This window comes from Diaporthe batatas (assembly GCF_019321695.1).
Source record: "Diaporthe batatas strain CRI 302-4 chromosome Unknown Contig00001, whole genome shotgun sequence".
NCBI lineage: Eukaryota > Fungi > Ascomycota > Sordariomycetes > Diaporthales > Diaporthaceae > Diaporthe > Diaporthe batatas.
Genome location: NW_025408548.1, coordinates 1 through 208,476, shown reverse-complemented (window position 1 = coordinate 208,476; position 208,476 = coordinate 1). Strand labels below are relative to the sequence as shown.

General features: G+C 47.5%; 43 protein-coding genes across 43 annotated transcripts; 26 read left to right on the top strand and 17 right to left on the bottom strand.

Moving 5' to 3' along the window:
• Positions 1-4,101: 4,101 nt before the first annotated feature.
• KVR01_000060 (uncharacterized protein) lies at positions 4,102-5,166 on the bottom strand (the record flags this gene model as incomplete). Its single annotated transcript, XM_044785557.1, has 1 exon — positions 4,102-5,166. One exon carries the CDS (start codon positions 5,164-5,166, stop codon positions 4,102-4,104), a length of 1,065 nt encoding a protein of 354 aa, XP_044650009.1.
• A 762-nt stretch (positions 5,167-5,928) lies between these two features.
• Positions 5,929-7,195, top strand: KVR01_000501 (uncharacterized protein; the record flags this gene model as incomplete). The annotated part of the gene is made up of 3 exons (XM_044791605.1): positions 5,929-6,327; positions 6,398-6,827; positions 6,888-7,195. 3 exons carry the CDS (start codon positions 5,929-5,931, stop codon positions 7,193-7,195), a joined length of 1,137 nt encoding a protein of 378 aa, XP_044650450.1.
• A 1,601-nt stretch (positions 7,196-8,796) lies between these two features.
• KVR01_000448 (uncharacterized protein) lies at positions 8,797-9,894 on the top strand (the record flags this gene model as incomplete). Its single annotated transcript, XM_044781547.1, has 3 exons — positions 8,797-8,853; positions 8,915-9,490; positions 9,538-9,894. 3 exons carry the CDS (start codon positions 8,797-8,799, stop codon positions 9,892-9,894), a joined length of 990 nt encoding a protein of 329 aa, XP_044650397.1.
• A 2,631-nt stretch (positions 9,895-12,525) lies between these two features.
• KVR01_000076 (uncharacterized protein) lies at positions 12,526-13,749 on the top strand (the record flags this gene model as incomplete). The annotated part of the gene is made up of 8 exons (XM_044783364.1): positions 12,526-12,847; positions 12,948-12,982; positions 13,050-13,148; positions 13,199-13,221; positions 13,277-13,307; positions 13,381-13,413; positions 13,519-13,617; positions 13,669-13,749. 8 exons carry the CDS (start codon positions 12,526-12,528, stop codon positions 13,747-13,749), a joined length of 723 nt encoding a protein of 240 aa, XP_044650025.1.
• A 5,860-nt stretch (positions 13,750-19,609) lies between these two features.
• KVR01_000034 (uncharacterized protein) lies at positions 19,610-20,492 on the top strand (the record flags this gene model as incomplete). Its single annotated transcript, XM_044786788.1, has 4 exons — positions 19,610-19,811; positions 19,886-19,940; positions 20,016-20,083; positions 20,155-20,492. The coding sequence occupies 4 exons, from the start codon at positions 19,610-19,612 to the stop codon at positions 20,490-20,492; spliced, it is 663 nt and encodes a 220-aa protein (XP_044649983.1).
• KVR01_001000 (mediator complex subunit MED7) lies at positions 20,172-22,924 on the bottom strand. The gene is made up of 2 exons (XM_044794668.1): positions 22,360-22,924; positions 20,172-22,282 (listed from the first exon to the last, which is right to left on the bottom strand). Exons 1-2 carry the CDS (start codon positions 22,618-22,620, stop codon positions 21,737-21,739), a joined length of 807 nt encoding a protein of 268 aa, XP_044650949.1. The 5' UTR covers positions 22,621-22,924; the 3' UTR covers positions 20,172-21,736.
• Positions 22,925-23,081: 157 nt separating this feature from the next.
• On the top strand, positions 23,082-24,918 carry KVR01_000093 (uncharacterized protein; the record flags this gene model as incomplete). The annotated part of the gene is made up of 1 exon (XM_044793441.1): positions 23,082-24,918. Exon 1 carries the CDS (start codon positions 23,446-23,448, stop codon positions 24,916-24,918), a length of 1,473 nt encoding a protein of 490 aa, XP_044650042.1. The 5' UTR covers positions 23,082-23,445.
• On the bottom strand, positions 24,592-28,657 carry KVR01_000397 (uncharacterized protein). The gene is made up of 3 exons (XM_044788915.1): positions 28,612-28,657; positions 26,489-28,458; positions 24,592-26,218 (listed from the first exon to the last, which is right to left on the bottom strand). Exons 2-3 carry the CDS (start codon positions 27,233-27,235, stop codon positions 25,712-25,714), a joined length of 1,254 nt encoding a protein of 417 aa, XP_044650346.1. The 5' UTR covers positions 27,236-28,458; positions 28,612-28,657; the 3' UTR covers positions 24,592-25,711.
• Positions 28,658-34,631: 5,974 nt separating this feature from the next.
• On the bottom strand, positions 34,632-39,879 carry KVR01_000894 (uncharacterized protein). The gene is made up of 4 exons (XM_044790404.1): positions 39,521-39,879; positions 39,294-39,439; positions 35,904-39,215; positions 34,632-35,370 (listed from the first exon to the last, which is right to left on the bottom strand). Exons 1-3 carry the CDS (start codon positions 39,572-39,574, stop codon positions 38,909-38,911), a joined length of 507 nt encoding a protein of 168 aa, XP_044650843.1. The 5' UTR covers positions 39,575-39,879; the 3' UTR covers positions 34,632-35,370; positions 35,904-38,908.
• Positions 36,490-36,822, top strand: KVR01_000674 (uncharacterized protein; the record flags this gene model as incomplete). Its single annotated transcript, XM_044792642.1, has 1 exon — positions 36,490-36,822. One exon carries the CDS (start codon positions 36,490-36,492, stop codon positions 36,820-36,822), a length of 333 nt encoding a protein of 110 aa, XP_044650623.1.
• A 202-nt stretch (positions 39,880-40,081) lies between the features above and the next one.
• KVR01_000845 (uncharacterized protein) lies at positions 40,082-44,557 on the bottom strand. The gene is made up of 5 exons (XM_044790861.1): positions 43,876-44,557; positions 43,606-43,810; positions 43,131-43,549; positions 42,917-43,082; positions 40,082-42,838 (listed from the first exon to the last, which is right to left on the bottom strand). The coding sequence occupies exons 1-5, from the start codon at positions 44,013-44,015 to the stop codon at positions 42,536-42,538; spliced, it is 1,233 nt and encodes a 410-aa protein (XP_044650794.1). The 5' UTR covers positions 44,016-44,557; the 3' UTR covers positions 40,082-42,535.
• Positions 40,780-41,856, top strand: KVR01_000653 (uncharacterized protein; the record flags this gene model as incomplete). Its single annotated transcript, XM_044781307.1, has 1 exon — positions 40,780-41,856. The coding sequence occupies one exon, from the start codon at positions 40,780-40,782 to the stop codon at positions 41,854-41,856; it is 1,077 nt and encodes a 358-aa protein (XP_044650602.1).
• A 1,466-nt stretch (positions 44,558-46,023) lies between the features above and the next one.
• KVR01_000459 (uncharacterized protein) lies at positions 46,024-51,441 on the top strand. The gene is made up of 3 exons (XM_044786349.1): positions 46,024-47,493; positions 47,590-50,196; positions 50,274-51,441. The coding sequence occupies exons 1-3, from the start codon at positions 47,113-47,115 to the stop codon at positions 50,379-50,381; spliced, it is 3,096 nt and encodes a 1,031-aa protein (XP_044650408.1). The 5' UTR covers positions 46,024-47,112; the 3' UTR covers positions 50,382-51,441.
• A 306-nt stretch (positions 51,442-51,747) lies between these two features.
• Positions 51,748-53,205, bottom strand: KVR01_000883 (uncharacterized protein; the record flags this gene model as incomplete). Its single annotated transcript, XM_044789793.1, has 3 exons — positions 51,748-52,357; positions 52,452-52,694; positions 53,088-53,205. 3 exons carry the CDS (start codon positions 53,203-53,205, stop codon positions 51,942-51,944), a joined length of 777 nt encoding a protein of 258 aa, XP_044650832.1. The 3' UTR covers positions 51,748-51,941.
• A 5,856-nt stretch (positions 53,206-59,061) lies between these two features.
• On the top strand, positions 59,062-59,842 carry KVR01_000777 (uncharacterized protein; the record flags this gene model as incomplete). Its single annotated transcript, XM_044781905.1, has 2 exons — positions 59,062-59,711; positions 59,770-59,842. The coding sequence occupies 2 exons, from the start codon at positions 59,062-59,064 to the stop codon at positions 59,840-59,842; spliced, it is 723 nt and encodes a 240-aa protein (XP_044650726.1).
• Positions 59,843-60,576: 734 nt separating this feature from the next.
• Positions 60,577-63,630, bottom strand: KVR01_000081 (uncharacterized protein). The gene is made up of 3 exons (XM_044785836.1): positions 63,493-63,630; positions 62,164-63,418; positions 60,577-62,097 (listed from the first exon to the last, which is right to left on the bottom strand). Exons 2-3 carry the CDS (start codon positions 62,689-62,691, stop codon positions 61,291-61,293), a joined length of 1,335 nt encoding a protein of 444 aa, XP_044650030.1. The 5' UTR covers positions 62,692-63,418; positions 63,493-63,630; the 3' UTR covers positions 60,577-61,290.
• Positions 63,631-64,144: 514 nt separating this feature from the next.
• KVR01_000176 (uncharacterized protein) lies at positions 64,145-67,985 on the bottom strand. The gene is made up of 2 exons (XM_044787719.1): positions 66,500-67,985; positions 64,145-66,429 (listed from the first exon to the last, which is right to left on the bottom strand). The coding sequence occupies exons 1-2, from the start codon at positions 66,582-66,584 to the stop codon at positions 64,709-64,711; spliced, it is 1,806 nt and encodes a 601-aa protein (XP_044650125.1). The 5' UTR covers positions 66,585-67,985; the 3' UTR covers positions 64,145-64,708.
• Positions 67,986-72,199: 4,214 nt separating this feature from the next.
• KVR01_000854 (uncharacterized protein) lies at positions 72,200-73,834 on the top strand. The gene is made up of 5 exons (XM_044792284.1): positions 72,200-72,434; positions 72,490-72,616; positions 72,673-72,796; positions 72,852-73,288; positions 73,356-73,834. The coding sequence occupies exons 1-5, from the start codon at positions 72,297-72,299 to the stop codon at positions 73,676-73,678; spliced, it is 1,149 nt and encodes a 382-aa protein (XP_044650803.1). The 5' UTR covers positions 72,200-72,296; the 3' UTR covers positions 73,679-73,834.
• A 4,255-nt stretch (positions 73,835-78,089) lies between these two features.
• On the top strand, positions 78,090-80,370 carry KVR01_000001 (uncharacterized protein). The gene is made up of 6 exons (XM_044793439.1): positions 78,090-78,703; positions 78,786-79,064; positions 79,142-79,192; positions 79,264-79,559; positions 79,671-79,901; positions 79,955-80,370. The coding sequence occupies exons 1-6, from the start codon at positions 78,464-78,466 to the stop codon at positions 80,121-80,123; spliced, it is 1,266 nt and encodes a 421-aa protein (XP_044649950.1). The 5' UTR covers positions 78,090-78,463; the 3' UTR covers positions 80,124-80,370.
• An 8,693-nt stretch (positions 80,371-89,063) lies between these two features.
• Positions 89,064-91,852, top strand: KVR01_000361 (uncharacterized protein; the record flags this gene model as incomplete). The annotated part of the gene is made up of 6 exons (XM_044787022.1): positions 89,064-89,138; positions 89,225-90,010; positions 90,069-90,383; positions 90,456-90,622; positions 90,681-90,764; positions 91,045-91,852. 6 exons carry the CDS (start codon positions 89,064-89,066, stop codon positions 91,850-91,852), a joined length of 2,235 nt encoding a protein of 744 aa, XP_044650310.1.
• Positions 91,853-92,044: 192 nt separating this feature from the next.
• KVR01_000733 (uncharacterized protein) lies at positions 92,045-96,447 on the bottom strand. Its single transcript, XM_044786409.1, has 14 exons — positions 96,125-96,447; positions 95,796-95,961; positions 95,648-95,718; positions 95,440-95,554; positions 95,263-95,339; positions 94,974-95,176; positions 94,759-94,881; positions 94,581-94,645; positions 94,468-94,497; positions 94,160-94,293; positions 93,964-94,012; positions 93,443-93,873; positions 93,066-93,322; positions 92,045-92,963 (listed from the first exon to the last, which is right to left on the bottom strand). The coding sequence occupies exons 1-14, from the start codon at positions 96,409-96,411 to the stop codon at positions 92,203-92,205; spliced, it is 2,769 nt and encodes a 922-aa protein (XP_044650682.1). The 5' UTR covers positions 96,412-96,447; the 3' UTR covers positions 92,045-92,202.
• A 234-nt stretch (positions 96,448-96,681) lies between these two features.
• On the bottom strand, positions 96,682-104,451 carry KVR01_000427 (uncharacterized protein). The gene is made up of 8 exons (XM_044791023.1): positions 102,969-104,451; positions 102,717-102,851; positions 102,492-102,586; positions 101,968-102,406; positions 101,000-101,899; positions 100,189-100,869; positions 99,647-100,136; positions 96,682-99,572 (listed from the first exon to the last, which is right to left on the bottom strand). Exons 1-8 carry the CDS (start codon positions 103,146-103,148, stop codon positions 97,981-97,983), a joined length of 4,512 nt encoding a protein of 1,503 aa, XP_044650376.1. The 5' UTR covers positions 103,149-104,451; the 3' UTR covers positions 96,682-97,980.
• A 460-nt stretch (positions 104,452-104,911) lies between these two features.
• Positions 104,912-108,936, bottom strand: KVR01_000192 (uncharacterized protein). Its single transcript, XM_044786945.1, has 3 exons — positions 108,449-108,936; positions 107,578-108,148; positions 104,912-107,430 (listed from the first exon to the last, which is right to left on the bottom strand). The coding sequence occupies exons 1-3, from the start codon at positions 108,457-108,459 to the stop codon at positions 106,723-106,725; spliced, it is 1,290 nt and encodes a 429-aa protein (XP_044650141.1). The 5' UTR covers positions 108,460-108,936; the 3' UTR covers positions 104,912-106,722.
• A 788-nt stretch (positions 108,937-109,724) lies between these two features.
• Positions 109,725-110,930, top strand: KVR01_000297 (uncharacterized protein; the record flags this gene model as incomplete). Its single annotated transcript, XM_044788137.1, has 1 exon — positions 109,725-110,930. The coding sequence occupies one exon, from the start codon at positions 109,725-109,727 to the stop codon at positions 110,928-110,930; it is 1,206 nt and encodes a 401-aa protein (XP_044650246.1).
• Positions 110,931-111,070: 140 nt separating this feature from the next.
• Positions 111,071-112,048, top strand: KVR01_000023 (uncharacterized protein; the record flags this gene model as incomplete). Its single annotated transcript, XM_044785535.1, has 2 exons — positions 111,071-111,318; positions 111,448-112,048. 2 exons carry the CDS (start codon positions 111,071-111,073, stop codon positions 112,046-112,048), a joined length of 849 nt encoding a protein of 282 aa, XP_044649972.1.
• A 3,341-nt stretch (positions 112,049-115,389) lies between these two features.
• KVR01_000242 (uncharacterized protein) lies at positions 115,390-117,271 on the bottom strand. Its single transcript, XM_044790723.1, has 2 exons — positions 116,392-117,271; positions 115,390-116,332 (listed from the first exon to the last, which is right to left on the bottom strand). Exons 1-2 carry the CDS (start codon positions 116,660-116,662, stop codon positions 115,560-115,562), a joined length of 1,044 nt encoding a protein of 347 aa, XP_044650191.1. The 5' UTR covers positions 116,663-117,271; the 3' UTR covers positions 115,390-115,559.
• Positions 117,272-118,413: 1,142 nt separating this feature from the next.
• On the top strand, positions 118,414-120,613 carry KVR01_000982 (uncharacterized protein; the record flags this gene model as incomplete). Its single annotated transcript, XM_044781300.1, has 7 exons — positions 118,414-118,449; positions 118,815-119,124; positions 119,214-119,287; positions 119,377-119,461; positions 119,544-119,750; positions 119,813-120,073; positions 120,195-120,613. 7 exons carry the CDS (start codon positions 118,414-118,416, stop codon positions 120,611-120,613), a joined length of 1,392 nt encoding a protein of 463 aa, XP_044650931.1.
• Positions 120,614-122,178: 1,565 nt separating this feature from the next.
• KVR01_000050 (uncharacterized protein) lies at positions 122,179-123,816 on the top strand (the record flags this gene model as incomplete). The annotated part of the gene is made up of 2 exons (XM_044792536.1): positions 122,179-123,546; positions 123,607-123,816. The coding sequence occupies 2 exons, from the start codon at positions 122,179-122,181 to the stop codon at positions 123,814-123,816; spliced, it is 1,578 nt and encodes a 525-aa protein (XP_044649999.1).
• Positions 123,817-128,741: 4,925 nt separating this feature from the next.
• On the bottom strand, positions 128,742-135,874 carry KVR01_000425 (uncharacterized protein). The gene is made up of 2 exons (XM_044781456.1): positions 135,798-135,874; positions 128,742-135,593 (listed from the first exon to the last, which is right to left on the bottom strand). Exon 2 carries the CDS (start codon positions 132,122-132,124, stop codon positions 128,798-128,800), a length of 3,327 nt encoding a protein of 1,108 aa, XP_044650374.1. The 5' UTR covers positions 132,125-135,593; positions 135,798-135,874; the 3' UTR covers positions 128,742-128,797.
• KVR01_000924 (uncharacterized protein) lies at positions 133,562-134,628 on the top strand (the record flags this gene model as incomplete). The annotated part of the gene is made up of 3 exons (XM_044792611.1): positions 133,562-133,806; positions 134,028-134,195; positions 134,322-134,628. 3 exons carry the CDS (start codon positions 133,562-133,564, stop codon positions 134,626-134,628), a joined length of 720 nt encoding a protein of 239 aa, XP_044650873.1.
• A 747-nt stretch (positions 135,875-136,621) lies between the features above and the next one.
• On the top strand, positions 136,622-139,255 carry KVR01_000322 (uncharacterized protein). Its single transcript, XM_044792164.1, has one exon. It carries the CDS (start codon positions 137,446-137,448, stop codon positions 138,403-138,405), a length of 960 nt encoding a protein of 319 aa, XP_044650271.1. The 5' UTR covers positions 136,622-137,445; the 3' UTR covers positions 138,406-139,255.
• Positions 139,256-139,634: 379 nt separating this feature from the next.
• KVR01_000776 (uncharacterized protein) lies at positions 139,635-140,601 on the bottom strand (the record flags this gene model as incomplete). The annotated part of the gene is made up of 2 exons (XM_044785484.1): positions 139,635-140,281; positions 140,373-140,601. 2 exons carry the CDS (start codon positions 140,599-140,601, stop codon positions 139,635-139,637), a joined length of 876 nt encoding a protein of 291 aa, XP_044650725.1.
• Positions 140,602-142,835: 2,234 nt separating this feature from the next.
• Positions 142,836-143,641, top strand: KVR01_000048 (uncharacterized protein; the record flags this gene model as incomplete). Its single annotated transcript, XM_044783527.1, has 2 exons — positions 142,836-143,271; positions 143,368-143,641. Exons 1-2 carry the CDS (start codon positions 143,183-143,185, stop codon positions 143,639-143,641), a joined length of 363 nt encoding a protein of 120 aa, XP_044649997.1. The 5' UTR covers positions 142,836-143,182.
• A 1,209-nt stretch (positions 143,642-144,850) lies between these two features.
• Positions 144,851-145,918, top strand: KVR01_000821 (uncharacterized protein; the record flags this gene model as incomplete). Its single annotated transcript, XM_044793765.1, has 1 exon — positions 144,851-145,918. The coding sequence occupies one exon, from the start codon at positions 144,851-144,853 to the stop codon at positions 145,916-145,918; it is 1,068 nt and encodes a 355-aa protein (XP_044650770.1).
• Positions 145,919-146,951: 1,033 nt separating this feature from the next.
• On the top strand, positions 146,952-147,785 carry KVR01_000810 (uncharacterized protein; the record flags this gene model as incomplete). Its single annotated transcript, XM_044789777.1, has 1 exon — positions 146,952-147,785. One exon carries the CDS (start codon positions 146,952-146,954, stop codon positions 147,783-147,785), a length of 834 nt encoding a protein of 277 aa, XP_044650759.1.
• A 1,201-nt stretch (positions 147,786-148,986) lies between these two features.
• Positions 148,987-150,153, top strand: KVR01_000185 (uncharacterized protein; the record flags this gene model as incomplete). The annotated part of the gene is made up of 2 exons (XM_044787088.1): positions 148,987-149,003; positions 149,079-150,153. 2 exons carry the CDS (start codon positions 148,987-148,989, stop codon positions 150,151-150,153), a joined length of 1,092 nt encoding a protein of 363 aa, XP_044650134.1.
• Positions 150,154-150,453: 300 nt separating this feature from the next.
• KVR01_000700 (uncharacterized protein) lies at positions 150,454-152,888 on the top strand. Its single transcript, XM_044791167.1, has one exon. The coding sequence runs from the start codon at positions 150,530-150,532 to the stop codon at positions 152,618-152,620; it is 2,091 nt and encodes a 696-aa protein (XP_044650649.1). The 5' UTR covers positions 150,454-150,529; the 3' UTR covers positions 152,621-152,888.
• Positions 152,889-153,418: 530 nt separating this feature from the next.
• On the top strand, positions 153,419-155,282 carry KVR01_000134 (uncharacterized protein). Its single transcript, XM_044788691.1, has 3 exons — positions 153,419-153,803; positions 153,874-154,535; positions 154,609-155,282. Exons 1-3 carry the CDS (start codon positions 153,777-153,779, stop codon positions 155,186-155,188), a joined length of 1,269 nt encoding a protein of 422 aa, XP_044650083.1. The 5' UTR covers positions 153,419-153,776; the 3' UTR covers positions 155,189-155,282.
• A 17,005-nt stretch (positions 155,283-172,287) lies between these two features.
• On the bottom strand, positions 172,288-172,910 carry KVR01_000302 (uncharacterized protein; the record flags this gene model as incomplete). Its single annotated transcript, XM_044791273.1, has 2 exons — positions 172,386-172,910; positions 172,288-172,308 (listed from the first exon to the last, which is right to left on the bottom strand). The coding sequence occupies exons 1-2, from the start codon at positions 172,839-172,841 to the stop codon at positions 172,288-172,290; spliced, it is 477 nt and encodes a 158-aa protein (XP_044650251.1). The 5' UTR covers positions 172,842-172,910.
• Positions 172,911-175,489: 2,579 nt separating this feature from the next.
• Positions 175,490-176,734, bottom strand: KVR01_000265 (uncharacterized protein). Its single transcript, XM_044788075.1, has 3 exons — positions 176,483-176,734; positions 176,039-176,425; positions 175,490-175,967 (listed from the first exon to the last, which is right to left on the bottom strand). The coding sequence occupies exons 1-3, from the start codon at positions 176,643-176,645 to the stop codon at positions 175,660-175,662; spliced, it is 858 nt and encodes a 285-aa protein (XP_044650214.1). The 5' UTR covers positions 176,646-176,734; the 3' UTR covers positions 175,490-175,659.
• Positions 176,735-181,067: 4,333 nt separating this feature from the next.
• Positions 181,068-186,679, bottom strand: KVR01_000481 (uncharacterized protein). The gene is made up of 18 exons (XM_044794746.1): positions 186,390-186,679; positions 185,789-186,335; positions 185,505-185,731; positions 185,163-185,442; positions 184,872-185,105; positions 184,124-184,809; positions 183,789-183,951; positions 183,491-183,727; positions 183,227-183,425; positions 183,100-183,171; positions 182,986-183,036; positions 182,867-182,931; positions 182,634-182,818; positions 182,257-182,564; positions 182,033-182,158; positions 181,900-181,980; positions 181,632-181,812; positions 181,068-181,565 (listed from the first exon to the last, which is right to left on the bottom strand). Exons 1-18 carry the CDS (start codon positions 186,525-186,527, stop codon positions 181,098-181,100), a joined length of 4,248 nt encoding a protein of 1,415 aa, XP_044650430.1. The 5' UTR covers positions 186,528-186,679; the 3' UTR covers positions 181,068-181,097.
• Positions 186,680-186,943: 264 nt separating this feature from the next.
• Positions 186,944-188,767, top strand: KVR01_000118 (uncharacterized protein; the record flags this gene model as incomplete). The annotated part of the gene is made up of 4 exons (XM_044788826.1): positions 186,944-187,480; positions 187,550-187,649; positions 187,729-187,911; positions 187,984-188,767. The coding sequence occupies exons 1-4, from the start codon at positions 187,459-187,461 to the stop codon at positions 188,765-188,767; spliced, it is 1,089 nt and encodes a 362-aa protein (XP_044650067.1). The 5' UTR covers positions 186,944-187,458.
• A 14,948-nt stretch (positions 188,768-203,715) lies between these two features.
• Positions 203,716-205,186, top strand: KVR01_000534 (uncharacterized protein; the record flags this gene model as incomplete). Its single annotated transcript, XM_044793961.1, has 3 exons — positions 203,716-204,061; positions 204,172-204,966; positions 205,053-205,186. 3 exons carry the CDS (start codon positions 203,716-203,718, stop codon positions 205,184-205,186), a joined length of 1,275 nt encoding a protein of 424 aa, XP_044650483.1.
• Positions 205,187-208,476: the final 3,290 nt, after the last annotated feature.

Sequence of the window (208,476 nt, the reverse complement as noted above, 5' to 3'; positions counted from 1 at the left end):
ACTATCCCTTTTAATTAATATAATATATTATATTAAAAATATTATTTTATAATTTATTAATATATAGCCCTACTTATAACTCTTTATTTTTCTTAAAAGAAAGATTAATATATAAAAGGTACTCTTTTTTTTATAAGTATATAATATATAAATTAATCCTTACTTTATAAAAATATTTTTATATTAATAAACTAATCTTTCTATTTAATACTTTATATAATAATCTTTTAATTACTTATTACTTTATAATAATTATATTAATATAAAATTTAATAATTTTTTTATTTAATTTATTTATATTTATATATTAATCTTTTATCTTTATATATTTTATATATAATTATAAACTTTATAAACTAATAATTACCTTATTAATACTTTTAATAATCTATTTTATTTAAATTTTAACTTTTTTAAAATACTTTTATTATAAACTTAAAGTTAAGAGAGTATTTAATAATATTATACTCTTAAATAATATAAATATACTTATTATTTTAAAAGAATATAATTTATTATAATATTATAATAAATACTTAATTTAAAACTTATAAATAATAAAATTAATTTTATTTAATTTAATAAAAAATATTATTAATTATATAAAACCTTTATTTAACTTTCCTTAAATTAAATACCTATTAATTAAATAGACTATTTTAATATACTTATTATACCTTTTAAAAAACCTACTAATAAAAATATTTATATTAAAACTAATTAACTATAAAAGGACTTTTTATTATTACTTATTTATATATTAAGTTATATATTTATATATTTAATAAAAAGGTTTAATAAACTCTTACTTACTAATTAAAATAATAATATAACTAATTATAAAATCTTTAATAAACTCTTATAAATATTAATTTATAAAAGAAGCTAATATTTAAAGTTATAAAATATTAATTAACCTTAAGGGCTTATTTTAATATAATAATATATATTATATATATATTTTCTAATAAGAAGGATATTCTAATAAGGAAAATATTAAATAAATAGGTATAACTAATAAAAAAGAGAGTTAAAAAGATTAAAATTAATCTTTAAATTAAAATAATATTTTAAATTATTAAAACTATATATAATCTAACACCTAATACATTTAATAAATATATAAATATATAAATATATAACTATTATATAATTACTCTATTATAATATAAATTATACTTATATAAAACCTTTAATTAAATAAAATCCTCTTACTAAACGATAAATAATTAAGGAAATTATTATTATTTATTAAGTTAAAGTTATTTACTCTAATTTAATTAAATAGGCTTTAGCTATATAGACGTTAAGAAGATATATACTTAAAACTATACCTTAGGGATTTAGAAGATACTATATTCTTTAGGGTAATAGAACGAGTCCGGCCTTATTTGGATGTCGGAATGATTTTGAACGCGAGTATCTCGGATAGTCTTGCCATCGAGCTGTTCTATGAGTATCATTCGGACTGACCTATTATAAGGTTTACCGTCGCTCTTGATTGGAAGACGAAATGTCCAAGACCCATAGTATGATGGTGCAGATAAGCCCGTCTCCCCGGCTTGAAGGAGCCGCTCATAGGCTGCAGCTTCAATGCTGTAGTCCTCGTCCGCCAAATGCACGATATCTCGCGGTCCGCCGCCGAGTTTGGACTCGAAACTATAGTAAAGAGGATCATAGATCTTGGCAACGGCTTGGAATGGCTGTGCATCTCCGTTGCCCATCCTGGGCACTGATGGGTGGACGATGCAACTGACGATTTGGGATCCACGGGCAGCCCCAACAGCAATGGGAGCAGTGATTTCCAAGCGTGCCGTCTCTGGACTACCCGGTGGCTCGGTCTCAAGCGGGGGCTTGTCCACAACCACTTTGCTCTGAGGAACGCTGCGAAGGTAGTCCACGGGAAGCCATGGCTCTGCATGGTTCTTGTCCATGAAGTGTTGCGTAAAATTCGGTGACGGTGGTACATGACGGTCGATTTCGAGGACGAGACCAGGTATACTATATGGGAGTCTTGGTTTGTCTGGATCCTCTGGGGGATACCAGAACTTGAACGGAGGTGGGACAGTCAAAACCCACGCGTCGCCGGGACGGTCGTTTGCTCCTTCACCCCTCTGGTTGACATTCTCAAGCCTGCTCGATGATTCAGCGGACATGACTAGTTCTCGCTGAGAGAAAAGGATAGCCGGAAAAGAACTGGCACTGATGTGAGACTTGATTTCCAAGGTTCAAGTCGACTGTCACTTGATGCGTTCAAGTTGCTGATGACATCTGGATCTGAATTCGAAGGGAAGCGTGATGAACGAGGCGCGGCACTTGGGATGAGGCGCACGCTCAAATATTGTTCAAGGAAGGAGAAGAAATTGAATGACTGCTGTTTGTTTTGAGGTTGTGCAAGAATTACTGTGAACCTAGCACTGAATAGAAGAGAGAACAGAGAAGGATTGATTGTGTGCACAGGAGCATCACCACAGACCATATATGTGGCCCATGCATTATGTAGTCATTTTTCCACCAGCCGCCTGGTCGCCAAGGTCGTTGCCTTGCTGTGGGGTCATTGGCCCCGCCTCTTCCTTCGTGTTTAAGCCCAATTCGGTCCAATATCTCAGGGCTTTCGAGGAAGCAGATTTTTCCTCTACACTATATAACTATCTTTCTATTTAATGACTTATTTCTTCCCCAACCCATGACTTATCTGGCTTCGCTTCTATTCCGTATGCGTCCGAGGACATACATGTGTGTGACCAAAGTCCCCCTGCCACAGGGTTCCACTTGATGAAATCGCTGACACTGATCTTGTATAGCCCGGCAATGGTGGCATAGGTACTTAAGTATGGTTATTCTGCACAAACTGGTTACCATCCCGTTTTAGATTGGCGCTGGGGTCTGCATTGAGTTTGGAGGTGCAGCCCTGGGCTGTGAGTGACTGTGACCGATGATAGAAACGCAGCCATCTGGGTCTGCGCAGAGACTGTTGCAGATGCTTCCGGTCTTACGGATTCCACGCCAAAGTTGGGGGAAGGTGATGCTGTTTGCGTCGCCAATGGCGCGACAGTCAGCGTTTTTGGGGACAAAGTAGAAGGCGTCACGGTTTTTGACCATCCCGGGTGGTGTACTGCAGACTTAGGAGCCCTGGAGTCTAGATGTCATTGCCAGCAGCTGTGGCAGTTGAATGCGCAGGGGACGTTGTCATCAATACGGTCGGCGAGGGGAGCTGATTCACCCAAGACCTCGACACAGTAGCTTCGACTTATCATGGAGCTGTCGCAGTTCGGGGCCAGTGATGGGTTTTACATTGCACGCGTCAGGTAAGATACTGAGCTCACTAATGAAATACGAATCCGCGAAGCAGTGTAGGAGCAACTCTTATAGTACTAGGCCATTGTAGAAGCTTAGCCTTTCAGATGCCCCATTTTGCGGGCAATTGTAGAATCGGACTGTGCCTGAGGACATGTGGAAACCCCCAGAGTAATAAAGGCCTAGAGCGCTTTTACAAGGCTTCATGGCGGCTGATTGGATTGCGCTAGACGACGCGAATCAAGTCGGGGCATTGTTAAAACCAAGATGTGTCTTCTGTCCTTGTAGTGTGCATTTCTACAGATTATTCTCGGTGCTATCTCCGGATTGTGTACCCCGCCCATGGTCCGACCTCGAAACCAGCAGCCAAGAGGTCAGTATTGCCGATATAGATCCCACGAGAAATGCGAGACAAACCCCATACGAGACATGATAAGTGGGGCCAAAAACGGTATTATACACATGTGGCCCTACAATACCACTACACTGTGCCATTGCGTTTGTGAACCCGATGCCGACGCCTGATGCCACGGTGCCCTCCAGCGCCCTGATCCTCTCCGGCCAAATGATAGGATACGCGGAACCTGCACAAGCCACTGCCACTATCAGGAAGATGTATTTGACCACAGGGTTTGCAACCGTGAAAAGGACAATGTAAGAGACCACGATGGCACCCTCGGCTGGAGTGAAATTTGGTCAGCAAAATGGAGGCCGCGATGCGAGTCCCTCATGAAGCTAGCTTACTGGCGACAGCTGTAGTCCAAGGACGTATCTTTCGTTTGTGGAGAAAATAGCCGACCGTGTTTAAATAGAAGAAAGCCGAGACGTAAAGGGGCTTGTGAATATGTCAGCATTTACAAAAGGTAATGTGTCCGATTCCAGGAGATTCACAATATTCATCAGCTGCGACTTGGCTGTAGTGGTGAATCCGAGCTCATAGACCACAGTGGCTAGAGCATACCCTATACCGAACCCGCCAATACCGTGACAAATCCAGAATAGGCTGAACGTGTAGAGAGTCGGATCTCGAACCAAACGTTTCAGTGAACTCCAATCCCAGTTTCCTTTCTTCCCAGTCGGTGCTGTCCTGTCCAATCTTGTTCTTGCATATTCTCTCTCCGCCTCGGTCAGCAACTTGGAAGTCTCGGGGTAGTCAGGTAGTCCGAACAATGCCACGAAAGCCAAGATGATGGCAGGTAAACCCTCAATGATAAAGAGCCATCGCCAGCCCGGAAGACCACCAAGACCGTCCATGAAGCTGATGGCATAGGCCAGCAAGCCGCTTAGCGCGCTAGATAGCTGGCCGACAGAATAGAAGATGGCAATCCTTTGAGGTAGTTCGCTCGGCTTGTACCAGAACGCCATATGATATAACACAGCTGGAAAGAAGCCAGCTTCAGCGGCGCCGATGGCGAAGCGCACGCACATCATCCCAGCAAAGTCCTGTGCGGCCGCCGACGAGCACGCCGAGATGCCCCATAGCAGGATCAGGACGAACATCCAGACCGAAGGCTTGAATGTCTTGAGCAGGATAGTGTTACTCGGCTCGAAGATCATGTAGCTGTATGAGAAAATTGACAGCGTCCAGCTCCACTGGGAGGGTGTAAGCCCGAGCTGCTTCTTGATGCCGGTGCCATTTTCCAGGTTTATTATTGCCGCGTTGGAGTAGTTGGCAGAGTCTATCACGCGAAAGATATAAACCAGTGAGTAGAAACCTACGAGCCAGGCGTCAACCTTTCGCAGGTATGGTTTCTCTAGCGCAGTGTCGACTTGGCCCTCTGGGTCGTCATGGTCGGTTGGCGTGCCCGCTTCGCTTTCATGAGAACGTTTTGTCAGGGCGGCTCCGGTGTGTGCCATCGGAACGCCCATGTTGAGCTATCAAGTGAAAACTTTTCAAAGACAATAGGCTGACTATATTTCGTGAACTGTCGCAGGACTGGTTGGATTCAGAACAGTTTCGCTTACATCATTCGTGCTACATGAACAACTATGCCCCCTTTCTCTTTATAGGTTTCATGGTCGCCGTCACCCAGGTCACTTTTTGCCGGAAATACTGCCATGAGAATTGCAGCATGGGTCGGACGCATACGGAATAGAAGCGAAACCAGCCAGATAGGTCGGTGCCAAGAATATTCGTGGAGAAGCGACGTCCCCTCAGCATCATCACGACATGATAGAAGAAATGGCGATGGCCTGTTACGTGGCGGCTGCCTGCGACCTACCGTCTTGATTTGGGGACTTTGGGGTTCTCTCTGTAAGAGGAGGAGGGGAGAGAATGGCGACAGCCGGGGATGTGGGGGTACATTCCTGCAACATGATGATAGTCAAAACCACCATCCCAATCACATCAGTGTATAGCCAGCCCGCGTTTCATAGCGTGGATGAGAAGATTGGACACTCAAGTTTCACAGGAGAAGAATATGATCAACATCAAGCTGCAACATCGGGGCACCAACATACCGCGCGAGATATGTGTCATGCCGGTTAGCCGGGAAAGTTATCAAGCACAAGATAATACAGATAGAGTGCTTGGAGCTCCTGTTCTACCCCTATTTGAGTAACCTCTTCTGTGTCCTACGAAAGTCAGAGCAAGTACGTTTCGTGCAGGTTCACCCCCATCTACCTATAAACATGGCTCCAATTGCACTCGACGTCCCTTCTTCTCATGATTCCAACGACAAGATAACGCTTATCAAACCATGGAGCCGCCCGAAGCAGACGAGCGAGCATCTCGACTGGGCAGAGTTACCAAAGCTTGACCTATCGCGCTTCGACGAGCCGGGAGGGAAGCAAGAGCTGGCACACCAGCTTCACGATGCCATCACAAGGCTTGGATTCTGGTCTGTCGTCAACACCGGCCTCGACGATGAACGAGTCTTGCGTCAGTTCAGCATCGGTAACACATTCTTCAAGGAGCCGATCGAGGAGAAGCGGACACACCCATGCAACTTTGCCGAGGGCGAATACTTTGGCTATCGTGAGAATTCCCGTTGGGTTGGCGACACCGGGGTCAAGGAGAACATCGAAATGGTAGCTGTCCCAGACTAATTTCCCCCCAACCATGTTCTTGTAATTCTGTTATTTGCTAACACCCCGCGAGCTAAACATTCCCAAGGCCATCCCAGCCTGGGACCACATCGGTCGGCACAAGATTGTGCAGGAGAACTGGGAGGAGATCGCGCAGTTCCACAAAGATGTGTGGGACAAGGTCGTCCGCAAGCTCTTCGTGTTGATATCCATCATCTTGGAACTGCCGGAGAACTATCTCGCAGACGCACACGATTACAATGATCGGTCCGACGACCACCTCCGATACATGATTTACAACGTTCGGACCAACGATGAGTGGGACAAAGCACAGGCATATTCCAAAGGTGGTCACACGGACTTTGGAAGCCTCACGCTCCTGTGGTCTCAACATGTTGCAGGTCTCCAGATTCGGACTCCGGAGGGCGAGTGGAAATATGTGCGCCCGGTCGAGGGTGGGATCACCTGCAACACAGCAGACACGCTGACATTCCTCACCAACGGTAAGAATTACATTTATTCTTCAATGAAAAGGGAGACTGTCTAATATGTACCGAAACAAGGCTATATCAAGTCCACTGTTCACCGGGTCGTGAAACCGCCACGCGATCAGATTGATATTGCTCGACTGGGACTGCTCTATTTCAGCCGACCCGGAGACAAGACTAGTATGAGAACGGTGCCTTCTCCTCTGCTCAAGAGACTAGGCCTCTTCGAAGAAGCAGACCTCGAGGACAACAAGCCAGTGCCCACGGGTACTGATTACGTGCGCGCAAGGGTAAAAGACGTGCATTACAAGACCGTAGTCGAGAAGCGAGATGGGACATCGTTTGAGTTCAAGGGATTGAAGGTTCAAAACCATTATAACTAGGAGATCGGATATTCACGCCCGCCAAAACGGAGGGTACACCCATGCCAGGGAACTCGAAGATTGAACTACTTACCTAGGTAGTTTAGCACCATAACACGAGTAATTATCTCATAGTTTTATCCCATAGGATGTTTTCCTATAGGAGGTTGCTCTATGAAGGTTAGGCTTGGGTATACCCTCCGTTTTGGTGAGTGCGAAGATCCGATCTCATAACTAGCATGCGTGCTATGAGTTACACACTGGGAATTAGCCCATGATGACTTTGAAGTTGTCAAGTGCTGTTTCTGTTCGAGTGGTATTCTAAAGTTTTCTATAATTTGAATCGTGTCACAATATACAGGGGACCAGACAGCATATTGCCCTCCGTGAGATTTCTGTTGTGAGACCTAGGTGGCAACAGTCACATGACCCCGTGAAGTGGCCCAGGGACTTCTACAGGACCTAACGTCCACTTTCCAAGCCTTTAAATCAGGGTACTCACCTATTTCTTTTTTTAAAAAAAAGAAAAAGAAAAAGGATACTTACCTAATACAAGGTTTTAAGTATAGACCTAGGTATAGAACCTATGTAAAACTATATAACTACTTAACTAGGATTCTTTAAATTTTAGATAATTAAAGTATAAGCCCCTTCTAGATCTTTTAGTACCCCTTCAGGACTGATGGAGCTCGCATTCTATTTTTATGCAACTATTGTGGAGTTCGCGCTCTGTATCGTAGAGCACATACTAACATGTGTTTGAATAGGTACCTAGGTACCATCACTACTTGAAAGAGGTATTCTTCCTTTTCCAGCAACCGTGTGGCGGGTTCGAAACGCTTTAAGCCTAATTGACTTGTCTTGTATTTTACTATATGCAATGTGACTAGGACAGTGACATCTGCGGTGCGGATAGAGGCAGAATGTGGCCATGTCAGCTCGATCGGCACCTGAGCATCTAACTTTCCAAACACAATATAAGTATCTGACCTCTCCCAAATAATATACACAGTTCACAGCAGATCACTACCGCAGTCTTGTCAATTCCAACGCTGAGCCGACTCACAGATCGCATAATGTAAATGCAAGAGTCGAATTATGCCTGTCGTGCATGTGGGATTTACTTGGCTGACAAGGCTATCCAATGAGCAGGGGAACTCCATGAGACTTGCATCACAAACAGAATTGCAACTGCAGCCATGTTCGGGAGGTGTCATATGCCTTGTTCTCTCTTGAGCCTAGGCAGAAGCAAGGGTGCAGAATGACCTCATGGCACAGATAGCTTGCTGACCGAGGTGCACACTTATTGATTCAGCCTTAACGTCGGGCAGCGGGGAATTGCGTTGGATTCGGTTTGCGCTGCTCCGGGAACTTCGAGACGAGGGCGTAAGAGCTCATCACCACTGGAGTCCCTAGAGCCCTTCCAGAAATGTCACAAGAACCTATTCGCATGGCCATTGGGCGGCGGGCTCGCAGGGGCAGCTCTGGCAAACGCGCTGGTCCACCTTCCACACCTTGAGATTCAAGTATTCGAGAGTTCCCCGGACTTGTTCGAGCGCGGAGCTGCCATTGGCCTCGCAGGAAATGTATAGCGCGCTCTTCAACAATTTATTCCATCGGCAATGGACCTGTTGAATAGGGCTGGTGCCGTGCCGATACAATCAGCGCGGGTCATGATGGTAAGCAAGAGCTGAACACTCTGTGGTGCGAGAGGTATGCTCGTGCTCAGCACTACAATAGGGCGCCGGAGGGGATACCGGTGCATTCGTTTGCGACCTTGGGGAGGGAGATGAGCCAGACCCGAACCCCCCGCTCATCGTCAGCCGTGCCTCTCTTCTTAGAGAGCTCTTGAGACCGCTACCTCGGGAGGCGCTGCATGCGGATAGACAAGTTGAGTCTATCCAGGAAACGTCTGATGGTGTCGAGGTCACCTTCCGTGACGGCCAAACAGTCAGCTTCGACAGTCTGATAGGGGCAGACGGCATATTCAGTACTGTCCGCCAATATGTTGTGGGAAAAGACGAATGCACTGCGGCGTCGACCGGGTTCTGGGACTGCAGGAACGTGATTCCATTCGACCAGGCGGTCACCGCCTTCGGCGATGAGTACTTCAAAGTCGACAGGGAGTACGGCTGGGTGGGCGATGGTACCTTCTTCTTGCACAATGTGATCGAGAACAAGACCATGGTACAATGCCTCATGTCCGGTGTCGAAAAGGAGCCACCTTCAAGTCGCGTCCAAGTGTTGACACGGGAAATCTTGGAAGAGAAAGTCCAAGGCTCCTTGGACAGCCCAATGACGAAGAAGATAATAAATGTAAATCTGGCCAGCCCTTCGTCTAGACCTCGCTTACCCTATAGCAGATTCTGCTCGACCAACCACGTACCGAGGCATACTCTTCCTACGAGCACAAGAGAACATCCACGTATGCCAAAGGACGCATCTGCATCACTAGCGATGCAGCACATGCAATGTCGCCCTGGCAGGGGGCCGGCGGCGGGCAAGCTATCGAGGACGCCATGATCCTTGGCAGTCTCTTGAGTGAGATCTCTTCCAGTGCCGAGATCAGCGCTGCCTTCAGAGCTTTAGACGCAGTCAGGAGACCTAGAGCTGAGCGAATCATAGATTCAAGTCGCGAGACTGGACAGATCATGTGCGGCCAGAACATCGACGTGGGATTAAATAAAGATAAGATTAAGGAAGCTTTGGCGTTCAAGTAGTCGTTCATTCTTGGCCTGGATATGGCACGGCACAGGCAAGATGCAGTCCGGCAGATGCGGCAGGATAAAATTGGTAGATAAAGAAGTTGTCAGCCGGTCCTGATCATGGCTGCAATGTGACTACCACCTTCCAGATTACTGCTCTAGGTGCTATCTATAGATAGATGGGCTACGAGCGGATAGCAGCAACGTCCTCGATGCAGCCTGTCAGCGTTTATACTCGCTCGCATACATCGAATGTCGACGTGTATGTCAGTCACTGTTCATCCATGATGGGGGAAGATAGTTTGTATTGGTGGGATGCTCGTTACTGTCCCGCCCAAATTAGAACTAACCAAAGTGATAGAAACAACATGTCCACTAGTTTCGCTTCTATTCCGCATACATAGGGTGGCCGTACACTACACTATATATACTAGGCTCTCTAATATAATATAGTAGGTAGTAGGCTTAAGAATAACTTTAATATAAGTATAGTATAGTATAAAAAGCTTTAATATAAATATATATAATATAATAAATATAATATAATTAAAAAAGAGATAAAAAAATAAATAATTAAATAATTAAATAATTAAATAATTAAATAATTAAATAATTAAATAATTAAATAATTAAATAATTAAATAAATATATAAATATATAAATATAATTATATTATAATAAATTTATAAATTTATAAATTATTTTAATTTTTTTTCTTTTTTTTATAAGATAGAAGGAGGGTGGAGGAGGGTGGAGGAGGGTGGAGGAGGGTGGAGGAGGGAGGAGGAGGAGGGAGGAGGGAGGAGGAGGGAGGAGGAGGAGGGAGGGGGGAGGAGGAGCGAGGAGGAGAGAGGAGAGAGGAGAGGGAGGGAGCAGGGGAGATAACCCTTATTTTTACACTTAAACCTACTATATTATACCTATTAAGCTTTATAGTATAATATAATAGAATTTAAAGTAACTTTAATATAATATATATAAAAAAATATTTATATATATAATATATAATATAGTATAGTGAGTATAGTATATAGCTACCCTGTGTATATGCCTGAGGATATACCTGGTGTATATAGAATAGAAGCGAAACTAGATACATGGCGCCTTGATACGGTGGCTATCACTTTTAGTTGTGATTCACCAACATTGCTGCAGATGCAGTATGGATGCCGCCTAATTGTTTTGTTCTCATCGTGATCATTGTAGAGAGATGAGCCTTTCAACCCCTCGTGAACAGTAAAAACCATCCTTCAAACATTTCCCGGAGAAGTGGCCCATACTTCCATCTCTACCTGCCGCAGTATCTTCAAAAATCGTCAGTATATTCAACTATCGGTGTTTCTTGGCATCCCGCCCCGGTGTCATGCTCTCAAGGCTTGGCTCGGTGGGCTCCCACCGACTGATCTTGATTCGCTGCTCGTGCGGGTCCTTCATCGAGTCCGCGAGAGTGCGTGAACTTGCACAGCGCTTGCGGAGAGCCTGCTTGGCCCTGGATGCGGGAAAATTCAGGGAGTGCTGAGCCGTTGGAGTGTCTGCTCCGATATAGATTAATATCCGTCGCACAGTACTGCCTTGGTTTCAGCAGAGCCGCTGCACCCCTTATCCGATCATTGAGGAGGATATATGGCAGCCTTGCTGCTGACTGCTTAAGTCCCCTCGGCCCGGAACCGGGTTGGCAGAACCACACTCCAAGGACCCAATTGCGAGATACTACCCGCCCCAATAGGATCACATTTCCGCCCCCAACGAAATGATATCCACTCTGTGAAGAACTTCTTCCACGATTCCCCCCGCTCTCCCATCGGTGTTATTCGAATTCGAACACGAGCCACGCACGAGCAGCTCTATGAACACAATCAGCAGCCAACTGAAGGGACTTCAGGAGTCGTTGAGGCGTTCGCGAGCGAAGCTATCCCACCTTGGCAGTAAGTAAACAAGAGTGATCGAGGCAACGTTCGCTGGTAAACCATTCGCCATGTCATCTCCATCCGCCTTGGAAGACCGACCTGACTCGAGGCTTTTGATGAGCGCCCGCAAGGCCTCCGCCCAGTGCTTCGCGGTGATTTACGCAAAATCCAGTCCCGACATTCGCAAAGGCTTGGCCTGCAGAGCAAGTGCCATCCGCCGTCTTGGCGGGTGAGCAGGTGAGCGCGATAAGGCCCTAGCCCACGCCATCTGGTCCCGGCGAACAAAAGCCAAGCACGGGGCAAGGTCGACAATTGGAAAGTCTGTCCCCTGTCCGACTTCCGAAGTCCCTGATGAGCTTAGTACGATTAAGCATATTTCAGAAGTGCCGGGGCTGCTCCACAATGGCGCAGACGCCCTCGCGAACGTCTCTTGCAGTTGAGTCCAGGGAATAAGTGGATTGTGTCTGCGTACACAGTCCGCAGTGGTGGAAGTCGAGAAGAAACTAAATATCCGCCAATAAAATCTCGAGGGAGCAATACGAACAGACCTTGCACGCCGGCGATGTCCAATGTTGACGGTGGAGTCAGAGAAGAACTCGGTCCGATTTTCACATAATAAATAGCAGCTGTATTTGCTCAAACAAAAGCAGAATGGTTTGCGAACTCAGTGCTCCCAGTGTTCCATTGGTGACTGCGTGACCCAAGCTCTACCAGCAGCCTCGCCACAAACAGCTTCAGCATGCTTTTCTTCCCAACTCAACTCCTAGCCCTGGCGTCAGCCTTGCCCGTTGCCCTGGCATGCCTGGGCTACGAGGGCGGCGTCCCAGCGGCTACCACTACGCACTCGAACTCGGCTCCCATCAGGGTGAAGGCTGGAACGGTCTACGACTGCGGTTGGGCCAGGTATGATCGAGGCTCCGGCGCCTGTGGTGAGGGTGAAGGCGGTGATGCCGACGCCGTCTTCCTGGTTGAGGCTGGTGGAACGCTCCGAAACTGCATCATTGGCAAGAACCAACAAGAAGGAGTTCACTGCCTGGGGGCTTGCAACCTCGAATTCATCTGTAAGCTCATTCTCCAATTCATCGTCAACATTCCTTTGTGCCGCCGGACACTGGGTAGCTGTTGGGTGGCAGATTCAACCGGAGTACTAACTCTCTGTAGGGTTTGAGGATGTCTGTGAGGATGCCATCACAATCGTAAGATTCCCTCAATTCATCCCTTCCACGACACCGTGACAAATTGGGTCCCTGACCAACTATACAGAAAGGAGACAAAGCTGGCCAAGAGTCATGGATCGTGGGGGGTGGCGCATACCACGCTTCGGACAAGGTGGTTCAACACAACGGCTGCGGTACCGTGAACGTAAGTGCAAAATATGCCCTCGGCGTGGCTTGATTCTAACATTCAAATAGATCATCAACTTCTATGCTTCAGAGTAGGTCCACAAAGAGCCATTTCAGGTCCTCTTGCAGGCGACTAACCTAAAGCAGCTACGGCAAGGTCTACCGGTCGTGTGGAAACGTAAGAAGCCCATCGTGACCCCAACCGCAACTATAGCGGCGTCCCTTTACATTCACTAACCTTATGCAAATAGTGCTCTAGCCAATGCAAGCGCAACGTCTACATCGTAAGGACCATCACTATTCCTTAATACTCCCTACTCCTTGTGTTCTGGGATGTCCCAGAGGAAAAGGCAGATCAGACTCCATGGCGGATGACTAACAGGAAGCAGGAGGGCGTTACTGCCAGGAAGGGCGGCGGCAAGGCCGGCGACGTCTGCGGAATCAACGCCAACTACGGCGACACCTGCACGCTCAAGAACGTCTGCACTGTAAGCAAGATCTTGTCTCTCCCACGCCCTCAGTGACTCACACGCCTCCAGGACGCCTCCAGCCCTTGTGTGCTATACAATGGCTGCAACAACAGCTGCGAGCCGGCAAAGGTTGGAACTTGCTCGGGCTGAGCTTTATAGATTCGCCGGCACGGTTGTCATCGTGGTGGCGGGGATGGCACGGGGTATTCTTTTCCCGACGGCAAGATGTTTTGAGTAACAGCCGCAACCATACTGGAGACTTGGAGAATTGTGAACTGCTTTGGTAGAGCGGCTGTCTGAATATGATTTCGCTTGCACCATTTGACTTTGTGCCGTGCTGTGCCATTAATGAGTATCACATGGTAGAAGCCTGTGGCCGTACCAATAAGGCGGCTCGGGATATTCCACTGAGCTGAATGCTCGCGTGGGTGTCTTGGAGTCGACTTTCGAACGCTTAGTTTGAGATGCGTTGCTGAAGCCTTGGAGTTCTGGCGTGTCGGCTTTCTCCAATTGCTGTCCTGTCTCGTCCTGGCAATACCCCCCCCCCTATGGTTATGCGTATTACTACATTTCATCGTATTATTTTAGCTCACTAATAATGTGCAATGCATGAACTATGCATCCTGCAGCAAGCTGCAGTCACCTGAAAACCGGTGCGACAAGGGAACATGCGACGTAGATCAGAACTTGCCAGCACAAATCGGGACACTGCCGAATACCAAGTTTGAACACACAATGTTACAAACTCGCCCTTCAATAATTATCTCCCCATAAGGCTGGCCCAAAATCGTAGGACCCGATTATTCTAAGCGGAAACACAGATAATGCTCTTCGTATGGACTGTGTGTATTGGTTGAGTTCCTCTACTTAGCTGGAGCCATAATGACTGTACCCGAGCCATCAGTACAACAAGATAGTACTACTGGTACATCTTTCTAGACGAACACAGTATGTTTCACCATGCAATGCTTTAAAGTTCTGTGTTTAGTTGTATTTGTATCCTATAGGCTCGGCCACAAACAGATTTTCGAGAATCTGTGCTCCACCGAGACACCCGGTGTTTTACCACCATTTCTCGTCTTGCGGGTCAATGTATCGCCTTCTGCATATCGCATCGCGACCTTGAGTTGCTACTCTCTGCGGGTCAAAGAGTTGCTTCATGCTATGGTAGAGCGAGTTGCCTTTGTTATCCTGCGTAAATCTCCTCGTTCATTTTAGCATTCGACAATGAAGAAATGGCGAAAGACCGCCCGGGGGGGCTTGACATCACACATCGTTCACATTACCATATTGATCCGCCCCCGCGGCATGAGAGCAGCTTGGATTTTAACTGGCATACACAATTCCTGCAATATCTTTCTCAAACCATCACATCCAAGGCTTGTAAGCTATTGGTTCTCCAGGGATTGCGGGCTCTGTCAGTTGTTGACGAGTCGGAAAGCGCGACAAGTCACAAGTATGAGACCTATTGGAGGCAAGCCGATCAAGACTCCGGAATAGTTGTGTCACGATCGGGAATTTTTCTTCATCTTCGCTTTATAGACATCAGAAAGTCATCAATGCTGGTCTGTCTCATCATGCGTAGTTATCGAAGTAATTCTAACCCGAAGCATCATCATGGCGTTCAGAAGTGAAGCGGTATACTACTTTGCATATGGACGTCACTCACCGCTTGCATTAAGTCGTGCAGAATATACTTACAAGCGCCAAACCCGATTCTACCTGTTTTATGTCCGGCTTTCTCAATATGAAGCCATCACCCAGGTACTTGACCAAAGTAATGCACACGCACCTGTGCCATCACAGTCTGGTAGGACGCTGCAGATTTCAATGCTAAGAGCCCGGCTACAGTTACCTGTGAGCGTGTCCAGGCAAGATCAGATCAGGGGCACAGGGCGATGGACCGGTAGATACTGAGCAGCATTCCGGTACCATGCCCCTGGATGCCGGGCCTTGATCGCAGATAGCGTTTTCCCAATGATCCTTCTGTGCTCAAAGTCTCTGGGACTTCAGACACCCGAGCCGGTCAGCCAGATGGACGGGTGACGCCTTCTGTTTCAACCCTCCCATGCAATTCTAGCCTCACCAAGTAGGGCAGAGTTCAAGATTTTTCGGAACTCAGCCGATAATCTAGTTTGGGGTTCGCCCCTATTGACTGGACACCGTGTGTGTTTCTTTGGCCCGGGTCTGCGGCGACTCCGTAACCTTGGAGGCGCGTACGGCAAGTCTGGACGATCCTGTGGCAGAGATAAGGTTCAGCGGTCTGAACGTGAGGAACTTCAAACACGATCTCAAGTGCTGCATAGTTGCTGTTGGATTTGTATGCATATTGTGCCTGAAGAAGACGTGCTGCAGCGGGAAGTATCGTTCATAAGGGTTCGGCAAGGTCTCCGCGAGAAACGAGGCTTAAATTATGCTCGTGGCAACATTGAACGAGCACGTACAATAATAGCCTCTCATGAGCAAGTGCATGAGATGCTGCAAAAGCTGCAGCATCGCCATCGTCACCTGCATCGTCACGCTGCGTCTCCCCCGGGCCGAGGCCTCTACTTCAACCACTTCAAGTTCTGGAGCCGGGCATCGGCATTTCAAAACGTCCATGGCGATCCGCAATGCGACGAGTAGACTGTTTAACGTATCACCAGCGGATCTCGTCTGAAGAAAAGCGCCCAGATTACGCCTGGACATAGTATCTGCCCACTTTTGAGGCACGTATACTACCCCGCTCGTCCTCATTTCTGAGACGTTTACAGTAGCCGTGTTCGGATGGTGCTCGAACAGACGCTGGTGGCTATGCTCCATAAGGCCATAAGGGAGTCACCTGACCAGAATTATGCCCTGCTGACCGACACTGTTGTCATCGGCTGCCAGTGTCAGTGCCCACCGACGCCGCAGATCATCCCGGGGCCCCACACTCATCATGTGGAGAGGGAGGCTCTAATGTAATCAGCGTACAGGATTTGTTTGGGCCAGCTCCACCTCTGATGCATATCTTTGATGCGAGGTAGGCGACAAGATAATCTTCTACGCCCTCGGTATTAAATGTTCCAGAACCTAACTTGCACCCACACCCAGCGTAGCCTGCTGACACCATCAATAGCTCAAAAGGATGCAGCCATCTAAGCCATGACAGATAAAACGTCCGATCTCTCTCTTCCCCAAGAAAAAAAGCTTTGACTCCTGCGAATCATTCCCATGGCTTCGGAGTGTTAGAGGTCCTGCAGCGCTCGGCGGGGAGACCCAGGCCAGCCAGGCCAAGCTTAAAGGTTATCCGCGCGGGTGCGGCTGTTGTGAGACAGGCTACAGAACCTTGGCCGCTAACAGCGACGGCGCACGCGTGTTGCGGCGGCTTGCCCGTGCTGCCATGGTGTTTCAGGGCCCCGACAGTCAGTTCTCAACGGGGTGAGGAGACTGCAGTAGCGCGGCCCGTTGAGTGAAATATCCCGGCCGAAGCTCATGAGAAGCCAATGCCTCGACGTCAGTCCCACGCTAATTTAATGCGCGCTGCGAGCCTAGGCAAGCGTGGGGATGCAGGTGTGTTGGTATGCCACTTACCGACTGGGCCGGCGTTTTCTTCTAAGCCCCAGGGGTTCATCGGTCGGAGGGCAAGGACCTTTTGAACCGTACAGTTGAGATATAAGATGTGATGATATACGTACGAGACTCGCAGCCGTAGGTACTATAACCGGGATAGCTGCTGATATAATCGACCGACGAACCAGCTAGCTGCGTGGCATACTGCACAACTTGCACACGGGGATCGGAAATAGATCGGCCGAGAGCCACCTTGACATGGATGACCCACGGTCGAGATGCGCTCTTCCTGCGGTTGCTGTGGTATTTTCCCACTCAGGCTGCTGTGCAGATTTGTTGTTTTCCGCGCTCAGGACCGAGGGTCCTGCCCGACCTTGCCGACCTGCCAACAAGCCACGATCGCCATTTCCTTGGACATGTCTTCGCTAAGCGAGGCTCGCTTAGAGAGTGCTCCGCTGCCGGGAGCCCAGCCCCGTGTTCAGGGGGACGTGAGGGTCGACAGGGGGGCAAGCATTGGACGATGTCTGGCAGAGTCTAGCAGAGGAGATGTAGAGATCAGATAACTTTGTGCCAAGTCCTGCGGATTGTGGCGTCAAATGGTGCGAAGCTTCTCCGCATAAAACCCGTGCCTTCACGGAAAAAGCCGTGGGTAGTCGTGATAAGTCGCACGTGAAGGAATCCGTCCAAAACCTCAACTGTCTTGGAAGAATACATCACCGCAGAGGACGCAAGTGAACTCGTACCACAAATCAATTCATATCACCTTTCACAGCCTTCATTGGCTCGGTACTTGATTCCATGTCCATCGGACGAACCGGATAGCAGGGGTTCAATATCACTGCCGACTTCTGGACCCCTTTATTGCAAGAAGGGTCCTTGTTGTAGGTGCGCTTTGAAGGTGGCACGGCTGGCCGACTGGAAGAGGGTCTCGAGCCGTCGGCGGCTTGCGCATAACCGTTGCGCATACGCATTCCCACCATAGTATGGATGGAGGGACAGAAGGGGGAATAACTGGGCAACGGGGATTACGCTTTGATTAAAAAGCTCTGGCCCCCTACGGGCCCGGATTGTAAAACACTGATCCCCGATAGGCGGACAGGTCCAGGGACCCTCGCTAGGCCGGGCATTATCGCATAAAAGAGCCGCCTGCGTGCTGCAAATGTCATCTAAAGCAGTGGTACGATGGCTGCCGGAATGGGTGCCCCGGATTTCCTACCAGGTCTAAAATGTCCAATGGTTCCCGCAGTGGGGACTCGTCACGGGATTGATGCTACCACGAGCCGGCCAGCCACTCTGCCACCGCTGCCATGCCATCTCAATGTGGAGGCCGACAAGGTTTTCGTACTGCCGGCGTCCGTCCGGGTTCTGGGATTGGTCTGCGAGTCTGCCCTCCCGCGGAGGGAGGGCCCCTCCAGGCCCTCCCTCCAGCTCCCTCTGACAAGCCTCTCGCCAGAGAGGAAATAAGCGTTGGACATCTCGGCCCGCCTGTTGGTGTGCCACTGTTGCCTTCGGTGCCCCAAGCGCAAGACCGTGCGGCATCTCAAGTTCCTGCAAGGAGTAACGATGAACGCGTTAGTGTGGGCGATCAAATCGATCAGGTTTGGCCGGCTGGACGAGCATGCTTTAGCGGTATTTGCTACCCTGCGGCAACACAGGACCGTACAGCCTACATACTTGCGTGTGTGGACGTAGCAGGGGCTAAGAAGATTCGGCCAGCTTGTTCTTCTATTAGGAAGAAGCCGCCTGTCGTTCGTCCAGCCTGGCGTGGCCGTTCCGGTCTCCTGGCATCTCGACTTTTTGGTACTCGACAACAAGGGCATTGTCTGACCTGAACGACTGGTTCTTTTTGTTCACTAGCCCCAACAACATTACCAGAATCCCACGACGGTTCCGACGGCGTGATGGCGGCGCCTCAGTGGACCTTCAACTTGGTCGTGGGGACGTCAGTCGCGTTCTCGCTGATTGCGTGCACGGCTGTGGGTTTAAGGTTATACGCCCGAGTCCGTATAATCAAGCTGGCAAAGCACGACGATGCTGTGCTTATTCTTGCATTGGTGGGTCCTATATTCAAGTCGTTGCTATTTTCTCAGGGCTAATAATGATAATACGTGATAGATGGGAATGCTAGCATACAACATTTTCGTCTGCGCCCGTAAGCCCGAATCCCCCTCAACTCGAACCCAACATGAAAGTTTAAGACTGACCGACCACTCTTAGAATTACCACACGGACTAGGTCGCCATATACAGGAGGTTCCACTCCAAGACCTGTCCAAACTCCTCATGGTGAGTACAACTCCGCAGTCCAGGCAACAACCGCGCAGAGACCACAAAACTGACCACCACGCAATGTCTCTCAGTACTTATGGGCAAGCATTATTTGTTACGCCGTCGCGCTCGCCGCCATCAAGACCTCGATCCTACTCCAGTTCCTCCGATTTCTCGTCGGCACCAAGGTCACAGCAATCTGCTGGGTCATGGTTGTCGTGTGCGTATGCTACGGCATAGCCGGAGTCTTCGCCACAATCTTCTTTTGCATCCCGATCTCGGGATTCTGGAACCCCTCGCCCACAGACAAGTGCATCAGCAGAGAGGGCCTCTGGCTGGCCCATTCGGGCATCAACATCGTGACTGATGTTATCATCTTTCTCATCCCGGTCCCGACAGTCCTCAAACTGAGTAAGCTCTCGAGCCCACGCCCTACAGCCCGTACAAGGGTTGGACGCCTCAGATCGTTCACTAACGGGCACCAGATATGAACTCGAGACAAAAGATCGCGGTCATTGGTGTTTTCTGCGTCGGCATCATGTCAGTACCCATAAATCCCAAGATTAAGCCGGAGAAGCCTACTACCAGAGCACAGAATACTAACACCCGATACAGAGTCTGCCTGATTACCATGCTACGCCTCAACTCAATAATAACCATAGCCAGGACCTCAGACGCAACATGTAAGCAAGCACTCGCCCCCCCCCCCCCCAGACCGGCTTTATCCCACCACCGGCTGACATGCCCCCCCCAGTCGACAACGTCGCGGTGGCAGTGTGGAGCAACGCCGAGATGACGACGGCCATCTTCTGCGCGACGCTGAGCGGCATCAAGCCCTTTGTGCAGTGGGTCTCGACGCGCAGGTCGCCCTTCTCGCGCAAGTCGTACAGCTTCCAGATCCCGGGGACGCCCTTCAACTCGGGGAACCACCACCTCCGCCGGGGCTCCAAGATGATGACCCCGGGGGGCACGCTGGGGTCCGAGCCGAGCACCCTCAAGCTCAACACCACCACCAAGGACGAGGCGGAGGAGGAGGAGCGGCCCCGGGGGGCCGCGTCGTCGGACATTGAGCTGGGCTCGAATGTCGTATGAGCCAGGCGGGGCTGGGCTGGGCTGGACGGGCACGGGCACGGGCACGGGACGGGACGAGACTGGAACATGCATGATTGATTGATAGCTGATGAATATTGATGACAGCGGCTGTGATATTGGCGTTTATGGGTTGCATTTTTCTTTTGTCCCCCTTGTATGGCAGTCGCAAGCGACGGTACCAGCCTTTTCAAATTGTATTCTAGATAATGTTTAGACAGTCGTCTTCTCTCGTGTTGGGGCCGCGCCCAGGGCACCGGTCAAGTCAAGACTAATCTTCCAAGGTTTGATTAAGATCATGCCTCAAGGCTAAAATATGCCAACAACTTGAAATGGTCCTGGCACCTCAGCTCCTGTCTGAAGCAGACTTCCCGGCGACGTGATCAAAGTGGATTTGTTTCTGATTCTGGAATTATCCGAGGCCGTATGCGGTGCCCTTCACACGAGTGGTAAAAAGTGCGGTACGAGGCTGAGGGCACGTGCCCAGAGAGTTTTGTTACACTTTTATTATTGTCGTGTTTCTCATCATTCAAAAAAACTGGGTCTGCAAGCGCTTACGCCTCGGCACGTGTATGGAATACATACGGAACTAGGTAAGAACAGAACCACCACCTGCCAGCCGGCAACTGCAGCGTCTCCCCGTCCGACAAGCAGCGGCGGCGGCGGGGAGGACGGGGGAGAAGAGCCATGCATTCAGGTGGAGCTGAGTGGCCCTCGGACACGACAAGATTGGACCGGTCGAAACCCGGAGAGCAAGCAGGCAGGCAGGCCATGATGTGCGCATGCGCAAAGCACTGCCGGCTTTTTGCCTGCCTGGGTAGTTATAAGCCCCGGCAGATCTGCCAGAGTCGAGCGCGAGAAGGCGAGGACCAAGATCTACCTTGCCGAGACAAAGCGTGCTCGTCATCACAAGCGAGCTGTCAAGGCCGTGCATGGTAGATATTTCGCCTGCGCACGAGGACGGACGGCACATCCTTAAGCTAGTTCTGATGATGTGGAACGGGGCCTCGACGTATACGAACATGTCAATGCGTAACAGAGGCCAGTTATTTCTGAACACCGGGCTAGCAGGCCGCAATGTAAGCGTGCTCCTGACCGCTCCTCGTGACGCACATCCGACAGGGGTCAAGGTCAAGCTCTTAATTCAAAGGGTATATACGGCCAGGGCCCCGGCCAACAGCAAGCGACGCCAACGTCCAACACCGAGCTCTCACAAGCCTGTTCGTCCACCCGCCCGGGGGGCCCGCTCACGCAAGCGCGGCCGCAGCACCCCAGAGCTCCTCGTCATCAGGCCCGTACTCGGCGTCGTCCCCGGCGCCGGCGAGACCATGACCATGACCACCACCCCCAGGGGCAAGGGCAGGGGCGGGCACGGGCACCTCGATGCTCCCGAGCCCCTCGAGCACGCGCCTCGCCTTGTCGGTGACGGCGTTGACGGCGGCGGTCTCGGCGCGGACCTGGTCGAGGCGGGTCTGCATGGTCTGGATGAGGCTCTCGCGGGCCTGGTGGGGCCGGTACTCGTTGATGCCGTGGTGCATGTTGAGCAGGATGGTCTGGATGTCGGCGGCCTTGTCGAGGATGGCGTCCGGGTTGATGCTGGCGGCGCCGATGAGCTCGAGGAAGTTGAGCAGGACCGATTTCGCGAGGCGCTTGAGGTTCAGGGCGCGCTCGCGGTTGTTGGCGTCTGAGGAGTGGCGGATGGGCTGGGGCTGGGACTGGGACTGGGACTGGGTGGTGCTGGGGGCTAGGCGGGGCACGCCCATCTCCTCGAGGGTGGGTAGTTCATCTTTGAGCTAGGGAGGTGGTGGTCAGTATTTGTGAGATTATATGGGAATCAGGGAATAGCTGGCTGTGCCGAGGAAAGACTCACCGTGAAGCGGTCGCCGTAGAGCTTCCAGGCGCCGTCGGCGGGCTCGGGTGGCGGCTGCAGGTGTCTGAGGTCCTCTGGGAGGTCGGGAATGAGGACTATGGCCTGTTCGGCGGCAGCTCCTGGGTGCTCGTCCCGCCATTTCTTGGTCAGGTCATCGTAGCGAGATATGTTGTCGGGCGTGAAGTCGCGCCAGAGGAAGTCGGGCGGGTTGGGATAGGTCGATGAGATGTTTGGCGGCTGGTGCTGTGCCGGGTCTGCCATGGTGTCGCCGGCCTGGCTGGCTTGGAAGCAAGGGTGCTGAGGGTGCTGAGGGTGGTGGCTGGTGGAGACGAGGCTGAGATGGGGGCCGAGGTCGAGTTTGGGTTGCGACGGAGGAGGAGAGACTGCGTTTTGTGTCACCGTTCCCACGAGGGAGGTCGAGGTTCCTGCAGTTGGCGATCCATGCGACCGTCAGACAGGCAATGGGATGTGTTCTGTTCAATTCTCTGCCATCGACCGTCAAGACCTGGCCATTGTTGGGGATGAGATCAACAGGTGGAAAGGGAAAGCTGTGAGTGAGTGAGCGAATGAGTGAGTGAGTGAGAGAGTGACGTTCTAAAACGGCAGCCGTGCGGCAAAACTGCCTGCCGAGACCGTTTTGCGGTCCGGCGGGAGGCTAGGCCCTCCGTAAAATGGCCCAAGCTACCTAGGTACCCTTGTGCGGACTCCACTTTTGGTCTGCTGCCCTGCCGAGCTCCCAAGACTGGCTGGACATGGAAGGGCCCAGGACAAAAAGAAGTCGAGACACTATCAATAACTGCCAGAGGGGCATCTCAGCATCGCAAGTCACCAGCCACAGGCCCAGGCAACCAACTGCCAATGGACATCAATCCTGACCGACTGACTCCTTGCAATTGAATTCGTTACTGGACCAACGTGGGGGGTTAAGAGAAGAGAGCCAGTGACGTGACGACTCCATCAATCACTGCGTGCGACTCGACTCGAACTCAATCACCCTCCACCTACATACCTCCCCTCGACCTGCGAGCCTGCGACCGTCCACGCCCAACGATCCATCCTCCCACACACGAGCCTCGAGCCTCAAAAATGTCCGACACCCGCTCCCTCCTGCGCCAGCAGCGCACCGCCCGCCGCATAACCCACCCCCACGCATCCTACGCCGACTCGGGCAAGCTGACATGCACCGTCTGCCGCGAGACCCTCAGGACCGACGCCCTCTGGGACGCCCACGCCCGCAGCGCCCCCCACCGCCAGCGCCTCCTGGCCCAGCAGCAAAAGGCCAGGCAACAACAAGGAGGTGGTGGTGGTGGTGGTGGTGGTGGTGGCAGGCACGCCAATGACGGTGCGAGCGGGCCCGAAAAGTCTAAATCCGGCAGCACGGACACCCCGAGCGACGAGGCCCTCCTGGCACAGATCATTGGCGGCGGGGTAGGGGCAGGCGCAGGCGCAGAGGGCGGGCAAAAGCGTAAACACGCCGATGTCGTCGACTCCGACGTGGACATGGAGGACGCCGCAGGCGACGAGGACGAGGCAGAAGACAGCATACGCAAGAAAAGAAGCAGGCAGGACATGGCCTCGCCCGCAGCGCCCACCGCAACAACAACCAGCAATGGCAAGAAGACCCCGCCCGCCTCGTCCTCCACGTCCTCCTCCGCCGCCACGCCCCCGGGCCTCTCGCGCCGCACCTCAGGGACCCCGTCGCACGGCGTCGAGCTGCAGATCCCCTCGCGGCCCGCGACCCCCAACGCCGCGAACGGGACGACGACGACGACGTCGTCTTCGGGGGCAGGAGGTGGAGGAGGGTCGACACCGAGGACACCGGCGGGGGCGGCGGGCCCGACCCGGCGGAGCCCGCTCATACCGCAGCAGGAGGGGGGCTCCATGCCGCCGTCGGTCACGTCCGCGCCGAGGATGGCCTCGTTCGTGACGCCAGCAGCAACACAACAACCCGAACCCGCGGGGACGACAGCAACAGCGGCTACCACCACGACGACAACTGCCGCAGAGGAAGAAGACGAGGACTGGGCCGCCTTCGAGGCCGAGGTCGTCAACGCCCCTCCCCCAACCACATCAACAACAAAACCCAACACCACAGCAGCAGCAGCAGCAGCAGCAGCAGCAGCATACTCCCACGACGCGGTGATAGCCGCCGCGCCCCTGACGGCCGCCCAGGTGGCCGCCAGGACGCGCGAGGCCGAGGCCGAGTCGCGCCGCGCGCGCGCCGACGCCGAGGAGGCCCGCGTCAAGGACGACAAGGAGGAGGCCGCGCGCGCGCTGGAGGACGAGTTCGAGGAGATGGAGGAGCTCGAGGCCCGCGTGCGGCGGCTCAAGGAGAAGAGGGAGGCTATCCGGCGGGGGAGCGTGCCTGCTGCTGCTGCTGCTGCTGCTGCTGGCGTACAGGCGGTGGGCACTGGTGGTGGTGAGGGCGCGGGTATGCCTGCGGGCACATCTGGGGTTGGGGCCGGACGGGCGGGGGATGAGGAGGACGAGGACGAGGAGGACGAGGACGAGGATGGCGAAGAGGACGATGACTGGGCGGGATTCAGGTTCAAAGCGTGAGGGGTGGGTTTGGCGTGGCCATTGTCTGTTTGTTCGTAAGGGGGGAAAAGCATTGCATGCATATGGTCTGGCGACGGCAGGGAGGCTCAAGAGGATAGCATATCCATTTCATTTAGGTCGAGGAAAAGGGCCGTCCGTCGTCAACCAACATCGGCGCTGGAGGGTCAAAGGAACATACTGCTGTTTGAACGTGTTTCTTCGAATCATACACACACACATGCTACTGTACTGTACAACAGACAAACATATCCTATGCGCCGGCCCCATATGCTGCGTAGTTGGCCTGACTTGGCCTGACTTGACCTGCCATTTCATTGCTCGCCAACCCCGTGGGACGAGGCGAGCCAGGCCTGGGAAGCCTCGAAACAAAACACCGCGGCTTCCCTGCCCCCTTTCCCAGATCAGTTCTGGTTGGACAAAGGTAATGACACCCGGCCGGCCGGCTGATGCTTCGCACTATTCCATCATCGCATGCAACTGACACTGACATGAGCCAAAAACACCGTCCAGCAGTAGTAGTTCTGTCTACCCGTGTGATTGAAAGCCTGTCGCTCGCCCAAGGCACGCGTATGATGCCAACAGAAAACAGGAGAGAAGAGAAGAAACGCCACCCATGCCAGAGCGCCATGTTGAAACCAGCTCATCCATCATCATGTCATATCATATCATCTCACCTTATCTCATCACGGATCATCCCCACCCAGCCCATACTTACTCCACACTTGACTGACTTACTTGCCCTCGTCCTCCTCCCTCGCCTTACCGCCGTCAAATAGGCAGCACAACGGGCTTCTCAGCCGGCCTCGACCTCGCCCCGTCCCACCCGCTCCCAGAACCGCCGCAGCCGCCACACGCGGCCGACGCCGCTCCGCTCCTGCCACCGCCGCCGGTCCTCGGCCTTCTCGCGCCACCGCCGCTCCCACACCCCGCCGACCCACCGCCGCATGCCGTCGCGCACCTGCTCGCGCTCGACGGCCCGCCGCTTGGCCACCAGCGCCGGCGCCACGGCTGAGGACCCGCCGAAGGGCACGCACTCCGGCGGCAGCACCGCCCGCGCGACCAGCGCCTCGGGCGCCGGGCGCGCCGCCAGCCGCCGCGACAGCCGGATCGCCGTCAGCGAGCGCGCGAGCCGCCGCGACACCACCGTCGTGTTGGTCAGGAAGATGGAGCGCCGGATCAGCTCCGTCAGCGTCGGGCGCGACGGGCTCGTCAGCAGTGGCGGGAGCGCCGTGCGCGCCTGCCGGAGGCGGAGGCGGTGGACGATCGGGGCCAGGGCCAGCGAGCGGAACTGGTGGGATGTCTGGGCCGAGGCGGTGGTCAGCTGAGGCGTGGGACAAGCAGTGGATAGGTGCTGTGCTGTGATGGGTGGGGCGAAAGCAGTAGCACAGACAAAGAGTTTGGGTGCGTTTCCACGGGGACACTCTCCCCCGGAACAAGCGCATGAACACACGGGTTTGCAGTGATCTAGCAAGCACAAGCAGACGGTGAAGGGATCCGAAGCAATACGGGTACCCTCCGGGGAACGCAAGCAAGCACTGTCACGTCCAGGTTAGAATTGACATGCACTCACCCTCGAGGTGGCCAGCAGATCAGAAACATCCAGGAAGCTCAAGACGTGTAGCAGGACCTCGTTCGGAAGATCGGCCAGCGTCACCACCCTGGCGTCACGCCCAGGAGGACACAGGAGGGGACCGCCCTGGTATTTCGAGCCGGGGATCAGGGTACAGCCCGCCTCCCAGGGCGCATCACCATCGGCGAGCGCGGGCGGGTGCCAGTCCATAGCCTGTGGGTACGCAGCATCACCACCACCTCCTCCTCCTCCTTCTTCTCCTCCTCGTCCTCTAACGTCCGGTTCTTGACCGTCACCCCTCTCGCCCGAGTGCCCGCAAGGGGGTCGTGGTGGTGATATCAGTGGAGCCGGTTGGGCAGCGGCGGCCGTGGCAGGGGTAGATGCTGTCGAGGAGGGAGGAGTGCTGGTGGCAGGCAGAGGAGGCACGGGTGGTCCGATGGGCGCGGAAGGTTGCCGCGGGCGCTGTGGCGGCGGGGAAGTGTGGTCGCTGGCAGCACAGCAGGCGGAGCAGGCCCTCGTGCGTTTGGGGGCGGGATCTGGGGGCTCGGCAGGCGTGGTGGTGACCGGTGAGAGGGCGTCGGGCTGGGTCGTGGGCCATGGCAGGTGTGTGGATAGGGTGAGGTGGCTTGCCTGGCGGGCCAGCTGTGTGGACTGTGTATCGTCGTGTGGCAGCACCGTTCCTGCAGTAGCAAGGGTTGGCGAGGCGGAAGCCGGTTGGGAGCAGAGGGGAGTCTGCTGCGAGTCCATGTCCCTCACCGTTGGGTACCGAGGCTTGCGCTGTGTGATGGGGCACACTATGGCTGTCGGCTGCAGCGCGGTTTCGTCAGGTGCCGAGAGGGATGGATACTCGGGAAGACTTCAGTCGATCGGTCAGTCAGTCAGTCAGGCAGGCAGGCAGGCAGGCGGGCAGGCAGGCAGGCAGCAGGCAGGCAGGCAGCTCAGCTCGTCCTGTTCCGCATGTGGGCGCGCCTCGGGCATGGGCGTCACGAACGCAGGTACGGTACGGTACGGCGGATGTGTGTCGAGAATGCTGCGGGTCGCAGGGCAGGGAAAGGCAGGGCCACAGGGCCACAGGGCCAATAGAGTGGACAGCCGGCGTGGGCCGGCGTATGGGACGGATGCGACGCGTGGGACGGAAGAGGTAAGTCAAGTCGATGGTTGAATATCAAGATTGAGGACGGCTGGGCGGCTAAAAGGTGACAGGTCACGGCCGAGTCGGCCACGGGTGGATTGCGGGCTTTTGCCGATATTTCGATCAAGGATCACACAGCCGAAGACGGACGGGACTGAGAAAAATCCTCGAATGGAGAGAGAGAGGCCTGCGGGTTCGTTGTTAGCCTGGACCACAGCTGTTGGCACTGACCAGACGGGCCGAGGCCACGAGGAGAGAGAGGAACATCAGGACGAGCGGCAACGATGGGACACGAGGCGCGATGGCACACGAACCTAGCGCCCAAGTCACCCGGCCGGAAACAGGTACGCGCGTGCAGATGGGCTCTGAGCTAATAGCTCCTAAGGTAGTCGGTAGGGACGACGGGGGCGATGCCCTTCTGAGGTGGGACAAGTCGAGCCTTGGAGGGGTGGGTGGGGTGTTATTGGACTGGGTATCTGTCTAGGTATCGTGGTATTGTTGCTGTCTATAGTCTGGGTGCCCAAAGGTGGAACGAGGCAGATAGAGAGAGAGAGAGGAGAGAGAGACAGAGAGAGAAGAAATGCAGGTTGAGGGAACCGAGATGATTGATCGTTAACACATGTCAGAAGCTAAGTCATGAGGATGAGGAGGAGCCCTTGTGTGTCGTAGGAGTTGTTCATCGGTCATTTCAGGTCATCCAGGTGGGTCATAGGACGGGTCAGGTGATAGCTGTGAGGTGTTGTGTCTGGTGTGGTGTGGTGTTTTGTGTGCGAGAGTGTCTGGTTTGCGTGTGCTCGCGGTTAGGCAACTCTCGTCGGCAGGAGCTGCTTGCCGTTTCCTGTTCGTCACGGTGGCAGGTGGTGAGTGAGTGAAGTGAGGACGTTGGGACGGGACGGCTGAGACGAGACACTGCCCGTTGCGTTGCGTCACGTCTCCAGGGGACAGGGGCCAGGTCCGTTTCGATCTCGCCAATCGTTACATCGGTACGTACCTGGGTTGGCTGGTCGCAGTGGTCTGGCGCGCAATGTACTTTGTACCTCCCTCTCCCCAAACCCCCCACACACACCCGGTGAGCCACATGGAGAGAGGACGGGCGGGGTTCAGGTGAGAGAGGGAGAGAGAGAAAGAGAGAAAGAGCACGACTGTTTCGGTCACTTTTCATCGAGACTAGACTCCAATATGCACATCTGCATGACAACTCATCATCTCGCCGCCTTGCATCGAGGGTTTCTGTCGGGGACTGTGTAGCCTGGCCCAAGCTGCTAGGTTCCATTCTCAGGCCGTCCCGTCCGCATTTGTGCCACGTACCGCCGTATTTGGAAGGCCAAGGGGTCTCTTCCCTGTCCCTCCCTGTTCTGGCACCTTCCCCAGTCCGGGTCGCTTTGGTGACAGCCCGCAGGGGACTTTTGGGGACTTTCGGGTGAGGGGGGGCCACTCGATGTGGGCACGGACGAAATTAAGAGGTGGGGCAGGCCATGCCCATATGACGCTGCGGGGTAATGTGTAGGCACTGACTGTACGTACTGTGTTGGGGTGGACTCGACTGACTGCACTGCACTCCACAATACATCCCCAAGTCGGGCATCACACAACGCTCATTCAAGGTTTGTAAGGCATTGACACCATGTGCATTGAGGCAGTCAGTCAGGTCAGTCAATCTACATATGTACCTAAGTATAGTGCCGTCTTGATAGTCTTTACTGTATGTATCTAAAGTATGTATCTATGTATGTCTGCAAGGTGTGTGAGAGTGTGATTGATATGTGATATGGAATGACAATACATCTCTCCCTACTGGGCAGTGTGCCTGTCCTCTGTTCGGCCGATACACAACAATCTGCACCTCCTTCTTATTAGTCTAGTTCATCGTACATCGTGGCTTAGTCTACTTCTCCCGTGCCGTCCCCCGCCGTCCGACGTCTCATCTCATCTTACCCGTCGCCCACAACACCCACGCCAGCCACCAGATGTGCTGCCCACCCTCCTTCCAGTTACACAACATCTACATCGGACCGTTGAACAATGTATGGTCTCCCGCCTCGTCCCGCAGGTGTCAGTAAGTCAGCTTATCAGTCAAGTGATTTGGCCCCCTTTCTTTCTAGTTGTTTTCTCAACTTGATGAGTGAGCACTTTATGTAATTTGTCCTCGGTGGTTCGCCGTGAAGCCACATGCATATGCACATATGTATACGCCCAGATCGGCATTTTGTTATCACTGTCGTGATCAAGGACGAGAACGGCACTTTCGAACTCTGTAGGTAGCCCACCCTAGCTAGACCTGGTACTGATATGCATCTTTCAGCATTCCCATACACAGGCCAACCACCTGCACGACCAGCCTACCGTCCCCACAAGTGCATGTCTTCGACAGGGTGACAAATCACCTTTATCCGTCTGCAAGACATGTTTTCCCTGCCCCATGCCCTGCCAGGCCCGGGTCTCCCATGTCTAGGGTTGCTGCCAGTCTGCCTGGCTGCCTTACTCCAGGGCTGCGCAGCCCCGCCGGTCTGCCTTGTTTCTCCCATGTCACACGAGGCTCCATGGCTGGCTGGCTGGCCACTTACTCACGCCATCTGATATCAACTTGCACTTTCTCCCGCACACCATCGACTAAAAAATACATGTACTCACTCTCTGCCACCCATCCATCCAGTTCTGTCACTTCTCACCTTTCCCCTTTCCCTTCCCTCCCAAGCCTCAGCCGCGAATGGAGCCGAGCTTTACTTGCTCACCCAAGATTGTCCATTGGCATGCCGCCCTGCCTGACAGCCTCTTCACCGACGTCGTATCGCGTGCCCGACCGTCGTTTCACACTCACTCACTCACTCCTTCGGCCATGCCCGTCACAAACATGTCTTCCTTTTTGGCTGACACAATGATTGCTGCCATGTGCTGTGTGTACACACACGCCTGCCCACCCACTCGGGGATGCAATTCGTGCGACTCAAGCTATCCCTGACCAGTTGAGTGAGTGAGTGGGCTCCGGCCCCGGGCCAATGACAACTGACCCTTGGTTGGAAACCCGGCTCGGTCTGCGACGAGCCCCTTCGAGCACCGCAACCAGAAACGACCCGTATCTCAAGTCGGCCTTCTCATTCTAGAAACCAAAAAAACAAAAAATATGGTTCGCCACCAACCAAATAAACGGCCCGCGGGTACACTTCCCGGCGCGGGACGTTAGATGACGTGCGTCTCTGCTGCCCGCCCGTGTTTATTCGCGCCTGGTTTTCTGGCTCTCCCGTGTGAGAGTTTGTGAGTATTATGCACATGTGCATGCATGTACGTGTGTATGTACGCATGTATGTATGTAGGTGCGCAGATGGGGATCCCGTTCTGCACGTCCTGCCATGCCAGGCCGCCACGCCGCCTGCCCGGTGGTGGTGGGTCAGGCGTCATGTACCCTGTCTTCGCCCTCCCTGACAGCCTGAGCAGACGCCCGCCCCGGCCGCGACGCCCGGGAAAAATGGGGCCACGCGTTGACCGGGCAGGCCATCCTCTTTTTTTCGGCTTGTAATTCCGACAAGGAGAGACATTTCCCAGATCGTGATCTGTGCTGCTTCAGATCCTGCGAGACGGTGATTCCTTGGCTGCCCCATCCCTGTTCCCGCACCCTCTGTATAGACGTGCTTGACATGGATAACACCACCATCACCACCACCACCACTGTAGCACAGCCACTCCATATTGTGAATATTATTCAGCCTACGTGACGAGCTGTGTACTGCGCTGTAGTCTCGGAGCGGCAGCCCTCCTCGTTGCAGCAGGGGTGGGGCTGCTGTGCGAGCATGGTCGCCTTTTCAGGCCACATTCCACCCACACGCCGGTGGGTTTACCAGTGCCCAGCCAATCAGGCTCCCTGCGAGCCGCCCAAGAGGCTGAACATGAGACGCGTCTTTGCGGCCGAATTCATAAAACCAAAGGGGAAATCAACAGAAGCCTAAATTTAGCACGAGGGTTGACAGCCCCGTCCAATATCCGGCCGGCTAGCTGTCACGGGTTCATCCGTATTTTTCAAGGTGCAGTGAGTGAGTGTAAAGGCGTTTAACTTCACACCCGCTTGAGCCGGTCTTCTTGTGTAACAGCAAGTCGGTCTTGGCATCGGTATTATACAACACGTATGTGCAACGGCCATGCAGCGGGAGTAACAGCAAAAGCAGGGGCACAGTTGTTGAAAGCCGAACAGAGTTGGTTGAGGACAACGGATGACACCCCTTCTGCAGGCTCTGAAAGTGGCTGGCTGGCAGGCAGGCTGGACGGATGGATGGGCTGTCTGTCTTGTCTGTCACTGTCGGGCTCCAGCGAGCGCGGATGGGTTCAAGTGCCTGTGACAGTGACAGTGCACTAGAGTTCCCGCCGGGCAGGGCCAGAACAGGGCCCCACCGGTAATCGTCGTGTTATGCCATTGGCCCCTTCGTCTTCCTCCAGGCGGGCATCCAAGGATCCTCGGCATACACTTGCCCCTTCCGGCAGTTCGCATGCCTAGATCCTCACATGATTCGTGGGCCGGGCGCTGCTGGTGGCCCCTGGTCTCAATCGACTCCCGGCTCCCACACCCACACACAAAACACACACACCCATGAACAACCCGCGCGAGGCTGGCTGTCTGGGGCGAGATGCCTTCTGGTGCCCCGGGCGGGCGGCGGGTGCGATAGAGAAAAGCCTACCGCAGCGCAGATGCCCTGTATTTCAGCTGGGAAATTAAGGTTTTCCTCGCTTGTGCGCTGTGGGCCCAATTCGTTGACGCTCGAGGTTCCTCTGCTCTTGTGACGGCCGAATCAGAAGCCGCAGACATGGTTTCATGAGCTCACACACGGAACGGGCCGTCACCGAGACGACCGGCCATACGTCGCGACCCGCAACAACCAAGCACGCGCAATCTAACCTCGAGGCCATTCCCACACTGTCCACCGTTCATTGCGGATGGACAATTACAACGGCCAGGCCTGGTCATCCAGGGTTTCCACTTTGCGGAGCGCCATTCCCTTGGACCGAGGAAAATTTGCTAAGCCGAGGGGGGTGGTGGGCAAACGGGTCGCCGTCTTTTTTTCTTCCCGGGAGGGACCGAGTACTCTCCACCGGCATGTCCATCCTTCTTCTCTTGAAACAATCTTGCTGTGGGTTCAGGTCTGAGGTTTCCATCCTGGGTGATGCTTGCGGAAGAGTCCCTTGGCCATCGGACGGGAGTTGCGACATTGAGCTTCGTGATGTGGCCAAGGCTCAAGTTCATACCTGCCCAGATTGCTGCCAATTAGGCGACTTGGCCTGGAAGGATGTTTTCAGCGGCCGCAGCGGCAGAGCAACCTCCCGACTAAGCAGCACAATTTCATCACCTTTCCGCCTCTTGACAGGCGCCCCAGTCTTTTGGCCTCAATTCTGGCCGCAATGCGTCAAAGATTTGGGTGGAATGTGATTGCCACCCGGATATCCAGCGCTCCGAAGTACCAGGCATGACAAGTGGTCGTGCACAAGCTCCATGATAATGTCCTTCGAGAGAGTTCTCTGGCTTTCGGGCCATGCTGGTCTCGTCCTCCTTGGTGCGTCATGGCAGATCCTCATTCAAGTTTGAGATGAATATAGGTCGTCATCATCCATATTGAGGCCGTGGACGATCGCCACGGGTTGCTACTCCACGCACCACCCCGAATCCCCGAGGTGGCTCATATAGATGCGGCATTAATACTTGGGGCCATACTCGAAAGTCAATCGGTGAAAGTGAGTGACGTTGTCTGGGGATTGATTGCCTTACGGCACCAGCCAGCCCCGGCTGCGCATAGTAGACCTATGTCACTGCCACGGGCGGTCACATCAGTCTCAATCCGCCGGCCGGCCTGTGGGGGTGGCCTATGTCACTTATCCAGCTCGCACTCGCTTGACACATCCCTCTGAGTCTCCGTATGCTCCTCTTTTCCTCGTGATGTAGCGCGTGCTATTCAATGCCCCACGATATGGGCTGCTGCTCTTGTTCGCGATGTCGCTCGGTCGAACAATGACTCGTCGGCCCCTGACAGGTTACCTCACGAGGCGGCCAGAAAAGGCGGCCACCAAGTCCTGCGGCACACCACCAGCAACACCATTATACCCACCCCTGGCGCGGACGGCCGCCGATCTGGCCACCGCGGCCATGTTTTCACGTCGAGGTCGCGTCTGGGGCGCTTTGCGCGGCGGAATTCTTGGAAGCGTGGGAAATCAGAAAAAGAAAAAGCAGGAAGCCGCGGTCAGCGTCAGGCGGCGTTCGAGAAGACCATCGCCATCGAGAAATTCTTCTTTGCCTTGGCCGAAATCCAATCGCCGCGCCCATGTTCCCCTTGGCTGCGTTGGGTCCCTGTGCCGATAGCTTCTGCTCGGGCGACACCTGGGCATGCGCTTGAGAGTGCCTTGCATGGTTGATCTGGCCTCTGGGCAAGTCAGTCACGGCCACGTCGGCGGCCTGTTCCGCCTGAGCTGCCCTCCTTTTCCCGTTGAGGAAGGCCTCCCCCATAGCTGATCGGGGGTCAGCACTCTAAGAACGCCGTCTCCCTGTTACATGTCGTCCGATATTACACAAAAGAACGTGTACACAGTGGTAAGACAGCGACAGCCGGATGCCTATCCGCTCGCTTCTGGCGCTGCCCACATCGGCTAGTGGGCGCGCATGCCAGAGCTGCCAGCACTGCGCAACTGACCCCTAAGCAGTCAGCACAATAGAGCGATGACGGCCCCATGTGGCAACGGCGGGCCCAGCCTCTTCAGGCAAGTCCAAAGCCTACCTTGGGTAAAGTCGAAACCTAATGCGTCCTACAGTGTCACTGTTTCCGCTGCCGCTCGCCTCGTCTCCTGCCCCGATCCTCACTCGTCGATGACGCCCCGGGGTATGGCAGAGGGTCGTAGCTCCGCATCATGGAGGTGGGCCAGCTCGCTGGATCATCTGGTACTGTGACTCTTGTGAAATGCAAGATGTGTTGTCTTACGGCTGTCTCCCCCATTCGCCCGTGGTTCCTAGCCTGGCTGGCCAGGTAGACGGCTAACATGACCAAATACCGAGTCGCCCTTCGGATGGAAAGGCTCCCGCTTCTGCCACCGGCCTGCCACTGCTAAGCCAATACCGTACCGTGACCACAGGATGGAGTAGCGGGCGGGATGGCCTGCTCGGGGAGCTCCCAATTTCGCTTCAGTGACTTGTTGATTCACCCATGCTGATTCGCTCAGCCAGGTGCCATGACTCTTGATCCGGGGCGCAGATGATAGATCTCCTTGACGTCCGTAGACCAAGCTCCCGACTGTCATGTGAGCGATCGTCCGCCTGCTGGCCGGAGAAACAAAGCCAGCCCTTCCATTCGAGCCGGGCAAGACCATCGTCAGCTCAGCCTTACGAGGAGTGTGTGAGACGTCCGCGAAAAAGTTCAAGGGTGGTCCATGTTCTCGTGTGCCAGATTCTCCATAGGGCTAAGACTTTTGCGTATGTGTCACTGACCGTATCAACATGCATACTTCACTGCCAGGCCCTTACCCCGGGTGGGCGGGGCGGGCCTAGCCTGAAAGCATCCGACCTGCCCAGTCGTGCCATGTGGTACGAACTGCTCGGTTTGGTGGCGGCTGCATAGGAGATACAACGAGCAGATCGTCATCCCCTTGGCAGTTCATGTGGCGGCGGGATGGAACCGTGAGACCAGAAGGATGCAAATGCTGGCAAGGGTCGTGAAAATGCACTTCGGTGGGCCATGCCCCTACCCAGGCCGCATTGCTCAACAGGGTGGGGTGCTGACACGGTGATCTGCACGAGGTAGTGAGCGAGGAATTCCTCAGGATTAGGGTGCTGACGACCGGGAGAGGTAGTGTGGATGTCACGGCCAGCGACATGGCCATGTTCATGCCCATGCCTCATCCGGGCCTATCCGACTTGACGAGCATTCCGTGGACGAACAGGCATTGTTGTTGCACAACACGCAACGGCTTGACATGCATGCCTCCTCGCCAGGGTAAGAAAGAGAGGGAGACAGATGGTAGTGGGTTTTGAACGGCGGGGCGATATAGCCTCCAACACGCCAAAGAGGAAAGTAATGCACCGGCCATGGGACACAGAAGTCGGTGGCGGAAATGTTTTAGACAGAAGACATGTAATATGATGATACATAAAACAACGTGGCTCCACCAGACCAAGCCCAGTGCCCAGGACCGACGTTTGGGAAGCATGCGTCTGGGTGAAATGAAAGACGAAGGGATACATGTCAGGGGTCTAGGACCCGGTACCGGGCAGCTTTTCCGAGGCAGAGAAAGGCCCGTTTGGGGTCGTGGAGAAGTACCTACTCAGGAGGGACTGGACATTGCCTAGTACTGGTTGGGCAATTCTGTCCATTGACTGTGGGTTTTTGACCGGCTGCATATTGGGGCTTGCAGACAAGTTGCTGTGTCTCCTCAGGAGCAAGCCTCGTCAACAGATATGCTGCAGACAGTGGTGCGTTGGCAATGGTTCCGGTCCACCTTCCCAGACCAGCCAAACAGGGTCGGTCATGGCGGTATAAGTATGGTGCCTGCTCGACGTGTTTCTCTGCTCGGCCGCATCATGGATTGTGCCTGCTTCAAAGTTGTCAAGCCCCATGTCAAACCAATTGGAACCAATTGTTCCATAGGAAGTCTTGAAACATCCCAAAGTCAGCACGCTTGCGGCCAGGGCCCCGTTATCACGTCACCCCCGAAGATATTTGACTCCGTCACGCACTTGGTGGGTCAGCCCTGTGTCGGTAGGTCCCGTGTACTGTCAAAGGCAGAGAGGAGTGCAGCTCTGCCGGTAATTAGCCTAGGGGCACAAGTGGGCTAACGAGTCTCATCAGTGCTGGCTAACGCGCCTCGCCAATAAATAAAGAAGCCGCTGTTCTCCCACCCCTGCCGGAACATGTGTTATTTCGAGCAAACGCGTTGGCAATGCGGCTTCTGGAAATGGGGCAACTTCAGACAGCAGTGCAACAAGGAGTACCGAACCGGCGAGACATGTGGTCTGAAGTTGGTCTACGAGACAAATTACTTGGCCGGAACCTGCAAGCTGTGCGATCAGTCAGAAAAGAAACAGCGCCGCTACAACAAGATGGCTCAAGACGTTGAGCGCTGGAGGAGAGAGGGCAACCGAAGGGCGACCATCGAAAAGACAGAGGATGACATGGAGGAAGTCCGATTAGCGATAGAGAAATTATGGGTTGAACATGAGACTAGGTTAAGAACCGTTACATAAGGTTGTCCACTAGGGGTGGGGGGTTTTGGAGGGGAGAGACGACAGCGATGCGTCGTCCACACAGGGACAACAAGCTTTGCGCAAATGAAGATCGGCTTGGAAAGTTTCCGGTTAAAGAGACCAATACAGGAAAACCAGGGCATGGAAGGGGATTGGGAATGGGAATGGGAAATGTAAAGGGTCCTCCAGATCAGTGTAGATTATCAAATGGGTTGGGAATGACTTGCGAGTTACTGAACGCGCCTTTAAGCATGTGCTGGAATCGGAACAATGGACTGGACTGGACTGGGTCAGGGTTGGGAACTGTAAAGATGCTCATCACCGATGGCGAACGAAATTCGATCTCCCAGAGGCTTACCTGAGCCGTGTTGCAACCGGAGAGCCAGCAAATCGACTCAGTGACCAGTGGGCGATCCAGGTGGGGCCTGAGAAGAGACTGTAGCTGCAGGACTCTGCCCGCCGGGGCGCATGCCACAGATCCCTCTTAAGCAAGCAGCACATGCGGCCTCAGACGTGCCGGGTCATGCGTGGGAATGATGATGCATGTGAGCCGAGTCGCCGGGGTCCCATTCCCCACGTTGACTTGCATCATAGTGGCCCGCACAAGGTTCTGACAGGCTCGCCGGGACAGGAGGCGTCCCTATGAGCACGTAAGCGGTTGGAACTTGAGTCTCGGACCGACGAATAGGGTGAGGGAGCGGCGTGAGGGGTGACAGAATGGCTCGATGGAGGAGTACATCTTCGGTATAACCAACAAGGTAGGCCGAGGCCGTGCCGGCTCCCGCCCGTACGGCCGCCCATGCCCAGGACTGACAATAGCGACGAGGGCCCAAGATGGAAGGGCGGCATGATTGGTAGTCAGGCCAAACACGGGTCAGGACGGCGCCGGCGAATGCCGCCCGGGACCCCCGGGTGGTGTCCCAGGGAATTGATCGTAAGGAGCCGTTAGGAGTAATTAGTTATGGCGACATTGAAGCTCCGAGCATGCTGGCCCATCGCCCTGCTCCACGTTGGAGAGGCCCTGCGCGACTTATGCGACCACGCCGCGTCCTGCAGAGCTAGTAGCGGGCGTTGAGCCTAGGCTGGACGCGCGGAGGGTTATATTTGGGGATAGTCGTCTGGGCTAGCCACGGGTCACCGTCCACATGCCGACCTGGTAAGCAAGCATGAGTCCCTAGATCAATGGTTCGTGGGTGCCTCTCAGCCAGGGACGGCGGCGGCGGCGGCGCCGTCATGAGAGTTCCTGAACCCCACGGTGCGCTTGTTCTTGTCTGGTAGAGCCTCCGGAGACAGGACTGCGGCTTGGTGTTCGGGGACGGCCCCAATCGGCTGGGATACAGGTTTTTGCTCCCGCATTAGCCTGATCTCCGCCGGAACCCAAAACAGGCCCTGGATCTCCAGCGTCGCAACGGCCTCCTCCAGACTTGTGCCGGGCGAAACATGCACCGAAGCCGGAGGAAGCACAGCAAGAAAATTCTGACGAAATGCAGCCGACTTGAAGCTAATCGTGCGACGGCCGATGCTAGTCCCCACCTCGAAGCAACATCAGGGAGAGTTCGTACGTGGCTGCTGCTCAATGGGTCTGGCCCAGGCGCGGCCCTTGGAAATTTCTCCATGGGGGTGTCGGTGATTGGTGGCCGGCCCTGAAAAGAGGAGATCCAAGCTCAGTATGCTTCGCAGCCGTCGAGGAAGGAAAAGATCGGTGTGGGGGGCGGACAGGAGGGGAGCAAAAAAAAAAATTAGAGCTTGTTGGTATGGACTGAGTAAGAATACAGATGCGTGTGCCGTCGCCCACTACGAAGTGCGGCTCCCCGAGTTGGTACTGTGGCACGGCACCCTGTTCGACGTGGTGGGTCGCCCGTTGCCTCGGGTCGTGTGTGCCATCACAGGAGGTGTGATAACATGGGCAGCACGAGGCGACGCATCGGTGGCCGACCTGTTGCCCAGCTGCATGCGGCAGCCACATGACATCGGGCGTATGCTCGTCACGAGCCATGAAGTTGAAATAAGGAAAGGCTAGAAGATTGTGATGTGATGTGTCGTCCAAATCCCGGTCTGCGTGAAGCCCCTGTCCCTGCTCAATGCATCATGCCATCGCCGCTGCAGCTTCTCGAAAGTTGCCGACCAGGGCGTCGCTGGGCTCCGTCTTGATCTGTGGAACTCCCTTGTGCATTGCTGTGGCGTCTGCGTCCTCGTCCTCCTCCTCGTCCTCCCCGGCGGACCACTCGACCCTGGCCCCGGCAGCCGAGTCCTCCTCGTCGGCGCTGAGCTTGGACAGCAGAGACTGGTACCGCATGTGACGTGCCTCCTGACCCACAAGGCCGTATGGGGTGGGCGGTGCCCTGTATTGTGCGTCCTTGGGGGGTGCGATCTCAAAAATATCCACCATGTTGCTGCATCGCCACGGGTCAGTCGCTGCCTGTCAGGGGGGAGGCGCATGCTGTGCTGTCTTGTCCGGGGTGCCAACGTACTCGGAGGTCCTGGCGACGACCCGCTGGAGAGCCTCAATCTCTCGCTGGGCCTCCATAGGATCGCTCTGACTGGTCATCTGCTGTTCACCAAAGCTTCCGTAGTGGATCCCATTTGGATCATCGAAGAGGAGGCGCGATTCCTCGTCCTGGCCACCGACCCCAGCAGCGTTAGCAGGAAGAAGACAGGGAATGGGGCGGCGGGCAACAAGAGAATAAACCGGTCTCACCTCCGCTACCGAGTCCCTGCGGCGCTGGCCAAGGCAAGATGCGCAGTTACCCATGGTGGGCGCGACAAAAGAGAGGCAGCAGAGGCTGGGCTGTCGGGAGATGGAGGCGTGCGCGTGGGTCTCTGTGCGGGTGGCTGGGCTGGGCTGGGCTGGGCTGGTTGGTTCCCTTTACAGGGAACAGGCTGAAAGTTGCATAAAGAGCGAGTGCGTGGGAGAAGAAAAGATCATGATAGAGTTTAGAGTTGCGTCCATCCAGGCGATGTCGCGTTGCTGGTGTCGCCGTCGCAGTCCGAGTCGCAGCCGCGTTGTTGTTTGGGAGATGATGCTATGCCTTTGGTCTGATGAATGCGAAATTGCACTTTCCCATGCCATCATCTCAATCTTGCCGCGCGCGGCAGGCAGCACCCCCCAGCCCGGCCAGGTACGGAGTAGATACACAGGTACATAGTACAAGCCCCGTCCCTGCTGACTAACCTGGTCCATGTACCCAAGTACCTATGTACCCAAGTACCTTGGTAACCTACGTGCTAAGCCTTACAACATTGAACACAACAACCACCCCTGAGTCGGGCATGCTTTTGCATCTATCCGCCCCATCCCTTGAAGAAGCCGACAGCAGCATCCGATCTCGCCGTCGAACCAGCAGCGGCCGAAACCCGTCCTCATACCGTATGTAGGGAGAGCGTTGATGGTTTAACTCTCACAAACAACAGACAGACCGTGCCGGACGTGCGCTGCTCCTCCCTCGAGGGGCCCGAATCAACACTGCCCGTCAATAACCCGGTTTTACTCTTTGGTTCACTATCCCAACTCTGCAAAGGCAGTATCTCCACCTCCCTTCCCAACGGCCCAGTGCTTCATTGACTCTCATCGTCGGCCGCATGCGGTTGGTTTATAGTGCTTTGCTCAGTTTCCTGTATCAATAGTAGCAGGCTATCCAACCTCCCTTCCCTTCGGTCCCCAACTTTGGGTGCGGTCTGGAGCATCATGTTGAGACGGGCGCGGCTCGATCTTGTGTCGTGATACACAACGAGACCGCTGTCGATAGTCGCAATCTATTCATCTCCCTTCATCATAGACGCGGCCAAACCTTGGAAGTGAAGCTGTCGTTGAGTGAACTCGATGCGCACGATGTGATTGATATATAAGAGTCGGGTTCTCAGCTGACAAGGTCTAGACAGCGATCAATGTTTCCATCGCCAGCAAGCACTTCATTCTTCTCACCCAAACAGGTTCGAACACCTCTCTCAAGTCTCAAAATGGCCCACGCAAAGACGACATCGCTTTTGGCACTCGCCGTCTTCTTGGCTTCCTCCCAGGCCCAGGCTTATGGCCGCTTCCAACGGGCCGAACACCATAAAAACCAGGGCCGCCAGGATGTTTCCGGAACAGCACAGAGCTGCCCGCCTCCCGTGACCATCACAGAACCTCCAGTGACGGTCACAGAGACCTCTATCCCTCCCACAACGGCGTTCCCATCCAGCCCTCCAGGAGGGGGCAGCAACACCATCGTGACCGTCACCGAGACGGTAACCATCCCTGGGACAACCTTCACCGTTCCAGGTATCACAGTGACCGTCCCAGGGACTACCGTCACCGTCCCGGGGACCACAGTCTTCGTGACAGAGACACTGCCCCCAGTTACCCTGAGCCAAGTGCCCACCCCGGAGCCGTCCTTCCCCTCATATGGCCTGTCCGAGCCGCCGCCCCCGGCCACCGCCTCTCCCTCGCCCCCATCACCACCCGAGGAAACCACCATCACAGTCGAGGTGCCGCCGCCCACAGGAACACCAGCCACGCCAGGGACGCCACCCAGCGGCGAGACAACCATCACCGTCGAGGTCCCGCCGCCGCCCACGGGCACGCCCACGCCGGGGATCCCCACGCCAGTCGCCCCAGGCGGCCACCACGGCAACGACACCAGGACCACCAACACGCCCACGCCCACGCCCACGCCAGGCTCGCCCTACGGCAACGACACCACCACCACGGTCGTCGTCCCCGAGACCCCCACCCCCCCGGGCACCGGCAGCGATACCCTCACCGTCACCGTCGAGGTCCCCCCGCCCACAACAACACCCACCGCCCCCGACACCACAGCCACGCCCGGCCTCCCTGGCACCACCCCGACGGTCTGCGCCGTCAGGACTGAGACAGTCGTCGACACGGTGACCCTCACCATCGGCACGGACAGCAGCACCCCAGGAGGAGCGGGGGCCACGACCGTCCTGCCGCTGCCGCCGCCGCCCACCCTGACGACCGTCACCGTCCGCACCACGGCCGTGGTGAGCGTTACTAGCAGCCGCCCCGGGTACGGCGGGGATGAGACTCAGTAAAGGGATATTGACTAGTTTGTTGGTTGGTTGGTTTGTTGGTTGGTCGGTTGGTTGAGTAAGTAAGTGGGCGATCCCGACAGCAACCGCAACGAGAGGCGATGCTGGGATTATATCGTTTTTGTTGGTGGATGGGCGAAAAGCGCTGTCTGCGTTCAATTTCTTCCTCTTTCCGTCCTCTTCTTGTTGTGTCTGGGCTTTGTTCTTGGGTGTTAACGGTCGGAGTAAGGTGGGAAACGGGTACCTGGGTAGGTAACATTGGAGTACCGGTGTTGGTTGTTTTTGTCCCTTTCTTGTTATTCGCCAGGGAGAGGCGAGAGGCGCTGGGGTTTCTTCGCCTGGCTCCCTGGTTCTGTCTCTGTGCAGGCAGTGACTTATTATCCCAGTTGGTTCTAGAACCTCTTTTAATATCATGTTCGATTTATGGCATCGTACTATTACCAAATCTTCACAAGTCTGAATGAATTGTGGTGGAGTACTTGTGGCTAAACTACCGTTGACGTGATCACCTTCTGCAAGTTCCCCCATAGAACGTTGCTCCCAGCTACATCCGTGTACCAAATTTATTTACAGTTTCAAAGGTTTGCAGCAAGTGACTCCCGTTTCTCAACAATACCTTAGCAAAAAACAGCCCGGGATATGATCTCTTTACTGTAAACTTAGAATCTGCAACGATGCTCCCTCACGCCATGGTACGGGCCCTCTTCCCGTCTGTTTTTGACCGATCGCCGTAGGTACGAGCAGTACTCGCTGCCCGCGAAGCATGTGACTGGCTTGCCTGCCAGGTCCCTTGCGGTGATTCTTCCTCCGTGCTCCATACCCTTGCAAGTCTTTTGTCCTCCGCCAGGGGTGACGGAGACGCCTCGGAGTCAGTGCTGAGGAAGGCCGGGTTTGCAGACGTAGATTTCGGGATTCGCTGGCTCCGAACTGGTGTCTGCAGACGCTGCGTCGGGGGAAGGTCCTCTGGAACCTCTTCGATCATCGCCTATAACTCCAGGTCAGGGTGTGTTCCTCCCAGAAACACAGGTCAAGCTACACTTCAAGCTAGACAGACAGCACTCACAAGACGAGGCCGTTTCTTCGGATTGGACAAACTTGATGGCCTGGTGGGTGACGCGGCTAAGTTCAGATATGGCGAATCTGACCCCAAGGTGGGCGAGGTTCCTAGCCATTGCTCCGGCAGATCCTGGTCGGTGTTTTGGTCGGCCTCTTCGGAAACAACCTCGCGACTAGGTACATCGTCAGTTGGGCAAAGTCTTCGGGGCTTCTTTACTAACATGAAGCTCCCAATTCGAAGTCGGCTGGCTCCCTGTTTGTGTTCCAGGTCTGAGAGCGCCTCCCTGACGCCATGGCCATACCCAGCCCAATCACCTTGGAGTTTGGTCTGTTTATTGACAGCGGAGACAAAGAGGCGGGTGTAGAAGCGGTCGGGAAGCTGGGGGCAGGTAAGAACCACCTGTTTCAAATCCTCGAAGAAGGCCTCTGAATCGAATAGTTTGCGTGAACGGCTGCCCTTGAACGGCGAGTCACCTTTGCCAGCCCAGTGGGCGTAGGCAAACAGGTCCCCCTGCTTATTGTAGCTGAATTGGAGAGTGAAGCACTCAATCAGGCTGTCTCTGGACCATTCCTTGGTGTCATTGAAGCAGATATAGACCTTGCCGAGAAGTCGATCCGCAATTGCAGCAAAGATCTGGTCCTGGGGTTGTTAGTTGGTGCTTTTGAGTGTTCTTGTCCAATATGCTTCGGACAAACCAGATCTGCGAGCAGGTTGAGTAAACGCGGATTGTCGCACTCTTTCAAGTACACCAGCGTGTCTCTATTGGGACAGAGTGTCTGAAGAGGGTCTTCCCGGTTGGAGAGACGTCGTCCTGATTCGAGGAGGCGGTTGTGTGTGGCCGATGGATGGAGAATGTCCTGTACTGACAATTCCCGGAAACAGTTCTCAGGAAAGGCTTGTCTGGGGGTCACAGCGGGATTAGTCCAAAGAAAGGCACAAGATGATAGTGTGACAATGGAACCCACCTTCCGTAAAGGATGACGCTGAGCTGTGGGTAGGTCGAGATGTCAGCTTTAACACGTTGCCATGGCAAGAAAGTCGGGTATCGCGAGTACCATGGTGGTGACGAGCATCTTGTCAAGCTCGACATCTTTGCCAGCAGCATCGCTTGCGGTCGCAACCATGGCCTCTTGGGGGCCTTGGGATCAAGGACTGGAGAAGAGAACGTATCGGTGAACAAGGCACAGGGGACTGCGAGGCCCTAAGGGTGGTGCTGTGTCTTGCTCAAGGCCAAGAACAACCTGGCTTCACGACAATGGGATGGGGACTTGGAGTTGGGCATGAGGCAGTTTGACAAGGTTGTGCAGCAAAGGGAAACGCTGCACCCGCAGCTGGCCTCCAGCGCAATTGATGCATTGCTGCCACCAAAGAGGAAGGAAGGACAGTGGTGGCTGCCGTCTGACCAAGCAGGACCGGAGTGACTTCCATGTTGCACTCTTCTTCTACCCTCGACTAATCACAAGATGGCAAGGACCTCATGAAATCGAAAGTAGCATAAGAATGGAACAAGTTGCGGTTGATATCACAGTCTGCTTTGACATTTGGTATGGCAATCCTGATGCACAAGCGTGGGTGTGGAGAATCACTAGCAGGACAACATACAGTATCTCACCCAACCTGCGATGGGATACTCCGTGGGGACAGATACTTTAGGACAACCTTCTACAAAGCTTCTACAGGAGTTGGACGACCTTCTGGATTGCCTTTTATTATGGGTGAAGCTTCTACGATTAGCAACCATAAGAATACGAAGTATTTCAGCCACAGGGGCTCTGCCATGACGTATGCTTGTGTGGAAGGTGTGACGGCGGCACGGTATTAGTATCTGTGCCAATCCGCATAGCAGCTCGGAGCTTGGGCTTCAAGTACTAATGGACGAGGAGTGTGCTCAGGGCTCTGCCAGCATTGTCTATGCCTGTATGCCTGCCCACCTTGACTGCCTGGATTCCTCGGTAGCAGTGTCGGGCACGGCATGGCATAGCATAGCTATAGTACACAGCAGCAACGAGAGTGGCTCGCTTCATAATGAGCGAGGGCCAGGGCCCGAGCGCCGGGCTTGGCAGGACGAGACGGACGAGACGGGCTCGGCGTGTCGGGCGAGGGACGGCACGGAGGCAGGTGCTGCTAGTGTACGGGGTAGTCGGTATTAAGCGACGCCGAAATGCGTGCGAGCATGTCAGTTCAGTTCTGTTCTGTTGTGGCTGGTGTTCGGTCGGTCCGGTCTTGTTGCCACCTCGGCTGGGACGTGGTTGGTCGGTTTCCTCGGTCTGGGCAGAGGCTGAGGCAGAGGCAGAAGCAGAAGCAGAAGCAGGATTCCATGTCAGCGGCGGATGCGGGTGGGGTGGGATTATGTCAGTCAGCAGCAGCCTGGAAGACGAGTAAGTACATAGTAACGGGTGGTGAAGAATCAATTAACGGTATCCACTCCAGGTGGTGATCAGGGGTAGTCTGTCCTCTGCCCAAAGTGGATGCTTCGTTACAGGACAAGGGCGGCGGCGGGTGTGGCGTCAGCTTGCCGTGCGCAGGTCCCTTTTGTGATGAAAGAAGACTTTTGAGTCTGATCAGTCTGGCATATCTAATCGGGTGCGGGTACGGAGGGTGGGGGGGAAATCAAAATCGGGGGCAAGACTGGCGCTTAGAGTGCCCGAGTGCCTGAGTGCCTGTGGGCTGCTGTGGGTTGGGCACTTGGCCTCGGCTCGGCTACCTATTACCTTGGGGTGTGTGGGCGTGTTGGCCCTTCCAACACGGTTGTTGGTAGGACCGTTTAAACCGTGACAGAAACCCGGGAGGGGATTTGAAATTTGAAGACGGGACGGGTGCTGTGGTGCTGGGCTGCAACGGCTCGTCACACCGTCCGTCCGTCACGTCTAGTGTACGTTTTGGCCGGTTTAGCCCGGGTACCCGGGTACCTAGGTACGGATGACTGTTGCCTTGTAAGGGGGCAATAACCGACGGTCACCACCGCCGTTTATCACGCACTGAGTGGAAAGTGAGTGAAAGTGAACAACAGACTGGACTGAACCATCGCCTGCAGCTGCATTTGTTTACAGAAATATAGTTCCAGCCCAGTCTGACCACACGGGCAGGAAACAAACATCTCAAATTCTTGTCTCTTTATTATTCCCTTGTCTGCCGAGTTCAGCCCAGTCCAGGCTGTCTGTTAGCCTGCAGCGGCTGTCCAGAATTAGCAGTCAACCCCAGCCCAGCACCTCAGCACTGGACAGGCCGAAGCCTTCTAGCCCAAGCCTTCTAGCCGCAGCAGGCACCCCCTCTGGCCCCCTTTCACCGTGCTCCGTTCCGTGCCTAGGTAATAACGGAGGTACCACTCCCCCCCAAACCCGCCCCTAGCTAAGGTTTTTGGCGTTGTTGACCAACGCGGCAACGCCTCCTCCTTCGCCCTCGCCGCCCGTCCCCCGTCTCGTCCCCCGTCCCCTCCTATTTGCCTGCACCTGAGAGTGCCCGCCTTTTTTTGCCTGCCCCGTGCGCCCACCACCACACAGCACCACCCGCCTCGCAGTCTCCACTCTCCAGTCTGCCAGTTCGTCTGTGGTCTGTGGTCTGTGGTCTGTGTGCGCTGTGCCAGTGCCTCGTGTGGTGCCTCGTGCCTCGTGCCTCGTCTTACTCCATCTTACCTCCCATTTCTGACAAAACTTCGACCACCACTCCCATCATCCCCTTGACCCGCCATCCAGCGCCCCGTCTGCTGATCCTCAATAACCCCCCGAGTTGTCCAGTCCATCCATCAACCGCAGCCCACGAGGACATGTTGGCCAGCGCTTGAAACCCCGCCGTTTCGACTCGGACTTTCAGTCTTTCCCTCCTTCCATCTCTTGTGTGTGTGAGAAAGTGTGTTATGTGTGGTGGTGTCACAACTCCGTCACCCCACGTCCACCACCCACAACACTCCTTCCACCGCCGACAGGAAACGCGTTCCAGCCTGCTACACCCCAGCCTATGAACAACACCACTCCTCCGACGCGTCCTTGCACCCACACCAAGCCTTCGAGTCGAGTTGAGTGAGGCCTTGGCTGCCTGTCCCGGGTACGACTGCCGCCTCCCACCGGCTGTCACCGTCCATCTGCGTCTATCTGCAGCCAGCAGCACCTCGACACCCCGGCTCACCCACCCACGCACCGACACCTGCCGCCATCGACCGTCTGCATCTCTATCCCATCGAACTGTTCCTCCACCGCCCGCCCATCATGTCTGTCGTGCCTCCTCCAAAAGGCACGCCCGCCCAGAAGACTACAGAGATCCGCCGGCCCAGGGCCAACCAGAGGCTGACCGTCAGCTTCGACGACAGCGAGAGCGATACTTCCGGCCGTGCTGCTGCAAAACTCCAATATGAGCTGGGCTGCGTCGAGACCAAGACCATCACAACTACAACCACCACAAAGAGGTCGTATCCTCCTCTCTTCATCCGACAGCCGAGGCCCCTCGAGTCTCTCGATGTCAAGGAGTACCCCCTTGCACAGGGCCCTACTCCTCCAGACCTGAGGAAGTTCACCCTCGACCTGTCCGAAAATGACGACGAGTTCGCGTGGTCCTTCAGCGAACCCTCCTTCACATCAGGAGATATCCAGGTCAGCCCACCCTTGAGAGAAATCCGTGTTTTGGCTGCTGTGTGTCGATGTAAGTGCTTGTGTGTGTGTCCCTTTGCTGACTGGTCATTTGTTCAGCCCAAACCCCTCGAGATCGAGGACAGCGTCAAGTCCAGTTCCGAACGCGGAACGCCGGCTCCTGAAACCCAACGGCAAGTCCCAAAGTCCTCGGCCGAACCCCAAACTCGCAAATCCCGCCGCCAAGCATCCGGAAACCAGACCGCAACCGCGCCCAACAGGTCCTCTCAGAGGTCCTCCCGCAGCCATGCAGGCTCGTCAGTCTCCGACAGGCTCAGGAGGGCCGTCTCCCACGGTGCCAGGGAGAGAACCACTCGTCAGTCGTCTTCGTTGTATCTGGCCACCCCGGATAGATCCGAGGTCACGGCCGCGAGCGAGGTGCCCCAGCGGCTGAGGCCCCTGAACGCCGACCCGACCTCAGGCCCCGGCCAGAGCCTGGCCGCTTATGAGGCGGCGAGCCCGGCCGGCAGTGAATCCCACACCGTCTTCAGCAGCAATGTTGCTACCCCTCCCATCACAGATGCCGACGTCGAACCCTTTGCCGAGTCGCTCGACGACCTCTCACAGCCTCGCCCTTCCATCACAGTTGCGGACCCAGATGCCAGCCTGCCTAGCCCGAGGTTGTCTCCCACCCTGGCGGCCGCACAGTTGCACACGTCCGAACCCCAGGACGACGATGCCGAGGAAGACGACGAGGGCTCGAGCTTCTCGCGGAGCTTGACCAGGCCCTCTCGGCGCCGTTGGCTGGAGGAGAGCCAGGAGCAGGAGACACAGTCCACGCTCGGCCTGGAAATAGCTGATATGGAGCTGATGGCCGATGGATCCCCCAGCCAACGCGACCGTCAAGCCTTCGAACGCGCCGTCGGCCTTCTCGACACCCGGTCCATGCTCGAATCTTTCGATTCCATGCCCAACGACATGAAGACGTTCATGATGTACCAGTTCCTCCGCAGATGCCCCAGAAAGACCCTACACATGGTGGCAGACGTGGTGAACCCCGCGCTCAAGTGCGACTTTCTGAAGCAACTGCCTACCGAGCTCGGCCTGCACGTGCTGTCGTTCCTCGACCACCGCGATCTCTGCCGCGCAGCTCGTGTCTCCAAGCACTGGCGGACCATGATCGACAGCAACGAGACCGGCTGGAAGGAGCTGTTTGACCGGGATGGTTTCCAGCTCTCCCCCGGCGAGCTCAGGAAGGCCATCACCCAGGGCTGGGGCTGGCAGGACCCCGAGGGCGCCGAGGGCGCGGAGCTCGACCTCAGCCTGCAGAACCGCCTGACTTCGACCGAGGCCGAGCTCAGGTCGCCCAAGCCCGAGATGCCAAAGCTGCGCAGCTCGAAGAGGAAACGGGGAGTGCACAACTACGCCAACCTCGAGCGGACCAAACGGCGCGTCAGCCTTCAGGAGTCCAGTAAGGAGGATGCCCCGCTGTCACCGCCCAAGTTCAAGGCCGAGGGCCCCATCTCGGCGGCCAACGAGGCGGCCCTTTCCGTGCCTGACCCCCAGATCGGCCTCCCCTCGCTCCGGAGGCTGCATCTCTTCAAGTCCCTGTACCGTCGTCACTACATGATCCGCCAGAGCTGGACGAGCGGCAAGGTGAAGCCTGGGCATGTGGCCTTTGCAGCGCACCCTCGCCATGTCATCACCTGTCTCCAATTTGACGATGACAAGATCATCACCGGCAGCGACGACACCCTCATCCACGTATACGACACCAAGACCGGCAAGCTGCGGAAGAAGCTCGAGGGCCACGAGGGCGGCGTGTGGGCCCTGCAGTACGAGGGAAACACATTGGTGTCCGGTAGCACCGACCGATCAGTGCGTGTCTGGGATATCGAGAAGGGCATGTGCTCCCAGGTCTTTTACGGGCATACGTCGACGGTGCGCTGTCTGCAGATCCTCCTACCCACCGACACCGGTAAGGTCGGTCTCGATGGCGAACCTGTGATGATGCCACCGAACCCGCTCATCATCACCGGCTCCCGGGACAGCCAGCTACGGGTGTGGAGGCTGCCCGAGGCAGGATCTAGGCGATACATACAGACAGGGCCTCCCGCTAATGACGCAGAGTGCCCGTACTTTGTCAGGATCCTCAGCGGCCACACGCACTCAGTCCGCTCTATCGCTGCCCACGGCGATGTCCTCGTCTCTGGTAGCTACGACGCGACCGTCCGTGTCTGGCGCATCAGCACCGGCGAGGCTCTGCACGTGCTCCACGGTCACACCCAGAAGGTCTATAGTGTGGTCCTTGACCATAAGCGTAACCGCTGTATCTCAGGATCTATGGACTCCTTTGTCAAAATCTGGGACCTTGACACGGGCGCCTGCCTGCACAGCCTCGAGGGGCACACGCTGCTCGTCGGGCTGCTGGACCTGCGCGACGAGCTCCTCGTCTCGGCCGCCGCAGATAGCACCCTACGCATATGGAACCCAGACACAGGCAAGTGCAAGCACACGTTGAGCGCGCACACGGGTGCCATCACCTGCTTCCAGCACGACGGCCGCAAGGTGATCTCGGGCAGCGAGAAGACGGTCAAGATGTGGGACGTCCAGACGGGCGACCACATCCAGGACCTCCTGACCGACCTGGGCGGCGTGTGGCAGGTCAAGTTTGACGAGCGGCGGTGCGTGGCTGCCGTGCAGAGGGACAATCTGACTTATGTGGAGGTACGTAATATTATTACCAGAACATCAACAATGAACAGTCATTCTCGAACTGGTAGCTAACAATGCCTGACGCACAGATTCTTGACTTTGGCGCCGTCCGCGACGGCAAGCCACCGGAGGAGCTGGGCAAGCGCATCCTGCTCAATGGCCCGGAGGTGCAACGCCTGATCGAGGAGGAGGTCTGACGCGTCGCACATCATTGATGGGCCCACGGCCCACCTGGTTGTAGAGGTGTAGCCCAGAGACGCAGAACAGAGAGGGGAGGTATATTCCGCCAACCCACGCAACGACATAGGTGGGTTGGTCGGTTGTCTAATTCTGATGCAAAATGCATAATGGCATGTGGAATACTCATTATATCGACGGAGCGAGGGGAACGCGTGCATGGATTTTTCTCTCTTTTTTTTTACTCACTTTATGAACACACACACAACACCGACAGCGCGGCAAATGGCTGGGGACATCTGGAACTGACCGAACCACACACACTCAAAAAAGTTGTTTACTTGTACTTGCTGTTTATAGCGATACGGAGAACCAAGGTACATATATGTATGCGTCTTCTCTCTCGTTTTCATGTCGTTGGTGTTGTATGTTTGTGTTTTCCTGGCATGTCACTGAGAAGGAAGAGGATGGGACGGGACGGGATGGATGGCCGTGGTCATATTTCTGTTGATGCATACCCCCAGAACGAACGGACGGACGGACGGACGGGCTCTTTGTTGATTGATTGGTTCCTCTCTTCACCATATTACCACCCTCGTTGAAAATTATCGATCGGGAGTCAATACCGAGAGGGCTTCGTCTATACAAGATGGGCGGTCACTTTTTTCTTTTTCGCCTCCACTCCCACCGCTCTCCCCATGGGATGGTGGTCGCAGCAAATCTTCATCCACAACGGCGTTTATGGTCTGGTCTTGTTAGGAGGGAGGGGGGGAAGGAACCGAGGGGTTCATCTATCTCACTCAGTGCATTGATGTTGTGGTCAAGACTCGTTCCTCATCCGCTTTGCGCGCGTGTCGGCTCGGGTTGAAGTACCTACCTGCCTTCTTATCAATCATGGCGATATCTCCACTGCTGCGCACTACCGCGGTCGGTCTCTACTAGGTACTTATATGTACTTATCGTGGCTACGTACTGACTGACTGGTCGGGACTGGTCTCGGTCGGTCGGCCTTGTTCATCATGTTTTTTATTTGTTGTCTTTGTTAACGTCTAGAGGAATAATTGATGCATCATGATCATATATATCTGAATAATGATACCTACCTGCCCGTGTCGAGTGAGGTGGCGTGAGTTTGGGTGCTCAAGTGCTGTGTGAGATGGGATTTTGGGAGGTTTTGAGGTCTACTGTGGTCGTGGACTACGTACGGACTGGATGGACGCTGCCCACTGAGTGCGTTTTGCTCGTCGTTTTCGTGTGTTTCACATCGGGAACAGGAGCAAGCGTTGAACAGCCATCTACGTTTAAAGGGAGCTGGACGGTCCACGATCGTTGGTCGGGGCGTCTTGCACCTGTTTACTCACGGTGCTGGCTGCGGCCGGCTCCGAGTTTGGTCTGCGTCCCGAGGTCATGTATTCATTGCGTAGGATGGATAATACTGTCTGTCTCTGTAGGATACGGCCATCGTGTATTTATTCTTCCAACCCACGAGAAGGAAGGAAAGGCTACAGCAAAGTCATTCCCTCATGCGTGAAGCGTTGTGCGTGTGTGTAATTTCAAGCTGGATATCATCATTTTCAACCCTACCCCCCGACCCAAGGGATCCTCCTCCCTACAACGACCTCAAGGTTCGACCGACTCTTTGCCTTCGTGTCTGTCCATAACATCGCCCCAGAAGATATCATCTTCCCCCCCTCCCATCTGGTTGTTGAGTTGGTGCGATGCGCCTCACATGACGGTGCACGGGATCGGGATGCAGCAGCACTCGTAGCCGTCGCACTCGATGCACTTGGTCTTGCCGCTGCCGCCGCTCGCCTCGGCGGGCTTGATGATGCTCTCGATGGTCGAGATGGATGCGGCGCCGGGTCCGTTTGGCATTTTTGGCTTGGTGGTGGTTGGAGATGTGTTTGGTTGGCTTGGGGGGTTGTTGTGTTGTGTTGTTCTCGGAGGTTGTGGTTTGCAAGTCGGATCTTGAATTGTTGGCTGCTGGGAAAAGGGGCTATGATGTCAGCGGGTGGTCAGTCTGCTACTGCGTAAGAAGATCGGTGTGTGGGGAGGAGGGATGTGGGGGGGGGTGTGGGGATTTGGCTTACACGGCCTGAATATCGTGTTAGGCTGGTTTGGTTTGGGACGGTGATGTGGAACGGTAGGAAAGAACTCACAGTAGATATGCTCGTTGGTGTTGTGGTCTATTGATGTGATGTATAAATAACAGGGCAGGGTAAGGCAGCGTGTCAGTCGGTCGGTCAAGTCACTCGGAGGTCTCCTCTCACTCTGGAGTGTGTTTATCCCCAGCCAAGGTCCAGGGATCACGGTCCTTGTTTCATCATGGGCCCCTGTCGGTGGGACTTGGTTGCCCCACAATTGTCCCTCTCTGCCCCAGCTTTATGGTGGCGGCTGTGCCAAGGCTGACGTCGCCTCAGCTGCCCAGGTGTAGCCATCTGCTGATGCGAGTTGGCCGCGCCCCCCTTACGGAGCGAGAACTTTGACGTGAAGAATTTGGATGTTGGTATACACTTAAGAGGCTTAGCTTGAGGGTCCTATAAATGAAATTAATAAGTCAAAATTTATAGATTTCTTTGAATATCTGTATAAAGATAGGGTCTTTTCCCCCGTAAATTGTCAGTGCACCGACTATATCAGAGACGTGATCTATGCATCAGCCGGTTCACCATAGGGAGCACTCGAGTGTCCAACGGCACGGTATTTGCAAACATGTCTTTGCATACCTAGACACACTGAGTCTACGTACATAGCGGAAGTGGAGGAATAGCAAATCCCTCTTGAGGGATAAATTCGCTGTTGCGCCTCGTAAAGTGTCGGATCAGCTGCGCATAACCGATGCATTAGTCTGTCGCATTTCTTCGTCACACACCATTTCATGTGACAAGTTATAGTAAGCACTGTGCAGGCAAGTAGGCACAATGGACGCGCACTTGACGCGCGGATAAGCGCATGTTGCCAAGGCTTAGGCAGCTCTTCGAGTCTTTCGAAAGCTCCCAGGCTGGGCTGGCAAAGCCTGACGAGGTCTGACAATGTGGTTGAATATAGAAAGTCGGATGCATGACCCGATGGAAGATGTTTTTCCTCCGTTCAGCGATTACCACCCGTGGACCCTATACCTAGGTACGTGCCACTCGGTTCTCAATTCTCACACCAACCAAATCTTAGAACCCTTTGACGAGCATCATGGCCGCTTCAGTCTCCGCTTCCGACACGTCTCAGGCTTTTCGGGAAGCTGAAGTGGTGTGCGCGCGCAGAGGGGATCTTTGCGAATCCTGTCGCAAGATCAGCATTGATCGTCTATCTGAAGCCGGGGGTTACACCCATTCATGGCTGGATGTGCTCCAGAAGACATCCAGGTGCTGCATAGTATGAAGAAATATTTTCTACTTGCTCCTTACCGCGGACGGTCGATTCAAAATATACGATTACACGGGTCAAAACAGGATCCCGCCTGAAAGATGCTTGGTCACGCTGTCACTCGGCTTAGTAGACGCCAAATACTGCAAAGCTCGTCCTGATCATTGTCACAGGGCGGAGTTCCAATTCAAGTGCATTAAGGTTGAGGTTTTCGACACCCATCTCTGGCAATCGCCGGATGACGGAACTCATCCGACAATGATGGGAGACTCCAAGGGGGAATGGGCATATGCCAAACGACAGCAGCAGGAAATTAGTGCACTCCAAACTTGGATGCTGTGCCACACACGAGAAGGAGACCCTGCCATGTCCTTCGGGCTGCCTTGGCTGCGAAATGTGGAGTACACTGGCTCATCTGGGTCGATCAAAATTGCACGTCGATGGTTGCAACAATGCCTTGCAACTAATGATAAGGAGTTCGACGAACAATACGGTTTCCGAGATTATGTGTCATTGAGCGATGGCTACAACGTCAACAGTCTTAGACCTGTAACACCACTCCCAGCCGAACGACCCAGCCGCCTCCTTCAAATCGTGCCATGTGCTGACGATGCGGATAAGCCAAATGGATACTCAGTCAAGCTCATCGAGACAAACGGACACGAGTATAAATATGCGGCACTAAGCTATTGCTGGGGGAAGATGCCACCTAACATCACGCCTAAATGGGTGACTCAGCACTCTACTATCGACCAATATCGAGCGCGAATAAACCTTGGATACCTACCGGCTACCATAAGAGACTGCATCAAAGTTACATATCTTCTCGATATTCCTTACGTTTGGGTGGATTCTCTCTGCATTATCCAGCGTGACTCTGCTGACTGGGAGGTCGAGTCGGCAAAAATGGGTGGCATATACAGAGGCGCACACCTGACGATTGCTGCATCAAGAAGCAACAGCAGCAGTGGCGGACTTTTCAACTGGAAGGAAGGATCAACTTACCTCAGCCCTTTCGACGAATATCTCTGTATCGAGAGTCAATTGAGATCAGGCGAGAAAAGCTCCCTATACTTCGAAACCGCCATCAAAGGGTGGGACTCTTCACCAAGACGGCATCTTCTTCGTACAGAGGTCTACAAAAGTCCCCTATCTCAAAGAGCGTGGGTTTACCAGGAGCAGATGCTCTCCCGGAGAACGCTCTACTTTGCCGAGTCACAACTATACTGGGAATGCGACCATTGCCGATTGAGCCAGGATAACTCGAAGGAGGAGCACTGCATGAAGGAGTCAATCCGGAATTTCGTAAAACCGTTGTCAGTGCCGCTTCTTGTTCGGCAGTGGTATTGTGATGTTGTGGAAACATACACTAAGCGTGCGTTGACCTTTCCCAAGGACAGATTGGTTGCCATCAGTGCCGTGGCGAAAGCTTCGTACATAAGTCGCCACGTCAAATATTTTGCAGGTCTGTGGGAGGATTCCATCCTTGCAGGTCTTTGCTGGTATCGAAACAGCAGCGGTAAAAAAGACCAGGCATCTAGTTGTCCATCCTGGTCGTGGGCCTCACAGATATCGAGCGTGTCGTATGAAAAGATGCTCAACAGATACACCTCTGACGAGGAAGTGAGATGCGATGGAAAGTATGATGATGAAGAATTGTCCTTCCGAATAGATGATGATGATCCTTGGCTTTATCTGGCCAAGGTTCTGAGAATCCAGGTGGAATCGAGCGAGAAAAATCCATATGGACATATCCAAATGGGCCAGATTGTACTGCGAACGTGGGCAACTGAGGGGAAAGTCACGCGAGATGTATCTGGAGAACCCAATCTCTACTTTGAGGGCTACTCAGGTGATGGTGAAAGAACTCTTGTCATTTCAGAGCAGCACGCCCAGAAGGACAAAATAGGCCGGGCGATGTTGGACGACGACGGTCGTGAAGACCAAGACGTTCTACTTGCGATGGTGATTGGGTGGAGGGGATTTTGGCTGTTCCTTTTACTGGATATTTCTGACGAGAGTCAACCAGAATATAAGCGCGTCGGACTGGGGATAATGGAAAAAGATCACCGGGGGAGGCTGAATTTCGAGGGGGCTTGGGAAAAACGGGACATTAAGATTATATGAATGAGGAAACAGCCTGCAAGGAACGCTGGTGGTTTCGTTTCTAATTTCCATACATCGTAGGTCGTGTATTCATACAGCAGTTAAAATGAGGACCTAGCGTTTAAAAAATACATATGCTAATAACAGTGTAGAGAGAATACAATACGTAGGCACATGGCCTTAGCCTTGTGCCGTATGGATAAGGTTAGGAGGTATCGCTCCTAACAGTATTGCTAATCGTCGATACGAGTAGCCCAAGGGCTGGATACTAACTGACGGTGAAAGATTCCGAATAATCGAGTCGAATATCGAAGAGGGTCTTTGTTTTGACTTAAGGATGCCCACGTGTTCTGAAATCGCAACTTTCCAAGGTTTCCAGGGCCTTAAGGGCCGGGAACGACAACCAGATCCTTTACAGAATTCAGTCGCCTCCTCATCAACATGGCAACATTCGAAACATACAATCAGTCTAAATCAGGAGCGCCGATCGTTCTCCATACTATTCGGTCCCCGGACGTTCTGCCTATGCCGCGTTTTGAGGACGAAAGGCTGCGAGTGGGCGACCATGTATGGAAGCCAACAACATTGAAGGGACCAAGAACCTCTCTTTGCCATTCACTTCCACAGGTTGTACGCTGTTCTGGATTTTATCCCAGAAAGCCTCAATTCGTCGGACAGAAAGGTTCTCTATGTACGAGTCTCTTGAGAGCGGTACAAGATGAGCATGGGCACGAAAGGACCCAGTAGGACACTGTGTACTTAAAATATACCGAGGGGGGAAATGAGAGAACGCTGGAATGTGGAATAGCTGGGCCTATAAACCCTCTTTATTTATTAGGAAAGGAAATGGTATGTATCTGGATCCGGTAATAATCGAGAGAACGGATGTTCGCACCCGCGAAAACGGATAGTACACCCGCTATGAAAATAAGTTTATAATTTAATTATAAACTTAATTTAAATAAATAATATATAAAATATATATATTAAATATCCTTTAAATTCTTATTTTATAATATAGTTTTACTTCTATTCTATATATATCTAAGAATATATATAGTACCTTTATATAGTAGTAAGTATTTAAAACTTAATACTTAAAAAGAATATAATGTTAATAATAATAATTATAATATAATAAGTATTTATAATTTTAACTTTATAATATATAAATAAAGTTAAGAGGTATTATTTTAATAATAATATTAATTGAAATATTATAAAGGAGTTATATAGTAAAATTAAATTTAAAAATAGTTATTATATAAATAAATTATATTAAAGAAAGTTTAACTAAAAGTTATCCTTTTAAATATATATATATTAATAAAACCTTTATTAAGTAAGCTAATATTATAATTTTTATTAAAATATATAATTATTAACTTTAAAAGAATTTAAGATAAAGAAATAATTTATAATATACTATCTTTAAAACTTTTATAATTAAGCGTTAAAACTCTTAAATAAAGTTTTAAAAGTAATTTATAAAAGGTAAAGAAAGAGTATAATAAACTTATCCTTCTTTAAGTTTATACTTTTATTATTAATAATTATTAACTTTTATATAAAAATATAATAGAAATAAAGAAAAGAGTAGATTTAAAGTTTCTTTATAAGAGAATTATAAAGATATATATAAAGTTATTAAAGACTTTATATGTAAGCTTTAAAGGAAGAAATAAATAGTTAAATTAAAAGATAGTTATATAATATAAAGGAAAAATAATATAGCTAAAGTCTCTTATTTTATAATAATATAAAATTTAACTTTATAATTATTATTATAAAATTAATATTCTATAAATAATAATAAATTTTAAATTTTATAAAAAAGTTATATTATAACTTTTCCTTTAACTTTAAATAAGATTTTTATTTAAGTATAAAAATAAAGTATTTAATTATTTTATATATTCTTATAACTTTATTAGAAACTAACTTATAATCTAATAATTAATAATTATATATTAATTAAAAATAAAAATAAAAATATAAATATAATCTTTAATTAACTTTAATTTTATATATATATATACTTAAGAAATAAAATTAAATAAAAGAATATTTCATATTATTATATACTAATAGATAACTTTTAACAAAATTTAAAAAGGGTATAAGTGAGTGTATTATCTATTTTTATAGGTGCGAATATCCGTTCTTATAATCAAATCTATTTGTAATGAAAGATTAACTAGGAACCACATCTATGAATAGAACTCTAGGAGAGAAGGGTTCCCCCAAACCCAGAGAATCTACCGTCTAGTTATAAGTATAGTTGAATGAAAATGGCGATGGGGTCCCTTGTTATTTTTCTTTCGTGATATGAGCGTTGAAGCTGAGGGTCCGGCTGCTGGAAGACCCGGCATTGGAAGATCGCCGCATCCCGACCAGGCAAAGACAGACGACGTCAAGGGAATTTTGTTATACATGCGCAAGAGCGACAGGTATTCAGAATCATGTCCGGGATCCTCTTCGCTCTCGGCCACTTTCGCGATAGAACGACAAGGTTTCACAAGACTTCTGTCATGGTCCGATGGCGGCCGCATCAGCGCTCGGGACCGGCCAGAATTCTCCATACATAAAGAATGCCATCTAATGCACTTAACGGTTCGCGGGAAACAATTGAGAAAGCGAAGGATACCATTTATTGCATTAAAATATGATTCATATTCTTCAGGGGTCTTGTGCAATCAGATGGATAGTACTGCAATCAGAGCCCCTTGTACAGAACGTCTCTCAATATGCAAATCTTTGTCTACCCTCACATGCATGTCCCCGGAAGTATGCGGAATAGAAGCCGAAGTAGAAATGAATGCGCCATGTACATCCTCGGACATATAGGAGGAGGAGTGAAACTAGATAGTATTTAATTTAAATATTATATTTTTAATTATTTTTATTAAGTGGTTTTAATATTAATAAGATATAATGAAATGCTAGTTATTATATTTATTTAAAGAATATAACTTTAAGTTTTAATACTTTTAAAATTATGTGGGGCTTTTAGATGGAAGGGCTTTAGTATTACCTACTGCTCTAGTAGTAGTAGTAGGTAAGTGAACTTCGGGAAGCCGAAGCCCACGGATACCCCGCTGTGATTTGAGGGGCACTTTCCCCTCGAACGCAAAACTGATTGCGGATTCCATACCTAGATACAAGCAAGGAGCGAGCTTAGTACGTATTGCTAAACCACGTGCTGAGATAAGCGTCAGTCTTTTCAGTCACAAGATGTCAACCGTTGTCAAATTCCCTGGACAGATTTCTGCGTATCTATTTCTCTCCCGAGGAGCAATCGGATGGGTGTTCCAAATCAATGATCACATTGCTCTCAAATATGCTCGGACGCCGGATTCTGAAGAATTCGCCAAAGAGAATAACATGTTTGATATTTTCGAGAAGAATCCACAACCACACTGCCCGTATGTCATTCGAAGCTTCCTACGCCTCCCAAACGCCAACTTCCTCGCCTTTATGAGCGGTGGGTCTCTCGACGACCGCTTGAAGTCAAATCAGATCCGCGATGAACCTTTTGGGCGGGTCCTTCGTGTGACAAAGAAGGAGCCAGTCAAGCTGGTAGAGCAGTGGCTCAGGGAGCTCTGCAGTGCGGTGGTCTGGCTAGAGTCTCTAGGCTACGTCCACGGCGACCTACGCCCGAGCAACCTTCTCCTAGATAGAGACCATCTCAAGCTAGCGGACTTCGACTGTGCCGAGAAGATTGGTGAACCTTCGAGCGGGAATGGCGCCCCATGGGCTCGGCTGCTAGGCGAAGATGCCGATGATGTAGGGGGTGAGAGGGGCTCGTATGGGGTCAACGGGGCGAGAACCGAACAGTTTGCCATCGGGTCTAACCTCTACTGCATGCTATATGGCTTCGAACCGTACGAGGATAGGGACGATCGGGGTTCAGTGATTATTGACTTACTCCAGGGCATGAAGTTCCCAGAGCTACAAGATAGGCGTTTGGACTCTATCATCGACCGGTGCTGGAGAGGGCGCTATCAGCAGTTGAAGGATTTGTTGGAAGAAGTAGAATCACTTGGTGACACAACGCCTTCGTCGGACACAGCAACCATCTCAACAGAAGACTTCGAGAAGTGCCGGAAAGATTGCGAGACATTGGTCAAAGGCGGATTGTTAGGGAGTCCTTAAAAGACAAGAAAGAGGCACGTGTATCGATGGTGGTTAACCAAAGGGGGGGGGGGGAGTCATGATGATTCCAAGGTTCCTTGGGGTCAGGGGTGCGATTAGTAACTTAGTAAGTAGTATAAAGAAGGTTGGTATACCAAGGTTAAATGTTGCCCTACACTATCCGTGTCTTGCCTTATGAATATCCGAGCTTATTTACAACGAGTTTAAGTTAAGTATAGATAGACAAACCAAGCTAATCTTCACCTTGGATTTGGCCCACCATGTGACGGTACGGGCTTATAGACCGCTCGGATAGCCAACTGGACGAATTAGTTATCATGGTTTTTTAGCCGAGCGGTCTATCGCGCCAGCATTCCGTCTCAAACCATTCACTCACATTGTTCAAGCGAGAAGATCCTACCTGAGACCGGTTGAATGGAGCACTATGTTTCCATATGTAACAACCCAAGGGCGCGCCACGTGATTGCGGTTGTTTCCATGCCGTCCCTGACTCTCACTCGCATGCATTCCGAGGCTTTCTTGCCCACGCTTGCTTATGTGGCAAACGTTCTGGCCCATCAAGGCTCAGCTGGGTGAGCGCTGGGTGGCTTATTCTGTTCTTAATTGGATGGTAATTGCTATGTATTGTTTAACTGATTGATACTGGATGGGATATCCACCCATTCATCCCATGAGATCTCGGATTAGAGAGATCAAAACAAAAGGAAAAAAAGATATAGCAGCGGGCCGGTTCAAACACGCTGGCCTGGACTGCATATTCCCTGTTCAGGAGCATGAAGAACCGCACCGCATCCACCACCACTGTGCTGGATTGAGTCCCATAGTATTCTGTTGCGCCAAGCATCGAGGCTCTGCACGTCCCTAGCCTCGTTGTGCATCCATCCATTCTCGAATCACTACCTTAACTGTTGTATCCCGGGATTTATCATCTATTTGTCCCCGGGCGCTTCTTTCGGACTCCCAATCAACTCTCCAAGGGACGTTCGTCCTCTGGTGACTGGAGGGTGTCCTTGCCACCCAGGTAATGGTGTTGTCTCGCTCGTATTCGGACTACAGTATAGCCGCGCATGCCTGTTCCCATCTACCCAATTTTGGGCACATACTCGGCCATCAGGCGTGCGCTCTGTCGTAATCGGAGCGGACCAAAAGCCTGGATTTATATAAATGTGTGCACTCATCTCCATGCTGTAGAGGGAGACGGCCAGGCATCACAAATAAATGACCATGTCCTGCTCACAACTCGTCGCCTAATAGGCAAACGCGTTGGGCGCACCGAGACATGTCACGCACCCCATCTCGGTCAAAAGCTCAGTCGATCTTCCAGTGGTCCACCTCATCCTTGCCCAGGTATAGCTCGATGGCGTAGAGACCCATTGTGGCGGCGACGTTCATCCAGCGCCATAGATTTCCGCCGGCGTCGCCCCCCCTAAGAGTCCAGCCGATGCTGTCGCCATCGGTCGCGGCGACGGAGAAGTGCTGCAGCAGGAGGCTCGTGTAGACGGCGATCAGGATGGATGGCGAGAACCACGACAGGAAGCTCATGAGCTTGTTGGCCGCGTCGGAAGAATCATCGAGGTTGGAAGGCTCATCCATGAGGGCCCTGGCACCCGACTCTCGCACGGCGGGTATGATCCGGGTGGCGCAGTAAAACACGATGATGCGATAGGTGAGTGATATTATGACGCTGGGCGTGATGGTCTGGAAGGCGGCCCACAAGAAGGTCAGGGAGGAGCTGAGGGCGTCGGGGAGCTGGCCCAGCATGTGCAGGAGGGTCGAGTAGGATGCCATAATGACAGGTGGCAGGGGAGGGAACTCGGGCTGTGCGGCTGCGGCGTGTTCCCCGGCGGCGGCCTGGGCAGCCGCTCCTTCGGGCGAAGGAAGATAGTCTGTGAAGATCTGATAGATGCATAGGACGATGTATGCAAACAGGAGGGAGGATTCGACGGGGTTGCCCCTACCGCTGCCGATACCGAAGGCGCAGAGGAAGACGGCCGAGGTGATAGTCACGCCGATCAGGGTCGCGTCGAGGTTGCCGATCTGTGGGAACCTGGCGACGCGCCAGAGGAAGAAGACGGCGGTGGCGGTGATGGATCCGGAGAAAACAACGAGCACGATCTAGAGTGAAACACACTGTGGTCAGCGAGGACGATGGGGGGTTCACGGATGGGCGTGCCAACTTACTATCCAGGTGTCACTCCGGCCCCTGTTAACGAGCCATCGAGTGATCTGGCCGGCGGCCTGGATGACCAGCAGGCTGCAGAAGCCCTCGAGCAGCTGGAAGATGGGGCTCGAATAGCTCAGGCCGCTGTCCCAGCCCCCCAGGGTCAGGTGTTCCAGCATGCCACCCTGACCGAAGAACCACTCGTGCCAGCTGTCGGTGTATTTCGCGGCGGGTCGAACGAGGCCCAGGGTCCTCGAGACCCAATCCGTGGAGCCGGCATCGACGGAGAAGCGGCTGAGGGACCAGATGAGGAGGCTAGGGAGGACAAGCCACTGCAGAGCGCCGAGGATGTTGGTCAAAGTCCAGCGCACGCGCGAGTTGGGGGGTGTTATGGCCTTGAGGAAGCTGTAGAAAAAGTAGAAGAGAAAGATGGACAGGCTGTAGGCAAGGCCCGAGTCGCGACCGCCGACATCGAAAGCGATGGGTATTGAGAGGATGATGGACAGCAGGTAGACTGCGCCAGAGAGGACCTTGAAAATAGCCCACATGTCGAAGTAGCTATGTGCGAGGCTGGCGGAGCCGCCGTCTTGGGTGGTGGGCGGAGGAGGAGCGGGGATGGAGGGGCTCGCTGCTGAGCTCGACGCCGGTTGTCGGTCGGTGTCGAGACAGGCCGAGCTGGCGGCTTCGAGATGGGTTCGGCGAGGCTACCGATGATCAGAGAGAAGTGGTCTTGACAGGCGTACGAGGTGGAACTTGGTCGGCTCCGTTGTGGCAGCTATCCCCGGGCGACTGGCAGCTGCGAAGGGAGGAGCAGGGAGCAGGGAGCTATGACAGGCGGGGCGTCGCGGCAGGTTGGAGCGAGGCAGAGATGGCAGCTTGTGGGACCGGTCGAGAGGCGGAAGAAGAGAGTCGGGGAGACCGGGGCGAGAGAGAGAGAGAGGATATGGATCAGCCTTGAGGATGCATCTGCGGCGAGATGACCTCGTGAAGTGCTGAATGGGCGGGTTCGACAGGGCTGTTGGTGGTGTTGGAAGCCCTCGCTGGATTTTCTCGACGTGCCCAAGTGCCCGTTCTGGCGGTTCGTCTTGGCAGGAGCTGAGCTGCCTGGCCTGCTGACACAGGGGGGTTCTGCAGCTGGAGCTGGAGCTGGAGCTGGAGCCGAGTGTCACGAGGACTGCAACGGTCGAGGCAGGTCGGGTGGTGCAGTTGCAGCGTGGTGTCGCGTCGCGTCGCAGTTGTGGTGGGCGGTGGCCTGGGTGGATGGTTGACCTGCTTCTTTTCTTCATGTCAGTCGATCCCGGGGTAGGCTGGCCTGGGCAGGCATGTGACAAGGGGTCCAACTCAAGTACCTTTGCTTTGGTAGGTGGGCTGGTGGGCAGTCTTGTCCCTTGAAAGAGCCAGCAGTCAGTCAGACAGGATGGATTGCGAGGATGCAAAAAGACGATGATTGACGGAGGGAAAGAGTGACGGTACGAAGTACTACAGCATACGGCAGCGCAAGGCAGAAAACGCAAGCAGAGATTCATCAGTCAGTTGTACAGTACGTACCTGTGCAGTCCGTCTGTCCGCCTGTCCTTCCCGCCTTGCCGTTATTACCACGTCGCTCACCAATCACCCACAGTATCGAGTAAAACCTTGGAACTTGGAAGTTGGACGAGCCCCTTTAGCCACTCATGTCTGAGAGCCAGGGTTGCAAATTAACCTACCGACCCTAGATTACTCTCAAGAGGTAGTCTGTCCTCTTCAGAAAGGCCCAGCCTGCCAGTCTGGTGGTGGCGCAATCTCCCGCTTGATGAACCGTCGGCCACTGTTCCAAGGTCGCCGAACCGAATTGTAGGCGGCTAGGTGGGGTGCGAGGTACATTGCACAGGTACCTGGCACCTGCCTCGCCCACGTTATCTCGTTCTTATCCTCACGTGCAGTTCCAGCTCCCGCCGTCACATCCCAGGACTAAAATGGACCGACACCGTCTCCAGCAGGGATCGGCCGTGTCGACGCCGTCACTATGCCACTTCGCGCGCCAATCTTAGATCCAAGCCGTTGACTAGGCTTCACTTCATGCAATCTCGTCACGCGCCTACGCCGTCTCTTTCAGTCTCTTTTCTACACGCAGAACTTTGGGGACGTGTCGCGTGCCAGCCAGCATGTACACAAGCCAGGTTCGAACTTAGAATGCGTGTGTTGCTGCTCTCTAGTCCCGCACCAAGCCTGCAGGCTAATTAATGTCTGATGCGACTCCAGGCCAAGATAACGAACGTCGCGTGCAGGTGACGCCATCCTTGCGAGCCAAGCGAGTCCTTGGAACTGGTTCGTGCAGGCTTCACTGACGTCGCCAGCATCGTCAGCATCGTCAGCATCAACAGCCATGGCTCATTCTTCCCGTGGACCCAAACCTTGCTTTCAGTCTGCTCGGCACTCGAAATGAAATGATATGCTATTCACGTGGACGACTATCTAATCTATATGCTATGCTCGACCTGGTATACACGAGTCCAACCAGTGGTCAACAGTTCTTTGGCATACGGCACCACGGGCCCGTGCATCTATCTATGTCTGCACATGGCCTTAGCTGCGGGACAGGATCTTGTCCAACACCGCCGCCAGCTTGCCCTCGCAGTCCTCCACCACCTTGGGGCTCCTCCACGCCACGAACCGGTCCGGCCGGACCAGCACACAGCCAGAGTCTTCAACGCCCCTCCTCTCGTACCACTCGCGGTACACGTCCTGCCACTCAAGGCCAAACCCGATGCTGTGCGCGTTGATGGGGATGCCCGTCTTGGCTGAGATCTTACGCGCTGCTTCCTTCCAGTCATCTCCCCCATACCCCGTCAGCAGGCAAAACGCCCCCTTCCCAGCCAGGTCGTGCGTCGAGATGGCCTTTCTCCTGGCCGGCTTGTCCAGCCACGCGTGTGGTAGCCGCGTGCCCGGGTACGTCGACACATGTACGTCCGAGATACGATCGAAGCCATCTGGCACAACTCGTGGCCCTGGCTCGTCCTCGAGGTACACCGCCGTCGACTCATACCACTGGTTCATGCACAGCCCGAGACTCTTGCCCTCCCCCATCTTGGCCTCCATGGCCTCGTGAAGTTGCCGCCGCCGCGCCTCTCCCTCCGCACTCGTCTCAGTCAGGAGGCCGTGGATACGCTCCCGTTCTTGCTGGCTCTCCGCCATCATCCCGAGCGACGCCCATACATTTACGTGCATAAGCAGGCACCGGTTGGCCTCCCTGACCAGCTGTGCGCCCACCGGCTGCCGCTCCGTGTTGTACGTCTCAAGGAGCCCTGGGCCAGCGAGACCCTTGGCCACGAATGCCGCTTTCCAGCCCAGGTTGTATCCGTCCTGGACGCAGGTGTTGCTTCCAAGGCCATACGAGGGCGGGTGACGGTGTGCTGCGTCACCCAACAGGAACGCGTTCTTCTCAGGCGTAAAGTCTTGCGCAACTGTCTCCCTGACGACCCATGGGTCAAGCCGCTCGATCTTCACCTCGATGTCCTTGGTCAGTGGGTTTTCATCCAGCCCAATCTTCTCACGGACCCACGACATGAGCTCTGGGTCTTCTGGGCTGACTCCCTTGAACGGGTCCTGGTCAGCCGTGATGCCGGGGAAGAAGGAGATCAGCATCCACTGGCTAGACGGGCGGACCATCCGCACCACAGGCCCATTGCCAAACCGCGAGTTGCCGCTTGGGTTGATGATGGTGTGCAGCTGCGCGTGTTTCCCCTCCATCAGGTGTGATAGTTCAGCCTTGAACAAGATGTTACAGGCAATCCCCGATGAGGGCTGCGATTCCAGTCTGGCATTGGTGGACCTGGCGACCTGGCTGCGACCACCATCGGCGCCAAAGAGATATTTGGTCCGGATGCGATAAGTGTCGTCACGGACAAGGTCCTGCACCGTGCAGACCCACTCTCCCGTCGAGTCCTTCTCTGCCGAGACAAGCTGCGTCGAGAACCGTGTTGGGAATCCATGGTGAGACGCGTGCTTGACCAGGATAGGATCGAGGTATGTCTGTGGCAGGTCGACCCATCTGGAGGGCGTGTATTTTTTGATTTTCATCGCATTGTCGTGCACACCCTCCCAGTGCTCAACATTCCCCAACTCCTGGCCAAGAAGACTTTTGGAATACCGGAACGCCCCAATCATCTCTGGCGGAACAGACAATCTCATGGCATCGTCTTCAACATCGAGGTCACGCAGGCACTCCAGTGTGAACGGGTTCACGAGATGAGCCCTGGGCGTGTCTGCCGTGCCGGATGCACCAGCGATCATCAGTCCCTTCATCCCTGCGCGGCCAGATTAGTGTGAGTCACGCAACCAGCTCGGGAGGTTTCCACGAAACCCGGGCATACATACCATTCTGTCCGAGAAAGCTTGCAAGAGCTGCTCCTGCCGGGCCTGCGCCCACCACGAGGAATTCCGTCTTGACTTCAGAGGACATGGTTGCAAATTGTAAGTCGAATAAAGGATCAAGGCTGCGTGCAAGTTGCTCTTCGAGATCTATGGTTTCTATGGCTAGATTAAAAGAAAGAGATGTTGGGAAGACGTCGCAGAGATGCTGGACTTATATACCTTCTGTCCCGGCCGCCCCCACGCACCATCTGGTCCCCTACGCCGTCTCTTTTCCACAAATAACCTCGACAGCACCCTATAGTCGCTTCCTTCAGACGAATAGGACGCGGGCCGAGCCTGGTTTCGCAAGATTAACGCAACAATCAAATCCCACGTGTTACGCCACAAGGCTCGAAAGAACTATTTCTTAGCCGAAAGTGGGCAGGCCCCACGAGTAATGCAATTAGCGCTGACGCTGCTGATGTGTTGGTCAAGGACCAACACATCAGCACTTTCTGCTCAGTTTCTGACAGACCCAGGCGTCGACTGCTGTTGGGCTGGACCAGATGGGTGCAAATGGTATCCTGCCAGGAGCTGCGTGTTGTGGGCATCTTTGTCCTACCCACCAATCTGCGTCTCATCCGACCAGGCCGACCCGCGCGGCACACTCACCCCACTCTGGGGGTCCATGCATACTCCACGGCAGGCGGGCATGTTGGGGTCGACCGCTGCGATCCGATCCACTGCAACGCTGGCTCGCGGCTCGCGGCTGGCGCCTGGCGGTGTGCAACGTGCAGTTTGCGTTTTCGTTCTATTAATAAGCATGTTACACCATAAGCATAATCCAATAGTGGGTGATCCCAAAGCAGCATTTGTGCTGTGCCCGCTGTGGTCAATCCAAGCCTCGCTCGCGTCTCGTCATGTTGGACTCGCGCATAACAAGCAAGGTTGCCCTCCTGACCTGCTTGCTCCACGGGGGGGATAAAGTAACTAGGATCCATCCGATCCGGGGAAACCGCCGCGCGCGGCTCGGCTCGAGGTGCGAGTGTGAGTGTGCTGAGATGAGATTCCTGGGGTTGGGATGGCATGGCATGGCGACCCGAGGGAGGGAGGGATGATTATTCTGCCGGCCGCCGTGGCGAATTTGGATTCTGTGATGTTGTGTAACTATGCATGCATGCCTGGCATGGGTTAGAGGACGAGGCTGCGTTGTGGATGTTACCTAGGTAGTTACTTCCCTGGGTATTCGGCGGAGGAGGACTCGTGGAGATACGTGCTTGCTTGGTACCTACTGCTCGGAGAACTACTTACCTAGGTACTTCGGGGACATGGCGCTCTAATGCACGATCCACCGAATCAATGCCTTGGCTGGAGATCTTGGCCGATCCCTCGGAGTTGCCTCACTTTACTTTGATCTGGAATTATGCGTTGATAGCCTCGGGCATTCTCCCAACTCGGCAAGGTCTGGGATCGGAAGGTCGTTGTGGTGGGATGGACTGCTGAATAAATTGGTACTATATATTTTCTTCGCGCGTTTTGTCCTTACTTGCCAGCTGCAGCAACCTCTTGTGTTAGTATCTACCCTGGTTTACTACTAATACATACCTCTGAATTTATATGAGTGAACTGAGATTTGACCTTCAGTCGACGCACGAGGACAGTTTGATGAATCAGTTTGGATCGGGTGGGAGGTCTCAGTGGAAATCGCACGCCTCCAGCCGCGTCATCTTGGATTTGGCTGTATGTGTGCATTTTTGGGGGTGCTCATGTTTTTTCTGCCCTGCTTGCTTATGCGATTAGCCTTGTTCTGGCACCCCTTGAGCTTTGGAAAATCTTGAACATCACCGCTCTAGGGTTTGTGTCTATTCCGTATACGTCCGAAGCCATATACGGCGCCTTCATACAGTTCCTACGGCATAAGCCCCACTGTAGTCAGTCCTCGATGGCCCGTGGGTGACTGACCAAAGCACAGGCTATGGTCTGTTTATCTAGCTTTGTTGAGAATGGCTTCCTTCAAGGTGCCTATTGTCTCGTCGGCGTGAAATAGTGGCGTCGTGCCGCGTTTCCATTTTAACCCCATGGGCCCTGCCCGTGTCTTTGTAAAAACAATACTTAGTACATCATAAGGGACTCACGCCTGGGTGAGAATACGTGAGCAGCCCAAATGACAATGGCATTGTGAATACACAAAGACACAAGAATGAAATGGCTTCCCGCTGCAAGTGCTTTGTGGACGTATTCGTGGTTCCAAACTGCGCTACTATATATCCTCACAACAGCTGACGACACACAGGCGGTAATACTGCCAATAGCGCTTCAGAGTGGCTGACAGCCGACACCTGAGCAAAAAAAGCAGCCAGTATCTTATCCCGTGGTCATCTAGAAAGTATGGGGATGTCTTTCGCAGAGCTTGAATGGTGGTACCAAAACCAGGTCCGCCGGGTGATGGTTACTAACCCCCCAGGAGAAAGTTCGTACTCTTCGCAAGACGGCTCATTAGGACCATCCTTCTACGACCTATACCGGCAGCACATACCGATCGAGGATGAATGTATTGACCCAGCGTTACTCCAGCTGACGCCGCAGCAGCCCAGCGGAGAAGGAGGCGAGCCTCCTGCTGTCTTTGACCACGAAGTCAACAGCAGGCAACTGGCGAGCATCGAGGACAACATGAGTGATAATCCTCCCCTGGCTCCTGAGACTATCGAGGAGTCCCCTCAAGCTGCAGAGGAGCCAGTGCCGGTGGTTGAGGAAACTAACGAACAGTTTTTTAGCCGCCCCGAGATACGAGAGCTGGTGAGTATCCCCGAAACACCCGATATCCCGGAGGAAACCCCGGCCCCAGCGGCGCAAACCGAAGCCGAGGAGGCTGAGACACAAGCGGTGATCCCCCCAACCCCAGCGCTGCCGCCGGTCTCGCCCGCCCTCTCCTCCCCGCCCTCGCCGCGCCCGCTGTACACAGAGGCCAGCGGCGTCGAGGTCTACCGCGTGGAGCGCATCGTCGAGGCCTGGGGCCCGCGTGGCGCGCGCCAGTACCTCATCCGGTGGGAGGGCTGGGGATCGGAATTTGACAGCTGGGAGCCGGCTGCCAATGTCTCCGAGGACCTCGTCGTGGGCTTTGAAGTGTCGCGCCTCCGGCGGAGGCTTTCTTTTACGAGGGCGCGGAGGCAGGCGCGGATCTGGGGGTGAGCTGGGTGCCCAGGTAAGTAGGTGAGTTTGTGTAGATTGATTCTTTTTTCTATGCGGGTTGAATTTGTCTCTTGTAATAGTAAGTGCCTCGCCGTGAAGCGGCATTTGTACGCAACCTTGAAAGTTTTCCAAGCTGCCCAGGTGCCTTTTAGTTGGATGTGCCCACGTGTCAACTGGTACTCTCTTGTTCGGAATAATCATGCTCCTTTTGTGAACGTTCTTTTGTGACAAAGATATTTAATCATTATGGTAGTGATGCCATTGAATATTTACTAATATCTACGGCGAATCCTTAGTCTAGCGTCGACTGGAGGCACCATTGTGTTCAGCAATGCCTTTCTCTTCACTGGCCCCCCCACAAGCTCCACATCATAGTTCAATATGATATAAGCCAAAGCTTGCTTCATTGTCTGAGCGGCAAACCAGCGCCCTGGACAAGCATGTCTTCCGTACCCAAGAGGAAGGAAGGACAATGTAGGAGTCACGATTAATTCGCGCTCGTGGGCTATCTGTTGTTGAGCGGACTTGTCTATGCCTTCGAACTTGCGGGAAAATCTGAATGCGTCGAAACGAAGAGGATCTTCGTAATTTTCAGGATCGAGGTGTATATTCTGCGTTGGAAAGGCCATCCGCATGCCTTGGGGGATGACAATGCCGTTGCCAATGTCGAGGTCACCAGACATAACGTCCCGGTAGAGATTCACAACGGCCACATCAGATGTACGCATAGACTCTCTAATTGTTGAGTCCACACGGTAAAGAGAGTCGATCGCTTCTGTTGTTGACAAGCCACCATGAAGTACGGAAACACTTCGGCATTCTGCCTCCAGGCCGCTGACGAAGTCGTCTTTGGACGGGCTACCATAGAGGTCGAGGACTGAATGTGCGAACATATAACAGACAGCGAAGATGAGAGGTGTCATCAATGCTATGAGTCTATTCGCAATCCTTGGGGCATGCAGCTGATGAGGGCCGTCCTTGGCGCAGGTGGCGATCAGCCATTGAAGGAAGTCATCCTGGGCGTGATTAATTAGCAGGAATTCAAGTTTCATGACGAGAGCTGCCTTCCAAACTTACTGGGCCTTCTTTCTCTTGATGCCATAACTTCAGTCTCTCGTCAATCAGGGGAACCAGTATCTCAACACAGCGTGACTGGTAATACTTGGCTCGGAGCGCTATGACGGGCGCAACAATCTTTCGAAGCATAGGTGGGAAGCAGTTGATGACGGCACCGCCCAATAGCACGGAGTTAGCATACAAGCGAGATGCTTCGAGGAGTTTCTCGTCCCGGCCCATTGGTAGCCCTAGCATCATACGTTCGGCAGCACGTGCGATTATACGACCGCACCCATCCCAACCATCAATCGTGACCCACTCTTTAGATACACCCCAGTACTCGCGGAAAGCACAGTCAATTTCCTCAGCCTGACTGGCAGCGAAGAGATGCATGTCTTTCTTGGACATCTTTCTGCGGACAACATCGAAGTGGAGCGCATTCATATAGATATCAGGATCGCTGATAACATATGGAAGCTGAATAGTCTCGATGAGTCCCAGAATGTTGGCGATATCGCTCCCAGGTAGCTTGTCAGGTCGGGTAAGCATGTGGTGTAACATTGATGGCGGCAGGACCACGAGTGCCCTGCCTGTCCAGGTAGTAGGGAGAGCGAATGGCAGGTTGAGTGCTTTGGAGAATCTTTGGTAGCCTTCAGACGCGTACTTTCGAGTTGACGTGATGGATGCCACAAATGCTCGAGTCCAAGGAAGTGGGCCGCTGGAGGAGAGACCGACATGCTCAAGCTGATCCCATACCTCGGGCGCTTTCTTAGTGGATGGGAAACAAATCGCAACCACTAATTGGCAAAGGAAAAGGCTGACAGCGAAGAACGCCAGCAATGGTAAATTCTCGGTCCAAGCCATGCTTCTTTGGTTGAGTGTCCTGGGCAAGATAGGGGGTCTAATGGGAAGTCGGGCTTGAAATCGATGGCAGCTTGTGTGAGTCTGAAAAAGATTTTACTCGTACACTCATCCTGTGACCACCACACTTTAGGGGGGATCACCATCACTTTTATACACCACTGCTCCTGATCCAACTGCAAAGATTGCTGCATGAGGGGCACATACCCGAGGTACCTAGGTACCCCCGATTGAGATGGTAAACAGTCTAGCTGCCAACAGCAGGCTCTGGGTTCATTCAGCTCGGGAGTTGTTTCCGGCTGGGTCCAACTTCCTGATGGATAGGGAGTGTGATCATGACAAGGGCGTGCGTCAATCATTTCATGCTGAAAAACCTTGGCTGCGTCCTCATGAAGCTCATGTCACCAGTACTTGCTCGTTTAAACACCAACCATCCCGAGGCTCCACCGGGCAGCCCAACGATGTAACGCCCCGTGCGGCGCAGAGTCTGGGCCCCAATGACCCATCAGTGTGGCGTGTACCTAGCACTCACTTTCCCACCCCTTCATCCGGGATATTCTGATTGGGAAATAAAAGGGCTGAGCAACGCCGGCCTTCCACATCACTCATCAGCGCAATTTCAGAGGCACTCCAACAGAATTAGTCGCTCGACTCAAACTTTTTTTTTTTGCCCTGCGATCATTGTTAATTGATTTTATTCTACTCAGTCAGCAGCATGGACTCGGCCTTCCAAGAGTTCAGGGCTCTGGCGGCCAAGGGTGAGCAGGGCCGCCGGGCACTCATGGTGGCTCTGCACAACTTGGCTTACTCTTTGGAGACCCCGAATGACACCATTCATAGATACGGACACATGGTATGAGAATGCGTGCATCGAGTTGAATCAAAGGGAACTAACAACATGGTAATAGAATCTTCAGACTGCAGCCGTCAAGATCGGCATGGACCTGGGGATCTTCAAGGCACTAGCCAGCTCCACTGGCTCGATGACCGTGGAGGATGTCTCAACAAAGGCGGGTGCAGACTTGGTTTTGACAAGTGAGTTTGGAATTCTCAGCAATTCGTCATCAAATTTCCACTGACTGGACCTACAGACCGTGTCCTGCGGTACCTTGCGGCAATTGGAGCAGTCACTGAAGTTAGCAAAGGCTCTTTTGTGGCGAATCACACAACCAAGAACCTCACCGAAAAGCTTACTGAGGCTGGAATATCTCATTAGTAAATTCTGGCCCCCCTCAAGAATCGTGAAGGAAAATGCTGACGAGATTGGCAGTTTCGGTACCGCTGCGCCTATGTATCAAGCTCTGCCTCGGTTCCTGCAAAGAACTGGCTACAAGGACCCCAGTGATGAGCTTGACACGGCATTTCAAGATGCATGGAAAACTTCTTTGCCTGTTTTTGCGTGGTTTGCCGACCAACCTGAACAGTTGGCCTGTTTCAACGACTACATGGCCCTTCGCCGGGAGCCGGAGGTTTCCTGGCTTAGTGTCTATCCGGTTATGGAGAAAGCAAAGGACTGGGATCCCAGCAAAGCAGTATTTGTCAATGTTGGTGGTGGCGTTGGTCATCAGTGTGCCCAGTTCAAGGAGAAATGCCCTGTCCCAGGCCGAGTGATCCTTCAAGATCTCCCGCACTCGATCGCGAATGCCCTGCCAACCCCCGGCGTGGAGAATATGGTGTACGATTTCTTTGAGCCTCAGCCGATTCAAGGTACGTGGACTCTGATCGGTGTGGGCAAGGCACAGAAGGGCTGTCAAGCTGACAAAACAAATTGCAGGTGCTAAGTTCTATCACATGAGAGGTGTGCTTCACAACCATCCACCACACAAAGTCCGCAAACTGCTGGAAAACACAAAGTTGGCTATGACTATAGACTCAGTTCTGCTTGTGGATGAGATGATCTTTCCCGAAACAGGCGTCAACTTCGATGCCGCCTCAATCGACATGACCATGCTAACTGCTTTTGCCAGCATGGAGCGGACCGAGGCGCAGTGGAGAGAGACTTTCAGGAGTGTCGGCCTGGAGTTATTCAGGACGTATACTTACAATCCCGTGAGTTATGAGAGTGTCATGGATGTCCGACTCCAACGGCAGTTGTGACCGATCTCCGCACATGCACATGACAGCCATGTACATATGTACTTAAGTAGTTATGGCGCGAGCTCACGCTCTTGGAGAACACCAAACTTAGCGGGTCGTCTTCTAATGAAGACGTTGTGAGCGTAGACAGCTTCAATATAGACTCTTCCCACTCTGAGGCGGAAATATCGCAAAAATATTGGCAGCACCCAGTGAATGCAAATTCTGGCCACTCTAGCGGGTTTGCGTACCTAGATACTTTTAGTACCTACCTAGGTAGATAGATCTACCGGACTGAATGAACGAGCCAACAGTTATATTCCGTCAGACCTGGATAACGTTACTGGATACGTGCAAAGCTGAACGACTTGTGAGCGTGGATGCTCCTTGGAAGATTCCTGAGGTCAACTTCCCCGTCGTAAAATGATATGAACAGGTTATGCTGTGTCCATGCAAATTCGGAATTGGCCTTCTGCTTCCCGGACAGCCATAACAGTATGGGTCATCCAAGCCATTAAAACCCATGCTGCATTCCGGGCGAACTCGTCGGCTACATTTGATCATGAACAGTTTGAGACGAGCTCGGACAATAACATGTCATTAGACCTTTCAAAAACGACTAACAGATATCACAGCATACATGGAGTCCTTTCGTTTGCACAAAGTTTCTGCCTCAATCCGACCTACTTGATGCATGGGGACCGTTGGTCAAGGCCAAAAGATTCTAACATGACTGACAAGCGAGCTTTCAATATTGTATATTGCATTGCCTCCTGCGGACTTGCGATTGGAACTTTGTTCAAAAAGTGGTGTGGTCACTCCCAGAAGGAGCAGGAATTGAACCGACTGAATAAAGAAAAAAGGCAACCGAGCACCCAAAAGCATCTGCGATCTGCTCACAACCCTCTTGCTTGCAAAGCCGATCTTAGCTTGATGGAGAATGTTGCGACATGATCGGAATCGAGCATGGTATAGTGAGCGCCTCCAACCTCGTGGAACACGGGCGCAGTTCGTGAATAGTCCGCCCACCTGCTTAGGTGCTCACGCAACCATACCTCTCTTGATGGTGCCACTGCCTTCAGGGGCTCAGCATGGAAGATATCTATACACCTGACATTCCCTTCCGGTTCGTAATCACTTGCCATGCTCTGCAGACCGTACGAGATATCTGCCCACCGAACCAAATCCTGCTTGTCTAGCCCCAGCTCCACGAGGCGCATGTGGTCCGCAATATTGAGGACTTGATCCAGGGCGTGCTTCCGAGATAATGAACGGAAAGTTTCTTCATCAATACTGTTGGCCATTTCATCGGTTGTCAGTCCAATGAAATATGATAGGCTCAGAAGACACATATTCCAGTCCAATTGTCTCATCCGCGTTTTAATGTGTGGTGGCAGATTGAGACTACCCAGGAAGCCAACTGCAGAAGGCCCGTCTAAGGCCTGAAGTCTCTTAGATACCTCAAATGCTAGCATGGTCCCATAGCTGTAGCCTGCCAGCGCATAAGGTCCGTATGGCTGGTGTTCCTTGATAGCCGCCACGTACATGTCCACTGCCTCGCTTATAGAGGAAAAGCGCGTCTGACAGTTTTCAAATCCCCGGGCTCTGAGGGCAAACAGCGGCCTGTCATCATCGGCCATGTATTTTGCCAGCCCGACAAAGACAAGTACCTCTCCAACCCCAGGGTGTATTAACCACAATGGAGTCTTGGTCCCTCCTGATCGCAAGGAGACCACCGGATTGTAGATGCACGGGTCAGTTGAGGCGGCTTGGCCGATGCCCAACTTGCCATCTGACTTGGTCTTCAAGGACAGAACTGCTGCGAGAAGCCGGGCCGTGGGGTGCTTTAGAATCGTGATGATCGGCACTGGACCAAAGCGACCCTCAATTCGCCCCTTAAGCCTGATGAGATCCATTGATGTGAACCCCATGTCCAAAAGGGGGGTGTCAACGCCAATATCACTGGCACACAACCCAAGAAGATCGGCGAAATCGTTGATCAGGCACATCTCGGCATCCGTAATCGGCGTGTCGGTAGTGTACTCTCTCCTTCGAGCCTCTTCTTTCTGGACTAAAAGCTGATAGTGCTCAAAATCCTCAGTGAAGTTCCCTTCTTCGAAGAGCACCCTCATCTTGGCCCGAGATATCTTTCCAAGCGTGGAGATTGGGAGGCAACCGGCCGACCTTTCTCCTAGAGAGAACACCAGAGGGCGCGAAGCTGTACTCAAGAAACATACTTCAGCTGCGATCCTCTTGATGTCTAGAACGTCGTCGCTCCTTGACGTTTGGCCCTTTGGAACATAGGCGATGGTGATCTGGTCCGTGTGTGTCCCCCTTGTTGCAAATACCACCAGTCGGGATACAAGGGCGCCCAAGGCCTGATCCAGAGAGGTTTGAAGGTCTGCAGCGATGAACTTCACACCGTTGATGTTGATGACATCATTCACACGGCCGACTAGGCCCAGATTGCCATCTAAGTCAATGAATGCCTGGTCGCCTGTATTAAACCAGCCGTCAGGAGTAAAGGCTTTTGACGTGGCGTCTGGATTCCTATAGTAACAATCGAAGACGTTGTTTCCGCGTAATTGCAGCTCGCCAACTTCCCCAGGCTTGGCCAATCTCTTCGTTGCTTCTGACGTCGATACCACAATGCGCATGCCCATACCATCTATGCACTTTCCGAGTGATGCCACAGCGCGGTTGTGCGTGAGATCGTAATTAGGGCAATCAATGTTGTAAACACAACCCGCGCAGGTCTCGGTCATACCAAACCCAGGAGCAATTACGTTGGGAGGAGCTCCAAATCTTGCCAGCAGGGAAGATGCTGCAACACATGTCTCTACATCATTTGCCTCTCCGCCAGAGACGAGGAAGCAAAGGCTGGAAAGATCATATGATGGAGTCACCGTGTCCGCCTCTGGCTCTGCTTGAAAAGAGGCGACCAATTTGGCCAAGAAGAAGTTTGGCGCAAAAGAGCGAGAAACCTGATGCCGACTGAGCAGGTCGAGGAAACAAAGCGGCGACGAGACAACATCAGCAGCGTGTACATGGATTTGATCAACTCCAAGATAGAGTGCGTGGAGATGAATTTCCACTAAGGCTCCCACATGGTCAAGGCCGATCCAGTTCAGGAAAGGCTTATCTTGAGGTAATGGACGGATGGATGACTTTCCAGCCACAGCCGCGAAGACCTGTTTGTGCGTCAATTGGACAGCTTTAGCGTTCCCAGTGCTCCCTGATGTTAACATGAGCATAGCGGGACCATTGGTGTCTGCCTTTCCGATGCGACCATTGCTTGGGCTGGGACCAGGAGGGCTGCCAGGTGAGGATCCGGGACGCGCTGAATTTTGTCCGTGGAGAAGCGACTCAATCGTGTATAGTTGAAGTCCAGATTCTTCTCCGAATAAGTTTAATGATGTTGACCTCGTGATGCAGATTGGCGCTGACAAAAGGGAAGCCAGCCCTTGAATATGGTTCCGGCGGTGCTCGTCAACGTGGCTGAATGGCGTTGAGAGCACCGGAAGCCCGTTTGCGAGTAGCACTGCCCAGAACCAGAGGATAACGTCACGTTGCTCGTCCAGGTGTAGGAGCACAGGACTGGTCTCCACAAAACCCTGAAGCGCAAGGATGATGTTGCTGAGCTCCTTGGCCTGTTTGTAGAGACACCCGTAGGAGAGTACTTGGGACGAGGTGGTCTCCCCGACGGGATAAAATAGGAGACGGCGACCTGCGATAATATCGGAGCTGGCTCTGTCCCTTAGGAGGTCTTGGAGGCAAGTCCAGCTCGACATTGCGACCTGATGAATATCTTGGGCGAAAACGATGAGAGTTGCGCTGGAAAATGAGATTTTTCTTGCGGAGAATTGTTCACTGCATCTAGAGGCTAAACGAGAATGCGACTTGTTCACTAATACCTGCTCCGAACTTCTGGGACAGACAAGTCAGCAACCGCCGGCCTCGATTGCTCGTTGGCGCTGCCTGGCCAACCCTCTGTTGGTCTCTAGTCCATGATCCCTCGGCCTGGTCGATTTTTTCCACTCCGTCGGCTTTTTTCCCTTTCAGGAACGGGCAGGAATGATCCCCGAACACCTGTGGGACCATTCGACAGCACGAAATTGATGGAGGAAGGTGTGTGGGCTCGGATGGGGGGTGGGCGTGCGCGTAGTGAGAGGCTGTCGCGATCCTTCAAAGTTTCTGTTCGGCCCGCTCAACACCCTCGCTGAGGAGGCACGGCTGCAGCCTGCAGGACTAGGTGCGTCAGAACCACCACAATGCAACGTGGGGTCCGACGCTACAGTACCCGCTCGCGGTAACTTGCCTGTGAGGCCCGCCACCTACTAGGTACCTACCTAGCCCGCCCAGGTCTCTAAGTACCTAGGTAGAGACCCCATCAGCCCCCACTCACCAACTTGAAGCACAGCCCTCGTCCACCCAACTGCATGCCCCAGGGTGTGTACAACCAACAGATCCTACACAGTATTGCTACCATTGCGCGACTTTACATGGCCTTTCATGTCGGATATGTCTCGCCGATGAGGGGTAACCCAACACTCCTGGCGAATAGATTCTGCATGAAGAGCCAAGGCTAGTGGTTGGTTCTCTCAACGCAACCCTTGATCACTTTGTGTTTGACCGGTCCATGTGGTGATGCTTGATCGTTTGAGAGTAGCCTGCTGCCTTGAACTCCTGGTTTAAATGCTGCTCGTATTTCTCCCACTTGCTCTTTTCTGAGGTTGGCAGCAGCGCAACTCAAAGCCTTTCTCTAGACCTCCACTTGATACTTCTAAACGAACACAATCACTCAAAATGGCATCGTCCGGGTCGAACACACGTATTCAGCAGCTCGCAGAGACAATCTCAGCCTCTGTTGCAAAGATCCAGGCGGGACTGGCGGCCAAGAACCTTCCCTCGCCTTCTTTTGACGAGAATGCACCGCCATCGCTCCCCCTCGAGCTGAGCGATGCTCAAGACGCTGTTCTTGACGCAACGGCCGAGTTGCGTGATTTGCTGATGGAGCCCATGACCTTGATTCACGGGCATGGCGGGGTAGGTCCTTCCAGCCTTCAGTCCAACACCATCATTTCACAGCCCTATCGATCATTGAGACTGACTTGGAGTCGAATGACAGCACAACAACTCGCTTTGCGAGGAGGTCATTGCTCACTTTGGCATCGCAGCCATGGTTCCGCTTGGCGGAAAGGTGTCTTTTGCCGATATTGCCAAACAGACCCCACTGACGGAGCAGATGGTCACCCGCATTCTACGACATGCGATGACTATGCGCATTTTCCATGAGCCGGAACCTGGCATGGTGGCACACACCAAGGCCTCTAAGATTTTGACCGATGCTGTCATCAACAACTGGCTTCGCGTCGGGACCGAGGAGATGTGGCCGGCTTCTGCAAAGGTAAGCAAGATCCAAACCCAAACACCAACTCGAATTCGCAAGAAAGAATGAGACGGAGACTGACTTTGCCTTCCCAGGTGCTTGATGCCCTGATCAAATACCCTGGATCCCAGGAGCCCAATGAGACAGTATGACTTCCCTTGTCCCAATCCATACTTCATCTGCGATTTCTGACCCCGCTTTTCTCTGCGTTTCCTAGGGGTTCTGCATAGCAAACAACACGACTGAGTCCATCTATGCTGCCCTTGGAGCCGACCCAGAACGTGCCGGCCGCTTCGGACAAGCCATGATGGTGTATGGCAGCAAGCCGGAGCACAGCCCAGCGTTCATCATTGATTATTACGACTGGGCATCTCTTGGCAGTGCCAAGGTTGTACACGTGGGTGGTGGCCCAGGTCAAATTGCCACAGCACTTGCCGCGCGGTATGCCAATTTGAACCTGGTTGTACAAGACCAGGAATTCATGATGGGACCCAAGGAGGCCGGTCTGCCTCAGTGAGTACTTCAGCCATTTTCATGACACCCCGGGTGTTCTCGACCATTAAAACGAGCCCACAGACTTTTAGGGCTCTTGCAAGTATCCGCAGACGGCTGACTCTGACGCAGGGAGGTCAAGGGCCGAGTATCTTTCCAACCGCACGATTTCTTTGCCCCCCAGACCGAGACAGCTGATGTATACTACTATCGCTGGACGCTTCGCAATTGGGCCGACAAGCACGCCATCAATGCACTAAGGGCTTTGCTACCGGGCCTGAAGCCTGGCGGCAGAGTCATCATTCAAGACCAGATCATGCCTGAGCCAGGAACAGTGCCATTGTGGAAGGAGAAGAATGCTAGGTAAGTGGTCCATTATTCACTTGTGGCAAACTATTATCTTACAACATGAACAGATCTGGTGATTTGAGTCTGGCTGCTTCCTTTAACTCACGCGACCGGACTGTTTCTGACTGGAGGGCCTTGCTGCAAGAAGCTGACCCTGGGTTCATCGTGAAAAATGTCACGGAACCCAAGGGATCCGCGCTGGGGATCATTGAGGCCATATGGGAGGGAAAGGCTTAGAATGGCAAGGCCTTCGACCCTTTTGTCTGCTGCACAGAGAAACTGCAGGTGCATGCAAATGCGCTCAGTCCTCAAGTGCTCCCAGGTTGGAACTGAGCTATGCTGAAGGAATCTCACCGCATGAGCAACCTCCACATCTGAGGTTCCAATCCATTCCTCATAATTTGTTGTCTATGAACCTTGAAACTGCTGTTAGACACCGCATGAATCTACGCCAAGCCTAAGTAATGTAAAAGACATTTGAAGTAAAAAGCATAAGTCCGTATGTCAAAGGGAATTTTCATGCAATTTCTGTTTTCCAACTGCGTATTATCAAAGCAGCGCCAATGTTTATGATGCCCGAATGAGTTTTCAAAGAAAGCCTTACAGATGACAGCGGGTACATGTTCCGGCAGCTGAGTGAGCAAATCTATCAGAGCCACACATGCCTGTCAGTCTTGAGTGCTCCATGGAGGACTGGCAAGGAACGACACTTAGTACACTCCACAAGAAAGCCTGGCAATTTCTGTCCTTCATCTGCTCTAAGGCGATGTACCGTCACCCAATGTGAGTCAAGTCTGCTACCTAGGAGCTTGCATGTGATCAACCAACAGGCAGCCATGCAGCCACAGAATGTTACCCACGGTGTGGTGTCTACAGTGTCACCTTTGGGGGGCACAGTCCAGACCGTGGAGGCCTGAAATATTTTCTCCCCACCCAGCCAAGACCCCTCAGGGAGACACCCACTGATGGTGCGGCACAGTTCAGCTTGTTGGAACAAGGCAACAAGGGTAGCCACTGCGGCTTGGATGGCTACATGCACTAACCCAATTATACAGCAAAGTCCAGCTCATAGGTCATACCAGATTTACAGTATAGTAGGATTCTATCTTATCCTTAATAAAGTCTTTTCTATATCCCTTATAAACCCCCCCTTTTACCATTTTTTATTAACTTATTATTTAAATAAATAAATTATATTTAATTATAAAGTAGTTTTTAAAAACTATTTATATAAAGAATTAATAAATAATATATTTAAATTAAAAATATTTAATATATTTATTTATTATTTTTTATAAAACTTTTTATTTTTAAAAATATAATTATATATATTAAATTAATAAATGTTTTTAAAATAATTTTCTTAAATTTAAACTTTTTAATTTTAATATAATTTTATTAAATATAAATAATCTTTCAATTTAATAAAAATATTTATATAGATTATTAAAAGCTTTTTTATAAAATTATTAAAATTTATAATTATAATAGTTAAGGCTAGGGGTTAAGGGTAGTAAATGGGCCTCGTAGAGGTCCCTGCAGGTCCCCTTATTAATAAGGCTACTATACTATTACCTCTTACTTTAAAGCCTAAAGGGTAACCTTCCTTTCTTCCTTTCTTCCTTAAGTAACCCTACTCTTTAAATTTACTCTATTTAGTATAAACTTTAAACCTTTATATTATAAAGCCTAAGTAATATTTTAATAATTCTTTTATTAATTTTTATTTAATTATTTTATTATATAAATTATTTAAATCTTTCTTAATTTTATTATTAAATTAAAAATAAATAATTAAAGTTTTAAAGAAATAAAATAAAATATATTTTTAAAAGTTAATTTAAATATATTTATTATATAAAACTTTCTAAAATAATTTTATAATTATTTATAATATTATTTATTATTAAAAGTATTTTCTCTATTAATATATTAAATTATATTAATTTAGATTAATATTATTAATTTTATTATAAATTTATTTATTAAGGATTAAAATTATTATAAATTATAGATTTTTAATTTAATATTAATAAATATTATATATAAATATTAAATTTATTATATAATTTAAATAAATTAATTAAAATCAATAAGTATAAAATTATTATTTTTAAAGATTTTAATTTTATTTTATAAATAAATATTTATTAAATTAAAAAAATTAAATAAAATAATTATATTTTATTATTATATATAATATTTAAATTTATAATTTTAATGACTTTATAAATAAAAATAATAATTATTAATAATTAAATTTATAATTATATAAAAATAAATCTTTATTTTTAAAAAGTTTAATATTAAAAATAATTAATATATTTTTAAAAAATTAAAATTTTAACTTTAAGGCTTTTTATAAATTTAATTCTTTTAAAAATATTATAAAAATTTAAAAGAATATAAATAAAATTAAATTAAATAAATTAATATCTATTTATTTAATAATTATATTTATTTACTTAGTTTTTAAACTACTTACTTAATATAAAATTTATATTTAAAATTTATATAAAACTATATATTTAATTAAAATCCTTTAAATTTTTAATATTTAAAGTATAAACCTTTTAATATACTTTTAATATACTTTTAATATACCCTTTAATATACCTTTTAATATACCTTTTAATTTATATACTTTTAAGTTTTAATTAATTATTTAAGTATTAATTAAGTATTTAAATATTAATTAAATATTAAAGGTTAAATATTTAAAGGGTTAGAAAGTTAAAAGGTATTAAAAATTAAAAGAGTATAATCTTTATTTTTACCTTCTTACCTTTTAATCTTTTAATATTTAATTAGTATTTAAATATATATAGGTTAAAAAGTTTAAAAGGGGTATTAAAAGGGGTTTAAAAGGGGTTTAAAAGAGGTTTAAAAGGAGTTTATATTTAAAGTATTAAAGATTAAAAGGAAATTATATTATAAAGTCTTTTAATATTAACTTAGAAAGTATTTATAAATATAAAAGAGTTATTTAGAAAAATTAATATTAAGTAAATAGTTAATAGAAATTAAGTAAGTAAATATAATTATTAAATAAGTAGATATTAATTTAAATTTAATTATAATATAATAAAATAATTAAATAAAAGTTAATTAAAAATTATAATTATAAGTTTTAATTTTATGTTTAAAAAGTAATAATATATATAATTATAAATATAATTATAAATATTTTTATAAATATTTTTATAAATATTTTTATAAATATTTTTATAAATATTTTTATAAATATTCTTATAAATATTCTTATAAATATTTTTATAAAGATTAAATTATATAAAATATTGAATAAATAAAAATAATTAATAAAAAGTTAAAAAATTAAAATTAATTTTTAAAATAAAAGATTTTAATTAATTATAACTAAATATAATTAAATATTTAATATATTTAATAAATAAATAAATATATATATATAAATATAATTATTATATAATAATTTAATTATTAATTAAATTAAACTTTTATTAACTTTAATTTAAATAAAACCTTTTTATTAAATAATAAATAAATAAAAAGATTACTATTATTTCTTAAATTAAAATTATTTCTTTTAACTTAATTAAATAAACCTTAACTATATAGATATTAAAAAGATATATATTTAGTATATACTTAAAAATATACCTAGGGGATTGAAACCCTAGGGATTTAAAAGACACCCCTTAGTAGCTTAAGGTACAGCACTACAGCACAGGAGATTGCCCATCCCCACTTACCCTTCTGTCTTTGACTAATGAGATCAAACATGCCAAAAGACTGACAAGCTTGATTTGCCGATCTGGCCGCTCCCGTGGCATCCTAGGGTAGGCTGTTGCTGGGGTACATTTGCAACAAGTTCACAAAGCGTTCACAAAATGAGTGGTCAATTATCACCACAGCTGATTGTGTAGCATTGCCTCAAGAGAGATTTCACACAAGTCATCCTCTGATGATTGCTAGTCTTGAGGAGGCACTGGAGATCATTGGTCATTAATGATACCGGTTGTGTGCCATGCAGCTTGCCAAGGTGATTTGTTCATAACCCCACTACCCAAGCTTTATTGCTTTAAGAGAACGTAAGGGGAGCGAGCCCATGAACTCTCAAGAAAAGCTTTGGACAGATTGACATCTGGAGTAAATGTGACCTAGAACAAGCATTGAAAGTCACGTCGTATGTAGGTCAACGCACACTAGTACTAGATGTGTTGTTCGCCGAGCCTGAACCTCAGCAAGTTCACCATTGAAGGCCTGTCGACTAAGGACCAAGGACCAATGAGCTATTCTCTCAGGCTATTATCATTGAATCGATATAGACATGGAAGATTGAAAGAGTCCATGGGACATGAGTAGAGTGTGGTCATGTAGGAATCAAATGAGTCGGCGTACGTATTGAAAGACAATTACTCGAAGGAAGCAACAACTTGTCCCATATTAGTCAAAAACATGCCACAATCTAGATCCAGCATCTCTTCAGTTCTAACAACCCATTACTATTCCAGACACCCACGTCAGCCTTCCACACTTGGTTCTGAAATCCAAGTCGCATTCTCCCAGGTCCACTCCACATCAAGCCCGTTCCTTGCGCACTTTCAATTTTCATAGGTGATAATGAATTGGTCGGTTCTCCTGACAGTCGATTGTGCCTCATTTTTCACAAGATTCTGAGTGCTTCCCTGCTGGAAGTAGACTGGCTCAATGCCTGGTTGCGTACCAAAGGCCTGGCCACTAACCTGTGTAGTATGCATATGTCCCTCTCTGTACGCGTTTTGCTCCAAGTCTGAGTAATCGTTTGATCGATTGTATTTCTCTTGATGAAGACTCTCTCCACTCGCTGCTGAAGACTTCTTACTGCGACGAATGGATCTCCATCCACGTCGGGCGGCACACTGGCAGGCTTGGCATTGATAAAGAGGTTGCACTCGGTGGCTGTCCAGACTTCAAATTTTCACTGGCGTTCTGTTGGTGCGCGGCGCAGCTCAGTCCCCAAACCAATGTGTGACCCACGATATCTGTGTTGGTTGAATTACATGACAACCTTGGAAACGACGGCAAAGGCCCCTGGCCAATTAATATGGAGCAGCCCAGGAATCCGATTGGGCTTCCACAACCAACATGCCATTAGGGTAGTATCAATTGATAGAGACTAGATGGCTCGACCTGGCTATTTCCCATTTTGGATGGAGCCACAATGCATGCTGATCCTGCAAAAGCGGTTGAGATGTCTCTAGGTACAACCCGGTGTAAGCCTCAAAGATATGAGTGTGGATCCACTTACTAGGCGGACCCCGAGAGTGTACCGTGTAATGAAAGCCCAGTGTTGGTTGCTCTCACCCTCACCCTCACCCTCGAATAGTTGTCCTGCATGCACGCGAAATTGGACCCCAAGAAATGACATGCACTTTAGTTCACCTCGAATCGCCTCCCTCAGTGAGAGCGAGTGTGCGTGCAGGCGGCCCCTCAACCCCTTCCCAGATCTCTCCCATTCCGTCCGCTCTCCTTCTTCCCCATTGCTTTCTTTACACGGGTGAACAGTCAGCCACGCACAATCAAGGCGTGATCCTGCGCGCTTGAGCAACGGCCATGATGGTAGTTATGGACAAACCCCACGACATCGACACTGCTGCGGTCCCTGTGGCCTTGCAGGACTCCAAACCCTCGTCCACCATTACGTCCAAAGAACAGCCCAAGTTTGATGCTCCGGCCACCCAAGACCATGATGGAGATCAATATGTCACCGGGTACAAGTTAGCTATCGTTGTCGCTAGCGTGGCTCTGTCTTGCTTCCTAATGCTCTTGGATACCATGATCATCAGCACGGTATGCTTTTCCTGGCCCTACTGTCGCGCAAGAACAGTTGAAGACCACGAACTGACCACATGACCCTCATAGGCCATCCCACGTATCACCGACACTTTCAATTCTCTCCAGGACGTTGGATGGTACGCCAGTGCATACCAATTTGGCAGGTAAGTCCACTGCCTTCTCCCGACCAGCAACAATGTCCTTCAATGGGACACTACGTCTCATCAAATAACGCAATTAGTGCCGCGCCTCAACTTTTGACTGGAAGAATTTATACTCACTTCAGCACCAAGGTATGCCTTCTGTGGATACCTGGGTATAGCACGGACCTTACTGATACGGTAAACAGTGGACATTCCTTGTTTTCTTTGGGATCTTTGAGGTTGGATCTGTACTATGCGGCGCCGCCGTATCCTCCGATATGTTGATTGTCGGCCGAGTTGTGGCTGGATTCGGCGCTGCAGGCATCATTATCGGGGCAATCACCATCATCTCCGCGTGCGCACCTTTGGAGAAGCGCCCAGGTATGTCACTATTATGTTTCACGCCGAGGCTTTGGCGCTTCTTCGCTAACCTTCATTCTCAACAGCATTGCTGGGCATGACGATGGGATGCAAGTCCTCCCTTACTAGACCTGACATATCTGGGATCTGAGAGCTAAATTGCAGTTACACAGTCAATCAGCTAGGACTAGTCGCTGGGCCACTGATTGGGGGCGCCTTCACCTCTTACAGCGACTGGCGCTGGTGTTGGTCCTTCCCAAACCGCAAACTCACATGAAGTTAAACTGACCAGCACAGGTTTTTACGTCAATCTCCCGGTGGGCGCCGTTGCGGCAATCGCGATTGTCCTTCTCCGGATTCCTGAGCAGACACAAAAGGCCAGTGCGATGACAGTTCTGCGCAATTTGCACCATCACCTTGATCTCGTGGGTTTCCTTCTTTTCGCCCCAGCAGTCCTTCAGCTTCTTCTTGCTCTCCAGTACGGTATCGAATTTCGTTGGAACGACTCCCGAGTCATCGGACTGTTCTGTGGCGCAGTCGCCACTTTCGTTGTCTGGGTATTTTGGAACCGTCGCAAGGGGGATAATGCTTTGTTACCATACTCTATGGTACGACGAACGGAGGTCTGGTGTTCGGGAGTCTACCAAGCCTTCCTGATGTCGGCAGTATACGGCGCGATATACTTTCTCCCCATCTACTTTCAGGCTATCAACGACGCAACCCCAATGATGAGCGGCGTGTACCTGTTGCCGACTATACTCCCACAGCTCGTTATGGCGGCATCTTCTGGCGCTATCAGTGAGTGATTATCGGATGAATCTCACATTAGCACTGGTTCGATTACTAACACAAAGAGCAGTTGCTAAGATGGGATATGTAATCCCTCTAGCCGTCTTCTCCACCATTTTCCTAGCTGTGGCCAGTGGTCTGTACTCCATACTGGCGCCTGGCAGTCCAAAAGGAGAATGGATTGGCTTCCAAATAATAGGGGGAATAGGCTCTGGTGCAGGGCTTCAAGTAGTACGCTATTCTTTTATGAGGAAACGTCGTCAATACTACTAGCTAATGTCTTATACAGGCTATTATCGCCATACAGGCAGTCGTTACTGGAGAAGAATTGTCCTCTGGTATGGCATTTATGGTCTTTACACAGTCACTTGGGCCAGCTATTGTTCTAGTCTTGTGCAACGTCGTCTTCGACTCAACTCTTAGATCTCAGCTGGCACTCAAGGCGCCAGGGGAGGATGCAGCTGCGATCATTCATGCTGGCGCAACTGGATTCCGCAATATCATCCGCCCCAGTGATTTGCCTGCTGTGCTGGATGCCTACTCTGGCAGCATCAATCGTGTTTTCTATCTGGTTGCTGCGATGGCTGCTACCTGCGGGATCTTTGTTTGGGGAATGGGGTGGCATGATGTACGGAAAAAAGATGTTGGTCTGGAAGCACATGGCGAGCAGAAGGAAGTGTAAAGGAAACAACACAGACCGAAGCAATTTCCAGCTGGCACGCAGTGTAAGATGACACGAGAGAGAGATTCCTGAAGCCGATGATGCTGGGTACTAGCAGAGAACATTCTGCTATACCTGGCAATAGACTGTTAAAGACGAATGGAATATAGCGACGCGAAGAGCCTGAAACCTTCATTCGGACACTCTGTTGATCTGAATCGCTGCCCATAAGATTATGGGTTTCAACATGACCCCTGGAAATTATGCCTTGGCTCCGCAGCTTCACTTGGAGGTTGCAACACAGTGGCATTCGCGTTTAGTCGTCGGCGCCGATTAAGACCCGTCGTTCCGGCACACCGACAGATTGGAATCGGGGTTCTGTGGAATCCAGGTTTTTTAATGGGCCACCCTTATATTAGGTGGTCAGAAGCTCATCTACGGAGTACACCAGGATCGATACCATAATATGGGGTAGCATGTCACAGGGAATCGGAGTCATGGTCCCCCTGATCCCAATTCGATCTCGGCAGTTCATCCCATGTATGGGCTATCATAGGTGGATGACTTGCTTCTGGTAGGAATTCATTTGATCTGTTGTAAGGTCGTTATGGGATATTGCAACTACGGCGCATGGCTGTGGTAAGTTGGCGTGGTGGGATTCGGCCCACCCCCGGATTCGGCCCAAATTTCCCACTAAAATTCACTAAATTCGCGATTTTTATCTACACTAATTAAAATTATATAAAGATATAATAAATATACTAAAAAAACTTTATTATAGATATAGTAAGTTATAAAGTTATTATAAAAAGTTTAATATAATAAACTTAATTAAATTAATTTTAAAAGTTATATTATATTTTATTTTTATAAAACTTAAATTATTTACTTTTAATTTAATAATAGAATTAAAAATAATAAATAGTATATAGTTTTTTTATATTATATTTAAGTTATAAGCTTATAACTTTCTTTTTAATTAAATATAATAAAAATTATAATATTTTAATAAACTTTTTTAAGACTTATATTTTATATTATAACTTTTTTAATAAATTATTTAAAATATTTGTATTTAAAATATATATTTAAATATATATAATTTATATATATAGAGGTTCTTAGTATTTTATAATTTTAATTAATAGAGAAAGAAATAGTGATTCTAGTGGATTTTAATAGGAAATTTAGGCCGAATAGGGGGGGGTGCGGGCTGAATCCCATTATGGCAACTTACCGAAATCCGCTTTCAAGGCTGCGTGCTCCCCGAGGTCTCTTCGCGGTGGCGAACTGACGTTAAAAGGGATGTTACCCTAAAAACAATATAAAAACCAAAAGGTCTGCTACAAACCCTAGCCTTAATCTCTCCGCTTCGTCTTGACGTAGAGTTATAGCTCAGACTGCATACTCGCTGCCATCGTTGCAATGTTTTCAGGCATAGACAACTGGCAGGCTGCTGCTTTTGCCCCGGCATCGATGCCCTTGATTCCAATTTGCTTTGTAAGTCTTCTTCCACCCCCCCCCCCTAGAGCCTGTCGAATCCAGTTTTTATCAAGGCGCTGAACTGACGATCAGCTGTTGACCAGCTTCTTATTTACCTATTGTCGTATTCCGTATACCAACTCGCCTTCAACCACCTGCGCAAGTTCCCAGGTCCCAAGCTATGGGCGATTTCGTACATTCCCTACGTTCGCCACTACATGTCCGGGAATGGCCATCGTAAGATATTGAAGCTTCACCAAAAATACGGCCCGATTGTCCGCGTTGGTCCGACGCATATCTCCATCAACCACCCAGACGGCATGCAGGATGTCCGCGGCCACCGGAAGACGGGTGAGAACCCCAAGGACCTCATCAATGCGATGACGAACCGAGACAACCTCATCGGCGCCAACCGCGAGGACCATCAGCGTTTCCGTCGCCTACTAGCACATGGGTTCTCTGCGCAGTCTATGATGGCACAGGAACCTGTCATCAAGCAATATGTGGATCAGCTGTTCCTGAAGTTGCATGAAGTTTCTGAGGGCGGCACGAAGCCTGTGGACGTTGAAAGGTGGTTCAATTTTACGACGTTCGATATCATTGGCGACCTGGCATTCGGCGAGCCTTTCGGATGCCTAGAGAATAGTACCTATCACCCTTGGGTTGACATCCTTTTCATGAGCATTAAGAACATGGCATTCTTGAATGCAACTAGACGGCTTTCATGGATCGGGCCACTGCTCATGATGACTGTTCCTCGCAGCTTGGCCACCAAGTTGGCTGAGAACAAGGAATTATCTCGGCATAAAGTGCGGAAGAGGTTGGACCTCAGCACCAGCCGTCCAGACTTCATGGGCGCTATGATCAGGAAATCCGAATCTGCTGGTTTGGTGAGTTGTGATATCCTCCTGTCGCCGCCCGGAACAGTCCATCACTGATGCGTCGAAGACGATCTCCTTTGAAGAGCTTACATCCAACGCTTTGATGCTTGTGATCGGGGGCTCGGAAACAACAGCCACGTTGCTGTCTGCGGCGACGTTTTTCCTAGTCACTAACCCAACAACCTTGGCGAAGCTCAACGACGAGATTCGGTCAACCTTTCAGAGTGAAGATCAGATCGACATGCTCAGTGTCCAGAACCTCAAATACTTATCCGCCGTCTTGGACGAAAGCATGCGATGTTACCCTCCCGTGCCCGGGCCGAGCCCACGAATGATTGGAGAGGGAGGTGATAAAATCCTTGGCGAATTCATACCAGAAGGGGTCAGTACAGTGTTATTTTATTTTATTTTTTCTTTTAAACGTGGCAGGTAAGCTGACTAAGGTGTCTCATAGACCACCGTGGATTCGTGGCATTGGGCTATATATCACAACCCTGACCATTTCGCGATGGCTGAGGAGTTCCACCCCGAACGTTGGCTGGATGACCCGAGATTCGCTGGAGATGCCAAAAGAGCACTTCAGCCCTTCTCCCTTGGGCCCCGGAACTGCATTGGGAAGAAGTAAGTCACGTTAGCTATTCGTTAGATACCCGGCCCGACTGACAATTGTTCTTTTTAGTTTGGCCAACGCAGAAATGCGCATGATGCTGGCCAGGTTAATCTGGAACTTTGACATCCGCGCCGGGAATAAGTTGGAGGAGTGGTATGACAACAGCAAGGTGTATATTCTGTGGCAAAAGGGCCCAGTAAATGTGTATTTAACACCCAGAGCCTGAGCCGAACACCCCAGTGCTCTCGCCTGGTCGGCAAAAGCGCCAAGCCAGCTCGGCCGGAGGACATTGTAAACATGCGGCGGATTTTACCGCTTTGCTCCAACTATGGATTCTCTGTCTCCGCACCGAGCGCTGCGGCCTTTTTCCTACCTAGGCAAGAACCCGTAAAATGACAAGACTGCTATATTATTGAGTGCTTGACAATACCAGGGGATCCCAACAAGACGCCGCCATGTCCAGCTTACAGAAGCAGTATGCCCAGTACCCCAGCCTGGTCGACAGGGTCGTGGTCATATCCGGGGGAGCCACCGGGATCGGCGGGAGCATGACCGAGGCTTTTGCACTTCAGGGAAGCCGGGTAATCATCCTCGACATACAGGACGAGCCCGCGAGGCAACTCGTAGACGACCTTGTGTCAAAAGGGGTCAAGAACCCGCCAGAGTTTCACCACTGCGATGTGACGGATATTACTGGAGCCGTCAGACCCACCGCGGCCAACATCCTCGCGAAATACCCAGCGGTCCACGGCGTCGTGAACAACGCAGCCCACGACAAGCGCGTGAGCACCATGGACATCACGCCCGAGGACTGGGATCAAGGGCTCAACGTCAACCTGCGGCACACTTTCTTCCTCACGCAGGCCCTCATGCCGGGCCTCGTCGCGGCTGGCGCCTCGTCCGTCGTCAACATGGGCAGCATCATCTGGGCCATCCCGGAGACGGGGGTCGTCCCCTACGTCGCGAGCAAGTCGGCCATCGTCGGGCTCACCAGGACGCTTGCGCACGAGTTTGGGCCGAAGGGCGTCAGGGTGAACAGCATCATGCCAGGGGCAGTTGCTACCGAGAGGCAGAAGCAGGATATCCTCACGCCAGAGTACGAGTCGAAGGTGTTGGGGCGACAGGCATTGAAGAGGCTCCTGCAGCCGGATGATGTCTCACGGCTGGCGTTGTGGTTGATTGCGGATGACAGCTCGGGGGTTACAAACCAGAGCATTGTGGTTGACGGCGGGTGGATCTGACTCAAAAGGGGAGCCATCAGATCTAGTTAAAGGAACTTTCATTCAGAACATCATGCTTTACTACTTAGTGACACTGCAGGCAGGCGTCGCAAAATTGTTTAATATTGTTCAGGCTCCGTATAGGACCGAGGGATGATCATCAGGCAATATTGACATGAACGCCCATTATCGAGCTCCCTGACCCCATCTTCACCTTGAAAACTTGGCGACCAAGACCATTCCAAGCCACTTATTGCCAACTTCTGCTGGGGTAAACTAAACTAAATAATCTTCACACCCGCCCAGCTGTCTGTCTGGACAACAAGCCCATACAACGGCAAGTCCTTACCGTTTCCCTCCAATGGCGCCTCCTACATCCCCTCCGCGATCTCCCACGGGATATCAAACTCCTGGGGGGCGTTCAGATCAACATCACTAGTGGGGCCAGGTGACTGCGGCGGTGCGTTTCCCGAGGAACCACCGGCACCCGAGGGACCACCGGCACCGGCGCCAGAATGTAAGGCCGGGAAATTCTGGTTGCCGGTCTGCCTCCGGCGGTCCCGCTCCGTGCGGTGGTTCAACAGTATCTCCGAGCACCTCTGGACGACCTCCACGACACGGCTCCTCGAGGATGCCGACAGGTAGGTCAGCGGGCGGGCCGAGGCCTTGGTCCATAACGCCCTCATGGTCAGGCGTTTCCTCGACTCGGGGACGCTCGGCAGCGTGTTTGGGTGGCGGGAGTAGTCGAACCCCGGCGCGATGTTCTCGTCCGCCAGGAGCTCTATAGTGTGTTGGAGATTGGCGTCGCGGCCGTTTGCGCTCTCCTGCATGAGGTTTATGTAGTAGACAATCGCCTGGATGTTTTCGTTGAGGAGGAACTGGCCGTCGATCGAGGAGAGATAGGTGGCAAAGGCCTGGAGCTTCCGCCCGAGCGCGAGTAGCCAGGTGCGCACGAGGTTCAGGTGGCCTCGGATGGGTGTCATGTACCTCTGGTGCACGGTTCGTCTCTCAAATTCCGTCGGGAGGAGGGAATAAATGGCTATCAGCGACTGTGAGTATTGTATCGCGTACCCGAGCAATCGATCAAACTCGAGGAGATCGGCGGCCATGACGGTGTCAGAGGCTTGGCTGACTATATGCTGAGATTAGATCGTTTTCATACCTTTGCTGTCTCAAAAAGAACGGCTTCTGGGAAGGGAGAAGAAGAAGAAAAAAACTGGGGATAAATCCTTACAAGCCCTTCTGACTGTCTCCTGAGAATCTGGTGTCTGCAGCCTTCCTGCTGCACTGTCCGCAACCCAGCCAGCAATTGCGGCAGCCATTTGATCAATGTCGGTCGTGGATTTCTGGGCAAGGGAGTTTAATCTCCCATACGTATTTTGCCACGTCCTTGCCTCGTAAAAGAGTCTGCGCATTGTGGTTTGATAGAACACGAGGTCTTCCATTTCCGCCCGCAGCCAACTGCTCAAAATGAACTGATTCGAGTCATTCCTATGGAAGAAGTGTTAGTGGCATTACCTCAAGTCTCTCTCTCACGCGACTTTACATCCTGTCCAATCTAGATCTCTCCATCGCAAATTCAGCACGCGCATGTGGGCAACAGCGACTTACAACAAGGGCGCAGCCACGCCAGTAATATAATTGAAATCCTCATCGCCCAACTCTCGCCGCAGCTCAAAAGCCAATATCCGTATCCCACGCGAGTGGACGAGCAACAGCGAGTTGGAGTGGGCCTGGAGCTTGAACGCATGGTGGCCAAACCGCTGGAAAAGGTCCTGCCACCATTCCTCCGAGAAGAACTGGGCATATTCGTTGACGGCCACGGGCCGTCGCTGATCGTACACGGGGGCGGGCGGGTTCAGCAGGTACCCGGCGTAGGGAGTCGCCGAGTACGGGCCGTAGAAGGACTTGTCGACCTCGGTGTGCTGGAGGTCGGGGGCCAGGTGGCTCTGGGGCCACGACAGGCACTGGATCATGCAGCTCATCTTGGTCTCATTTTCGTTGGCGACGGGGTTGCCTGAGTGGATGATGCCGCCCCATAGCTGTGAGTGAGTTGGGTCTCGTCAGCCTCTGATCATCCCAAGGAAGAGGGGGCTATAGCAAGACTAGTTAGGGTGTGTCAGGATACAGACCTCGTTTTCGAAGGCTTTGCCCTCCTCCATCTGTGGACCTTCCTGGAAGCTATTAAGAGAGTTTTGTTCAATGTTGTTAGCCAAGCTGGTCGGAGATCAAGGCACCTACCCTAGGGTAGGTAAGACAATCCAGAGTTATCTGCGACATCTGGCTGCAGCATATGCTTCATTGCGGAAAACGAAACAGCAGACTTACAAGTACTGCCCTGGTCGTGCATTCTGACCGCCGTACATGGCGTGATACAGTGGGACGAACCGTAGGCGCATTTCTGGCGTTATCCCCAGGTCCCTCACCGTCGCCTCTGGCAAATTGTTCAAGGTAAAATCTGGCTCCTTCAAGAGCAGTTGGTTGGCCGCTTGATCATTCCTTTCTTTCAGCCGTGGCTCTCAAATTGTCTACCTCCTAGAAAGGGGCTGGTACACGGTGGTGGGTGGTGGTGGTTGGGGGGTCTGAGACACTCGTCTCCGGGTGTGAAAATGGGTGATGTCTGCACGCTCGACGACGTCAGGGGTGAACTCACTCTTACAAGCATGCTGTGAGCCGGCACAGGTACTGTATCAGCAGGGTCATCCCAGCCCAAATGGAGGACGAGCTAGATAGCAACTTGAGTACTCACGGCCATCTCATGAAGTATTATTCTTGCCAGGTCGAAAGCGGCCACAGCTCGAGCCTCAGGGAACTCTGCCGTCATGAGCTGCCACAATGTGATGGGATTCACTGAACCACCGCTGATCATTAGCTCCTGCTCTGTATGCATACAGATCTCACGATTTCGTGTGAGAATTCCCGCTTACTTATGATCATAATCCGCGGCCGAGGAGGGAACGGCTTGCGGGGTTCCCGAATCAAGCCAAGGCCAAACGTGACGCCGCTCGCACGAGCGGTGGGCTCCCAGGTGCCGATGGTGAAACGTAGGTCTGGAGACACGAAGGGCATGGGTCAGCGAGCTTGCTGACTTGGAGCCAGTCCCACGTATGGGAGGGGGTTGCATGGCCGGAGGATTAATTACACTGGTTTAGTATCGCCTGGGTCGTCTCCCTGGACCGGAAGCCCAGCTGCTTGAGCTGTGACGCGAACTCGTACATGCCCGGCCGGTTCTCGTCGAGCCACAGCGACATGAACGGCGCCCCGTCCCGCTGGCGGGCCTCAGCATTGCGCCCGTCCACGTCGTCCGGGACGGGCCGGACGTTGTAGAGGCTTAGCATTGCGTTCCTGTTGGTGCCGGAGCAACATGTACTAGGTAAGCGCTTGATGAAGGGATGAGAATTTGTTGGAAGGCTCTTGTTTTTTTCCCTCACCAGAATGGATGGTTCGAGGCAATCACCCTGCTTGCGAGGCGGAGCGCCGGCTCCATGGCTGCCCATACCCTGTCGTCCTGGAAGGGGGGGTGGATGCCGTGTCAACGAACACTGTACGCTAAGGGGTACTCTCGAGAGCGCCTGGAGATATTAGGATATGTATGGTATCGGACTCACGTCAACGTCGTACTGGCCCTCCTCGTCTCCAAACCTCCACCGCGTGTTACATATCGCACTGGGGAAAATCCGACTGGCCACCGTCGCATTCAACCATTTATCTCTGCTAAAGAGGCTGCTCGTGGGGAGGAGAAAGTTATCAGAGAGCTGCTCATTCATCATCTTCTACTAGGAAGGAAGTGTTGCTTATCCATGGTCCAAAACCTACTAGTGCAGGTCTCCCGAGATAGGAGTCCCAGAAGACTGATAGTTCGGATCATACGCGCCCGAGTCTATGAGCTACGTAAGGAGACGCGCCCCAGAATTTTAGCAGTGGAAGGATTGTAGTCATATATATGTATTAGGTAGGTACTGACCTCCCTCGTCGTCGGCCCGCCGAAAACAACAGACTGCCAGACCTCTTCGGTCCCCGATGGATCCGGCGGCAGCTGGCCAGGGCCGGGGGTCGTCGGCGTGATATTGGACCGGCCGAAGATCGGGTCCGGGTCGTCCGGTCTGTCCTTGGGATAGATGCCGAAGCGGCTGATTGCGTCCGTCCGGTAAGCACCTTGGCAAGCAACTCCTATACAAACAGCAGGCGTGGGCAGGCACACCACCTATTGAGCTACCCTAGGTAGGGTAGGTACCCTACTATATAGATGTATGCATGGGAAAGGGGGGAAAGAAAGGGCTGGCGTCAACGTACCGAGCATACTCCGTCGGGTTGTTAATCTGGTCCCGGGGCAGGATCGCAGGGCGCAACAGGGGCCCGCCCGAGCTCACGAAGTGCTCCCGGAAGGAGTTCCCGCGGGCCGAGTACTCGATGTTCTCGCGCCACTCTGGATCCGCCCACTCGGGCATCCAGGGGACGTGGTCCGGGTCTGCCAGCCACCGGCCGACGACGGGCTCCGGTTCGGCATCACTAGCACCACCACCACCACTAGGGATGGGTTCTGGTGGTGCTGGCTGTCCTCCTGGGGCGGCGGCGGCCATCGCGGGAGGAAGGTTCGGGGAGAGAGGTGCGGTTCGGTCACTGGCACTGGAACCTGAAACTGGAACTAGCTCTGCTGGTCCTCGGCCGATCGTTGTCGATATCGCTGAGTGGTGCTGGGGGTAGATACGAGTAGATAGACGGTGACCGGTGTATTGGTCAAAGTGGTGGCGCAACTTTGCAATGAGGATGTGATTTCTCGATGTGAGGGCAGGGCACTCACTCTCTGGAACAGTCAGTTGGGCACAAAGGATAGATTCCGTGTCACCTACACATGTACACACAATACACACACAGTCACGCTCACATCCAGCAGTCTTCCCGCAGTGCAAAATTTCCGTTTGCGTTGTGCTTTGTTCAATTGATTATCAACCCAACAACGAACGCAAATATTAGTAGTGCCTTATTTCACCGTGCAGCTGCCCATTCCACGCCCCTGCTGCCTGCCTGTCTGTCTGTCCTACGGAATTAATATGCGTGCGTGTGTCGTGTCTTGCCTCGCTGGTTAGGCTGAGTCTCCGAAAGTAGACTTGTAGTGTAGTCAAATGAATTTACAATGCGAAATCACAACCTGCATGCCTGTGCCTGTGAATTAAATCTCTGCAGAGGTAGCAGTGCTAGAGTACGCGCGCTTCTGTGTATCTCCTTTTCTCCCCCACCCTTTCTCTCGGCCTTCGAATCCCGAGGTTTCATCTCGATAAGTGCTCGAAATCCACGCAGTGTCATGCCACATAGCGCTAGACTGTTCGTGCCGATCTCTCCAATGAGTCCTTGTGCGCCTTCCGCCTGCTGGGGGATGCCGTGTTGCCTTGTTCGGTTCTGGAAGGAGTGGATTTGGCGGGGCTTTGCGGCGAAGGAGAGCGACCCAAGGTAGCTAGGTCCGTCGTCGGCGTGCTCCTCTTCAGCTTGAGCTTGGGCGGGGTCCTCTTCGGTGGACTCGCACAAGCACTTAGCCTCGGTTTGTCCCTCTTCCTGGGACTCGCGTCGCCACTGGCACGCACACCAGGCGACGAGCGGGGTGGGGATGAGGGCGACGATGCTTTGACGGGGCTCAAACTGTCCCTGAGCTTTATTTTTGAGGGTGTCTTCCTCTTGGGACTTGACCTGGATGACGGCTGCGTAGTGGCAAGACCCTGGGCCGTGCCTATTGCGGTGGGCGGCGTCCTGCCACCCGGCGCCGAAGAAGCGGTCGAATTTGTCCGAGAAGGGGGCGGCGTAGGCGCTGTACATTTTTCCGGGCTGGGCCTATGCCGTGTGCGACACGGCGACTGCTCGCTGCGCGGCGCTGACCTCGTCGCTGCTACCGTCTTCGGTCGGGCCCGCTCTTCATCTTCTACCTTGTTCTTCATTGGGGTGAGGTTTGAGGACGCCACACGTCGGACTTGGTGGGTATGGGGTGGCCGACGGCTCGCATCAAGATGGGCTTTCAGGCTTGGGCGGGTCAGGCTGACTCTGGCCGCAGCTGGACTGGCCTCGCCGGGTGCGCCCTCCTCTCCCGAGGGCATGCTGCTAGGCGTCGTGGGTGCCTTGGTTGGGCTAGGCGGTGGTTCTCCTCGATCAGAGCGGTCGTCCTAGGACCACTTGCCGGATTCATCAGCTCTTGACGAGCTGCTGCCACCACCGTTCACAAACCGCAGCTCCGAGCTGGGAACCCTGCTCGACCGCCTTTTGATACCGCCGCTCGGCCTGTCCCGCTCAATGGCAGGCGACGAGGGTGGATACAGCGAGCCACTGGAGCTCTCGCTGCCGCCGCTCGAGTTCCTCGCGCCGACGACGTACGAGCCTCTCCTCCCCGCAGCCGCGGCTGCGGCCCCTGAGTTCTCCTTATTACTCAGTGAGCTGTCGGATCTGCCGTGGTGGAGGCTCGGCCCGCCGGACGACGTGCCAGGGCGCGAGTAAGAGACTGAGCCCCTGGGGAGCCTGCTCCTCCCCGCTGCGTTGGCGTCGCCGGACACGCGTCGCGGCGTGGAGACGGCGGGGCTCATAAGACCACTCTCTGCCCCCCTGCTCCGGGGTCTTGCAAACATGGCATCTTGTTCGTGTATAAGACTTGTCTGGGAACGCCGCGGGGTGTGGGCCACCTGCTGGATCACACTTGCCGACCCTGTATGCCGCAGTTGCGGCGTCTGCGTGGGCGTTCTCGGCGGCGCCCCGGGGGCAGTTGTCGAGTGCACCAAGCTCGGAGGTGTGGCATAGCTTGTCATTCTCCTGGACCCGCCCGACCTTGAGCGCCCGCTGCCACCGTTCTGTGAGCCACTGCCAAGGCTCTTGGTTTCGAAATAATCACCCTCGATATGGCTCTTCGAGATTTCGTGCGCGAGGTTGCGCACCAGGAGAGCCGGGTCCTTCTCAAGCATTTGTATATTTTCGAACAGTGTCTGCAACTCTGCGCCGCCGCCCACAGAGCTGACGCCCAGGTCGGGTTCACAGCTGTCCAGGATGGCCCGGACGAGACGGAGAAGGTTCAGCCGCACGACGGGCTTCTTGTGGCCTAACTTTGTAGCAATACCCCTATACATCTCAGGCTTGCCCAGGGATGCAGCCAGGGTAGGGCTGAGGCGGAAGACCTTGAGCAAGGGCTCCAGAAGAGTGGCATCAAATGCAGCAAAGGCGTTGACCTTGGAGGTATCGAAGCAGGCTACGATGGCGGATGGGAAATTGCCACCCAAGAGATGGCTTTCCACCTTGGCCGTTTCCTCTTGCAGCCAATTGAGGATGGCATCAAGCGCTGTGGTTTGCCAGTACTGGTCAGCAAGGAGAGAGATATAGAAGTCCAGCCCCTTGTTCTGCCACAGATAACGTCGCCCCTTGCTTCCCGAGTGCGCCATGTCGCAAAGTATGGGCAGGGCGAACTCCTTGGGCGGTCGGTCGATTTTCATGATCTTGAGTAGCAACGGAATGATGCCATGGACCGCAGCGTACTCTTGCCGCTCCTTGCTGAGTCGACACAGGTTGTACATGGTGTTCAGGACCTGATTGGAGATCTCCCGGAAATGCCGCATGTTCTTCTTCAAGCTGTGCGACAGGAGGTCAATGAGGTAGTCGATCGCGTCTGCGGAATGAAGCACCTCGACGGTCGTTGGTAGGCTCGACAGATTCTTGATAAACTTGAGCATGGTGATCTGATGGGTAGGTGTCATGGTCTCCAGGTCTTTCAGTACGGCTGTGTTTATAAGGTCAGCTTGGGCTTCTTGGTGCAAATAGACGGGTGCCACGCGACTTGGCTGCTGGACTCACTCTTGAGGACTGCACGGTCGGCAATCAGCTCCTTGACCTCATAGTCCGCCTGGGAGAACATGTAGAAGAGATTGACGATCCGGCCTTCTACGAACTCGGACAGCTCATCCTGCTCGTCCGCGTCCAAAACCCTGTGGAGAATCTCGGCCAGTGGGTCAAGCACCTTTGCCTTGGAGAAGAGCCGGCAGAAGTCATTCCTAGGCGTAGGTCCCTGGAGCTCAAATACCCTCCAGATGCCGTTGACGCCGATGAGGACCAGATCTCGGGACATGTCGTAATCCTCATCCAGAAACCCAGCAAGAACTGAGATACCGCCACAGCTAACAAACATCTGCAGCGTGAGGGTAGATGTCTCGTACATCTGCTGGACGAAATCGGCGGTCTCGAGGCGGATTTCGTTGGAGAACTGCCGCGCGGAAAACTTGGTGATGATTGGGATGCCACCAACAAAACACAGGTTCTCCTGCAGCTCCCTGTCACGGAATATGATCTGTGGACCGTCAGTGAGTTGTTCCCAAATCAAATATCGAGGCAGCACCAACCTTATTGACGACCTTGAGCAGCCACAAGATCATGTCCTGGCGGCCTTTGGCCGTGCTGATGGTGTCTGGCGGGAGTGTGAGCAGCTCCAGGATGGGTAGCAAGCCATGAGCGCCGATTATCAGCCCCTTGACATCCTCATGCTCATCCAACAGATAGACCAGCTCCTCGGCGACATCCGAGACCCGTTCTTCGCCCGTGATCTCGGTGCCGATCTTGAGCAGCTGCACAAGCTCCTCGACCCTCTCAGCCAGGCGCGCGTGCCGATCCCGGGCGATGTTGGCCTCGAGGTCCATCTCGTTGTACTCTGGGTCCATCATGGCGAATGGGTCGTCCTCGTCCTCATCGTCACCGAGCCAGGAGCTGTTGGAAAGCTTTGAAAGAAGCATCATGCCGCCCGCACCGTCCTCAGAGCCTCGGTCGCTGTCCTCCTTCTCTACCAGGGCATTGTTAGGGCCAAGAATGTCGGAAAAGTCCTCGTCGTCCTCGCCCTCGGCAAACTTTTGAATTTCAATGTGGGACCTTGTCCTCCTCACAGGTGCTTGCTCGTCTGGTGCTGGAGGCCGCGAGTGAGTACGCTGGCGGCGACCACCGTCATCGCTAGCGGCAGGTGGCACGATGTGGATGTTGGGCTGAGAGTGCTGGGTTTTTAGTTCAGGTGGTGGCATCAGCTGCGCATCGTCCTATTGGCGGTGCAAGCAAGACATTAGCAAAAGGGTCGGGAAAGGAAAAGAAACCCGACCTTGTTGTTTCCCATGAACTTTTTTTTGGGCAGCGCTTGCGGCCGTGCGCAGATCTTACTGGTATGCTTACCTTCTTGATGGGACGGGCAGCTTTCTTGCTGAACAGATTATCCGCCTCGGGGAAGAAGTCGGAAAAGTCCTCGATGGACTGCTCCCGATAAATGGCCTCTGGGCGCACGGGGAGCTCGAACTTGCCACCGAGGGCTGGCTTGGTGGGCTGCTTCTGCTGCAGCGGCACGCTTGAGGACGACACCTGCTTGCTCCTCGACCTCCGGTGTCCGTGCTGCTGTGGAGTCCTGGCTGCCTCGGCGGACTTGCTGGACCTTCTGGGGGTAGGCCGGATGGTCTGTTCCTGGGGGTCCTGATCGAGGAACTGGCGAGAGGCACCCTTGGCAGCAGATTGCAGGTCACCCTCGAATTGGTCATCCCAGTTGTTGCTGGCGCTTGTCTCGTCGATGGAGGCGAACTGCTTGAGCCTATCAGCCGACAACTTGCCCCCAAAGTTGTCCTGAGGCTTGAGGTGCGGCAGGTGGAGGGCGCTCGGGGAGATGGCAGTCGCAAAGTCGTCATCCCAGTTGTCATCATTGGCAACCTCGGGGGAGCGGAACGCGTCGGGGTTCGTCTTGGTCTTCGTGATGCCCAGCGGTTTCTTGCCGGGAGTTACAAGGCTCGACCTGTGTGGCTCTGCGGCGGCGGCGGCAGCGGCAAACCTGGACATTGGCTGTACGTGCGCAGTTTGGGCGCTGCTGTCGGAGCCTGTGGAAGCCCTCAAGGCGGGCTCCGAAGACTTCAATGCCTTGTTCCACTGCTTGACCTCCTCGACTGCCTGACTGAAGTTTGCCGGTCTCTTGGAGACGGGAGCGTCGCTCCTACGACAGCCGACAATCCAGGGGTGCTTCAAAAGCTTTCTCGCCGACACGCGGAGGTTTGGGTCTTTCTGGAAGCACTGCATCATGAAGTCCCGCGCAGCCTGTGGCAGGGTGTCAGTTGCGTCGGCCCGAAGGGTCCCATCATGAACGGTTTTCAGGAAATACTGACCGCCGAGACGCCCTCTGGGAGAGGAGGATGGTCATCATTGACGATGGCGAACAAGGCCGGCATCGCGGCAAGGTTGTGGTAGGGCGGCCTCCCCTGCAGCAGCTCGATGACGGTACAGCCGACACTCCAGATGTCCGACGCAGAGGTGGCGCCCGAGAGCTGGATGATCTCGGGGGCCATCCAGTAGGGCGTGCCTACGACCTGGGCCTCCTTGTCTGGACCGGCGAGGGTGCTGGTTGAGACGCCAAAGTCGGCCAACTTGACGGTGCCATCTTTGGTTGTCAGGATGTTGGCGCCCTTGATGTCCCTGTGGATGACACCCTGGTCATGGAGATACTGGAGGCCTTGCAGGACCTGTGTCATGTAAACACCGACGAGGTTCTCTGGGAACTTTCCGTAGGCCTTGCATATCGAATGCAAGGACCCATTCTCGCAATACCTGCTCAGCAGTCAGCTTCCCATCCCCACCGCGGCTCCCACTTGCACGTTCGACCTCACAGGGCTAGTCTGCTGGACCAACGTACTCGAGTATGATATTGAGGCAGTCCTGGGACTTGACGAAGCCGACGTATTTGACGATATTGTCATGATGGAGGTTCTTGAGAAGATCGATCTCTACCTACAATCCAACACACGTCAGCACTCTCCCGTTTGGGCCCCGAGTCCCCCCAGCGGGAGTGGGTGAACGCAAGCAACCCTGGACGTGTCTCGTGTGCCAGCGGGTGTGTGTTTCTGGGCGGGTGATTGACCTCTATCATGCGCAGCTCGCTCTTGGGGACGTCGGCGATCTTGATCTGCTTGACGGCGACAGCCTCGCCGGTGCCCCAGTTAAACGCCTTGTATACGGACCCGAAGGCGCCCTTGCCTATGCAATCGCCCAGCCTCTGCAGGTGTTTGGACCATTGTCAGCCATCTTCTCCCATGCAAGCAAGCACAAGTGGGAGGGGGGAGAGAGAGAACAGGCATGATCCTGATAGTCCCCAACCCAACACAACACGTACGTAGTCCTTCAAGCCCGGGTCCTGCAAAGCCCTCTCGCGATGGCCGCCGCTGGCGTGGACGACGGCGTTGGAACTACCCGGGTCCCTCCGCGGGGTCCTCGCAGACACGGGGGTCCGGTTGCCTCCACCGCCGGCGGCGTAGTAGGCGCGCTCGGCGGCGTTGGAGCTGCCTGCTCGCATGGCGTCCTCCCCGGCGGAAATCCTGTGTGGCCCCTGCTGGTCGGATCAAGGGTGGTGCGTTGCGGTTCCATGCAAGGGGATGGTCGGGGCGGATACGGACGGCTTCTGGTCGGGGGGCGGCGGTTCAGGGCGGCAGGGCAAGCTCCGGAGCCCGCCCTGTTTGAACTGCGTGTCGAGGAACGGGGAGGGTCGAGGGCTCAATCGGTTGACGCCAGCTCGGCTTGCTCTGAATCCTCCTCCACTCCTCCTCCACCTCCTCGTCGTGGTCGTGGGCAGTCGGGGCTCTCTCGGTCAGCCGTGTGTCCTCGATCCGCTTCCTTCTCCCCGGCCCGTCGTCGTCGTCCCTGTGACCTTTTTCTTCTTGCTCTGCTGCTCTCGGTCCTCTTCGCTCTTCTGCTTGCTCCTGTTTCTTTTTTTTTTCTGGTCTTCTTCCCTCCTTCTTCCACTTCTGTCTGTTGTTCCCAGACGGAAAGAAAACAAAACAAAACAACCCCACGAGATTGGCCGTGGGGCGGGCGTTGTCGGGGATGATCTCAGAGCGGGGTGTGATTCTGAGGCGCGGGTCGGTCGCAGAAGGAGTGTGGGTGGGGCGTGGGGCGCGGGGCGCTGTGCCGGGCGTGGCCTGGGCTGGGCGTAGCGAGGAGCGTGCCGTGTCGGTACCGGGAGGGAGTGGATGCTGCTCGCTCGCTGGCTCGCTCTTCGGGGCGGCCGGGCGGAAAAGGCGGTCGGTCGAGTCGAGGGACTGGCCTGAGGAAGCTGTCACCAAACGGCGACGGCGAGGGCAGCTGGCGAGGGCAGCGGCTGCCGCACAGCTGCAGCCAGCAGGCAGTGTCTGTCGATCACGGAAACAAGCGTGGTGGTACTGCACTCAGGTACTGCGGTAGTGTGGCAGAGTCGAGGCAAGAAGAAGAGGAAACAGTAACAGTAGCAGTGACGGTGACGGTGACAGCAACAACAACAACAATAGGACGGCAGGCCAATTGCAATGGCACCAGCCCAGCTCGGGAAAGAAAGTATGTATCAGGGTGCGGCTGTGATGATGCAGATGCAGGCTCGGAGCTTGTTGTTAGCTGCTGGTGCTGCTGCTGCTGCTTCTGCTTCTGCTACTGTTGCATCGTAAGCATGATGGTGGATGGCCAGCCCAGCAGCTCGATGTTGCCCTGTCTGTTTGTTGTCTGAGAGGTTGTGCGTGAGTCTGCTGCGTCCGTGCCTGATCAACAAGTTCGGGTTCGAGTCTGGATCTGGATCTGAGAGTCTGACAGTCTGATGAGGGCCCGAGTCTGCTGGCCAGTATCCGTATGGCATGCTTTGCCTTGCTTGCTGGAATTGTCTCTCGGTGGGCCCGGCTGGCCCGCCCCACCCAGGATTTTGGGAGCATTGGGCTTGGGCTTGGGCTTAGGCTTGCTTCTGCTGTGTCAGTGTGTTTCCCCCTCCTGGGGGCCCTGGCCCGACAGGGCTCCTCCCCTGCTCCTCCTCATGCTTGACTTTGCTCCTATGCAAGCACTTGTGCGGTACTGTACGTCTAGACCCGAGCCTCATGTCTGTCTGCCTGTCTATCCCTATTAATAAAAAACAGACTCGTTAAGTCTAATTCACTCCTGCCTCCAGTCTGGAATCAAAATCTAGTATACCTGCACTGCCATTGTTGACATGTATAATTCGTGCCCTCCTATATCACTGGGTCAGTGCGGCGATACACGGCAGGAAATGCACATTACTGGACCACCACCTCTCAGAGGTTGCCAGGTTGGGCTCCCGTCAATCAATGCCAGACGTCAAGTTCCAGCCTTAGTGTCACCACCCCTGATGCCCGTCTATGGTTCGTGGGCCAGGCTGATCTGAGCCAGATGTAGCCTCAAAGTGACCATCCAGCCCATGCCAGGCCAGGCCAGGCCAGGCCCCCCTCACTCCGTCTCACTGCCAGCCTCCCAGCCTGCCAGCCTGCCATGTGCGAACCAACGGCAGCCCCAAACCCCAATCAATGCCTCGATGAAAACCCAATTAATCCCATGGGAATCCTCAAAAAACACCAGAGCCTAACTCGCGGCCCCATTTCCCATGGCCTGAAGCTTAACAACTGGGCCGGGCTGGCCGGACCAGGGTGGACAAGGAAAAAAAATGAAGAAATGAAATAACTTGCGGTCCTCCCAGACCAGAAGACCATAAAAATCCTCGATGCTCGTCCTCGTCCTCGATCCGACAGCCCGGCAGCCTGGCCCACCGCAGCCCACGCGTTTGACAGGTCCCACCCTCACAAGAGCCGGATGATCCACTCTTGTCGTCGCCTTGTCATGTTGCCGTGCCCACCGTGCCATTCCACCTGGGGCGATCCCGAATGTTCGGGGCTGTCGGATCCCCGCCGAGACGTCAGGTTGGGCTGGGCTGGGCTGTTGACGTTCCAACATGGGCAGGGGAGGACACTGTGTAGACTATCTGTCTAGCAGCTCGGTAGGTATGAGATCTCGTGGCAGGCAGGCAGCCTCCGTGAAGACCATCCCTCTCATGGTACTCCGTACAACTCACGACACCAGACAGACAAGACACTCGGCATCTTCCGGCCGGATTACGGTATGAAGCCTGACGACTCCAGGGGAGTTCCCATCTATCTACACACTATTATAAAATCGTCCATACTGGCTTGGCCGGCTGGGCTGGTCCCGTCACGCTCGCTGAGAGGCCGACGCGCCCAGGTCTCCCCGGCCAGGCACGCCTCCAAGTGCTCTCTGTGCCCTCCCGGGCCCCGAACCAAACATCACGCGTCAGACGCGTGCCACGCCGTGTCCGTAGATAAACCCACGCACGCCCCAGGAGCCATGGGGATGATATGCCTAGGTATCCCTGCTTCTTCAGGGCTGGCTCTCTCGCCAATCGGCTTCTTCACGTCGATCGGCCCAAGCTCTTGTCAAAACTCAAGATAGTAGACCTATAGAGATAGATAGCAAGTCAGAACATCTTCTTTTTGGCCCCACTAGACCTATGACACGCCCGAACGCCACGCCACGCCACGCCACGCCGTGCCGCGCGCCCACGCTGCTACGCCCGCCCCCAAACGCCAAAAGACTCGCAGAGAGCCCCGCGTATCGACATTTCGCACTAATGGTGAGAAGCAATAATCCCATGGGTAGCGTAAGGGTACCTGCGCAACATGATGTAGGTTCCACACGACAGCGGACGGGAGAACCACGTATGTTCCAGGCAGACCAGCGAGCATCGCATCACTTATTCCTACAAAATTTTGAGGGCCGACGCATGACGGCGGCATCTGCTTTCCGCGAGGCTGCAAGTGTGATTCCCCTAGCCCCTGGCGGGCACAAACATTCGCCTTTCCTGCCGGTTGGCCAACCGGGTACAATGATATCACACATTAACATCTGCCCAGAAGAGCCTCGTATCATCCTTTTTTTGACCTTCCGATCCCGTAAACCGTAACTTCGTAAATTGGTAGGGTGGTGCACGACCCGCATCCCGTAGACTCAACCAAGAGCTCGGCCATGATGGTAGTGCAGGCACCTGGATCCAGTGCTTTGCCTCGGGCCCTCCCCAGGCCGTAGGCAATCGATCCCTTGGCGTCTCCTCAGGAAGAGCCCTCCCTGCCCAGCGTGCGACTGAGCCCCGCCTCGGCCCACCACTCGTCGGGGATGTCCTCGCGCCTGGCAAGGTTCCGTACAATACGCTGCATGGACTCGACGCCCCCAAAAACCTCAATGTCCTCGTCGTCTCGCTCGGCCATGTCCCCGTGGGACCGTCCGAAGCGTCTCAGGATGTTCTCCCGCGCCTCCTCGTCCTCGTCTCCCTCCGTGTCTGAGTTGTCGCCGCCAGACTCGCATGCCTCGGTGAACCCAATCAGCTCGGCCGAATAGGACCCGTCGGCCCCATCATCAAGGGACGTACGCGAGGAATTGGCGCTGTTGGCACCAGACGCGGTGCTTGGCTGCGAAGTCGCCGCCGACGCGGACGCAAACGAGGTCCCCACGCTAGGCGGCTGAGGGTCGGGGGTGATGGAGCTGAGCAGCGTGTCCCAGACCCCGTCGCCCTCCGGGCTGAGGCTCCTGTTACGGTCGCCCAGCCCATCGAAACGGGCCTCGAGCGTGGCATCGCCAGGGGTTGACCGCCTCGCGCGGGCTTCCCGCCCCTCGCGCATGGCCGACAGCTCCTGGGCCCGGAGTGTGCGTCTCATGACGATGAGCCGCTCGTTCTGGCGGTGCAGAAAGTCAGCACGAGCCCTGACATCCCTGTCGCCTCTCGGCCTTGTCGTAGGCTCACGCGCCAGGCTGGTGGGCCGCTAGAATATAAGGTTAGAGTGTGCGCGACTCGAAAATAGCAGCAACGGTCGGTGCAGGTGAAAACGTTGTGAGGGCACGCGCTCTTGGATGAGGGAGGCGCCCTGAACTCAGAGCAGGTATGGACCGGTGAGAACAAGACCGCTTACTTGGTTGAACTCGTCTACAGCCTCCAGGATCTGGCGCTCCTCGTCGGGGGAGACCGAGGCGCTTTCCGCATCGCCGGGAGTGGGGGCGGCGTCATCCCAGTCCTGACCAGTCCTGGAGCTCGTGTCGGCGTACAGCCTGGCCATGTGCTGGCCAAAGTAGCGAACGACCTCCTGGCTCATGGGCCCGTTGCGGGTGATGAGCTCGCGCAAGACTGGCTCCCGGCGACCAGAAGGATCCTGGGTGGTGCTGTCGCGCACCAGGTACAAGGGGTCGGACACGCCAGGCCTGCGAGTGGCAGACCGCGAAGCTGCGTGCAGGTCAGCTGCCGCCGCTGCAGGCTCGACATTGTCCCATGGCGTCCAGGGTGAGTCGGCCGAAGGTGGCGAGATGATGCGGGCGCGGGGGCCAGGGCCAGTGCGACGACTGTAGTAGTGGGCGCTAGTGGAGGCGGAACGAGAGCTGGGGTCGTTGGGACTTCGACGGTTGCGACGGATGGTGGAACGAGCGCGGGTGGGAGGGTCTTTGGGAATCTTGGACTTGAGGTCGGAGTCGACAGGCGCGCGATACAGACTGCAGGAGGGAGGAGGGCGAGGTCAGCAGAGACACAAAGCAGTGAACGTTGATGGTTGCAGATGCGGTGGTAATGGCCGACAAATCAGCGTGGCCCGTGTTTGCGATGCAGCAGGTCTGATTCTGATGCGTGTGCATGGGCCAGCGCGTTGTCGAATGATGCGAAGGTGGCGGCTGAGCGCAACGGGTTCCTGTCGCGTCGCAGTGGCCATGACATGCCCTCCAATAGTGTGATGGCAGGCAAGATGCAGCGATAATGATGGTAAGACACAGAGAGGAGCGGATGCATGCTGGACTTACGGCAAACCCATGGTGACTGGTGCGATGGCGGATGACTGGTAAATGTCGACGTCGATGTTTTTTTGTTCGGCTCCGAGGTCCAAGGCTGAGGTAAGGCTGCCCGGGCGAGAGAGAGAGTAAGAGGTCAAGGGGCTGGGCTGAGGGCAGAAAAGGGAAGGGGTTGCAGAAAATCAGGGCGAACCAGCGTCGAAACGCGCCACGATAAAGAACAAGGTGCCAACAAGAACAGCACGACCCTCACAGCGACGGGAGAAAGGGTGAGGCGGGCAGGTCACTGTCAGATGATGAACGAGCAGCGCGGGGCTGGGAGTGGGTAGGAGGGGCAGGGAATGAGCGGCGTGATGGACCTCGTCTTCCTTGGTCGCGAGGGCGATGCGAAGAAGGTGAGGGTGAGGGTTGGAAAAAAGGATTACGGGAGGATGGGGATGGAGAAACGAGGGTTCGCCTTAGGGATCAAGGCGGCAGGTGCAAGGTGCAAGGTGCAGCAGGCAGGTCCGTCGTTGGGTGGGGGAGGCGGGAGGGCGGGAGGGCGGGCACAGAGACACTGGCGTCTGTCCACGGGGCAGCGGGGACGGCATGAGCGAGGGGGGGGGGGCATGAGCAGAGACTCTGCAGAGTGCATGGCGCATGGCGCATTGCGCATTTGGGACCCCAGGGGGCAACCGCAACTGACGGTGCGACAAGGGGTGCATCGCAAGACGGTTGCCATGGGGCCAGACATTTGCTCACTGTTAGTGCCAACGTGGCACACCCTGCCAACATATTAACAAGCAGCAGCAATCCACCGTGCCCTCCACGGTGTCCACCGTGCCACCCTAGCCTCCCCCAAACAAGCTGCAGTACGGAGGTACGTACCTCTCTCTGTGACCCTGGTCTATCAACTTTGCTCTCATAACTCAAAGAGCACTGGCACGGGCACCGAATCCCGGGATACTCATGACTGTCATTCATCCAGTCAGTCAGTCAGCAAACATGAGGAAGAGCTAGAGAAGAGATACTGCTTGCTCTTGCGCCGAATTCATATCTTTCTACCGGACTGACAACCACCATGCCGTGAATCCACTCTCTCGAGCCCTTGCCTGTCTGTCGGATCTGCCCGCCAAAGCTTATCTACCTCCCCGGCCGAGAATCCATCCATCAGTCAGTTCGTCAGTCACAAAATTCGAGTGCATCTCTCGTTCGCCAACATATAGAACCAGCACGAGACTAATAAGCACTTCTTGTCGTGGCAGGCAACCCTGCAGAAGAGGCTGGATCAGCGTCCCCAGCTTCCAAGATGATCGAACTCGGCCTCTCCCGCATCACACGCCTCCTGCAGCACACGCCTCAGTCGTGGAAGGCCATCCACGTCGCCGGCACCAACGGCAAGGGCTCGACATGCGCATACCTCTCCGCCATGCTGCACGCCAGCGGCCGCTCCTGCGCCCGCTTCAACTCGCCACACTTTGTCGACCGCTGGGACTGCATCACCATCAACGAGCAGCCCGTCGACGAGCACCTGTTCCTCGACGCCGAGCGCCTGGTCAAGGAGAGGGACCGCAGGGACGCCATCGGTGCCAGCGAGTTCGAGCTGCTGACCGCCACCGCATTCGAGATCATGGAGCGCGAGAGGGTCGAGTTTGGTGTCATCGAGGTCGGCATGGGCGGCGAGCTGGACGCCACCAACGCGATGGCCCACAAGGCCGTCACCGTCGTCACCAAGATCGGCCTGGACCACCAGTTCCTCCTGGGCGACACCATCCAGGAGATCGCCCGCACCAAGGCCGGCATCATGCGCGAGAAAGTCCCTTGCATCGTCGACCACAGCAATGAACCGTCTGTCCTGCAGGTCATCAAGGAACATGCCAAGGCTGTGGGGACCGAGGCCGTCTTCCCGTCCGAGATGACGAGCCTGAAAACGTCGCTCTCACAGGCAGGCTTCGAGCCTCACCAGATTCAGAACATTGCCAATGCTCTGGAGGCTTTTAGGCGCGCATGCCCCGACGAGGACGTGACACTCGAGCGGTGGCTTCCTACCATCAAACAGACCGCGCTGCCGGGCAGGCTACAGACAGTCAAGATACCGCCCGGCGGGAAAGAGGTTCTGTTGGACGGCGCACACAACGTCCAGTCCGCCGAGGTCTTGGCCGCATATGTCAACAAACATCTGCGGCCACGCGGGCGACCGATCACATGGGTGCTCGCGGCGTCTCAGGGGAAGGATGTGAAGGGGATTCTGGAAGTCATAATCCAACCAGGTGACCTCGCCACAGCCACTCGCTTTGGGCCCGTGGATGGCATGCCTTGGGTCAGGCCACAAGAGCCCGAGGAGATTCTTGACGCTGCCAGCCAGTGTGGCGCCAAAACCTTGGACAATCACGACGGTACGGCGGATATCAGCACAACTCTCAGCTCGGCCCTGGATCAAGGCAACCCGGTGGTCGTGGCTGGGAGCCTGTATCTAGTCTCTGATGTGTTGCGATGGCTACGAGATCAAGAATGATTTCTGGTTCTTTCGCTGAGGGCGGAGGCGCGCACCAACCCTCCCGAGCTCATGAGCACCGGTGCATCCAAGGCCCAGTCTTGGACCCTGTCACATGATCCACTCTGATTGGCCACGTTGGCCCGGCTCAAGAGACAAGCATGGCCTTCCTGCAGCCTCCCGCCATCCAACCAAGTTGGCGGCACTTCTTGAACATGCCACTGCCAAGCCACCTCATTGTTGTTTGCGGCCACGCAATCTGGACGGGAGGTCCATCCAATGGCCTGGACGAGGCGGAATGGGTCATTGAAGACTGGAAAAAGGGTGAAACGCCGACGTACACGGCACATATCAAGGCTGGCCTCAAAGCCCTCGGCCAAGACGACCGAGCCCTGCTAGTATTCTCAGGGTGAGTCCGCGAACTCGATGTTTGACGTCGGAACACTTGATTGCTGTCTCGCCGGGCCGACATCAACCAGGAAGTCTTCCGGCTCCGCGTAGATAGATACCTAGCTAAGTATTGAAACCCCCACTTCAGCGGCCCGACCAGCGCATCGACTCCCATCTCAGAAGCCCGCAGCTACGCCAACCTCGCCGCCGCCAATAACTACTGGGGCCTAATCCACCCACCACCTGTTGCACCAGCACCCATCACGCCTCACTCACATTCCCTATCCCCCATCCCTCTCCACCCCCGCGTCGAGTGCGAGGAGCGCGCCCTGGACAGCTACCAGAACATCCTCTTCAGCATCATCCACTTCTGGCGCAGCACCTCGCGGTGGCCCGTCTCCCTCACCATCGTCTCCCACGCGTTCAAGCGCCGCCGCCTCGTCGAGGCGCACTGCGGCGCCCTGGCCTTCCCCCTCGACCGGGTCCGTTTCGTCGGCCTCAACCCGCCTGGGGTACCTGATGTGGTCGACAGCGAGGAGAGGGCGGTTTCTGAGTGGTTGAGGGATCCCAGGGGCCAGTCGGACAGTCTCAAGTCGAAGAGGGCCCGGCGGAACCCGTGGGGTGTGGCTCAGGGGTTGTTTGTGGATGCGGATGAGAGGCGGCGGGGTGGCGTCGCGACGAGGGTCCTTGAGGATGGCGAGGAGTTCCTGCTTGAGGAAGAGGGGCCCAGACCTTGGGGGGGAGACTAAGCTGCTTAATGGCTTGCTGGCATTCCGACTTGTCATTCTAGTAGACCTGACTTGAGCCTAGGCGAGTGTAACCCGAACTCGGATGATTAGGAGATTAATAAACGCGATGTGCTCGTCTCGGCCCTCCTGACACTCGCAGCAAGATTGGCGCCGAGAGTCACCATATCAAGGTCACGCCCCGTGAGATCATGCCATGCCCGGTTGCGGAAGGCTCTAAACGTCCCTGCTGCGCTTGACTGAGTGGCAGAGAGATCGGCGCCGAGCACCACCATCTGAAGGTCACGGTTCGTGATACCAGGCCCCGCCCGGTCGTGCAAGACTCTCAGCATCTCTGCCACGCTTAGCTGCTGGTTCTGCTGGCTCCGCTGGTGCAGGGTTCGGTCGTCAACATATGGCGGCGGAGTAGGATTGTTTGTGTCTGTGATCTCACTATCGCGGCGTTTGGACTTGCGCCTGAACCAAAGACGGAAATTTCGGGGCATTTTCGTGCGCTTTGAATTGGGCGACAGGACAGTAAAAATGAGGTGAGGAATGGATGTGAGGAGAAAAGTTCTTGGCTGGGACTTTCCACATGGGTTTGTTATATCTCATATTGGGGCCGTTTCGAGACTAATTTTGGTCTCCGCCGTATGACTGCTTCGCTGGCTACTTAGGGTTTCTAGTCGACGCCGTCGACTCGACGGCGCCGTCTGGGGTGATTTTCTATGAGATCGGAGATTCGCACCGAAAAAAACGGAGAGTACACCGGTTCCTAAGATACATATATAATTTAATTACTACCCTAATCTAAAAAGATAATATATAAATTATATATATTAAATATCCTTTAAATTTCTACTATAATATAATATAAAATATAAGTCTATAATAATAATTATAAAGTTAATATTTAATAAATAATAGTAAATTTTATATTATTTTTAAAAAAGATTATATTATAACTTTTTCTTTTAACTTTAAATTAGATTTTTTTCTAAGTATAAAATTAAATATCAAAATATACTTAATAAAATAACGGATTTAAGTATAATTTTTAAATCTTTAAAAGTTTATTAAAAACTAAGTTATAAGCTTATAATATAATTAGTATTTATTAATTAAAAGTTTATATAAAAATATAAGTATAATTTTTAAGAACTTTAATTTTTATATATTTAAATACTTAAAAAATAGAATTATTATAAAAAGAGATTATATTTATATATATATTAATAAACAACTTTAAAAAGGCTTAAAAAGGGTATTTACCGGTGTACCCTCCGTTTTTCTCGGTGCGAATCTCCGATCTCTTTTCTATAGCCTTCTAAGTTGTTCTTGCGGCTGTCACGAGGCTGGGACCTCATACCTAGACGTATCATACTCTACATTTCTATCAGAAATACATTTCCTTTTCACAAAGATACTGAGTCTTTTATGTCCACTACTTTTGCAAGCTACTACATATACTTTATATGGTTTCGCTTCTATTCCGTATACGTCCGAGGACATACATAGCGCCTTCATACGGTAGTAAGCACTCAAGACCCAGCGCTTAGAAAGAACACAGTGTCGATAACAATAGTCGTAACATGATGGGTGCTATTGGCAGTATCTTAGGCTTTTTCATCTGACTGGGGCCCCGAAGGGGCCTCAGAATCCATCTTGTTGACGGGGAAGAAGCTCTAGTTATTACAAGGTTCTTCACTTGGAGAGGAATTGAGGCAATCGCAAATGTCTTGCTGTGATTTGATCCAGTTTGATCGGTTGATTATTTATCCTACTGTCAACATTCAAGAAAGAAAGAAGACCATCCCGAGTCATTAAATGCCTGGGAAGAAGTGCCAGAGTTTCCAAATATTGCAGAAGGCCTAACACCCCACGTCGAAAGGCACAACACGTCGGCGTGAAGAGCTTGTCGAGACACACAGAGAGATCTTCGAGACACACGCATACATCTGGAATGGTCAAAGTTGGCGATTTGGTGTTGTGAAGAGAAAACATTGCCCAGCTGGAGGAGACCTCAGATGCAATGTGTTGCGGGAATCCAGGGGACGAAGGAGTGGCAGGCGCAGGTGACTTCTTGTGGCCACTGGCAATTCCCTTGGCTGTAGGTTCCTAAGTCGCAACTCTAATCCCCTTGCTCCTGCAGTGTTGAATTGCCATGGCATCAGCGCCCCCACTTGCCAACAAGGCTTCAATGCGCGACGCCTCTTGGCCAGCGTAGCCAGGCTTGCCCAGCCGATCAGCAACCTTACGAGCCTTGCGAGTTGTTTTGTCAAAAACATGACCCCAGATCTCGGCGGCCGTCGGCGAGTTGGAAGGCACGCCGCGAGCAGCAAGTATATTCGTGACTGCTTCCTTGATACGCTCTAGTGCATTGGCCATGGCAATGGCTGACTCCGGGTTCTCGGCCAGTGCGCGTGCAGTGATGGCCTCAGCAGACCAGCTACACGCGATGTTTGCGTTACTTACAATAGCATCCTGGTGAGGATCTATCGCATGTGGCCGTGACCTTGTGGTTGGGTCTGTGAGTAGGATTCGGTTGTCAACGTATGGCGGTGGCCTGTTATTCATATCTGCGACCTCGTTGCCGTGGCGTTTGGACTTGCGCCTGGACCAGGGCCAGTACTTTTGTAGCATTTTCATGTGCTTTCAAGAGGGCGGACCGGAACAGTAACGAAAATTGAGAAGAGATCCGCGACATTAGCATCTTTTCTCGATATGCTGATGAAGAGAAAGGTACTTGGCTGGGACTACCCATGTGGGATTATTACATCTTATATACTAGTTGGGACCATCTCGAGGCAATTTTGGGTCTCCAGCATATGACTGTCAGCTTCTAAGGCTTCTAGTCGATGGCGCCGTCGGAGTGTCTCTCTCTAGCCTTGTCGTGCGGCTGTCACGAGGCTTGTTAGAGGACCTACCCGAATTTTTCGAGGTCACGGCCGACGGGACGACGCATACATTAACCAGGCTACTACTAGACACCTCGATGAAGCTTTTAGTGGGGTCTTGGACGAGGTACTTGGACCAACCGAACCGAGATTCCGATCAGCATTGCTACCTAGGTATAAGGGGGGGGGGCGTATATGTCTTTGGGCGAATGCGGGATGCAAGCGAAACCAGTTGCCGGAATGAGAACAGGGTGACTTCACATTTACCCTTGTGTCTTCGGCCAGCTCTTTTCATCACTGAGTGGCGATGACCCAACGCTCTGTTCCAGGGCCTTCAGGAATTCCAGTGACAGGATCCATGTGGTTCCAACTTCTGGGTTGTCTAAAGATATTGAATCACTTGCTAGACCATAAAATCAAGCCCAGATAGCTCAACTTAAATAACAGGTGTAGTTATTTTCGCATTCAGGCGTTTCAATGCCAACTAAGATCTGATCTGTTTATGCTAGGCTGAAGACTGACTGACTGACTGACTTGAAGGATGCACGGTGCTATCCAGACAATGTGGAAACAATAGATACACTGTGAGTGAACCCAATGCCCCCCCCCCACCGTGCCCGCCAGAAATTCCAGACCTCTCAGATCCTCGAAACAGCTGGGCCTTCAGTACGCGCACTCTTTACCACGTCACATACAAAGCGCACAGCGTCAACCACCATCCCAGGACTGCACTCGTGGCCCACGCCGGCGTACACCCTGTTGTCGGCAACCAGGCCGGAGTCCTTGTACCAGCCGTCAGCGGCGCCGGTGAAAAACCTGGTGAAAGGCTCGGAGCACCGCCAGGGCACGAGCTTGTCGTCCCCGCCAGTGCACATGAGCAGCTTCTTGCCCCTGACGCGGGCGTCCAGGATGGGCCTGAGGCGGGCCTGCTCGGCCGCGTCGGGCGCCTCGGCCACCTCGCCAGCGCCGAACAGGATGCCCTTGGGGTCGAAGCGGGCGCACTGGGCGACGAGGCCGGGCGGGAAGTCGCGACTGCCGAGGAAGCCGGCGCCGGCGGCGGACCTGTCGTAGGTGGGCAGCTTGGAGAGGCGGGCGCGGTCCTTCATCAGCAGCTGGAAATCCGGGCAGCCGATGATGCTGACTCCGGCGGTGATGCGGGGCTCGGCGAAGAGGGCCTGCCAGGTGGAGTGGCCGCCGAGCGAGACGCCGAGGCAGACGTGCTGGTCGAAGACGGGAGGGGAGGGGCACGACTCGAGGAAGAGGTAGGCGGGCAGGGCGTCTATGAGCAGGCTGGTGTCGACGACGGTGCCTGAGATGATGCCCACCATGTCCTGGGCGTGGTAGGGGTTATCCTTTTTCCAGGATTGGTTGGCGAGGGGGTGAACCTCGCGGGTGCCGTGGTTGCGCTGGTCTGGGACGGTTCAAAGTCAGTCAAGCCAGTCAGTCAAGCCAGGCAAGTACTGGTCTCACCAAAAGCAGCAGCAATGAGGCCCCGTGTGCTTGAGGGCTGCTTGGTTGCGTTGTACTCGCCGACGGCACGGTGGGCCATGGGTGCCATCCTTGCCTTGGTGCCCAGACGGGGGTTGTGCAACCAGAGGACTGAGACATGGGTGAGGCCGGAGGGCAGCTCGTCGAGGCCGTAGACGTCGACCATGATGCCGGTGACGGCGAGGGTCTTGACGGAGACGGCGGGGGGATCTGGCAGTCCCTCCATGGGGTTTGGGGTCTCCTTTTCCGCCATCGTGATTGCTGGGCTGTGCTGGGCTGGTGTGTGCAGCGAGGGACGGCGATGGGCCCGGTGCAGGACGGCGGATGACTAGTTATGCTTCGGGTGGGTTTTCTAAAGGACACCTGGGCAGCCGAGGAGGAGGAAGAGTCCTGAAACCCGAGCCTGAGAGGAGAAGGTCACCGTGATAGTTGTTCTCACCCAAGCTCTTGAGTGTGGTGCCTGGGTACGTGGTACGTGTGGGAGGTAGTCATTGTCGTCAGTATCCGAATCTGCGCCGAGGTCCCGTTGCCGTGGCGGTGACGATCCCGGCCGGGCTTGAGGAGCAGCAGGCCGGCCCACCCGACATGGATCGCTGTTGCAGTCGGCAGTGTGTTTCACCCCATGAGTGTATAAGTCTGGTACTGTCTGATTATAAAACCACATATGATCTACATTATGAGAATTATAAGGTGAAGATGGGATCAACGTGGACGGGCAGAGAGTGGTACAAGACAGAGAAGCACTGGCATGTTGACCTGTGTTTGTTCTGTATGCGTACATAAACGGTGGCTGCTGATACCATGCAAATAAAGGAGCGTACTGCGTATCATGTGCTCGTCTGCCCAAAACAGCAGGGTGCAGTGCATCTGCTGCGGTTAAACAGAGGTTGATGGTACCAATACGTCATTTGACTCTGGTACTGCCGCATACTTGTAGAAGCACAAGCACGCAAGCACGCAAGGAAGGAGGCCAAGGAAGAAATGGCCAAGGGTCCAGCCCCAGAAGCAGCAGCCCCACACCTGTCGGGTTCGGGAGCACGGGCCAGATTCTGCCCAGACGCTGAGATGCTGCCAGATGCTGGCAAGCTGGGTGACCATAGCTCCCTCCCTCCCTTCTGCACTGGGCTGGCCCTGGGGTCCTGCTGTACGTACAGGCCGGGTACCCCGCTCTGCTGTGCTGTAACCAGAAGCATACAGGTGGTCCTCAGCCCTTCAGCTTGAGCTTGGGCCCCCAAAGCCTACCGCGGTTGTATACTGTGGACACCAGACCACCTAGAGCACCTGGCTTCTGGCTGCTTGCACGTCATTGTCATTGTTGCTGGTCGGTGGCCGGTGGTCGGTGGTATCGGTGGTCGAGGCCAGGCTGGGCTGGCTAGCAGGGTACCTGGTACTTGGGGTTGGCCACCCGCCCCGCACTCTTGCTGGTCCCTCAGTCCCTCAGTCCCTTCTGCTTGTGTGTCCTGTCCATGTGGCCGTGTCTGAAGGGGGAAAAGAAGGCGGGAAAACTCTGACTTTGGGCGTTTGGTCACTATCAACTCTCACAATCCCATTTCCATTTTCGCAATTGCCAATCCACACACGTCCCTCCCTCTTCCCTGTACCCCGCCGTAGCCTCTCTCTGCCCTGCTGGCTACCAAAAAATCAACCTGCCCAAACCTCGACCTCAGCTCTGTCTGCCCTGCCCCAAGTCTCGTCTTGCCCTGACTTGCTTGACCTGACCTGACCTGGGCCTGCTAGAGTCTCCAGTACCTCCAGTACCTCTAGCACCTACCCTGCGCCTTACCCTGCTCCGCATACGCCCACCCCCCTCCACTCCTCCTCCACCTTCTTGCCTCCGCCCGCCCTGGCCTGGTCTTTGCCTTGCCTTGCATTGCCTCAAACACCCAACACCACCACCACCACAACCTCAACCTCAACCACCACCGCCGCCGCCCACCCTCCTCCGTCTACGTCCTCTCCCACCCATCGGCCAGTCCATTCCCGCCCACACACGTCTCTTGCGCCATGGGTCAGACTCTCAGTGAGCCCGTTGTCGAGAAGGTCAGTTTCGCGCCCCTCCAGAACCAGTCGATCCCAATCCTTCGATCCCAGTTTCCGTTCCCCGATCCCAGTCCAGTCGGGCCCAGTCCAGTCCTGTCACTGCCCAGCCTCTTCGTCTGCCTGTCTGCCAGGATGGGCCCGTGTTCGGCGATCGCGAAGCTTCAGTCTAGCCGCCGTGGCATTTGTCGTGGCCGTTCTGCGATGACGATGCTGTTCTTGTCGGGGCGACGACCTCACCTGTCTACTCTTCGGGTTTCTTGGGAAAAAACCACATGTCCCGACAGGCTCATACTCCACGATCTTCTCTTGTCCTGATCTTCCCTGACTCTCGCGCCCTGCTGACACCACCGCCTCGCCCGCTCTAGACATCCGAGAATGGCCAGGACAACAGGCTCATCTACGGCGTCTCGGCCATGCAAGGCTGGCGCATTAGCATGGAGGATGCCCACACCACCGTCCTAGATCTCCTCGCCAACAACGCCGAAGCCTCAAAGAACCACCCCCAACGCCTGTCCTTCTTCGGCGTCTTCGACGGTCACGGCGGTGACAAGGTTGCACTATTCACCGGCGACAACATCCACAACATCATCGCAAAGCAGGATACGTTCAAGGCGGGCAACTATGAGCAGGCGCTCAAGGATGGTTTCCTTGCCACCGACCGCGCAATACTCAACGGTACGGCCTTGTCTTTGACTGGCATCTTTCCCCCCTCCCAGCAGGGGCGCACGTGGGCTGACAAATTCGTTTTTATTTCCCTCGAGCAGACCCCAAATATGAGGAGGAGGTTTCTGGCTGCACAGCCTGTGTCGGTTTGCTTACCGACGACAAGATCTACGTTGTGAGTACCTCCCCGGCCCCATCCCCGGCCCCATCCCCGGCCCCCCGACGGGCTCATCTCGTGCTGAACTGACTGACGCCTGCCCATAGGCCAATGCCGGCGATTCCAGGAGTGTCCTGGGTGTCAAGGGCCGCGCGAAGCCGCTATCTTTCGACCACAAGCCTCAAAATGAAGGTATGCTAGACCCTTGACCGCTCACTGCGCCGCACCGCGCCGCAAACGCACATGATCTTCTGACCTTGTTTTGTGTTCCCAGGCGAGAAGGCACGAATTACCGCCGCGGGTGGTTTTGTCGACTTTGGACGTGTCAACGGCAACCTCGCCCTGTCCAGAGCGATCGGCGACTTTGAGTTCAAGAAGAGCGCCGAGCTCGCTCCCGAGCAGCAGATCGTCACCGCATACCCCGACGTCGTGGTCCACGACCTCTCCGACGACGACGAGTTTTTGGTGATCGCATGTGACGGTATGGTTATTGCTTGCGTCTGTCGCACCCTGGTCATGCATACTGACGCGCGTCATAACCAGGTATCTGGGATTGCCAGTCCTCCCAAGCTGTCACCGAGTTTGTGCGCCGTGGCATCGCTGCCAAGCAAGATCTGGACAAGATCTGTGAGAACATGATGGACAACTGTCTCGCCTCCAACTCGGAGACCGGTGGTGTCGGATGTGACAACATGACCATGATCATTATCGGCTTCCTGCGGGGCCGGACTAAGGAGGAGTGGTACGAGGAGGTCGCCAAGCGTGTCGCTAACGGCGATGGACCCTGCGCTCCCCCCGAGTACGGTATGTAACTGCCCATGCGGGACACGAGTGCTGCCCCTAGTTGTCACTGCAGTTCCCTGCGGCGACAACGCCTGAGGCTGATATGAGCATCCGTACTGACGCTTTCGCCCGGTCCCAACAGCCGAGTTTAGAGGCCCTGGTGTCCACCACAACTTTGATGACAATGACAGTGGCAATGACTACGATAACGAGTCTTCTAACAAGGGCAAGTCTTTTGGCATTGGCGGCTACCGCGGCCGAGTTATCTTCCTCGGCGATGGCACGGAAGTGCTGACCGACTCAGACGATACCGAGATGTTCGACAACTCTGAAGAGGACAAGGACCTGGCCAGCCAGGTGTCCAAGAAGTCCACGTCCGCCGACGAGAACGGCCACGAGGTCATCGGCAGCCCTGTCACACCTGAGAAGCTCGACCCCAAATTCGACCTGAACCAGAAGGCGAGCGGAAGCGCCAACGCCACTGAGGCCAGCTCCGGCTCGGAGGCGGCCGCCAAGGAGGGCGAGAAGGATTCCCAGGCTGCTGCGAAGAAGGAGACCTAGTGCGTGGCCCTTCGCTAGCAGCCCGAGAAGGCCAATATACCATGGCTGTGTGGGCTGCCGCCACAAGGCCGCATCGCCATGTCACTGTGACGGACGGGTTGCGCAGCCTACCACCTCGACGATACCACTTCAACAATGTCACGCGAACAACGGACGGATGGAGTCTGAGGGCGATTTTCAGCGACTTTGGAGCGGTTTCCCGGGATTAGAAGAAAGACAGAGAGAGGAGAGCAACTGCATTTGACGGCCAGGTGTCTGTATTGCGAGGAGTCATGTATCATGTGTGTGTGTGCCGTGTTGGCTTACGGCGGCGCGGGCACTGTGTTCTTCGCGCTGTTGCCAAAGCCTGTAGGCAACTACGAGTGGAGGTCGCGAAATAGCACGTTTGCCCTGGCGTGCGCAACAGCGTTGGAGAGGGAACTGCGAGCAAGGAGGGAGGAGGGGAGGACATTGTTGTCATAATGAAATTTGCGCGGAAACAACGGAAGCACATATATCCCCATGCCCACCACCCCCACAGTCGCCCAACACCCCCATCCCCTTTTCTTAACCTACCTACCTACCCACCCCTTACCGGCCGCTTTATGGGTTGCGGACAATGAAGAAATGTAAAAAAGAAGAGATCCCACTTGGGAATCCAGATGTGGTGATACGATGGCTGGACTTGGCTGGACCGGGCCGGACAAAGATTGAGGACCCCGAAAATTGGCGGCCCGGATGGTCGCGGAGACGGGTAGTTTCAGGAGAAACCCAGAGTCATCCAGCGGCCCGAAGTCTCCCTCGACCGCCCGCCCGCCGGACTGAGTTCCTCAAAGGCAAGCCCGTCATTTATCTCAACTCCGATGCACATGCTCGAGAGCTGAGTCAGGTCGACACGCTAAGCTGGGGCCCCTCTTCGGTTGTTGGCGTTGACCCGTCATGTGTGTACTGATGAATAGAAACCGTCATACTCGGTAACATATGACAGTCATTCCGTGGTGCCTTATAAATGTCGACTAACTCACTCAAAGGCCTTATCGGGCTGGCACTGTTCTGAACCTTTTAGCCCGAGCTGCACATCGCTCTGCTATTTTCTTGCGACTCACATTACGCGTCACAGGTTTCCAGCGCCCTATAAAGTGTGTGGTGGCCAGGTCGCACAGCCTCTACGCACGTACGTATGGGGCGATGTGGAATAAATCGAAATATATGACACTGATTGTTAGTGAATAGTGGCTGAGTCCCAAGGAACTAGCTGACAGGGAACTGCCCAGGGCGCGTGGACAGCACAGAGGCTTTGACAGCATGAATTACTTGGCAGAGAGCCTTGGACCGCCACCCGCCGAGAAAGGTTGACGAATGCGCTGACGACGAGGCAGTGCGGAGTGACCGCACACACGAGTTTAAAAAGAGGTTAGGTATAAACCTGCCTTACTGTCTTTTATGCGTCACTGCGGAAGTTTTGTCTTGAGATTTTGGTTTGTTTGGGTCGGCAATAATAAGAGTAACTTACATTCCCAGTTCTATTCTGACTAAAGGAACAAATATCACCGGGTGCCTCGAATCACGATACCCTGTGGCACACAATGTCCAAATTTGAAGAGCATCTGCCGTCGACGGCAGACGATGAGAAGCTCGCAAGAATGTTGCAGAGCGAGTGGGAAGACGAGGAGCAACGTCAGGCAGAACTCTATCACAGCACGCCCCAGGCCACGGGGTCAGCACCGTCCGCCACCGAGGACGAGAAACTAGCAAGAAAACTCCAGGCCGAGTGGAACGACCAGAGACAGGAGGAGAACCGGGCAGTAGCAGCAGCAGTAGCAGCCCCGTCTCGAACACCGCCGCCGCCCAAGCAGGTCTCATTCGCGGCCCCAGCAGCATCAGCGCGAGGACCACCACCACCCCAAGACACACCGCACATGTCAGGCGCCGTGCCCTCCTCCTCCTCAGACATCCGGTATTCGCGCGACACGGCCCGAGTCATGGCGTACATGATCCCGCTGCCCCAGCCGCTCAAGAACGGAGTCGTACAGGACGTCCCACAGCGGTACATGCTGTACATGCCGCCCAGGGCAGACCTGCTCAAGCCGGCCGACAAGAACACCAAGGAGCGCAAGCGCGATAAGGCCGTGCGCAGGTGGCAGCACGAGGTCCGCAAGGCCAAGACCTACAACGGGCGCGTCGTCTCGCTGGGCGGGGTGCACAGCGCGTCCATCCGGGGGGCCGTCTGGGTCCTGTCGCTCATCAAGCCCGCCGACGTCACCTTCCTCTCGCGGGTGCCGCGCAAGTCCGTGACGAGCCTGGTCCTGGTCCACCCCGAGGCCCGAGGGGGGCGGCTGCAGTCTGCCGACGACATGTTCCGCGACGTCAAGGGGGAGCTGAGCCGCACCAAGAGCCGCACCCGCCGGGACTTTTGGATCGGCACCGCGCTCCTGCCCATCACGTTTACCATCGACCTTGTCATTCCTGTCTTTGGGGGGCTGAGCGAGGTCAATATGGTGTGGATGGCTGTTAATGCCAGTGCGTGGATGACTGCCAACCGGGTTGTTGATAAGCTGAGGCCTGCTGCTGGCGGCGCCGCCGCGCAGGGAAATGGGCATCCTGCCTATCCGGGTCAGGTTGGGGGACAACAACACGACGGCGCGGTGATGCTCCGCAGGTCGCATACCGTTAATGGCAACACGGGGACGGGGGATGAGAAGGGTGGAGCTACTAGCAACAAGGAGAAGAAGAAGCACGGAGACAAGGATCAGGACAAGACGATCCAGATGGTGTTCCAGCCCAGCCCGGCGATGGACCTCATGAGGCGCTACGTCGAGGAGGCCTGCCACAAGCGCAACCCGGACGCGTTCCCCAGTCTGGGGGGCTACGTCCCCGGGGAGGCTGAGGTGCTCGCGAGCATGGGGTGGTCGCCGGAGCACCGGGAGGTGCCGGATGCCGAGGAAGATGTTGCTGTAAGTTCTTTTCCCTTTCGTTCATTCGAAGAGTTTGAGTGGAAGCTGAATTCTGGACAGTGGCAGATCCGGAAGGTCACGGAGGACCTGAGGGAGGCGACGAATAGGGCTGCTAAGTCGTGGGATGGCTGGGCCAGGAAGTATATGAAGAATCCTAGGAAAGCTAGTGAGGAGGAGGAGGAGGATCGTGTGGTGGACGGTAATGATAGCAGTGATGAGGAGGACTGGAAGCCTGAATTGCCCAAGAGGCCACCTGTTTTGTATAAATGAGCATCATAGCCAGGAAGCCAGGATTTCTTGCACGTTGGATGTTCATGATGGCATTGATACGATATGGGAGACTCCTGCTTGCATGTGTGGTTCATTCGTGAGACATCAAGTGACTGGGTATTTGACGCTAACTGTTAAGTAACTTGTAATGTGATCATTGCTTCACTCTCCCAGCGCTTGTGACCCTGCTTCTTCTAAAGAGGTCCGAGTTGTTTCTGGCGTTTATGGGAAGGATATTGCATCTAGTCTGGTACGAGCCGCTCACCGAGAGAATATCAAGATCTGACAAGGATCTGATAATAAGAAGACATGCAATTAAGACTGTCAATCTCGAGATAGAGTCAAACTGTATATGGAACAAAATGGAGGACACTCTTATCCACGGTACATATCAAATAACGAAACCCGCCACCGTCCCCTATATGTCAAATGCTATCATCTCGTAGGATATTGCGCACAATTACCTTGGTAGATACTTGATAGTCTTGAAGAAGGGCTAACCCTAATCCGTATACATTCCCAAATCCGAAGGCATTTGCGATCCCTTCACACAGTAGTAAATGCTCAAAGACCTGATGTTTGAAAAACCACAATCCGATACCAGTGAATGAAAAAGCACAGTGAGTCTGTGGGTACGCAGCCTCAGCCCGGTGCCGGGTCTCGAAGAAGACTGTTGCCAGATTGAGCCGATGGAGATGAATGTGGTATCTCGGTAGATTCAACCGCACTTTAAACAAGCCGGTCGGGAATGGTTTCCAAGTAAAACGCTATAAAAGCTATACCGCGAAATGAGTTATATACAAGTTAGTGTGAAATGAAGTGTTGACGCCTAAGAGACATCAATGTGACAAGGCACGTCGTAGCAGCTTGGGTTTGACTGTGCCACAGAGGTTTATGTTGATGTTGATGTTTATGCTCCCCACCTAGACTTTATGGTCAGTAGGAACAAGATCTCGTCATAGGGAGCATGGTTACCTGATAGGAAGGAGGAGGGCCGCAACAAAGAACAAAATTGTTGTTCCCTTGACATAAACCAAAGTCCCGCTTGTTTACGTTGCCCTCCTTGCCGTGGTTGGTTTTGTTGCCGAAGTCAACCGACCCTCCAACTGCGGGAGAGGGATTCAAGTTATTAAGGAGTATGATATTGAGACATGAACGACGACTTGCCTAGGTCACCATCCCAGCCTATCGCCAAGTTGCACGCTGCAGAGTCGTCAGTACAGCAGGAGATGTACTGGGATCCACAGCTTAGAGAGGCAGTGTTATCGTCGCCGGAGACCCCGTTATCGCTGCGAATGACTGGCTCCAAAGGTATGGCAGCCAGAAGAGAGGCGAGGCTCGAACAAATGACAAACAGGTGCTGAAACATGGTTCCACTAGATTTTCATAGCCCAATAAGAAAAGAAATGGGTGGACAAAGATAGAAGACCTGTGGAGAAAATCGACTTGCAGAAACTTGGGATGAACCCGCAGCAGCTCCCGTTCTTTCATATATGATGGAATGCCTGCTCAGTCAAGCGTATGCCCACGGTGGTTAATACCATCTTGAGGAGAGAGCTCCGCTCATTGCGTCCCCCAGATACACACACGTTACATTCAGAATCTCCACGAGGTGGGTACTGACACAGAATTGCACCGACAACCATCTAAGCAACAAGGAATTGATCGAAAGGTTCCATCGCGATGGTGACCTCCCTTCCAAAATACCGAGTGACAACATGTGGAAGAAGTACAAGAGTTGGCCAGGTATGCCCGGGGCCTTCCATCGTATCCTACGCGCCGTTGTCAACAGTGCTGTCGATGTCCTCTGGCGAGTCAGAGTGGTGCCCATGTGTTTCGTTGTGCGAGTAGAAAGGCCGAGAAGGCCAAGCTGCAAGGTGGCCATGATTGCACTGTTTTTGACTAGCAGGCCGTGAATATGCGGCACGCGATGTGTGTATTCGGCCTGACGCCGGTGTGGGTGGATCCTCCTTGCAAGATATTCATTGTCCCGGAACATGGCCCGGCAAGCCAGCAGCCCTGGAGCAGATGATTCTTGGTCCACATCAAGTATAGATACTCGATCACTCATCCGCTGTATGCGATGTAGACAAGAGAACGGCCATCATACGTCCCTGCATCACGATTCCTGCCCACCCCTAAAACCTGCCCATCATCCATGGATGCGACCAGATTCTCACCACCAACGAGTCCTGAGATCTCTTCTACACCATCTTTGGCAGACAAAAAAGGACGGAGATGGGAGCGAAGGTCAACATCCAAAATAATGCTGCAATACTCTCAGCGGTCGTGTCAGCTGACTATCATTCCGTGGAATCCCGACGTGTTGCAGTCTCTCCACTACTAGTACATGAGTGTTGCTCCAAGGTCGCACTCCAACATCACGACGTCGCACGGGAGGGAGCTTGGCTGTCACCCGGTCCAGGAATTGTGTTGTGCACAGCCCCTGGGAGTTCGTTACACGCGCTGTTACTGACTCAGAAGATTCAACAACCTAGTTACTTGGCGGTAGTCAGAACTGACAGGTGAGGCCAAAGCGCCGACAGATAGATGGCTGAGGACGGGCATATGTCTTTTTTTCCTGTGTGCGCTATGAAGTATGTGGATGCATGACTGACAGGAGCTTAAATCTTACGAAGACAATTCCTGCTGGCAGGAGATGGCCTTCTCGCCGAACTTTTATCAGGAAAAGCAATCGGAAGCTGTGGTAGTGGCACTTGGTATCCTGTTGACTTGGCTTGTGTGCTTCGGACCGAAGAGGCAAGATGTCGTCTGAGTAGCTCATGTCATGCCCTCGTCCAAGATCATCTGCAACAACAACCACAAGTCCCCGAGCCTCCTACCCGAAAATGCAACAGGAATGGCGGTCTGTTCTCCGTCGCTTGGAAGATGCTATTATATGTCAAAGTGGAGAGTGCCCACTCGTTCTAATACCGGCTAAAGTCCAGACAAGAGACTACTCCAGGGCTCCCTTCTTCGGGTGAATGAAAACGGAAGTTTTTACAGCCGCAGAAGGTGTTTTGGTGGCGGAGTCTGACGTCAAAATATCATGGTATACTGGCACAAGGTAAGTAGGCAAAAAGTGTGGTGCTGTCAAAATCGAGCATGACTGCCAGTATCACCAGGTAGATGCTAAATACGAAACCTTACATTTACATGTATTTCACATGCCAAGCCCTTCTGTGCCTTCACCAAGTCGGGGCCACATTTATCTCCCAAGCTGTTCGTTTGACCGGGTAGAAAGCTTAAGAAACAAAGACCAGTCTGCTCAAGGGTTTTCGACATCTGGATGCATCGCATCAATTGATGCTGTTGTCTAGCAGTGAAGCGAGTGCGAAGTAGATGAGGAGCGTTCAGTAGTTCGATGTGGCCCATGGGGTCACATGCTCAATATTACGCTTTTACCAGATGGAACTTCCCGTAATGTGAGCAACATCCTGCTCCTCGAGGCCTCAAGTGCTGTCCTGAGCTATGTCCTGGCGAACACGAGCGCAGCTCAGAGTTTCCAGGAATTTAGATCCCAGCCGCTACGCACCACACCCAACGATTCTGCTTGCCACTTTTGGAATTAGCCGCAACTTGTAAGGGCTGAACTGGTGCTTGGAAAAGTCCCGACTCGGTCATGGGGAGATACGAAGTGGGGCCCGGTGAAATGGTCGTCTTGTCCAGAGGGGCCTTCATATACTCGCGGTATGGACCTGCAGGAGTAACTATCTACGCGCACCGCTGTTTGCGCAGACAATGCATCGGAAGACGAGGCAGAATGGGAATAGTCACACCCGATCGAGCCTATACGCAGATCACTCTGAACAGGTCTGTGAGGGTATGCCTGGGGGTCAAGTGAAAATGCCGCACACTCACCTGTCGGTATTGACCAGATCTGGACAGAGTAGTATCATGGCATGGGGCGACCCGCATTCTGATCCTCGGCAGGTCTAGATCATGGTGGACAGCCAAGGACATGGACACTTGGCAGTATTGGATAGATCCGGGACACATAGACATATTTAAACTTGCCGTGCCGACCTTGACAGAAAGCGTGCTCCCCAAAAGGGTCCCGCCGAGACAACCCTGACATCCCGATCGATCACATACCAACTTGGAAGTCAACCCCCGTGGTGACATTCGGCCACCTCCCCGGGCCTCTGACCAAGGCTCTTCCGTCCCTGTTCCCGATGGACCGCGGTGGTGACGCCGGCTGGGTGCGGGTATCCCCGTTCGGAATGGTGCATCTGCCTTTTCGAAGTTGCACTGGGGGTTTGCCCAGCATAACCCCCAAGCCTTGAGCCTCCACGTGCTCGCCCACTTATCGAGACTGCCGACAGACACACGCGACCTCGGATCCGGCAGTCAAGCGTGCAGCAATCCGATGTGATATTCAGGCCGCGGTGCCCGTAGACCTCGTCAAAGCGAGTGCGCTGCATGATACCCTCGAGTGCTGCAGACGTACTAGTTGTGGGTTGATAGGGAACCCAGAGTGGAATTACATACAGGTCTCGCCAACTATTCTGCTACGAGGGTTCACCAAACCTATCTCAGGCGACACGAGTGCCTGAAGTCTCGTGACTGAACAGCTCCCTCGTCCTGGGGAGTTGGTGTTCTCACAGTTGGTGCGAGGCATATTCTGTGCCCAATCGGTATCGATTATATCCATGCAGGCGCGAAGACAAGATACGCCTGACTCGAGACGGTCACTTGTATCTCGAGACAGTTGGGGGCTGACCCTCGCGAAGTCTTCCAGTGACCAGACCAACGTCATATAACGTTAGGCGCCAAATTGATGGCCCATGAGGACCTCGGGACCTCGTCATCGAAGCCCAACATCGAGTACTACGGAAGACATCCACCTTCTGATCACAGCGGAGAGAAGCAATGGGGTAAGAGCACCAGAATGTGCTGATCCAGCTGGTATTTTTCATGACACCTTAGAACAGATCGCCACCTTATTATTAAACAACTACTAGTATGTGATAATCATTTCTCATATAAAAGCAGGTGGCCCGTCAGACTCCCTACTTGCCCCAGACACCGCCACACTTTTCCGCTTGATCTCGTTACCGCGTGTGGCGCCGCCACCGTCACTGACCTGTCTCAAGGAAGCATCTGTCCGTGGTGCAGCCGGAGCCATCCTCGTAGGGGTCATCTCAGTAGTAGCAGTGCCCACACCGCCGCCCTGCGCTCCCGCAGAACTCGAAGCCGGCGATGGAATGACCGGGCTCTCGAGGCGGTTCTCCATCGGGCTCTCCATCGGACTGACCTGGTGCACGACCCAGTTCCTCGAGTCCCTGATGCTGCTGAAGGTCTGCGTCGTCTTTGCCGTGAAGGGCCGGTCCATCGAGGAAGTGCTCGAGAACCGCGCGTGTGTCGTCGCCCACGACGGCGCAGGCGGCCTGCCAGCTGGAGTATGAGCCGTTGTTGTCGTCGTCGCCACCGCCCCCGGCCGCCCCCTGTCGTCCCTCGAAGGGTGGAACGGCGAGCTGTCGACGAGCCCCTCGTAGTCTGCGATGCCGAGCCCGGCGTACGACCCCCGGGGCGACGTGGCGTGGAACTGGGGCATGTCGTAGGAGCCGCTCGTGCCGCGGCGCCGGCGCACCACCGTGCCCGGATCGCTGCGGCTGCTGCGCTTGTCGCCGGCCGCCCCGACGGACAGCGCCCTGCTGCTGCGGCGGCTGTCGCTGCTGAAGCTCCCGTTCATCCTCGTCTGCCGCAGCCGGTGGCTCTCGCTGTTGAGCGCCACGGGCGCGGTCGCCAGCCGTGGGGTCGGGACTGTCGTCGGCACGCCCGGGTCCCGCAGGCTCATGTAGCCACCGCCGCCGCCGAAGCTGCCGAAGTCTGTCGTCCGGCTGTGCGCCACGTTGTCGAATATCCCCTGCCGCGCATGGGGCGAGTCCCGCACGTGCAGGCGCACCTTGCCCCATGCCTTGAGGGTCTTGCGCTGCACCGCGGCGCTGGCCAGGCTCGCTGCGCCCTTGGCCGACGCCGTGGCCTTGCCGGCCAGTCTGCGTGTGCCCCTGAACGTGTCGGCGGAGGAGAGGCTCAGGAAGGACCTCTGCGACTTGGCGTGCCGCAGCGCCGGGTGTTCTCGCATCTTGGGCTCGTCTGCGGCCGGCCGGGTCTTTTCGATGATGAACTCTGACTGGTCGACGGGCGTGATGTCCCGGCTACCGAGGTCGCTGTATACCCGGGCTGGATTCCTCGGTGGAGGGCCACGGTCTGCTGGGGTGCTGGGAAAGGCGTGGTACTGGCCACTGTTGCCTCCCTGCCGTGTTGCTGATCCGGCATAGGCCGCCTCTGGTGTTTGCAAGGTAGTGTGGTCCCCGTCCAGGGAAGGGATGCTGACCTCGACATCACTGCGGAAAGAGTTCTGGCGACTCTGCCGCAGGGTGATGGAAGGGGGGTGCTCCATGCTGAAGCCACGGCCGTCGTCGTCGTCAAAAGAATCACACGAGGTCCTGGTGTTGCCTCGTTTGAGGCGAGGGATTCGGAAGTTGCGGAGGGGTGCCATCAGGTCTCGATACTTGCTCGGCAGGGCGTCCTGCGTCGGCGCATCATGGACAATAATCGGGAGGGCCGGGGCCGGGGCCTCGGGAACCGGCGAGCCGGTGTATTCGGACCGGAGATTGCTGGGCTTTCGAGGTTTGCATTTCTCAGCTGTCGGGTTCGTGAGCCCGACAGAGTGCTGCTCACTCAGGTCCAGCCGTGAGGCTTCGGGGTCATAGCCCTGAGTGTGTATGTAGCTCGTGGGCTCTGGGCCGCAGCTGTCCTTGCCCTCCAAGGGGGTGCGTGACAGGCGCCTCTGGCGTCGGCGGTACCAACAGAAACACAAACATGTGAAGAAGAGAAGCGCCAAGATCACGGGCACGAGGACCGCGACCAGCAGTACGTTGGTAGCGTTTTGCGCCGGTTGGCCTCCGGGCGCTGCGGTGGCGGATGAGGTTGCGGTCGTTGAAACAGAAGCGGTTGAGGACCCCATTGATGTTGTTGTGGACTCCACGGCAGACAATATTTCAAGGGTCAGTTTCTGCGATTGTGTCATCTCGTCTCTCTTCAGCTGGCCAGCATCCCCCGCCCGAACACTGAACACAACTTCAATGACTGAACTCGGTGCCGAGGTCGGCACGTCTCCTGACAAGACCAAGGCCGACGCATCATATTCTATCCATGGTGTATGAGGTTGAATACTGACCGAGATCTCGGCTTCAGAAGGGTCGAATAGGTACGGTTTCAGGTTAAAAGACAAGTGATCACCGGGTTCGAGGCTTACAGTCGGGAATATGCCCCGAAAAGGACCACCGCCAGCTGCTGCGAGCTCAACGTCGAAGGTGATGTTCAGTCTGTCTGAAAACCCATCTTCCATAATTACTGTAAATGTGGTCGACTGTGCCGTGTCCGGAGGCGTGCCGGTAATCGCCCACGACGCCGGATCAAAAACAAGCCACGAGGGCAGGTTCACCGTGGCGACCCTGGGCACGTCGCTGATGGTTGCGGGGAAGCCATCGATCATGACGCTTCCCACCAGCCCGGTATAAGACACGGGTGTCCCAACTGTAGCATCGAGGGCGATCCTCGGCTGGGTTGCTGTCAGGGCGTGGCTTCCGACCACGATGGAGAAGGAGACCGAGGCCGCCGAAAACCCCTTGATGTCCGATGCGACGAGCTTCAGGGAGAAGGTCTGGGGCGGCTCTACCAGAGAGGCAAACGGGGGCGTGGTGCCGGAAAATGCTAGGGTGCCCTCGTCGAAAGTCACCCACGCTGGCAGGGGGCTGTTGTCGGTGGTCACGGCATAGTAGTTGAGACTCTGGACCTCGGAATCGAGGAAGGTGTCTGGCGCAAAGGCGAAGAAGAAGTCTCTGTCCGGATACAACAGAATGGACGAGGGCTCGGAGTAGGTGCCGAAAAACTGTATCTGGTCCGAGACGGGGACGTGGACGGTGGGGCCGGGGTTGCGACAAACGACCAGTGTCACAGAGAGAGGTGTCGAGCCGGTGCCGTCGGTGGCCACGAGGACAATGGGCACCCCGACCACGGTGCCTGGTGCGATGTCCGCATCGCGAGGTGTCCCATAGAGCCGCCGGCTGCTGCTGTCGATGGAGAGCCAGGGCGGCGAGTCCCTGAGCGTGTAGAACAGCGACGTCCCGGACGGGGAGGTGAACGTCGTGGAGGGGAAGACGTATGAGAAGGGCTGTGATATTCTTGCAACGGGTGGGACCTGCGAGTTGATGGGAAACGCGATGACAGGCGTGGCGTCGACACGTACAGCGCCGAGTGAAGCCACGAGGAGGAGAGTGGTCACCCCGGGTAGACGCATTGTCTGGTGTCACGAGAATGGTCGTTGGGCGCCGAGTTCATGAGGTCACAGACAGACAGACGGACGGACGGACAGACAGACACACAAGGCGAAGACAGGATTTTCCAGCAGATGGGGATGAAAAGCCATGGAAGAGAAGGATGGCACAAATTCATGGCCTACCAGGAGACATGATCGGAGACATGGCCGAAGACATGTCGAGGAGAAGGAGGCTCGGCCCATCCCTTGAGGCCCCTTGATGCCCGGTTGAGCCCCCATTGAGGGCAGCAGAGATCCAACCCCTTGAGGGCATCTTGGTGCCCACCCCTCGGCTGAGTTGGACGGGTGGTTGTACGGAGTGGTCTAGAGAAGATGATGAATGGCCAGACCGGGAGGCCGGGACTAGGAGGCTGTAAGTTGAGTCAACATTCCAGTTGACGGTTGAATTTAGGTTAGGGTTAAGGGAGGGCTCGAACGGGGAGTTCGGATGTGGGCAGAAGATGTGAGGGAAGGGAGGGCTGTGCCGGCGTCATCCTGCTCCCTCGGTGCCTAAGTATGTGCTGCCGACGTGGTGAAGAAATGTTTCCATGATGACGATCATGATGGGTGGTTTGGCCTGGAGAAAGAGAAACCGCTGGGGAGTGATGTCGGGAGGGATGATTCGATTCAGCCCACCCCAGTTCACTTGAAATGAGTGAATCAACCTCGACCGTGGACAGACAAGTTCCAAGGTTGATGTGGATCTGAAGCTCAAACTCGCCGGGATGCAGCATAAACCGACAACTTGAAGTAATCGTCCGGCAGACTTCTGCTGTGGTCTGTTTGATAGCACTCGGCCCCATTTCCTGGTGGTACAGGCAGTCAGTTTCCAACCTAGTATGCTTTGGGCGGCCGGCGATTCACGATGGCGCCAACGAGGTCGGCACGGCGTCATGGAGCCCCGACAACCCGCACTTGCAGCGGCAGAAAGGGGGCCGCTTGGCCAACCGACAGCGGCCGTATCGGTTGTCTGTCTGTCTGTCTGTCGTGCATCGCGTATCGTTGTGTATCGTGGGGTGCACCCAGCCCAGCCCGGCCCAGCCTAGACCCTCGTTTGAGCCCCCATCTGAGCTTATCGCCACGGAGAGATTCGCGTTGGCATCAATCAGCAAACACCATATTTTCCTCACCGCCCTGTGCAGTCCTCACTGCCGCCGCCTCTGCCTCTGCCTCTGCCTCTTTCCTTTTTTGTGGCAACCCCTTCCTCTAAACCCTCACCCCGCATCAAATCTCACCACGTGCAGCCATCTGAATTGCCTCACCATCGACACTCACCTTTCACCTCTCACCACTCACCACCAACCTCTCATCGCTCACTCACCCCTCAACTCTCAACTCACATACACACAACTCACCTCTCAGTCCTCCCTTCTCACACCTCACAGCTCTCAAAAACCATCAGCCAACGTCACTCCCACGATGAAGCTCTCCCGTTCCTCCTCGCCAGAGCTGGACCCCTCCGCCTTTGGTGTCGACTTTGCGCCCCTGCCTGACTACAAGGCCGCCGGCGACACAGCACTCGACTTCGGCGGCCTGCTTGAGACGCCATTGAAGGTTCACGAAGACCTTGCTTCGGGGTGTGGAGGCCAGACATGGCCAGCGGGTGTGGTGCTGGCCAGGCATATGCTGCGATACCACCGGGAAGAGCTCCGAGATGCGCGCATGTGAGTGTTGTCGCACCCTGCCATCTCCTTCATTGCCTCGTTCTGCCCCTCCCCGGCCTGCCTCCACCTAGTTCTCTCCTGCGTGACCGTCTGTTGTGTCGTGCGAGCCGAGCCGACCTTCGAAGAGCAGAAGCGGGTGGGAGGGAGGAGAGGAGAACGATGGAAAAGGGAAAAGAGGAGACACACATGCGCAGGGAGCTGACATTCGACTGGTGTACCAGATTGGAGATTGGAGCTGGTGGAGGACTCGTTGGCTTGGCGGTAGCAAACGGGTGCAGCCTCAGCCAGCCTCTCCACATAACCGACCAGTTGGAGATGCTGAGCCTGATGGGCCACAACGTCGTGCTCAACAACGCACAAGGCCGGGTCAAGCCTTCGGTGCTGAACTGGTGAGTCAAGAGCACCACCTCCTGGGGCACAGCTTACCCGAGACCATCTTGTCTATCGGCCACACTGGCAACATGCAGTGCCCAGAGCACCCTCGTGGCTAACCGTGTCACGCAAAACCACATCAGGGGCGAGCCACTGCCGTCGGAGACAGTAGACTTCAAGCCGGATGTGATCCTGGCTGCCGACTGTGTTTACTACGAGCCCGCCTTCCCGCTGCTGCTGCAGACCCTCAAGGACCTCCTGGCGCTTTGTCCCTCTGCGACCATCTACTTCTGTTTCATGAAGAGACGGCGCGCCGACATGCAGTTCCTGAAGAACGCCAAAAAGGCCTTTGTCGTGACTGAGATCCCTGACGACGAGCGGCCCGTATTCAGTAGACAGGGCCTCTTTCTCTACACCTTTACCAGCAAGAACCAGGCACCGACATCTTGAGACCTGCTGCAGTTCGTGATGCCAGACATGTGGCCGGCCGGAACATCACTAACCAGGCATCTACTCGACTCTGGTACTGTAAACTGTGGGCATGTAGTCTACCTCCGAGCTACTGCCGCCAGCACCAAAGCGTGCAGAAATGGGCCCGGACGCCGGCACGGTTGTCGCTGCAGTCCAGTCCGGTTGGACAAGCAGACAAGCGCCTTTTTAGACCAAACGTGGCCCCACAGGAGACCAAGGAAGCTGCATTTTTCTTCTTCTTTTTGCCTCGGGGCAAAATTCTGACAGGCTTTTTTGGCCACGACGAGAAGATGCCTGCAGCGGATGGAAACCAGGGATTGGTAGAGGAGAGAGCCTTGCGGGTCTCGGCAGCGAGATCGCCTCGCTTGCAAGACGGCCCGCTGCCTCGGATGCGTCCCCGCTGTTCTCACTGCACGAAGATGACTCCGTCGTGCAACTTGTCCCTGCTTGAACAGACTTGACTGGTCGTCTGGCAGCCTGGGTGGCACTGAACCATCATAGACCGTGCATAGGAGAGAGGTAATAGAAATCAGAGTTTGAAGCCCAGAACCGCCTCCCCCTCCTCCTCGGCATGCTACCGCCCGGCGCCTGCGGCAATTTCTTGCAGCGGCACGGTAGACACAGACGCTACCAGGCGCCACCTGGGCACATGTGCGTCACGGTGGCCTCGTCATCCCAAGCGCCAACAGGTGTATCTTCCTTACAACTCATGCGGCGTGAAAGGGGGTACAGATTTCAAGGTTTTCGCCAGTCGAGCAAAGAAGCCAATTGCCATGTCAATGAGACAGTGCCAACCACGGGCCGAGGGGCGTAATTGCCGCCTGCGTGTGAGGGTGTCAGAGAGAATGGGGCCATCATCCTGATGTCCCCAACTTGAACGGTCTGGACCCCGGCGGTTGCAGTAGACCTTGAGATACCTCTGCCCTGTCTGCCTGCCTGCCTGTCTGTGTCAGTCTGTCAGTCTGTCAGTCTGTCTTTGACGCAGTCATGGCAGTACACGTGTAAACTGCTGGTGGGAAACACCACGACGTTGCCTTCATGACGCAAAGATGCAGAAGTGGGATGAGTCCATCAAGGCCGAGGCCTCCGCAAGGTCCCCACGCACACAGGCAAGGGCCAGCAAATTCCCGCAAAAAAACATATCTCACCTTGCTCACGTTGTTCCAACTCTGATTGCAACTTTGTTGATCAAGGAGGGGCGGGCTCGCGGGCTGGCGGGCTGCGCGTGGGTCCAGGATCAAGGACCCGGATCGCCGACGATCCCCCCCTCAACGGGGCTCAGCACACTTGCTAATATACACCACATATGTAATGCACCATGCACCATGTGCAGTGTCTAAACTAGTTTACGAATATTCCGGCTCATGATTCGGAACCGGGCAACGCATAGCCTGCTTGGCTGGCTGGCTGGCTGTTCAGGAACGAGAGCACGAAGCAAAAAAAGCAACCAAGAGGATGGAGGCCAAGGCGGTAATTGCCCCTGGTACGACGAGACTACTGTGCGCACTACCAACTGGCTGAGCCGGGCTGGCTGATGAGCAAGGACTGGACTGTCCGAGCTTGCTGGCTGTTGTGCGTGATTCCCCGGTCTCACAATCCTCACAGACCTGACCAAAGCCCCCTGCAGCCACATCCACGCTTTTGGGAGAGAGTCAGGCTGTAGGACGTAAAGAATACGACGCTTGGGTTACTTGTGCCTGACTATCGGCAGGGATCTGACCCTGTACCTTGCAGCTGGAAGGATGACCCGGGCTGATCACAGCTGCGCCGAGGAGCCAACGACGCGCCGTCAATGGTCAGAATCGACCATGACAGCGTCTGCGTTCCGGCATTGCCCCTTGTCGGGAGTCCGTCAACCTTTTTCCGTCCCTCCCCCAGGCCCCCCCCCAGTGTCCCCTGAGCAAGTGACGATGGTGCGCTGACCGTCCGTTCGTCTGTTTTTTTGTTTCAAGGCCTGGCCTGTCCAATGGCTGCCGCCGCGGGAGGGACGGGGGATATTCAGAAAGAATCTTGCCTGCTAAGAACAAGGTCTCCCGCACGGGTCTAAGCCCTTCTTTGATTACTTGGGCATTTCTGTGGGGCACGCTTGCCATGTGGAATGGCATGCCCTTCCGTAGCACATGCAACGTTCTGTTCCTGTTCCTGTTCTTGGTCATGTTTGTGGGCCCCCTGTTCAGCCTGTTCCCTTTCTGTTCAATGTTTCCTTCTTCCCCCTCCCCTAGCCGACGCCCCCCCCCCCGGCTTGGGACATCTGGGCCCAACGGCAGGTCAGCCAGGTTTGTCGCCCTCAGCCCCGAAGGTGGACATGCCCAGGCTCGCCTAGGTGGTTGGGGTCTAGTGTAGTCATCCATAAATATATACTGGCCCCCTTGCTTCCCATTCCGGGCGCTGTCCCTCTTCCGGCCCCCTTCACTACGCTCAATACGCCTTCTTGCTGTTCACTTGCTCCAGAGGCTTCTGTTCCTCATTCATTCCTTCCTTCCAACGAGCAGTGCTCCACGTTCACTTTTTGACGAGAAAAACAACTCTCATCATCCACGGTTCTACCAACCACAACATTGGCAAACAATCAGAAAGCGGACAGTTCCAACCAGTGGCCTGACCCGAAAACAAACGGCATCCAAGTCCAAGACAAAGACAGACCACTTACACTCGAGACAACATTCCAGTGTAGCCAGCCGACCAGCCAGCCAGCCTGCACCCTTTCACACCTTCATTCATCTTCTCCAGCAAGGGGCGCCCCGATCACATCCAACGCTACTACCAGCTTAGATTAGAATATCGGAGTCCTTCACCATGAAGTCAACGACAGCATCCCTCATCATCACCGCCCTGGCCTCGACGGTCATCGCCCAGCCTCATGGCCACCACCAGCACCAGCACCCGGCCCGGGCTGCCCACCAGCACCACCACAAGCGTGATCTCGTCACTGAGTGGGACACTGTCTGGGTTACCGAGACCGTGACCGAGCTCATCGACGGCACCACCACCGAGTGGATCACGCCAACCGCCAAACCAGAGACCCCGTCCACCACTCTGGCCACCGTCACGTCCTCGTCGGCCGGCGGCCAGTTCTTCGAGGGCTCCCCATCCAGCCCACCCGTGGTCGTCGCCCCGCCGCCGCCCCCGCCGGCCGTTGAGACGCCCAACCCACCCCCGGCGGTTGCTGCTCCTCCTCCTCCCGCCCCCACGACCAGCAGCAGCTCGTCTGTCTATGTCGCTCCTCAGCCCACCCCCGAGCCTGCGCCTGTCGTGGCCCCCGCGCCGCCACCCGCGCCCGCGCCCGCACCACCCAAGGTTGAAACCCCCCCTGCTCCCGCCCCCGCCGCCCCGTCCATCGCGGCAGTCAACCCCCCCGCTGCGCCGTCCCCCGACACGGGCTCCGGCTCCGGCGCCACCGTCAACACGAACAGCAACGCCGCCTCGGTGCTGGGCTCCGGCTTCAAGTCCGGGGACCTGACCTACTACACCGTGGGCCTTGGTGCCTGCGGCGAGGACGACAGCGGCAAGGACATGACCGCCAACATCGTCGCCATGTCGGCTGCGACCATGGGCGCGCAGTCCAACGGGAACCCCATGTGCGGCAAGACCATCAAGATCTTCAACAAGGCCAACGGCAAGACCTCGACCGGTGTCATCCGCGACAAGTGCCCCGGCTGCGTCGACGGCAGCATCGACGTCTCGCAGAAGCTGTTCGAGGAGCTCGCCGACCTCGCCGACGGCCGCATCGACATCTCCTGGAACTGGGCTTCCTAAGCTGCGCTGGTGGTGGTCTCCAGCTTGATGACCTCGGCTTCTCGCAGTACCCGCCAACCATCCCAGGTGCCCGGGTACGGGGGAGGCTTGACGAATTTCCTTTCCAAACTCATCACGAGGCATTTGGCATGATATCCAAGGTTCTCAGGCCCACAACTTGGGGGTTCCAGAGCAACAAATCTACATTCTTGGGGCGTCAATAGGAGGGAGGCGGATCTGGGTATCGACAAAACAGATACTACCTTTTTTTCCCCCGGCCGCGTTTGTTTTGTTTCAATTCTTGAGATACAATATGGGCACTCCTGGCTTCACTCCTTTCAAAAGATATCCCAGGCCGTTGCTCACCTACGAGCCCCACGTCCTTTCTTCTTTCCTTGAGGCGATTGGGGGAAAACCAAAATGGACGGGCAATGCTTGCATAGTCCTTAACTTCTAGTGTATATACCTTAGGGAATTAACTCCTATTCTGTGGACTCGCCGAGGTCCGACTTGATCATAGATCATATCCACAAATCTTTTTGACCCCTCATCGTGTGCGCGCCTTGTGTGGACCGTGCCATTGCGTTGTGGATTCGTGATGGAGGGGGGTCACTAAGATCGTCAACGGTCTTTTTTTTCTGTGGGTTTGATGTGTTGATCGCTTGCACGACTCCATTTTCCTTGGGCCTAGTTCCGTCGGCTATCGATGGCTATCTGATGTGGCACACGATACAGTGGACAGTGCGCTCCTCGCCGACGAGCTCGCATTGACCACGTCCAGGTCCAGCGTCATCAATCGATCCTGACTGAAGCATAATTACATGCTTAATTAGCTAACGAGGTTTATAGTATCGTTGATTTATTTCACCTGGTCAGGGCGCAGCGGATCATTCCTAAGATCGGCTACAGCCTGTTACTGACAGCTCAGCACTGCGGATATAAATCGCTGCCGACTTCAAGTTGTTTTGGGTGAGCTTGTGTGTGATACAATCCTGAAATTGCGACTGCTGGAGTTGCAAGTGACTCCTGTTCCTTAACCAGCGCGGCTGGAGTAGTCCATAAAGAACTCTGCAAGTGGTCGCAAGCAGTGCCTTTCACCCCTCGATGCTCAACTCAGTCGTGGGCCATTACCCAAAGGAAATTATACGGAGTCGTGACAACGTTGAAGAAGTACATAACTAGTCCATGGAATATTTGCATGCCCTGTTGTTGCCTTCCCTTCCTCATTTACTCTGGTCGACCATCCTCATTCATTTCCGCAAAGCGCTGTTCCTCTCTTCATACTTGGTAGTCAAAGCGTCAACCATCCCGTTGTCTACAATCGGGTCACTCTCCCTCGGAGGCTCCTCCCTGTAAGTAACATTCTGCAAGTTTGCCTCTACTACCGCGCCATTGGGGCCCGAAGCGACCCATGCCTCTTTGCCTTCCGCAGCCAGCTTGTCAAACTCACACAGCTCGTCGAACGCCCTTATCATCGTCGACATGGGCGTGATGATCGACTTCGGGAAATTCTCCAGCCCCGGCGGCGCCATCCCTGTCGCCACGAGCGCGGGGCACACGCAGTTGACGCGGATGCCCACCTTCTCCGAGGCAGGCGCTACGGCCCGCGTCAGCCCCAGCACGCCGTACTTTGAGGAGCTGTACTGCGGGTACGGCGCGTAGACCCGGATCCCGGCCATCGACGAGGTCATGACCACCTTACCGCCCTTGGCCGCGGCCTTGCCGCCCGGCAGGCTCATGTAGTGCGCCGCGAGTTTCAGGCCGTAGTACGGGCCGTAGAGGTTGACGCCAAAGGTCAGCATGTTGGGGCTCTTCGGCGGGTTTGCCGGGTCCCCTGAGATGCTTCCGAAGATCTCGTCGCGGTCGACGATGCCTGCGTTGAGCGCGACGAAGTCCACTGCTATATGTTAATTATCTTCCACCAAGTCCGGGGTGGTGAATGGGCACCGCCTTGACCGGTGACGAGAGCAGGGGATCGGAAGACATACGACGGGAGAAGCGCGAGTAGGCGGTCTGGAAGGCGGAGGCCAGCTGGTCCCAGTCTGAGACGTCGGTCTTCAGGAACGTGACGGCCTCGGTTGGGATCTCGGAGACTGGGTCTTGGATGTCCAGGATGTAAACATGCCAGTTCTTGGCGGCCAGGTGGAGGCTCAATGCAAGGCCGATGCCTGAGCAGCCTCCTGTTACTATGGCCACGCCAACGGGATCAGACGACATGCTGTTATGTGTGAAAATAGGCGTGTAGGTTCAGGCAGTATGCTTATTTGTATGAATTCGAGAAGAACGAGAGAGATGAGTTGAGAACTCAGGACTTGGTCGATCAGGGACGAATGCCATGGACTTATGTAGGCGTTTCCAAGTTTACTAGCAGAACGCTAGTAAACTAAGAATTGGCCCCAAGGTATACAATATCCTTTGCTCCCTTTATGTTCTTGAGTAATTGGTCTGGATCCGTTTCTATCTCGCATACGTCCGAAGCCCTAATACGCACCGCATTCACAAAGTGGTAAACGCTCCAAGACCCAGCATTTAAAAACACACAGTGTCGATCTCTGAGCGAATAAAACATATTGTTTGGAAAAAATATGGTCTATAGACGTCCTACACAGTACAAACCAGCATTATGTTACCGGTGAATTCTGTGAGGATTCGGCATGCTCGGAAGTCTGTTCTGAAGTTGGCGATGAAGCAGAGGGACAATTCATTGACGAGCGAGGGAACGCTTGATGCATCCCGAGCTAAAACAGGGATCCATCTCCGGAGCGGCAATGCTATGCCTAGGTAAGATGGCCGAAACTAGACACGGCGCATATCAATACAGGCCGAGCTTCCAAGGTGTGAAATACGATCAAATACGAGTCAAATCGGCCTCCCTTGTAGACAGACACGCCGCGTATTCGTATTGATGCCGCTGGGGCTCCCACAAGGGTCCTCGTCTCCTGAGACAACCTTGGAAAGTATAATCAAGATAGGTTTAGCTTTTGGCATATCCGTCAACGTGGATATAACATTAAAGGCGCAACGCCGAAGTCGAGATAACCTTGGAATGATCCATTGTGTCCTCAAAGTAGGAAAATACCCTGCATCGCCTCTCGAGGGTCCAACATCCAAATTCAAGTCTTAGTTGGATCAATGACTATGAAGCTACCCAAATAGTATTAAATGGCAACGTTTAAAGCTGCTGCAGAGGCTGGTTTTAAGTGCATTTGGACGAGGCTTTTGGCTACTTCGTTTTCGACGTACATGATAGTTTGGAGAATCATGTTGTCTTTCTCTTTCCTTTCCTTTTTTTTTTTTTAAAAAAAAAAAGATACTGTGATGAGATGTTGCACTATAGCTTGTTACATGTAGAGAGCCCTAGGCACCGAACATGACCTGCAGACTGTAAACACCGACAGCGGCCACTATCGATCTCCTACATTCCCCTTCAACCAAGCATTGATACTGCGTAAAGATGTATAAGAAGTACGATTTCCGTGATGAAGCATGGATCGACACATATTGGGCATGGAAACAATGGCAAGCACACCGTGTAGAAGTCCTTGGGGTCACATGCAATGAACCTCACTCCAACATGCCCCCGCAGGCTTAATTAGATACCTAGGTAATTGCATACTGGAGTGAAAAGCACATAGAAGCAGCTGCAGTAGTGAGCCAGGAAGACCTGGGTAGCTAAGCCCGGCTTCTTTTCTATTCCACCCATCACTCAGAAACGGTTACAGTAGCCAATCTGCTGGTCAGTGAGAATAGGAGGGGGCATCAAATTATTAAATCCTAGGGGGGGGGGAACTTAAATTTTTATGAGTATTGCTAAAATGTTCATCATGAAACCTGCCGACAGTGCATGGTTGGGTTTTCTCGTTGTCTTGTACAAAAGCTGAGTGTGTTGGATGACTTGCTTGCCATGAAGAGCAGGAGGGATGTGAGCTTTGAAAGGCACCAGGGACAGTTGTCAGGTCACAGCTTACTGTACTACTCCGTACTGTTCCCAATTAGCAGAGGTAAGCCTTGGCGAGATCCGCAATGCGGGTCATCACTATATTTGTACGGAGTACTGGCCGCTGACCGGGCGGCCGGAGGACCAATACCGACACCCACCTACTTGTCAAACATGCCCAGGTGTCCTATTTTCATTTACGGCTCAGGAAAGGTTCTTGATGGGTGATCGAAGACCAATAAATTTGCAATGCATCTGCCTAGGTGGATTCGTTTGTACGGAGGTCAACCGTCAGACGGACTCATCATAAGCGATCCTTGACCTGCATAGAGTAGCACTTGAGGGCAGAAGGACTATACGGGTGTGAGGCCGGCCCAGAATGGGGCCCGTAACAGCCCATTCAGCCCCGGTCTCATCCCCCGTTTGGCCTGACCGGGCCAGCACGACCGCGCCCGTCCGAACGTGAAATTCTTGGCGCTTATAGTTTAGCTCATCCGTCCAAGGGATTGGCCATGTCGATTGAGGTTTGGCCGGCCCAGTTCGCGATGGACTGCCCCCAAGGACCGTGTGGCCCAAACACCGAGGCGGACAAGGAGCTGCGACCTGAGAAGCGGCATGGCCACGACCTTCGCATCTCGGACTCGTCTCTTTCACAAGTTCGTCAAGAGGTGAATAGACTGCTATCGCGACGAACAGTACTGATGAGATCAATTATAAATAGTTGGAGTTGTCCTCCTCCATAGACAATTGAGAAACATCATCAACCATCACAACAGCATCTTCAAACAACACAACCACAACAACACTCACAAATACCTCTCATCTCTTCCATCCATAACCAGCTCATTTCCAACACTCAAAATGCGTGCCACTACCACCGTCCTCTTCATCGCCGGCCTCGCCGGCACCGCCTTCGGCGCTGCCACCAAGCAGTTCTCGGACGACAAGTGGTAAGTTGCATCCCAGGTGCCCGGGAGCCCTTGATCTCTGCCATCCACCACCCCCTCGCCTGTTCCCCCACAACGACACTAACACACTGTCTCCAGCCAGAACGAGATCTCCAAGAAGGTCTTCAACGGCTTCGCCTCCGGCGACGCCGCCATCAAGCCCGAGACCGTGGCCATCAAGGTCGACGCCATCTCCGACACCTGGTTCGCCTTCCAGGACAACGACGGCGGCGACAACTGCCGTGGAGACCTCATCACCAGGCTGGACGACGACGAGTGTATCCCGGTAGCCACTCTTGGAATCGGCTGCACCCGTCTCTGCAGTGGCGGCCTGGGTGGTGGCGATTGTGCGTCCAACGAGGAGCCCCTGTAAGCAGGGTGCTCTTCCTTGAGAAGGGCGTCGGGTCACGCTCTGGATATCAACGAGAAGGGAGTCGGACTGGGTACGGCAATATGATTAGAGTTTGGTGAATTTTTTATAGATCGAGAATCCATTGACTGGTGAACTTGACTCTGCCTCCACATGTGCATTCGGTGATGCGATAACTGTGCAGCTTCTTGGGTGGCCGCTTTGCCCTGGCTCTCAATGAGCGTCTCAGTTCTGCCCAGGTGAGCACTTATTAGGCCATTGCAAAGGATCTGTGCGTAACTACTAGTACTCACAGGATCATTGGGTATCAAGAACAACTTGAACTGTCGACTCATGCTCCTCCAGACACAGCAGAACTGCACGCATATCGACACGGGTTTAGAGAATGCAGTGGTTGTGTTGAGCTGCTTTAGGAATTTTGGATGCCATGGATAGGGATGTTGGATAGACGAGGTTCCATCGACCCATACCTAGAGGTGTAAAGGGATGACGCTGTTAAGCTGCATGTGCATCGGCTGCAGATGGGTTGGTTCCTGGTGCCTATTTCGGAATCAGAGAAGGCTCATGAGTGAGCCCGATGCTAACTGCTCCTCATATCTATGATAATCTTCGTCATTAGTAGTTCAGCTTCCGTGGACGATATAGCACAGTGATGCAGCTGTGGACCTCGGGACAGACGGTCAGGAGAGAATTGCGAGGGATGTCCGCTGTCTCTAGGCCTGAATATTCAGGAAAACAGTGGGTGACAGAGGACCCAGCCCCAGAGACTTACGATGAATATAGCAAATAAATAAATGACTGAAGATGATGGTGTAGGGTGGACAAGGTCATCAATACCTCCTTAGGTACTTAAAAGTACCCATGTACCTCGTCATGCCTGCCACTGCGTCATTGGAGGTCCGTCTGGTGGTGGCTGCAGGGGCCCGCCCCCTGCCAGCCGAGCAGGACCCTTGCCTGTTAGCTGGCTGTACCGACTGCTGGAACGAACACCTTACAGGAGCGTCTCCAGTTGCTGGCCCCAAGCTCCCACAACCGTATCAACTACCCCGTACTCCCCAACCCGGGCATTGCAGCCTCTCCCTCCCTTTGGACCCAATCTCGAAGCAGTCTATCCCGAACCGCTCCGACCCGAGTCACGACTTTACTGCGGCTGCTATCAAATTGTCCAATTGCAAGCCAATCAACATCGTCGACCGTGACAGAGGAGCAGCCATGGCCGACGCCCAGACCAAGGCAGAGAAGCTCGCGGCGGCGCGAAAGAAGGCCGAGGAGCTCAAGAAGAAGAAGGCTGCCGGCGCAAAGGCCAAGAAGGACAAGGCCCCAGCAGAGAAGAAGGAAGACGAACCAGCAGCCGCAGCCGCAGCCGAGCCCGCAGAAGACAAGCCCAAGGAGGAGGCGCAGGAGGACGAGGCACCTGCAGTCGAGCAGTCCACCCCAGCAGAAGCAGAGCCCACCACAACCGCCAGCCCCTTCGCCCCGACCGACACCGAGTCACCCCCACACACAGCCGTTGGCGCCACGCCCGAGTCCACGGCAGAGCTGGAGGCCAAGCTCCTGGAGCTGGAGAAGGAGCTGGACGCCGTCAAGGAAGCCAGGGATGAGGCCCAGCTGACGGCGGACGCGCTGGAGAAGAAGGTGGTGTCGCTCGAGCTGCTGCACAAGGAGGACGAGTCACAGATCAACCGGCTGCAAAAAGACCTGGCCGAGGCCAAGAACGAGAGTGTGGACCTCAAGAACCAGCTGCAAAAGGCCGAGGCCGAGGCGCTGCGGCTGAGCAAGCAGGAGAACCAGGACCGGGGCGGCACCGACAACGACCACCTGGACGAGCTGGAGGAGGAGGAGCGCAAGAGGCTGGAGGCGCGCATCAGGCAGCTCGAGGCGGAGAACTCGGACCTCCAGCGGGGCATCTGGCAGGAGAGGCGGCGCGAGATGCAGCCGCCCATGGACGACGGCACGACGGGCCAGTTCACGACCGTGCCGCTGTCGCCATCGACGGCGCGCAAGCAGGGCGGGTTCGGGGACTTTTTCACGACGGGGCTCAACGCGCTCACGGGCGGCGGCGGCCACGAGCACGGGCAGGACGAGGACGGGTTCCTGGACGACGACGAGGACTTTGACGAGGACGCATTCCGCAAGGCACAGGAGGAGACTGCCAAGGCGAGGATCGAGAGGATCAAGGAGGTCAAGAGGGGCCTGAAGAACTGGGAGGGCTGGAGGCTGGACCTCGTGGAGGGCCGCAGAGGCGGCGGCGAGGGGCTGGGGGAGATATTTGACATCTGAGGGATATGATGTGAGCTGTCTCTATCTCTCTGTCTGTCTCTCCCTCTCTCGGGGGGCCTATGTTTTGTGGCTGGCGCCGATGATGGTGATGATACATCCCTCAATCGATATACAGTAGGTACATGTACTATCAGATGGCCCAAGGGGGGTGTTTCCACCTACCTGGATACCTAGGTACCTAGGTACGTGTACACAGTCGCACCCGGTATCCGTGTATGTACGGAGTACCACGCAAGTCGACCCCTAACCCCGACCACACGAAAAGAAGTGGGCCCCAAATTCGTGCACTGCCCACGAGGACAAACTCCACCACCCCGCGAATTTTGCAGAAGTGGCCCTCGGCCATGCCGCCAGTTTCGCCTGGTTCGCCTGGTCCCCTCGCCTCTTTCCACTCGCCCTCCCTGTGCGCCGATTTCTAAACATTTCCTTCAAAACCACCGCCTCACCCAGCTCACGTCTTGCTACGCGCACTGGGACTGCAGTCGCCATCTGCACGTCTTCTCCAGGGCTTGCCTGCCTTGCATTAAAACCAAAGAAAGGCCCATCTAGTCTTGTCTTCAGTAAGCATTTTGAGATTGGTTCAACATGGGCATACAAACGTTCACCACCAAAAGTTCACATCATCATCATCCTCTTATCATCATCCCAACATCAACATCACCGCCATCCCCGTCGACAACCCTTTTCAGTCCACTCATCCCCCCACCCCTCCCACCACACCACACTCTTTGTCTCACACGGCCAAGACGAGAGACAGACGTGCTTGTCTTGCCCCCTGAACTGGAAATTGAATTTTAGCCCGCCCAGTCAGCCAACAACATCTAACATGCAATGCCAGACATCTGGACCGAGTCAACCAGGCAGGGTTGAGGCTCCCCACGTCCCAACTGCCCTCCTGCCCTTGGTGAAAACAAGGTTTCAGGACGCGCTGCCGCCATTCGCCCCCGCGTCTCCAATCACGGCTAGCCACATTATTTGACTCCATCGCCGGGTCTTGGTCACATATATCTGCCCCGAAACCAATTACACCCCCATGTCGTCTTTAAACATGGACCCCAACCTCTCCGCTGCCATGCATCCGCAGCAGGTTGCCGTTGCCGCCAACAACCTGCAGCAGGGCGCCGCCCACCCCAGCATCCTCCCACACCCGGCCCCGGCCCCATCCCACCACGGCCCCGGCCGCCCCCCAAACTCGGAGAGGCAGCTTGTTATCGACGGCCGCCGCTTCCAGCGTCTCGAGGACAACGTCAACAAGCTGCTCGAGCTCACCCAGCTCATGATGAACCGCCAGGAGGAGCTCAACGACATCATGGTCCAGCGCCACCAGAACCTGCAGAACCAGGTCGTCTCCTTCACCGAGGAGCGTCTGGGCCAGACCGCCATCGACAACAGTGGCAACCAGGATGGCGAGGCCGAGGATGACGATGAGGACGACGACGACGATGAGGACGACCGCGACCCGCCCGACATGGCCTACCCTCCCCTGGGCATGCAGTTCCGCCCAAACTTTGGCGCCAAGAAGGCCCTCGAGGGCCTCCTCGACAACATCAACCTGTGGGCCAAGGAGCACGGCTACAAGTGTGCCACCCTGCGGAGCACCCAGAAGCCCGGCGAGCGCGTCCGTGTCGCAATCCGATGTGCCCTGGGCGGCGAGGCCCGCTACAAGATGACCGACGAGAACGGAGAGACCCTCATCCGGACAAAGAGCGGCCAGCTTCGCAAGCCCTACCGCAAGAGGACCAGCAAGAAGACCGGCTGCCAGTTTGGCTTCATCCTCGGCGAGACGGGCCAGGGCACAAACGTCTTCGAGGTCCGATACCACCCCAATGGGAGCCCGCCTCATAACCACCCTCCCATGGAGTTTTAGAAGAACAGGTCGCTCAGCCGCCGCCTAATGCGCAGGCCTCATCTTCGAAATTCGAACCGGAAACCGGACGACAGTGGCATGGCTGCCAACCCACCCTTCTCTGATTTTGGAACTGTTGGATCGGCCGTTGAACTCAGTTTTCCAGTGTCACCCCTTGTGTCTTCGCCAGCCTGGAATAGGCAACACGACCTCGTCCCATATACGCCCCCAATTCCGTTATCATCCCAGACACAGGATGGCACGATTGTCACCCAGGCCCCATTTGAGCTCACACTCGGGAACTGGGAATTAATGGCAGTCCTGGTGCGGACGAAGACGGTGCCCAGGTGGTCTTTCCGTATCCATACCCACCCACCTCCCAATCCTAACACGAAGTACTTTAATCTTGGACAGCCAGGGTGGAAGTGATCTTGGCGGGACTTAGGTACGGACATTGACTTCATTGTTTGCTTCCCGCTCGGCCATCGACTCGGGGAGAAATAATCCCATCAGGATGCTTTTCAAAGGAGTATCTAGGTAATTTGCGGCAAAAGCATCAATAGCGTTAGGCGTTATGGAGGAATGCGATCCATACTGTTTGGTAATAGGAAACTCGGGCACAATTCGACTCTATAATCTCGTTAGGAGAAGCTAATTGAAGCCGTGCTGACACACTCTGGGCGTGCTGACCGCTCTCTTCCCTTCGCATACATTCAAAGATCAACTCTCTACCACCAAAGGTATTGCACAACCCAAAATGCGTACTTGATACTCGGACTGTTGATTGCACTTTTGTCGCTCGTTTTAGGCCGTTCCGGCTCTCCGCCCTCGATACACAGCCAAGAGCCGCCCGGTCTACGCGCGTGTGTCAAAAGTGGCAACACGTGTGGGTCAGCCCCAAAGAATGCAACCCGCAAAAGACAGAGGACCATTGCCTGAAGCAGGAGAGAATATGACAGGGCCACGCGAGCGCCTATGTTAGACCATGCAACGTCGTTTCGGGGGTGGGGACATGTCTCCGCAGCACCGCGCCAACAGGGCCCAAATGCGTAGAAAGACTCCGTCGCCATGCACCGAATAGTTCTAGATTCACCGAAGCGTGAAGACAGCTGAGCTTAAAAGAAGTCGGAGCTGCTGTACTGCAACCCTCCCCCTTCCGTCTTTCCCGTACAGTCTTGATGCGCCCCAGTCCCGACTCCAAGGTTGTAAGGCTACTGCTGCGATGGCGCATATTTTCATGTAAGCTTCGACCCCGTCTTAACTCGTGTCCGATACTACGGCGTGACTTGCTGACATGATATGTAATATCATTAGTGTTGGTGGCACCGGCCATACCGGTGGTGCAGTGCTCGACCTTTTGCTTCAGAAGCATCCGCAGGTCCAGGTCAAGGTTCTAGTTCGTGATGAGACCAAGGCAGCGAGGCTTAAGAATAAGTATCCCACCGTGCAGACCACTGTCGGCGACCTGTCAAGTCACCAGACGCTGCAAGACGAGGCCCGCAGTGCGGACGTCGTCATCAACGCGGCCCCGGACATCACCCATGGAGATGGCATCTCGGCCATTCTCGCAGGCCTCAAGGACGGCAGCCGGGCGCGTAAGGGCTTCTACCTCCACGTCTCCGGCGCGGCCACCTTCTACACCAAGGACCCCAACGGCGCCAAGGAGGGCCGCATCTGGGACGACATGGCCGACATGGACGAGATCCTGGCCCTGGACCAGTCCTACACGCACATCCCCACCGACAACCTCGTGCGCGCCGCCAGCGCCGACGTGCACGTTGCCATCCTCGCGCCCGTCGGCATCGGCGGCATCAGCCCGTCCCTCGAGCACACCGCGCCCCTGACCACGGGGCCCCTCCTGACCACGGCCCGCGCCTTCGGCTCGGGCTTCCAGATCGCCCGCGGCGAGAACGAGAGCGGCTGGGTCCACGTGCTGGACCTGGCCCGGGCGATGCTGCTCCTCATCGACAATGCCCTCGACGCCCTCCGCGACGCCTCGGCGGCGCCCGCCGAGCCCGCCGGCTTCCCCCTCTGGGGCGAGCGGGCGTACTACTTTGTCCGCGCCGAGGACATCCCGTTCCGCGACCTCCAGGCCGCGCTGGTCCCCGTGCTGCACCGGCACGGCGTCATCCAGTCGGACGAGATCAGGAGCGTGACGCACACCCAGGCGGCGCGGACGTGTCTTGCCGGGAGCGCCGAGTACGACCCGGACATGCCGCTGCCGCCGCCCGACTCGTGGGTGATTCATCTTGCTACTTGGTTCGGGATCAACATGCGCGTGCGCCCGGCGCGGCTGGAGGCGCTGGGCTGGAGGCCGGCGGAGAAGAGCATTCTTGGGGACTGGGAGGTGGCTGTTTGTGACTTTTTGAGGAGGGAGGGCGGCGCGTGAGCAATGTCTGGGGGGGAGGGGGCAATGAGCATATACAATTAGTCTGTGACACAAGGCCAAATAAGGCTTCGCGACAGATGTGCCCTAAGAAATGATCAAAAACTGCCTATATCATGAGATGGTAGTGTTTCTGATCTGTGTATCTCCTTTTCCAGGCTTGCGCAGGAGGCCTCGAAGGATTCGATGTGCAAAGAACTCCGTACCACTTGCTGCGGTCAGCAAGCTGCATCGAAGTGAATTATATAAGCATGACCAGGTCCTTTGCGGGCGGGTCCAGAGTGTCTGCCTGAGTGGCTCAGGCTCAAGTGCTCCGCTTGGCAATTGCTTTTCCCAGTCTCGTTAGCATGACTGCTATTTCGGGGCTCGATCTACTGTAATGTCCAGACAAACAATCCAGCAGCAGAATGTGGTCAAGGTTGGCCAAGATGACGACATTGACGAGCTTTTAATCCTCGACTTGCCCGACGACTGGCAGGCACAATTTCCCCATGATGAGGAGGATTGGTGTCAGACATGCCGATGGGATGGCTCGTGGGATAGCCTCCTCCTCCGTTGCAAGCAGCGTGCACCGGCTCTAGACAAGCTCAGCCGAGCCAGTCTCCGCGCTTCTGCATCGGCCAGCAACTTGTGCTGTGCCGTTCTCCTGGGTCTTCTGTGTCATGCCAATGGCGGTGGCCATGGACGTATTTCGCTCAGTGATGACGCCGATTCATGGGTCCGTCTCGATGACTGGGAAGGCTGGGGGGCTCAGACAGATTTGGGAATCCTCTTCAAATTATACGCAAGCACGTCCGAAAGACCTCCTCCAGGGGTTCCAAGTTACCCCCCAGGGAACCCGCCGCCTACTTACACTGGGTCGGAGAGGAGCTTCTCTTGGGCGAGGGATCAGATCGAGCACTGTTCGAAACACCATCTTGGATGCCAATTGCCAGAGGAAGGCTCGTCCGGTTTCATACCCTCCAGGCTTGTTCATATCCCCTCAGATCCTAAAGACGGAGTCCTCCTACGGCTCCGATCCGATATCCCAGATGGCACCAAGTACGCAGCCTTGAGCTATTGCTGGGGCAAGCGTCCTACTTGGCCAGAATGCCGGACCACGCGAGAGAACCTTTTCAAGCAGATGCACAGTGTATCCTGGACGTCTCTCCCTGCGACTCTCCAGGACGCAGTCGAGGCCGCACGGCGGCTAGGTCTCGAGTACATATGGATCGACTCCATATGTATCATTCAAGATGACGAGGAGGACTGGCAGGTCGAGTCAATGCAGATGGCAACAGTCTACGCGCACGCTCAGGTCACCCTTTGCGCTGCCGTTGCATTGGACACCCGCACCGGAATTTTCAGTCAACGCGACGAGAAGAGCCTCAGTCACATTCTCACCATCAGATTCCGCGGCAAGGAATATCCTATTTACGCTTTCCATGTCCCACAAGAGAGCGGCAGGATAGAGCCAAGACTGCTGGCAGACATCTGGCGGGGTTCCTTGGAAAGGAGTCTTGAGTACTCGGTGTTCAACCGGGCATGGGCTTTTCAAGAGAGGCTGGCGTCACGACGCGTGCTCCTCTTTGGCAAGGAAGAGCTCGTCATGGAGTGTGCTTCTGGATGCGTGTTTGAGGAGAGCGTGTATCGGCTGCATCCACCCCAATTAAGCGACAGGACGCTGAAGGCAGCCTACGCAGGCGCGATGGACTCTCCTAGGAAGCTGTGGTGGGAGATCGTCTACACGTATAGCCACCTCAAGCTCACCGTCCCCACTGATAGGCTTCCCGCCATTGCTGCCGTGGCTCAGCGTCTTGCCTCGCACAGCCCAACGGACGAGTACATATGTGGGCTGTGGCGGAACTCGTTGCTCAGCGATCTTTTGTGGGAACGAGTATTGAATAACCTCGGAAAAGGCGAATCTCCCCTCATTCTCTCAAGCTGGGGCTCTGGCTCCTATGTCGCACCGTCGTGGTCATGGGCTTCGTTCCGCAGCAAGACCAGGAATATCTCAAACATTGTGCAGCCCTTGAGCAAAGTACTCGACGTGACTCTCGAGTACAGGGACAACAGCAAATTTGGGAGGGTTTCTGGTGGGCTTCTGAAAATGAGTGGCCCCATGATTGACTTGGAATGGCACGTGAGAGCACATTGGGCATACCCTCAATTCATTGATGGTGAGCAGCAGATGTTCGTGCCCGGTGTCCCTGACCAAAAGGTCGTCTTCTCGGTTGACTACGACTTCTACAATGGCTTGGAAGCGCCGAACCCCGGTGACAGGATCTTGGTGCGGTGCTTGATCATTGGATTCGACGAGAACGGATCGCTTGGGGGCCTTGTCTTGTACCGGATTGGGAGGAGTGAATGCTACTGGCGCCTGGGAACTGTACATGGAAGTACAGACCTAACCATGCCAAGTCGCGACAGTATCGATTGGGCAGAAATGCTCAATTCCTACAGCCGTGTTGAATCTTGCATAATACAATGAGGAAGATATCGCAAGGTACACAGCGTCAGGCCATAATCGTCAGCTCTAGGCACCTCGTGCACACGGACAACTTGCCGAACTTGAAGTACAGATGGCATTGCCCCCACCCAAGCCCCCCCGCCCCCCAAAAAGAAGAGCAACACCGCTCTAGGTCCTAATCCTCGTGGTAGCAGGGGGTCCAGCGGGAATGAGCACGGCTCTGCCTGGCGCGTGTCTTTCATGCGGTAGTTGTGTTCCGACTCGGGACTCGGGCGTGTATCGAAACCACCAAGCCGAGCATATGCATGCCTTTCCTACTGGGGAACACTAGAATGCCTCCGAATACTAAACTGCTGAACGAGCTTCTGGCCCGTCACAAGACTGTCACCTCTCAGGATATTGATGTGTCCGAAATCCAATGAGATGGGGCGGGAGCTTTTGACTGAAAGTGCTACAAATTGAAGATTCAACCGAAAAACACCAGTCACTAGTAGTCTGCTGGTCTTCTGTCGCTGCAGCACTACTAGTGCGCCCTTCATTTTGGCGTCAGAGTCAGAGAAATGTCTCTGTTGGCATTTGTTTGACAGTGCATTTAGAGTTGGTGTCTAACCCATTGAAATTGCGGATCTAATATCTACTTAGGTACCAGAGTAGCTTCGACGTTAATACTGTCGTCACTGAGAGCATCCGCGCAGCATATAATTGCTAGCAGGTGGACAAAGCCTGCCGGAACCTCGATTTTCTTAAACGAACAATGGACCAACGATTAGTAATTCGCTACTGAGGACCTGGACAGCTGGCAGCTGGCAGCTGGAGTCAGCGAACTGGAGCCCGATTCGGTCTCTCCGCCTGGTAGAAGGACGCATGTTTCGTCTGGTCGGTCATCCCGCAGCCAATTACATGCTCCGCCTGGGCAATGATAGATTTAGGCAAAGTTCCAGCATGAGCCCTGGTCCTTGGTTAGGATGCGTCCATATGGACAAGCACATCAAGGCTGAAAGAAAATACGAAACCTCCAATTTTGTCGGAGATACAAAGATCGGCAGTCTGATAGGGGACTTATCCAGTCGCCCCGTACCTCAATTTTCAAATACAAGCTGAATTGAGGCGACCCTACAGCAAACGGGGAGAATGTTCATCTCATAAAGTCTGATTTTACACAAGTTGGGAATCAGAAATGGGTCCTCCAAAACAGGTAGTCATCGTGAGTTACTTCATTGTCGCTATTTGTTACGAGTCATTCATCTTCTTACCAGCAGCTAATATTGAGGCAGGTGGGTGGCTCCATCGCCGGCTTGCTACAAGGCCTTCAACTGAAGCGCCAAGGAAGTGAGGTCATTATCTTGGAACAAGATCCTAGCAAGGAGCGGGACAGTCATGAATCCGGAATAAACCTTGGTCCCAGCGTTGTCGCCCTACTGGAAAAGTATGATGCTACTGGCCGGCTAGGAACCATCCCATCCCAGTACATCAGTGTGGCATGGCGAAAGCGCCTCCGCGTGATCAACCGGCCATGGTATCATGAAATGAGCAACTGGGGCTGGCTGTACAACGTACTGCGTGCGAACTTTGACGGCCTGGTATCGACAGCCGTGCCAGTCTCGCCCGAGCCAATCGAAGGTGACGGCAAGGTTGAATATCGTTCCGGCCAGCGGGTTACGGGCCTTTCCGACGACGCAGACAAACGCAGGGTCACGGTGCAGTTCACCGATGTGGTCACGGGAGTGAAAGACCAGTTGACTGCGGACCTGGTCATGGGGGCAGACGGTGTGCACTCCGTCGTTCGAAGCCTGATTGGGGCCGAAGCAAGAAAGGACTACGCTGGGTACATTGCTTGGAGGGGCACTGTGCCGGAACGCCTTGTAACAAAGGAGACAATCGAATATTTCTCGAACCGTCTCAACTTCTGTCTGCTGCGTGGCACATATTTGATAAGGTTGGCTTGGCTCTTTATATCCTTTGCTTGTTTCATCTCTCGATTTTGAACCACTGGACTGACCTCTTCCCAGCTACCTCATACCAACCGAGGCAGGAGATCTTGAACCAGGCAAACGTCTCATCAACTGGGTTTGGTACTTCAAAGTGACCGGAGGTTCACATGAGATGGCGAGGATCTTCACCGACGTGAACGGTAGGGTACGCCAAAACACGGTGTCCCAGGGGCTGGTAAACCCCGAGGTCTGGGCCGACCAGAAAGCAAAATACGTGGACCACTTTCCCACGCCTTTCGCCGAAGTCGTGACCATGACCCCTAAGCCGTTCGTCACCAAGGTAGGCGAGGCGGAGTCCAGTACAGCCAGCGTCTACGACGGTCGCGTCGTGCTGGTTGGAGATGCATTGACTTCGCACCGGCCGCATATGGGCATGGCCTCCGAGCAAGCGGCCAGGCATTGCTGGCAGATGGATAAGGTGTGGCGTGGAGAAACTACTCAGGAGCAGCGCGACTGCGAGGCCAGGCTGTATGCTAGGAGGTTTTTATTGATTAACAGAATGATTGGGCTATCCGGGATGGAGTGGCTCTTAACGCTACTACGAACTGGTATTTCCTATACATGGGTCATGTTTCTGCATCAGATAGGACGCCTTTGATCATTAGCATTGGACATATGTCAGTACCTAGGTAGGTCGATTGGCCTTTCGGTGCTTTAAGGAATGGCCTGACAAAAATTGCATTAAATTTGAACACAGCCTTGCAAATTGCTTGAAAGACCTTATGTCGTTAGACTCTTGGAAAGATGAAGCACTGGTGTCATAGACCCTGGGGCTACTGAATGTGTTAGTTGATGACTGCGTGAGTTGACCCACTTTTATAGTGAGATATTGCGCCGTAGTTACTCCAAAAGTTTGAGAAAAGCGAGTCAAATCTTGAATATTTCTGATTTGACTCGCTTTTTATATATGCTGCCAGAGAACCAAATCTCATACACTACAGTGAGAAGGCCGCATTACAGGCCAAGACAAGATTTATTGGGAATAAGAGCCACACAATGATGATCTAAGGTAGCCACTAAGTTAGAATATCCACTCACGCACCAACCCCCTGGTGCCCACCACGATTTTTGGATATCGTTAAAAGCACCACCTAACTTTAGAATTGAATTTCTTGACAATTATTGAAGCTATTTACTATCTAATTGGAATTCCTTAATGTTTAGCTTTTTAACTTTAATATAGTTTTTTATTAAATTTTTATTTTTATTTTTAATTTTATTATTATTAAGCTTTATTAGAGCTTTTTTTATATTTAATTTTATTATCTCCCTTTATTTTTTAAGTATTATAATATTAATAAATACCTTATTAAAGTTAGGTATAATTTTATATTACTTTTAGATTTTTACTATTTAAGGGTATTAAGAAGAATATTTTACTTTATTTTTATAATAACTATATAAAACTTAATTTATTAAGGTTTTATTAAACTTATAAAAAAGATAGGTTATAAATAAAGTAAAGTTATTATTTAATTTATATAATTTAAACTTAATTAATATAATTTAATAAAATAAATATAATATTTATAAAATTATTATAACTAATTTTTATTAAAATAAAGTTTTTTTAAAAATAATTATTATAATAAATATTTTAATATTAATAATTATTAACTTTAAAAGAGTATTTTTTTAATATTTAAATTAAATATTTATTATAAATTATACTTTTAAATTTTAAAGATTATAAATACTATTTTATAAATAAAATTATAAATATATAAGAAGAATTTTTAAAGAATTCCTTTATATTATAAAAATTATTAAAAGCTTTAATTATTAATAGTATTAATATTTTAAAACTAAAAATACTTATATTTAGGAATTATAAAATATATAATAAATATATTAGAGGAAAATAAGTTATATATAATTATTAAAATAAACTTAAAAAGTTTTTAATTATATAAAAATAATAGCTATTAAAAATGAATATTTATTAACCCTTTAAATTAATTAGCTTAATTTTTAAAATAAAGACTTTTATAATTATAATAACTTAATTTAATTATTAATTTAATTAATTTTTAAATATATAAACTTTTAATTTAAAAATTAATTAAAGTTTTTATTAAGGAACTATTATTATTAAATTAATTTTATTTTAAAAATAATTAAAAGTAGAAAAGTATAGCCCTTAGTATTATAATATTTTATTAATATAATCTAAGTTTAAAAAGCTTATTTTTTATAATAAATATTCTATTAAATACTTTAATAATAAAGTTATTATTTTTATTACCTTTTAAGTATTAATTTTATTATTATATTATTTATTATTATTTAAAATATTTATTATTTTAAAAGGTTTAAGTAATTATAAAATTAATTAAGTTATTAAATATAATATTATTTATATAGTAATAATTAATATATATAATTTTAAGTATTTTAATTAATAGATTTTATTTTATAAAGTTATAATATTAATTTTTTTAATATAGTATAAATAGTTAGATTTAGGTTATTATATTTAAGAATTTATATAATAAAATATTAAAAATAAATTAAGTAGGGGATAAGTTAGATAGCTTTATATAAAGGTTTAATTAGCTAAACTAATTTTTAAGTAAATAATAACTTTTAAAAGTTAAATTATAGTTCTTTTAAATTAATATATTTAAAAATAATAATAAAAGTATATTAATTAAGATAATATTTATTATATACTTTATATTAAAAGTTACTATTAATTTAATTATTTAAAGTAATAAAAACTTTTAAAATAAAAATAATAAATATATTATTATATATAAAAAAGAAAGAGAAATTAATTAATATTATTTTTATATATATATAATTTTTATAAGGCTTATAATATAGGTATTTATATAAGTAATATTAATTATAAGTATATAAAATTATAGTGGGTGCTAGGGGGTTAGTGTGTGAGTGGATATTCTAACTTATTTGGTCCCCAGTTAGGAAAGCCTGTGCTAGTATCTCAGCTTTCGGAATATCCTCGTGCTGGCCCGAATAATCATGGGAATCCTAGTGCTTGTACTGCAGTGATGCCGTGGGCCCGCGTGCGACTGCTCCATGCAAAATGGACCATGGTGAACCATGGCTGGAATGCCTATAGACGAAGAAACATAGGGAAGCAAACTATTGCCCTGCCTTCGAGTTCTCACTGCCACCTATGCTAGGGATATAAACCGGTGCATAAAGGCTACCTCTAATAATAACGTTAAGGTCTAATCTCGAGATTATTACACTAAGAATAACTATATATATTTTAACTTATATTTATATTTATTTTCTTTATAAATTATTATTATTATTTTATTTAAAAGTTTTAATATTTTATAATAAATAGTTTAAAAGTAATATATTATAAATTATTTTTTTATTTTAAAATAAAGAATAAATATTTATAAAGTAAAGAATAAATAATATAAAGTAAAATAAATAATATAAAGTAATTTTATAAAATAAAGCTTTATATTATAACTTTAAAATTTATTATTAAATAAATAAGAATATTTTATAATATAAAAAATAGATTATTTAAAAATATTATTTTAAAAATTTTAACTTTAATATTTATATAATTATATATTATAATAAAATAAATATTATTTTATTAAAATAAAATTTAAAAATATTTTAATAATTTCTAATAATTTTATTTTAATATATAATATTAATTAAATAATAATATATAATAAAAGAGTTTAATAAAATTAATATTTATAATATTATTTATAAAATTAAAAATTAAAAGTTATTTTATATTATTTATTTTTATTTTATAAATATTTATTCTTTTAAAATAATTTAAAATTAATTTTATATTTAAATAAAACTTTTATTAATATATATATATATATATAAATATTTAAATTATTTTATTCTTTTAATTTTATTATTAAATTAAAAATAATAATAATAATTTTAAAAGAATAAAATATAATATATTTTTAAAATTAATTTAATTAAATTTATTATATAAAATCTTTTATAATAACTTTAAAATTTATATTTATAATATTATTTATTATTATAAAATACCTTTTATATTTATATATTAAATTATATTAACTTAAATTATTAATATTAACTTTAATATAAATTAATTTATTAAAAGTTAAAACTATTATAAATTATAAACTATTTAATTTATAATTAATAAATATTATATATAAATATTAAAATTTATTATATAATTTAAATAAATATAAATTAATTAAAGAAAATAAAAATAAAAATATTATTTTTAATTAAAGTTTTAAATTTATTTTATAAATAAATATCCATTTATTAACTTTATTATATTATAAATAAAATTATTTAAAAGTAATTATTTAATTTATTATATTTTAATTTATTAAATTAAAATATAACTTTTAAATAAAGTAATTATCTTTTATTATTATTTTAAGTTTATAATTTTAATAATTTATAAAAGAATTATTTATATTTAAAAATTAATATATTTTAAAAATTAAAAGATTATAAACTTTATAAAAATTTTAATTTTAAATTTAAAGAGTTTAATTTAATATTTATATTTATAAAAATAAAAGTATTTATAAAATTTTAAAAGTTTAAATTAAATTAAAAATTAAATTAAATTATAATATAAAAATAATTAAATATAAATTAATTAAAAATAATAATTATAAATTTTTAACTTTATATTTTAAATATATATATATATATATATATTAATAAATAGTTTCCTTTATTAATTTATATTATATAATTTATTTATAATAATTTATATTATATAATTTATTTATAATAATTTATTTATAAATTATTTTAATTTATTATTAATATTAATATTAAAATAATACTTTTATTTTAATTTTTATATAATAAAATTAATATTATAAATATTTATTATATTATAATTATAAGCTAATATCTACTCACCTAATAATTATATTCATTTATTTAATTCCTACTAACTACTTACTTAATACTAATTTTTTTAAGTAACTCCTTTATATTTATAAGTACCTTCTAAATTAATATTAAGAAACTTTATAATATAATTTCCTTTTTTAATTTTTAATACTTTTAGTATAAACCCCTTTTAATACCCCTTTTAACGCCTCTTTACCTTCACCTATACCTTTACCTTTACCTTCACCTTTACTATTTAGTCTATATATATTTAGGTACTAACTAAGCATTTAAATACTAACTAAATGTTAAAAGGTTAAAAGTTTAAAGGGTTAAAAGGTTAAAAGAAGGGTTAAAAGGTTAGAAAGTATATAGTTTTTACTTTTACCTTCTTAGCTTCTAACCTTTTAGTATTTAGTTAGTATTTAAATACTTAGTTAGTACCTAAATATATATAAGTTAGAAGGTATATTAAAAGGTATATTAAAAGGTATACTAGAAGGTATATTAAAAGGTATGCTAGAAGGTGTATTAAAAGGTATATTAGAAGGTATATAAAAAGGGCTTATATTAAAAGTTTCGAAAATTTAAAGAATTTTAGTTAGGTATATAGTTTTATATAAGCCTTATATATAAATTCTTATACTAAGTAAATAGTTAATAAAAAATTAAATAAATAGATATAATTATTAAATAAATAAACGTTAGCTTTATAATTATTAATATTAATATTATATAATTTAAAATATTAAATTTAAAATATTTATTATTATATTAAAATATTATATATAATTTTAAATATATATAAAATAAAATAAAATATATAATCTTAATTATATTATATTTACTTTATATTATATAATTATTTTATTATTATTTTATTAAAATTTATATATAATACTTTTATAATTATATATATATAATTATATTAATTTTATAAAATTATTTTTAATTTTATCTTTTAATTTTATTATAATTTTATATTATAAAAAATTAATAATTATTAATAATAAAATATAAATTTTAATAAAATAAATTTATTATATATATATTTTATTTTTATAAATTATTATTAAAATTTTATATAAAAGTTTTAATATTTTATTAAAAATATTTTAAAATTAATATATTATAAAATATTTTTATTTTAAATTTATTTAAAAATAATTATATATTAAAAGAATTTATAATATTTATTTAATAAAATAAATTATTAAATATTTAAAATAAAATAAAATTATTTTTAAAAGTTAATTTAATTATATTTATAATATAAAACTTTTAAAATAATTTTATAATTAATATTTATAATATTATTTATTATAATATAATAATATAATAATTATATATTAAATTACTTTTATTAATTTAAATATATAAAAATATAAATTTAACTTTTATTAATATTTTTAAATTAATTTATAAAGTTAATTCTTTATTAAAATATTTATTATAATTAACTTTTATAAATTCTTTTAAATAAAAATAATATAAATATTATTATTCTTTCTAAAATTATAAAATAATATAAATATTTTAAGTTTTATTTTATAATATAAAAATAATTTATTAAAATAAAAGTTTAATATAAAATATATTTTATATATTTAAAATTATAAATTTATTAAATTTATATTTTATTTTAATATTAATTATATTAATTTATATAATTTAAAAAGTATATAATAAAAGAAATTTATAATTTATATTATTTATTATTAATAGTCTTTTATATTAATATATTATATAAATAGGTTTTAAAACTTATAAAAATTATTTTTAAAAATAAAAACTTTAAAAAGTAATATAAATAAAATTAAATTAAAACTTTATAATAATAATATTTTATTTTATTTACTTATTTTATTTATTTATTTTAATAATATATTACTACTTTTATTTAAATTAATTAATTAAAAGTTAAAAATTAAAGTTAAAGTTAATATTAATTAAAAATAAATTTAATTAATTATATAAATAAATTAAAGAAAATATATTTTTATTAATTAAAAGCTTTAAGAAAAGTTTTAATTTAAATTAAAAATATTCTTTTATATATTTATTAAAAATAAAGTTATTAAAAATCTTAATTTATATTTTTAACTTTTAATTAATAAAAGTTTAAAAATATAAAATTATAATTATTAAATTTATAAAAGTTTAAGTTATATTTTAATATTATTATTTTAATAAATTTAATATTTTATTTTTTAATATAAAACTTTTAAAAGTTTATTAATTTTTAACTTTTAAAATATTATAAAATTTAAAACTTTATTTAAAAGATAATAAATTAAAATATAAAAGTATTAAAATTAATATTATTAATTTATTAAAAATTAAATTATTATAAATTATAAATTAATTTTAATATTATTAAATATTATATAAAAATTATTATTAAGTTTTTATAAATTAATTAAAATAGTTAAAAATAAATTTTATTTTTAATTAAAACTTTAATTTTATTTTAATAATTATTTATTTATTAATTTTATAAATAAAATTATTTAAAATAATTATTTAATTTATTATATTTTTATTAAATTAAAATATAATTATATAGATTAATTATATTTTATTATTATTTTATATTTATAACTTTAATAATTTTATTATAAATAAAAGAAATATTTAATAATAATTAAATTTATAAGTTTATAAATATAAACTTATTTTTAATAAAATATTAATTTTAAAATAATTAATATATTTTAAAATAATTAAAATTATAAAGATTTTTAATTTTATATTAAAAATAATATATATATATATATATATATATACTTTTAATTAAAATATATTCTTTTATAATTTATTTATATAATAAATATTTTAAATTTAATTTTATTTTATTATTTAAATAATTATTAATAATAACTTTAAATATAAATAATATTAATTAATAATTTTAAAAGCTTTTAAAATAATTAATTATATTATTAAAATTAAAATTTTTAATTATAAATATAAATATCTTATTTTTATTTTAATATATTTAATTATAATATTAATATTATTATTAAAATAATAACTTTTAATTTTATTTATATATTATAAAATTAAAATTATAAATATATATTATATTATATTATATTTATAATTATTATATTATTTTAATATTAATTAAAATATAAATTATTATAAAAGATTATATATATTTTTAAATATATATATATAATATAATAAAAATTATAATTAATATAGTTTTATTTTATTTTATATATATTTAAAGATATATATAATATCTTTATATAATAATAAATATTTAAAACTTAATATTTAAAAGAATATAATATTAATAATAATAATTATAATATAATAAATATTTATAATTTTAATTTTATAATATATAAATAAAGTTAAAAGGTATTATTTTAATAATAATATTAATTAAAATTATAAATAAAAATAATTTTATAATTTAATTATTATAAAAGTTATATAATAAAATTAAAAATAATTATTATATAAATAAATTATATTAAAAACTTAGTTTATTAGTTAGACTTATATATATAAGAGTAGAAAAGTAATATTAAAAGTAGTTAATTACTAGTAACTAACTATTAAAGAGTTACTTAAAGGGCCTATATAGATAAATACCTCCCCTACTAATTAAACCTAATAAAGGACTGTTATAATTACTATACTAGTAACTTTTTCTTATTATAAAAATAAAATATCTTAAATATAAATTAAACTTAAAACCTTTAAGTCGTTAAAATAAATATAAAGAAAGAAACTATTTTATTATACTACTATTAAATAAAGGTATAAAGAAAATTTATTAGCATTATTAAAAGTACCTAATTTATATATTTATTATAATTTTATATTTTTATAAAGTTAGGATAAATATATTAATTTACCTATAAAAGTCTCTAATTATTATAAAATAAGTACTTTAAAATTATTAATTTAAGTACTTAAATAACCTATTTAAAATATATATATAGGCTTATACTCCTATTATTATTACCTTAATAAACTTAGAATTAAATTAAACTAAATATTTTATAGTATATTAATAGACTTAACTTAATTTAAGGATTAATAAAATTAATATATATTAAAAAAACTATAAAAACAAGCTTTATCTTAAAATAGGTTATACTCTTTTATTATTAAAGAAAAATATAAATATTATAGTTAAGGAAATAACTTAAAAACTAATTTAAAAGAACTTAAAATATTAAAAGAGGTATAATTTCCTAAACTACTTAAAAGTAAGGTAACTTCTATAATATAACTTTTAATACTAATATTTATTATAAAATTAATAATATAAATTTAAGTTTAAAAGGTTTAAAGTTAAGTAAAGTAGTTTAAAAAGGTTCTATCTTAATTTAATACTTAAAGATTGTTTTATTAGTTTAACTTTTTACTTTTAGTAGTATTATATACTATATTATAAAAGATTAATTAAAGCTTATAATTTTATAATTATATTAACTTTTAATAAACTTTTTCTTTTAATATAAGTTAATTACTTTAATTTATTAAACTTAAGTTAAAGTAAATTCCTTATAATTTATATATCTTTTAACTTAAAGAGTTAGCTTATTATAAAATATAAACTTTTTAAGCGACTTATTAGAGTTTACTTTAATAAATATATTAATAGAATTATCGTTATTATAAATCTAATAAACCTTATAAATCTCTTATTATTTATATAATTAATAGAGTATTATTATATTAATTATTAAGTATTTCTCTTTAATTATACTAAGCAATAAAATATTTATATAAAAGAAAGAGTTAGTATAGATAATTAATAAAATAGTTAATAATTTTAAATAGTTAATAATTTTATTTAAGGTAGTTAATATTATATTACTTATATTAAATCTATTTACTATCTTATAGATTTTTAAAGTAAGAATACTTTTAGTAATATACTTATATTTAGTAAAAGATTAGTAAATAATATTACCTTTAAGCTACTATTTTATATTTTTAATTTTAGTTTTATTAATAAATATAATTATAAAGTTAATTTATAAATTAAAGTTATTATTATTAGTAAATAATTTATTAATAAAATTATTAACTTAATAATTTTTAAGTTAATAAAAATAAAATATAGTTTATATTTAAAGTTATTAATTTATTAATTAAAATATTTATTAAGCTTCTAATAGTCTACCTTATTTAAATTATAAATCTAAGTAGTAACTAAAAATTAAATATAGCTTTAAGTTAATAAATAAAAGCTAAATAGGTAGCTTATACTTATTATTTAATATACTTTTATACTTTATTCTTTACTTTAATATTTATAGTTTTAAGCTTATTACCTTATTCTTTCTACTTTATATAAATATTATTTCTATTAATTAAAAGTAAAGTATTATTAAAGGAAAAAAGTTATTTAAAGTTAAACATTCCTTAAATTTATAATAAAATCCCTACTCTTTAATCTTTTAATAAATAATTAAAAAAGCTTTAATAGTTAAAGTTAAGGTATTATTAATCTAAAAGATAGTAATTTTAAAGTAGTTCTTATTATATTAAAGTTTAATAATTAAAAGATAAAAATTAAATATAAAAACTTTTATATTAAGTATATTAATATAATATTTATAATATATTATATACTAATAAAATTTAAACTTAAATATATTATATAAAGGTAGTATAACCCTTATAATTATACCTTTAAAATACTTATAATAAATCTCTTTTAATAACTTAATTAAAATAATATATTTAAAGGTTAATTTAAATTATAAATATATTTAAGTAATATCTTAAAGCTTAATTTATATAATATAAAGTAATATTAATATAAATATAATTATAAATAATAAATATTAACTAACTTTTAAATAGTTAAAAACTATATTAAAATAAACTTTTATTAGTATCTTTATATCTTTAAAAACTATATAAAACTTTTATATAGCTTTTACTTTTACTTTTAATCTTATATATAAGTTATATCTTAAAGATATAAATACTATTATACTTTTAAAATTATATATTTTAAATATAAATATATTACAACTAATTAAATTTATAATCTCCTTTTATTAAATACTTTAAATAATTTATTAAAAGTAAAAATAACTCTATTAGCTTATAACTTTAAAGCTAACTTATAATTATTTTTCTTTTTTATATAAGGAATGTATTAATAAGTTAAATCTTTAATTTATTCTTAAAACTAAAGGAATATTTATATTTATAAGGTTAAAGTTAAGTAGTAACTTAAATAGAAAGAGATTTAAATATAATTAATTTATTATTAAAAGTATTATTAAAATTAGAATTAGAATTATAATAGTACTTTTAAACTTAAATAAAATAAAATATAATAGGTTTATTAAAAGATTAAAAGTTATATTATAACTATTAATAGTAAGTAGTTTATAAAGTTTTACTAACTCTCCTTCTTACATTATATTTAAATATTATTTTATAATAGTAGAAAGAGAATATTAATTATATTAGTTTATTATATATATTTAAATATTATTAATTTTCTATTTAATATTAATAGTATAAATAATATTTATAATCTTTTAAATAACTTCTATTTATTTAAATATAAATAATATAAAAGAAAAGTTAATATTAATTTAAAGGTATACTTTAAAAATAAATAAAGTTAAAATTAAACTATTAAGTTAATAATATTATTTATAACCTTAAAGCTTATTTAAAAATAACTTTTAAAATAAATTCTAAATAGTTTTATAAAAGAATATTAAAAGTATAGTATAATATTATATAATAATATTTAACTTATTAATTAATTAATATACTTTAATTAGAATTTATTTATAAATAATACTTAATATTTAAGCTATAATATAAAATTTAAAAGATATAAAATTTATATTTATATTATATTAAATATAATCTAATAGCTTTAAGTATATATTAATTTAAGCTATATAAAAGCCTCTTATATATTTTTATTAATAATAATAATAAAAGTATCCTACTTAAAATAATATAGTAATATTTATAATATATAATATAGGTAATTTAATTAAATAAAGGATATTTATTATAAACTTATAATTAAAGTTATAGTTGTTTATTAGGTTAAATTTAAAATATTTTAATATAGTGTATATATTTAGTACTAGTAGTAGAAGTAAGAAATTACTTTTAATATAGTTATATTTATTATATATCTTATATTTATAAAAGATATTAAAAATGTTTAATAAAAGGATATTTAAAGTATTAGTATAAATATTAAAGTTTAGTTTTAATAAAAATAAGTTAGTTAATATATTAGTTATTAATTTAATTAAAAAAGAACTATAAGTATCTTTATTTCTATATAATAAGGAAAGTCTTCTTTATATTATTATTATTCTATTATACTATTTTATTTATTATATTTTAAAGGAAAATTATTAGTTTAATTATATTTTAAATATAAAGTAAAAGGTGTTAATATATTAACTATATAGAATATTATAGTTTTAATAAAAGTTAATATAAATAGTAATTTAAAAGAATATATTATATTATTTAGTTTAAAGTAAATACTTACTTTATTAATATATAATATATTTAATATAAGTAAAGTATTGTTATAATGTAAAGTAAAGTATTAGTTATATTTAATAGTAAAGTAAACTATAATATTAGTGTTAGGAAAAATACCTTAAAATACTTTATATAAATATTATTCTTCTAGTATAAATATTAAAGTTAAAGTACCTTTATTATAAGTTATTATTATAATAGAAGGGTTAATTAAATAAAGAAATACTTAATTTATTAAATATAAAGTATAGATTTAATTAAAGTTATTATTAAATTTTAAATTAAATTAAGTGTCTTTTATATTTAGTTTCTTAAAGTTAGTAAGAATGTTATATAATTTATATTTATAGGGTTTTTATTCTTATTCTCTTATATTATAAAATATATTAATTAAGAGCGTTATTATTTATTAAAAGGATATTATATAGACTAATATCCTTCCTTATTATATATAAAGTATCTTTTTATTAAAAATTATTCTATAGGAACATACCTCTATAATTACTATAACTACTATAATTATTAAACCTAGTATTCTAACTATTATAAAAGTTTTATTAAAAATTATTATAGAAGTTACCTCTATTATAAAATCTACTATAATATCTATTATAAAAATTATTATTATTATACTTTTAATTTATAAAATACTAATCTTCCTTATTAAACTTAGTTTTATTTATAATAAATATATAATTTATAGGTTACTATAATTAATAAACATAATAAAGTATATAAACTTAAATATAAAGCTTTAATTAATATTAAAGGTTTATAAAATATTATAATAAATTTTAGTATACCCTTAATTATATGTAAAATGTTATTTTTAATAGGTTAATTACTATAATAATTAAAAGTTTAATAATATATATTTAACTTATTAATTAATAGTTATAGTATTTTAACCTTTAATTTATTAAGATTCTTTTAATATAAATTAATAAAAATTAATATATTTTAATTAGTAAAATAGTTTTAGTAAGTAATATTATTATTAAAATATAGTTTTACTTTAAAGTAAGTTATTTAAAATAAATTAATTTGCTTAACGTTATATAAGTAGAATATTTTAATAGTACTTTTAATATATATAGAAAAGTTATATAAAATTATATTAATTAAACGTTTAAGTTTTTATATATATTAAAAGATAAGAACTTTATTATTAAATATATTATAGGTTTAATTAAAGTATATTTTATTATTATAATAGTACTTATTAATATTAGTTACTATATTTAGTTTAAGTAGTTTATTAGGATATTCTATTAATAGTAAAGTATAATATACTATTAAATTTTATATTTTAAAAGTATTTTTAAAATAGCTATTTTTAAGGATTTAAAATTAGAAAATAATAAAGATAAAAATAAAGATTTATTAGGTGGATCCCTTTAAACCTTTTATTTTCTTTATTAAACTTATAGTATAACTTATTATTATATCTATCTTTCTTCTTTTATTATTCTTTCTATCCTTCTTTTTATTTATTATTATTAGATTCTAAACTATTATTTAAGTTATTATCTTTATATTATAATGATTTCTTCCTATATTTATTATATATCTTATTTTTACTTTTCTTACTTTCTATAAATACTTTATTTTTATTTTTATTTTTATTCTTATTCTTCCTCTTTAAATCTTTAATAATAATAATTTTATTCTTAAACTTAAAAGCTATCCTTCTTTAAATTAGCTTATAATAAAATAAAACTTTATTTAGTTTATAAATCTCCTTAAATTAATTATTAAACTATTTTAATATTCTTTTAATTTAATAAAAGTTAAATATAAATAAGTTTTAATAAGTTTTAAATTAGTTTATATACCTTTAATATATAGAATTATCTTTAATTTTTAAAAAAGTTCTTATTAATAGTTATAAATATCTTTTAATTTATTTATTAAAATCCTTTATAAATACTTTATATAACTTTTAATATTAAGGTATTTATATACCTATAAGCTATATAATATATATATTAATTTATATTATATTAAATTTTCGTTTTCTAATAAATTTATATCTTATAACTTAAAGTTAATATTATATATATAGGTTACTTTAAGGTATATTCTATTTTATATTTTAATAAATAATAGTATTAATTATAATAATAAATCTAGTAAATTTTAAAGGGAGCTATTATAGGTGATTATTAAAATGGTGGAAGGGTTAATTATAAAGAAATAAATATATTAATAAAACTATATTATTTTAAAGGTTAAATATAGTTAATCTAAGGAACTAATAATTCTTATTAATAGAATATAAAAAGTATCTATTATAACGTTAATTTAAGGGTATATATAAGTGTATTAAAGGACTTATTAATTAAGGATAAATAAAGAATCTAACACTTAATAAAGTTAACTTATAAAGTTTAAAGTATTATTAAAACATAGAGGAAAGCTTAATAATAAAGTAAATAAAGAAGTTTAAAGTTTCAATAAAGTTCTTATTTATATAAGGTATAATAAATATTTATAAAAGGTAATTTTAAATAGTAATATTAAACTAAATACTAAACATTTAAAAGGTCACCTAGGTTTTATATTTAATAATTATTAAAATATTTATAAAAGAGTTAGTTCTTCTAGATAAATTATATAACTTTATTTTATTAGCTAAAGGTAGTTACATTAAATAAATTATATAAGTTAAACAAGATTTAATAGTTTTAATATAATTACTTCCTAAATAATTAAATTATAAAGTAATAAATTATTTTATTAACTTAACTATTTATAGTTACCCTTATAACTATTAATTAATATTAGCTAGGCTTATATATATAAAAGTAGAAGAAGTAATGTTAGAAGTAGTTAATTATTAGTAACTAATTATTAGAGGGTTGCCTAAAGGGCCTATATAGATAAATACCTTCCCTATTAACTAAGCTTAATAAAAGATTATTATAACTATTATATAGCTAAAAATTATCCCTTTAAATATATATATATATTAATAAAACTTTTATTAAATAAATTAATATTATAACTTTTATTTAAATATATAACTATTAATTTTAAAATTTAAAATAAAGAAATAATTTATAATATATTACTTTTAAAACTTTTATAATAAAGTATTAAAACTTTTAAAAAAGTTTTAAAAGTAATTTATAAAAGATAAAAGGGTATAATAAACTTATCTTTTTTAAGTTTATACTTTTATTATTAATAATTATTAACTCTTTAATAGTATAAAAAGTATAATAAAAATAAAGAAAAGAATAAATTTAAAGTTCCTCTTTAAAAGAATTATAAGGATATATATAACGCTATTAAAGACTTTATATATAAGCTTTAAATTAAGGAAAAAATAAGTAGTTATATAATATAAAGGAAAAATATAATATAGTTAAAGCTAATAATTAATATATATTTATATAAGTTTAAAAAAAGCTAGGTATTTTAAAGTAATAACTATAGGTATATTAGAGAGATAGAGTGTGAAACTAGGATAACCTTAAACCTTTAAAAAACCCTAGGCTAGGGCAATCACTTTTATACTTCAACACAGCTTGCTATGCTTGCGTTACCATGGAGCGCATATGATCTAGGGAGCTCTAGTATCCGGTTACTCAATTGGTACTCATCCCACCTCAGGCCCACGACGTCGGCATTCAGTAAGGCTGAGGGATGGCGCTTATATGTAAACCCCCAACAGCTGGACGCACGCACGACCTCTGAGATTCCGCTTAATTTCTTTCCCCGTTCCTAGCTAGCTCGGCCTGCCTTAGCTGATGTGTCTCACTCCTCGCTGCTAGGTACGACGGCATCCTGCAGCTGAGGAAATTGGGGGCCGGTCTTCCAGCTCCCTCTGGGAAGGAATTGAGGCTTGTGCCTTCAATTCTAACCCCTGCCTCCTGCAGCATTCATGTGGCCAAGCTGTAGAAGGATGGGTACCACCGAGATGTGGTAACACAACACAGCACCGGCTGCCCATGATTCGTCGTGAATAGATATTACCGAATCACTTTTAATCAGTATGAGACAGCGGCCAAGATATGTCGCTGCTCATATATCGGTGGGGTCTTCGCGAGTATCTCTTGGTTTCTTCCCCGCCAGTTCAATCCCTCTCGAGCCCGCCGCAGCATCTGTAATATTCCCGGTTCCGAGCGAGGATTTGTGTGCTGCCGACGCCGACATGTCCGTCGCCACATCTACTTTACCATCTGGATGGAGCCCGGATTCGTCATGTCAGGACCGCAACGACCACTGGGTCTGGTTTGATAACAAACGGGCCATGGGAGCTTTAGGGCCACTGGATCAAACCTCGTCATGCTACCCTCCAGATTTTACTCCCACCCTAGGTCAGTTGTACACGGCAAGGAGTTGCCCCGACGGCTTCACTCCCGCCTGTACAACGAACTACTACTCGGCTTTTTGGTCAACTCTCTGCTGTCCCACTGGGCGAGTACATCAGATAGGCTTTATTTTGAACTCATCATTCAAATCGTTGTTTGAGCTTCTAACATTCAACTGCTTTGCCTAGCGATCAAGTATATACCTGTGACTACAGGTCCTTCTGGTCTTGGACAGCGGCCTGCGCTACATCAATGTACTCTCACACACATGAATATATTTACTTCTTTTGGAAATTCAGTTCCATCCACGGACTCAACCTACACTGCTTCAGCGTACCGTCTTTTGATTGACGGCGAAACAATCTTGACAGATGTGACGACCACGGGCACGTTCTCTTATGTGGACACATACGTCCCTGGGTAGACCGCATATGCACTTGGAATCCCAATTGTGCGTCCAGCTGAGGTACGCTTCCACTACCCCTAGAAGGAGCCAACACATCGATGGGACGCTAAACGAGACTGATAAGAACTAAAATTGAATTTCATGCAGACATCTGGTACGAGCAGTGCTAGCAGCAGTGTTCTATCAGAACTAGGATCCATATCCATCACCAGTAATCACGGTAGCCGCAGCTCCAGCCCTAGCCCTAGCACCAATTCGAGCTCCATGTGTAGTTTCGTTTTTAATCCCTATACATATATTAGTAAATATATTAATTAGACAGGAAATATAAGTTTTAAAGTAAGCTTAACTTAAGAAATTTTAATAAAATACTTTAATAATAAATAAACTAATTACTATAAATATATTTTAAATTTTATAGTAAAAATATTAGCTAGTAGAAAAAATGAATAAGATCTATAAAATACGTAGTCTCGCTTCGTCGAAGGAACGGTACTTACCTTTTCATTTATATAAGCATTAGCTTACCGATATCGGCATAGGGTCTGCTAATTTTATATATTCTCCGGTAGCTTATGATTATTCTATGATATACCCCGCGATTTAGTCTATTGAGAAGTAGCTCTATAGTCGGTATGGAAGATAGATAAAAAGACGCAGGGTCCGTGTATAGGTACAGATGAAGAGTCCCAATTACATACCCCTAATTGCTGCCGAAACTCAGGCGGGATGTATCCCTGCCCGTCAGTAATGACGATATAGACGGCATTCTGGTATCGATCATCATCGGCAAGGGACTCGGCCCCGTCAGCATACGACAGGATCTCCCTTCGCAGGTCCTCGAAGCCAGGGGGTGGGGTGTTTATAAAGTCCTTAGGGCCTAGCCTGCGCTGCACAAGGACTACTGTCCAGTCATAGGCAATATAGGCGGAGGTTGCAAAGTCGAAGCTGGCACGTGAGGGGACAAAGACGCGTGTCTTGGTGCCTCCGTTACCAAGCTTATTGCGCAGGAGCGTAGTGACCTGGTCGGGCTTGTGGTAAAGGGGTGGGATGCCAAAACATATCATCTTAGATTCGTTAACACCGTTGGCAAGCAGGAAGGCGTTAAGTACAGGGAGCGGGACCTTGAAGCCGCGCAGAAACGTTGTGACACTCATTGTTGGGGTCCGGGTTGAATGGTAGTGGATGCAGAGAAAATAGGTATAATTAACATCTCTGGGTGAAAATTAAACGGAGTAATGATGGAGCTTGGAATACTGAGTGGGAAGATAGCCAGATCGGCTTTATATTACGCTAGGGGCCGCTGCTGCCTTGGTCGCCCCACAGAACTGTGATTACTGAATCAGCACCAACCAATGGAGACACAGGGCTCCTATAATTAACATAGAACTAACCTGCAGGAAAGGACCCTCTCAACGCCAACATTACTGCTATCTAGCCACCAGCTCGGCCTATGGACAGATGACAGGCCTTTTAGTAGGTAGAGCAGACCTGGACTGCGCCCTTGATCTTTGATAATAAGCAAGTAGGTCTGGTTTGTAGCCTGACATGTGCTGATTTTCACTCACAACATCTAGGGAGCAACTAACAACTACCGGTACCTTCAATGCTAAAGTGACGATATTACAAGGTCTACTTCTACACATCGGGCGCCGAAAACCACCCTATGGGACTTCCTAAACAAGAGGAGTGAATCCATGTGAGTGATTATAGCATTTAAATATTAAGATAATGTGGGAAAAGATAAACTGCTCAATAGTTTTAGATGCCGCTAATGCATGCTGTCCTCCAGTGATCTTTTATAACTATCTAATATATGTGGCTGTGGTTTTGCTTCTATTTCATATACGTCCAAGGACATACATAGCGCCTGCATAATATATATGTTAAATAAGAGAAACGATATCCTAAATAAGACCGCTTACATTTATTAATTAAGAGAACGGATATTTATAAGGTAAAAAACGGATAGTTTAAGGTTAAATTCAGCTAGTATATAATAACTTTATTATTACTTTTTATTTTATTTTATAACTTTAAAAGGGATGTTTTTCTAGTTAATAAAAATACTTTATAATATAAAAAAAAAGTTATTTAAAAATATTATTTTTAAAATTTTAACTTTTATATTTAAATAATTAAATAATATTATAAAATTAAATGTTATTTTATTAAACTAAAATAAAGAATATAATAATAATTTTTAATAACTTTATCTTTAATATAAAATATTTATTAAATGATAATAATTAGTAAAAGAATTTTAAAAAATAATATTTATAAATATTACTTATAAAAATTAAAAAAATTAAAAAGTTACTTTATACTATCTATTTTTTACCCTATAAATATCCATTCTCTTAATTAACAGCTCTTACATTAATCTCCGTATTAAAATATTCTGCCTATAGCGTTTTCCTTGGTGCTTAGTGTGCCCAGCAAGGTGATTATTAAAATCTTTATCACTCTTGCTGTGATTATAGCCCTTGCCACAGTCACAGTAGTACTTACTCATGGATGTCACTCAATTCCAGTGTTGAAGAGATGTGGGATGACGATGAATGGCCTGCTAGGGCCTTGCTTTTCAGCTTAGAAGGGTGCGGACTCAGCGTCGGGTAGTGAAGATATAATTTGAGGGCCTTCATTGCTTTCATAATCGCCTCTATCTTGTCGTCGAGCTGCCCGAGTCGAGGTTAAGCTTGCATATGGCTCCGGTCACATCCTCGGTGTGACCCTTGCCTATGACGGACCTGGAGGACCCAGAGGTGCTTCTCTCCTCTAGGTTGCTATGATATGGACTCGAATGTGGGCTGCAAAGGATGTAAAAACGGCGTTGCGGATATTAACGTGGTGCCTTTCGTGGAACGTGCTGCGTTCCGCAAGGTACTAGTATGGCTCACTCACTCACTTGAAGTGCTCTTTCGGCCAGCCGTTGAAGAGATGGATCTTAAGTCGCGACGACGATTCGACATTTTCAAAGCTCTTCTTATAGATGATGCGTGTAGCTCGGCGTCGAATTATGCAAATCTTTGCTAAGATTGTAGAAGACAGGCTGCATAATAAGGGATCTGTCTCATATGCTGAGAATAAGATGGTATGAGATGCCGCGGAAAATAAAATCACGGCGAAGTTTGGAGGGACATCTATAACTCTTATGAAGAAGTCTTCAGGGTAATATTCAGCAGGTGTAGGTTCTTGGACGTATGTTTCCACGCGTCATTTCTTGACAGCTGTTGGCTTCATTTACAGATGGTTCATAGAGTGGTTTCGTTTTTAATCCACATACATAAAAAATGTATCTGGCGCCTTCATACAGTGATAGACGCTCAAGACACAGCATTGAAAAAGAATACAGTGCCAATATGGGAAGATCAAGCTGCCGAATACGCCTCCAGTGGTCGATATAGCAAAGGTGAGCGATCGCCGCCGTTTGAAGTAGCAGCCGATGACTGTGATGCGAGGGTTATTTGTCATACCCAGGCCGTGGCCGATATAAATCCCCTGCACGAGCAATGTTAGCTAGTAACGAGTGCAAAAACACGTCAGTAGTGTGCCGGACACAATCCTGAGGCACCCTATGAGCACGGCGTGCCTGGAGTGCCCGGCATCTACGAGGTGTTCTGACAGGGTACCGAGTGCGAGTGTGAGGAACATCTGGGCTGAGCCGATCCACGAGGCCTCAAGCTGGGGCGACGAGAATGCCCCTCAACCCGTATAGTACAACTGCTTCACACAGAATGAATCTAATAGGCCCTAGGCTAGTATGATGTATTGCCGGCTATGACCTGGGACCAGGCCAACTATCCTCGCTCAGGATACTATATTTCATTCATGAGCATCGGCCTCGCATCTCATTATTACCGTCGATGTCACGTTCAAGTGTTAATCTATCATTAATTAGAGTTATTATTAATACCACGGGTGTAGAAACATATTATTCAGCGGTGTAATTCGCTATAGATTCGCAACAGGTAATTATTTCGTGGCGTCTTCATCGGGAAGCAACTGAGGGCCTGTTTTCCTCTTCCATAGCCAATACAGAGACAAGAACGCATAGCCAACCACAGAGAATATCGAAAGCCAGACCCCAAGGGCTTTCAACAAGACTTTTGTGGCATACTTATCTGCCGCAGCCCCATCATTTGCCCTTGGGAATGGCTCGTTGGGCACTGGCACGCCTAGGAATTTGCACAAGGGCTCCCATCCATCGCTCAAATCCATCTCGAGCAGTTGTTCTTTGGGAACAAGTGACCGCACCTTATCTTCATGAGCTTGGAGAATATCTAAATAGGCAGAGATTATGTTAGTTATCCGGCTTTGTGAACGCCGGGTCATTCTGAGAAGGATCACTCACGCGGACCACCTTTCTTGATCAGCTCCACAGGGCTTGCGGACTGGTAATCTGGCACCCCCGCCAGCTGCAGTGTGGATTGACTGTAATGGTTTGCGAATTTCGCGAGGTATCTCCAACCAGGTATGGGAGCGAGTGCAATTCCGAGCCACGACGGGGTCGCCCGGCTCGTCAAGGCAGAAATGGAATTCCACCACTTCACGGGGTCTCGCTTGACCAAGATGACCTTGGCATCCGGATACACCTGCATCATTTCCGGCATGAAATCGGACGGTGGTAAATCCGCAGTGGCTACGAATCCAGCTGTAGCCTTGCGAACCAACTTCAGGGTTGTTTCAGTGTCGCCACGGTTCCGGGCTTCATAAGCCTTGATCCAGGTGCTGCAGTAGTCTGCACGGAATCAGTCAACACGGAAGCCTGCCACTACGTCGGGCCAGCGCATCTTACCATCATCCCGCACCAGAATCTGCGTGCCACCGTGCAGGATTGGGCCATCCAGAAGCTTGTCCAGGGCCATGGACATCGACACGGTACCAGTCCGTGAATAGCCGGCTGAGATGACCTGGACTTTCCGGGACGGATCTGTTGGAATGGATGCAACTCCACCCATGATGAATGGTCGGATGGCAAAATCAATGCGTTTGATATCCCAGCATCTATCGGGCAGGATGTTGGTTGTCCTGGATAGCGATGCTGAAGAACATTCGGATGTTGGGTGGGCGGCGAGCAATTTATCTACTGGCTGGCGCTTCTGGGCCTAGGCGGCCAGGGGCCGCGGGACAGGGAGCTGACCTAAAAGTTGCGGACTTGCTCCATGTACCCATAGCGTACCGCAGCGGTACACCCCGCGTCCCCAAATCACACCATTCACCCATGCACGCATAACGTTTGTGCGCTGCGACCAGGGCCCAAGCTGTAGACCAACAGCCCGCACAGCCACTTAGATTTCTGGTGTTGCATTTCTGACACCAGGTCCTTGCTTTGCGCATGGGGAAGAGCCAGACTCCGACACATTCGTGCTCGTCTTGTGAAATCACGACTACAGTGTGGCCGACAAGTTCGGAAATCTGAAAATCACCGACTGCCAAACGGGCTGTGCCATCGCTTCCTGTCCTTCACTCCCAATTCATCGGGGGAGGGACAACAGTAAAGATAACTCTACCAAGTTATACAACGTGATCAGCACCTCGGAATCATGTATGTAGCTGCTGAACGTGGCTACAATATAATATTCTACTGATCTGTGGTTGGACTGAAACACTGGCAATTAGCGCAAATATAGTCAGATTTTTCGAGGGGAATCCAGCTATTGGTTTTGCATTGTTGGGGAAGAAAGAAGTTGTACAATTATGTTTCCAAGGGGAAAAGAGAGCTGAATGTTTCCAACCCTCCTTCACCAATCTTCAGCCTCAAGTGCTCCTTCACGCAGCTGCAATTCGCACAGAATAAATTTAACACTACCCAAATGGAGCCGGATGTCCAACTGGAGCGTATTGCCACCAACTCGTAATGACCAAGGGCCTGGTTGGGCTGTTTTCAACCCCCTCAAGTAGGCGAGCGCATCGCGCCCGGGGCTTAGTGCAGATTGTAGGCCGAGATATCGAATTCCTGGGAGGCGAGGTCAAAGCAGCCTCTGGGTCTCTCGAGACATAATTCGCGGAGTCAACAACATCCATTTTGAAAGCGTTTGCGTGAACAATATACTTTGCTGGGGATGAAATCAAATCATGTAAATCCGAGGTAGACTCCTTGTGGTAAGGGTCGTTCTGTTTGTGAAACGCATGCCACCCAGGATTCCTTCGTGAGCCCTTGCTGGACTTCACTCTGCTGAAGAATGTGAACGAGCGCAAGGAGGACTTGGTTGACTCTGGAAGATGGCGTCTCAAGAAGGCTGGTAACAGGATCAGGCAGGAGCAGGTGAGCCCGACGTTGATCTCGATAGTACTTCATTGTGTCAGCAAGGTACAAATGGACAAAAGCGAATTTCGTGTAAGAGACTTACGCCCAGATACCGACTTTAACCATGTTGTTTGTGATGTCTGCGTTGCTCTGCAAAACAAAGGTCATGCCCAGCCTGACAATACTTGCTATGCAAGCGCTGAGAGCAGGGAATGTTAATACCAACAGTCATTGCAACTGAAAAGGGTCGTAGACTCACAAAGCGCCAATTCCGAAAACTACCACTAGCCTGGTCCTTTGACTCTTTCCTATATTCAAGCTCCGAATCAGTGGAATCGGAACAACAAAAATGAAGAGGTCCATAAAAACGTTCCAAGCGCCCGTGAGAAAGGAAAGAAGCTCTGGATTGGAGCAGCGGCCGGAAATAGCGTTATTCCAGGCCTTTTCAAATGGAATACAGAAGAACACCACGCCAAAGAAGACTCCAGCATTGAATAACAGGCACACGGAAACTCCCGTGTCGATCACCCATATGGCCGCCGTCCTTTTCTTTCCGGTGGCAAAGACGCGGCGGTATAGGAAGAGGAAGCTGAGTTTGAATAGGGTCGCCGAAATGATGTAGATCCAGGAAGCAATGGTTTGCCACTAGAATGAAGAGTTCACTATTGGAGTCGTGGAGAGGCAGACAGAAAGGGGGAAATCAAACCTTCAGAGCTTGTACAAGCCAGGCGACGGGCTCATTCCACAAATTTCGGCCAAGTCCCCATCTCATAGCTTTTGGTCGATTCAGAAGCACATCAGCATTTACACAACTTCACAAGCATGCACGGCCAGAACCAGCGTACCTTCGAAGAACACCCCCGTCCACGCTATGTTACTTATCTGTCACAGGAGGTTTAGTCACGACCCCTGTACACTGGTCTCAATGGACTTGAGTTGGGTCTCTTACATAGGCGACACAGGCGAGATCTGTTGCATCTATGTCAGTGAGCAGTCATCATAAGACAGGAGGTCACACTAGCATACAATCGTCTGTCCCCAAACTTGACTGATTGATTCTCAGGCGTGTGTATATTCGCAGAAAAATGGCCAGGGTGCTACCTGTCAGAAAGATTGTGTGGACGGCGATATTGGCAGTAAGCTGATTGGGAGGGTCTACCAAGTCCACTGTCTCCCCTGGTGGAGGAGGCATACTACCCGTAGACCACTGTGAAGACATTGTGATACAGGCTTCCTGGCTGTCGCGGCCCTAGCAAGTACGCCCCTGAACAATTCCGCAAGGCTGAAATGGTCGTTAAAATCGAGAGTCGGCGAAGACGCAGGTATTTTTCTCCCAATATGAAATACAGGCACTGCTTGATAGAGAGGAATTTTGGGGGCAAGGATGCCGAAAGGGAAACGATCGCGGCGAATCCTTTGGACTGTAGAATTGTAGAATTGAAGACACCATCCGTGGAGTGGAGTGTCCGCTACCGCATTAAAGTCTAATTGAGTGCTGACCACCACAATCTTGTTGAGATGCCGAAAAGTCGTACGACCGACCACTACTTTGCTCCTACACTTGACTTCTAATCTGCGGAGGATTCTCATGCTCATGTCGCAATTGCGTGGCTGCATAGCCGCCGAGCGCATGTAATTATGCATCATTGATCCTTTCAATGTGACGTGTCTCCACAGTTCTCCTTCTCTTTTCTTTTTTCAGCAAGTCCCATGCGTGTTGGTTGCGGACGAGTGGATAGCTACTGCGCGATAGTTGCCGACTACTACGTGTTGGTTGGAAAGAGGCTTTGGCCACATTGTATTTTTTGTTTAAATGTTTATCTATTCGTTATCTTCTTAGCTTTTAAACTAATTATTAACTTATACCTTAAGTATAAAGTTAATAATTACTTAATATATACTTTTAAACTTATTTATATATAATAAAGTTACTAACTTTCCTTATAGAGCTTCCTTTTCTATTATATTTCTTATATATTATATAAAAGTAAATAAATCTTTAATAATAAAGTAATATATTTAGAGAAAGAATATTTAATTTTTAAATATTTAAACTTTTATTTTCTTTATATAATATTTATTTAATATATAATAAATAAACTTTATTTAACTTTTTAAAAAATTTTAATCTTTTATAAAATTTATATAAAAGGTTTTTAATAGGTTTATTATTATAATATTATTATTCTATTAGTAGTTATATATTTAAAATAGGGATTATAGTGTATTTAGTTTATTTAGTAAGGGTAGATTTAAATAGCTATTAAGTATATTAATAGGGAAGAGTTAGTTTATTAAGTTTTATATTATAAGATTCTTTTTTATAGAAGTTATTTTAAAACTATTTTAGTTTTATTATATAATTACTTTATTAACTTTAACTTTAATATTATAATAAATTAACCTTTAAACTATTTATATTAATAATTTTAATATAATATTATTAAAAATAATACTTTTTAATTTTATTTATATAATATAAAGTTTAATTATATATTTATATATTATATTCTTTTTTTACTATTATTAATATTATATTTTTTTAAATATTAGATTTTAAGTGTTTACTATTATATAAAGGTATTATATATATTTTATATATATAGGGATTAAAAACGAAACTACTTAAAACCACCTAGTTGGAAAGATTATTAGCGGCTGTATGTTGAATGTTCCCGCCGGTTACATCGTGCTTCAACAGGGACTAGCAATATCTTGGAGGGGATAAGTACTCTCAGCTAATAGGTACTTTTAGGAACTAACTGAACGCCGGGCGACCAGCCGGACTGGCAGCCTGACTGGCAACCTCGGCGGAACAGATGGTTGGCGATCTGCGAGCTAATAGCTACCAACAACCACCGGCAACCAACCACCTTGATTCTTTCACCAACAGGACGCTGTGTAGATCCACCTTCAGCCAGGGATGTTCATGCGTCATTTTCAACGATCCTTCGCCGAATTGGAAGTTGAAATTGCAACAAGGATAAGCTAAAAACCACGCTTATCCTGATTTTAATAGAGCTGTAAGTATGTGTGTGTGCGTGCCAAGGGGCCTTGAATATATTTTATACTATGTTTTATTTTTATATTTTATATTTTTCTTTTAAATATTATTATTCAAATAATAGGAATATAAATAAGTAATATTATATTTAAGCTATGATTAAATAAGGATATCCTCTGCGTCGATGAACTTATTAATCCTACCTTGTGAAAGAGACACAACGGCGTCCTGGCCAGGACGCATGTATTCAGCCATGCCAGTCAGTCGATGCGTGATTGCAATGATTGTATGTCCCTTGGAAGTGAATTCCTCGTGAATGATCCGGCGCATGACTGACTCCGTATCCGGGTCGAGTGATGATGTGGCTTCGTCAAGGAGGAGGATAGGTTTCGCTTGTGTTGAACGGGGGCGTGCATTGGCGGACAGGTTGCGCAGCATTTGACAATGTAGTATTGCCCGGCATAGAGCAAGCAGCTGCGACTGGCCTGTAGAGATCGGGGGGAGAGACTCCATGGGGGTTTTCAAGACTTGCGAATCTTTCCTGTGACTGCCCGAGGCGAAGTGTTGCCACAACGAAACGCGTCTAAGAGTTGCAGTAATGCTCTCGTCGGTGAGAGAGTCGGAAGGCTATAATCCGAATGAGTAAAGAAATCTCCAGGAGACCGACCATGATACTGGTAATATAACACGTACATCAAGGTTGAAGCGGAGACTGGCTTGGGCCAGGACGAATGAATCTTGGGCGACGGTGACGAAGCACTGCTGCCGTACCAGAGTCCGCGGTATTATACTTAGGTCAAGACCATCCACTTTGACTACTCCGGAACTTGTATCTAAAAGGCGGAGGAGAGTAAGGATCAGCGTGCTTTTGCCGCTACAGAAACAATCAAATTTGTCAGTTCAGTAGTCATAACGGGTTGTGTGAAGCAACTGTAAATCAGTCGATTGATCTGCAACATACCTCCCAGTTCGGCCACACACGATTACGTGCTGGCCTGCAGGAATTCCCATCGTGATGTTACGCAAAGCAACTGCGTCTGGACTACACAGAGAGGTCAGTTACTCAATCAATCCAATCCCGATCCTGGCCTTACGTGTACTCAACCGTGACATCGTCGATCTCAACTGATCCGGCTGATGGCCAAATACCATCAGGAATTTGATTCTCATGTGGCTTATCCTCTTTTGGCGTCTCAGCCTCTAGATGCTTTAATCGGGAACTGCGGAATTCTTAGCATGAATAACTTCTTCTGGGTTTCGGGATCATGGTGCTGTAGACAAAACTATTGTGAGGCAGACAGATAAAAAGGAATCTTACATGGCTCCAAGGGAGATCTCTAGATTTGTCCAAGACTCCACGAGCCCAAGGAGCGTCGCATTTGTGAGCAGAACAATGTTCAATGCCATACCAACCTGGCCAGCAGTTGTTGTTCCCTTTAATGTAACGACAAGGACAATGAACCCTATCGCTATCCCAGATATGATCAAATCTAGGACAATATTTAGCCACCTTTGTAAACAAACGAGGACGTATGACGGTTGCTGGCTCCTGTCTAGGTACAAGATATTCTCGTCCTCGATCTGTTTCTCCCAACCAAAAGAGCGGATTGTCGAAATGCCTTCATTCTGTCACATGTCAGGCCTTGGACGCTGGAAAATGGACACAAGATTAGACCAAGGGGGGCCACTGCTTACCGACTCGAGAAAGCTTGAATACACAGCTGCCTGAGACTCTATCTCTAACAGGCGCAACTGTCGGGATGTGCGCAAGTATACTTTTTGGACCAAGTAAACGACAATTACGCAGGCAGGAAGTGAGAGTGACAAGAACTTCTGTGCTGTCAACAGTAAAGAGACCTGAACAAGGAGCTTGAAGACTTCTGCATAATTGTGAGCGAAAGCATCTTAGAGGCAGTAGAGGCACCTACGGTTTAGGAGTGACAGCATGGCGGGCGGAAGCTGCTTGTCTACAAGCTGGATGTCTTGACTGAATCTGGGAACATGTTGGCAAAGACGATATAGGTCTTACCCATAGCTGAAGACATACCGGTTGAGCGTGGTCCCTGATTCAGTGGCAGAAAAGAAAGATAGTGGGGCCCTGCTTCGAATAAGCAAAACCGTAGATAGAGGATAAAGGAGGCAGAGCGTGGTAGGTGCGAACCTGATGACTGTAGACAAAAGTCGACGGTGTAGTGCAACACCTGAATCAGACGCAATGAGAATATGCGTGGACCTCAGACTAGGGTCAGTTGCGGTGTAAGCGGAGTAAGATCCTAGGGAGGGCTCACCACATGGATCCAGTCGTAGCAGTCCATGCTATTAAGGATGCGATAAGGTATCCGCCAACATAGAACGTGGTCTGGTAGGCAGGTGCTGCTGTCCATTTTGTCAACCAGTACTGCGGAAACGTGATAAACAACGAATACAGAGCCGTGCAGATCATGAGGAGGAAGAAATTTCGGTACCCAACCGCTCGGATGTAATATGCTGTTCAGTAGGTCAGAGCTGACCTAAATTAAAATTGAGAGGGATGAGACGGCAATTGGACTTACAATACAATGACAGATCACCAGTTGCCCTGCTCAGGTCTGAAGCGGCATCTGCCACTTTCAGAGCCTGCTTTTGGATCGTGCTGTCTACCTCGAGCTGGGCCTGATGATTATTTTCCTGGGGGACAACAGGTCCTGCAGTTGGACCCAACTTCTCAGCCAGATCGGCCCATGTCCCCTGGAATTTGATGGAAGCATCACCGAGAACAGTCAGCCAGTCCGACAGGTGGAAGTAAGAGGCTAAAAAAGAGTGTTTTCAGTCCATCGTGCCAATACTTTCTTAACAGTACAATGCGCTTACTGTTATTAGTTATTAAAAGTACTGTTGTCCCTATCGTTTTGAACAGACCATTTGCGCCTAGAAGATTTTCAACGATACTTCTTTGCGTGTCGTTATCCAAGGCGCTGAACGGATCGTCGAGAACAAGAATTTCGCAACGGGCGTACAAAGCACGAGCGAGTGCCTAGATCCTCGTTAGCGTAGCTGCCCTCTATGTTTTGGAATACAGACGCGAGTAGAGGGGAGTGGGAAGCCGTGTGTTGTGAGCACCATGATGAACTTAGGTATTCAAGGACACAATAGTGTGGAGTCTCAGATGTAACGGGGATATAACATCATTGGTGTTCAACACTTACCACACGCTGTCGCTGCCCTCCAGAGAGATTGAACCCCCGGCTTCCAATCTGTGTATCTTCACCGTGGGGAAATGTAGAGATATCGTCCTGCAAACAGCAGATCTTCAAGACTTCTTCATACCATATTGTGTCATTGGACGAGAATCCACGGATTGCTTCCCCAAGAGTACCGCTTGGCAACCACGGTGATTGCGCACATAACCCTATACGCTTTGATGAAACGGATATTTTGCCATTGGCCGTGGGGATCTCGCCCATGAGTCCCTTCGCCAAGACCGTCTTTCCGCTCCCTACCGGTCCTGAACATATGACTATGGAGCCCTTGCTAACCGATAGGTTGACGTCCTTGAGGATCGGATGATTTGGTGGGTTGGCCATGAAAGTGACATTTTCCATTTTGATTGCTAAAGAATCTTGATTAGAAATACTGTCAGTCTTTTTTACCATGAGTCGATCGTCTCGGCGAGGTGGCTGCAGGAGGTATTGCTGGATTCTCTCAAAGGCGGCCAGAGAGCCCACAGCTTGCGGCACGATTGACATGATCATGTTTGCGGGATGAGTGATGAGACCGAGGAGGGCAGTGGTTGTAAAGGCAGTTTCAGTATCAAGAACCAAGCCTCTAAAAGTTGCCAGCAAGGCGTATAGCACAAACGTGATGATCGGAGAGAATATTCCAAGAGCGTTTGCTGGAGAATTATGTCAGATCGATTACACAGGAACGCTGATGAAAACGGTTATCAGGGCATACCGCTTGCATTATAGGCGACCATCATCCATCGCACCTTCTTAGCCATCGCCAGCTCCCTTAGTCTTAGGTTCTGGATCAGAGTCTCTGTGTATGATGTAGTACCCAGCATTTTCAAACTCTTTATGGTAGCAAGCATCGAGCTCGTCATAGCCAGCCGGTCCTGTGTAGCAACACTCCAGCTCTTCTGCATGCTTTGGAGATTCTTTGCCAAGTATCGACTCATTCTGGAGCAAACTGTGATCCAATCAGCCATTCCGAGCACATAACAGACTTGGAAATGTGAACACCCACAGAATATAATCACGAGTGGAACAGGAAAAAGCCAACCCACTTCCCTGGCTAACATTGCCGTGCCCAGAATTACCTCTATTACCTGGGCCCATGTCTCGTGGAAGAACCTGGCGCTCTGGCAGACATTCTCAGCATCGGTGCTTATCAACGTTACAGCTCGACCATCTTCGTAATCAGCAGAGGGATGGCTGAGAGATTTGTTATTGATCAGACCGACGACCGCCCCTCGGATCATGACCTGAAGGCGATTTAATCGATGCTGATACATGCCCTTCGATATCTTAAAAGTGAGGCAGGTCAGCAAGCTTGCTTCCAGGTCTGATGCGGGTTTTGATGCCTCACCGCTAAGCCGAGGTAAGTAACGACAGCCATCAAAATGACTGCGTAACCCGTATTGGATGACTTTTCTTCCAGTGGCGTGTTGACATAGCGAATGACAGTGCTAATAAGGATAGGCTGGGAATACCGGAAAGCAATGAGTAAAAGACGTGGGAGAATTGGCGCGAGGAAGTCCGGGAGCATGCTTGCAACGAGCACCTTGGGCAATGTGGCTCTGTTACTCGGTTTCTCTGCTACTTGTCAGTCAATTGCCCTTCATTGTCTATATAATTGTAGTTCTCGATTACTTCTCTGATCCCAAGCAAGTAGAGCTTTTTTCCGTATAGTTTTTGAAGAAAGTCTGTGGTCGACAGGCGGCAAAGTGTCTCCAGTGAGGATTTCGCACCTTCCTTGAGCTAGGATGGGGTTGATCCACCAGAAGAAAACCCTGCTCAAGACACCAGCCATCTCTTCGGGAGAGTGTTGCCGACCAGTGTCTCGTAGGCCATGCTTCTTTCCTTGGCTTTCAAGCACCAGCAGAGCGAACTTAATGCAGATATTGAGACTGCTCGGCCAAGACGACAGCGGCGGCAGGTGAACATTATGGAAACTGGAGTCCGTCAACACCTCTGTGTAGAACAGAAGAGTATCGCAAGATAAGGTGACAAGTAGGTAGATGATGGCCAGGTCGGACGGGCGAATAGAGCGTCTGTGCTCAAAAAGTAACAAGGGAAAGAGGCCGACGCATGCTGCAAGGGAAGTGATGGCGCCAAAGATGCGAGTCGCGGATTGCGAAGCTGCGGGAATCGTGTTCAGGAGAATCCCCTGTACTGCTGCCAAGGCAACGGCAAGTGTCTGTGGACTCGTTTGTTAGCCTGCAACTCCATCATCACAGCTCCTTCCACGTACCAATTTGATCTGGCCCCGATTCTGGGCCACAAGCTTGGGAGTCTTTCCGTAAAGTCTCGAAATCCGGAACGGCAGGGACAGGATGAAGAGCGTGGAGAATATACTTGAAATGTACTCGAGCACCTGCACGACGTACATGATTGCACTCGAGCACTGCTATGAGCCGTATGGATGATATCCGATAGGAACTTGGAAGATCCGGGACAAACTTAACTTGATCCAATGTGATCAGAGAACCAAGTGAGAGCACCAAGTCTGGTGAGACAGACGTTGTTGTTGACTTATGTTTCTTCAATGTCCCAATCAAAGTTGCCGGATTAAAGAGATCGCGATTACGCGATATCGCGCAGGATTTGATCCAGGCCTTGCTGTGCCGCCTGCGCACGTGAAGATGACCGAGACCAAACCCTTTCTGGGCCCTGCTTCCTGGGGCACAGAAGCGGAAACTTCTCCGCCCTGATGGTACGCGTAACGTCCCTTTTGAACTTCGCTGCGTTGAGCCCTCTGCAGCCAACAATTTGACACAACGCCAATCACATAGGCACCCAAATGGTCTTGGCAGTCATAAACGGTGATGATTGGCAGTCTGCATACACTGGGCATACGCGTCTTGTTGGTGTATTTGATCGATCTCCCATGTTATGCATGGGCCTTCTGCGCACCCTTCGCGAGCTGACTGGCACGCCCGGCGTCCCAATCTTCTTACTTCTTTCCTCTCACTTCTCCTCTCTCCCAAGTTCAACTTCGTTTGGCCCCTCCATCGCGGCAACTCGCTGCTTTACAAATACTCAACGCTGAGCCCAGCTGACGTGTCCACAACTTGAAGTCACAAATACAATTACTCATTGTGTGCTCCCCAGTTGATTGTTCCATAAAGTCTCATGCCCTTCGACTACCTTCCCGCCAAAAAAGCATCCCCCTTCTAGCGTCCCGACAGTCCCACATATAAGCCTCCAGCTTATGCAAACGACGGTCTAATAAGGCAGCTAGCGGTACGGAACAGTCAACCTGAAAGCGGGGCCCCACTCCGGATCCACCACGCCAGACCGGAACTTGAATTGCAAGGAAGATGTCTTCGAACGGAGAGGTCGGTTAGTATCTCCTCACGCCACCCACAGCGGCATTCCCAGACTGATCGATTCGTTCACGTCCGTGGCCAGTCTATGGCAGCCTCTTTGTCTATGCCCCCAACAAGATTGCTCCCATCGTCTTCGCCGTTATGTTCGGCTTGTCGGCGGCAGGCCACTTCTACCAATGCTTGTAGGTTGATTCATTACTTGTGCGACTATTTCCACGAACCGTGCATATGCAGCTAACTATATCCCGACTCACCTACCAGCCGCCATCGCTGCTTCAAGTTGGCCGGCCTACAGCCTTTTTGTGCAGCCCTGTTTTCCCTTGGTTACGCCTTGCGCGAGGTCGGGGCCTACAACTATTCGTGGCAAACTGATGTTCAGGGCAAGATTAACACGACAAACCTTATTATCTATGTCCTTAGCCAGGTCTTTGTCTTCGTTGCTCCGTAAGTCTGAGCCGCCAACTATTCGGCCTAATCAATTACCCAGACTAACTCTTACATCACCTAATAAAATAGTCCGCTCCTCGAGCTTGCCAATTATCACATACTTGGGCGCATACTATATTATGTACCCTATATGGCTCCGATATCTCCCGGCCGCGTACTATCGACATTTGGTCTCCTTATGGCTATTATCGAGACTCTAAACGCTCTTGGTGTTGCTCTTTCCTCTAATCCTGCTGGTGCAAGCCAAGGTGCCGGGAATGCGATGGTTGTCGCTGCACTTGGTATGCAGCTAGTTGTCATACTGGTTTTTGTTCTCCTTGCGGGCATCTTTCACCGCCGGATTGCCTGCGCCAAGTTGGAGACGCAACCACTCAAGACCATGCTTATTACCCTCTACTCCAGTATGATTTTGATCCTTGTTCGCAGTATCTATCGTCTTGTTGAGCACATGGGTAATACTGAGATTGAGCTTGATGACCTTGCGGTGCTTCAAAACCTCTCCCCCATACTGCGGTATGAGTGGTATTTCTATGTCTTTGAGGCTACTATTATGTTCCTCAATTCGACACTATGGAATATATTCCACCCAGGTCGATTCCTACCGCAAAGCCCGCATACATACCTCGCCCGTGACGGTGTCACGGAGCTCGTGGACAACCAAAAAGACGAGCGCTCCCTGTTGGCCAAGATCGGGGCCGTCATCTCGTTTGGGTGCTGCTTCAGACGCCGTGAGAACCGTCATTTTGAGCAGCTGAATGACTACGAGATGTCGAACCGCGGTTCTTATCGCGGGTCACGGTCGGCATATCGGACGTCTCTAATTCGATTTGGGCGAACTGGTTCCGAGCAGTGAGTCTTGGGTGCCACTACTTTGGAGTAGGGGACGGTTATATATCGGTATTAATATAGAAACAGTCTTATATAACTCTACTCATTATATAAAGTTAGATATATAAGGAGCTTTAAGGGTTAAAAAGTAAAGTTTTAAGTGTTTATTATTAAAAAGGTTTATTTACTTAATATAAAAGTAAACTTATTTATATTTATTAATATATTAAACGTTAAAATTATTATAAACTATAAGTTAATTTAACTTTAATAAATTTAATATAATATAATTTAATAATATATTTTATATTCTTTTATTAAATTAATCCTTTATCGAGATTTCCTTTTAAATATATATAATATTATATTATTATAATATAAATATTTATAGTTTAAAGATTTATTTACTCTTCTATAATCGCTCCTTATACTTATAGAATAAGATAGGGAATAGCATGAAGACTAATGCTAGAAATCTAAGCAGCGTATTACCCTAACTATATCCTAGCGAGGAGTATAAAGCCGGGCCGGCTAGCGGTAAGAAGGTACTAAACACAAACCGCAGAAGGTTGTTAGCACCCAGTGCTGATGCTGCAGCTTGTGCACCAAAAAGATCCACCAGGTATAACTGCGCGGGCATCTGGACAGGAAGCTTAGCAGGGAAAACGGATACCAAAAGCGAGAGGGTTTGTAGCCGACAACTTGGACGAGACTCACCAGAACATAGAAGGCCCCAAAGCCTATTAGGCCCGTACCAATGATAGGGACAATCGGCGGTACCTTATAGTACGTTGTCCATCCATATAAGAAGAGGCCGAGTGACACGAAAGGGCTGAAGAATATCATGGTAACTAAACGGTATTCGGGCTTCGGGCCCTGTGCGCCCTCTGCCCTCACTCTCCACCGCTGAATAGGATCATTGACAATACGAAAGGAGATCATTGCTACAATTAATGCAATGCCAAGACCTAGGAATGAGAGACCGGATGTCGTCGTGATAAAACCATACTGGCCCTCGAAAACATCGGTGAAAGTCGTGAAGAGGAGATACATCGTCCCGAAGACAAGGGCAACGTAAATGGATATAACAAGAAGTATCGGTGATCGAATGAGCAGCTTTGTGGGGCGGACCAGGGCGTTGACGAGGACCTGGTTGATCGTGAATCGCTGCCTGGTAGGCTCGAACTTGGATCGTAGAAGAGGGTTTCCACTAGAATGTCGCAGACGGGCTGCCTTGCGTGCAAGAAGTATCTCAGCGTGCGTCTCGCGCACGACAAAGGCGGCTACCACATAGATCGCCCCAGAAAGAATGGCAAGCAACCAAAAGGTCCATCGCCAATGCAGCCCACCTGCCAGGAATCCTCCGAGTACGGGACCACGAACCTGAACTTTACTTAGTATATTGCTGCCGGACCACATTGGGAGGGGTTTCTGGTGGGTAAAAGCGAAGCCGTTCATCTCACTTACCGGTCCCGTCAAGGGGCCTAGACTGAACAAGGCCATCGCAGTAGATCTTCCCTCTGGGCGAGTGACATCAGCAATGGTGCCTCCGCCAAGAGCCATTGGTGTGCCACCCATCTTATAGAGATGTTAGTCCAGCTACGGATCCCAAAGTGTTGCACAAAACATGCAAGGTAATGCTTACGAAGCCTGAGATGAAGCGGAACACCATGAACTCCGCAAGGTTCTGGCTTAATGCACATCCTATAACAAAGGCCAAGAACACCAGGTTTGTCACATGATAGACTGGAAGGCGGCCATATGTCTCGCTTAGGGGCGACGTGACCATTGGCCCAATGGCCATTCCAAGGACGTAGATGGTAATAGCAAGTGTGCTGACAGACGGCGACTTGATTCCGAATTCCACACTGAGAGCATTGACTCCTGATGCGCATATAGTTGGGGCCATATTCCTGCATTGCGTTTGGGTCAGATCGCACGTTCTGGTCAACAAATAAACCGTGTATACGTAGTCCTTACGTGAGTAAGGCAAACAAGGAGACTATGAGAACATGGGTCCACTTCTTGCGACCCAACCAGTTCTGCGGGTTCGTCGCATCGTTGGGCCCATCCCAGTCGACTATGTTGGGGTCTTCGTGCTTCTCGTCCATTTCCGCCGACGAGGTGGGACCTCTTGCTGGGTCGTCGGGTTGGGCCATAGTTTCGGAACCAGAATCAGCCTTAGACATCTTCAGGGCTGGCCTGGACGACCGTTCTACCAGCGTTGGTGGGATTTCAAAGGGAGTATTAGATCAGGTCGTTCTCAAGAAGAGAGAAGCTGGAATTGCTAGAATCAAAGGTTTTCTGACACTTTTGAGATTGCAAGTCCAACTACTGACGATATCGTCGTAGTTCCTTTTAAACTTAAAAGCAATCCTATTCAAAGACTTAGGGGACTACTTTGGGATAGCCGGAGGACGGGTACGGATATAGGAGCATCAGTCATCGTCGTGCAATCCGATTCCAAGGTTGCACACCAAATCCTACCCATTTATTAAGTCAGCACACCAGTCCATACACAACCCCACCAATACATACAAGGATTTCAAACAACTTTAGGATCACCACCCAACTTTAAACTTAAATTTCTTAATAACTATAAACACTATTTTAAAGCTAATAATAATATCTAAATCTCTATAATTTTAATTATAATATAATTTAATTTTATAATTTTATTTCTATTATTTACTCTACTTTTATTTTTTAACTCTACTTTAATTTTTATAAAGTATCCTATTAATACCCTTTCTTTTCTAATTACTATTATATTAATAAATACTCTATTTAAATTAAAGAGAACTCTCTACTATTTTAGGTCTTTTAATAATCTAATATATTAATAAGGATATCCTTTTACTTTTAATAATAATTATATATATAACTAATTTATTAAGCTTTTAGTTAACTTTTAAAAGAAAAGTTAAGTTATAAATAATTTAAAAGCTTACTCTAACTTATATAATTTAAATTTAATTTCTATATTTAATAAAATAAATAAAGTATCTTTAAACCTATTAAAGCTAATTACTTATTAATAAAAATAAATTTCTTTTAATTAATATTAAAAGTAGTAATATTATTATTCCTTTATATTAACCTTAAATTAAAAACTTTATTTTAATTTTAAATTAAATATTAATTTCTAATTAACCCTTTTAATATATATAATTATAAAATATTTCTTTATATTTTATAATAAATATATAAGAAGAACTTTTATAAAAATTCTTTATATTATATATTATAATAAATTAAGTTAACTTTTAATAGTATTAATACTTTAAATATAAAAATACTTTAATATTAAGTAATTAAAATATATAGGAAGTATATATTAAAAGGAAAATAAGCTATATTTAATAAGAAAAGTACTTTTATATAAACTTTTAATTATATAAAACTTATAACTATTAAAAATTAATATTTACTACTATTTAAAGTTATTAAAGTAAATAAAAGCTTATAAATAGTTTTTAATTATTATAAACTAATATTATTATTAATTTAACTTATATTTAATATTATAAAGTATTAATTTTTAAATTAATTAAGTTCTTTTAAAGAAACTACTATTATTAAATTATTTTTCTATAAAAATAATTAAAGGTAAAATTAATTACTTATTTACTATATAATACTTAATTATAATAGACTAAATATAATTAATAATTAATTTTTAATAATAAACCTACTTTTAAAGATTTAATTATTAAATTATTATTATTACTATTTTTTAAAAGCTAATTTTATTTTTATTATTTTAAAATTAATTAAAAATATTAATAACCTTTAATATCTTTAAATAGTTAAAGAAATTATTAATATACTTAAATATAATATTATTTATATACTTATAGTTAACTTATATAACTTTAAAGGTTTTACCTTAAAATTTCTTTTAAAAACTTATATATTTAATACCTTTTAATAAAAATAAAGAGAGTATTAAATAGTTAATTATTATTAATAATTTAACTAATAAAATATTAAAGGAGCTTATATATAAATAGATAGAAAAGATAGCTTTAAATAAGGGCCTAATTAATTAAAAATATTCTTATATTAATAATAGCTTTTAATAAATAAAATTAATATCTTTATAAGTTATAAAACCTATTATATAATATTAATATAAATATTAAAAGATATAATATATTTTATATACTTTATTTTTACTATTATTAGCTTAATAATTAATTATAATAGTTAAAAATTAAACTTTAATAAAGAAAGATATACTTTTAAGTATAAAAAAAAGAAATAAATTAAATAATATAATTTTTATATTTATATAACTTAAAATACCCTTATAAGGTAGGTATATATCTAAGTAACTCTAATTATAAGGATATAGATAACTTATATGTGTTGGTGGGGTTGTGTGTGGACTGGTGCGCTGACTTAAGTTATATTACTTCATTCACGCATAGAATTTTGCGGACGCTCGCGGACCTAATATTCACAAGCCCGCCTGGCATCCGACATATCGGAGCTCGGATGATCCCACGGTGTTTGAGGACCTGACAAGAGAAAGACAGGTTGACGACTACTGCAGATGCCTTTGTTATTGGGCCGGAGATTCGGAGGAATCTGCTGGTCTGGTTGGCGGGAGCATGGGGCTCCGGCATGCGGTCCGGATATCCCAATAATTGCATATATAGCAATTCATAACCTTAAGCGTTCGAGAGGAGCCAGTGCCTTATCTCAAATGTTCAAATACCCTTAGCCAGGCCTACGGTCTAGCCGTTACTTATATAATACGTAAGTGTAGACTCCCTACCTAAAATAAATAGGGAGTTTATATATATAAATTAACTATACTATTAAGTACCCTAATATTAAAATAAGGATATATATAACTTAATATAAACTCCTTACCTATTTTAGGTGGGGACTTTATATTTTATAGTAATTCTATAATTAAGTTAATTATTAAATAGTATTTAAATATAAATAAAGAATATTTAAAATTAAAATATAAAAAGTTAGAAAAAGTAAAGAGCTTATATAGAAATTAAAATAATATTTAAATATTACTTTTAAATAACACTACTATTAATATATTTTATATTTAATAATTAGTTATTTAAGTTTTAAAATTAAATAAAGATTTTTAATACTATTTTTAATATTAAGTTATTAATTATAAAAGTTAAATATATTTATTTAAAAATAAAAGAAATAAAGAATATATTCTTTTAATTACTTATATTTAATTTATAAATATTAATATATATAAATATAAAATTTATAATAAAATACTTTAATAGTAGTTAAAACTTAAATATTAATATATTTTTAAATATAAGGCTTAAAAGTAGATTAATATAAGTATAAATATAAAAGTTTATTTTATAAACTTTAAGGGCCTTTTATAAAATCTTATTTAATTAAGCTATAACTATAATTAAAAATATAACTAGTTATTCTCTAATTTATTATAATTAAATTAAGATTGTAATTATATTATTAAAAGGTAAAATATAATATTAGTTATTACTATTAAGTATAATAAAAGTATACCTTAATATATATTTATAAGGTTATAAAATAAAATTATAATTTATTTTATACTTTTATTAAGTTTAAAAAAGTAAGTTAAAATATTATATTTAATATAATTAGTTTATACTTTATTTAAGTTAATATAAATTTATATTTAAAGGTATATATAGTTATTATTTTATATTATAAACTTTTTATTTATTATAAATAAAGAGTTTATTACTTTAAATATTATTTATATTTAAATAAAACTTAGTTATATAAAAGAAAATAAGTTATAAAAGTATACTTATATTATAATAAATTTTAAATAAATATTAAATACTTACTTTTAAAGCTTTATTATAACTTATTATTTAATAATATAATTAATATTATAGTTATTAATAAAGTATATATAATTATTATATAAAAGAAGTTTTAACCTACTTTTCCTTTATTTATTAAATTAAACTATTAATATTATAGTTAATACTTTTATTTATATATATAACTATATTTAATTAAGTTAATTAGAATTATATTTTTAAGTATATAAAGTTAAATATTAATAATATTAAAATAATTTATATTTTAATTAATTAGTTTAAATTATTAATTATTATATAGCTTTTATTTATAAATATTTATTTAACTTTATATATTTATATTTCTTACTTAATAATATAAATCCTATTAATCTTATAGTTATAATTAAAGTTTTTATTTATATTAATAATAAGAATTTATTTTTTAAACTTAAGCTCTTCTAATTAAGTACTTTAAGAAAAATATAGTTTTAAAATAAATAAATTATAAACTTTATAAAGTAGTTTAATATAAATATTTAAAAGTTAAATTAAAATTTAATATTTAAAAATATAAGAAGCTAAATTTTAAATATTATATTATATTATTAACTATATTATTTAATATTAAACTTAATATTAATAATATTAAGATTGTTATATAGTTTAACTTATTATAAAATCTTAATATTTTAGACTTATAGTAGTATAATAAATGTAATATAAGGAAGATATTTAAATAAGAATAGTTTATAATCTTTACCCTTTATTATTAGTTTAACTATTTAAGTATAAATAGAATATAACCTTAATTATTAATAGAATCTCTATTTTTAAAGTTTATTTAAAGGTTAAACGTTTATTAACTTATATAACCTAGCTATTTCTATAAAATAATATTTTTAAAAGATAGTATAGTTATTAAATAAGTAAGTTATAAAATAAGTAATATAGAAATTAATATTAGTATAACTTTAAAAGCTAGTAGTATATTTAAAAAGTTATAAATATTTTAAATTAGGTGGAGAATAAGTAAAATAAGGTTATATTATTATAAAATATATAAAATATTTAGTTTAAAAGTAATTACTATTTAAAATTAATAAGTAAGGAAGTTAAACTTAAAGTATAAAATATTTTTAAATATTAAATACTTTTAAGTTTATATTATAAATTATTTTTAAGAATTTAATAATATAAACTTTAAATATAAAAGACTTATAAACTTAAAACTTTATTATAATAATAAAATATATTAAAGTAATAATATAATATTTAAAATACTATTATTTAATTTTATATATCTTTTAGTAGTAAAAGCTATATATAAGTACTTTAAGTAGTATTACTTTTAAGTTACTTTTAATATAATATATTAAAAGCTTAGTATTTTATACTAATATTAATTTATCGCTTTATATTTATTAATAAAATATTTATAAAAGATAAAGTTTAATATATAATTAGTTATTTATATTATAAGGTTAAAAGTAAAGAGGGATAATTTAAATAAATTATATTAAATATAAATAGCTTTAAATAATTTATAAAAAAGGTTTAAGCCTTAAAGGAGTGGGAATTTCTTAGTGAGAAGGGTAATAAACTATTTAATTTACTATAAAATTAGGTGTTAATAGTTTAAAAAAAAGTTAATATTAACTAAAAGGATGAATTAAGGAAGGGTAAGTTAGGGAAGTGCTATATAATAAAAGAGTTAGTTAAAAGTAATTTTAATAAATAACTAATATAAATAAATAAATAATATTTAAATAAAGTTTAATTATTAATATAGTTAAAAGCTTTATTTAAGTAATATAAACTCCTTACTTTAATGTAATAGGGAGTTTATATTACTTAATATTATACTTTAAAATGTTAAAAGTACTATTTATAAATATAATATTTTTAAAATAATTACTAGTAGTAATAGTAATAATAATAGTAGTAGTAATAATAATTATAATAGTAATAATATATTTATATAGTATTTCTTTTATATTTTATTTTATAAACTTAAAATTAATATTTTTAAATAATATTTAATAACTTTAAAGTTATAAAAGGAATAGTAGTAAAGGAGGTGGTGGAGTGAGGGTAATAGTTTTAATATATAACTTTTTTATAATATATAATATTAAAATTAATTAATAAATTCTTTATTTATTTTAATAAAAGTTTATTAATTAAATTAAAAGATATATATTATATTAATCTTTTATTTTATTAACTTTATTAACTTAATTTATAATATTTATATAAATTATATTAAAATATATATTTTATTATTAAGAAATATTACTTTATAATAAAGTTAAATAATTAATAAGTTAAAAACTATTAAATCTATTAATAATTAATATATTTATTAATAATAATTATTATTATATAAAAATATAGTTTTATATTAAGTAATATTTTTAATATATTACTTATTAATAAAATTTAATTATAGCTTTTATTTAAATTATTAGTAATATATTTAATTTAGTATGTAATAAATATTAGTTCTAGTATAGTCTTTAATAAGGTTATATAAAGGCTTTAATTATTAGAAACTATTCTTTAATAATAAGAGGTATTTATATAAATTATATATATAATAGTTAAAATAAAGTTTATTCTTTCTATAATATATTATAACTTATTTAATTTATTTAATCTTTTATTTTAAATTAAAAGGTATTTAATATAAAAGGAAATAAATAAGAGAGTGATATAATTATAAGTATTAATAATAAGTTTATTAAGTAAATACTATTTTTATTTTCTTCTTTTAGTTTTAATAATTTATTATTTTTAAATAATAAAGGTTAAAAGCTTTTATTAAATATAAATAGTAAGGAAGTTATAAATATAAATAAGGATGAAGGTTATTTAAACTTAGTGCCTTATTATTTAAAAGGGGAAGAGGATTTCCTTTTTTTCTTTTTAAAGAAGTGGGTAGTAATGGATAGGTAGGCTACCTATCTTACTAAGTGCTATAGTCTTTAATATATTAAAGCCTATACTTAAATATTTATTAAAGTGCTTTAAAGCCGCTAGTTAGTTATATAGAATTATTATTCTTATTACTAAATAAAGTTTTAAGTGTATATATAAGATAAATAAAGTAATCTATTTTATTTATATTATTAATAATCTACTACTCTATAAAGTTAAATAAGGAAGAAGGTATTAAGTTAATAAATAGGTTACCTTCCTTTTAAATAAAAATTAAAGCTTTATATTCTAGTTTTTATATATTTATATATTATTTTATTATTTTAATATTAAGAAGTTAAAGTATTAAGTGTTATATATAAATAGTTTAACTTTATTAAATAGTAGTAGTTATTTAAAAGAAGGATTTAATTAAAACTTTATTAAATAGTTATAATTATTATAATATCTAGCTTATTAAGTATATAAAGACTATATAGGGATACTTTAAGATTATATTACTAATAAAAGGAATAATTAAGTATTTATATTAAAACTATTATTAAAAAGAGTTAAAATAAAATTTAGTTATTATTAAAAAATAAGAAACTTATCCTTATTATAATTATATTACTTATATTTTAAATAGATATTTAATATTTATATAAAAGTAAAAAAGTAGAATTAATTTTTCTTTTAATGTTATTCTAATTTATAACTTTTAAATTATAAGTTTAAATAGTTAAAGATTATAATAGATTTTTAAAATTTATTATCTCCTATTATATTCGCTATATTATAGTAAATATCTTTAATAAATTATATAACTACCTACTTTATTAACTAATATTATATAGTTATTTAATTTAATTTTTATTCCTATTCTAATATAATTTATTAATTTAAATAACTTATTAAAATAAAGGGTAGTAAGTGAATATAAAATCTTAAATTAAATAAAAATAAATTAAATAGTTAAATAATATAATAATAATATATTTTATATAAAAGTTTAATTTTTAATTTATTTACTATTTTATTTTATAAATAAAGATATTTATAAAATAAAATTTAAAATTATATTAAAAGTTTTAAGTTTAACCTTTAGTTTAATTAAGCTTACTTTTTTTTTCTTTTTTTTAAAAGGTAGACTACTTATTTAAATTTAATAAAAAGTTTATAGCTTATATTAACTATATTTTATACCCCTTTTTATTTAATATAGTTGGTAATTTTAAATAATAAACTCCCTACCTAATTTTAATAAAAGTTTATACTTTAATTTATTAAAAGTTTTATAATATAAAAACTACTCTATTTATTTACTATTAAATTATATATATAGATATCTTATATATTATTATAATTTACTATATATAAATAGTTACTATTACTAATAATATTTAAAAGCTCTCTTTATTTAGTCCCTCCTTTTAAAGGTAAGTACTTTTAATATAATACTATTTAACTCTAACTTTAAGTATATCTTATTTTACTTATTTAATTAATTAAATAATATTTCTTATCTTTTAATTATATATTTAAAAGTTAAACTTATTATAACTTAATACTTACTTAAATATATTATTAAAAATAACTTTTAATTATATTAAAGAATATTATTTATTAAGTTACTTAATATATAAACTTTTATAATATTAATTAAAAGATTATTTAATAACTCTTTAAATAGCTATTACTTATAAACTATATTATATAAGTTAAGTAAAAATTAATTAAATATTATATATTAAGTTTTTATTATATTTAATATTATTAGTATAGTTATAATTAATATACTTACTAGCTTAATTAATAAATTTAAATTTATATTTAATAGTAATATATTTAATTATATTAACTTTAAGAATATTATTTTAAATTTATTACTTAAATATAACTTTTTATTTAAAAGCTATACTATATTAAATATTTCTAGTTTATAATTATATAACTTATTTTTAAAAGAATATTAATAATTAAATTATAATATTATAAATTAATTTATAATTACTTTATTAATTTATTTTATTAAAGATTAATAGTATTTTAATATATTATATATATTAATATTAGTTATAGAATTTAATATTAATAATATTTCTATTTTTATAATTATTAATTTATTTTTATATTAAAGACTAAGCTTTAAATTTTATTTAAAATTTTATTTAAAGTAATATTAAAGATATTCTTTATAATTTTATAAAACTTATAGTAACTAAACTTAAATTTATCCTTTTAGTTATTAAACTATATATAAATAGATTATAGATAATTAAAGTAATAAATTAAATATTTAAACTATAATAAAAGAGTAGTATAACTTTATAATATTTAATATTCTTCTTATTAATAAATTTAATTTAAATTAAAACTTAAATATTATAAAGTATTATAACCTTAAATTTAACTATTAAGTTCTTAATATTATAATAGTTTTAAAAAGTAATTTAATATAGTTGCTTAATATAAAAGTTAGTAAGAAAGGCCTTTATCTACTAATATTTTTATATATATTTTATAATTCTTATTAATTATTCCTAATATAATATATATAGTTAGTAATCTTATAATTATTATAAATTAAAAGATATATTTTATAAAGAATTTATTATTAAAATATAAATATTTTTAAATAATTTATTATAAATATTATATATATTTAATATTTTACTTTTATTTTTATAAATTACTTCTACTTAAAAATAATATATAATAGAAGTATATATCTATATAGTTAATAATAGAGAGTTTTAATATTAAGTTCTTTCTTTTACTTAAAAGCTTATAAATAAAACTTAAAATAAGTTATATTAATATTTAATTAAAGCTAATTAGGTATTATAAAAGGTATTATTAGATTATAGTTATAATAAACTTATATTATAAGTTAAAGTTTATTTATTAAATATAGCTACTTTATTACTTAAATATATTAAAGTAAATAGTAGTTATAAAGTTAATAAAGTAGTTTTATTTACTATTAATAAGGTTTTAAACCTATTAAAATAATTAAAGTTATTATATTAAATAACTATTTTTAAATTATATATATAACGATAAAAGTTATATTTAGTTATTTTTAAATATAATTTAACACTTTATATATAGTTTAATAAAAGGAATAAATATTAAAACTTAAAAATATTAGTAATTAAATATTTTATTAATAGTAAATATTATATTTAAATATAGTAGACTCTTTATTTAAATTAAATAAGAAGTTTATTATAAATTAAAAATATATTCTACTTTACTTATAATTTAATAACGCTTTTAATATAAAATAAAAGAATAAATACCTATATTTATACTTATTAATTAGACCTTTAAAAACGATAGACTTTCTATTAATATAAAGTAAAAGTTTATATAAAAGAAACTTATTAATAAAAGTATTAATAACTTATATATTTATATTATTTAATATAAAGTATAACTTTATAACCTTTTAAATAAATAAGCTATCTTTATATATAAAACTATATATTAAATAGAAAATAATTATAACTATTTATACTTTCTTCTTCTTATTAATAGCTAGATTTTAAATAATCTAGTATTTAGTTCTTTAATTTTAAAGGAGTTATAATAGAAGGATAGTAAGTATTAATACATTCTTCTTTAAGTCTATCTATATATAATTAATATTTTATTATAAATAGTCGGCATTAATAACTAACTCTAATAATTAGGCTATATCGCTATATAGTTAAGAGAGTTAATTATCCTTAAATAAATTAAACTTTAAAAATAAACCTTCCCTCTTTAAAGTAACTATCTCTTTCCTTATTACTATAATTAAGTTATTAACTATATTAATATTAAGTTTATAAATAGTAATACCTATTAATTTAAAAGAACCACGGATAATTAGATTGCTTAATATATTAATAAGAATATACCTCTAATATAACTTATATACCTATCTAATTAAGAAGCTTTAAAGGTTATATATCTAGTTTCTATTCCTCTCTTTATTTTTATATACATTATAGCGTAGCCTTTTTTATAGTTTCTAAGTTTAAAAAATAATATCTTTAAGAATATTATTATAATATTAAAATAGTTCTTCCTCCTCTAACTCTTCTTTACTATTAAAGTTACTCTTAATAAAACTTAAAGAGTAGTTATTATATATAGCGGATTCACGCTTAAAATTAAGTTATATAATATTTTTAGTATTATACTTAATATTATTATAGTCTTAGTCTATTAACTAACTAAATATAAGGAAGTTTAATATATTTAAAGGAAAGTTTAATAACTTAAATATATCGTTCTATATATAACTATATTAAAAAGGTATTAATTATTACTAATTTATACTAAATATAATATAAGTTAGGCTATTTTAATAATTATTAAAATATAAACTAATTATAGTTCTTAATATATATAACTATATATATAATAAGAGTAGTATTAGGTAAATTACTATATTAAGGTAATTTTAGAAATAGTAATATTTAATAATAAATAGTTAAATTAATAATAATATAAATAAATTAAAGTTTATTTAAATATAACTCCTTCCTTTATTATAACTATAATTACGTTTTAATTATAAACCTTTATTACCCACTTCTTATCCCCTACCTCCTAGCTATACTTATATAAGACTTAGCAGTCACTAACATTTTCAGGTGTAGACTCCCTACCCAGAATAGGTGGGGAGTCTACAGCCAAAGGTGCGGGCTTAAGGAGGTCTATATATCAGAGATAACCAGTGCCCCAGTTTCATTTTAGCCGCCACTACTACAAATATTCAATAATCCTGCAGACCCCGCTGACCTACATACAGTCCGGATTATAATGTTGTGTCAACCCTGCCTAGAGAACACGCCAGCCAATCACCTGAGCCGCAGATAGGCAACCTTGGGAATCCTTTGATGTTGCCGTCCGCAGGCAGGAATCAACCACTCTCATGCGCGAGGCACCTCCCTCGAATCTGACCTTCAAATTCTCGGTAATTATAAGAGCTGCGCATGTGTGGAGCGGTTGAAGCGGTGGGATTCACCGAAGAAGGCTTCCAGGTACGTTGAGGTGGCGCATAATTCACCCACAATATCGGCCGCCGTGGCTGGGCTGTTCCCCACCTGGGCAGGGCAGACATGGTCAAGGACGTCGAAACGACAAAACTTTCACTAGCTAGGGGCATGGATGACGCCCAGAGTGCCAACGAGGATGCCACCGATTGCTCACCAGTGGGGACGCGTCCTCGCGTCCGAGCCGACCTGAGAACGGGCAGAAGGAGACAGAAACCACAGCTCTCATGCAATATCTGCCGTCAACGCAAGTAAGTCGGCATTCACCACACCGGATTGTCCAAATTTCAGTTTGCAGATTCGGACTTTGAATGTGAAGCCAGACTAAAGCAGTGTCTTCTGTTAAATACAGAACAAAATGTGACCGTCAGCAACCGTGCTCTACCTGTGCTCTGCGAGGCCAGCTGTGTGCCTACGCACCTGAGAAGCGAGTTTTGGCACACCTGCTTCCAAAGGCGTCGCCCGATGCGGTGCGGGCAATGCAGGACCGAGTCGTGCAGCTAGAACGCCTGGTCACGCAAATCAGCCAGAATTCTGTGAATAAGTCTGATCCCCAACCAGGGATGCGACAGACCGCAACGGATCTCCAAAACCAGCCTTTCGAGGCCAATGCTGCCGCAGCCGAGTCGTCCGAATGCGGCTCCATGATGCGTCTGAGCGGCTCCGAGTTACATTATGTCAATAATGAGCATTGGGCGGCGATTCTGGACAACATAGCCGTATTGAAGAATCACTTTGATCAGCAAGAGCAGCTCAAATCAACCACGAGTCACGATGAGGATCCTCACCACGGCAGTAAGCATCCTCCCGTCGGAAAACGGGGTGCCCTGCTCCTTTATGGTTGCCGCCAAATGTTCTCCCGGGAGCAGATTCTATCCTCATTGCCACCCAAGGATGTATTGGACCGTTACGTATCGCGCTACTTCAACTGCGTCGATTTGGTTGCCTCGAGTAAGGTCTTCACTCCCTGCTTCCAAGGTTGACTCCGGGCTGCAAAAGACCCGAGCTGATACATCCATTGAGATTGCAGCTATTCATGGCCCTAGCTTCCTCCGCGATGTAGGTGTTGCATGGCCCTGATCAAATGTGATACTCCGGGGAACTCGAAACTGACCGCTGTCCTCGCATTATGATGCCTTTTGGGTTGATACTTCCGGGACTCCTATCATGTGGGTCGGACTCTTTTTGGTATAATCTGTCTGGCCATAATGGCTACGGGTGTTTCTGGCTCTACGGCTGGCGACGAGATGGAGGATCAGCGACTGAAAATTGAGTCGTACCGCGACAGCGCAGTCCAGTGCCTGGTCTTGGGAGAATATTCGAAATCCGGCCCATATGTATTGGAGGTCATGGTCCATTATGTCTACGTGGAGATGCTTTTTCACGCAGACTCATCCAAGGACATCTGGTATCTCCTCGCGCTGGAAGTCAACCTAGCCAAGCGTATGGGCTATCATCGTGACCCCAGTCATTTTGCAGGCATATCGCTGCTCGAGGCTGAGATGCGCCGGCGGCTTTGGGTGACGGTTTTACTCGGCGACGTTCTACTTTCAAGTCAGATGGGGATGCCACGCATGATTGTAGACGGGCAATGGGACACAGTTGAGCCGCAAAATCTACACGACATTGACATCGACCTCGGCCGCCCTGGGAGCGCACAGCAGCACGACCCGAGACCGAGCACACCACTGTTCTCGGCGTCATCGCTAGAAGGCGAATGCTAGTTGCCCTAGGAGCCATCTCCGACCTCGCAGCTGCCACAAAGCCATGCAACTACGCGGAAGTGATGAGAGTAGATGGCGTTCTCCACGAAGCCCTCGCAAGCATTCCACCGCCACTAAGGATGCGCCCCATAGCCTCCAGCATAACAGACCCGCCGCAGCTGATTATGTCGCGATTGTTCCTGGGCCACATGTTTTACAAGGGCCAGATAATGCTGCACCGTCGCTTCCTGCGCCGAGGGGGAGATGAGACCGTCTACTCAAGCAAGACCTGCCTGGATGCATGCCTAGGCACCCTGAAAATACAGCACATCCTCGACGAGGAGACTCGCCCAGGTGGGCAGCTCCAAATGATGCGCTGGCGGATGACGTCCATCATGAACCATCAGTTCTTGACGGCCACGACGATCCTCTGCATGCTGTTACACCGGGGCCAGACGTTGCACCGCGATGAAGAGATCAAGGAGTCACTGCAGAAAACTAGAAGCATTTGGCTCCAGGGAAGCGCTACCTCGCTCGAGGCTCAGAAAGGGTCTGAAATTGTGAACATGGTTCTTGCAAAGTTCGGCGTCGGCCCGCCGGCGCAAAAAGTGCCTTCCCTGGAATCACATGAAGAGTTGTCAGCGGTACCAGTCGTTCAGAATGACACATTCGCGAACAGTTCCAACAACAGCGGCGTGATGCACAGCTACCCAGTCAGTGGAATGGCTCTACAGGGAACACCAGGCTCGGGTGAACGTGAGTGCATGCGGTAATTTCTTGTGTCTCAACTCCCATTTGAAACATGGCAATATGTCGCTTGCTGATAATAATTCCTAAACCAGGCGGCACTTTCGTCGGACTGGACAGACTTGAAAACCAGTATCTGAATCCAAACACGGGGTTTCTCATTGATCCTACCGAGGACGATGGCACGCTGGACGGATGGATGATAATGAACGATATCGGAATGAACTAGTGACGTTGCAGCCATCAAAGCCCGAGCAAGAAGGGCTCGGTTATGTTGTTGCCTCTCTCGAACCACATTTTGTATCCGACAGCAGTTACGGACAATGGGCAGGAGAAGTCGTCCTTCATGAGAAGCGTTTCTGAAATCACTGTCGTCAGTTTCGCAATTAGATGAGCTCCGCGTCCTGCGACCACATACACTCTTCCCTAATGTACCTCCCCCCCTCCTTATCCCGCATTATAAATAAGATTAAAGTTAAATTAAAATCTTAAATAGAGTTATAATTCACTATATTAAATATATTAAGTTTTTTTATATTTTAAATATAAAATGATTATATTTATAATATATAAAAATTATAAAATATATAAATATTTTATTAATATTTTTAATAAATAAAAAATATAATAAATAATAAATATTAAAACTTTAATTTTAAAATATAATAATAATAATAATTAATAAATTATTTTAAAATAATTTTAAAATAATTTTAATAAAATTAAATAATTTAATAATTTTATTTTAATATATATTTTATTAATTTAAATATAAATTATTTATATTTTTAATTTTATTATTAAATTAAGTAAATAATTAAAGTTTTAAAAAATAAAATATAATATATTTTTAAAAATTAATATAATTAAATTTATTATATAAAACTTTTATAATAATTTTATAATTATTTATAATATTATTTATTATTAAAAATATTTTTAATATTAATATATTAAATTATATTTTATTTATTAAAAGTTAAAGTTATTATAAATTATAAGTTAATCTTAATATTATTAAATATTATATATAATATTATTATATAATTTAAATATAAGTTAATTAAAATAAATAAAAATAAAAATTATTATTCTTTTAATTAAAGTTTTAACTTTATTTAAATAAATATTTATTAAATAAAATTATTTAAAATAATTACTTAATTAACTTATTAAATTAAAAATAACTTTTAAATAAAATAATTATACTTTATTATTTAAATTTATAATTTTAATAATTTATAAATAAAAAAATAATTATTAATAATTAAATTTATAATTATATAAAAATAAACTTTTATTTTAAAAAAGTTATTATTATTTAAAATAATTAATATATTTTAAAAGTTAAAGTATAAACTTAATTTAAAATATATTAAAATTTATAAGAATCTTAAAGTTAAGTTTAAAGTTTTAAATTAAAGTTTATACTTATAAAAATAAAAGTTTTATAAAGTTTAAAAAAAGGTTTAAATAAAGTTAAAAATTAAACTAAATTATAATATAATAAAATAATTAAATAAAAATTAATTAAAAAATTATAATTATAAATCTTTTAACTTTATATTTAAGAAAGAATAAAAGAAGTATAATAGATAATTAATATTAATTTAAGAAGTATTTTAAGTTTAAATAGTTAGTTTATATTTCTAACTACTAGAAGCTTCCCTTCACCTTCGCAATCGAAGGTTCGGTTTGACTAGGTTCGGCTCGGTTCTGTTTAGTGGAGGTCTTAAGAGGAGACGAAGAAGAGAGAAGAGAGAAGAGAGAGCCACAAGCTTGAATCGGGTAAAAGAGTTTCTCGCAGATGCAAGACAGAAACAAGCTCAAACGGTGGAGAGGCAGGCATCGACACTGACAGCAAAGGATAGAATCGGTACTAACCAGTTTGTTCACTCTTCTTGACGAGCTCATTGCGTCTGGTACTCGTCGAAGATAACGAGTCTTGACGGAAGATAGGTCTTTGTGACGAGTGGGATGGAAGTTTGCTGGAGACGACGATTTTCTGGAGACTACAGGTTGGCGGCAGAAGACAGAGAGTGTGATACAAAGCATTGGTACCACCATCATTGACATAATGGCTGCAGCGAATACTCAACGTTCCTACCAACGTATTTACCGAGCAAGACTACCCTAGGGTAGGTATGTTTCGGGGGTAGGGTAGATGCCGTTGGAGCACAATACTGGAAATGACAGGTCATCAAATTATCTTGATGGCACGTTGTAATCAACCAATAGTAAGAGTCATGGGGTCGAATTGATGCTGATAACATTGAACTGACAAGCAAAAAGGCACGACGGACGTTGGTATTACAGCCCGACCGGCGACTGCACAAGATAAGCAAGGAACAACAAATTAGCTCCTTCCTATCTTGTAAGAATTCCGAACTTGTCAGGGTATCGTCTTATCAACACTCCTTGCAAGTTTTTCGATGCAAGTCAAGTCTCTCGCCCACCGTAAGACCGTGCGCCATCGCTCGAATCGGTGACAGTGAAGGAGCCAGGTGTGGGATTCAGCCCGACGTTGCTCCGACCTTGGTGAATATCCTGATGTGCGAGTCTGAGCACGACTATTGCATCTTTTGACTTGACCCTTGGGAAACAACACAGCTCTTTGGCAGACCCGCTCAGAGTTCCCTCAGTCTTGACTTCTGGGATAAAGGTTCCTAAGTTTTGAATTAAAGCCCATCAGGTCCTCAAATCCCACTTCATCTTCGTTCAAGGTTCCCATTGTACCCTTTGAAGACTCTGCCTCTGCTTGCAACCACTCAACCTCTTACCAAACCCTTTCTGACGACCTGTGGCGCCTGGGCGTTCGCAGTGTAAGTTATCTTACTTGACGCCCCGAATAGCTTCCTACACGGACGACCTTCTGACAATCCTCAGCTACTTCCGTTGCTATGGAGACTAATTACAAATTACTTATCCAAATGTCTGGCCCACCGGGGTCTGGGAAAAGCACCTTGGCCAATCTTCTGGCACGCCACTGTCACGCCGTGGTCATCAATCATGACATTCTCAAGTCATCTTTTCTCGAAAAGGGAAACAACTTTCAATCTTCGGCCACGCTTGCATACGATTCTCAATGGTCCCTCGCTAAGGACTCGATCACGGAAGGACGGAATGTCATCATTGATAGTACTTGCAACTATACCGAAACTCTGGAGCAAGGAATTGCGCTGGCTAAGCAACACGGTTACAAATACGTCTACGTTGAATGTAGAATGTCTGTCTCTGATATCGATATACTTGAGGAAAGACTTCGAAACAGAGTCTCTCTCAGAAGTCAGCGCAGAAGCATCTTCTCGGAACCAGCCGACGCCAGTATGCAACGCAGCAGCGATGACCGCAATCACGATCCGCTTGAGCGTTACTTGACATGGGTCAGGAGCCCTGTGCGACCGTCATCATTGAACGACGCTCACTTGCAGCCTGAGGTGATCATCGACTGTACTAAGCGTCCCGTGGACTGTCTACACTCTGCTCTTCGGCAGATGGACCTTCTCGCTAATGTGCATC

Bases quoted from the DNA above. Each gene is read 5' to 3' on its own strand.
- KVR01_000894 (XM_044790404.1), bottom strand. From the start codon at position 39,574: ATGGGTAACTGCGCATCTTGCCTTGGCCAGCGCCGCAGGGACTCGGTA. The intron at 39,440-39,520 runs GTGAGACCGGTT...GTCGGTGGCCAG, and splicing joins GCAGGGACTCGGTAGCGGAG to GACGAGGAATCGCGCCTCCT. The intron at 39,216-39,293 runs GTACGTTGGCAC...GTGGCGATGCAG, and splicing joins GTCGTCGCCAGGACCTCCGA to CAACATGGTGGATATTTTTG.
- KVR01_000425 (XM_044781456.1), bottom strand. From the start codon at position 132,124: ATGCGTCTACCCGGGGTGACCACTCTCCTCCTCGTGGCTTCACTCGGC.
- KVR01_000192 (XM_044786945.1), bottom strand. The intron at 107,431-107,577 runs GTAAGCGGTCTT...CTTATATTCTAG, and splicing joins CTGTAGACGAGTTCAACCAA to CGGCCCACCAGCCTGGCGCG.
- KVR01_000001 (XM_044793439.1), top strand. From the start codon at position 78,464: ATGGCATCGTCCGGGTCGAACACACGTATTCAGCAGCTCGCAGAGACA. The intron at 79,065-79,141 runs GTAAGCAAGATC...TTGCCTTCCCAG, and splicing joins TGTGGCCGGCTTCTGCAAAG to GTGCTTGATGCCCTGATCAA. The intron at 79,560-79,670 runs GTGAGTACTTCA...ACTCTGACGCAG, and splicing joins AAGGAGGCCGGTCTGCCTCA to GGAGGTCAAGGGCCGAGTAT.
- KVR01_000845 (XM_044790861.1), bottom strand. From the start codon at position 44,015: ATGCTGCTGGCAAAGATGTCGAGCTTGACAAGATGCTCGTCACCACCA. The intron at 43,811-43,875 runs GTGGGTTCCATT...TGTGACCCCCAG, and splicing joins AGCGTCATCCTTTACGGAAG to ACAAGCCTTTCCTGAGAACT. The intron at 42,839-42,916 runs GTGAGTGCTGTC...CTGGAGTTATAG, and splicing joins CGAAGAAACGGCCTCGTCTT to GCGATGATCGAAGAGGTTCC.
- KVR01_000700 (XM_044791167.1), top strand. From the start codon at position 150,530: ATGTCCAGACAAACAATCCAGCAGCAGAATGTGGTCAAGGTTGGCCAA.
- KVR01_000176 (XM_044787719.1), bottom strand. From the start codon at position 66,584: ATGTCCTCTGAAGTCAAGACGGAATTCCTCGTGGTGGGCGCAGGCCCG. The intron at 66,430-66,499 runs GTATGTATGCCC...CTGGCCGCGCAG, and splicing joins AAGCTTTCTCGGACAGAATG to GGATGAAGGGACTGATGATC.
- KVR01_000481 (XM_044794746.1), bottom strand. From the start codon at position 186,527: ATGTACGTCGTGCAGGTGCTCGAGTACATTTCAAGTATATTCTCCACG. The intron at 185,106-185,162 runs GTGGGTGTTCAC...ATTGGATCACAG, and splicing joins TCCACTCGTGATTATATTCT to TTTGCTCCAGAATGAGTCGA. The intron at 182,565-182,633 runs GTAAGCAGTGGC...GACATGTGACAG, and splicing joins ATTCAAGCTTTCTCGAGTCG to AATGAAGGCATTTCGACAAT.
- KVR01_000733 (XM_044786409.1), bottom strand. From the start codon at position 96,411: ATGGCCGCCGCCGCCCCAGGAGGACAGCCAGCACCACCAGAACCCATC. The intron at 94,882-94,973 runs GTAATTAATCCT...TCGTGTCTCCAG, and splicing joins CCAGGCGATACTAAACCAGT to ACCTACGTTTCACCATCGGC. The intron at 94,646-94,758 runs GTAAGCGGGAAT...TCATGACGGCAG, and splicing joins GCCGCGGATTATGATCATAA to AGTTCCCTGAGGCTCGAGCT.
- KVR01_000397 (XM_044788915.1), bottom strand. From the start codon at position 27,235: ATGGACTCGCAGCAGACTCCCCTCTGCTCCCAACCGGCTTCCGCCTCG. The intron at 26,219-26,488 runs GTGAGTGCATGT...GCCTCGGCCCAG, and splicing joins ATCTGCTGGCCACCTCGAGG to ACATCCCACCAGTTCCGCTC.
- KVR01_000081 (XM_044785836.1), bottom strand. From the start codon at position 62,691: ATGTGGGCTATTTTCAAGGTCCTCTCTGGCGCAGTCTACCTGCTGTCC. The intron at 62,098-62,163 runs GTAAGTTGGCAC...GTTTCACTCTAG, and splicing joins GCCGGAGTGACACCTGGATA to ATCGTGCTCGTTGTTTTCTC.
- KVR01_000242 (XM_044790723.1), bottom strand. From the start codon at position 116,662: ATGGCGGAAAAGGAGACCCCAAACCCCATGGAGGGACTGCCAGATCCC. The intron at 116,333-116,391 runs GTGAGACCAGTA...GAACCGTCCCAG, and splicing joins CCTCATTGCTGCTGCTTTTG to ACCAGCGCAACCACGGCACC.
- KVR01_000265 (XM_044788075.1), bottom strand. From the start codon at position 176,645: ATGGGTGGAGTTGCATCCATTCCAACAGATCCGTCCCGGAAAGTCCAG. The intron at 176,426-176,482 runs GTAAGATGCGCT...GATTCCGTGCAG, and splicing joins GATTCTGGTGCGGGATGATG to ACTACTGCAGCACCTGGATC. The intron at 175,968-176,038 runs GTGAGTGATCCT...CTGCCTATTTAG, and splicing joins GATCAAGAAAGGTGGTCCGC to ATATTCTCCAAGCTCATGAA.
- KVR01_000854 (XM_044792284.1), top strand. From the start codon at position 72,297: ATGGACTCGGCCTTCCAAGAGTTCAGGGCTCTGGCGGCCAAGGGTGAG. The intron at 72,435-72,489 runs GTATGAGAATGC...ACATGGTAATAG, and splicing joins TTCATAGATACGGACACATG to AATCTTCAGACTGCAGCCGT. The intron at 72,797-72,851 runs GTAAATTCTGGC...CGAGATTGGCAG, and splicing joins GAGGCTGGAATATCTCATTA to TTTCGGTACCGCTGCGCCTA.
- KVR01_000322 (XM_044792164.1), top strand. From the start codon at position 137,446: ATGAAGTCAACGACAGCATCCCTCATCATCACCGCCCTGGCCTCGACG.
- KVR01_000427 (XM_044791023.1), bottom strand. From the start codon at position 103,148: ATGCGAGCAGGCAGCTCCAACGCCGCCGAGCGCGCCTACTACGCCGCC. The intron at 102,852-102,968 runs GTACGTGTTGTG...AAACACCTGCAG, and splicing joins ACCCGGGCTTGAAGGACTAC to AGGCTGGGCGATTGCATAGG. The intron at 102,587-102,716 runs GTCAATCACCCG...GTTGGATTGTAG, and splicing joins GCGAGCTGCGCATGATAGAG to GTAGAGATCGATCTTCTCAA.
- KVR01_000459 (XM_044786349.1), top strand. From the start codon at position 47,113: ATGTCTGTCGTGCCTCCTCCAAAAGGCACGCCCGCCCAGAAGACTACA. The intron at 47,494-47,589 runs GTCAGCCCACCC...TCATTTGTTCAG, and splicing joins TCACATCAGGAGATATCCAG to CCCAAACCCCTCGAGATCGA. The intron at 50,197-50,273 runs GTACGTAATATT...CCTGACGCACAG, and splicing joins ACAATCTGACTTATGTGGAG to ATTCTTGACTTTGGCGCCGT.
- KVR01_001000 (XM_044794668.1), bottom strand. From the start codon at position 22,620: ATGGCAGACCCGGCACAGCACCAGCCGCCAAACATCTCATCGACCTAT. The intron at 22,283-22,359 runs GTGAGTCTTTCC...CCACCTCCCTAG, and splicing joins TCTACGGCGACCGCTTCACG to CTCAAAGATGAACTACCCAC.
- KVR01_000134 (XM_044788691.1), top strand. From the start codon at position 153,777: ATGGGTCCTCCAAAACAGGTAGTCATC. The intron at 153,804-153,873 runs GTGAGTTACTTC...ATATTGAGGCAG, and splicing joins CTCCAAAACAGGTAGTCATC to GTGGGTGGCTCCATCGCCGG. The intron at 154,536-154,608 runs GTTGGCTTGGCT...ACCTCTTCCCAG, and splicing joins CGTGGCACATATTTGATAAG to CTACCTCATACCAACCGAGG.